Raw genomic sequence first — 211,998 nt, 5'->3', positions numbered from 1 at the left:
CAGCTCACTGCAACCTCTGCCTCCTGGGTTCCAGTTCCAGCCACGATGCCCAGCCATCTTTTGAAAAAGTTAAAACAGAAGAAAAGTTTTAAAAATATATGCTCACTTATTTAGTATATTTGGGACTCTTAATTTTTAATGTAGATCCAAGTTTCCATCAGGTATTCCTTTTAGCCTTTAGCCTGAAGAAATTCCTTTTTTAATTTTCTTTTTTAAAAAAATTGGACTCCTTAAAAAAAGGAACTCTTGGCCAGGCACGGTGGCTTACGCCTGTAATCCTGGCACTTTGGGAGGCTGAGGCAGGCAAATCAGGAGGTCAGGAGTTCGAGACCAGTGTGGCCAATATGGTGAAACCCCGTCTATACTAAAAATACAAAAATTAGCCGGGCGTGGTGACGCGTGCCTGTAGTCCCCGCTACTCAGGATGCTGAGGCAGAAGAATCGCTTGAAGACAGGAGGCAGAGGTTGCAGTGAGCCAAGATTGTGCCACTGTACTCCAGCCTGGGTGACAGAACGAGGCTCCATCTCAAAAAAAAAAAAAAAAGGAACTCCTTTTTTTTTGGTTTTAACATTTCCTTTTTAACTTTCATTTTAGGTGCAGGGGTACCTGTGCAGGTTTGTTATATAGGCAGACTTGTGTCACAGGAGTTTGTTGTACAGATTATTTCATCACTCAGGTACAATAGTTATTTTTTCTGCTCCTCTCCTTTTTTCCACCCTCCACCCTCAAGTAGGCCCCAGTGTCTGTTGTTCCCCTCGTTCGTGTCCACGTGTTCTCATCATTTAGCTCCCACTGATAGGTGACAGCATGCAGTATTTGGTTTTCTGTTCCTGCATTAGTTTGCTAAGAATAATGGCCTTTTCCTCCATTCATGTTCCCACAAAAGACACAATCTCATTCTTTTTTATGACTGCATGATATTCCATGGCATATGTATACCACATTTTCTTTATCCATTCTGTCATTGATGGGCATGTAGGTTGGTTCCATGTCTTTGCTATTGTGAATAATGCTGCTGTGTGAATAATTCACATGCTGTGAATACATGTGCATGTGTCTTTATGGTAGAATGATTTATATTTCTCTGGGTATATACCCAGTAATAGGACTGCTTGGTCAAATGATAGTTCATTTTTAGCTCACTGAGGAATCGCCACACTGCTTTCCACAATGGTTGAACTAATTTACACTTCCACCAACAGTGTATAAGTGTTCCCTTTTCTCTGCAACATTGCCAGCATGTTGTTTTTTGATTTTATTAAAAAGTCAAAAAGTGATAATAGTATCCCATTGTGGTTTTGATTTGCATTTCTCAAATGATCAGTGATATTGAGCTTTTCTCATATGCTTGTCGGCTTCATGTATGTCTTCTTTTGCAAAGTGTCTGTTCATGTCCTTTGCTCACTTTTTAATGGGGTTGTTTGTCTTTCTCTTGTAAATCTGTTGAAGTTCCTTATAGATCCTGGATATTAGACCTTTGTCAGATGCCTAGTTTGCAAATATTTTCTCCCATTCTATAGGTTGTCTGTTTGCTCTGTGGATAGTTTCTTTTGCTGTGCAGAAGCTCTTAAGTTTAATTAGATCACTGTTGTTAATACTTGCTTTTGTTGCAATTGCTTCTTGGTGTCCTTGTCATAAAATCTTTGCCCATTCCTATATCCAGGATGGTATTGCCTAGGTTGTCTTCCAGGGTTTTTATAGTTTTGATTTTTACATGTAAGTCTTTAATCCATCTTGAGTTAATTTTTGTATATGGTGTAAGGAAGGGGTCCAGCTTCAATCTTCTGCATATAGCTAGCCAGTTATCCCAGCACCATTTATTGATGGGAATTCCTTTCCTTTCCCCTGTTCTGGTTACTGTAGCCCTGTGATATAGTTTGAAGTCAGGTAATGTGATGCCTCCAGTTTTCTTCTTTTTGATTAGGATTTCCATGGCTATTTGGGCTCTTTTTTGGTTCTACATGAATTTTAAAATAGTTTTTTTCTAGTTTTGTGAAGAATGTCATTGGTAGTTTGACAGGAATAGCATTGAATCTTTAAAAAACATCCTTTTATATTTCTTGTAGTTCAGATGCATTGGCAACAAATTACTAATTCACTAGTTTCTTTTGTCTAAAAGGGCTTTGTTTTGCCCTCATGTTTGAAGGATATTTTTGCTGGATATAGATTTTTTGTTTGTCTTTGTTGTTTCCTCAGCACTTTAAAGGTATTGTTCCATTGTCTTCTGACTTGCATAATTTCTGAGAAAAGACTGGTTTATATTGTTTTTCTTTGCCTAATATATTGCTTTCTCTGACTACATTTATCATTTCCTCATTATCACCGATTTTCAGCAATGCCATTATGAGGTATCATGGCAGTACGTATGTGTGTTAATCCATTTATGGAGGCCAGGCACGGTGGCTCACACCTGTAATCTCAGCACTTTGGGAGGCTGAGGTGGGAAGATCGCTTGAGCTCAAGTTCGAGATCAACCTGGGCAACTGGCGAAAACCCATTTCTACTAAAAATACAAAAAAAAAAAAAAAAATAGCCAGGCGTGGTGGTGTGTGCCTGTAGTGCCAGCTACTCAGGAGGCTGAGGTGGGAGGATCACTTGAGCCTGGGAGATGGAGGTTGCAGTGAGCTGAGATCATGCCACTGCACTCCAGCCTGGGCAATAGAGCCAGACCTTGTCTCAACTATGGGTTTTTGAGTTTCCTGTATCTTCAGGTTTATAGTTTTCATCAAGTTTGGAAAATTTTAAAGCTATTTTTTAAAGTATTTTTTCTTCCTGTTATTTTCATTCTCCTGGGACTCTAAGTAGATGTATCATACCACTTGGTATTATAGCATCATTAATTAATCAGTGTTCCTTGCTCTCTTGTATTTTTTCTAATTTTTTTTTTTTAACTATGTTTGCTTTCTCTTGAATAGCTTCACTTGCCATGTCTTTAAATTCTCTGATCTTCTCTTCAAAAGTGTTTTAGAATTAAGCCCATCCAGTGAATTATTTCAGATATTGTATTTTTCACCTCTAAAAGTTCAATATAGTTCTACCATCTGCTTTTATTACATTAATGTTTTTCCTCAGATCTTGTGCATACTTACAATAGCTGTTTTACAGCCCTTTTCTATTAATTCCATTATGTGTCATTTCTGAGTCTTTTTTCTTTTATGCTTTTATTGTTTTTAATTGACACAGTTATACATACTGATTTTTCTCCTCATATCTTGTGTCATTTTTTTTATTTCCTTAAGTTGGACTTCACATTTCTCTGGTGACTCCTTGATTAGCTTAATAATTGACCTTCTGAATTCTTTTTCTGGCAATTCAGGGATTTCGTCTTGGTTTGGATCCATTGCTGGTGAGCTAGTGTGATTTTTGGGGGGTGTTGACGAACCTTAATTTGTCATATTACAATTGTTTTTCTGTTTCCTTCTCATTTGGGTAGGCTATGTCAGAGGGAAAATCTGGGGCTCAAGGCTGCCATTCAGATTCTTTTGTCCCATGAGGTGCTCCCTTGATGTAGTACTCTCCCCCTTTTCCTAGGGATGTGGCTTCCTGAGAGCCAAATTGTAGTGATTGTTATTTCTCTTCTGGATCTAGCCACTCAGCAGGGCTGCCAGGCTGTGGGCTGCTACTGGGGGGTGTCTGCACAGAGTCCTGTGATGTGAATCATCTTCAGGTCTGTCAGCCATGGATACCAGTACCTGCTTTTGTGGAGGTGGCAGATGAGTGAAATGGACTCTGAGTGTCTTTAGTTGTAGTTGTTTAATGCACTAGTTTTCTGCTGGTTGACCTCTTACCAGGAGGTGGTGCTATCAAAAGAGCATCAGCTGTGGTAGTATGGAGGAGGATCAGCCAGTGGGCAGGGCCCTGGAACTCCCAAGAGAATATGACCTTTGTCTTTAGCTACCAGGTTGGGTAGGGAAGGACCATCAGGTAGGGGCAGGGTTAGGCGTGTCTGAGTTCAGACTCTCCTTGGGCGGGGATTGCTGCGGTGGCTGTTGGGGATGGGGGTGTGGCTCCCAGGTCAATGGAGTTATGTTCCCAGGAGGATTATGGCTGTCTCTGCTGTGTCATGCAGGTTGTCAGGGAAGTGCGGGAAAGCTGGCAGTTACAGGCCTCACCCAGTTCCCATGTAATTGAAAAGGCTGATCTCACTCTCACCATGCCCCCCAACCAACAGCACCTAGTTGGTTTCCAGGCAGTGGGCAAGCAGGGCTGAGAACTTGCCCCAGGCTACCAGCCTCCTGGCTGAGGAAGCAAGCAGGGCTTTCACTCCTCCCCGCCTATCGGTCTGCACACTGGATTCACACCATCCCCAGAGTTCTGGCCAGGAGACTTTGTGTTTAGTTGGAATTGTTACAAAGTTCAGCTGGAGGTTTCTTTCTCCCTGTGGTCTTTTCCCTGTTCCTCTGGCGGACCTCCCCAAGGATCCCTGTGAGAAAAGTCAGAAATGGCTTTCGTGGGGACCCAGAGAGCCCACAGGGCTTTTCCCACTGCTTCCTCTACCCATGTAATTTGCTTGGCTTTCTAAATTGTCTCAGCTCCTGGTAAGTCAAATCCTTCTCCTATGACCTGAACCTTCGGGATCCCCAGTGAGGGTATGTGTTCAGGGGCAGATGATCCCTCTTTCCCACTTTCACAGTTTGGGCATCACAGTATTTGGGCTATCTCCTGGGTCCTGCAGGAGCAATCCACTTCCTTCAAAGGGTCTGTGGATTCGCTCATCTTTCCTGGTATATTCCTGCAGTAGTTCTTGGAGCAAGAGTTCACAATGTGTCTCCACCCAATGCTCTGTATGAGTGGGAGCTGTGATTTAGTCCTGCCTCCTATCCGTTTTTTTTTTTTTTGTTTTGTTTTGTTTTTGGTGTCCAAGGTATTGATGGGAGTTGCTACAATCCTCATTCCTACCTCCTTATTGAAAGGAGAAGTTCCTCCTGGTTTTCAGCTAATCCTAGTTGGGGAATGGGGTGGTAGAGGCCCAATGTTTTCTTCTGTTTTCTAGGTGGCCATCTGTTTCTGTTCCCATCCAGATTTATGTTACTCCTCTGAGACACTTTGGAACTCTCCCTCTGTTTTATTTTTGTTTGTTGTTTTTAAAATGTTGTGTTTTCTTTTGAGACAGGGTCTCACTGTTGTCCAGGCTGGAGTACAGTGGTGCAATCATAGCTCACTGTGATACACCTCAAACTCCTGGGCAATACTCCTATCTCAGCCTCCCTAGTAGCTAGGACTACAGGAATGCACCACCCACATCCGGCTAATTTTTAAGTAATTTTTTGTAGAGATGGAGTCTTGCTATGTTGCCTAGGCTGGTCTCAAACTCCTGGCTTCAAGGGATCCTTTCACTTCATCTTCCCAAAGTAGTGGGATTACAGACATAAGCCACCATGCCCAGATTAAATTGTAGTTTTCATTGTTTTGGTTGTCCTTGTGAGAGACAAGTGCCAGAACTTCTAGTCTGCCATGTTTTCTGCTTTTTTTTTTTTTTTTTTTTTTTTTTTTGAGACGGAGTCTTGCTCTGTCTCCCAGGCTGGAGTGCAGTGGCGCGATCTCTGCTCACTGCAAACTCTGCCTCCCGGGTTCCTGCCATTCTCCTGCCTCAGCCTCCCGAGTAGCTGGGACTACAGGCGCCCACCACTGCGCCTGGCTAATTTTTTTGTGTTTTTTAGTAGAGACGGGGTTTCACCGTGTTAGCCAGGATGGTCTCGATCTCCTGACCTTGTGATCCACCCGCCTTGGCCTCCCAAAGGGCTGGGATTACAGGCGTGAGCCACTGCACCCGGCCCATGTTTTCTGTTTCTATTGACTGATATTTCTCTCGTACGAGTCACATTTTTCAGCTTCTGTTCCTGTCTGGTAATTTTTGATGGGGTGCTGACATTGTCCCAAGCAATTTCAAAGAACAGCAGGGAAAATTCCATTCAGCTTCAAGGCCTGAGAATAACCCTGTGATTCAAAGCTCTGCTCTCTGGGCTTGCAACTCCTGGCTCTGCACCCAGAGTTCTGCCTTCCCGTAAACATTGCATATTTTTCTGTGTTCTATATCTATTATTTTCTCTACAACAATTTTTTACTTCATTTTTTGGCTCATTTAATTTCTATCCTCTCTGTTACATGTGTGCTTTCAGTCATATCTCTTCTCCCTTGGGCCATCTCTAATTTAGCCTTGATTTATGAGATAATTTTGCTGTTTTCATTCCTGAGTAAATGCAGGTCCTGTAAATGCAGCCTGGGCAAGAGTGAGACCCTGTCGATCAATTAATAAGTTAGAATATTTTGAATTACTGCTTTCCTCTGTTTCATGAAATTATTGAGGGTGGTTTATATTTTTATGTTTGAGACTGTCTCACTCTGTCACCCAGGCTGGAGTGCAGTGGCACAATCATGGCTCACTGCAGCCTTGGTCTCCTCAGGCTCAGGTAATCCTTTCATCTCAGCCTCCTGAGTAGCTGGGACTACAGGAAGGTGACACCATGCATGACTAATTTTTCTATTTTTTTTTTTTTTCTTTTGTAGAAGGGGTTTCACCATGTTTCCCAGACTGGTCTTGAACTCCTGGACTCAAGCAATCCTCCCACTTTGACCTCTCAAAGTGCTGGGATTACAGACATGAGCCACCCCTCCTCCCCCGCTTTTTTTGAGACATGGTCTCACTTTGCACCCAGGCTGAAGTAGTGGTATGATCACTACTCACTGCAGCCTCAACCTCCCCAGCTCAGACAATCCTCCTGCCTCAAGTAGCTGGGACCACAAGAATGTGCTACCATGCCCGGCTAATTTTTAAATTATTTGTAGAGATGGGGGTCTTCCTATGTTGCCCAGGCTGGTCTTGAACTCTTAGGCTCAAGCAATCCTCTTGCCTGGGCCTCCCAGTGCTGGGATTACAGGAACTGGCCACTGCACCTGGCCTAGAGTGTTTTTGTATGTTCAAAGAAACGTTTTGAGAGTAAATTTGTGTGGATTTTTTTTTCACATGTGGTGTAAACTATTCACGTTACAATAGTAAACAATCTTATGGACAAGTTTGGGGGGGGGGGGCTGTTTTTTTCATTCAGGAGCACAGTACTTTATTTGTAAAATAAATCACGATTTCCTTTAAAAAAATCACACACCTTTATGGAGGATATTTTTGGATTCTTTGATATCTTGTTAAATGACACTTACCTTCGTTTACTTCCTTCTCTCCCTTCACCAATAAGCCTCCAAAGGACATCAGTTCCTCTGAAGATGGCCTATTTCAGAACTAATTTCCCAAAATATTCACACCTAATCACATACAATTTCCAACTCTATTTTTCAGTAGCCAGTTATTTGTTCTATTTCACCATTCAGAATGAGACCCTCTCCTTCTAAACTCCAGTTCATATTGTGTCAGTACCAGTAGAATCCTTCTGCACTCTTCTATGTACCCCTTTTCCAATCATTTTCTGCTACAGTGTGGGGTCTGGGAGACTCAGATGTTTATTTCCTAAATTATATGTAATTTAAAGGTTGCTGTCTTCTCTGCCATCTAATATGCTTAGGTATGGTATCTGAGTGATTTGTTCTTTTTGTTCTTTAAAGGGATTTGTGAAACAGTTGAAATTTAGGTGACTGTCATTACTGTATAAGAATCTTGGGCTTCTGACTATGAGGTACAGGGCCACGGTGAATGCTTACATAACTTATTAGGGGGATGTGTTGGGGTGAAGTCTAGCCCTCGCTTCATTTGCTAAGCTGTTTCTTGTGGAACTGCATTATCAGAAGAAATGCCTCATTTGTGGGGCTACATCCATGTAACTTCATCTACACATGAAGTTTTCTTTAATGTAAACTCCAGATGGGGCATTCCCCCCCGTCATAAAACTTCTCATTAGGAAAAAGCCCTATGAGATCTTAACATACATTGCAAGTATTGTAGCTTGCTTAGTTATCTTCATGTCTGAATGGCCATAGAAATCTGATGCATTTTCTGCAAAACACAGAATGAAACAACCCAAATACAGACAACTAGATCCTATTTTAAGGAATTATCTTTGCTTGTGTTCAGAATAAACTGAAAAAAAAAAAAAAAGGTATGGCTTCAGAAAATAAATATGCTGCAATTTCAGAAATGATGCTAAGAGTAGATTCCAAAGGATTTTTAAAACTTATTTAACGTATGTCCAGGGATACACCATACTGGCTGAGTTCTGTTACACAGGTCATACCTGTACATTGCATAGAAAATTGATTGTCCATGAATAAAGCATTTTTTCCACTGTGGAGTGAAATGTGTTGTCACACCAATTGTTTCTATTACTCATCTGTATTTGCAGTGGAAGAACTTAAAAGTGTTTTTGTTCCAAGGACCCCTGTGAAACAATGTGACACTCTCAGTGTTAGTTCCTTGAGTAATGTACCATATATGTGCAATGACAGCCAAGCAGAAAGAAAAAACATCTTGAAAAGCTCAAAAACAGATTCAGCTTAGAAAATAACTGTACTAAAATCTACACACATTTCTAGAATACTAACAGGCACATTCAAATAATCTATGATCAACTTTTTCCAGGTACTCCAACGCAGCAATCCCCAACCCTTTTGGCACCAGGGACTGGTTTCGTGGGAAGACAGTTATTCCATGGAGCCAGATGGTTTCAGGATGATTCAAGTGCATTACACTTATTGTGCAGTTTATTATTACATTGTAATATATGATGAAATAATTATACAACTCACCATGACATAAAATCAGTGGGAGTCTTGAGCTTGTTTTCCTACAACTGGATGGTCCCATCTGGGGGTGATGGGAGACAGTGACAGATCATCAGGCATCACTCTCATAATGAGCACACAACCTAGATCCCTTGCATGCGCAGTTCACAATAGGGTTCCTGCTCCTATGAGAATAGAATGCCTCCACTGCTCTGACAGGAGGCGGAGCTCAGGTGGTAATGCAAGCAATGGGGAGCAGCTGTAAATACATATGAAGCTTTGCCCAACACTCACCTCCTGCTGTGCAACCCAGTACCAGTTGTCACCCATGGGCTGGGGACTCCTGCTCCAAAGGGTAACATTTTAACATTCAGCTTAAATAAATTTCACCAAAAATATCTCAACAATTCAAAGAGTGTTCCTGACACCAGATCACTTTATTCAACAGAGCAGCTCCCAAAGTCATGAAGTACTACTTGGTTTAAAAATAAAGCTGTTTTTCCCACGTACACACATTCAACAAAACTGTCTTTGGTATTACTTTACTGAGTGAGGTTTAAAGGAGTTTGGGAAAATATTACACCCTTCTTCCTTTTCCCAATGCTAAAAGTTTTGTGTATTTTTTCCACACGCATTTCTTTGTTCATATATATTTTAAAAAGTCTAGATGATTAGGATATTGTATCTTTTGCTCTGTAATTTTTTTTCCTCATCAGCCTCTTCTCAGGCCAACATATACATATCTAACATTCTTTTTAGTGGTGAGAGAATATTCTATAATATTACATGTATGTACCACAATTTATTCAACCATTTACTTGCTAATTAACATTTAGATTTCCAGTTTTGTTTTTTTTTCATTTTTATTTTTTGAGACAGACTTTTGCTGTCACCCAGGCTGGAGTGCAGTGGCGTGATCTCGGCTCACTGCAACCTCCACCTCCTGGGTTCAAGTGGTTCTCCTGCCTCAGCCTCCTGAGTAGCTGGGACTACAGGCACACAACCCCATACTCCACTAATTTTTGTATTTTTAGTAGAGATGGGTTTCACCATGTTGGCCAGGCTGGCCACGAACTCCTGACCTCAAGTGATCTGTGCTTGCTTCAGCCTCCTAAAGTGCTGAGATTACAGGTGTGAGCCACCACACCTGGCCTCTAGAATATGTTTCAATAAACATCTGTGTGCTTACATTTTTGTGCATGGAAGCTTTTATTTTTATAATTTCTCAGAAGGTTGTTCACTGAAAGTTATGTGTATTTGATTTTAATTCACACCCAGATAACTTTGCCGGCAATGTTTCTGCCAATTTCCTTGCATCTTCACCAAAATGGATATTGTCATTATTTAACCTTAAACCAATCTGATAAAAACTAGTATTACAGTAATACTTTTTAAAAAACATTCCATTAACCCTTATAATGAAGATGAACACACTTTATATTTGTTAACTTTTTCAGTGTCCTGTTCTGTGAATTGCTTATTCACAGTGTGACCACTTCTCCAATAACTTAAACTTCTCTTTGTATACAGGGACACTGACATGTTTCCTATTACTATACAAATATTTCTTCTAGTCTACTTGTTGTTTTAACTTTGACTGTGGTCCCTGCCATATGACATTTAAATTTTTTATTAAGTAAAATATGTCTGTGTTTCCAATCTTGTTAAAAAGATCACTTCCACCCTAAGGTTGTATAGACTTTTCTTTGAATGTGTCTTTGTATTGTGTTTCCATTGTTGAGACCAATGTGAGAAATTTCTGCAATTTTTCTAAAAAATAGTTTTTTTTCAAAGAAGGGAGGGCAAGGGCAAAGAGCAAGAAAGGAGGAAGGAGATGACTGGTCCATGGTTTTAGTTAAGAAAAATCCTAGATATCAGAAAATAAGATTTGTTAATGTTGTGAATCCTTATATGATCACAAAGCCACATTCTTAGGAAACACACAATTAAAAAATGTATTTTGATGTATCCACTCCATTAATGTGCATAATGAAATTTTACATATATGTATATCATTTTATACTTAAACATTTCAACAATTTTTATTCCCACCTTCCTTGAATGCTGCTTACCTATCAACTTAAAACGACTGTAGAAAAGAACAGGGTATTTGGGAAAGTTATTCCATCCTCCTTACATTAACCAAATACAAATATAGAAATTCTTGATTTTAAAATGTCACATATTTTAAGTCAGCTAAATTGGCAAAGATATTAAAACAATAGTATACCCCCTAAAAAAGTTTCTGCATGATTGTTTATTTAAAATATTATGACTCTGGATGTAAATACATATGGGCTTACATAATGTATGATTATCCATATAAATGCTCAATTAAAATATTTAGTTCATCCTTAACACCTTTTGTTCTAATAAGCATAATAGTAAATATTTTATCTCATTGGAAGTGTTTAAAGCTGTTTGAATCTTGATTTGTGAAGAAATTACTGAAAAATAACTTAAGGTTAACTACATCAAACAATACTATTGTTTGCAATGCTGTCAGATTTCTCCATGGCAAAATAGTCGCATATGGTTATTGCACAATTTATAGGTACAGGTTATTATGTGCATATAAACTCTCTACATAATGACAGTGTTTGCACTGCAACTTGCTCAACACATTTAAAATTGTTGAAATACAATTTACAAAATCTTTAACAACATACTTTTACGATAAAAGTATCCTGAGGATATTACAAAATTCATTTTACCAGCCCTTCATTTCTTTGCTTTGACTCTTTAATTTCCAAGATAATCGTTGCCCATATTTTATTACATAAAATGCTATTATTATATATTTCCTATTAAACAAAATATATTTAAGTTAAATAGTACATAATTGTCCCATAAACACTTAGTCCCATCTGCCTGTAGTCTCATTGGTTAAAATCAAGTATTTATCAAGTTTTCTATAATTCTGAATCAGAAAAGGTACAGCACAAAACAGACAGAAACAGGGTTAGCACATTTAAGTTAAAAGCATTGTGCATTTTAAATATTTTGGTCATATTTTATAATAAAATATTTTGGCAAAAATAAAATATAAGGTTTAGTTTATTTTCTATTAATGGTAGATCTGGAGAGTATTTTACATTTCTAAATAGTATCTACTTAATTTGAATGCTTTCACATTTGTTTCTGAAAACACTGCTATTCGCTTTTCAGAATTTTGAGATTAAAAGCACCTAAAAACAAGATAAAATAAAATTTAAGTAAAATATTTGTTTGATGCTCGAAAAGTTGACAAATTCACAAACTTACTTTAAGTGTCTTACATGATATATGCCACCACAGAAACTTTATTGCCTGCTAAGACTTATTTGACTAAATCTAATCTTTAAAATAATAATCCTGAGAGTCTCCTTGAAACTTATTTGAAAATTAGGATGGGAATTCAAAAATTTTTTAAAAATGAAAAGCACAGTTGCAAAAAAAAGTTATTCTGGTGGCAACAGTTGTTATGGCACAAAAACACATGAAAAACCAGTTTTCACTAATATATACAACTAAGTTCAAATAAGATGTGTAAGATACACACACACACACACGTATACATACATATAACTTGGGTTCCAGAGGGTAAACTACTGAAAATCTTACATACTGAGCCATCTAGCTCATTTATCACTGACGTCTCAATGACAATTTTAATGAAGATGTTCATTATTTTTTTCATTCTTACTCAAATACCTATCATTAATTAAGAGAAGAGTTTGAGATGTATAAGGCTAATAAAGGAAGTGAGAGTGTGGTGAATTAAGTGATGAGTATTATGTACAATTGCCTTTACAAAAAACGTATTCTTACTGTGGAAGAAATTCATGCAGAGATGCCTGTGGAAAAGTATCAATAAGAAAACAAAACACCTTTAACACTATGACATACTGATTATAATATACTATGATACGTATTATTACAGCATTACTTACACATTCTACTTTAGGCAATGTAATCTACTTCTGAATGACCTTGTTAATTTTTAAGGCATCAGTGCATCAAGGGCAAAGCTCCATAAAATAAATATAAAAACAAGAAAGCATTAGCTAATTTGTGGCATAGAGAATGATCACTGTATATTACATCTGTTGGCCACTTCCATATAGGTAACAAATTGTACATCTTATTGTAAAAATGTTATAGCATAAACTTCACATCATTTTTCAACACTTCATTTAAAGGGCTAAACTGATCTGGCAGTATTCTCATTTTCATTGTTCCATCAGCTCCACAGGAGAAAATGTGATTTGTGGGCCCTGTCTCAATTTGCATCACTCCAGTTCCAATATTTCTAAAAATGGACTGCCGAGCATGTTCACTGACAAAAGTATGGAGAAGACCAAAGGTAGAGAGACTCCAAATCTGAAAGATATTAAGAACAAACGGAAAATTAGGGTTGATGATGACCTTAAGAAATCAAATGAGGCCAGGTGCAGTGGCTCATGCCTGTAATCCCAGCACTTTGGGAGGTCAAGGCAGGCGGACCACCTAAGGTAAGGAGTTCAAGACCAGCCTGACCAACACGGAGAAACCCCATCTCTACTAAAAATACAAAACTAGCCCGGCGAGGTGGCACATGCCTGTAATCCCAGCTACTCAGGAGGCTGAGGCAGGAGAATTGCTTCGACCCAGGAGGTGGAGTTTGTAGTGACCCAAGATCACACCATTGCGCTCCAGCCTGGGCAACAAGAGTGAAACTCCATCTCGAAAAAAAAAAAAAAAGGAAAAGAGAAGAAACCAAATGAAAATTTTAGGCCTCCATTCCTGTGCAGTAAGGAATTTCCAAAACAAAAATAGAGAAAAATCTGTGTAGGCCTAGGATCATAACACCTTGATTCTGTATAAAGTGTTGTAATTTACCAATTGCTTTAACACAAAATACTTAAAAATCCATCTAGTAAGAGAGTAAGAGAAACAATGTAGGTAACAAGGAGGTTAAGTGTACAATGCTACAGAAACTTACAATACTATAGGGATTAAAATCAACGTTTCCTATCTCTCAGCAGAGCTTTTGCCATATAGTTGTACAGTAAGGTAATCTCTTCTTTACATTATTGAATGCTCACCAGGGATCAGAACAGCTAGAAAGAGGGAAGTACTTGACACCTAGAGGCCCTCTGACCAGGCAAAGCTATATTTTAACTGTAAGACAAAGTCAATTATTACAATTTCAGGATACTTAATTTACTAAGATTTTGTATTTCCAGCCCTTATCAAAATAAATGTGTCTGTAAAGCAAATTATACGCATCTTTACTTACGGGAAGAACTTAAATGCTTTCAGGACATGTATTTTAGGTTTAGCGAAACCTACTTATTTCCTGGTTTTATTGGAGATCATTTTTCTAAACGTTTCTTTACTCTAAGACTACCCTGCATATGAATTTGTTAAATTAGGGCTTCTGAATACATTGTATATTTTCAACTCTTTTTTTTTTTTTAACCTTGATTAAACAATAAACCACAGGATCAAAGTACAAACTAAAGAACCAATCTAGGCCAGGTGCGGTGGCTCACAACTGTAATCCCAGCACTTTGGGAGGCAGAGGCAGGCAGGCGGATCACAAGGTCAGGAGATCGAGACCATCCTGGCCAACATGGCGAAACCCCATCTCTACTAAAACACAAAAAATTAGCAGGGTGTAGTGGCGCACGCCTGTAGTCCCAGCTACTCTGGAAGCTGAAGCAGGGAAATCGCTTGAACCTGGGAGGTGGAGGTTGCAGTGAGCAGAGATCGTGCCACTGTGCTCCAGCCTGGCGACAGAGTAAGACTCCGTCTCAAAAAAAAAAAAGAACCAACCTAACTATGGCATATTCTAAACTAGAGAGTCAGTCCAAATAAGAAAGTAGTTTCAAACTGAAGGAAAATAATTCTGTTGGTATATATATATTTGATTTTAAGAAAAAGGCTTTTAAAAATTCCGTAATTCTAGTCTTTTCCTGGTTGAGAATTATGAAAACAATTTGCTGGTTTTAAAAAACCCATCCGATTCTACTAAATAAGTGCTTAAATTAATAAATTCGATGAAACTAAACCCCCCTAGTCTAGGGTTGCTGACCATTAAAATAACATAGGGATTAGTCTAAACCGATTTACCAATTACCAAACAGGGCCAAAAGACCCTCCATTAAAATTACTAGGTGTGTTATTAAAATGCAGATCCCTGAGTCTTGGACTTACTTATCAACTGAGTATTTCTGGGATGAGACCTAGCAATTTGCATATTTAATAAGCTGTTTAACATTTTTAACAAGCTGCTTAACATTTGAAAAAACCTGTCTTAAGTTTTCAACACAATGGACTCTGAAAAGGACTGCTAAAGGCAAGGTTTATCCAGAATTCTTGAATTAGGCACTGAGTGACTAGATAATAATATATATGAAAAACTGGCGAGCAATGTGGGATAAAAGAAAATATCAATACATTTCTCAGCCCCTGGAAATTAAATTCAGTAAATTATGTAACTCTGAACATGGAGTCAAGACAAATTCTAATATCTGAATTATGTTTATATCCATGGAAAATTTGGTGTTTTAGTATGAATTAAACATATTTTCAAACAACTGAAAAATAGAAAATTTTCAAGTTAAATATTCCATTCATTGAAAGATTAAATAGCAGTTAGCATTGCTGACTACAAAGGAATTAATATAACTATTATTTAAATAGACTGATGTCATCGATACGATTAAAGAGCTAAGGTTTCTGAAGATTTCTTTTCATTTTGCAGATGTTGTGCCATCAACTGTGTTTACCTTTATATTGCCTTCGGCAGATCCTGTAACAAAGTACTCTTCAGTTGGATCAACAGCAACGGCTTTAACAGGAGAATCATGGCTCTGGAAAAGCTGCCTCTGTTGTCGTTGACAAAGGTCAAATACATATGTAAAACCTTTTCTGCCACCTGATATTAGTAGCTGATGTTTTGGAGCATATGCTAAAACTGTGGCTCCACTGTCATGGCAGGTAAATGCTGAAAGTAAATTAAAAAAAAAAAAAAAACACTTAACAATAAAAGAAATAGACTTCTGGCTTTTGGCTAAAGTGAAATAATAGACCAGATTTGCAATCCTGCCTGAAACAATTAAAAAATCAAATGAAATATAAAAACCAATGATTTCAGACACCGGATATAAGGTAATGAAGAATGATCTCTGAGAGATGGGAAACAAACTGGGTGAGTCATAAAACTGCCCTAGCTTACTACTTAGAGTTTTCTGACCATGGCACCAGGAGAGGAACCCTGGTTGAACTGGTTCCATACCAGCCTCGGTGGAGTACTCAGAAGCATTTGACTCAGTAGCGGAGGAAAATCAGCCCTAGACCAAATGCTGCTTTGGTCCTGTTTAACCAAGGTCCCCCAGATTCAACTGTTTCCAAGTAAGTTGTCCCTGAGCAAAGCTCAAGAACATTTACAGAATACAAAAATAATAGGCACTTAATGAAGTAAAATTCACAATGCTTGCCATCTAATAATAAATTAACAGGAATGTAATAAAGCAGAAAATATAACCCATAAGGAGAAGAAAAATCCATCAATTGAAACTAACCCAGAAATAACAGAGATGACAGAATTAGTAGGTAAGGAAATTAAAAGTCCATTATAATTGTAAGTTAATTAGAGGCATGAAAGGCCTAAATCAAAATTTAACAGATTAAAAACAGCGAGGCTCAAGATAAAAAAGGAACTGGATAGGATTAACAGCAGATTAAGCCTTGTAAAATAAAAGATTCATGAATTTGAAGACACAGCAGTATGAGAAATAAAAAAAATGATACTATTTTTCTTTAAAAGAGTCCAGCCTAACAAATTTTAGGGAAAAAAATCTGCATATAGCTCAAGGAGAATATTGCATAATGAACAGTGAGGATTCTGGAGTTAGATTGCCTGGGTTTCAATCCTGGTTTCTGTGTGGGATTAAATGTGTACTTCTGCTGACTTACTTACCTAAGTCTCAGTTTCATCATTTGTAAAAGAGATTATCACCTACCTAATAGGGTTGCCTGAGGATTTAATATATGCAGATCATGTATAGTCCATGGCATAAACTAAACACTTAGTTATTATTGTAAGACTTGAAATAAAATTAATTATAGAGAAGGAACTTTGACCAGCACTTTGAGATATAACTTCCCAGAGGAAAATGCACACTTTTTAAGTATATACCTTGATGAGCACTGACAAATGAATACATCTGTGTAACCATCACTAAGATCAAGGTACAGAATATTTTCATCATGCCAGAAGGTTCCTTCATGCCCCTTCATGGTCAATTCTCCTCCCCAACAAAAGCAATCACTATTCTGACTTCTATCCAATTAGTTCATTCCAGAAGTTCTATTATTTTGCATATTACATGCAGGTTTATGGTCCATTTTGAGTTAATTTTTATGAAAGGTGAGGTCTGTATCTGGGTTCAATTTTTTATATGTTGACATTAAATTGTTCTGGCATTATTTGTTGAAAAGACTATCGTTTCTCCAATGAATTGCCTCTGTGACATATTAAAGATAAGTCTACTATATATGTGAGTCTATTAGTGGGCTCCCCATTCTGTTCTATCATCTATATGTATATTCTTAAGCTAATACCACAATGTCTTGATTACTGTAGCTTATAAGTGTTGAAATCAGATAGTATAATGTGAGTCCCACAAGTGTGTTTTTCTCTAGTATTTGGTTGGCTATTCCTTTGCTTTCCCATATAAACTTCAGAATCAGTTTGTTGATATCTACAAAGTAGCATGCTGGAATTTCGATTAGGATTGTGTTGAATCTATAAAATCAAGACGAACTGACATCTTAAGAATATTGAGTCTTCTAATCTGTGAATGTGGAGTATCACTCATTTATTTAGATCTTCTTTGATTTAAATCATTTTTATAGTTTTGTGCATACACACCCTGTATATATTTTGTTAGATTTATGCCTCAGTATTTCATTGTTTTGGGTGCTATTGTAAATGGTAATATTCTTTAAATTTCAAATTGCAATTGTTCATTGTTGATGCATCAAAAAGCAACTGAATTTAGTACAGCTGACCCTTCAACAACACTGGTTTGAAATGTGTGGGTCCACTTAGATGTGGTTTATTCAATAGATATATTGGAACATTTTTTAAAGATCTGAGATAATTTGAAAAAACTTGCAGACAACCCACATAGCCAAGAAATACCCAAAAAATTAAGAAAAAGTATGCCATGAATGCATAAAACATATGTAGATACTAGTCTATTTTATCATTTACTACCATAAAATATACACAAATTATAAAAAGTTAAATTTATTGAAACATACGCACACAAATACAAATTGTAAGTGGTGCCATCGACAGTCCAGAAATGTAAACAAAAATACAGTATGAAATCATAAGTACATAAAATTATAGTACATACTGTACTACTGTTATAATTTAGTAGCCACCTCCTGTTGCTATTGCAGTTAGCTCAAGTGTTGCGAGTATATACTTAAAATGCTGTGTGATGCTAATCATCTCCATGTGAGCAGGTCCTCTCTCCAGTAAACTGTATACTGCAGTGAAAAGTGATTTCCTGTGGCACTTGTGAATTTTTCATTGTATTTAGTGCAACAGTGTAAACCTTGAATAACACCATGGGAACCATACAACATGCCACTAGTAATGCTGGAAGTGCTCCCAAAAAGCAGACCAAAGTCAAGACATTACAAGAAAAAAAGTTGAATTGCTTGATATGCACCACAAATTGAGGTCTGCAGCTGTAGTTGCCTGCCATTTCAGACAGATAATTCATCTTTTTTGTTTTTTTTTTTTTTGAGACGGAGTCTTGCTCTGTCGCCCAGGCTGGAGTGCAGTGGCTCGATCTCAGCTCACTGCAAGCTCCGCCTCCCGGGTTCACACCATTCTCCTGCCTCAGCCTCCCGAGTAGCTAGGACTACAGGCATCCACCACAACGCCTAGCTAATTTTTTTTTGGTATTTTAAGTAGAGATGGGGTTTCACCGTATTAGCCAGGATTGTCTCGATCTCCTGACCTCGTGATCCACCCGCCTCGGCCTCCCAAAGTGCTGGGATTACAGGCGTGAGCCACTGCGTCCGGCCTCAGACAGAAAATTCATCTTGTAAACAGATGACATAAACTTTACAATATCAATAAATACAGTACACTACTGTATGTACTCATGATTTTCATAACATTTTCTTTTTTCTAGCTTCCTATAAAACACATATACAAAATATGTGTTAATTGACTATATTAATAATAAGGTATCCAGTAAACACTAGGCTATTAGTAGTTAAATTCTGGGGGGAATAAAAAATTATAATATAATTTTCATCTGTGCAGGGGTCAGCATCCCAATCCTTATGTTGTTCAAGGGTCAACTGTATATTGACCTTGTATCCTGGGACCTTGCTATACTTGTGAATTTATTTTGTAGATTCTTTGGGATATTTTACAGAAAATTACGTTTTCTGTGAATAAAGACAGTTTTATTTCTTCCCTTCCATTTATATACATTTTATTTCCTATTATTGTGTTACTGCATTAGCTAGGAATTCCAGTGCAATGTTGAATAGGAGTGGTGAGAGGGGACATAATATTGAGTTTACATCAGGTTTACGATAACCTGTGGCTATCAGATTCAAAGTAAAGACAAATGATTTTTATATTATCGATGTCTCACTGTCCCCCATCAAGGTATAGTGAAGAGTTAATTACGTATATTGCATCTTTTTGCTTTCAAATCCTGCCGTCATGGGCAAAATAAATCTCATGGGTTAATAAATATATGTGTCATTAGTAACAAATCCACTTATAAATAATATTTAGCTTATGAATTTCCTGACTTTCAAAATTTATAAAATGCTTTAAAAACTTACCATGGACTAAACTATTGGCAGGTGCTACAAGAGTATCCCACAAACACACATTTCTGGAAAAAAAAAAAAAAAGATTACTTCTGAGTGACACAAAAGGTAACAATAAAAAATATGTCATATATAACTGTGTGACCTTTAAACCTTGCTGTCACAGAAGGTTCTTAAATTTATAAAAGCAACAAATACAAGTAACCAACAAATTTATATGAAATTAATTTTTATATAAAAAAAAGAATGCAGTGGTGGAATCTTGGCTCACTGAAGCCTCAACCTTCTGGGCTCAAGCAATCTTCCCACCTCAATGTCCCGAGTAGCTGGGACTACAGACGTGTGCCACCATGTCTGGCTAATTTTTTAAATTATTTTGTAGAGATGGGGTCTCCCTATGTTGCCCAGGCTGGTCTCAAATTCCTGGGCTGAAATGATCCTCCTGCCTCAGCCTGCCAAGGCACTGGGATTACAGGCATGAGCCACCATGCTCTGGCTACAATTTTTTTTTTTTTTTTTTTTTTGAGACGGAGTTTTACACTCTTGTTGCCTAGGCTGGAGTGCAATGGTGTGATCTTGGCTCACTGCAACCTCCGCCTCCCAGGTTCAAGCCATTCTCCTGCCTCAGCCCCCAGAGTAGCTGGGATTACAGGCACCTGCCACCACGCCTGGCTAATTTTTTGTATTTTTAGTAGAGATAGCGTTTCACCATGTTGGCCAGGCTGGACTCAAACTCCTGGCCTCAAGTGATCCGCCCACCTCGGCCTCCCAAGTGCTGGGATTACAAGCATGAGCCACTGTGCCTGACCCACAATTTTTACAGAAAATTTAAAGCTACTATTATAGCTTAAAAATTTGAATAACTTTAGATTAACATGCGTTTACAAATAATAATATATGAAGGCTGAATATGGAAACTTCTTTTTGTATTCACTGAATCTCTAACAGTTGGACTGACATACATTAACAGGAGAGATGCTGAATTTTCTTAAGCACAAAGAAAACTTGTTTCTACTGTGTGGGGGGACCAACATACATAAGAAATATCTACGGAAGACGAGCTGAAGAATCTATAGTCTTACAATCCTGTTTCTAGTGCAAAGTGTGGCCTTACAGCTAAATATAAAAGCTAAGCAAACTCAGTGGGCCTTGATCTCAGAACTCAGTTATATAACAGAAATCAAAAGAGGCAGACAGACACTGGGGCAGGAGATGACACTTTCTTACAACCACAGATTTTGGGGGTGGGGCTGGAATAACATGGCCAATAAATAATAGTTTTTAGAATAAAAATACTGTATCTAAAGCCATAAGTAAACTTTAGTCAAACACAAGGACAGAAACAATAAAAACAAGTTCAGCTATACTTTCTCATACTTCAGTTTTAGCTATCATCTCTTACCTATTGTCAGTTGAAAGACCAGCTGTAGCTATCAGAGAGGAGGAACTAACGAAGACAAAATCATTGGCTGTTTTGTTATGACACTGCCAAGTCTGGAATGGTTACAAACAATACGTGTTACTGCTCTCACTAAAAATGTCATAACCAGGTAAATGTATTCTTCAAAAAGTGATCATGAAGTTTCTGGCTTTCTTAAATCCTCTGTATCGTTTTTTTTCCTTTGAACTTTAGAAAAATTGTAAAAGTAATACAGAGAAGTTTCATATACCTTTTACCCAGATGCAGCAACTTTTTAACATTTTGGCACATTTGTTTTGCCTCTACTTCTCTTTCATATTTGTAGACACCCACGCATACACACACTTTTCCTGAACTATTTATCCTGAACTGCATATATCATGACCCGTGATGAATCTCTTTGCTTTTGTTCAACCAAAAGTTCAAAGGAAAACATAAGGTTAAACTTAAAGACCTTCCCCTAGCATAGTGAAAATTTCTGTTTCAGAAGATAGAAACTAGAATTTTAGATGATACCAGACTTTTGTTAAATAATTGACATATATTTTTCAAAAATATTTAAGCTTTTAAAAATTCAAGTACATGAAAAAAATTACTAATAGTCATCAAAATCAGAAAACATATAGCATTTTTCAATATTCTACCAAACAGTACACTTAATTATGAGGTTTCTTCATTTATAAAAGCTTCAAAATTATGTTTTAGATATTTCTCTTTAATAAAAAATGATTTTTTTTAAGTATCCCAAAATCACCACACCAAAGATTATTCCTTTGAGTCACCTCCCCATTTCCCCTGGAACACTACTGGAGCTGGGCTAGATGATGTGTCCTTAAAACAGACAAAATCCTCTTAATCTCCAAAAGCTAGTTATTCACAATTTAAACCAATTTATTTTTTTTAAAGTTAAAAAAAAAAGTCCCTTAGAGAACAAACTTATACATCTAAATCTTTAAGCTTAATAAAAATATGAGAAACAGTTAATATTCTTTCAAGGTACCCTAATCAATCCTCCCATGCTTGCTTGCTTTTACTTAGATCAGTACTGTATTCTAGCAATTAACCTTGGGCAAATTACCAGAATCTTAACCTACATTCTTAACTTTTTTTCTGATAGGAATTGCTTAGTCCTATAAAGAGCTTCACTGAAGAATATGAAATATAAATTCAGTATTCTATGAAGCCACAGAAAGTTCATAAAAGCCTGCATAATCCTGAATTAAAAGAGATGAACAAGAAAATAACAGTACCAGCTATAGGATGTCCTTTTCACTTTGTTTGTTCATAAGAGATAATTGCAGAAAAATAACCAGACGCACTGGTCTGGTAATCATTCTATTTAAGCATAATATAATAACCAGCTTAGTGAGGTTAGAAAAGGGCTCTAGTAATCCACAAGATGTATGGGTATCTGGGGGTATCATGTTGCTTCTATACATGTCAACTTCCCAAATTATCAGAGACTAAGGAATTTCATGCTTCACAGAGTAATTTTCACATAACACAAGGACAGAATCTTACAGTAAAGTGACTGAGAACACAGGACTATATTTTATTTATTAGTTCTATATTTCTTGTCTCAAATACGTATTCTTGGTTTATTTAAAATGAAAATTCAAATTTTATTTAAAGGTAGAAATTCTTGGCTTACCAGGTATGGCTTAGGCATGCTTCCAGTAACTGGACAACATTTCCAGTTTGTTTGATACAAACTTAAATATCCATCAGCATCAACTATTCCAAACTTAGAGAAAGAAAATATTTAAAAGTATTTAATATAAATATAAAAGCATATATTTATCCTTACCCTCCGTGTGACACCCATATTTTGACTCGTAAACATTTGACTGTATGTCATTTGATTTTTCACTTCACCTATACATGGATCTATTTCAGAAAAACATTCAGCTACTACTTTAAAAATCCCAGGGTGAACATAAAGAGAACAAACATCAGACACCCATTTTATTACAGTAGCCTCTAGCATAGTCTATATATTCTCTGTAAGTATTACAAAAACAGGATACTGGATTAACAGATTATGCTATGTGACAGAACTTTATCATATATAAGAAAGAAAACTGTTCATTTCCAGAAAGATAAAATAAGGATTTTCAGAAACAAACAATAAGGAAAACACATGAACAAGAGTACAAAGTAAAATGATATAAGGATTATCAAAGTAAAATAATTCCGCTATGGGAGCTCAGGGCAAGTCTGACTGGTAAGATGTCAAAATAATCCACTAAGGGAGGTATGTGATACAGATCTTGAAGGATGAGTAAGACAGCTAAATTTTTTTCCTTTGATTATAAAAATAATGCAGCTTATTATAAAGTATATAAAATAAAACAAATGTCTGCTTTGTACTCCCACCCTCCTCTGCCTCTAGATCTAACATCTATTAACAATTTGATGTGCTTCCTTTCAGATTTGTTTCTATGAGTATTCGAAAATTCACAATACAGCATTTAAAAAATTGGGATCATAATAATACCACTACACAATTACATTTTTGATTTATTATAGCTATCTTTCCCAGGTAATTACACATAAATTTAGATCATTCTTGTGCTGTGTGTAGTATTACACTGTACAGTGGTATTACAATTTAAAACTTTCCCCATATCGTTTTCAATTTTCTGTAATATAAGAAGGGCTGCTTTGAACATTCCTATATATACATATACCTTTGCATAATTATGTAAGATAGACATCTAGAAATGGGAAAGTTTTGTTAAAGAGCATCACTTAAAATTAATAGACTATGCCAAAATTAAATCCTATGTCGTAATATAAATTGATACAGCCATTTTTCTTACACTTTAGTTAACATGGGGTATTTTTAAAATCTAAAATACTTGTTAATTTTATGCAGACAAGAATAAGTCTCAATTTATTTGCATTTCTTCAATTATTAGTGAGGGTAGAAGGCTACTGGCCAGGCAAAGTTTCTTGGTAAACTGACTGTTAAGATGTTTTATCTATTTCTCTACTATTTGTCTTTTAAAAAATTTAACTGATATGACTAATATTATGAATATTAACCTACTGTTTTTATATTTGTTAATAATATTTTCCCAGGTCTATTCCTTTTTCTAGTTTATCTTACATTTTCTGGAGTAGATCTAGGTATGTTCTTCAGAAAGGGTATACACATGGAATGTGTTAAGTCTCTGTATACCTAAAAACATGTTCATTTTGCTAGAAAATTTGAATGATAGTTTGGATGCACATCGACTCAGTTCCCATTCCTTGTCCATCAGAATTCTGTGGATATTGTTCTCCTATCTATTTGTGATAGGCCAACGACATTTAGTGGCAGGGTGGGATGTGGGTTGTAAATAACCTTTTTCATTCTCACTCCTTTTTAGAACCTTATAGGATTCTCTCTTTAACTCTAAAAACCAAAAGTTACACAAACAGGATGTGTGCAGGTACGTGTTGCTTCTCAATACTTGGTAGGCCCTTTCTCTTCCAATATTCTATTCTTTGCTTTGGGGAAGTATCTATTATTCCTTTGAATATTGTTTTTCCTCCATTTTTTTTCTTCTGAAATATTTCCTAAATTATCATCATTATGGGATAATTTCTTAATTTGTGCTTCCCAGCAACAAACCTGATTTTCAACTATTTCCATTCTGCTGTTCAGCTTTTCTAATAAGTAGTTCCCCCACTGACCACATTTTTGGGAATCGTATTTTTAATTTCCAATAACTCTTTTCTGTTTTCCTACTGTCCTTGTTTAATGCTAGCGTGTTCTTGTTTTATAAATGTAATATATTTTTGAATCTCTGAGGAATTAGTCCTCATAGGTTATTTATTATTTATTCTGCTTAATACCCCTTTCCAGACACTTAGTTTTTCTGAAATATTCACTGGCTTTTGGCAGTGTATTTCTATTCATAATTGAATATCAAATTCATCAGAATTACTGTGATACAGTGTGAGTTATCTCTTCCATTTACCTTAAGAGGCTTCCCTACTAAAAGACATAGCATGCTTAGGGGCTGTGCTATTAGACTTCATCAAGGCTAAGGTGAATGAATAGTAAGTTGACTGCCGGTCAAAGATACTTGTGCAGGCGAAGACAAGCAGTTTTTTGTGCCTTAAAATAGCCTATGCAGAAGGCTGTAGTGAGTGTTAAAGCCGAAAAATAGTCACATTATAGAAGGTCTTAAATACTTGTTAAAGAAGTTGACATTGAGGAGCCTTGAAGGGTTCTTGAAAAAAATAATAATGTGATCTCACCTATACTGTAATCATGTAGCTATGTTTTTTGTTATATAATACTGTTGGCAAGATGCATTAGAGAGATAAGGGTTCAGGTATAGAGATTAGTTAGGAGCAATATAAAACTGACAACCAAAGCTGAAATGCACAAAAAGCACATTGATAGAGAATACAACTAAAAGTACAGTAGAATTATACAGGCATCTGTACTAAGTTCCCTTAATTTCCCACTAAGGAGCTAAGAATGTTGCTAATTAGTATTAAGAAACAAGCTCTCAAAATTTTGTTTCACAACTACATAAAACTACATTTTTTGTGAAATGAAAATAGAGCCATGTGATAAACATGGTAGACAAAAAAGGTTGCAGCACACAATGATAAAAGGAATGTGTGAGGAGAATTTAATGTGTGAGGGAGGCTGAGGGGAAAGAAAAGGCAAGGTGAACCATCAGTTAGAGTCTGTGAGAGTAATTTTTGGTGCAGCATGGCTCTGAAGACAAAAAGAAGACTGATTTACTCTTTAATTATTTTGTAAAGGGCTAATAACATATTAGGAGCAAAAAGAGGCAGTTTGGGCTGGCTGTGGGTGCACTGCCTCTGAACTAGCCCTGCTTCACAAGGAGCAGTACTGTTCAATAAAAGATTGCTGTCTAACATAAAAGTGGGGAGGGGGGCAGTTTAAACAAAGGATTATGAGAAGTGAAGACAGTAAAGGATGCTCTAGAGCAGGTCTGGCAAACTTTTTCTTAGGTGGCCACATAATAAATATTTTATTTTGCCAGCTATAAGGTCTTTGTCCTCCTGAACTATGCTGCTGTAGTAGGAAGTAGCCAAAGAAAAATAATGAATGGGGGTAACTGTGGTCCAACAAAACTTTACTTATAAAGCAGGTGGCTAGGATGTAGTTTGCTGATGTTGTTCTGGAGCAGTACCTCTTAAAAAACTTTAATATTTGTAAAAATCACAACAATATCAGGTTAAAATGCAGATGGTGATTCAGCACATCTGGAGAAGGAACAATAATATGCATTTATAATAAGCTCTAGATGTTACTTGCTGCTGGATCACACACTGAGTAGGTTCCGAGGGATAAAGAGAGTAGGAGCATTTCATAATAAAAAGTGTGTAATATAAGGTGAACTTATAATCATTTGGTCATTAAGAATCACTTACCTGAGTTTTAATGGACACCTATATAACATACTTCTAGGAAGAACAAGTGAAGTTAAGTGTTCTTTGAGAAGAATTTAAAAGCATCTATATAGATCAATACTTTACTACTACCCACGGAGCTGTTCCTTTCAGAAACCCAAACTAGTGGAATTTATAAACCTCCAACACAATAAATATTTTACCATTTACATTTTTATATAATACCTTATTTCCCTGATAGTTAAATCTCATTCTTGTAACTCTTGAATTGCCACCAGATCGAAAACAGGTTATTTGTTGAGAATGGCCCCATTCAAACATTCTGACACTTCCATCTTGAGCTCCTGTCAGATCTGCATTACAAGAGGGCAAAAATTGCATATTTATTTCAAGAATCTTTGGGAAAAGTTATTTCTTTATCCTATGTGAAAATCTTTATGAAAGAAACATCTAAATCAACTTATATAAATTTACCTTTGTATGAAATTTCAGTTGAATACTCTTCATCATAAAAATAGTTATACAATACACTTTCATTTGACTAAGAACACATCCTCAAATACGATAGGAGCATTTAAATCATAGCTCCATAAATTTTATTTCCCTTTAAAGTTATCTCAATGATGTCTTAACAGCCTTTTATTTTTTATGATAAATTATATATTACTCATTATAACAAATTCTTAGGTTAGAACCAATCCTTATTATACTATTAATGTTTAAATGTATATACATTTTTCTTTGAAAAAAGTCAGATTAAAGAAGGTTTTAAATGCCATGCTAAAGAAAAAAATCAGTTCTAAAAGTTATCCTGATTGGCCTAATATCTCAAATATATGTTATCTGTTTTTTTTGTAATTTTGTAGTTAATTTTTCTTTTTTTAGAGACAGGGTCTTGCAGCGTTGCCGAGGCTGGTCTTTAACTCTTGGCCTCAAGTGATCCTTCCACTTCAGCCTCTAAGAGGCTGGGATTTATAGGCAAGTGCCACTGCACCGGACTTCTTGTTTCACTGAGAAATATGAATAAGATAAATGACTATTGATTCTTCGCTTTGCCATTTATTATTTGTGTTATACTAGGAAATTTACTTAATCTTTCTGAGACCATTTCCTTCCTGTAAAAAGGGACTAATGATATATAAGTCACTGGACAGTTGTGAGTAGAAAATGAGATCACATATATAAGGCACTCAGAAATATGCCTAACATATAACACTCAATTTATAGAGTATCATTATCAATATTAATGTGGTATGGAGGTAGTAAAAAAAATACGTTTATATAAAACATCTAGCACTTGCTAGTCACATATCAGTCAAGTTTCCCTCATTCCTTATCAAATATTTAAAATAAATGAACTTCAATTGGTTTGAAAGGTTTTACCATTGGGCAGCGGTAGGAGGTAGAGGTTTTTGAGACTAGGTATTTGACTGGCTCTACTCCCTTTCCCCCAATGCGCTTGCATAGCTTAATCAGAAAAATAAATTGGGGTGGTTGCACTAAAATCGCTCAACTTTTCTATTATTATTTATAACGTTAAAAAATTAAGAGCTGGGTTTGGTGGCACACACCTATAGTACTAGCTACTCAGGAGGCTGAGGCAGAAGAATCACTTGAGCCCAAGAGTTCAAAGCTGTAGTGTGCCTTGATTGTGCTGTAAGTAGCCGTAAAACTCCTGCCTGGGCAACATAATGAGACCCTGTCTCTTAAAAAAATAAAAAAAAAAAGAAATTAATTGGGAGGCTATTAGGCTAAGACAGCTCCAGGGCCTTGCATGCCTATATGAGCAAATCAAAACTCAATTCAATGTAAACAGTAAAATGAAGCTTAAGCTTAACCAATCAGAAACCACCAACTAACTTCTAACTAGATGCTTATCAATTAGAAACCCCCAACTAACCTCTAACTGAGGACTTTCCACTTAACCAATCAAATACTGTCTTTGTTGTGCTTCCTTGAACACCTTATAAAAGTTTTCCCCTCATGCCACCTCGGTGAAGCCTTGATGGCTTCTGGTCTGGTGTTACCCAGTTCATGAATTTGAGCTGAAAGCTCAAATAAACTCATTAAATTTTTAATGTACCTATGTTTTAAGAGTTCTCAGCAGAGGAACATGAAGGAGACCCCCTGATGATGACCTCCAGGAGCAACAAGTAACCAGGCACAGGTACATCCTGGTAGGCCCCTTGTGCTTACTGTTTCTCACTGTGCATTTGAAGGTTACCGCTTGACCTGAAACCTGCAACTTTTATCCTTTAAGCATTTTTCATTCAGATCAGGTCTAGAAGTCAGACTGAACCTGACTGGATTGGGTCCAGTAAGAGGCCTCGGGTAGATAAGATTTTGGAAGGACAAGAAATCATGGGTTCATCTGAATTTAAGGAATTCAAAAACTCCTCCAACTGGAACTCCAGCTAATTTTATGTATAAACATTATGGACCCAGAACCTGTGCTTTCCTAGAGAAATGAGTATATTTACCAAAGACAATTTAGAATTATGGTGGCCACAACAGGGAAGTTTTTAATTTACACAAAATTGTCCATCTACAGGAAGCACTAAATAAAAGGGAATCTCTAATGCTTCACAAACAATGGGAGGCATTTTTTGATTGGTATGCAGAGGCTACCAGAAGACTAAATGAATTGCAAATTGTCTCTCTAAAAGAGTCTTTACAAAAGACAAATGAGAAATCTTAAAAGTCTTCAACCAATACTAGTAAAGTTTTAGCAATCTGGGTGGGTAATCTTGTCCCATTTTCAGAAACACAATTTGGATCCAGATATCCTATTTATTATTTATTTATTTATTTATTTATGAGACGTAGTCTTGTTCTGTTGCCCAGGCTGGAGTGCAATCGTGTGATCTCAGCTCACTGTAACCTCCGCCTCCTGGGCGGAGTGATTCTCCTGCCTCAGCCTCCTGAGCAGATGGGACTACAGGCGTGTGCCACCACGCCCAGCTAATTTTTTGTATTTTTAGTAGAGATGGGGTTTTACCATGTTAGCCAGGTTGGTATCAATCTCCTGACCTTGTGATCTGCCCGCCTTGGCCTCCCAAAGTGCTGGGATTACAGGCGTGAGCCACTGTGCCTGGCCCAGATATCCTTTTTATAAACAACTGAGTTTGATATTTTGTATCTGGCAGATCGCCAAAATTTAGAAGGAAAACTATAGAATCTGCTTCTGCCTGTATGTTTGTGTATGACTTTATATATGTTAAATATATGTAGTATTTTTCTATCACCAGATGGTATTGTCAAAATTAATTTTTAATAATTATATATAATGCACTTAAAATAAGCACTTATATAAATTAAGTATTCCTTAAACTTTTAGCAAGATAGAAACAGACCCAAATGTTTTTCAAGTTCATCTGACGTGGGATAATCTTTGGTAAATGAAAGCTAATTTAAGTTTGTTGGTTTAATTAAAGCAGGCATATCCTTAAGAGTTACCAGCACTAAATATAATGAGATATGCAACTTTTATTTTACTTAGGCTTACTAGTCAAATACACTCATGTTATCTTTGTTACAAAATTTGTCAGCAAAAAATAAATAATGACTAACTTGATGGCTGGCCTTGTCTGGTGTTATGTCTACTTCAAAACAGTTTTCCAAATCCCTTTGACAACTTATACCCTTAGTATTTCATTAAGTTAAATTAAATGATGGATATTAATTGAATATCTAGATCACTTCCAAATTACATAAAATACTAAAACATTAATTGCTAAACATAAGCTTATCTACTTTTGGCTTCTTATTGCAGAAGAATAAAGATATTTGGGTCTGTTAGTAAAGGTGTCCTGCGACACACTGAAAAACTATACTATGAAAAAGAACATGCTTCTGTAAATTATGAAAGATATAGATTTGCTACTCTACAGAATGCTGGTGTGACTGACAGTGCACAACTGCTTATTACCTAGTTTTCACTAGAAACTAACACCACTAACAGTTAAGAATTCTAATCAATATATGTAATTAAAACTACTGAAAATAGATAAATAATTTTGTATGTCAGGAAAGTAAGATGTTTTTGGAATATGAAGCTATGAGGTATGAAGGATGTTTTTCTTATGGGAAAAAGAATAATTTTTGTCCTAAAGCAGACTGTTTTATATTGGGAAAGAGGAAGAGTACAGAACAAAATATGCATGGATACAAGAATGCTATACAGGGTTTGTGTAAGAGGAATTTGGAAAAATAATTTTATGTGTGGCCAAGCTGGCTAGTATGTGTGTATTTATATATGTTATTAAAAGAATGATGAGCCTTAGTATCAGAAGTACATTGGTGCAAAGTTTTACTGGAGTATTGGTTTTCTCTTGACAAGAGATTATGAAAGGTTTTCCTTTACCTTTTAAGCAATCTGACTACAAAATCGAGATTTTGTTTTATCAAGATAATTTCCTGTGCTTCATGTCTTTTTAGGTCTTTGATTACCTAAGACCTAATGTTAATATTATTATTTTTACCTTTTAAGCAATCTGACTACAAAATCGAGATTTTGTTTTTTTGTCTTTTTTTTTTCCTTTATTGTGGAGAATGGGGTCTCCCTATATTGCCCAGGCAGGTCTCGAACTCCTGGGCTCAAGCTATCCCCACACCTCTGCCTCCCTAAGAGGTGGGATTACAGACATGAGCCACCGCGCCCAGCCGAGATTTTGTTTTATCAAGATAATTTCCTGTGCTTCATGTCTTTTTAGGTCTTTGATTACCTAAGACCTAATGTTAATATTAACATTATTATTAAATTAGCTATATTTCAATATTAAAATATCTAAGGTTTTTTTCTACAACATCAAAATAGCTAAGGATTTTTCTACAACAACATAACTTTCTGTATTTGCCTTTGATGTCTTTTAATTATCACTCTGGTTAAATATTTTTCCACAGTAACCTTACTATAATCAAGTGTTTTAAACTGTTTGATATTTTTGACAAATTTCCCAAAAATACATTATAAATGAAGTACTTTTGACCTCACTCTAACTTTGCGAGTTTCCAAAGGGCCCTTGGAATATCTCAAAAAAAATTTGTTCTCACTCCTTCTAAAAAGAAGAATGTTAAAATAATTAGGCTTAATTGATATGTTAAATTGCATGGGAAGCATTGTCAAATAACGGTGATACCTTCTTATATTATATTTGTATGGGTATATACTATTAGATAAGTATTCCAGAAATTGCATGAAGGTTCTAAAAATCTGATGTGTCTTTGTATAATGTTATCAGCCATACTTTCATTTATTTTGTTAAAATATTGTATGCCACAGAAGCAATCAAATTTACTTGTCAATTGTGCATTATGATAATGAATTCATCTTTAGCCATGGCCATGTTAAGTCTTTTGTCACTGACAGATGGTTATTGTTTCTCCTGATCTTCACTGAAAGTGTCTGCAAGTAACTATAATCCTAAAGTGCTCTGTCTTCAAGGAGATTCATAGAAAAGACTCTGAAAGGTACTGGTTTCTGATAACATTTAGATCCTATCATTGGACAGTGTAAGAACTTCCAGAACTCTAAGAGAAAAAACTTATAAATTCATTAAACTGCTAACCAAGATCAAGCCGAACAAGAATTAAGTATGAGAGGCTGAATAACTTATTGAAGAAAATCTATGGTTTTTTAATAATTATGGTTTTGAAACATTGCTAGTTCTTTATTTTGTTTTCCAGATTTAAGAAAACTTTTTTCTTTTCTCTTAAGCTATTCAGTAGTTTATGGAAATCTGGCAAAGTATGCCTTCGTGAGCAAAGATAAAACAATTACTTTTTCTCCCTACCTGATCCCTCCAGAATTTGGAAGCTATTAGTGAGTATTCTTATTTTCATGGCAATATAGTTATTTGCGTAAGTTCAGTAAGAATCTGTTCTTTACAGCTTGCCAGGAGTAAAAGCAAAAAGAACCTGTCCTTCTTATAGCAGGACATAATTGGAAACATCGGTCATATTACCAAGGCTTTGACTCACATATCATATTGGAGACTATGCACAGAATCAGATATGATCTAGACAGTTTTAAGGAACCAAAGGCTGACAGAGCAAATAAGATACCTTGAAAAAAAACCAAAAAACAGAAAAACTGGCCTGGTACTGTACTATATATAGTCCCTTACATGGTTGCCTTACAGAAGAGTAAAGACAATCACTTCCTGGCAGACAAAGGAACCCCAGGATTTTCTGAGGACCTCAAGAAAAGAGCAATCAACCCAAATCTATAGGACTGCAGGTGAAATCAGATGGCAAGTCCTTGGCTTGGCTTCTGAGCCTCAAGAGGTTTTTAAAAAATCTTATCTGAGATTCCTTATTAATGTTCCAGCAGAGCAGACTTCACTTTTACTCAGCTAGGCTTATATAGAACCTATCAAGTGTATGATTTCAACAAATAACTTATTAAAAAGGGAAAACACATTAAACATTTTAGAAGGGGAAAAAAATTAAACAGGGAAAACACATTAAACATTTTAGAAGGGAAAAAAAAAATGACCCAGTGTGACATAAAATACATATTTGGTCTTTGTCCCTGGATCCTGGCATACAGCTACTAAAACCCATGGAAGAGCACCTGAATTTATGCTAATGCAGTGACTTAGATGGGGTCCCATAGATAGCCTAAAGCATTGAAACTTTCAGTTCCACTCGCCAACCTCCAGAAAAGGGTGGGAAAGGGAGCTGGAGATTAAGTTCTATAAAAACTCTTGAACAAGGAGATCTGATGAGCTTCTTGGCTGGTGAACACATCCATGTGCCAGGTTTGTAGTGCACCCTAACTCCAAGGGGACAGAAGCTCCTCTGCTTAGGAGTCTTACAGACCTCATTCTATGTACTTTTCATCTGTTTCTTTTATGATTATCTTTTATAATAAACTGATAAATGTAAGTAAAGCATTTTCCCTGAGTTCTGCGAATCAGTGTAACAAATTAATCAAACCCAAGGAGGGAGCTGTGGGCACTCTGATTTACAGCCAGTATGCCAGATGTGTAGGTGAAAACTGATAACCTGCGATTGGTGTCTGAAGTAAGGAGCAGTTTTGTGGGACTGAGCCCTTAACCTGTAGGATATGATTCTAACTCCAGGTAGACTGTGTCATAATTAAACCAAATTATAAGGCACCCAGTCAGTACTTGGAGAGGTGGAGAATGGCTTGGAGTGGACAAAAGCCAACACATCTGGTATCAGAAGTGTACATGACAGCATAGAGAAACAGTGTGTTTTCTACTCAGAAAATCATAAAATGTACTAGGCTAACTTCTAAAAAGTTCTTTAAGAATTTTTCAAAAGATCTATCCCAAGGAAAGAAAACAGCTATCTTGAGGTATCTGAACTTCAGACTAATATTTTTAAAAATCCTGTCTCATAACATTTTCACAACACGAAAAGTGTTTGTTATCAAACTAAATTACTACCTGTGGGACTTGTTTGTGACATGAAAAGATACACTGGAAAAAAAATCCAGTAACTAAATTAGCTTTTAATTTTTCAGGTGTCTTATCTGCTAGTTATAGCAGTTCTCTAAACAGAGAAAGTATTTATCTCTCAAGACAGCAGTAACTGATGCTACCTAACACCTCTGACAATAGGTCCATCAATTACCTTTGAAGCTTTGAGCATGGCCTCTTTTAAGTTTATGGGCTTAAGGTATAGGATATTTACACCTGCCAGGACACATGGTATGGGACTGAGAGAAAAATGAAGTCCCTTCAGTATCTCAGAAAACTTCCAACCAGACTGCATAGAATAGGGTAGTTTTAAGCAATATCAAGTATTTCTTGATGTGGAATAATATTATTTAAATTTTATATATAAAACACATTTTGACTCTTTACACTATAGGCTTCATGACTGCTTTTTACTTCTCACTTGACATTAAACTTGTGGGTAAAAAATACACACTCCTAGCGATGAATAAATTTGATGTAGTGAAAACAGACAAATTTTTTATATTATGTTATACCTCTAGCATAAGTAACAGATGTTACTCTCTTCATTTTACATATACGGTTCTCTTGAGCCTTGTTTCGTACAGCGTACACAACTTTGATAATAGATTATTTGAGCATTTATCATAAATGAAGCAGAAAAGAATACTGATTTTGTTAACTGCATTTTATCAGAATATCTCCCAAGAGAAAAGTTTCTAAAGTTTTTAATAGGCTATTAAACTGGGGGACATGAATACCCATTAATTAACATGCATTATTCTTGTTACTATGTAGTAGGACAACTTGACGAAGGGCATAAACTTAAAAAAAAAATATTAAAAAACTTGGAATACTCACACACCAGTATGAGTATTGATTCCAACCCACCAGAATCAATACCTCCAATAAATTCCCCATTACTTAGGTTCTTGGTTGAAGGAAGAGAAACTTTTAAGATTCCTAGGAAGATTAACTGAAAACACATATATTCTGCCTTAGAATATAAAAACTTACTAATAATAATTTCCTATGTTTACTATTAATGTGTCTCATAAAAGACCAACTGAAAAAAAGTAATAAAATACAAACTGAGTATGATGAGGTAATAAATAATTGAGGTATGGTTGTGGCTTATGTAATAAAGGTTGGCAGTGGTTCTATTATTAAAATAATTATTCACTATAATTTAGCATGATCAAAGAAATCCAGAAATGTTCAAAGATAAAATGTGTTAACTTAGAAATACACAAATTTTGTGTATTGGTAGTCGCAAATTTTGATTGGTAGTCAAAATGTCAAAAAATTTACTTCATTAAATCAGCTTTCTCTTTTAGGGAAATATCTTTTTCTATTTTTACCCAGTTTTGAAATCAAGATTTTATTTACTGGCAAATATTCGCTAGAAAAAAAGTCAAATAAATGCTTTCAATTAAAACAAAAAGGTTCCCACACATTTCTTATAATAAAATTACCAAAAATAGATTTAAGAATAAGAAAGGACAATTGCTAATTATTATTCAACTTACAGTAAGGAAGAGTTGGATGAGAAGTCATTCTTCTAACATTATTAATGGCTTTCTTAATCATCTGGTAAAATAGAAAAATTATTTTATAGCCATAATAAAAAGGATTAAACATTTAAATTGTGACAGGAAATTCAAATAACATTCATTTATTTATTTTTACATGAGTTCATAACTATCATTATGGGTGCTAAAAATACTAAACATGATAACAGAAATTTAATAGTGCAGCTCTTATATTTGCACATATATTTTGGGCATTACTGACTAGGATCTAAAGATAAATTCCTTTCAAGAATTTAGTCTTCCCTCCTTTCTTGTCAATTCTTTTCCGATCCCATTACATTTATTATTCAGTAATAATCCTGAAGAGTGTAAGTTTAAAAGACAGGAGCATGTGAAAATAAAAGAAGAGAAAATTAAATAAATTTAAAAACAGTTTGGAACTATGTATTTACTCATTTTAAAGTTATGCTTTGAATAATTTAACTAGCCTGTCAAATAAGAGTAAAACAAACACATAAAATTAAAGGAAAAATTTATAGGACATTTCCAATTTATATAGCATCATAACTACAAATATATGTTATCTTAAATTTGTAGCATCAGTCTCAGGTAGGTTTTGTTATTGTTATTCTTTTGGATTTTAAATGGTTCAATTAGCCTAAAGTTGTGGAGAAGGTGGGGAGTTGGTAGGGAGAACAGAGACTAGGCCAGAGAAAAGAGGGATAAATAAAACTTAAACACATATATCGATGCAGTTATACTCCAAAATAGCAGAAGCTGGTCATAATGATTTTTTTTTGCTATTAGTTTTTATCATTTGATAAAATGAAAGGATTAAGAAAATATTTTATCAGTTCTCTAGAAAAAATAAAAACCTGCTGCATATGACTTCTGTTTAGTAAACTTCATATTTAAATTCCATGTTCTTCTTAATTAAAGAAATGCCTGAAGGTTCCTATTCTTGCTTTTGTCTTCTTTTTTTAATATTCACAGGAGAACCATAAGTAAAAAAATATACAAATACAGGTTTAAAAAATTTCTGAAAGCATATGTAAAATATGTAAAATCATTATTTTAGAAGATCCATGTAAAAAAGAACAACCTTATTCTACTGGTGTCTTTTTGTTGAGGGTAGAGTGAGGCAATCCCAACCCTTATGTTAACAAATCACAGTTATCCGAAATAAAAAGATGTCCTAAGATTTAGGTAGGAAGAAAATTCAATCCTTAGTGTTATGCCTATGGTAGATTTCTGTATTACAATGCTTTGGAGTATAAACACATTTTTCTGAACACCTACTATATGTCCAATACCATTCTAGTTAGAAATCATCAATATGCAAGGCAGGCAGAATCCAAGCTCTCGAAGAGCTTAGATTCCAGGGCATATAAAAAAGACAACTTAAGGCAGAGTACGGTGGCTCATGCCTGTCATCCCAGCATTTTGGGAGGCTACGGTGGGTGCATCACTTGAGGCCAGGAGTTCAAGACCAGCCTGGCCAACATGGCAAAACCCCATCTCTACTAAAAATACAAAAATTAGCCGGGCATGGTAGTGCATGCCTGTAATCCCAGCTACTAGGGAGGCTGAGGCAGGAGAATTGCTTGAACCTGTGGGGTGGAGGTTGCAGTGAGCCAATATTGCACCACTGCACTGCAGACTGGGCAACAGAGCGAGACTCCATCTCAAAAAAAAAAAAAAGACAACTAAATAATGAATAATTTCAATAACTGGTAGGTGCAAGGGATAATAAAGATGATAAAATATAAGGTGACTGGGGGTAGAGTGGGTAGGGGCAAATGCCTTAATTAGGGAAGCCAGGGAAATCTGGGGGGATTTGAGTTGAGATGTGAATGGTACAACAGAGGGATACAGCATTTTAAGCAGAAGGAAAGGCAAGGGCTCCTGACATAACCATGAGCTTAATATGTTCAAGAGACAGAAAGAAGCCAGTGTAATTACAGCAAAGAGAATCAGATGTAGAATAAAGGGAGATGAGATGGCAGAAGGTTAAATTCTGTAGGGCCCTATTAATGACTTGTTATTTAAAAGTTGTATTGGGAAATCTGAAATTTTTTAGAAAGTGAGTGACAACCTGAATGATGTTTTAGAAAAGAGTAACTGGCTGCTGCTGTGTAAAGAATAGAAGTAGGAAGAGACCAACAAGAAAGATGTTACAGGAAGAACTATATTGTAATCTCTGAGGTTGGAATTCAAAAAAGTGCCTATTAGTCCTATGCACTTCTTTGGCATATATTCCCTTTGAGTTCTCCTTTAAAAGAATATAATATCAGTAAGTTTTACCAATGAATTGTAACATATCTGTCAGCTGGAAAAATTATTTAACCACCACTGAGCAAGTCATTTCAATTGAATAATTACTAGATTGCTTTTCAAGTTCATTTTAATCCTTAAAACACTGCTACTTGAAATCACTGAACTAAGGAGAACAGAGGGCTTTAAAACAAGCTCTACCATACATTTAACAAAGTGACATAAGTTGATCCACTTGACCTTTTTGGATCTCAAGCTTCATCTGAAGAATGTTTAAATACGAGTAAATAACAACTACAACAGATACTGAAAATTATAAGGTTATAGCAACTATAAAGGAACTGCATTAGGTACAAAATATTACAAGGTATTATTAAAGATAACTGAGATTTTACTTGAACAATTACTCATACTAATTAATGAAAAGTAATTTTTTTTTGGCCAAGGAAAGCATTCTACAGTACTTATGAAATTCTGAAAAACCCTACCACCTTTCTTTGCTTCTTCAAATCTGTTCATTAGTTCCTATAACCTACGTAATAATAAAGGAAACTCTCGGAAGTACAAATATGAATCACATCTCTAGGTAATCAGGGCTAAAAAAGATCCTCCAACACTACAGAAAAAATATGTTTCAGTTCATCATTATATTGCTTTTTGCTTAACTTAAAAAATTATATATTGTTCTTGTTAAAAAAAAGAATATTTGTCCTGGCATTTAAAAAAGTGATACTTAATATGGATATAGTTATTAATTGATATCCATTAAAAGATACCTAGACAAGGGGTTAGCAAACCTTTTTTTATAAAGGACTGGATAGCAAGTGTTTTGGCTTTATGGGCATTTACTTTCTGTTGCAGATACTCAATTCTGCCACTGTAGTGTGAAGGCATCCACAGACAAAATAGAAACAAATGGCTATGGCTGTGTTCCTATAAAACTTTATTTATAAAAAAACACTGAAATCCAGTTTCATGTAATTTTCATGTGCCAAAAAATACTATGTTTGTTTTTTCAACTATTGAAAAAACAATGTATACACCAATTCACTAAAATGTATACACCATTCTTAGCATATTAGCTATATAAAAACAGGTCATGGGTAGTATTTGATCTATGGGGAATACCTTGCTGAAGCCTGATCTGAACCATGTTTCAAATAATTCTTAATTAAAATATAGCTCTTTGGTTTTCAAGCAAAGTATATTTTTAAAACAACTTATTATTACCCTTTCAAATGAGAACATACTATTCTTCATTATCAAAATTTACAATTTCCAACATGTAAGACTTACTAAAACTTTAGGAATTAAGAAAAATGTTTAAAATCATCCTTTATCCATTAACCTAGAGGGAAAAATAAAAGTTACATATAACTTAAATTTATTTTTAACTTTACATACCACAGATGCTCCTCTGCCAGTCTGTGTACTACCAAGCCATGGCATGTTGATTGGAGTGCCAGGATTGCTATGTGTATATGGAGTTGTACCTTGAACAGCTGTTAAATCATCACGAGCATGTATAACCAAGAAATCTTCTGATCTATAAAGGAATGTCAACCAGAATAAAAACAACTCATAATTTCTTTCTTTTTTACACTTGAAAGGTCTAAAATTTGAATTTATAGTTCCCTTTAAAATTAATTTTCTTCAGCTCTTATTTGTAACTCATACCTCAACAATTTCTGTTCCCTTCACTTACTCTTCTCTCAATTCCCTTATTTAAAGCTCTTGCCACCCCTCATTTAGCACATCAGCTTCTACTCTGCTTACAATCTATAAATTGCTTTAAAGAATCTTTTGAAAGTTTTAGTTCAGTAAATATAGTCACTCATATTGCAACATTACTAAATAGAAACAAAGTATGAAGGTACCCTTTGGTTTCCACTTCTATATCATCATCTACCCAAGTGTAGACCTGTGTGGCCAAAATTCCAGAAACATCCAGTTCTTGAACATCATGACTGGAAGCGATTGCTATGCAGTTTCTATTTGCCTGAAAAATAAGTCAAAAGGTAATTTCAAAAGAAATAGGCAAAAGAGATAGTATATGAGCTGCTTTTGAAAATGGTAGTTTTGAAATAACCTCTAGCAGTGATAACTAAAGTACAGGATATACAGCATTCTTACTTTTAGTGAAATAATAAGCTTCAGTTTGGAGATATGTTTATGTTCTAGGAAAAGTACATCCAATAGAAAGCCAGTATAAATGGCAATACATGCAGCATTTTATTTCCTCTCCCAGTACTGTCTTTCTAGACTGCTAGAATGCTATGATCGCTCTAAGGTATGCACAATTCAGAAATGTGGAGGAAGATGCTGAAAAAGATAGGAACCTGTAGGGTACATAAAGGTGAGGGCAATAAGGAACTCCAAACTAAAAACATAATTATTAATTATTTAAATAAAACAACTTTCTCCTAAAGCTTTTCTATCTTAGGCAAAAAAAAAAAAAGAAGTGGGAAAGGGTCACAGAAAAAAGGTGTAGGGGCAGAAATATAGTGGGAGAAGTATGCCAGAAAAAGATCACAAATGAAAAGTTGCTAAGGTTAAATGACATGAAATTTTAAATGCCTATGAATCAAAAATGTACATCTTGGCTGGGGGCGGTGGCTCACATCTATAATCCTAGCACTTTAGGAGGCTGAAGCAGGCAGACAGCTTGAGCTCAGGAGTTTGATAGTAGCCTGGGCAACATGGCAAAACACTGTCTCTACAAAAAATACAAAAATTAGTTGGGCATGGTGGCATGCACCTGCAGTCCCAGCTACTTGGGAGAATGAGGTGAAACGATTGCTTGAGCCCAGGAGGTCGAGGCTGCAGTGAGCTGACATTGCACCACAGCACTGGGCACCAGGCATGAGACCCTATCTCAATAAATAAATAAATAAATAAATAAATAAATTAATTAATTAATTAAATGTGTATCTTTGAAACAGAAAACAGGAAGATACTGACAGCAAAGAGAAAATAGGATTCCCATTACTGTTATGTTAGATTCTAACACAAGCTATTAAGAAAAAACTGAGACCTTAGAAATAAATGAAAAAATGATATAGCTAGATTATTGGGTGGTTATTCTCCATGGGTATCCCAAATTCTGCATGTTTTATAAGTGAGTCATGTCTGCCCTTTTTCCTGCAGTATAATTGCCAGGATGTATGTATAACTATCGTCTCTCCCTCCAGAGCAACGGGCAAGTATGCTTACTATCGATTATAAAAGATTTGGGTCCCCTAAACTCAGTGATCCTCTCCTGTAATATAACCTACTATGTGTGTAGGTAAGGTAGGTATCATCTGGCCCTCTTCCCGTCATTCTCTGGAAATTGTGGCTCAGGCAACCAGTGTAAAGTGCTGATTTTCTGGTTATTGCTTTTGCTGTTAGACATAAACTGTCCTTTGTCTCTGATCCAAGAGTCGTATGCCTTCTAGCAGCATCCACTAAAATGTTTAATGGATCAATTAAATGGACTGTTTAAACAATCCACTGCCTGCCTCAAACAGAACTGTTTCTGTGGCAACAGAAACAGAAAGCTAACTGTTAGTTTTAATTTAAGGTAAAATCTGAGACCCTTCATAGTTTTTGACACAGGTAGTTCCCAACTAAACAAATGGCAAAAAAAATCTCAATGGCATTTAAAAAAATGCAACTTAAAGCAAGATGTATTATTTCTCAGCTGCAAATTTAGTAAGGATATTAAAAATAGCAAATCAGCTGGGCGCAGTGGCTCACGCCTGTAATCCCAGCACTTTGGGAGGCCGAGGCAGGCAGATCACGAGGTAAAGAGATCGAGACCATCCTGGCCAACCAACATGGTGAAACGCCATCTCTACTAAAAACACAAAAATTAGCTGGGGGTAGTGGCGCACACCTGTAGTCCCAGCTACTTGGGAGGCTGAGGCAGGAGAATCGCTTGAACCCGGGAGGCAGAGGTTGCAGTAAGCCAAGATCGCGCCACTGCACTCCAGCCTGGGCAACAGAGCGAGACTCCGTCTCAAAATAAAATAAAATAAAGTAAAATAAAATAAAATAAAATAAAATAAATAAAAATAGCAAATCTGGGGAAATAAAAATTAAACAGGCATATTCATAGACAGTAACCTGTAGACTTTATATATCTGAATAGCTATTCATTACCAGTACTTATATATAAACCCTCAAGAAGAAAACAACTAGTTTCTTTTATAGCACAGACTATTTTAAATCATATTTTCTTCAAGAAAGAGCAGGTAATGCAGGTATAGATAATTTTTTTTTGTAGAGACAGGGTCTCACAATGTTGCCCAGGCTGGTATCAAACTCCTGGCCTCTAGTGATCCTACTGCCTTGGCCTCCCAAAGTGTTGGGATGACAGGTGTAAGCAACCACACCTGGCCAATAATTTTGTATTTGACATGTATATATAATATCATGTTATACAGATATTACAACTGGCTAAGGGGCTGACTCCAGATTTGCCTGTTTCAAACAGAACTGTTTCTTTGATAACAGAACTGTCTAAAGCAGGCAAATCTGGAATCAGCCCCTTAGCCAGTCACTGCTCAACAGTGTCTAAGAAGGAAATTAAGTGAAGGACACAGAACAACAAAGATACTGTCCAGAAGAATTCAGAGAAGACAGACATAGCACAGAAAGACAGAAAACCAACTGGTGAAAGGATTACTAAATGGGTAATTTCCCTGTATGTCACACTTCCCTGTATTACATATTATATATACATATTACAGGGTATGTATCTACATAACATTTAACAATTATTTTAAAATTAGGAACATATGAACATTTTATATATATGTATACAATATCTCCTTTAGGTATCTTCTATGAATACATAAAAAGAAGATACACATATCCTTTAAGTTAATGGAAGGAAAACAAAAGAATAACTAGAAGTCATTAGGAACCATACAGTAAGGCAATTAGGGGAGACAGAAGGGGAAAATGATTAATAAGACAGATTTCAATCTTGGACTATAGTACCTAAGGCCACCTCTTCTGTGAGGAGCATATAGACATCTAAGGAGGATGTTAAGTAGAAATTTAAGAAATACTAAGAAAATACACACGTTGGGCAGCTATTGGAGGCATAAATCAAAGAGGGAGAATTTGAGTCACATATAAGCTTAAATCTTACCAAATACCCAGAACCACATTTGACATATTCATAAGGAACATAAAAAACTTTTTCTGTGGGTTAACTACTATAGTACATTGTATAAATTCTAAAGCAATTGTCTATATATTTGGTACTTCTCTCTGCATAGTAATAAAACATTATGTATCAGCTGTATCTCCAAAATCATATAATAACAAAATCACATTATCAAATAATATCATTTTATAAAATTAAAAAAGTATCCAGATTGCAATTTAAGGAACTGGAAGCAGCTTTGGGAAAGAAATACTGGATAAACTGATAAAACAGAAGATATTATCCAACTATAAATACTTAATAAACAAAAGAAGAATGTCTATGTACTTACCTTATTAACAGCAAACGCAGTAATGATATCAGATTCCTTATGAATAATTCTTGCTTTACCTCCAGGATATCCCAAATCTGCTTCTATCTAAATAAAAGGAAACAAAACACAAAAATGCACTGATTTTAGTAACAGAACTAATAATATATGCCAGTCTATCAACTAGTACTTGCATAAATTATTTTAAGTAGATATTTCAATTCTAAAGGTATTATTGTATATGCTAATTATCCCTAAAACAAAATTTGACATGGGAAATTTAAATTTCTTCAAACTTGCTTTTTTACACATAAAAAAACAGCTGATACAACATACAACTTCATTAAGTGGCTATCCTCCCGAGATACAGTTAATTAACTTTAAAGGATCAACACATTCTAATTATTAAAGCAAAATGTATTTACCAAGTTTCCTAGCATTATAATTCTTTAATATTATTTTTAACAATTTAAAAGGTCAGATAGTCAATATTTTAGGTTTTGCAGACCACAAAGGGTCACTGTTGCATTTTTTCCAAACCCTTTAAAAATTCTCAGCTCATGCACTATATAGAAGCAGGTGAGATTTGGCCAGATGGCTGTAGTTAACCTTTGATTTATAGAGAAACCTGAAATTCTGAAAGGCAATGTAACTTGCCCAAGTGAGTAATCATTTTAGTAGCTAAATAAACCACCATTCTAAGTACTTTAGATGAGGGACATATATTTGACCTTCTGCTTACTCCTGACAAAGTGTATACATCTTTGGACTTAGAAAAGAATACTATATAAAATCGACACTTACTAAAATAAGCAGAAAAGAGGAGGCAATTAAAGAGTTGAAATGTTGCCTAATATAGGACATTATTTCATATTATCCTGCTTTTTTTTTTTTTTTTTTTTTGAGATGGATGCTCTTGTCGCCCAGGCTGGAGGGCAGTGGCCCACAGTCTCAGCTCACTGCAACCTCTGCCTCCCAGGTTTAAGCAATTCTCCTGCTCCAGACACCCAAGTAGCTGGGATTACAGGCACCTGCCACCACACCGGGCTAAGTTTTGTATTTTTAGTAGAGACAGGGTTTCACCATTTTGGCCAGGCTGGTCTCGAACTCCAGACTTCAGGTGATTTGGTCGCCTTGGCCTCCCAAATGCTGGGATTATGGGCGTGAGCCACCACGCCCAGCCATTCTAACTTTCAATCTTTTAAAATGAATTAGGTTTACAGACTTATTGTGAAATGCATAAATTATCTGAAATCAGCATACAATAAATTTACTTACTGCAAAATTTTGATAGAAATATCACCAATGCCTGGCCATTGACCACAGAACGGATCAGAATATGCAGTGTTTTAAAAATAGCAACTAAGGTCAGGTGTGGTGGCTCACGCCTGTAATCCCAGCACTTTGAGAGGCTGAGGTGAGTGGATCACTTGAGGTCAGGAGTGGCCAACATGGAGAAAAGTACAAAATTTTACTAAAATTACAAAAATTTACTAAAAATTACTTTACTAAAAATACAAAAATTAGCCAGGCATGATGGTGCGCATCGGTAATCCCAGCTACTTGAGTGGCTGAGGCACGAGAATCACTTGAACCCAGGAGGCAGAGACTGCAGTAAGCCAAGATCGAGCCATTGTACTCCAGCCCAGGCAACAGAGCAAGACCCTGTCTCAAAAAAATAAATAAATAAAATAAAGGCAATTAAGATCACTGTTCAATTGGAAAGTTCAAAGAGACTTACAAGATAACCAAACCAAAATATCCCTACACAAACAAAAATCAGTCGCCAGATATAAAGAGTCAAATATATTCTAATCTAAAGTATAACTTGCTTAGGAAGAATTTCAGTATTCGCTGAACATTCTGGCTGACTTGAGGATCAACTTGTCTTCTAAGGAAAGTCTCAGCTCTGACTACAAAACGCCGATCACCCGTTAATGATGTACAAGTCAAATTCCATAATTTTATGACAAAATTCCAACTTACCCACCAATCTGCCTGGTATCTAAAGTATACTAAATGTTCATTCTTAGGTTTTGAAGAAATTGGCGACAGAGAAAGATGATGGCTCCATGGAATAGAGGGATGTGCCACCTGCTGGTAATGGTTGGCTAGGGGATCATACCAGTTTCACCTGGGGAGCTTTTTCGAACTTTACATGTAAAGTTTGGGAAGAAAGCTCCTGCAGGTATGAACTTCAAAAAACCTTTCTCTATGTAGGAATACATTCCTGTCCTCATTATTTACTAAAAACATTGTTTCTCAATAAGGTGGTGTCAAGATAACCTGAATAAGAATCAACTGAGGTGATTTTTTTTTTAAATACAAATACTCTGAACCCCATGTCAGATACATAATCAGAATGTCGTGGGGGTGGGTCAAAGAAATAGTGGTATCTCAGAAGTCTTAAATTAAATTTGTGAAAGACCATAAGTGGCAGAAGATAAGATTGGAGATAAAGGTAGAGGTTCAGTTCTTGCAGGGCCTTAAAAGACATAATAAAGAGTTCAAATCCTGTTCTAAGGCAGAGAAACCATTGGTGGATTTTGAAAAGCCAGGCTACTGTGAGATAAAACATAAAGTGTTTGAGAATGACTATCAGAAAACCAGTTAAAAGGCGACTAAAGTAGCTGAAGTCAGAGATCATAGTGGGTTGGATTAGGGCAGTAGGAATGGTGATAGTGATAAGTGGCTGGAATTGGGATACATTTTGTTAATGGACTGTAATCATAGTGTGAATAAAAGAAGGAAAGAAAAAGGATGAATCCTAGTGTCAGGCCTGATAGGTGGGTGAGTAAAGGTACCATTTACTGAGATGGACAGAAGTGAAGGAAACAGTAGGGAGTAGGCTCGGAGCAGGCAATGTCTGGAGTTCAGGAAATTAGTTGGGACTAGAGAGATTTGAGAGTTGTCAGCATACAAATTATATTAATATTTAAACCGTAAGATAACCCAAGGAGAGAGTAAAGATAAGAAAGATAAAAAGTTAGAGAACTGAATTCTGGGGCAACCAATATTTCAAGGATGGGAAAAAGGACAATTCAGTAGTTATCAATTAGCTAACATAAGAAATAGATTAGTTTGATATTATGGAAACTAAGTGAGGAAACAATTTTAGAAAAATGTTATGGGTCAACACTACCAAATGATTATTAAGAAGTTGAATCATATGAAGATAGATAATTGACTACTAAATTTAGTATACTGGAAGTCAGTGGTGACTGTGTCTAGGACAATCTCAGTGGAGTGGGCTGGAGATAATAACCAAATTAGCGAGAATATGATATCTGGTGAATAAGAAGGGGAGTCCACTGGGAAAGGATCACGGAGACATTCAACTGAATTGATAATGTTTTATTTCTTAAGCTGGGTGGTTTGTTTATGGTATTTCAACATTATTGTTTAAATCTTGAAGGACTTTATAGGCAACTCTAAGTGAATTTTGCTACATAGGAGACTAGAGAAATGGAGTATTTTTTAAAGGCAAAACATTAAAATATATTTGCTCATGCTAATGAGAATAATTTGACAGAGGTAAACATTTATTGACAAGGAGACAGGGAGATGGGCTTCAGTTATTAAGAACTGAAGACAAGTCCTTGGGTAGGTGAAAGCAGGTAAGAACTGTGCACAAGTGAAAGCTCTGGCCTTGAACAAAAAGGGTAACAGTTCACTCACTGTTAGAGGAGGCAGAAGAAAATATCTGCATACACAGCAGAAATTAGATGATGATGGGCAGGTTAGGCTAAATCACTGCTGACTACACTTATTTTGACAGCAAAATATATTGATCTGTGGGGAGTAGGAAACAAATACTGGAAGTTTCAGGAAACAAGGAAAAAGTATGAAAATGAAAATGAAAAAACAAATTTGCTATAGAGCAATTTATTATGACTGCAGGGTAGTTTTATATTAATTTTGGATTTGTGCTAATAAATTTAAAGTGAGGCAAGCTCCAGGGTTTGTGCTTTTCCTCCAAACATGTTCAGCTGCTTGAGTGCAGGCACAGAATAGGACAAAAAGTTGGGTTTAAGAAGGTTTGGGAATTTTCAAGGCAAGTAGGAAGAACAGGGATAAGGATGTTTGCAAGTGACTGATTGATTCCATGATGGATCATGAAATCTAAGCTGGGAAGGGAAGGAACTAGGAACATGATACAGTCAGCTAAAAATAGAGACAGAACTTGCGTGTGCTATGAATGTAATTTTATTTGTTAAAGGCCTCACAACATAACATTACAGTTAAAAAAAAAATCACAATGAATATGGTCTTAAAAGATCTCCTAAAGTTTCAAGTCACACTCTGTAAAGATTTCATGCTTTGATTGGGCTGGACATGTGAAGAAAAAAGAATCCAAATATTAACGCTAAAAGAGATTTAAAGAGATTATGCAGATCAAAAACTAAACACAGAACTGCTATATGATCTAGCAATTCCACTTCTGTATATACCCCAAAAAACTGAAAGCAGGGATTCAGATATTTGTATATCAATGTTCATAGCACCATTATTCACAATAACCAAGACAGACACAACTCAAATGTCCAGTAACTGACAAATGGATAAACAAAATGTATGAACATACATTAGAATACTATTCAGCCTTAAAAAGAAAGGAAATTCTGACACATGCTAAAATATGGATGAACCTTAAAGACATTATGCTTGGTGAAATAAACTAGTCACAAAAGGATAACTATTATACAATTCCATTTACATGAGGTACCTAGGGATAGTAAAATTCATAGATACAAAAAGCAGAATGGTAGTTGCCTGGAGTGGGCGCCAGAGGAATGGGGAGCTGTTGTTTAGTGGGCACAAAGTTTCAGTTTGGAGAGGATGAAAAAGTTCTGGAGATGGATGGTGTGTTGGTTGCAGAGCAGTGTAAATGTACTTATGGCCAGTGGGCTGCTTTACAAATGGTTAAAATGTTAACTTTTATGTTATTTATATTTTACCACAAAAAGGAATTATGCAAAAACTGATCTGAACATTGCTTGGGTTCCACAGAGCTGCCCTTAGAAGCTGGAGGAGAAAGAGATAGTTACAACAGATTAACACCAGGATCCTACGGAATATTTCAATTAGAGAAGCAACAGGTTTAAAATTATCAGCCCTAATTGTACATGTCAGTAAATGAAGCTCCAAGAGTGGAAGAAGTGAAAGGTCATACAGCAGATCCATGGAAAAAGTGACTGAGACCCTGGGTAGTCAGTAGTGATTTTCATTTACTAAAACCTACAATATAAGGTTGTGTACTTGGAACACTTCATTGCCACCCTAATGACACAAATATGAAGTAAAATGATATCTAAAGAATACCGAAGGCATAACTGAAAGAAAATAGGAAGCAATCAGGTGAACATAAAATGGTGTCAATACCCCAAATATTAGGGAATATAAATACTAAAGAAGACATAATTTGGTTTTCAAAGTCATAGCAGAAGAAGGAGAGGCAGCATCACCATGGATTCTACACATATTTTAACAGGGCAACATGATAACTTTATGCCAGTAAGTTTGACAACATAAATGAAATGTACACTTCTTGAAAGACATGTACTACCAAAACTGACTCAAGAAATAGATAAACCTGAATTGCCATACATCTGTTAAAGAAATTAAATTTGTCATTTAAAAAACTTCAGGATTCTACCAAACACTTCAGAAATAACACTAATTCTATAAAAATTATTCCCCAAAATTAAAGAGGACAGAACCTTCATCAATTCATTCTAAGAGTCTAGCACTAATCTGAGACCAACACAAACAACAATGTAAGAAAACTACAAACCAATATCCCTCATGAACATAGATGTAAAAATTCTTAAAATTTTATCAAATGTAACTATATATAAAAAGGATAACACATCACGGCCAAGTATAGCTTATGCTGGGAATGCTAGATTGGTTTAACATTTTTTAAAAAAATCCTTAACCTATCATACTAAAAAAGAAAAAAGGGTGATCATTTCAATAGTAGGCAAAAAAAAAAAAAATCATTTGATAAAATCCAACATCCTTTCCTTATTAAAAACTCTTAACAAAGTAGGAATGCAAAGAAACGTCCTCAAACTTATAAAGGGCATCTACAACAAACTTAAAGAAAACATTATACTTAATAATAAAAGACTGCTTTCCCCAAGATCAGAAACAAGATAATAATATCTGCTGGTGATCACTTCTATTCAACATTGGACTGGAAGTTCTAAGTCAGAGTGATAAGGCAAAAAAAAAAAAAAAACAAAAGAAAGAAAAAAGAAAAAAGAACTTAGAAGAATAATATATTTGAATGACTTACAATACATGACTTCATGATTTATTGTAAGGTTATAGTGATAAAGACAGTGAGCTATTACCATAAAGATGGATCAATGGCCCAAAACAGACTCCAGAATTAGACCTACACGTCTGTGTCAACTGATTTTTGAAAAGGTGAAAGAGGTAGTTTAGTGAAAGAAAAGATAATGTTTTCAACAAATAATGCTGTAACAATTGACATACAGATGCAAAACAACAACAGTAACAAAGAACTGAGGTCTATACTTCACACCATGTAAACAAATTAACTTGAAATGGATTATAGACCTAAATGTAATATTGAAACTCAAAAACACTTAGAACAGGAGAAAGTTTTTGTGATCTTAGGTTAGGCAAAGATTTCTTAAATACAACACCCAAAAGAAAATGAATAACCAGAACTAATACATTAGACATCATCAAAATTAAGAACTTCTGCACTTCAAAAGAACTTGTGGCCGGCTGTGGTGGTTCACGCTCCTAATCCCAGCACTTTAGGAGGCCGAGGTGGGCAGATCACTTGAGCCCAGGAGTTCGAGACCAGCCTGGGTAACATGGTGAAACCCAGTCTACTCATCTACTAAAAATATAAAAATTAGCCGGGTGTGTTAGTGCACACCTGAGGTATGAGAATCGCTTGTACCCAGGAGGTGGAGATTGCAGTGAGCCAAGATCATACCACTGCACTCCAGCATAGGCAACAGAGCAAGACTTTGCTTAAAAAATAAATAAATAAAATGAAAACACCTTGTAAACAGAATGAAAAGACAAGCCATAGAGTAAGAGAAAATATGTGCAAATCACATTTCTGATAAATTACTTTTATCCAGAACATACAAATAACTGTTAAAATTGAATCAAGAAAACAAGCAACCTAATACAAAATAAACACAAGATTTGAAGGCAATTCATGCAGAAAGATAGACAAATGGCAAATAAGCATGTGATAAGATGCTTGATGCCAATTAAAACCACAATGAACTACTACTACATACCTACTAGAATGGTTAAAATGAAAATATAGACTACACACCAACTGTTGGTAAGAATGTGATGCAAGGCTGGGCATGGTGGGTCACACCTGTAATCCGAACACTTCAGGAGGCTGAGGTGGGAAGACTGCTTGAGCCCAGAAGTTTGAGACCAGCCTGAGCAACATGGAGAAACCCCATCTCTACAAAAAATAAAATTGAGCTGGGCATGGTGATGCATGCCTGTAGTCCCAGCTGCTCAGAAGGCTGAGGCAAGACAAATGCTTGAGCCCAGGAGGTCAAGGCTGCAGGGAGCCGTAATCACACCACTGCACCCAGCCTGGGAGACACAGTGAGACCCTGCCTTTTAAAAAAAAAAAAAAATAGAATGGGATTTCGTACACAATCCATTGAGAATATACATAAATGGTACAACCACCTTGGAAAATATTTGAATAGTTTCACAAAACGTTTAACATATACCTACACATGATCCAGTCTTTCTACTCCTAGGCATTTACACAAGAGAAATGAAAGCATTTTTCCATAAAACATGACTTTTGCATGAATACTCAAAGCAGCCTTATTTGGAATAGGTCCAAAATAAAATCAGCTCAAGTGTTCATTAACAGGTAAATAAACTATGGTATATCCATTTAATGTAATAAGCATCATAATAACAAGAATGAACTACTAAAACACACAACATAGATGAATCTTGAAATAATTATGCTAAGTCAATGGACACAGACTATAAACCAAAAATGACGTATTATACGATTCTATTTACATAAAATTCCAGAAAACAACAAATGAATCTTTAACACCAGGAAAAAGTCTGGTAGCTGCCTGGGGAAGAGGGCACAGGTGGGAGAGAAAAAAAAATGGAGGGATTAAATTCTGGGGACTGATGGATATAATCATTATCCTGGTTGTGGTGATGGCTTCGCTAGTGTATACACATGCCAAAATTGAACAAGTTGTACACTTTAAATATATGTAGTTATTTTAGGTCAGGCATACCTTACAAAGATTTTTTTTTAAAACTATATAGCCGTGGGCTTGGAAAAATGCTGGCCAAAACGATGTTAACCCTCCCCTCAAAAAGACTGCATTTTGACGTAGCATGAAGCTGACTATAGAAATACAACATTATGATTATTAACATTTTATAAACAGTATCAAAACAAAAATGTTTGTATAAGAATTCCTGATATGTGGCTGGGCGCGGTGTCTCACACCTGTAATCCCAGCACTTTGGGAGGCCAAGGCAGGCAGATCACCTGACGTTGGGAGTTCAAGACCAGCCGGACCAACATGGAGAAACCCTGTCTCTATTAAAAATACAAAAATTGGCTGAATGTGGTGGCCCATGCGTGTAATCCCAGCTACTCGGGAGGCTGAGGCAGAAGAATCGCTTGAACCCGGGAGGCGGAGCTTGCAGTAAGCTGAGATCGCACCACTGCACTCCAGTCTGGGCAACCTGAGCGAAACTTTGTTTCCAAAAAAAAAAAAAAAAAAAATTCCTGATAATGTGTAGAGAGTAATAAGTAATCATCAAAACCCAGGCAAGGAAAATTGTTAACTGATTAAAAGTTTGAATTATATTCCCTCAAAACCCCCAAAGGCCACTAGATAGTTTCAAAGTATGAATGACATATAGACTTATTTTGCAAAAGTTTTAGTTATAATATACACCTGATATCAAATCAGCCTTTTTAATTAATTGCACAGAATTATTTCTCCTATTTTACCAAAGGATTCCCGTTGGAAAGAATAAGGGGTAGAAATTAGTAACCTTAAAAATTTTTTTGAGCAATTTTTCACTTAAAAATCACTGCTGAGATTGTTTTAAATACAGAATATGAAAAACATGAGTTAAATATTAACCTCATAAAGTCGTAGTTGAATTGGCCAGGCGCGGTGGCTCACGCCTGTAATCCTAGCACTTTGGGAGGCCAAGGCAGGTGGATCACCTGAGGTCAGGAGTTTGACATCAGCCTGGTCAACATCGCAAAACCTCATCTCTACTAAAAATACAAAAAGAATTAGCCAGGTGTGGTAGTGGGCGCCTATAATCCCAGCTACTCGGGAGGTTGAGGCAGGAGAATCGCTTGAACCTGGGGGGCAGAGGTTGCAGTAAACCAAGACTGTGCCACTTCACTCCAGCCTGGGCAAAACAGCAAAACTCCGTCTCAAAAATAAAATAAAATAAAGTCATAGTTGAATATGCAATCACAGGACGCCTAGGAGTTTTTTCATAATTATACAGATTCTCATCTTTTGTGCTTTGGTTCTCAAGTACCATGAGTACTTACTATGTATCCTTAAGGCACTTTGCTACATGCTATTGCTACCAGTAAAATAAATGCTATGTAACAGTATTTACTATATTTTTAGGAATTAATATGATTAATTCCTAATTTGAATTTTTAATATCATTAATTTTAATATCATTAATTCCTGATTAATTTTAATATCATTAATTCCTAATTTGAATTTTAACTTCAAAAGTGATATTTGCAGAATTAAAACAATACTACTAAACAATTGCTATTGTAATCACATGTATTAAGAACTTTAGTTGTATTTACTCAGAAAAATTTGTAGCCAAAACAAGATACATTCAACTCCCTTTAAAATTGCATTCTCTTATCTAACAAAACAGAAACCACTTTTACAACTGCAGTATTTAAGTTGTTAAAATAAAAGGAGAATAATTTGAGGGAACAATACTTTAAATCCACTGGAAACAAAGACCAGTTTAAAACTAAAATGCAAATGCTTTGTTCTTTTGTGAAAGAATGCAATTTTTAATTTCAGTTGAATGATATTTTGTACCTTATTGATGTTTGGCTCCTCCATCATAGAATTTTTGATGGTTTCACTGTTGTCCTCTAATGACTTCATCAAGAAAGAATAACCACATGACAAAGAGTAAAGATGAGATGTAACATGCAAAATACTGGGGATTGTTTAAATGCTATATTTTAAACCAAATTTACTAGAAAAGAACATTATATGGAGTTACTATTCTTAAAATTTCATACACCTTATAAGAAGCATGTGTGAGGCTGCATGGTTAGGAAATGAGCAAAACTTAATCCCTCAGAACTCATTAACTACCACTACAAATTTTATTCTATCCCTAAGAAGTTTTTACTCAATTTCAAAATGTTGACATTAAAGCACAATTGAAACCAAAATACTTTATATTAAAATAATCAGAGCTACTGGTGTCAGAGTACTATGAACAAAGTCGAATTATTCTCTTACTCGCTGCTTTGTCTTATCTCCACATCTGAACCTTCAGGAAAATCTCTTGATTAGAAAATTTCAATTTCTACATGTATCTAATTCTCTTCCACTGATGAAGCCAGAAATAGTCAATAAATTGCTGGGAAGCACATACACTTCTTAAAGGGAATAGTAGTACTTGTTAAAGAAAGAGTTGTTCCAAGACTTTTAGTTCTTCTCAGAAACTCAAACAAAACAAAAAAACAGAAAAAGGAATTGGGAACAATGATGGGAGTTGTCAAGTCCCAATTTTTTATTAAGAATGACTTAATCTAATTGCAGTTGTCTGTACTTTCTATTTAAATACAAAGGGAAGACATTCTATTTTAAAACACAGGTACCAGTAAACTTTACCAAACAGGAAAAGAAAAGATCTGAGAAAACCAGGATTTTAGGGTCAGATGAAGAAACCGTAAAATTTCATTTTCAAACACATAAAGAAATAAAGAAAGAGCAGTTCTCAGAATACTCTCCCATCACCTGCCATCCAAAATACAGGGCCTGTCATATATGTATCTCCTAACCATCTGGAAAATCACAGTGACTTTGACTAAAATATTTAAGCATAACCATCATTTTAGAAAAATAAGAGATGGAAGGTGATTTTGTTAATACTAAAAATAGGCTAGTAAACTTTCCGGTAAAGATTAATTTCACACAAACTCTATATTCTATTTAATTCCATTCAAATCTATGCTTTACTATATAACATTTTTCTTTTCATATTCTCTATCAAAAAGACACTATTTTAAGAGTATCACTATCAAGAATAAAACAACAAAGCAATAACAACAAACTTTTAATAACTACCATTAATTGTGTCAAGGTTTAAGTAAGTTAAATCTATTTATCAAAACATTGCAAAGTAAGGGCTATTATAGTCATTTTGCATTAAAAAAACAAAATTCAGAGAAAATATTCAGCTTACTGATAGTCACAAAAACTGTTAGTCCAACATTCATATTCATGCTCCTGATTAAAATAATTACAATAAAAATAATTTTAAAATTTTCTTGAGATATCATGAAACTCCAAAGAATAACAGAAATTTTAAAATGTGTAGTTATACTTATTATTTGCTATGTTTACGTATTCTGGCTTGACTATACTACTCTATCTCTTTAATGAGTCTATTCCTGAATCAACTAGAAAATCTAATGGCTCAATAGTTTTTTTGTATTGTTTTCAGAACTACTTCACTTCCCAAATACCCAAATATATCAGCAGTAGAAAAATAAGGCTTTTCTAAGATTAATCAAATATGTCAATTTTTTTAAAAAAAGATCAAATAAACAAATGAAATACATTCATGTTTGTCTAAATTTCAGTATTACACCAAGGTACTCAGGTCAAAAGTCTTCTAAGTCAGCAAGAACACTACATACTATTTCCTGACTTGGTCGATTTGAATATATTTACAAAATGAGGCAAATAGTAAATAACAGCATATACAGTTTCCACTTAAAATTGGTGCTTAAATTGAGAGACAATGAGATATATATGTAATTTTCCTTTAAGGTAGAAAGGTTAGATGTCAATCTTGCTTTTTGCTTACTTGTCTATTGTGAAGCCATTCAATTTATTTCTTCAACTGAAATATCTTCAGTGTTTCCTCCAACTTCAAAAACTGTACAAAGCTTGCTTTCAGACTAGTTCAGTGCTACTCAAAATGTGGTTCACATACCAAATGTCAGTTCTGAACTCTTCGTTACCAGTCCAGGAGACAAGAAGAATTGACTACATCACTGCATCTACTGTTCAGTTCACCTGAACTTTTTAGTAACAAAACTTTCCCAATGAAAGAAACAAGTTCCCCATATCATCAGACTGATACTTATTACTAGCACTAAACTAAATGACAAAAAAAAAAAAAAACCCATTATGATAATATCAAGGTATAAGCAACCAGTTACACTACAGGTTAATTTGGGTTTGTAAAATTTCATTAATTTAAGCATAATCCACAGAAAAGAAAATGTACATATTTAAAAAGTTGGCTGGGTGCAGTGGCTCAAGCCTGTAATCTCAGCACTTTGGGAGGCCAAGGCAGGTAGATCGCCTGAGCTCAGGAATTCAAAACCACCCTGGGCAATATGGTGAAACCCTGTCTCTACCAAAAATACAAAAAATTAGCCAGGCATGGTGGCGTTCATCTGCAGTCCCAGCTGCTAGGGAGGCTGAGGTGGGAGGATCGCTTGAGCCTGGGAGGCAGAGGTTGCAGTGAGCTGAAATGGTGCCACCGTACTCCAACCTGTGTGACAGAGTGAGACTCCATCTCAAAAAAGATAAATAAATACAATAAAAATTTTTCAGGCCGGGCGTGGTGGTTCACACCTGTAATCCTAGCACTTTGGGAGGCTGAGGCGGGTGGATCACCAGGTCAGGAGATCGAGACCATCCTGGCTAACACAGTGAAACCCCGTCTCTACTAAAAATACAAAAAATTAGTTGGGCGTGGTGGCGGGCACCTGTAGTCCCAGCTACTCGGGAGGCTGAGGCAGGAGAATGGTGTGAACCTGGGAGGCGCGGAGCTTGCAGTAAGCTGAGATTGCACCACTGCACTCCAGCCTGGGTGACAGAGCAAGACTCCGTCTCCAAAGAAAAAATAAATAAATAAATAAATAAATAAATAATTTTCAGTATACAATTAAACTTCTAAGATAGACTTCTTTTAACTGTCACATGAAAATCACAGAAAATTTCTGTCTTGTCTCTTAAATTGATGATCATGACAATTCAAAACAAGATGCGGAATATTAAACATTTTTATCGAGAAAAAAGTCCCAAATACATTTGAATTAATTAAATTGATTTATGAAAATACTGCCCCTCTTATAAATTACACTGTTCTAAGCATTAATTTCAAAAAATCTGTAAAATACAACTCATTTTAATGGTTACATGATAATATAAAAGACTTCAATAATAAAATAGTAAACAGGTTTTAACTTATACAGACCTCATTTAGACACCGTTTCTTTGTGAATATATTTTTGATAAAGGTTTCCTGAATTTCTTCCTGCTTCACCAAATACTGCCAAAGCCTCTTCACAGACAGTGCCAGATGGTGTTTGGATCTACAGAGAGAGACAGCAAATTTAATTATACACTTCAGAAATTTCTGATTAACTTGATAACAATTCCTTGGTGCCATATAAATTATAATAAATTAACTGCAATCAGACTGTATGACTGGAGGCAGATCATATGGCCAACCTTTTCCTTAAAGGATTTCCTTAAAGGATTAGTAAATAATTCAGGCTTTGTGGACCATATGGTCTCTGTCACAACTACTCAAGTCTGATATTGTACAGGTAAAGTATCCCTTATCTAAAGTACTTGGGACCAGAAGTATTTTGAATTTCATATATTTTCAGATTTTGAAATATTTGAATATATATGTCTAAATTAAAAATTCATTTATGTTTCATATACATCTTATATGCATAACCTGAAGGTAAGAAATTATATATATAAAAATATATAATATATATATATATTTATAAATATATATAATATATATATATATATATATATTTTTTTTTGCGATGGAATCTCAATCTTTGGCCCAGACTGGAGTGCAACAGGGCGATCTTGGCTCACTGCAACCTCCACCTCCTGGGTTCAAGCGATTCTCCTGCCTCAGCCTCCCGAGTAGCTGGGATTACAGGCACCTGCCACCATGCCCAGCTAATTTTTGTATTTTTAGTAGAGAAAGGGTTTCACCATGTTGGCAGGCTGGTCTTGAACTCCTGACCTCAGATGATCCACCCACTTCGGCCTTCCAAAGTGCTGGCATTACAGGCAGTGAAGGTGAGAAATTATATTTTTAATAATTGTGTGCATGAAACAAAGTTTGTGTTAAATAGTTACATGTGGCATTTTCTACTTATAGCATCATGTTGGTACTCAAAAAATTTTGAATTTTGGAGCATTTCAGATCTGAATTAGGGACTGTCAACTTGCAGTGGGAAAGCAACTACTGGCAATATGCAATTGAGAGGATTTATGGCTATAATCCAATAAAACTTTATTTAAAGAAGCATGGAGAGGTCTGGATTTCACCTGTGGGGATGGCCATAGTTTGTTGATCCCTAACCTAGGGCCATGGGATCTAACAAAAGTAGGTATGCTTTAGCAAAATCTCTGGGACATAGCTAAGGCAGCATTAAGAGGGAAATTCACAGCACTAAATGTCCACATCAAAAAGTTAGAAAGATCTCAAATTAACAACCTAACATCATCATGGAAAATATCAGAGAAGCAAGAACAAATAAACCCCAAAGCTAGCAGAAGATAAAAACTAACAAATATCAAAGCTGAAATGAAAGAAATCGAGACACACAAAACCATTCAAAAGATCAACGAATCCAGGAGTTGGTCTTTTGAAAAAATTAGTAAGACAGACAGACTGCCAGCTAGACTAATAAAAAAGAAAAGAGAGAAGATACAAATAAACACAATTAGAAATGACCAAGGAGATGTTACCACTGACCCCACAGAAATAAAAATAACCATCAGAAACTACTATGGACACCTCTATGCACACAGACTACAAAACCTACAAGAGATGGATAAATTCCTGGACACATACATCCTCCCAAGACTGAACCTGGAAGAAATGATTCCCTGACCAAACTAATAATGAGCTCTGAAATTCAATCAGTAACGAATAGCATACCAACCAAAAAAGGCATAAAACTGGATGGATTCACAGCCAAATTCTACCAAATGTACAAAGAAAAGCTGGTACCATTCCTACTAAAACTATACCAAAAAACTGAGGAGGTGGAACTCCTCCACACCTAATTCTATGAAGTCAACATTATCCTGATACCAAAACCTGGCAGAAGTAACAACAAAAAAAACAAAACTTCAAGCCAATATCCTTGATGAATGTCAACACAAAAATCCTCAACAAAATACTTGCAAACCAAACCCAGCAGCACATCAAAAAGCTAATTCACCATGATCAAGTAGGCTTAATTCCCAGGATGCAAGTTTGGTTCAACATATGCAAATCAACAAATGTGATGAATCACATAAACAGAACTAAAGACAAAAACCTCATAATTATATCAATAGATGAAGAAAAGGCTTTTGATAAAATTCAACATCAATCCATGTAAAAACTCTCAATAAGCTAGGTATTGAAAGAACATACTTCAAAATAGTAAGAGCCATCTATGACAAACCCACAGCCAACATCATACTGAATGGGCAAAAGCAGCAAGCATTCTCCTTGAAAACCAACACAAGACAAGAATGTTTTGTCTCACCACTCCTATTCAACCTAGTATTGAAAGTCCTGGCCAGAGCAATCAGGAAAGAGGAAGAAATAAAAAGGCATCCACATAGGAAGAGAGGAAGTAAAACTATGCCTGTTTGTAGATAACATGATTCTATATCTAGAAAACCCCATGTCTCAGCCCAAAAGCTCCTAGATCTGATAAACAACTTAGCAAAGTTTCAGGATACAAAAATCAGTGTACAAGAAATCACTAGCATTCCTATACACCAACAACAGCTAAGCTGAGAGCCAAATCAGGAAGGCAGCCCCATTCACAACTGCCACAAAAAGAATAAAATACCTAGGAATACAGCTAACCAGGAGGTGAAAGATCTCTACAATAATTACAAAACACTGTGCAAAGAAATCAGATAACACACAAACAAATGGAAAAAACATCCCATGTTCATGGAGAAGAAGAATCAATATCATTAAACTGGCCATACTGCCCAAAGCAATTTACAGATTCAATGCTATTCCTAACAAACCACCACCAACATTCTTCACAGAACTAGAGAAACTTATTTTAAAATTAATATGGAACGTAAAAAGAGCCTGAACAGCAAGGCAATCCTAAGCAAAAAGAACAAAATTGGAATCACATTACCTGATTTCGATGTATGCTACAAAAACACAGTAACCAAAACAGAACAGTATTGGTACAAAAACAGGCACATTGACCACTGGAACAGAATAGAGAACTGGGAAGTAAGGTGACACGCCTCTGGCCATCTGATCTTTGACAAAGCTGACAAAAACAAGCAATCAAGAAAAGACTCCCTATTCTATAAATGGTGCTGGGATAACCGGCTAGCTAAATGCAGAAGATTGAAACTGAATGCCTTCCTTATAACATACACAAAAATCAACTCAAGATGGATTAAAGACTTACATGTAAAACCAAAAGCTATAAAAATTTTAGCAAACAACCTAGGCAATACCACCCCGGACATAGGAACAGGCAAAGATTTTATGACAAGGACTCCAAAAGGAATTGCAACAAAAGCAAAAATTGACAAATAGGATCTAATTAAACTTAAGAGCTTCTGCAAAACAAAAGAAACTATCAACAGAGTAAACAGACAACCTACAGAATGGGAGAAAATACTTTCTAACTATGTACCTGATAAAGGTCTAATATCCAGCATCTATAACGAACTTCAACCAATTTAAAAAAGAAAAACAAACACCACCATTAAAAAGTGGGCAAAGGACATGAACAGACACTTTGCACAAGAAGACGTACGTGCCAATAAGCCTAAGAAAAAAGCTTAATATAACTGATCATTTGAGAAAAGCAAATCAAAAGCACAATGAGATACCATCTCACACCAGTCAGAATGGTTATCATTAAAAAATAACAGATTATTTATAAAAAAATAACAGATGCTGGGAAGGTTGCAGAGAAAAGGGAACACTTACGCACTGTCAGTGGGAGTGTAAATTACTTCAATCATTGTGGAAAGCAGTATGGCGATTCCTCAAAGAGCTAAAAACAGAATTATCATTTGACCTAGCAAACCCATTACTGGGTATATACCTAGGGTAATATAAATCATTCTACCATAAAAGACACATGCACACAAGTGTTCACTGCAGCATTATTCACAATAGCAAAGACATGGGACCTAAACGCTCATCAGTGACAGACTGGATAAAGAAAATGTGGTACAGATACAAGAAATACTATGCAGCCATAAAAAAGAATGAGATCACGTCTTTTGTGGGAACATGGATGGAGCTGGAGGTTACTATCCTTAGCAAACTAGCACAAGAACAGAAAACCAAACACTGTATGTTCTCACTTATAAGTGGGAGCTAAATGTTGAGAACTCGTGAACACAAAGAAGGGAACAACAGACAGTGGGGTCTACTTGAGGGGGAAGTGGGGAGGAGAAAGAGGATCACAAAAAATAACTAATGGGGGCCAGGCAAATCCCAGCACTTTGAGGGGCTGTGACAGGCGGACTGCTTGAGCACAGGAGTTTGAGACCAGCCTGAGTAACAAGGTGAAACCCTGTCTCTACAAAAAATACAAAAAATTAGCTGGGCATGGTGGTGTGTGCCTGTGATCCCAGCTACTCAGGAGGGTGAGACAGGAGGACTGTTTGTGCCTAGGAAGTGGAGGCTGCAGTGAGCTGTGATCGTGCCACTCTACTACAGCCTGGTTAATAGAGCAAGACTTTGTCTCCAAAAAAGGAAAAATAACTACTGGGTACCAGGCTTAGTACTACCTGAGTGATGAAATAATTTGTAGAACAAATCCTCACGATGTGAGTTTATTTCTGGGATCTCTATTTTGTTCCACTGGTCTATTTGTCTATTTTTGTACCAATACCATGCTGTTTTGGTTACTGTTGCTTTGCAGTACAGTTTGAAGTCAGATAATGTGATGCCTTGTTCTTTTTGCTGAGGATTGCTTTGGCTATTCCAGCTCTCTATTGGTTCCATCTGATTTTAGAATAATTTTTTTCTAATTCTGTTAAGAATGATGTTGGTAATTTGACAGGAATTGTGCTGAATCTGTTGACTGCTTGTTGTTTAGTGCTATAAACTTTCCTCTTAACACTTTTGTGACCAGCTATTTTGAAAAGCATTGTTCTAGAGCAGGCATCAATAAACTACAGCTCACAGTCCAAATCTAGCCTACCTACCATTTTAAGAAATAAAGTTTATTGGACAAAAACTGAATATATTTGTGTACATGTTGTCTACGGTTGCTTTTATTCTACAATGGCAGGGTTGAGTAGTTATGACAAGAATGTACAGCACAAAAAGTAAAACTCCTATCTTAAAAACAGTATTCAGGGCGGGTGCGGTGGCTCACGCCTGCAATCCCAGCACTTTGGGAGGCCGAGGCGGGTGGATCACCTGAGGTCATGAGTTTGAGACCAGCCTGGCCAACATGGTGAAACCCCATCTCTACTAAAAATACAAAAATTAACCAGGCGTGGTGGCAGGCGCCTGTAATCCCAGCTACTCAGGAGACTGAGGCAGGAGAATCACTTGAACCCAGGAGGCAGAGGCTGCAGTGAGCTGAGATTGTGCCACCACACTCCAGCCCGGATGACAGAGCGAGACGCCATCTCAAAAAACAAACAAACAAAAAAACCCAAATAGCATTCATAAGAAAACCTACTTGAAAGGAGTGTTTGTAGGTTCCAGTAAAGCTTTGTGACGAAGAATTGCAGGACCTGCAGACAAACTCTCTTCGGCGGTATGACTTGCGATATAATTTTGAGGTGGCCCACCATGGATTTCAAGTCGTCGGAGAAGAACTTGTTCCCAACATTGAAGAGTTTTTAGAACCGCATGACAAAGAGGTGAACTAACTGGAAGCTCTAAAATGGGAACATTGACTCATATTAATCTTATGCAGTAAAATGCCATATTCAATTTTAAGAAAGACTGAAATGAGAGAGGGGAGAGCAGATGCAGGGAAAAAAAAAAAGACTGAGATGAAATATTAACATACACTTTGGCAGGGAAGATGTGCAAGGTGAGGTGGGCAAAGAAACCCAGTGGATTACAAAAGGTATGCCATAAATCTGTGTAAGTATTTCAACATTACTGCTTTTGACTTTAATATTACAAGAAAAATGTATCTGAAGATTATGAAAATATGTATGTGGGGAAAATTAATCGCTTTAAATCAAACTTGTCCAACCCATGGCCCACAGGCTGCATGCAGCCCAGACAGCTTTGAATAAAGCCCAACACAAATTCATAAACTTTCTTAAAACATTATGAAATTTTTTGTGATTTTTCTTTTTAGCTCATCATCTATTGTTAGTATGAATGTATTTTATGTGTGGCCCAAGGCAATTATTCTTCTTCCTGTGTGGCCCAGGGAAGCCAAAAGATTGGACACCCCTGCTTTAATTTGTATCAGACTAATTTCTGTATGGCATATAACTCTTTAAGATCTATAGAAAATGAAAACAATACATAAAGTTAAAATTAAATAATACTTGCCATGGAACTCAGCACTTAGCAGTTCTGCCCATCCATACTCTTGAGTACTGATCTCACTTTCAACTTTTAGATATTCCTACTACTTACCTCCCTATATCTGAATAACATGCTTAATACTTAATTTTTCAATTTTAGAAATGACCTACTGATTTACTACTACGGCATAATGAGAATAAACTCCTCTGTCCATCATTATGATAGTGTCTCATAAAAATCTTTGGTTAAATTGGTATTTTTGTGTTTACCTTATCATATATAGAGAACTATAGTTCACAGCAGAATCACTTAGTATGTTATCATGCCCCTTTCTTTCCTGTACAATCTTTTCCTCCTTTGAAGTTAATAATTGCTAGCTTTTGCATTTGCTTAGTTTTCTCTCCATTGTAAAATCCCTCAACACTTGGCTAGAGTATAAATAGAGTCTCAATATAGTCAATCACATCACATTCAGTGCCCTTAATTTCTTGGATGTTGCCATCCTCAAGCACCTAACAGTATGACAGATACATTTACAGATGGTTGGTTTAGTTAAAAGAAATCTAACTTCTATAACAGGAAATCACTAAACTTTTCCCCCAGTCCAGACAAAAAAAAAAAAAAAACAAAACAAAACAGAGTAGTAAGTCAAAAGCAATGGCACCATTAGCTCATGTTGAGCTATTTATTACCTGCAAGATCATGACCTGCGAAGGGATAAAAAGTCTTCAAATTGTTGAGCACCAATTGCACCATTGCCAACCGCATCAAGGACCAACTAAAAATAAAGCAACGATGGATCTGTTAACGATTTCTATAGGGATTTAGAAAAGTATACTACCCTTTGACTCAACAAATTCCACTATTAGGAATCAACCTGAACATACCCCTCTATGAAAACAAAATAATATATGCATAGAGGTAGTCATGTCAGCATTATCTACAATAGCAGAAGTGTAGAAATAACCAAAATTGTCCATGAGGAGAGTACTTGTTGAATAACTATTTTTGACCTATGGAATATTAGGGTAACCATAAGGAAGAATGAAGAAGGATCTCTAAGTGTTAATATGGAGTCAGTTTTGGTATGTAGTAATAAATAAAAAGCAGGTAGCAGAACACTATATGTAGTATGCCACCCTCTCTGCAAGAAAGCAGGCGGAATAAATTTAGATAGATGCTTTTGCTTATTTTTGCAAGCAGAAGGATAAACCAGAAGCTAATAAAAGTGGTTAGCTGTAGAGGATGTGCAGAAGAAATTGGATAGAATAAAGAGAAGTTTAAGTAAAACTTGTGATTTCACATTTTTATATAGTTTGATTTTAAAAAAAGTCAGCTTCTCTTTTATTTCAAGTGTAACATTTATTTCTTAAAGGATTGAATTTTTAGTAATTTTTTAATGGTAAAATACAAAAACATAAAATTTACCATTTTGGCCGTTTTTAAGTTTATAGTTCAGGGGCATTAAGTACATTCACACTGCTGTGCAACCACCACCACCATCCAACTCCAGAATTCCTTTCATCTTGCAAAGCTGAAACTCTAAATTCATTCCCCATTCTCCCCCCACCGCCAGCCCTTGAAAACCACTATTTTATTTTTATTCTTTATGTATTTCACTATTCTAGGTACCTCATGTAAGTGAAATCACATACTATAACCCTTTCTGTGACTGATTTATTTCACTTAGCATTATATCCATGTTGCAGCATGTGTCAGAATTTCCTTCCTAAGGCTGAATAATACTCCGTTGAACGTACATAGCACATTTTGTTTAGTACACATACTTGATTGTTTCTTCCCCTCAGTTACTGTAAATAATGCTGCTAAGAACATGGGAAGTACAAATACCTGTTTCAGTCCCTGTTTTCAATATTCTCAGGGATATATCCATAGTGGAAATGCTGGATCATATGGTAATTCTATTTTTAACTTTTTAAGGAACCAGTGTACCGTTTTCCACAGTTGCTGCACCATTTTACGTTCCCACCAAAAGTGCACAAAGATTCCAATTTCTCCTCATCCTTGCCAGCACTGTTATTTTTTTTTTTTTTTTTTGGTAGCCATCCTAATGCATATGAGATGTTGTCTCATTGGGAAACTGATCTGCATTTCTCTAATGATTAATGATATTGAGCATCTTTTCATATGCTTATTGGCTATTTTCATATTGTCTTTGGAGAAATGTCTATTCAAGTTTCTTGTTCATTAAAATTTTTTTTTTTAGAAATATAGATGGGGTTTTGCCATGTTGCCTGGGCTGGTCTTGAACTCCTGCGCTCACGTGATCTGACCACCTCGGCATCCCAATGTTCTGGGATTACAGGCATAGGCCACCATGCCCAGCCCTTTGTTCATTTTTTTAATTATTTACCTTTTTGTTGTTGAGTTGTGCAGTTTGACTTTTAAATGATTTATATATTCAAAAAGTAAAATTCATTCAGCAGGGGGAAAAACCTCAATAAACCAGGAAGTAAAAATCTCATGGTAACTTTCAAATAAAGAATGACTTCAATGTCCCTCATATATTTACTTCTTTTGGAAAATTCACATTTTTTATCACACCATTAACATACCATGTTTTAGTAAAACACACATGTTTTAGATGTAAACATATCAATAGAGACTAGATAATATTTCATCATTCATGAATGTAAGAATAACGCAGTATTGGAGCTAGAGGTGAGCATTTAGAACATTTATATAACATACAGAGTACTTTTTGAAGATAGTACCTATTGATATCTTATAGTACTAGTGTTCTACTGAAAATATTTTATATTTTCCAGATGAAAACAGTAGAACTTGTTTATGTTAGAGCCCAAAATGCAAGGTATAATCTTGGAGCAAGATTTGTGAGGAATGATGCAAATTACGGATGGTCCATTAATGGACAACCAAAGGTATGTGATAAATTATTGTTAAGGAAAGGAATTTAACAATTTCAACTAAAGAAATCTGAGTTACAATGTGTTATAAAGTCAACAGAGAAATTATTGTTAAGGAAAGGAATTTAACAATTTCAACTAAAGAAATCTGGGTTATAATGTGTTATAAAGTCAACAAGCTATTAATTTCACATGTAATTTTTTCAAAAATATTATTTATATACACCATTATTTTTAAAAAGAAATTTAAAATAAAATATTCCATACCTATATGAATTTGAATTAGAATGTTCCTGGAGATGGAAATCTGTTGCTAAAACATCATCATCATCATCATCGTCATCATCATCACTTCCCAGACTCTCCTCTGAATCATATTCGGCTCTACTTTGAGAAGGGGGTAGAAAAGGCTAAAATAAAGAAATCATGAAATTTAGCAGCCACATATCTAATTTAATACATTCAAACATATAGTCTAATAGTAATAATTCATCTCATTTGCAGATACTTCATTATAAGAGAGTTAAGTAACTATTATCTTACCATCCTATGCCTTTGACATCAATTGATACTATTCCATTATTTATTCATCCATTCAGCAAAAATTTATTAAGTATCCACTGTGCGGCAAGAATTCTACCGGATTTAAGAACTTTTAAGACAGATACAATCACCACCCTCATTTACTTTTTACATGTTACTGGAAAAAAATAGGCAAATAACAGAAAACTAAATACAAACTGTATTATGTGCTACAAAGAAAAGAAATGGAGAATAAGGAGAACTGAGATAAGCTGATCATGGAAGGCCTCTTTGAAAAGTACGAGAACTAAATGACAAGAAGGAACAAGCCATATAACAAGAGGGAAGAAAAGCATTTTAGACAGGGGAAAAATAATGCAGAAAGAGTTTGGGAAAGAGTTTGGTTTGAAAATAGTAGTTTGATCAAGTCTGCTAGGCAAAAAAATGCTGGGAGAAAGGTTGGAGAGAATAGCAAATGACAGCTCAGACAGGGTCTTGTAGGCCATGGTAAAGGAATGTAAGGGAATGCCACCAATAAGTTGTAGGTAGAAGACAGGTACTGAGGTTTATATGCTAAGTATATCACTATGATCACTCTCTTATGAGAGAAAAGCTAAACGGCAAGGGTAGAAATGGAGACATCAGTAACTAAAACAGGAGTTGGCAGGTTGGATATAGGTGGTTAGTAATGAAGCTAGAGAGAAGTAGTAGATTTAAGACATATTTTGGAGAAAGCACCAACAGGTCTGCTGATAGATTTGAAGAACAAGAGAAGGTGAGGAAAAATGAATGATTCTTAGGTTTTTGGCCTGAGCAACTATAAGGGTGAATATACAATCTCATAAAATAGAAAGACTGGGTATGAGAGGGAAGGTTTTGGGAAAAATCGATATAAAATGCCCAAATCATGAAGATCAAGATTTATGTGTCAAATAGAAGAGGAAGGATGAAGAAAGAAGATTATGAAGGCATAAATAGTAAGTTTAAGAAAAAAAGCTACAAGAGATTGTCATCAAGAGAAAAGGAGAGAAAAGCATTTCAATATGGGAATAGTGAAGAATGTTGAATGATGCTAAGAAGACAGATAAGAAAATAATTTAAAAGTTTCCACTACATTTGACATGGGTATCACGTGAATCTCAACAAGATCAGTTTTAATGGGTGTAACTGGGTCAGAAAGTTATATAAGTAAGTATGAAAGGGGAAAAAGGCAGTAGAAAGCAAATGTGTCTAGTTTTGAAAAGCTGAATGTGAGTGGGAACAGAGAAATGGGATAGCAGCTGGAAAAAGTTTCAGGGTCAAAGCAGGGGTTTGGAATGGGAGATACTAAAGCACATTTCTGTCCTGATGTGAAGGATTCAACAGAGAGGAAGAGAACTGAAAACACAGGGGAGAGTAGAGAAGAAAAGAAAGAATGCAATTCAGAGTAAAACTCGAGAAAAGGTGTCTGATAGAAGGACTCTTTCTCCATTATAACAGGAGGAAATAAGACAGGAGCAAATGTAATTGATCTGTAACTTTAAATTGGGATGATGAAAAAGTTTTGTCTGATTTTATTTTTCTCAGTGACTTACAAGGTGAGGTCATCAATTAAGAGTGAGGATAGGATGGAAGGGGAGATGCAGGAAGTTTAAAAAAAAGGTTGTAAAACCTTGAAAGACCAACAAAGAAACACAGCAGGGAGAGTGGAACTTCTGGAACAGCTGAGTAAAGAGCTTGGTAAGTCCTTTCTCCAAAAAGCAACAATAAAATTGAACAAAATTGTAGAAAACAAACAATGGTTGACCCATGCATATAACACATAGAGAAGTATTTATTTTTAAAAATCTATGGGATCTGATCTGGGTAAAACAGTAAGAACTTGGTCAGGAGCTGTTCCCATCCCACCGCAATCTCTGTGGTGTAGGTGTTCCACCAGGGTCAGCAGGAAAGGCTGTGAAGACTAAGAGTTCTGATGCCCTGCCAGACAGGATTGTCTTTAAAATTCTAGGCCCACAGGCATTATCAAAAGCAACAGAGATCTCAGTAGCAAACAATTAGGGAAGGTAACATCTCAACTACTTTGAGGTTGTGATATTGATTGGGTGGAAGGGCAGACACTAGATATTTAACAAGAAGATTCAGAAACAAGATAGCTAAAGAAGGCCTTGCTAACCAACAATCCTATATCCAGCAAAACTCTCCTTCAAAATATGGAGGTGAAATAAAGATATTCCTAGATAAATGAAGTGCTTAATAAACATTTGTTGAATATATGAATGAATAAATGACTCAAAAAAGGGCAGTGAGGAACAAGGAGACACAAACTCCCTTCACTACCCTTAAACATGTAGGATACGGGAAAAATAAGCCATAGCTTAGCAGGCCTGGGAGACTTGTGTCACCAGAGAACAGTTACAGTTAGATGTCAATTCGTGCAGGAGAACGTCTGGAAATTGAGAATGTGAGGGATGTGGCTGATGACACAAAATGTGAAAGACACTTATATAGGCAGTCCTTGTTTTGCACAGTATTGCATGCCTACAAAAATGACCATGCATGCAGAAACTATACAGAGCAATAATAATCAATGGGAAAAGTTACAAATGTTTTGTGACCTTTAAAGATATTTGTCAAAACCCTAAAAACTCTTACCATCAGCTATAAATGTATAGAAAGTTTTTTTAAATAAACTAATTTTAACATACTGTAATTAAAACATTAGGAATACAAAGAAATAAAACATTTTATCAAGAGTAGTTTGAATAGCGATTGCCTTCTATCTCTGTAACTCAGGATATGAAGCAAGCATTTCTTCTGTGCCTTAAACAAACTGTCACATTTCTAAGATTTTATCAGCTTCCAACATACTGTTCTTTGCATTTTCAATGTTGTGAATCCCTTTAACGTAAAGTTTTTTGGCGAAGTCACTATCTCTGAACATCTTCATCATTTTATCACAACTACTTTCTACATTTATAAGTTCACTTTCACTAAATTCCTCTGGCTGTTCATCTAGAGTCTTTCAAATGGCAGCACTGTCAGCATACCCACAGTTGGCTATTTTCTCTCTAACTTCATTTGTGTTCAACTTGAATTTCACTCTCAGTACTATCACTTTTTTTATGGATGCACTTTCATCTTAGTTGGCCACTTCCCTCTTTTGATCAAATCCAATTTTGTACACTATCATATGGATTTATCACAGGAGATGAAGCAAAACAACTGCATGCTTTGCTGTGTATGAACTGAGTAACAGGTGCTACATAATCAATCACTGAAAGACTTTAAAAGAACTGACATGATTGGTCACTGATCAAAAAGTGCACATTTACGAAGTGATTTCTAGAATGAAGCGCTAGCAGGGAAGTTTACTCATATTTAATACACTGTGGTAACAAATTTGAACCATGTTGTTGAGGGAATAATGTTACTTAACACTGGTAATTGAAATTTGTGCATTTCAGAATAATGAGAGATTGCTGTAGTATAAAAAAAGAGTATATGGATAATAGATGACCAGAGCACTTTGATTCCTTAATCACCATCAAGTACATTAACATGAAGATGTTACGCAAATTCTTTTTTATAAGAAATATAATAAAATGCAAAAGCTATTGTTTAAAATGCAAATGTCATAATTTACCAAAAAACTGCCTTAAAAACTATATGAAATATGGTCAAAATATTCTAGGGTATATATTTTTGGAATGTAGCCTGATACTAATGAAAATTTTCTAAACCAAAGTGGGAAAACATTTGGAAGCACCAAAAATGACACTTATTTCTGATATTCTCATTTCTATTTGACTATGAAAATATTGATCTAGATAGCATTTTAATTACCTTAGCTATGAAATAGTCCCAGATACTGAGCTCAGGTGGGATGAACTTTTCTTTAACCGCCAGTGACTCCTGGCTTACTGGTGCCGAGGAAGGGGTCAGTGGGGCAGATTCTCTGCAAGACATTTTTGACGGCCTAAAACGTTTGTTCTGTTTTTCTCCTTCTTCAACTAGTGAAGAAACTAACAAAAATAAAATAAAATGTTACTGAAGTACTATTTTCATTGCATTTATTTCACCTGTGTTTACATAAGAGCTAAGGTTAACTACAAATAAGCACACACAAAAAAATAAGATTGAGATTATGAAAGTACACAGCAGGTAAGAAAATAAGTAGAGGAAGACAAAAATCATTTCTGTCTAGCAACCTCTGCTTTTTCCTCAATTTGTCCCTCACTCTCTAAATGCTGACTCATCTATTGTATGTGAAAAATAAAAGGATGTAATATCCGCCCATAAATCAGTCCACAATTTAACTAGGAACACGATAGGAAATTTCCAACATCCTTCTACTTTGCTTTTTTTTAAAGAGTATCATGGGATGTCAGTGTTAATTAAAAGCAACAACTCCCTTCTGAGATTCTTCGGTAATGATGTGGCCTTATATCTAAAACTATATTTTTCATTAGAAAATATAAACAAAATTCCGGCACCATAACTACTTAAACTGATTCAAACTTTCAGAAATGGCTCAGAGATAGAATTTTCTAGTCAATGGAATTACAAAGAAGAAAATAATGCAATTTTGTTGTTTTATTTTGTGAACACTCTACAATTAGATAGTTTTTTTTAGTATATTACCTCAGAATACTAAAGACATTAGCATTAAAAAAGTTATACAAATCTTTAATCAACCTTGAGTTACAAAATGCAAATCACCAGTAGACAATCAAGGATTTTGCAGACAAAGGCATGATCTAATACACAGGCAAAGAATACCACATTAAGGCACACCAATATTCTCCTTTAATGGCTCCGATGAGATTTTACTCACCTTCCAAAGGAATGCAAATACTTGTGCTGTAATACAATTTGGTTTTATTGTTTGAAGCATCTCAGCTTGCAGACACAGCATGCACATGCATTATAACAAGCTATAGTCAAGCTGAGTTTAACACAGTAATTTGGTTATTTCAGAAAAAGGGAAAGATGAATAAAATATTAGTATTCTAAGAGATTACTAAAAAGTGGCATGATTATTACTTAATCTTTCAAATGATTTTAAAAGGAACTGTGAGATTAAGTGTGCAAATTTTTTTCTTTGTTCTTACTAACATTTGATAACCAACAATCAAGTTTCCAGTATTACTGCTGCATACATTAACACACATTCTAAAACTTAAACGGTAGTTTACCAACTTCTCATCAAGTGAAAAGTGAGAACTATAGAGGTATTTTTTTACCTTTCAAAAACTTAATGCTAAGTTTTAAGATAAATATATCAATTTATCATTTGGCTTTAACATTACTGTTTTGTCTTTTTTAAGAGATGGAGGTCTCCTTATGTTGCCTAGGCTGGATTAATCCCTTGACTCAAGGGATACTCACACCTCAGACGCCTGAGTAGCTGGGACTACAGGCTTGTGCCACTGCACCTGGCTGTTTTTGTTTTTATGTTATTAAAAAGCATGTGAACCAAGAAGTATAGACAATCTCTGAAAAAAATAAAACGTACAATATTAAATTAATAGATTTTTGCCAAGATTAGTATGTCATAAAAATAGTTTTCTTTTTTTCTTTTACTGACCCACTGGCAGATAAAAATAGTTTTAAAAGTAAAATATAAGAGAGTTTTTAAAGACAGAAACATTTGAAACTACAAGCTGTGAATCCAGTCACGTGACATGAAAATATTAACCACACTGGGAGGAAATGTTTAAAATTTACAGACTCAACAGCAGGAAGTATAAAACCACTTATTAAAACACTTTTTGGCTGGGTGCGGTGGCTTACACCTATAATCCCAGCACTTTGGGAGGCAGAGGTGGGCAGATCACCTGAGGTCAGGATCCAGCTTGGCCAACATGGTGAAACCCTGCCTTTACTAAAAATACAAAAATTAGCCAGGCATGGTGGCACGTGCCTGTAATCCCAGCTACTCGGGAGGCTGAGACAGGAGAATCGCTTGAACCTGGGAGGGGGAGGTTGCAGTGAGCCAAGATCGCACCACTGCACTCCAGCCTGGGCAACAGAGCAAGACTTCATCTCAAAAACAACAACAACAAAAACAACACTTTTAATGAAGCAGGACCAAAGGAAAAAAAATTGGCAGTTATACAGTAATGAATGTGTATTACTTTAGATGCTTTAACTAAAAGGACCTTAGCGATGCCACCCAGTAAACAAGAAATGACCTGTGACTTGTCAATACGGTAGTTACTCCCTCTTCTTTGTCCTCCAATTGTAGGAAGACTTAAGGCAATTTTATGCTTGAATCCTGCTGGGTCAGATTGGTCGTGAAGCTTAGGGGCACCAATAAAAACTATAGCTGCTGGGTGTTCAACTGGTTGTTTTTGAAAATGCTAATAATCAAATATCAAGAACGTTTGCCATTCCTTGGGTGCAAACTAACCCTACGGTTCTAGTATTATGGGAAAACAGCTACTTTATTAGCAACAGAAGAAAGAAAATAGTATTAGGGAGAAATTAAAAGCAACTTGAATATAGAATTTATGAATTTTAAGAGGTATAGGGAGGCTAGAAAGTGGCTGAAGAAAAACTAAGGCATTCACAGGAAAAACAGAATCATGTCCTGACATAAATTTGCTTTCCCAGGAAGTACTTTTTTTTTTTTAATTATACTTTAAGTTCTATCGTACATGTGCACAACGTGCAGGTTTGTTACATAAGTATACATGTGCCATGTTGGTGTGCTGCACCCATTAACTCATCATTTACATTAGATATATCTCCTAATGCTATCCCTCCCCCATCCCCCCACCCCACGACAGGCCCCAGTGTGTGATGTTCCCCTTCCTGTACTTTTTAAAACAAAGCTTCCATGTCAAGATAGTAGACTGTACAGACAAATACACCTTCCTTCCCTTAAGAATCCTTTCCTCACCCTCAGAATATTTGCACTGTGGTTTTCTAAGAATTATAAAAGTAACTCCCCAAAGAACCCAAAACAGAAATGGAGAAATTGCTAACAGGCTACACATAGGAAAGGGGAGGAGCAGAGGAATAAGACAACATTCCTTCCTATAAATTCTTCTGTACTACTAGACTTGTTACCACACACATATATTGCTGTGATTAAAACTAAAATATAAGGGGAAGGTTATTAAGTTAATATTTATTTTTCAGTTTATCATTTAAAATCAGCACAATGAAATTAACATTCTGAATGTAGATTTAAATGTTATTTCTTTAAAAACTAAACTTAGAGTTCAAGACCAGCCTGGGCAACATGGTGAAACCCAGTCTCTACACAAAAATACAAAAATTAGCTGGGCATGGTGGCACATGCCTGCAGTCCCAGCCACTTGGGAGGATCACTTGAGCCCAGGAGGTGGAGGTTGCAGTGAGCTGAGATCACACCATTGCACTCCAGCCTGGGCAACAGAACAAGACCCTGTCTCAACGACAAAACAAACAACAAAATAACTGAACTTAAAGTAACCAGCAGGTCTCACTCTCTATTTCTCAGTCTAAGGCACCCATATCCACAGAGCTATTCATGAGTGTGCCAGAGTATACATGAAGCTTCAGGAGGCACATTAGTCTGGACCTTCAAACTGAGCCCCCCCAAATATGGAAAAGATAAAAGTCATGTAAGTTTAAGACAAACAGATTTCAAATTTATTTCTTGCTTTCAGCAAGCCAATTCAGTCTAAGTCCTCAGTCTCCTAAGAGGTATATGTTAACCTTTATCTTCAGGTAAAAAGTGTGAGAACTACAAATGTACGTGAACACTAAGTATAAAACAAATCCTCAAAATTAAATGTAAAACATGATTTTCCAAGTAAACTTCAAATATTCCAAAAATAAAAGGATTAAAGAAGCAATTAATTGAAGGTACTTCTTAATCATCAAAGAATAAGATTAGTGATTAAAAAAAAAAATCTGGCCAGGCACAGTGGATCACGCCTGTAATCCCAGCACTTTGGGAGGCTGAGACAGGCAGACCACGTGAGACCAGGAGTTTGAGACCAGCCAGGCCAAAATGGCAAAACCTCATCTCTACTAAAAATACAAAAATTAGCCAAGTGTCGTGGTGTGCACCTGTAGTCCCAGCTGCTTGGGAAGCTGAGGTACAAGAATCACCTGAACCTGGGAGGCAGAGGTTGCAGTGAGCCAAGATCATGCCAGTGCACTCCAGCCTGGGTGACAAAGTGAGACTCTGTCCCAAAAAAACAAACAAACAAACAAACAAAAAAAGTCTGGAAGATGATACTATCCAGCTTTTAGAAAGACTGACCCTCAAAGTCTTCCTAGGATCATTACCATACACAGTATCTTGAACATGGCTCCATAAATATCTATAAAAATGAAATAATAAATATCTTAATAGAAAGTGGTGATTTGTCTCCAACCCACAGAGCAAGGCAGTCTCCATGGTAGTTGTACAAAATGATTCACCAGAATATGGAAGGAAAATACTAAAACTTCTACTTAGATTTATTTTTTGATAAATGGGGGAAAGGGCAGAAGGAGAAGGGAAGGAGGTAGAGGAGCAGAAAGTGACAGGGGAAGAAGTAGAGGGAAAGGAGAAGGGACAAGAAGAAAGGAGAGATGGGGGCAGGGGGAGGGGAAAGCAGAGGAAAGAAGGGGAAGAAGGAAAATGAGGAGAAGAAACTAAATTTTGTCAGTGTTTAACATCTGGATCGATACTAGTAGACATCAATATACATATATTGAGAATTTGGTCAAGCATGTTTTATGCATAAGGTAATGTATTCAAAAGCCTGAAGTCACTGCCCTAGAGTAGTACTTACTTTTCAATCACCCTGAATGCCACAACACTGTTCTGTATATAAGATTTCAACCCAAACTCAACAAACTTATTGAAAATGTGAATGGAGTATACACACACAACGGAACATTCAGCATTAAAAAGGAAGGAAATTCTGTCGCAAGCTACAACATGGATGAACATTACACTAGGTGAAATAAGCCAGTCACAAAAAGACAAAACACTATATAATTCCACTTATATGAGGTATATAAAGTAATCAAATTCCTGGAAACAGAGTAGAATGGTGATTACCAGGGATTGTATGAAGTGGGGGAATTGTTTAATGGGTATAATTTCAGATTTGCAAGATGAAAAAGTTACAGAGATTTGTTTCACCACATGATAGACTTACTACTAAACTATATACTTAAAAATGGTTCACTTGCTAAATTTTATATCATGTGTTTTTAGTCATAATAAAAAAACTATAATGGAAAAAATATATTCAAGCCATTTTGCTGCAGGACTTAGGACTTAGAAATATTAGAAAACTGGGTTGAAGAGAGAGATCACATGATTGGTCTCAGTAAGGTACACAGAAATACTGAATTAAGCAGGACATGGTGGCTCACACCTGTAATCCCAGCAATTTGGGAGGCTGAGGTGGGAAGATCACTTGAGTCCAGGAGTCCAAAACCAGCCTGGGTATAGTGAGACCTTGTCTCTATAAAAATAAAACTTAAAAAATTAACTAGGCTAATCAATGATGGCCTGCACCTGTAGTCCCAGCTACTTGGGGCACTGAGGTGGAAGGATCACTTGAGCCCAAGAGGCCAAGGCTGTAAAATGAGCTGTGATCACACCACTGCATTCCAGCCTGGGCGACAGAGCAAGACCCTGTCTCAAAAAAAAAAAAAAAAGAGAGAAGAAAACATTGAATGAGGGAGTCTAGGTCAGATAAATGAATGTTGCATTTCTTATAGGGTTAGTTTCTTCTATTGTCATCAGGCTTTAGCAGTGAAATAAAAGAATAATTACATGTAAAAATCTATACATGCACATTTCTTGGAGTTTCTTTATCTTCTATGCTTTCTCTACTCTTGTATAAAAATTTGCCTTCCTGACTCATTTGTAAAATGAATGAATAGAATACTTTTTAAACTTTAAATTAAAATTTATATTATATGGTCTTCAATGAAAAGTCTAACAAAAATGTACTCCTGGCCAGGCGTGGTGGCTCACACTTGTAATCCAAGCACTTTAGGAGGCCAGGGCAGGCGGATCCCTGAAGGTCAGGAGATTGAGACCAGCCTAGCCCATCTCTACCAAAAAACACAAAAATTAGCCAGGTGTGGTGGTGCACGCCTGTAATCCCAGCTACTTGGGAGGCTGAGGTGAGAGAATCACTTGAACCTGGGAGGCGGAGGCTGCAGTGAGCCGAGATCACGCCACTTCACTCCAGCCTGGGCGACAGTACGAGTCTCTGCCTCACAAAGAAAAGAAAAGGAAAGTATTCCCTTCCACAGAATTAGTTACTTTGAAGTCCAGCAGTCTTTTAAAAGTTCCTTATAATAAACCACCAGTTAAATGTTTGGCATATTCAATTACATTTTAAATCACCTATTTTGTTTTATATTTTAATATGCTCAAGTCTTTTCTGGTCAAGATATTTTGCTGTTTTGCTTACTTTGCTAAAGGAATGTTAGCAATGACGTGATAATCACTGACTACTGAATACAGAACTTTTATTTTTACACAAGTTTTATAAGAAAAAGCAAAAAATGGATTTTCTGATCTGTTTTAGTGTAATAAGTCAGAAATAAACTTTATGTCTAGAATATCATTAGCAATCTCATAGTAAAAAATATATGACATGCTTACCACAAATAAAATGTTCATTTTATATTTCCATTCCTCAACTTGGATACATAAAAAAGTCATTACTATGAATTTATTAAGATAAAGAGGTAATTCACAGTTCTTATAAATCCAAGTATCACAAAACACAATAACAATTCTTAAAAACACTGCTTTATTTATAATACAGAATAAAAAGCAAAAGTATGGATTTCTAACTGTTAGCAGAAAAAGTAATTTTTTGAAAATTGCTATTGCTTAGCTGGTTCTCTTCTTTAAAATTGACCATAACAAAACAATTCAGAGTTCCATGAACATATACCTGCACTACAGTTTTAGTTAATTAGAAAAATCAAACTCTTCATTAATATATAATGTGGAATTCACAAAAAAAATTTGATTAAAAGTTAATTTATGTACATTAACATTTTTGTTAAGAATTTTGACCTGCCAGACTACAGTCTAATAAAAATCTATCATTTCCTTCAGTTATGAAGCTTAACTTATCTTTAAATATTATGTTACTACAAGAACACATTAAGTATATAATAGATATATAGAAAGAAATATAATCTAGTTCATGAGGCCATCATTGCAAAGAAAATTTAAATCCAAATTTATAACAGAACAAGGAAAACAAATGATGGCTTTCAAATTCCTCTCATAATACAGTACCTAAACTTATGGAACACTTTTAGAAAACATGTTTAAGGGTATTTCATCTTCAGTATACAATGTATTTCATCTTCAATATACAATGTATTTCCATATGCACATATATCATCTTCAATATACAATGCTTTGACACGTTTGAGTAGTCAGGAAAATGAAATATTCTAGATTTGTCAGCTTTCACTGGCCAAATTTAAAAGATAAAAAATTTTAAATACACATTAATTTTAACTGGATTCAAGTCAACTTTTCTAAAATACACTGTTTTATTCCCTTGGTCAACAATGTATATTGAACATTACTTAATGCAATTAGACTCTTGGTACATCAATGATTATGATTAGCAGTAATCCAAACACACAGGACTGCTTACCTACTACCTAAAATTTATCAGGTTGCTGTCCTGCCTCGGTAAGTTTTCAGGGCAACATAATAATGCCTTAAAAAAACTGAGATTTCTGAATGTTACTTTATATTGAAAGCCAATGCTGCTAGTAGTTCCTTGTCTTGGTTGATTTTCTGTTCTGAGATTTTCTCTCTAGTTTTCAGTGGATCCCTACTCCACAGGACCTTCGCTTCTTTCCCTTTCTCTTCGCTTCTTTCCTTTCCTCTTTCTGCCTGCTCCTTTTCTTTTCTTTTTTGAGATGGAGTCTCGCTCTGTCGCCCAGGCTGGAGTGCAGTGGTGCAATCTCAGCTCACTGCAACCTCCACCTCCCAGGTTCAAGCGATTCTCCTGCCTCAGCCTCCTGAGTAGCTGGGTCTACAGGCACATGCCACCACACCCGGCTAATTTTTGTAGAGACAGTGTTTCACCTTGTTGGCCAGGCTGGTCTCAAACTCCTGACCTCAGGTGATCTGCCCACCTAGGCCTCCCAAAATGCTGGGATTACAGGTGTGAGTCACCACGCCCAGCCCTCCTGCTCCTTTTCAAATTAGCTTGGCTTTGAAACCAGCAGGCCTTTAGTTTTCATCATTCAGTGAATATATTCCTTTTTTTCTGGTTAGCAAATGGACAAATCGTACCATTCATGTTTTCTTTAAGTACTTCTTCAGTTACTTCCATGATTGTATTTAGAATACTTTCTGGGTACTCAAGGACAGATGAGCACCATATAACCTGGATATGACTATATCCAGCCCTACCACTAAGTGAACAATACGTTTTAAGTATTCCTTATTATTGGCTGAGGTTAAACATATAGATGCAGATAATTTTAGGTCACTTTATTTTCTACTTGGGGTTAAATAAGTGGTAGGATACAGCTTATGATGGGCTTATAATGGCCCCCCCAAAATAATTTATGTAATGGTATTTTTGCCTACAACCAACAACTAGAGTGGTTAATAAGATTGGTGCAAAAGTAACTGCAGTTTCGCCACTGCTTTTGCACCAACCTTATACAAAGATCAACCTGGACTTTCAATAAGATTCCTTACACATATCTGTGCTCAGGAAAAATGGATGAAATTGAGACCTGATGGCTAGTAAGAATGTATTTTTCATTTTCTTTTTTATGGATATCTGCACATTCCTTAGCAATAATTTATCCCTTTTTAACATTTTACATCAACAAGATCAGAGTCTTAACAAATGAATTTTTCTCAGAACATATTAAAAATATGGTCAAAATTAATTTGCCAATTTTTAATTTAAAATTAAACTCAACAGAGCTATGGATCTTACTTCCCTTAGACTTTGAAAGTTTTTCCTTAATTGAATTCAGATATCTCAAGTATAAATATAGTCCAAGGCAAATTTCATGTGAAATTAGTCTTTTAAAAACATCTATACAAAAAGCACAATAAACAACTTTTTAAAAAACAGAAAAGGAATGTTACAAAAACAAAATACTTAATATTTTAATAAGCAAAGGTAAATTTGGCGAATAAGGTAAATTTGCATATGAAATCTGACATGCATAAGAAGAAAAAGTAGAAGTAAATGAGTTTAATTTAAGGCAAATGGGAGGGACCAGAGAGATAAAACAGCCATCAAAGTAGTAAGCAAAGTGTGGTAGGTGGATGAGTAATAGGCAGGATGGTATCAGGTTTCTGGAGAAGTCATGTTAGCATTCTACATTTTCAGTATTTTACAACAGCAAAAACTGAATTAGCCCCTAGATTGGCTAAAGGAAGCTAAGGGCCATGGCAGGGAAGATTACAAATTATCCCTCTGATGCCACTTATACTATTCCATAAGTACAATTTGTGGTTAGGTCAAATACGTTAAGAGACCCACAGTGAACTCTATGTCCCAAAATATTAACTTCAGTTGTTCTTAAAACCTGAAATTCCTTTAACAGGGAAGGCAAATATTCTATTCCAAATAGACCAATAATAAAATGCTTCTACTTGTAAAGCAGGGGTTGGCAAATTGCAATCCAACAAATAAGTAATGTTTTCTTAGAACACAGCTATACTCATCTGTTTACAAATGGTCTATGGCTGCCTTTGTGCTACAAGGGCAGAACTAAATAGTTGTGAGATACCAAATGGACTCCAAAACCTAAAATATATATTTGGCTTTTTACAGAAAAAGCTAGTTGAACTCTGCTGAAAGTTATAAACTGAATTTGCCTCATGGTAAGTATTATACATAAAGAAATTCCTGCCTGTTTTTTCTTGATGGAAGAAAGAGGCAGGACCCAGACTAGAAAGTATGAGAGTCCTAGCTAGGTAACTGAAGAAACAATTTCAATTAAGGAGAGGAAATAGAAGCTAGGCCATCATGATTTTTTGCTATATAGTCACGCAGGGCCACAGGTTAGTGGAAACTGCTTTTGAAAAGTATAATATATGCCAACATTGCTACTAATAACTTTTAAATATTTTAACAAGGTAATAACTTTTCTAAATTCTGTTTAATATAGCTTCATTCAAAGAATATTCATCAATCATGGTATAGATTTTGGCAATAATTTTTTTCCCAAATAATGAAGCCAACTTCAAGTTTTTCTTATTCTCTCATGTCCCTCACCAACTGCTTGACCTCCCAAAACATATATATCCAAGCCCACATACACCTATATGTACAAGCATATGTTCAGTGTAAACGTCAGGGAAGAAGTGAATGAAAGTTCATAAAGAGATAAATAACCTTGCTGAGCTTCTCTCAAATGTATGCATAGGGCTTTTTTTTTTTTTTTTTTTTGGAAAAACATTTAACATTTTCAATTTATTCAACATCAATATAGAATGAAATAAGTTTTCAAGTACTATATATTAAAAATAAAGCTACTCCTCATGCCCTCCATAATTGGAAAACCAAGATTATCACACATGGGCTAATACATGAAAAAAATACAGTTTTAACATTAGAAAGTTTTTAAACGGGGACACAATTGTTTAAAATATTTACTTTTCATGGTATTATGAACACTTAGAAATCCAAAAACTCCAATGGCCGGAATCATAATATGCAAATCATAAAGCAGCCTAATTTGAAATGTTTTTCTAGTCATTTCAAGCCATAGTCTGATTTTCTATGATTAGCACTGACAGTGTTTTATTTTTACACACTTTAAAATGTTAAAGTCTAAGGGACAGAAATATAAAAAACAAAGAATTTAAAAGCAGAATAAAATAGCAGAGATAGTTTTCTAAACTGCTAATCATTGTTTTAAATCAAAAATATGGCTTGATCAAAGGAAACTTCTCAATTTTCTATAAATGCCAAACAAAATAAAACTGTCCCACTGTACCCCAACCCCTCAAAACAACACAAAGCAAGCTGAATGATAAAAGCCTATTTCTAAAGCTCATATCTTGCCTGCAAGACTGGGAGGGCTATGAAAACTGATGGCTGAAAGAGCTTTGGAAAAGCCCACACATTCCATGGAGAATACCACTACCTGGTGGGGGCTAGGCATAGCAAAGTGCCTTCCTGCCAAAGAAAGAAGAAAGAATCCGTATTTGGGATAGAACAAAAACCAATATTACAGTGTGTTTCAAAACAAATGAAAGTTTCAGTAGTAAAACATTTAATAAATTTACATAAGGTCGTTCTAATTATTGGTACAGGAATATCTTAAAGATTAAAAACTGCACCAGAAACTTTAATACTGCATTTTCACTGTATGACTATTTGTTTATGCATTTCGCAAATGGTCTCTAACCAGAACTTTCTATAACTAAATTAAAATGTAATTACGTTTGAGAATGATATCACTCAGATAAATAAAGCTTCAGTCCTAAAAAAATTTTTTAAACTCACCAGGTAAAGTTTTTGAATGTGTCTGTTCTTTGCTAGGAACATGTGCACCTCCACCAAACACAGCAGACCACATTTTCTCATTTAGAGGATGGGCCACAATCCGAAATAGCTCATTACTTGAATGTGTGGCCAGGCCATGGATGAAGAGACTAAGATACACTGCTGTGAGAATCTCACAGAGCAAGACTGTAAGCCCTGACTGGGCTTCCTCGCCAGAAGAATTCAAAAGTCGAATTAGACAAGTTATTCCTAGAACAACAAACAAACATAGCTGTCACTGACTATAAATTTTTAAAATTTTAAAAATTAACTATATTTTTCTAATTTTAGGAAAAAATGTATTGCATCAGGATTTAATACTGTATTTTCTTCCCTAGATTCACAGACTAGTAATGGTTATTACAGTTAAGCACAAATGAGCTATTTGAGAGAAACATTAAAAATCTTTAACATTAAACATTAAAATCTTTCATGACTAAGATCTCATAGATAAATTTTCATAGATGGGTTTTTCTAGTATGTCAAAAGCAAAATGATTTAAAAAACGGTATTACAAAACATTTGAGTTATATTAGTATAATGATCAAGGGAATACTAATGTTAAGTAACTGTAATTCAAAATGAGTGGTGAATACTTAACTGGTATCAATTCTAACAGTATTTAACAATGATTATCATGTGGCAAAACTAAAATAGTCTTTTTACTTATCTAAGATTATAAATAAGACTAAGAAAAAACTGATCTATACATAAAAATTATACCTGGCCATTGAGCTGGTGATGTATTGGGAGTTAATGCTTCATCTAAGCTTCCTGTTTTCAAAGAATGTCGATGAGGAAGCAGTACTGTCTGATACACCATTCCAGTAAACTGATTTGTTTGAAATGAACTAAGAGAAGAAAACAATATTTAAATCTATGATAAATTTTATATAATATTTTCATGTTTCAGATCTACTTTCAAGAGTATCAATTTTTGTTTATTAATTATACTGCTAGTACATCTAAGTAGTATAATGTACAGTCTAGTGCTATATAAAAACAAAGTATCCTTTAAGTGTAAATATACACATTTTCTAAATTAAAACACATTTTAAGGGACAGAATAAGTACAAATGAGAAAACTAAATCGCTATGTACCACAAGTAGCAAGATTACATATTTGACTTAAAAACATAGTTATCTGGTTGAAAATGAAGTCCGTTTAGGCTCACTTTTATGTATAATGGCTAGCCTACCCTACATCAGGCACTGCAGCAGGTACTAGGCATATAAGGAATAACAATGTTTCTGTCCCCATAAAATTTAATAGGGGAACAAAACACAAATAATGTTATCATACTACTCTTAAAAGATGAAACCTACGCATACGATGCTATCAAGGCAATACAGAGGAGTATTTCACACAATTTGAGAATTCAGGATAAGCTTCCCCAAGTAAAAGATGCAAAGCGAAGACTAACAGATGAATGAACAAAAAAACCTGCAGCTTGACATAAACTATGAAATAATTCTGACAGAAAATGGTATAAGGAATTTCCTTTAGAAATTCCTATATCATACATTAAGTACATGAATATAATACTTAAATATAGCGCATTTATTGGTGTAAATGTGTTATGATTGGCAAATCTCATTGGTTATAACATTTTGATGCCTTTGTAGTTTCCCTTGCTTTACTTTCCAGTTTCAAGATGGCAGAGTAACAACAAAAAAAACTACCTCATTCCTAGAGAAATCATAGATAGGAAAGATAAAAAGAAGTTAATGAAAATAAAACCTAAATAATAAGAAAGTGAATTCTTGAAGGATCAGGGTTAAAGAAATCAAGTTGAAGCTACCTTGGGAAATATACAACCAGAGTGGTAAGTAAGGCTACCCACAGAAAATTCAAAAACACAAACTGGACAGACAACCAAAAATTAACAAGGAAGGCTGACACCATGTAAGAAATAACAAACTCAACAAAAGATCTTCACCTGAGAAACCCAACTTATCAGTAAAGTACTCCATACTCAAAAAAAATTTTTTTAAATCAAGAAATGTTATAGAAACAGAAGCAAATACTAAATTCAACAAGAGATCCTGAAAATGAAAAACAGAATTTCTAAAACATAAATTCTTGCTAAATAAGACAGGACATTGCTGAATAATAAATCCGTGTTTGGAAAATGAAGCCAGAATTTCTCCTGAAATGAAACAAAAAGAGATAAAGAAAAGGAACATAGGATGGGAAAGTTAAAGAACATTAAGAAATGACCCAGAAGTTGCAATATCTGTTTAACAGGAAAGATAGAAGAGAGATGAGACAATACTTGAAGAAATAGAGTATTTCAAACAACTAAAGATAGATATAGAAAGACCCCAGAGGGTAACAAACTATTTTTTTGAAGCCTAGATAAATTTCAGTAAAATTTTATAACATAAAGAGAAATACAGAGAAATATCCTATACATCAATTATTCGGTAAAATTTTTCTCAATTCCAAGTTACTCCCTCCCACGTGGTCCCTGAGCCTTTTACTATCTACTGTCTTATTATAGTTACCATTTTAGTACTATGCCATATTATATACATGTCATTTATCAACTCACATGTTTGTCTCTAACTAGACTGACCCTAAGAAATAGACCTTATCATATTATTTGCGTTAAAATTCTCAGTGCCAATCACAATGTCTGACATAAGGCAGTGACCAGTAATAGGCTGCTAAATAAGTTATACAGAATAAGGGTTTGAGATTCATCTGCCATAAAAATTTCAAATACGAACAAAAAGTACTCAAAACCTCAACCATATGCTTTTTGCATTATTTAAAATAGACTGTTACATATAGTTCTAAACCACTAACATACAAAATATGAAACCTCATTGCTTACTGTAAGCATTCTTAAATTTCATAAAAAGATAGTTACCTGTAGTTATGACTACCACAAAGGCACTGATAAATACAAGCAGAAAGTGAAGCTGCTAAAGTATGCATTACATACACCTGGAAAACAAAAACAGAATTACTTTAAGTATAACCTTTTTAAAGTACAGATTTTTTTTCAAGACCTAATATAATCAGATTTTTAAAATAATGAAAAAATTTTTGATTCTTTGCCTTCATAAACTATTTCCTTTTTTTCTATAACACTCATTTTTATCTACATGAGTCTTACTACAGAAAATTTAAAGAAAACACGCTAAAGTCTTCAGCAGAAATTATAAAACACACATTTGCTACCTAATTTCTTTTTCTAGAGCAAAGGGGAACAGATGTCAGCTCTCCAGTAGAGCATGAACCATGTATTAAAGTAAGCCCTCCAACACCCAATCTGCTTTTTCCTCAACCAAAATGTGAAGAAACAGCCTGATAACTGACAGTTCACCAACGGACAGGTCACTGAAGAATATGCTACCACATATTCTAGTTACCTTAAAAACAATTTGAAGAGAGTGAAACTAGACAAAAGAGAAAGAGAAAGGATATAAGGTATGAAAGGCAGCAACTGAAAGGCAGTGGAGTCAGTCATTTGTTTTAAGGAAGAGAAGACTCTAAACATGGCATGGCAAGGGCTGTAACATTAGGCAGAACTGAGGATGAAGGAGAAACTTCAGCTAGGTAAGAAAGCAAACTAGACTAGAATATTAAAAGACCAGGTTCTTCATCTGATTGTGAAGTATGCCAGTCATTTTGTAGATAAAAATGGAGAATGACAGATCAAATCTAATTGCTAATTTTTCCTTCAAATGTCAATAAAATGTAGTATGAATTAAAAGATATTATATAATTGAAGATGACAAAAACTATGTATGGGAGCTTGCAAAAATGATCACAGTATTTTGCAGCTTCTGCAAGAGAGAGTTGGACGTACTTCTCCACTCACTGAATCTGAGCTGGGCTTGACTTGTTCGACCAAGAGGACCCAACAGAAGTGAAGTGTGAGTTCCGAATCTACACCTCAAAAAGCCTTGCAAATTCCATTCTTGCTGCTCTTGAACCCCTGAAACTACCACTTGAAAAAAATCTAGGTGTGACTGGGCCATGGGGTACACAGACATTTGATCAAACATTATTCTGGGTGTCTGTGAGATGTTTTCAGATGAGACAAACATTTGAATCAGACTGATTAAAGCAGATTGTGCTCTGTAATGTGAGTAGACTCAACTGGCAAGACCTGAACAGAACAAAAAGGCTGAGTAACTCGCATCTAACTGCACTGAGCTGGGTCATTGCTTTTCCTGTCTTCAGACTTGAACTAAAACATCAGCTCTTTTTGGGTCTTCAGCCTGCTGACTTTCTGACCTGAACTTAAATTATAGCTCTCCTGGTTCTCAGGCCTTCTGATTTGGACCGGAACTACACCATCAGCTCTCTTGGGTGTCCAACTTGCCAACTGCAGATCTTGGGACTTTTCAGCCTCCAAAACCACATAAACCAATTCCTTATAATAAATCTCTCTCTCATTATATATATATATATATATATATATATATATATATATATATACACACACACACACACACACACATACATATATCCTACTGACTGTTTCTTTGGTGAATCCAGACAAATATATTAGGCTTGCCTGCTGGAGGATGAGATACATATGACCCAGATTCTCCTGTCAGTGCTGTCAACATGTGCCAACCACCAGAAATGTAAATGATGCCTTCTTAGGTCATCTAGAACCTGACTAACCCACCAGTTGACCAAAGATGAATGAGAGAGTCCAGACATTAGCATAGCTGGCCCAAACCAAAGAACTAATGAACCAACTCACAGAATTATAAGCAAAATAAATGATGGCTTTTTAAGCCACTAATGTTTCAGGACAGTTTTTTTTTTTTTTTTTGGCAGGGGGCGGGCGCGGAGTTTTGCTCTTGTTGCCCAGGCTGGAGTGTAATGGTGCGATCTTGGCTCACCGCAACCTCTGCCTCCTGGGTTCAAGTGATTCTCCTGCCTCAGCCTCCCGAGCACCTGGGATTATAGGCATGTGCCACTACGCCTGGCTACTTTTTTGTATTTTTAGTAGAGACAAGGTTTCTCCATGTTGGTCAGGCTGGTCTCGAATTCCTGGCCTCAGGTGATCTGCCCGCCTCGACCTCCCAAAACGCTGGGATTAGAGGCGTGAGCCACCACACTGGCCTCAGGACAGTTCTTAAGCAGCAAAAGGTAACTGATACACCACAGGTATGCTATAATTAGTTTTAAATATGAAATATAGTTTGGCTAAAATGAGCACAATCTGAAAGAAATTAAATTCCAAACTGTATAATAAGCACTATGGGCATTTATACTACAGAGCAGTACAGAAAAATAAGTAGTGAAATTTAATTACAAGGATTAAGGTAACTAAACAGGGTAAAATTGTAGGACCGTCCACCATCAGGAAAACAGAAAATCGAATTGGTGTGATACAACCTGTGAGGTGGATGAGAGCTACATGATAGACTATTAAAAAAAAAAAAAAACCACTAGGGATATATGAAAATGGTCAAAGTCAGTTATACTTCAAAGGATTTCAATATGTCTGAAAAGTAAAGATAAAATATGACATTAACAGCAGATAAAGTAATGATGAATAGGATGCTTTGGTTGATTAGACAATTAACTATAACAATATAATTAGTTGCATGCATTAGAATCACACAAGGAGCTTCTTTAAAAATATACATTCCTGGGACATACTCTCACAAACTGATTAAGTTTGGAGTGAACTTGAGAATCCAGACTTTTAACAAGCACTGCAGCTGATTCTGTTTTAGCTGGTTCACAAAGTACTGCCCATCCTAGAAGGATGACAGGGGCAAATAGTTCACATTATCCTTAAAATGTGGATTTCTTTAGTATTAACAAGGGAAAACTTCATTTACATATTAGTGCCTTTACATTAAAATATTAAGCTTCTATATTTAAAAAACAATGAGCTTTTTGGTTAAATGTACTACTAAAGGACTCATACGTACCTATTTTTCTTAAAGCAGCTAGACTAAATAACTAGGCATTGTGATAAAAAATTCAAGAACTCTACTGGGTGTAAGTAACATGAGTAAGATAAGCCAGTCTACAACCAGAAGATTTCTTTAATAGGAATCAACATAAACTTGGCAATGTAACAATTGCTATGCTTAGTCTGATGTTTAAAATTACTTAAAAAAAACCTTAATATTTATCTTGTAGTTTTATCATTGTATAGATGAAGTAAAAGCTTGAAACCAAGCATACTTACTTTATTGCTTTGGATATCAGGGTGGGGTGGTGAATCAAAGTCTATTATGGCATGGAGAATATCATGTGTCAGATTACTAAGGTGCAATAATGGATTGGCAACTACTGTTTTGGCATTGGCTGTACAAGCAAAGAGGAGAGGCACTGAGGTTTGCTCTGACAGAGGGCTAGAAAATAGTGGTTCTGATGTTTCCTTAAAAACAAAGAGGGATAAAAGGTTAACCAACTATTTACAGTTACAAACCATTACTTCAGTAAATCAAGGGCTCTTTAAAACACTTCAAAACAATTAAAAAATAAAAGCATAATAGAAACTTAGAGTTAGAAGGGATGTGAAGAAGTCAGCATTTCAATAATCATATTTAAAAATAAGACATTGAGGGGCACAGAGAGGGAAAAAAAAATAAGACAATATCCTCTTGCAATAAGAAGTCTGTCGCCCTACAAGGCATTCAGACAACACTTTGGAGTGTGAATTAAGCAGGTCATAAGGCCTGATACTGAATCGTCTGTAACTACTATAAATACACAACTCTACTAATTCATAATATGAAGGACCACACAAAAGGGAGCTTTCCCTAAAGCAACCGTAATGAAGAAAATCAAGTCTTAGTATTCAAAACCAAAAAAGAAACACCAAAAACAGTTTTAGACATGTACCATTTTTGACTATCAAGTAAATTACATACCTGCTGAGATTCTTGCAAAAGCAAAATCAATTCCATTCTTACAGATGCAAGACCCCCACCATGGGATCCATGAAGTATGCAGTAACTAAGAAACATTCTCAAAAGTGACTGATACTTCAAGAGCCACTGTCTTTTTTCCTGAAAATTTTCTCTCAGTTGTTTCACTTTTGTTTGGTGAGGCAAATCTTCAGCATCCTCATTTAATCCAAATTCATCTTCATTTCCGCCAAATGCAGACTGTAGTTCTTCAGTATCTGAGCAAAAGTCACAAGTCCTCTGAAGAGCTATCACCTCTTTTTCAAGCCAGTGGTATAGTTGGTAACGCAATTTTCCACCATCTATTTCATAGCCAGTAGATAAAGTACGAAGTTCTACTGTGAGAATCTTTAAACATGCTCTAAATTTTAACTGAACTGCAATTATATCTTCTGATGGATTTAAAAGGTCATTTTCATCTAGTGTGCTGAAAGATTCTGTGTAGTTAGAACTTATGTCATCCAACTTTTTATCTGTTTTTCTCTGTAAAGGTTTTAGTTCTTTCATTGAAATAGGGACATCCTCATTTTCTTCATCATTATCACTGTCCCATTTTAACTCTAAAGAGTCATCCTGAAACACAACACTTGGTTGGCTCCAGTCAAAAGAAAGAGTGGAGTTTGACTGCTTCTCTGAGGAACCCTCTGAAGAAGATCCAAAACCATTTATCAGTGACTGTGACCAATCAACAGCAGAAGACTTATCTTCCCTTGCATCCAACTTTAATGGAGAAGAAGGAGAACAGTCTTTACTAGTATCCAGAAAACTAGAAGCCCTATAAAAAGGTCTTGTTTTCTTGATGACTTTAGGCATCTTTGATAATACTTCCAAAGCCAACATTGGGCAGCCAGCTTTTAAATGAGCACTGGCAGTGGTAAAAAATAAACGTCTTTCACTTAAATTAATTGTTCCTGCCAGTCCACTTTTTCCTGTTAGACTCATATGTGTGGAAAATGTATCAGATGATCCAAAATGACGTCTCAGCAAAAGAGGATGTGTTCTTAGATAATTGTAGAAATTAAAAACTGTAGGATTACTGGCTGATAAAACTTGATCTGAAAGTAAATTCATTTTATGAGCGAAGAAAAGTTATGAACTGTGTGTTTGTATTGTAGTGTCTTTTCTCTATCTACTATGACACCTTTATCTACAGAGTCTTTTGACAAAATTTTACTAATAGGCCACAATGATCCATGGCACTGAAGAGACAACAACACATTTATAATGAACATGTTCTAACAAAGTAGGAAAACAAAGATTATGCTGCTTTCCCATTGAAACAAATCTCTTCAGGTAATATTCTAGGATAATTTAAAACATCCAGTTATAGACTTTTAGTTCTTTTTCTCCTACTTCCCTGAACACTTCTCCTCAGTCTGCTTTGCTAGTCCTCCTCATCTTCTCTACCTTTGAACGCTGAGAGTCTCCTAGGGTTCAACTGCTGACTTATTTTCTATCTATATTCCCTGAGTTGAATTCATATAGTCCCATGACTTTCAATAACATCTACACGCTGATAACTTGGACATCATCTCTATCTCCAGTCCCAACTTCACACTGAAAACCTAAACTCCTATATCCAAAGGCCTACATTTCATTTTTACTTATGTGTATAAACTCTTGCTTTGGGGCCTTTTTATTTAGTGTGCCCTTGGCCCAAACCACTCTTTACCTATATCTACACTGATTAACTCACTCATTTCAACCAGTTCTCTGCTCAAAGTTCACCTTATCAGAGAAAGCTCCATGATCTAAAACAATTCTTCCCCATATCATCTACCTATTGTTCAATCTAAAAAGCCAGGAGTTACCTTTGACTCCTAATTCCTTTACACTCCTTATCAAATCCAGTCCTACGTAATCAATCTTAAAATCATATCCCAAATCCAACCACATCTCTCTGCCTCCATTCCAATCATTCTGGTCCAAGCCGCTATTATTTTTTGCAATTTTCTTCTAGAAGAATACAAGTTTAATTCATAATAAAAGTATGTAAAAATGTACTAGTCCCAAATCAAAATACAATTTTTACATGAATATGTGTAAGTATAAGAAAGTGGGCCAGGGCCAGGTGTGGTGGCTCATGCCTGTAATCCCAGCACTTTGAGCTCAGGAGTTCAAGACCACCCTGGGCAACATGGTGAAACCCCATCTCCAGCAAAAATACAAAAAAATTAGCTGGGCATGGTGGCACACACCTGTGGTCCCCGCTACTCAGGAGGCTGGGGTGGGAAGATTGCTTGAGCTTGGGAGGTGGAAGCTGCAGTGAGCTGAGATAGCCCCACTGCAATCCAGCCTGGGTGAGAGTGAGACTCCATCTCAAGAAAGAAGAAAAAGAAAGAAAAGAGAAAAGAAAAGAGAAAAGGAAAGAGGAAGGGAAAGGGAAAGGGGGCCAGGCACAGTAGCTCATGCCTGTAATTCCAGACTTTGGGAGGCTGAGGTGGGAGGACAGCTAGATGCCAGGTGTTTGAGATGAGCCAGGGCAACAAAGCAAGATACTGTGTCTAAATTTTTTTTTTTTTTAAATAAAAACACTAAAAAAAGAAAAGTGGCTGGAAAAGGCATTTACATTTTCCCTTCATTACATAGAGGCTAGTTTGAAAATCTTTAGCTTAAATGGCTAGGAGACTTAAACAAATGAGTCACACAGCTTTCTCAAAGGTTTAGGAAGTAAGGCGAAGGCCACTTCCTGATTAAATGATAGCACATAAAAATCTATGAACTAGACCCTTTTCCAATTAGTATTCCAAATAATATAATACCTATTTTATCAGCTACCAAACACAATTCAATCTATGAAAACATATCTGGAAAGTAAATCTCATTTTTATATGCATCTATATAAAAAATTCCATTTTATACTGGCCTCTAAGAAAGCTTTAGCAAAGAGGATTTCTAAAAGAAAAGGTACTAGTAGACTCAAAAGAGTACATAAGCTCTACCAGTTCATAACAAGACAGTCAAAAGTTCATCTAGCTAAAGATTTTCTAATCACGTCACTTAAGTCAACTTTTTTTTACACTGAACACATTTTTCACTGTAAGAATTCTAAAACTGATTGACAAACACACTAAATTCAACCTAAGATTTAAAAACTGGTTTTATAACAGTATTTCTTCAAAATGTTTATATTCAAGTGTTGACAATATTTATGTTCAATACTTATGTAAATCTATTTTGTAAAAACAGAAAATCCAACGCTCTTTGTTTTCAAAGGATTTATCTTTCTGGAGAAAAAAACCAACCAACCAACCAAAAACTGTTATAAAGACCATGAATTCAATTTGTTTGTATTACCCTTACCACCTAATAGAGTGATCTGCACATGTAGCAATTACCAATAATACTCTTAATCATTAACATCTTAGAAGTGCAGCTTACCATCATTCTCTCTGATAGGTTGCTTTATTAATGTTTCCAGAGCACCACTATAATCTTCCAAAATCCAATATGCCATGCTCCGAAGAAAAGGATCATGATGCATATTTATGTTCAATGAACACAGTTCACTGACAGGAGAATCGATTCCCAAAACTTTTTTACGTAAAATAGATTTATATGCTGCAGATGTATCAAATTCAGACTCATAGAGTCTTGCTATTACAAGAGCCAACTGAATGTCATTCAATTTCTCAAGACATACCTTTAAAAAAAAATACTGTTTTTAAATAAGCAGGAGCAGGTTTCATTTTAGGATAAATTCAGTTAACTCACTAATAACTAGAAAAATATAAAGCCTTATAAATACTCAAAATTAGCAAAGAAGGATAAGAAACAAAACATATGCTGCTTGCTTTTAGCAAATCTACTTGACAACATTTAATAACTGCAAACCTACCTTCTAGTACTAAATATATATATATGTGCAAAAATTAAACTAAATGAGGAAACAATGGATAATTTAAATGATGTCAATTTAAGCTATATTATTTTATTTTTGTCTTGAACCTCTACTATTCTCCATCCGCCCCTGGAGACTTTAGTCTCCATATTAAAAGGTTGTTTTGAATTACTTGTATGAAACTCTGAGCAAAAGGGCAATTTGAGACAGAAATGTTATATCTTAAATATTCATAATTTTTTTAAGGTTTACTAAGAAATAATCAGTTAAGGATTTTCTAACATTCATCAAATAATACAGAGCCAGATATGGGGTTCAAATATGTTTAAACTGGTAGGACAAACCCTTTAATTTTTTGAATATTCTCAAGAGTCAAATCAATTACCTATCTCTACCAACTAACAAACACCATTTCGTTAATCTTAATTCTGTATAAATACCGTTCAAGTTAACAGTCAAAATTTTAAATGTCTTTATTAAATACTAAGTTATTTCAGATATTTGGCCTTGTGTTATTTCCAATAAAGTTGAATCTAAAAAAATAAAAATTTAAGCACTAAGGAGCTTTAAAAGATGACATTGCTATACTTTGTTATTTAAATTTCACTCATTACCTCAATTGCATCTCTGAGGCAACCAGCTAAAAGAAAAAATGCTGCAGAATGTTCAAATCTTTGCTTGCCTAGCAAAGAAAAAGCATTCTTTAAAGCTGCTTTACGCCACCTCTCATCCTCAAAATTGTGTCCAAAAAACTGTGTCATCCTGGTGTTTTTTTCAGCTCTATAAAGGAAAAAAAATGGAGTGAAAATTTTGGAATACAATTTTCTTTACATCAGAATCAATTTTCTAAAGTTAAGATTTGGCTAAGTCTAAATAGAAACATCTGCCAGTTCATAACTTACTATGTATCTGCTTCTTTTCCCAGTAAAAATTATATTAGGTAAACATTTGTTATATAAGTCTCAGAGATTACAAAAAATTTTTCTTTCTAAATACAAAGAAAACTACATTAGCAGGACTGTGAAAATTACTTTTAAATCCATGCAAAATGTTTGATTTATATTAACTTGGGTGCCACCATTGAAACTCATCAGTATCTTTTCACCCCTGCCATCTGAGAATGACCTAAGAGATAAAAATCTGAAGAATGTGCCTTGAATCAAAACAACCGTAAATCATCAAGTCTCTTAGAAAACCGATTTGTTATCGTGATTTTTCCCCCAAAGGTTGCTGTTCATGTGGGTCATCTGGAAATAAACTCAAAACAAATGATGAACTATTTATGATAATCATGTTCACCAGTCTTGCTCAGAAGTGAGAGAGAAAAATTCTAAGTGAATTCAGCTCAGAAAGAAGGTGGGGCCCACAGGAAGGAGATAGTTTTGTGGGGTAGGCTGGCCCATAGTGCAGAGGTAAATGCCTGCTCCAGAATCCACCATTTAATCCATCTTCTTCCCTGTCCCAAGCATAAGTTTCTGCTTTAGTTACCTGATATGGTTTGGCTGTGTCCCCACCCAAATCTCATCTTGAATTCCCAAGTGTTGTGGGAGGGACCCAGTGGGAGGTAACTGAATCATTGGGGCAAGTCTTTTCCACGCTATTCTTGTGATAGTGAATAAGCCTCAAGAGACTTGTTGGTTTTACAAACAGGAGTTTCCCTGCACAAGCTCTGTTTTGTCTTGTCTGCTGCCATGTGAGACATTCCTTTCACCTTCTGCCATGATTGTGAGGCCTTCCCAGCCACGTGGAACTGTAAGTCCAATAAACCTCTTTCTTTTGTAAATTGCCCAGTCTTGGGTATGTCTTTATTAGCAGCATGAAAACGGACTAATACATTACCTTTGTTTTATAGGAGCATAATGAGAAGTTCTTAAGCAAAATATTGTTTCTGGATTGATAAATCTGAAAACAAACTGACCTCATCAGGTTTCTTCCACTCTGAAAAACACTTGGGGCTTTTTCCTTATGAAATCTCTCTTTTAAATATAAAACAACTAAGAATCTACATGAATCAACATCAACAAGAACAACAAATCTTACTTCATTCATTTACTTCTTATGAACAGGTTTTCACATTGAAGCACTCTTTTTTTTTTTTTTACCTACCTATATAATCCCCAAATCACAGCTTTCTTTTTCATTGCAAGGTAAAAAATGGCAGCATCTAAAGGATCATTCTTTCTATAAAAGGCTGCTTTAGCCACCTATAATCAAAAAATATTGATCAAAATTTCACAGAAACAGTTTTGAACAAGTAATTTCTTTCATATGAAAGGCTGGCACATATCCACTGAATGTTTAATAAAATTTTAAAAATATGTATATGAATAATATGTGCATGTATATATAAAATAATAACAAAAGTGACTTACAGTGGTGGCTTCAATGGATACAGAGAATAATAGGACTATTGCCTTTCATTACAAGTTCTTCTGTACTATTTTTAAATTTTTCTAAACATATATATTATTTTGTAAAAATCAGACATATACTACTAACAAGCTTGTCAATTAAAAACTTGGGAATTAGAATATACATTTTAAAACTTTAGATATTTTGAAACACGTTATAAATGAAATATAAAGACTATTCAAAAGCCTTTTGCTGCTTCAAAAACAAGACGGAGTAATGGCAGAGAAGATATGAAATGCCATTTAAAGAAATGTCCAAAAAATATTAATTCACTTATACACCAAAATAAAACACTTACTTTTTCTATGCATTTGCGTAAGATGCGGGTATTCCGGACCCACCACCCCACACCCATAGCTCTTAGTTCAGACCAAGTGGGATCATCTTTCTGCATGGCTGGCAACATGTTCAGCAGTTCTTCTTCTGCTACTGAGTGAAATGCCCAAGCAAAATGACTTGTAGACAGGCCTGAAGAAATGTAAAAAATGATGTTTATAAGAATTATAAATATGCTTATATGATTATCAGAAATGTATGTTCCATATTTTCAATATAAATGTGTAAACTTCTATGAGACTCACAGTTTAAGATTGGAAATATGGGCTTTTTTAAGTTTTTCCTTCTTCAAATAACTATATCACTCCAATGAGCATATATATGTTTTGCAAAAATAGCATTTTTTTGAAAGGAAAAGAAAAAATGCTTATGGCAAATTCCACTGTGCTGATGTATTTCTGATCCTTTTTAAAACATGAGAAACACTTAAACCATTATTTTATGTTGATATATTTCTGTCTTCAAAGCTGCTTTTCACCTTCGTTTAGTCAACATTTGTTTTGTGGATGTAATTCCATGGAATTAGTAAAAAAAAAAAAAAAAAATCAAGCAAGCAGTTCAGGTTGATGAATTAGGAATAGCACTGCAAAGACTCCAGAATCATAATGCATATGTTAAATTCCAGCTCTAGCCGGGTGCGGTGGCTTACGCTGTAATCCCAGCACTCCGGGAGGCCTAGGTGGGTGGATCACTTGAAGTCAGAAGTTCGAGACCAGTCTGGCCAACATGGTGAAACCCTGTCTCTACTTAAAAAATGTACAATTAGGCCGGGTGCGGTGGCTCATGCCTGTAATCCCAGCACTTTGGAAGGCCGAGGCGGGCAGATCACGAGGTCAGGAGATCGAGACCATCCTGGCTAACACGGTGAAACCCTATCTCTACTAAAAATACAAAAAATTAGCCGGGCATGGTAGTCCCAGCTACTCGATAGGCTGAGGCAGGAGAATGGCGTGAACCCAGGAGGCAGAGCTAGCAGTGAGCCGAGATTGTGCCACTGCACTCCAGCCTGGGCAACAGAGTGAGACTCCGTCTTGAAAACAAAACAAAACAAAACCATACAATTAGCCGGGCATGGTGGTATGTGCCTGTAATCCCAGCTACTCAAGAAGCTGAGGCAGAAAAATCACTTGAACTGGGGAGGTAGACATGGCAGTGAGGCAAGATCGTGCCACTGCACTCCAGCCTCGGCAACAGAGTAAGGCTCTGTCTCAAAAATGAAAATAAAAACAAAAATAAATTCCAGCTCTATTGTTGACTATTAAGTTGGTACAAAAGTAATTGCAGGTGGTTTCTGCCATTAAAAAAGGCAAAAACTGCAATTGCTTTTGTACCAGCATAATATATTCATATAATCTTTGGATAAGTTTTGTTGTCTCTTAATGCCTCAATCTCTCTGTATGTAAAAATGCAAATAATCATGGAACTATCTTATAACATAGTTTTGATAATTAAATAATATAGTTATAAAATTTAGAATAGAATCTGGCACACAGTAATTATTACTCCATATCACCATATTAATAAGATATTTGTATATTTATAGAACATCATTTATGTCAGTAATTCTCTCAACCCAGTGGCCTACACATGTTTATTGCTCAGCTTCTATTTTCACTTTTCATAATACATTTTGTTTAGCATTACTAGGTAAAGTAAATGATTAATTACAGCATGTGGCTTTGAGATATATGGCCTCATATTTTTAACCTAAGCCAAGCAAGGAATCACCTCCCATGCCAAGCAATGTGAAATGCTTTCTATACGGAACACTTCGAAAATAAATGAAAGGTAAAAACAAAACAAAAAAAACCCTACATTGTGAATGCACTATTATTCTAAATCAAATTTTTGGATTCCTGTTATCTCTCCAGCAACTTCAATACATTTTCATAAATAATTAAAGAATCTGATTTAGACATCAGTAAGATGGCAGGAATAGAAGTTCCAGGTTTCATTCCTTGCTATGATTTGCATATTTATATCCCTTCAGATTTCATGTTGAAACTTAACCTGCAATGTAACAGCATTAACAGGCAGAGCCTTAAGGAGATAACTAGCCATTGCCCTCGTGAATGGGATTAACATCCTTATAAAAGGGATCAAGAGACACAGGTAGTCCTTTTTACCAGTTCCATCATTTAAGGATGTAGCAAGAAGGTGTCAACTATGGAGCAGAGATCAAGCCCTTACCAGACACCAAATCTGCTGGTGTCTTGATCTTGGACTTCCCAGCCCGCAGAAATATGAAAAATAACTTGTTCCTATTTACAAATTACCCAGTCTAAGATATTTGTTATAGAAGCCCCAAAAGACAGACACCCCTGCACAAAGAGAGTTTAAGTAGCAACTAGCCACAGATTAGAAAATGCCATTTTACCCCCAAACTTGGGAATGAGCTGAGACACCTGCGAGGACCACAGAACCAAACAAAAACTGCAGTAGAAGGGTAAGAGTAACAGTCTCGCTTTGAGCACGTCATCTGTTCCCATCCCAGCTGATTTGCTTGAGGTACAAGAAGAAAATTCCCTAGATCCACAGTTTGTACAGAGGGAAGAGAAAGCCACGGTCAGACATTGAGCTTCCCCAGTGTTCTAAAATGTTTCCCAGGAAGCTCACACTGGTCTCACCTCAAGGGAAACAATGTGGGCAATGTCACAGCTAGATCATCTGGTGTTGCATAGAAACAAAGAAAGGAGGTAGACCTTATAGCATCTAGCCTGCAGATATTGGTGGTAGCTCTGTGTTCCTGCCAGTGGTAGCATCCAATTAGGGGTAACAGCCAATAGCCTATCCTACCTGCCAAGTCAAGCTGGTTGCTTCCAGAAGCATGGTAAAAAATTCAACCTGGCTTCAGTCCTTAAATGGCCAACCTCCACAACCAGCCTCAGAGCCCACCCCAAAGCCCCGCCCAGACTGGTAGACACCTACCTCAGCATATTTCAGCAAAGCTCAGGGGCTAGACCTGCCCAACCAGAGAGTTCAAACAGTGGCTTGGCTCAGCCTCAAACACCACTCCCAGGTCCTACCCAGGCAGGGAGACACCGATTACTGTGTATTTCCTTAGAAGACAGGCCTGCCCAACCTGGGAGGCCAAACAGGGGCTTGGCCCAGCCCCAGACCTCACACCAAGGTTCCGTTCAGGCAGGAGGGCAAGCTTCAAACACGCATTTCTATAAAACATAGCCTCTGAATCTGTCCATCTGGAGTAACAACTCTGCCTAACCTCGGGGCCAGCCTGCAACCCTGCCCAACTTCAGAACCCAAACGATAATACTGCCTGGCCAGAGAACACATCCTGTAACCCAGCCCAATTAGAGGCTATCGCAGTGCCCAGCCAGCAGGTCTGACTGACTGCAGAGACCAGCCAGTGGTCTTGACAGTGGTCTTGCCAGACAGCAGAACCTAGAGAGCAGCAACATCCAACCTCAGAACCTAAGGGCAGGGGCCTAGCCACCTAGAGAACCCAACTGCAAGCCCTGCCTCCCTGGGGTCATTTCAGGCTGAACCATGCATAATCAGAGGCTAGGTTTAATAGTGAAGCTCTATCTTGGCCAGATAGCTTGCTCAAATGAGCAGACCCCAAAGCAAATACACGAGAATGGTGAAGAATCAGGGAATCATTATATCTCGAAACAAACTAATAAATTTCCAATAATGAACCCAAAGGAAACAGATCTATGAAATGACTGACGAATATTTGGAATAATCCACTTAAAAAGTTCAGAAAACTACCTGAATATATACAGGAAAATTAAAATAAATTTATTCTTATTTAAATAAATCCTACTCAAATAGAAACCGAAATAGAATGGGGGTAGCTATACTTAGACAAAATAGACTTTAAGTCAAAAACTGTAAAAGGAGACAAAGAAGTATGTTACATAATGATAAAGGGGTCAATTCATCCAGAGGATATTAATAATTATAAATATATATGAACTCAACATCAGAGGCACTCAGACTTCGAAAACAAATATTAAAGAAACTAAAGGGAGAGATAGATTACAATACAGTAATAATAGGGGGATTCAATACCCTACTTTCAACAAAGGACAGACCATCCAGACAGAATGTTTAGTCTCTTAGACCAAATGTACCTAAAAGACATGTACAGAACATTCTACCAAACAGCAAGAGAATACTCATTCTTTTTTGTGCACACAAAGAATATTCCCCAGAATAGATACTATGTTAGATTACAAAGCAAGTTTTAAAAAATTCAAGTGTATGTAAATCATATGAAGTATCTTTTCTGATCACAACAGTATGAAATGAGAAATAAATAACAGGAGAAATCTTGGAAAAGTCACCAATTTGTGGAAATTAAACAACATGCTCCTGAAAAAACAATGAGTCAAAGAAGATATCAAAAGAGAAATTAAAAATTATCTTGAGACAAACAAATACAAAAACAGAATATGCTAAAATTTATGGGATGCAGCAAAACCACTTCTAAGAGAGAAAATTACAGCATTCAGTGCCTCCCCCCATATATATATATCTCTCTTTATCAAATAAACAACCTACTATTATACATCAAGGAACAAAAAATAGAAGAAACTCAGCCCAAAGTTAGCAGAAGAAAGGAAATGAAGATCAGAGGAGAAATAAATAAAGTATAAACTAGAAAAATGACAGGGAAAAAAACCTGAACACTTTCCAGTTTTCTGGAAAGATAAATATAATTGACAACTCCTTAGCAAGATTAAGAAAAAGAAGGGCCAGGCACAGTGGCTCATGCCTGTAATCCCAGCACTTTAGAAGACGGAGGCAGGCAGATCACTTGAGATCAGGAGTTCAAGACCAGCCTGGTCAACATGGCAAAACCCTGTTTCTACTAAAAATACAAAAATTAGCTGGGTGTGGTGGAGCAAGTCTGTAATCCCAGCTACTTGAGAGACTGAGGCAGGAGAATCGCTTGGACCCAGGAGGCACAGGTTGCAGTGAGCTGCGAGGCGCCACGGCACTCCAGCCTGGGCGACAGAGCAAGACTCTATCTCAATAAATAAATAAACCAAAGACTAAAAATAAAATTAGAAGTTAACGAAGAGACACTACAACTGATACCACAAATAATCATAAGAGATTAATATGCAGATATATGCCAACAAATTGGATAACCCAGAAGAAATAGATAACTTCCTAGACACAGACAACCTGCCAGAACTGAAATATGAAAAAATAAAATATCTGAACAGATTGATGATGAGTAAGGACATAAATCAGTAATACAAAGTCTCCCATCAGGCCGGGCATGGTGTCTCACGCCTGTAACCCCAGCATTTTGGGAGGCCAAGGCAGGCAGATCACTTGAGGTCAGAAGTTCCAAACCAGCCTTGCCAACATGGTGAAACTCTGTCTCTACTAAAAATATCCCAGCTACTCAGGAGGCTGAAGTAGGAGAATCACTTGAAACCCGGAGGCAGAAGTTGCAGTGAGCCGAGATTGCACCACTGCACTCCAGCGTTGGGTGACAGAAGCGAGACTCCGTCTCAAAGAAAAAAAAGTCTCCCATCAACCCATCAAAAGAAAAGCCTAGAATCTGATTGCATCACCAGTGAATTCTACTAAACATTTAAAGAAAAACTAACACCAATCCTTCTTGAACTCTTCTGAAGAACAGAAAGGAAAGAAAAGTTCCTCTTTTTATGAGACCAGGATTTCCCTGAGGCCAATGCCAGGCAAAATGAATTTAAAAAAATTGTAGGCCATTATCCCTGATAAATACAAATGTAAAACCCCCCACAAAATACTAGCAAACCAAATTAACAGCACAATAAAAGGATCACCCACTATGATCAAGTAGGAATTATGCCATGGGTTCAAGATTAGCTCAACATGTGCAAATTAACTGATGTCATTCTGTTCATATTAACAAAATTAAGGACAAAACCATATGATCCTCTCAACTGATGCAAAAAAAGCATCTGATAAAATTCGACATCCTTTCATGACAAAAACTCTCACCAAATTAGGTGTAGAAGGAATGTTCCTCAACATAATAAAGGCCATAAATGACAAGCCCAGAGCTAAACATCATACCCAACAGTGACAATTTAAAAGCTTTTCCTCTAAGATCAGAAAGAGGACAAGGATGCAGTGTCTCACAACTTCTACTCAACTATGATAGTACTAGAAGTCCCTGCCAGAGCATTTAGACAAGAGAAAGAAATAAAAAGGCATCCAAATAGGAAATAAAGAAGTGAAAATGTCACTGTTTGCTAACAACACAATCTTACATACAGAAAACACAAAAGACTCCACCAAAGAAACAGTTAGAACTAATAAACAACTACATTAAACATGAAGGATACAAAATTAAAATGCAAAAAGCAGTGGCATTTCCATACAGTAACAACAAATTATCTGATCTGATTTTAAAAATAAACAAAATCTCATTAATCATTGCTACTAAAAAAAAAAAAAAAAAAAAACCTTAGAAATATATCGGCCAGGCCGGTGGCTCACATCTGTAATCCTAGCACTTTGGGAGGCTGGGGTGGGAGGATCGTTTGAGCTCAGGAGTTTAAGAAAAGCCTGGGCAACACAGCAAGACCCCATCTCATTAAAAACAAAAATTTAACCAAGGAGATAAAAGAGCTCTAAAACAAAAACTATAAAATACTGATGAAAGAAATTTGAAGACACAAATAAATGGTAAGATATCCAGTGTTCACAGATTGGAAAAATTAATTTGTTAAATTTTTAATTTGTTAAAATGTCCAAACTATCCAAAATGATCTACAGATTCAATGCAATCTCTATCAAAATACTGATGTCATTTTTCACAGAAATAGAAAAAAAAAAAACCCTAAAATTCATTAGGAATACCAAGAAACACCAAATACTCCAAGTAAACTTGAGATGAAAGAACAAACCTAGAGACATCACACTACCTGATTTCAAAGTACATTACAAAGCTAGGGTAATCAAAATAGCATGATACTGGTGTAAAAACAGAAACACAGACCAATGGAACAGAATAGAAGGTGCGGAAATCAACCCATGCATTTATACTCAATTGATTTTTGTCAAACATGCCAGGAACACACAATGGGAAAGGATAGTTTCTTCAAAAAATGGTGCTGGGAAAACTAGATAACCACACGCAGAAGAATGAAATTGGACCATTATCTTACACCGTATACAAAAATAGGTCAAAATGGATTAAATACTTAAACATAAGACCTGCATTGTAAAACTACTAGAGGAAAACACAGAGGGAAAACTACATGTCATCAGTCTGGGCAATGATTTTTTTGGATATCACACCAAAGGGACGGACAACAAAAGCAAAAATGAACAAATGGGATTACATCAAACTGAAAATGTCTGCAAAGAATACAATTAGCAGAGTGAAGAGAAAAGCCGTGGATTGGGAAATAATATCTGCAATCTGTATATCTGATAAGGAGTTAATATCCAAAATATATCAAGAACTCAAGTAACCCAATAGCAAGAAAACAACTCAATTAAAAAATGGGCATGCCAGGCACAAGTGGTGCACACCTGTAGTCCCAGCTATTTGAGAGGCTGAGGCAGGAGGATGGCTTGAGGCCAGGAGTTTGACTCCAGCCTGGGCAACAGAGTAAGACCCTCAACTCTTGGGGGGGAAAAAAAAAAACCAGAGGGGACAAATGAACTGAACAGATATTTCTCAAATGAAGACATATGAATGTCCAACAGATAAATGAAAAAAGCGCTTGATAACTATAATCATTAGGAAAATGCAAATTAAAGCCATAATGAGATAACAACTCACACCTGCTAGAATGTCTATTAGCAGAAAGAGAAAAAAACAAACAGTTTTCATAAAGAAGTGGCGAAAAGCGGAGCCTGGTACACAGCTAGTGGGAACATAAATTAGTACAGCCATTATGGAAGAGGGTATGAAGGTTCCTCACATATCTAAAAATATTCTGGGACAATGTTTTATTAAAAGAGAAGAAAAGAAGAAAATTTTAACTAAAAAAAATAAGAAAGAAAAAATTTAAAAACAAAATTACCACATGATCCACCAATCCCACTTACGTGTATATAGTCAAAGGATGTGAAATCAGTATGTTGAAGAGATAGCTGCACTCCAATGTTAAGTGAAGTTTTATTCACAATAGTTATCAATTCAACCTAAGTATCCATCAATAAATTAATAAAGAAAATGTCGTATATATAGGCAGACCTTGGAGATACCATGGGTTCGATTTCACACCACCACAATAAAGCAAATATTGCAATAAAATGAGTAACACAATTTTTTGTTTCCCAGTGCATATACAAGTTATGGTTACATCATACTGTGGTCTATTAACTGTGCAATAGCGTTATGTCTAAAATGAGTGTACATACCTTAATTAAAAAATACATCATTGCTAAAACATAACAATCACCTGAGCCTTAAGCAAGTCATAATTTTTGCTGATGGAGAATCTTGATGTTACCGGCTGCTGACTGATCAGGGTAGAGGTTACTGAAGGCTGGGATGGCTATAGCAATTTCTTAAAATAAGGCAACAATGAAGTGTGCCACATAGATGGACTCTTCCTTTTATGTAAGATTTCTCTATACCATGTAATTCTATTTGATAGAATTTAGAACTTCTTTCAAAATTGGAGTCAGTCCTCTCAAACCCTGCCAATGCTCTATCAACTAAGTTTACAGACTATTCTAAATCCTTTGTTGTCATTTCAACCATGTTCACTGCATCTTCACCAGGAATAGATTCCACCTTAAGAAACCACATTCATTGCTCATCCTTTAAGAAGCAACTCCTCATCTGCTGAAGTTTTTTTTTTTTTTTTTTGAGACAGGGTCTCCTCCTGTTGCCCAGGCTGGAGTGCAGTGGTGTGATCATAGCTCGTTGCAGTCTTGACCTCCTGGACTCAAGTGATATTCCTATTCAGCTCCCTGAATAGCTAGGACTACAGGCACGTAACACTAAACCTACCTAAATTTTTTTCAGAGATGGGGTCTATGTTGCCCAGGCTGATCCTAAACTCCTGGCCTCAAGCGATCCTCCCACCTCAATATCCCAAAGTGTTGAGATTACAGGGATGAGCCATTGTGCCTGGCTCTGCTGAAGTTTTACCCTGAGATTGCAGCAATTCAGTCACATCTTCAGGTTCTACTTTTAATTGTAGTTCCCCTGCTATTTCTACCATATCTGCAATTACTTCCTCTGCTGAAGTCTTGAACCTCTCAAAGTCATCTGTGAAGGCTGGAATCAACTTCTTCCAAACTCTTGTTAATGTTGATATTTTGACCTCCTCCCATGAATTACACATGTCCCCAATGGCATCTAGAATGGTGAAGCCTTTCCAGTGGTTTTCAATTTACTTTGTCCAGATCCATCAGAGGAATAATTATCTATAGCAGCTATAGCCTTATGAAATGTATTTCTTAAATGATAAGACTTAAAAGTTGGAAGCATTCCTTGATTCATGGACTGCAAAATGAATGTTGTGTTAGCAGGCATAAAAACTATATTAATCTCCTTGTACACCTGCATCAGAGCTCTTGCGTGAACAGGTCAGTGTCAATAACAGCAATATTTTGAAACGAAATCTTTCTTCTCAACAGAAGGTCTCAAGAGTAGGCTGCAAATATTCAGTAAATTATGCTATAAACAGAGGTGCTGCCATTGGGCTTTGCTGTTCCATGTGTAAAGCGCAGGCAGAATAGGTTTCACATAATTCTTAAACACTCTAGGATTTTCAGAATGGTAAATGGGCATTGGCTTCAACTTAGTTACCAGCTGCATTAGCCCCTAACAAGAGTCAGTCTGTTCTTTGAAGCCAGGCACTGACTGCTCTCTAACTATGAAAGTCCTAGATGGCATCTTCTTCCAACAGAAGGCTGTTCCATGTACTTTAAAAATCTGTCCTTTTGTGTAGCCACCTTCATCCATTATCTTAGCTAGATCTTCTGGAAAACATGCTGAAGCAAGTGCTGAATGACGTAGAAGCTTCAGCATGTTATCCAGAAGACCTAGCTTCACCTTGTACTTGTAGTTTACGGAGAAGGCTTCTTTCCTTAAACCTCATGGACCAACCTCTGCTAGCTTCAAACTTTAATTGTGCAGCTTCCTCACTTCTCTCAGCTTTCATGAAATTAAGACGAGTTACAGCCTTGTTCTGGATTAGGCTTTGGCATAAGAGAATCTTGTGGCTAGTTCGATCCATCTAGACCACTCAAACTTTCTCCAGATAAGCAATAAGGCTACTTTGCTTTCTTATCATTTATGTGTTCAATAGAGAACGTTTAGTTTCCTTTGGACCTTGTCCTTTGCATTTACAATTTGGTAAACTGTTTGGCACAAGAGGCTTAGCTTTCAGCCTATCTCGGCTTTCGACATGCCTTCCTTACTAAGCTTAGTCATTTCTAGCTTTTGATTTAAAGGGAGAGATATGCAGCTCTTCCTTCCACTTGAACACTTAGAAGACATTGTAGGGTTGTTAAACTGTCCTAATTTCTATATTGTTATGTCTCAGTGAATAGGGAGGTCTGAGCAGAGGGAGAAATACATGGGAATGGCTGATCAGTGTTGTAGCCACAGTACACACAACATTTATTGATTAAATTCATTGTCCTACATAGGCGCAGTTCATGGCACTCCAAAACCATTATAATAGTAACAAAGATCACTGATCACAGATGACACAAAAAGTTTGAAATATTGTTGAGAATTACCAAAATGAGACACAGAGACATGAAGTGAACACATGCTGTTGGAAAAATGGTGCTGAAAGACTTGCTCAACAAACGGCTGCCACAAAGCTTCAATTTGTAAAAACTGCTGTATTTGCAAAATGCAACCTAGCAGAACACAATAAAAAGGAGTATGCCTGTATATACACTGGAGCACCAGTCAGCCTTAAAAAACGAAATCTTGTCATTTGCAACAACATGGATGAACCTGGAGAACATTACAGTAAGTGAAATAAGCCAGTCATAGACAAATATTGCATGATCTCACTTATCTGTGGAATCGAATACAATTGAAATCAAAGAAACAGAGAATAAACGGTATTTGCCCAAGGCTGGGGACAGGATGAGAAGGGAGACATTGGTCAAAGGGTAAAAAGTTTCAGTTAGGAGGAATACATTTTTGATATCTACTGCACAGCATGGTAGCTACCTTTAATAATAGTGTATTGTATATTTCAATATTGCTAAGAGAGTACATTTCAAATATTCTTACCACAAATATTTTACATATCTGAGGTGATGGATGTGTTTAGTTTGCCTTAATCATTCCACTTTGTATACATATATCAGAACATTACTTTGTACCCTATAAATACATACAATCTTAATGCGCTAAATTACAATCTAAAAATTTTAAAGAGAATTTGGCCTGGCAAGGTGGCTCACGCCCATAATGCCCAGCACTTTGGGAGGCCGAGGCAGGTGGATTGCTTGAGGTCAGCAGTTCAAGACTAGCCTGGCCAATATGGTGAAACCCCATCTCTATTAAACATACAAAAATTAGCCAGGCGTGGTGGTGTGCGCCTGTAGTCCCAGGTATTCGGGAGGCTGAGGCAGGAGAATCAGTTGAACCCAGGAAATGGAGGTTGCAGTGTGCGGAAATCACACCACTGTACTCCAGCCTGGGTGACAGAGCAAGACTCTATCTCAAAAAAGAAAAAAAAAAAAAAACTAAAAAGAATTTGATTTAGAATTTTCAACTTTACTTTTTTCAAAGCTATATGCAAAATGAGAAAAAGAAAATAGAGAGAGAAACAAAGAGACAGAGACATAAGGTACGAGCAAGAGACTGAGACCAAGGAGCAGAGGCTAAAAGGCTAAACTGCAAAGTCCCAATAACACTTTTTAAACCTATAGTTCCAATAATGCTGAAAGTCAGCTCTATTTCTTGAACTTCCCGGGAGATGAGCCAAAAAACATGCTGTTTTGTTTAAGTGAACTTAAGTGAGATTTCTCTTACTTTGAACTCTCTAAGACAATGTTATTTTCTGGTACCTACAATAATCGTTTAATAAGAATCTATTACATTATGCTAAGACAGTTCAAAGTCTAAGATAGTTCAAAGTAAGAGAACAGTATCTGAAATACAGCACTAAATATAGAATACATGAAATATACTAAACTAATATCTGAAATACATATTTTATCAGTAGTTTTAAGTGTGGGTAAGTTTACACTTTCAATATTCTGTACTCTGTGAAACATTTAAAATTTGAGAATGTATTATAACAAAAATGTTATTCAATGTTTGGTGGAAAAACTGAATTTAGATAAATGACAAAAAAAGGAGAAAAAAGACAATCTAAAGAAGAAATTAAAGAAAATGAAACAATACTAATTTGCCTTGAACATATCATGCATTTAAAAACATAACACAGAACATCTCCAGTATGTTTCTTCATTAACTCCTTTTGCCTACCATTAAAAATTCCAATGTTTTAAGCAAAGATTATGACGAAATAAACATTTTAACAAATAAAGGAAACTTAAAATGTGTTAAATATGTCATCATTATCATTTTTGGGTAAAAACAAGTTTAAAAACTCCCAAGTCTCTCATTTTCTACTCGCTTTATTTGCCTTTAATAGATTACTATCAAAATCACCTTGGTGAAGAAGTTGAGCTCGATAGGCTGGAAGGGAAGTTGTAAGAAAGGTATGGAGTCGAACAGCCAAAAGAAATTTTAACCCACATTCATCAAGAGTTTCTCCACCTGCAATGGGAGAAAGGGGAAGCAATGTATTAACAAAAAAATTGTAAGCAAAAGAACACCCAATATAGGCATATAACATTCTTAACCTGACCAAAAAAAAAGTTATCAGTGTAAAATATTTTCTAACATTTATCTTTTTCTACAGAATTTTACATTACAGAAAAAATAGTATAAACAATTGGAAAAATAATAAAGAAGAGAATAAAGAGAATCTGATACTCTTTATAAACTGACCTCTTCTGATTGAAATCTTATTTAAATTAAAATGTGACTGATTTTTGAACAGTTTAACCTTTTCTGTGGCACATGTACAGTATTATCTTTAACCAATGCAGTTTGTTCGAATCATACATCCACCCCAATAATCTGCTGTTAACACCGGGAGAAATAGTTCTATGGTGGGAGGGCCTGATATTTTTTCCTTGAAGCAAAAACTAAAAACATAAAACACCTATAACATATTCACATCAAAAATAGTATCTACTAGTAATATCTCTAAAAGTGTCAAGATTCGTAACCAACTTAATTTTTCTTAAATTTAAATTTTGTTATTATATTAAATTTACCCTATATTTTCCTTTCAAGTTTCATTCAAAGGGATACTGACGTATATATGGTCTACAAGGCTCAATTTGTTCATTTCAGAACTTACTTGAGATTTTATGGGAAACTGTTCATAACTCGGCAGTATTTTTTTTTTAAATGCTCTCTGGGTGAGGAAAAGACCTAATTACATTATGCTTTTCTAGGTAGGAGCATACACTAATGCTAATTTAAAAAAAACTCAATGTTTTAAAAACCAAATTATAATTGTTAATAGTGGATTATTACAAAATGAGGGAAAAAAACCCAGAAACCACCGTTTATTTTTAGGTACCTAAAATAATTGTTTAACAAGAATCTGTTAAATTTTGCTAAACTCAGAAAGATTCAGTTGGATCTTTTATACTATTGAGCAGAAAATTAGTAAAAATGAATGGCATAACGAGTCTTTGTGCACTTGCTCATAGTACTATGATTTACAGGATAAATAGTGCATATAAAGAGTTTGCTGTTTATGATAGTCTCGGGGGGAAAAAAGTTAAAACTGTTGTGAAGGTAGCAAAGATGTTTCCAAAAAAAACCTTCATGGTATTTTTTTTTTTTAAGAGACAGGGTCTTGCTCTATTGTCCAGGCTGTAGTGCAGTGGCACAACCAGTTCACTGCCAGCTCAACCTCCTGGGCTCAAGCATCATCCCACCTCAGCCTCCTGAGTAGCTAGGACTATAGGCATGAGGCACCATATCTGGCTAATTTTTTTTTGTTTTCATAGAGATGGGGGTCTCAACTGTTGCCCAGGCTGGTCTTAAACTCCTGGGTTCAAGTGATCCTCCTGCCTCAGCCTCCCAAAGAGCTGAATTTATAGGCATAAGCCCCTGTGCCTAGCCAATGGCATCATTTTAATAAAAATTATTTAAAATTATTTTCTGTGAAAATAAGTAAAAATGTTATCAGTACGGAGTTTAGTTTTACCTTGGTTTCTGTCTCGGCTTTCTCCAATATCAGTGCTTGTAGTTGCAATTGTATCTGCTAAGGCCATCAGAGACATCTGCTCCATCCGGCTGAGTCCTGGTAAACTAGAATGAAGTAAGTGGCCAGAAAGAACCTGAGCATGCTCAGGTCCAAAGTAAGTCGGACTGTATTGTGAAAGGTCAATAACTCTAGGCTTTGTATTTTCTTCATCTGTCTCTAACATATGAGTATCAGTCATTAGAAGTTGAGTCTGAAAAAGCTCATCATAACTTTCTTTTGATAATTGGTTTGATTTACTTAAGGTACTCTCATTACTAGATTTCTCCAAAGATGAGTAACAGCTATCATCATCTGCTGCAAGTAAGGCATATAAAGGAAGTGGAGGAACAGAATCTATTTCTGTGTAATCTGTATTTTCAGCCTTGTTGAATGCCTGGGGGTCTCTGGTAGTGCTTCCACTAGCACTGATTGTGAGAGACCTAAGGCGGCGTTCATGATTAGATTCAGCTTCATTCAGAGCCACAACTTCCCCAGCAATGCACTTAACAAGATGGGACAAGATGGCCTTGGCTCTCCGAACTTTACCAAGATCCATGAGTTCCAAAAGCTGCAAGGGATGATACTGAGGTAGAGTCGGGGAAAGTACATGAGCTGCTTCAAAAAGACCTGAATCTTCCATATCCACTGAAGGATCGAATGCAGTTTTCTTTCCACAGATTTTCTGTGCAAGACTGGTCATGGATCGAGTCAGAGTTTTCTTTGGAGGATGTAACCCAGAACTGGAGTTACTCTGTTTTATTAAACTTGTTATAGATGGAGTGCTCCCACTGTACGAATCTGTTATAACAGGTTCTTGTTTAGAAGATGGCTGCCATTGGGAATACACATGCATTTCACAGTCCATTCCTACCACAAGGATGCCATCCCGGACCCACGATAAAGAAACAGGAAAAGGTGGTGAGCCATCTACAGAAGAAACTAGGTCCACACTTCGTAATAGTACAAATTTAGAAAGGGGCACAACTTTGGTACTCTCCCAGAGAGGAAATGCCAGGGTTTCCTTACCAGTTTGGTCTTGTACCTTGCCAGCCAGGGGTCCATACATAAAAAGTTTTGATCCAATTCCTACAGTCAGGATATGAGAACCGTCTTCTCTAGACATCCAATCTAAGTGAACTAAATGCTTTGTGTTTGATGTGATATTCTCTTTACTAGATAAATACATGTCTTGTTTATTATAGGCCACTAAATTGCTATCAACACTAATGCCAGAATCCAATACTGTGCTTAACTCATCTAAATGAATTGTCTGTTCAAGGACCCAACATGAACCTCCTGTTGACTCACATTCAAAAATACTTACATGCATCATAAAGTCCTGGGAAGATCTACTATTAGATGCAGGCTGCTTATAAGCTACTGCTAAACGATTTGTATGTGCACAGCTAACTTCTATAGGCCTACCAGGTACAGTTATACTACTATTGCTCTGAAGTCCATCTTCAATAAGTAATGGCCATTCTTCCCAAATGTATGCAAGATCAATTTTTCCATTCTTTGATGTGGCAGATTCTCCATCTGTTACTCTGCATCTCCAGAATCTTACTTTCTCATCTGAACATGAAGTTGCCAATAAATAAGGAGCGCTGCATGCAGGATATATAGAAGATGAACTCAGATGTCCTAAAATAAAAATAATCCATTAACAAAATGTCAAATTTGGTTAAATACTTCTGTTTTTATGTACTTACGATTTTAGTCTTTTGTATTAACTACTATAAATATGAACAAAATTAAAGGGGCATCTTGGTTGTATGTTTCTTAAACTGCATAATAGACAGCCTATATTTATTTAAGTTAAGAAGGGGCAGCAAGAATAGTAAGAAAGACGCTTTTAATGACATCAGAAAGGTATATAAAAAGAAAGTATCACCAAAACCTAGAGTTGAAAGGGAACTCTGAGATAATTTACTTCAATTCTTGAAGGTTAAACATCTTGGGCCTAAATCAAACAACTTAGGCATAGGCAGAATTTAATTCTAGTTAATCCAGAATTTGTTTCACAGCTCTTTGCTAGTTTTATACATTATAAATCTAATTTTAAATGTATCAATGCATTTTTTAAAATTTGTCAACACTCACTGGCTCCTTCTCTTTCACATTTTTCAATATAAATGTGAATGGCCTATGTTTACTTAAGTACTGAATGGTCACTTTACAGGGCCCTTCATGATTAAGGTATATTTGCCATAACAAATGCTGAGAAGATTCCTAACTACAACTTAACATTTGCTTAGACTTAAAGTAATCATGCACTATCAGTTTCCTAAAACAGAAGCCTTGATTTTTATTTTTGATTAGTATTCTTGATACTCCAGAACAGTGGTTCTTGACCTTTTGCATGCATAAGAATCACTTTAAAGGTCTGTAAGTCCAGGCCACTGGGCCCCATCCCAGAGTTTGAGATTCAGTAACCCTGGGTGGCCCAAGAAATGGAGTGGCCAATTTCTAACAAGTTTCCAGGACGCTGATGCTGCTGGCCTGGGGACACTTTGAAAACCACTGCTCTGGAATAAGGATAATAAATATATAGCAGAAACCACACAATCAGAATCATGGCTCCAGGCAGCTATTGCCAATACCATCAAAGTCTGCAAATAAGGTACAACTTAGTTACCATCTCCACTCTAGAAACTGTCCCTTTGTCTTCCCAACAAGACAAAGAAAATTTGTTTTAGAAATCAATATTTAAGACTAGAACTGGCTGATAAATGTCAGAGTAATCTGAAAACATAATGAGAACTGTAAGTCTTCAATTTAGGGTACTTGAATATATTATTTCCATTTCTAGTTCTGTGTGGATTTAAGAGGTAGTTGCAGCACCTATTTTTAAATACCTGCTAAATACTCATGTGTTACAAAATTAGTCTCTTTTCATAAAATTTACAAACCTGCTGATGGCTTAATACTTATTATCTCAACTCCTTCTGGTAAATGCAATTCTTGGCTATAAACCATTTCTGAAAACAGAGTCAACCTGCTGGTACTCTGGAGATTTGCTCTGCAAGCCTGATACTTTTGTGAAAAAGGAGATAGGATCTTCTCTGGAGAAGAAGAATAATGTTCTTCTGGCTGCCAAACTGCTTCGGATAATTTTGTATCTACTTTTTCATCTACAAAACATAAGAAAAGAACCAAAAACTGAGGCAGGGGAACCCTATAAATACTACGATTGCTACATTTTACAATCCAAAACTGCCTTGTAAAAGATAAAATAGTAAACATATTAATATGATTCTTCAAAGAAAGAAAATAAGAAAAGCTTTTTGAATTAATTGAATAATCTACAGTTATCACCATTTAATGAGAATGGCTTTAAGAAATATGTCCCAAATTATCTAATTTTGCGTAATTTGTTAACTTACACCCATTAAAGTTACACAAACACACACAAAAGACTCACCTAATGAGACAGGAATTGACTTTAGATGTAAATTCCACATGTGTAACAGTGAACGGTTGTCTTGAGTGCATTCTATTACAATTAGGTAGAACTTCTCAGAAAATCCATTAGGTGAGCTGCCTGTTGGTATTAATGATATTTTTCACTGTTACTATGTGTAAAAGAGACAACTTGCTAAACATGCCAAGTTAAAATAATTGGACTTTAAAAAAAGAAAATTAAAAACTTTCACCTAAGGCTTCAAACACAAGTGGTATTATAAAATATATTCAAATCCTTTACCACATGAATTTGTATTAACTTAAAATTTTTACAATAATATGTATGCTATTTCATGTTTGAATTGATAGGTTTACAGTCATCATCATCAAATTGTTCACAAAGATTAAACCACAAGAAGTAGGAAATTTCTAAACAGATAGGAACTATGTAATATATACTTCAACTCAACATATCACGATGAAATGGTGGTGCCAAACATTTTTCAAATGAATAAGTTCTATAATGGATGACTTCATGATATTTATCCAATGGCCAAACTATAAGTTTTCATTATAAAACATATCATTCAAGAAAATTTCTCTTCGCCCAAATTGCATAGTTTAAACAGCACACGAGTTGCTCAAAATAAACATATCTTTTTAAAATACATCAGAAAAATCAATGATTTATTATTGCCTGAAAAAACTTTTTTAACAATAGATTTTAATCCAAATTTTCTTCATTATAATCTATTATTCACTATGTGCACAATTAGGTAAACGAAAATTACATTACAAAAACAAAATAAATCATAGAACATGTAAAACATGAGAAAGCAGGTATTATTAGAGCACAAAGACTTTGCCCTTTTATAAATCTGCATAGCAAAAAAATTAAAAAAGGTAACCATAAATGTTTTAAATCATCTTGTATTGAGAGACTAAATGAAAAGGTAACTTTGGTAATGTATTCTAAGTTAGGCATCCAAAATACAGAAATTAAGAGAAAAGGATAAAGATTATAACAAAAGAAAACAGAATAGAAATCAATCCTAGTTTTGATAATTTCACTAACAACAAAAAATGCTCCAATAATGAAAATATTTGTAAAACATTTTTCTTCTTCATAATAGAGCAAAAGATATGAAACCATAACTCCTTAGGTATTTTCTAGGAAACTCTAATAATGAACATAATAGTTTTTGGGTAAAAGTAAAAATTTCCTGAATATTTTAAGAAAAATCTTAGCCTTAAAGAGAATTAAAATACATTAAAAATTGAAGAATCCGAAAAAAGAAAATGCTAGAATACAAGAAGAACACAGAAAAACTCAACCTTATTATGCAAAGGAGAGTAACTTCTTTTAAAAGTTTTAAAGAGACTTAAATTGTTAACAATATTAACATGTTCATTAATATTTTAATATGAAAAGGATAGTTTGGTTCATACAATAAATAATCTTATCTCTTACGCCTGATATCTTTAATCCCCATTTTTAGCATACTTCCAACATGTTCAGAGTTTTAAAAAACACATAAATAAAGTGTATTTGCACAGCTCATTAACTCAGAGAAAACTGATAGAAGATTAAAAGCAATGGTAAGAAATTAGATGTCAACATAAAAGTGCAGAACTCTAAGGAGTACTTCTCATAAAAGAAAAATGGAAAAGGTGGCAGAAAGACATGATGTAAAAGAGAAGAAAAAAGTCTGAACAAATGGAGAAGATATTTAACATATGAATCTTGACAACTTCTTTGTGCAACAGGCACATACTGTATAATTGATTTATAAGATTGTGATATTCAAGAATGCTATTTTTGAGTTTGGTTTGGCTCTGTAATCTCAAGTGATGACCAAGAGATTGTAGCTTTATTTTACTCAGTGTGCCTTCATGTAAAGTAATAATTAATGTTGATGAGAGGAGTTTAACATTTTAAAAACTTTTATTATAAAAGCATTAATTAAGACAATTAGTTTTTAAATTAAGGACCTTCTAGCTTGAAGTTTTAAGCTACTTCTTTAAATTATAAATTTTCAACAGGCAGGAGGTCCATAATATCCAAATGGATGGGTAGGACCCCATCCATGCAAAAAGCTCTCATATGTTAATAATAAAGCATTTCTATTATGCAGTTTAAAAAACATACAACCAAGATGCCCCTTTAATTTTGTTTGTATTTATTACCTGGTTAAGAATAAAAAGATACTCATATTTATGATAAATATTTAATAAACAAACCTACCCCAATTTTTACTTCAAATAGACAATGTAAAGCATTTTACCAATTCATCTTTATTAACTGCCTAACATACTGTACATAGTATTTCTCATTCCATAAACAATTCTTTCTTACCTGCATTAGATAAAATGCTGTCTATGCCAAGGCTTTTCTTCTCAAGGTTATTCAAAATGAAGTCTTCTTGAAAAACATGAAGCAGTTGGGTTTTTCTGCCATGCTGAATATAAATAAATATCAACGTAAGTTGACCTATGTGTTATTTACCTAATGCTAAATAGCCAGAAAAATAATACTTCATAATGAGATATTTAAAGGCAGAATAAGAAATCAAAAGTTCAGCAGAACGTAAGTGTATGGCACCTCCATTAGATTAAACAGATGAATATAAAAATTTAGGTCAAGACGATTTGCTTTCATTACAATGAGTCTTTATAAGTGAGAAACAAAATCCACCAATGTTTTTTATTTAGCCACAAATTGGAACCTAGTTTTCTTTTCAGTGATTTTCAATAACCATGGATGAGGAACCTAACACCACTTTATTAAATCTAATGGTAATATGATAATATTTATAATATGTTTGAATCAAAGTTTGAAAATGTATTTGGCTGTGAATATAGTAATGAGGATAATTTGTTTTCTAGTTTGAAGTCCAGGAAGTAAAATATACAATAATATGTTATTATGTGATGAGTTAATTACTGAATCTACTTTACCTGTAAATATATAGCAAATTTTCAAATTACATTAATATATAGATTTTATGCAAAATGCTTTCATAAACTTTTTTTTTAATATACCTCCCCCCCAAAATTAATACTTACAAGTTTGGTAATGGGATCTAATGCAATAATGCATCCTGGCCTGGCTGTTGATTGTTGACTGACGATGTTAAAGACTTCACCAACATATTTCTGTTTTTTTTAAAAAAATTTATAATTTACTAAACAATTCATATGCAAATAAGAGTAAATAACAAAATTTCAGGCATAACAGATAAATAACAATAAAATTAAAGTGGGCCTAAATATAGTCCCTTTCAACTATAAAAATTCTAGGTCTTTAGTCTTTATAGGAATTAACATACGAATGAAAAAGCATTACAGCTCAGCTGGTACAGAGAAAAATAAAAGTAATGCTTGATAACTGTTAAGGAAAAAAATTACATCCATAAATGTGAAAAATTGATTTCAATCTCCTAGAAATGTTCTAATGATTAGTGCTTTTTAAACATTAATTTTGAGGTAGGAAGGATAGAGCTAAAGAAACAAGATTACATACTATTCAAATATGCTGATCTCTTGAGCCATTCATGTCCTGACTGCTTTAGTCAAGGTCACACTGCTAAATTCAGTGGTCTATGTTCAAATCTTTATCAGACTTGCTTTATCAGCAGTATCTGATCTTGGTAATCATTCCTTCTTCCTCCTTGAAATATTTTTTTTCTTTTGCCTTCCATTATACACCACATTCACCCTTGTATTTCCACCCTACTTTTAACAGAGCATTCCAGCATTCAATCTTTAATTTTTTTTAACTTTCATTGTAGGTTTGGGAGTATGTGTGCTAAACTCATGTCACAGGGCTTTGTTGTACAGATTATTTCATCATCCAGGTACTAAGCCTAGTACCCGAGAGTTATTTTTTCTGGTCCTCTCCCTCCTCCCAACTTCCAGTATGAAGAAGTCCCCAGTGTCTGTTTTTCCATTCTTTGGGTTCATGAGTTCTCACTATTTAGCTCCCACTTGTAAGTGAGAACATGCAGTATCTGGTTTTCTATTCCTGTTAGTTTGCTAAGGATAATGGCCTCCATAAAGAAGTTGCTTTATGAATGCCAGCTCCACCCATGTTCCTGCAAATTACATCATTTCATTCTTTTTTATGGCTGCACAGTATTCCATGGTGTGTATGTACCAAATTTTCTTAATCCAATCTGTCACTCATGGGCATTTGGGTTGATTCTATGTCTTTGCTATTGTGAATAATGCTGCAATGAACATTTGCCTGCATGTGCCCTTACCACAGAATGATTTATACTTCTCTAGGTACATAGCCAGTAATGGGATTGCTGGGTCGAAAGGCAGTTCTGTTTTTAGCTCTTTGAGGAATCACAGTACTGCTTTCCACAACGGTTGAATTAATTTACACTACCATCAACAGTGTGTAAGTGTTCCCTTTTCACTGCAACCTCATCAGCATCTTTTTTTTTTTTTTGACTTTTTAATAATAGCCATTCTGACTGGTGTGAGATGGTGTCACATTGCAGTTTTTATCTGCATTTCTCTAATGATCAGTGATTGAGCTTTTTATCATGTTTGTTGCCACACGTATGTCTTCTTTTGAAAAGTGCTCATGTCCTTTACTCACTTTTTGATGGAGCTGTTTTTCTCTTGTAAATTTAAGTTCCTTACAGATGTTGGATATTCAGACCTTTCTCAGATGCATAGTTTGCAAATATTTTCTCCTATTCTGTAGGTTGTCTATTTACTCTGTTATGATTGCTTTTGATGTCTTTGTCATGAAATCACTGCCCATTCCTATGTCCAGAATGGTATCGCCTAGATTGTCTTCCAGGGTTTTTAGAGTTTTAGGTTTTACATTTAAGTCTTTAATCCATTTTGAGTTGATTTCTGTATATGATGTAAGGAAGGGATCCAGTTTCAATTTTCTACATATGGCTAGCCAATTCTGCCAGCACCATTTATTTATTAATGGAATCCTTTCCCCACTGCTTGTTTTTGTCAGGTTTGTCAAAGATCGGACAGTTGTAGGTGTGTGGTCTTATATCTGGATTCTCTATTGTGTTCCATTGGTCAATGTGCCTGTTTTTGTACCACTACTATGCTGTTTTGGTTACTGTATCCCTGTAGTATAGCTTGAAGTAGGGTAACATGATACCTCAAAGCTTTGTTCTTTTTTTTACGATTGCCTTGGCTACACAGCCTCTTATTTTGGTTCCATATGACTTTTAAAATAGCTTTCTCTAGTTCTGTGAACAATGTTGTTGGTAGTTTGATAGGTATAGCATTGAATCTGTAAATTTTTGGGCCATACTTTGGGCAGTATGGCCATTTTAATGATATTGATTCTTCCTATGCATCAACATAGGATGTTTTTCCCATGTGTTTGTGTCTTCTCTGATTTATCTGAGCAATGTTTTGTAATTCTCATTGTAGAGATCTTCCACCCCCCTGGATAGCTGTATTCCTAGGTATTTTATTCTTTTTGTGGCAGTTGGGAATGGGACTGTCTTCCTGAACTGGTTCTCAGCTTAGCTGTTGTTGGTGTATAGGAATGCTAGTCATTTCTTGTACATTGATTTTTGCATCCTGAAACTTTACTGAAGGTGTTTATCAGATCTAGGAGCTTTTGGGCCAAGACATAGGGTTATCTAGATATAGAAACATGTCATGTACAAACAGTCATAGTTTTACTTCCTCTCTTCCTATTTAGATGCCTTTTATTCCTCTTTCCTGATTGCTGTGGCCAGCACTTCCAATAATATGCTGAATAGGAGTGGCAAGACAGGGCATCCTTTCCTTGTGTCAGTTTTCAGGGGGAATGCTTCCAGCTTTTGCCCATTCAGTATGATGTTGGCTGAGAGTCTGTCAAAGATGGCTCTTATTATTCTGAGGTATGTTCCTTCAACACCTAGTTTATTTAGAGTTTTTAACATGAAGGAATGTTGAATTTTATCAAAAACCTTTTCTGCATCTATCGAAAAAATTATGTGTTTTTTGTCTTCAGTTCTCCTTATGTGATAAATCACATTTAATTTTCATATGTTGAACAAAACTTGCATCCCAGGAATTAAGCCTACTTGATCACTGTGAACTAGCTTTTTAACGTGCTGCTGGATTTGGCTTGCCAGTATTTTGTCAAGGATTTTTGCATTGATATTCATAGAGGATATTGGGCTAAAGTTTTCTTTTTGTGTGTGTGTGTCTGCCAGGTTTTGGTATCAGGATAATGCTGGCCTCAAAAAATTAGTTGGGGAGGAGTCCCTCCTCCTCAATTTTTTGGAATAGTTTCAGTAGGAATGGTACCAGCTCTTCTTTGTGCATCTGGTGGAATTCAGCTATGAATCCCTCAGATCCTGGGTTTTTCAGTTGGTAGGCTATTTATTACTGACTCAATTTCGGAGCTCGTATTAGTCTGTTTAGGGAATCAATTTCTCCCTGGTTCAGTCTTAGGAGGGGGTATATGTCCAGGAATTTATCCATTCCTTGTAGGTTTTGTAGTCTGTGTGCACAGAGGTGTTCGTAGTAGTTTCTGATTATTGTTTTTATTTCTGTAGAGTCAGTGGTTAACATCCCCTTGGTAATTTCTAATTGGGTTTATTTGGATTTTCTATTGGCTTAGTTAGCAACGTACTTATCTTATTAATCTTTTCAAACAGCCATTTTCTGGAATTGTTGATCTTTTGAATGGTATTTTGTGTTTCGATTTCCTTCAGTTCATCTCTGATTTTGATTATTGCTTATCTTCTGCTAGCTTTGGGGTTGATTTGTTTTTCCTTCTCTAGTTCTTTCAGTAGTGATGTTAGGTTATTAGTTTGAGATCTTTCTGACTTTTTGATGTGGGCATTTAGTACTATAAATTTCCATCTTAACACTGCCTTAGTTGTGTCCCAGAGATTCTGGCATGTTATATCTTTATTCGCATTACTTTCAGAGAACTTCTTGGTTTCTGTCTTAATTTCACTATTTACCCAAAAGTCATTCAGGAGCATGTTTTTAATATCCATGTAATTGACTGGTTTAAGCTATTTTTTAAATCCTGACTTCTATTTTTATTGCACTGTGGTCCAACAGTGTGTTTGGTATCATTTTGGTTCTTCTGCATTTGCTGAGGATTGTTTTATGTCCAATTATGTGGTCCAATTTAGAGTATGTGGCATGTGGCAATGAGAGGAATATATATTTTGTTGTTTTGGGTGGAGAGTTCTGCAGCAGTCTGTCAGATACATTTGGTCCAATGTTGAGTTCAGGTCCAGAATATCTCTGTTACTTTTCTGCCTCGATGAGCTGTCTAATACTGACATTGAAGTGTTGAAGTCTCCCACTATTATTGTGTGGGACTCTATGTCTCTTTGTAGGTTTCTAAGAAGTTGTTTTATGAATCTGGGTGCTCCTGTGTTGGTTGCATATACATTTACCATAGTTAGGCCTTCTTGTTGAATTGAACCCTTTACCATTGTGTAATGCCCTTCTTTGTCTTTTTCTAATCTTTGTTGGTTCAGAGTCTGCTTTGTCTGAAATCAGGATGGCAACCCGGCTTCTTTCTGATTTCCATTTACTTGGTAGATTTTTCTCCATCCCTTTATTTTGAGCCTATGGGTGTCATTACATGTGAGAGGGGTCTCTTGAAGACCACATACCATTGTTTTTTTAAATCCAGTGTGCCACTCTATACCTTTTACGCGGGGCATTAAGCCTGTTTACATTCAAGGTTAGCACTGACATGTGTGGATCTGATTGTGTTATTGTATTGTTAGCTGGTTACTATGCTGGCTTGTTTGTGTGGTTGCTTTATAGTGTTACTGGTCTGTGTATTTAAGTGTATTTTTATATTAGGTGGTAGTGATCTTTCCATTCAATATTTAGTACTCCCTTCAAGACCTCTTGTAAGGCAAACTCCCTCAACATTTATCTAAAAAGGATCTTATTTCTTCTTCACTTAGGAAGCTTAGTTTGACTAGATATGAAATTCTTGGTTGAAGACTTTTTTTTCTTTAAGGATGTTGAATATAGGTCCCCAGTCTCTTCTGAAGAAATATGGAACACTTCACAAATTTGCATGTCATCCTTGCACAGGAGCCATGCTCATCTTCTCAGTATTATTCCAATTTCAGTTTATGTGCTGCTGAAGTGAGCACACATTCAATCTATTACTTCTTAAGATGGTGTCCCTCTCTGTCACCCAAGGCTGGAGTGCAGTGGTGTCATCTTGGCTCACTGCAACCTCTGCCTCCCAGGTTCAAGCGATTCTCCTGCCTCAGCCTCCCAGGTAGCTGAGACTACAGGTTCCTGCCACCACATCTGGCTAATTTTTATATTTTTAATAGATGGGGTTTCACCATGTTGGCCAAGCTGGTCTCAAACTTCTGACCTCATGTGATCCACCTGCCATGGCCTCCAAAAGTGCTGGGACTACAGGCATGAGCCATCGCTCCTGGCTTAACACTTCTGTTTTCTAACTATAGTCTCACCCTTGACAATCTCATCCACTTCCACAACTTCAAATTTATATGCTGACAACTACCGTATATTTTCAGGCCAGACCTCTCTCTGAACTCCAGATACTAACCTACTATGTCTTTTGGATGTCAAACAGGCATCTCAAAATTAACATGACCAAAGCCAGACTCTTGAATTTCCCTGCCCCTCAAAACCTGCTACTTCTACATTCTTCCACATCTCAATTCACAGCAATTCTATTCTTCCTAATATTCAATCACAAACCTTGGGAGTCCTCTTTTTTTCTCACACACATACCGCATCCAGTCCATTCATAGCTATTCAATGTTCTAAACAACATCTTGAATTTGGCCATTTTTATCATCTCTGCCATTACCACTTGCTATATTCTAAGCTCTTTTTTTCCCTCTCCTGGACTACTGTAATTGGTTCCTAAATTGGTCTCTCTGGATCTACTTCCGCATCCCACGTCTAATCTATATAGCCACCAGAGGAATCGTTTAAAACCTAAATCATTTCATACCTCTTCTATAGTTTCCATGTTATTCAGAGTAAAAGCTGAAGTTACCACAATGGCCTATCAGGCTTCATATGACCTGGCCAGGCTAACTTTCTGACTTTATCCCTGACTATTTTCCACCTCACATGCTCTGCTCCAGCCACAGTGGCCTTCTTGCTGTTCCTTTACATACCGTATTAGTCCATTTTCATACTGCTATAAATAAATACCTGAGACTGGGTAATTTTAACAGACTCACAGTTCTGCATGGCAGGGGAGCCCTCAGGAAACTTACAATCATGGCGGAAGATGAAGGAGAAGCAAGCACCTTCTTCACAAGGTGGCAGGAAAGAAAGCATGCAGGGGAAACTGACACTTTTTAAACCATGAGATCTTGTGAGAACTTGCTCACTATAATGCAAACAACATAAGGGAAATGGCCACCATGTTCCTATCACCTCCCACCAGGTGCCTCCCTTGACATGTGGCAATTATAATTCGAGATGAGATTTGGGTGAACACACAGCAATAAACCATATCAATCCACCCAAGCCCCTCCCAAATCCCCTTTTCACATTTCAAAACCAATCATGCCTTCCCAATAGTTCCCCAAAGTCTTAACTCCTTACAGCATTAACCCAAAAGTCCAAGTCCAAAGTATCATCTGAGACAAGGGAACTCCCTTCTGCCTACGAGCCTGTAAAATCAAAAGCAAGTTGGTTACTTCCAAGATACAATGGGAGCACAGGCATTGGGTAAATGTTCTGTTCCAAATAGAAGAAACTGGCCAAAACAAAGGGGCCATAGGCTCCATGCAAGTCTGAAACCTGGCCAGGCAGTCATTAAATCTTAAGCTCCAAAATCTCCTTTGACTACATGTCTTGCATCCAGGGCACACTGACACAGGGGTGGGTTCCCACGGCCTTGGGAAGCTCTGCCCCTGTGGCTCTGCAGGGTACAGTGCCTGTGGCTGCTTTCACAGGCTAGTGTTGAGTGCTTATGGCTTTTCCAGGCACATGGTGCAAACTGTCAGTGGATCTACCTTTTTGGGGTCTGGAGGATGATGGTGGCCCTCTTCTCCCAGTTCCATGAGGCCCCAGTGGGGACTCTGTGGGACGCTCCAACTCCACATTCTCCCTCTGCATTGCCCTAGTAGAAGTTTTCCATGAGGGCTTCGCCCCTGCCGCAGACCTCTGCCTGAACATCCAGGTGTTTCCATACATCCTCTGAAATCTAGGTGGTTGCTGCCAAGCCTCAACTCTCATCTTCTGCATACCCACAGGCCCAATACCATGTGGCAGCTGCCAAGGCTTGGGGCTTGCACTCTCTGAAGCAACAGCCAGAGCTGTACCATAGCCCCTTTTAGCCATGGCTGGAGCTAGAGCAGCTGGGAGGCAGGGCACTGAATCCCAAGGCTGCACAGAGCAGCTGGGCCCTGGGCCTGGCCCATGAAACCATTTTCCCGCCTAGGCCTCTGGACCTCTGATGGGAGGGGCTGCCATGAAGATCTTTGACATGTCCCAGAGACATTTTCCCCATTGCCTTGGCTATTAACATTCAGCTCCTGGTTATTTATGCAAATTTCTGTAGCCCTTGAATTCTTCTCCAGGAATGAGTTTTTCTTTTCTACCACATGGTCAGGCTGCATATTTTCTAAGCCTTTATGCTCTGCTTCCCTTTTAAACGTAAGTTAACATAAATTTCAATTTCAAACCATCTCTTTGTAAACACATATAACTGAATGCATTCAGAATAAGCCAGGTGACCTCTTGAATGCTTTGCTGCTTAGAAATTTCTTCTGCCAGATAACCTAAATCATCTCTCAAGTTCAAAGTTCCACAGATCTCTAGAGCAGGGCCAAAATGCAACCAGTCTCTTTGCTAAAGCATTAACATGAGTGATCTTTGCTCCAGATCCCAGTAAGTTCGTCATCTCCATCAGAGACTACCTCAGCCGGGACTTCATTGTCCGTATCACTATCAGCATTTTGGTCAAAACCATTCAACAAGTCTCTAGGAAGTTCCAAACTTTCCCACATCTTCCTGTCTTCTTCTGAGCCCTCCAAACTATTCCAACCTCTGCCTGTTACCCAGTTCCAACGCCGCTTCCACATTTTGGGTTATCCTTATAGCAGTGCCCCACTACTGGTACCAATTATCTGTATTAGGCTGTTTTTACACTCTATGAAGAAATACCTGAGACTGGGTAATTTATAAATAAGTTTAATTGATTCATAATTCTACATGGCTGAGGAGGCCTCAGGACTTACAATCATGGCAGAAGGCAAAGGAGAAGCAAGCACCTTCTTCACAGGTGTCAGGAGAGGGCACGTGCACAGGGGAAACTGCCACTTTTAAGATATCAGATCTTGTGAGAACTCCCTCACTATCATGAGAACAGGATGGGAGAACTGCCCCCATGATCCAATCACCTCCCACCAGGTCCCTCCCTCAACACGTGGGAAGTATAATTCAAGATGAGATCTGGGTGGGACACAGAGCCAAACCTTATCACATACCAAACATGCTCCGGCCTTGGGATCTCTGAACTGGCTGTCCGTTTTCCCAAATCACATTCTCTTTAATAAATATCTACATATCTAGTTCCCCCATCTCCTTCAGATCTTTACTCAAATAGTACTTTTTCTGTGAAATTTTCCCTGACCAGCAACTTACTTGGCAATTCCTAATTCTTCTGCAACACTGTTTCTATCCATAGTATTTTTAATTAATATATTTTTATCTGTTTTCTTCCTATCTCCCTTCACCCGAATATAAGCTCTATGATACAAATTTTTACCTGTTTTCTTCACATCTAAATTGCCATTACTTAAAAATGCCTGATAAATAGAAGACCCCCCCCCCCCAAAATATATACATTTCTACTGTAATACTATATACATGCTTTGGAAAACCTTGTGTTCTGCAAAATTATGCATTAAAATTAACTTAGAGAAAAAAACAGGATTGGAACAGATCACTGACATTTATGCAACTCTGTAAGCCGAGCATTAACAAATACATTAATGGGTAGTCAGGGAGATGGCTTGAATCTCCTAAATAGAAAGCTTGGTACAGCTGAAGGCTGCCTCTGGGGATACCAAAGGAAAAATCGCCAAAACCAGAAGTGGAAATGCTTGCTTGTTGGATGTTCCAAGACAATGCAGTTAGAAGGTTGTTATTAGGTGGGTATGAGAACAAATGTGGCCTGTCATAAGGCAAAAGCCTTACAACAATACTGAAAGAACTCTTGTCTGAACTGTAACCAAGCTAAGGGCTCTTTCTTTTCATGTTTAAGATTAAAATTCTATTCCTGTTGTTCCAGCTCCTCCTGCCTATAAAATAATTGCAGGGAGGCCGATATAACTTCTACATTATACTGTCAGTAGTCCTCATTTATCTATGAGTAAAGAAGTGTTACAGAAACATATTACAGGAGACGAGACTCTTTCAAAGAGTGAAAGAAATGGTTTCCTTTTAAAGGAGCTTTAAATCATTACAAGAGTACAACACAAATGTGAAAAAAATAAAACAAAGATACAAATGCTTATTACAAATTATAGGTCACAATTGTAGAACATGCCCAATAAATATAAACTATCTAAAAACACAATATTATATACTTAAGCTGTTTTAAAAGACATTACTTACAGAAATTTCAGGGTTAGAAAGCTCAGATAAAAGTTTCTTAGCATCAATAACTGCTTCATATAATCTCAGATATTGTCCATCACTGGCTACAAAGCATGCACTAGGAGAGTTGCAGTATGCACCTAGAAAGTATTTACAAATATTAAAATTTCACCCTTTGATGATAATGTCAGCAAATCTAAATTACTGTAATAAAAACCAGAATACTTACCCAGACAATAACTGGGTATAAGAGTGGGCAGCCATGCCACATTGGAAAAGGCAGAAACATGAAGAGAATTAATCCGGGCAAGCTCAGAAACTCCTCCAGAAAAAGACAATGGCCCAACTGGGTCAACCCTCCACAGAATAAGCTCACTGTAAACTGCACTGGGATCCTGAAATGCCACGTCAACAGTGCTTTTATTTTGTTGTGTCAAAGAGCATTCTTCAATATTTAGAGCATCAAAAGGTTGCTTTGGGTTATCAACATCTGGTGTCCTTAATGCATTATGGTGTGATGTTGTCAGCAATAATGGTAATACTGAGTGGCAAGCTAAATCATTAAGATGAAAACGATGACCACAATATCTGGATTTGTGGGAAATACTGAGAACAGTAGAAAAAGCAGATTCCTCGGCAAAACTGACCAGCCACTGATTCAGAGAACCATCAGCGTGTTTTGATATCATCATAACATTAGGCGTAAAAATACTTAATTTTAAACTATTAGATGATTTATTGTGACCAGAAGAAATAAGCATTGATGTGGAACGGGTGAGGCCAGAAGGTTTTTGTTTCCCCTGCTGAATAGCCAAGTCAACATTCTTGGTACAGGCATACATCATTATGCTTTTACAGAGAGAGTTTGCATCACCTGTGGGGAAAGCTACTGGAATTCTGGAAACAAAGGACACCTAGAATTAAGAAAGCAAGTGTTAGAACATATAAAATTACATAAAGAGGTATTAGAAAACAGTACCCACATAAACAAGGAAGTAGCTCTCCAGAAATAACAGTAGTACCTGTACTTGACGAAACATACCAGGCTGGTATTCATCCAGCCAATCCACATGCCAAACTAGCAAAGAACCATCCATGGGATGAATACTAAATAGCATATCTGCATTTTTACTCCATTCAGACAGAAGTACTTCAATCTGATGATCAATGGCAGCTGACGATAATGATGTAAAACTTGAGTTTGGTACCATTTTATCACAGCCTAATTCCTTCTTTTCGGGATTTATTTTCAGATCATCAACAACATCATCCGTTTCTATAAGCAAAAGAGTTCATGAACCAAGTAAATACAAACAGGTTATTACTATAAATTAAGAATTACCGAGCTTCTGGATAGCTGAATACATGGAGATCTCACGCCTAAGGAGAGCATGGAAGCTCCGTACCCCTTCCGCCACACCTCACCCTACACATCTCTTTATCCGTATTCTTTGCAATATACTTTAAGTAAACCAGTAAATGTAATGCTTAATGATAATGCTCCAGAGCATACTTTGAGATCTAGTTTCTTATCTACTTTTGCCCTTGCACAGATGAAAGGAGAAAACTTGGACTTTCAAAAAATAAAAGTATCATTTGTTACCATAACACCTACCAAGTAGTTCAAATTAATCGTTTACCTTCGGTGGTGAGTTTCATAGCCAGCAGCATTGCCAATATAGGACTAAATGTCAACCCAGAAAAGGGACTTGCTCCATTTTTTTTTTTTTTTTTGAGACGGAGTCTTACTCTTGCCCAAGCTGGAGTACAGTGGCGTGATCTCAGCTCACTGCAACCTCTGCTGCCCGGGTCCAAGCAATTCCGCCTCAGCCTCCCAAGTAGCTGGGATTACAGGTGCCTGCCACTGCGCTCGGCTAATTTTTGTATTTTTTAGTAGAGATGGGGTTTCACCATCTTGGTCAAGCTGGTCTTGAACTCCTGACCTCGTGATCCACCTGCCTCGGCCTCCCAAAGTACTGGCATTACAGGCGTGAGCCACTGCGCCCGGCCAAGTTATGTAAGTTTCTTAATCTGACAGTGGTATATGCACCTTATCTTCATTATAACAACATAAAATCAATCCAGCAATCTATAGATGACAATAATACTTTTATTAAACATGTGCTCAAGAAAGGGGCCTCTTTCGCCACCTTATAATAATAAAGAGCCTATAGACATAATTTATAGCCAGATCAATTGTTACATATTCTAGTGTAGAGCCTTTTCTTATTTAGTGAGATCTGGGGATATCACCAGAATGGTTCAATCTATCACAGCCCCCAAACAGTCCAGTCATCAAATATGAATGAGATTCTATTTAGTGGATCAGCATCAAACTGGTACTTTGATCCCCTTGAGCCATTAAGTATTGTACAATATGCCCAGATCTGCATAATGAAGAAGACTCTTTTTATTTTGAAGAAGTATATATTTTTCTTCAGATTATGTTTTATCTCTTTGCCTTGAGTGTGAGGAACATAAAATGCCTTAGCAAAAGTAATACAATTAGTACAAACACACACACAAATAACTTTATAAATGGATTCAAGATGAAAAACGTAACAGTTTTCTTATTAATAAGAAATGGGCTCTGCATTAAAAGTAACTTTGCACCAGGAATATAAGGTCACTGAAGTTCACTGAGTAATCAGTAGCCATACAGGACTGAGTCAGTGGATTACTGGTAGAAGACCTAATATTAAACTGGAAAATAAGTAAACTGGCTTCTCAATGCAGATGTTCTATATTTAACCACTCAGTTAACCTTTAGTAACACACACTACTTTTCTGGACCTCAGTTTTGCTCATGGTAAAAAGAAGGAATTGGAATTGGAACTAAAATTGGGACTGAGTTTTTAAAATACATTATTTGAGTGTAATTTGTACTTTATCTCTAAAGTACCAGGTTTATCCAAACCTCAGTATGCTACATTAGTTATCCTCTAGGTGTATGGACTTGTAACTGGTATGGCATCTTAAAGAAACCATTTCAAGGGAATGCATTTATGGTGCCAATTTCCAGGTTTCCTTCAACACCTTAGTAATAAAAAATAAACTGTGTATCAACTTATCAATACAGGTAAATATATATATTCTTTCCTCTTTCAAAAATCCCAGTCCCCTCCCCCTCCCCCAATTCCTGGTTAGCAATATAGAGCCTTTCTCTGAAGAGATATATTTTTCTTAAGTTTTGACTGTTTACCAGATTTAAAAAGTAAGTCAAGATATACAAATCAATAAGAAAAAAAAAACTCAGCAGGAAATTAGATAAAGGGTATTAAAAGGCAAGCCACAGAAGGGCAAAAATATAATAAAAGATATTCTGCTTACTTTGCATCAAGAAAATGCAAAGTAAAACAAGATGTCCATTGTCCCGTTATCAACTGGCAAAAAAAAAAAAAAAAAAGTAATATAATGAAAACATCCAGTGTTGATAAGGATGTAAAGCATATATTTAGATACACTTAGAGGAAGTATAAACTGGTAAAACATTTCTGGAGGGCAATTTGTCAGAAGTTATTGATATTTAAAATTGCTACACGCCCTGGAAATTCCCCATCTAGAAATCAAGATTATAGAAAAACTCACACAAAAAAGAAAAAGACAAGTCATTGTACCTAGAATAATGAAAAACAATTTAAATTAATTTAAATGTCTATCAATAGAAGACCTGTTAGACATTTCTCTTAGACATGGAATACTCAGCAGCCGTTAAATACAATGATATGAAAAACTGCCCATTACTGACTGAATTAAAACAAAGCACAGGCCGAGCATGGTGTCTCACGCCTGTAATCCCAGCACTTTGGGAGGCCCAGGTGGATGGATCACCTGAGGTCAGGAGTTCGAGACCAGTCTGACTAACATGGTGAAACCCTGTCTTGACTAAAAATAAAAAAATTAGCCAGGTGTAGTGGCGGATGCCTGTAATCCTAGCTACTCGGGAGGCTGAGGCAGGAGAATTGCTTGAACCCGGGAGGTAGAGGCTGCAGTGAGCCAAGATTGTGCCACTGCACTCCAGCCTGGGTGACAGAGCAAGACCCCATCAAAAAAAAAAAAAACACAAAGTGCAGAACATAATTTCTGTATAAAAATGAACACCCACAGTACAACTTTTAAGTGTCTGTATTTAGATGTTTGTATGAGCATAAGCAAAGAATCAAACTGGAAGGATACTTATCAAACTTAACAATGTGGAAACTTTATAACTATCTGTGTACCTGTTTGATTTTTCTTACCTAATGATCATAAACAATCTTGAAATTAAAAATTAAACAAATTAAAACAAAACTTTAAAAAAAAAACCAAACACATTTATGAACCACAGACTGTCACAGAGATGGCTAGCTGCCCACCACAGTTTCTTACTTTCCATTTCTCAGTATATAAAGGCTACAAAGTCAGGAACTACACAGGCCCTGTGAATTCCAGCTGAATGTTCTTGCCAGCTGAATGACAGTGTAAGTGATATGCGTCAATCAAGGTAGCTGAAAAATAGCTATGCTTTCTTTTTCTCTACCTCTCTCTCTATACCAACTGAAGGCCAAAGGCAGAGAAATTTAATGTCCTAGTTTCAATGCTTCTCAAACTTTAATGTACATACAAATCACCTGGAAATTTCATTAAATTGCAGATTCTGGTTTGGTGGGTCTGCGTGGACCTTGAGACATGCATTCTAACAAGCTCCTGGGTAACACCAATGCTGCTAGTCTACAGATAGTCCTTTATATAGGAAAGTCCTAAGGGCTAACAAAACCAGAAGAATGAGAACCCCCAGTCCTTAAATAACCATGTGGAAGAAAGCTACCTATAACAGAAATATCTACATTAGATTATTAAATGAGCTAGTCCATGTTTGGATCATGTCACTGCAATTTTGAAGTTTATTACAAGTAGCTAGATTTACCCTAATATGAAAATGTTTGCTATTTTGAACAAAACTTTAAATTTTCTTTCCTCTTAAAGTTTTACCTTCATCAGATTTTACATCTGCCTGATTAGAATCTTCTACATTGGCCTCAGAAGATGGTTGTTCAAAACTTTTTCTAAGTTGCTGTAAAAAAACTTCCATGGACAAAGTAAAATGCAGTTCTTTATTGTTTAACCAGTGTACAACAAAAGGTCCGGTCTTCTCTTCATTTTCATTTAGACTCAGAGATGTAATAGATGGAAGAAGTGGAATGTCTATAAGAGAAAAAAAAGATAAAATTAAAATTTTTACCTTCTAGCATATAAAACATCCATGTTTCATATTTTTATTACTATTACATTTATATTTTGTTTGCCTGAAAGTCTTTCTCTTTCACTTTTTATTTTGAGATTTTGTTTTTTTGAGACAGAGTTTCGCTCTGTTGCCAGGCTGGAGTGCACTGGTGTGATCTTGGCTTACTGCAAACTCCCTGGTTCAAGCCATTCTCCTGCCTCAGCCTCCCGAGTAGCTGTGATTACAGGCACACGCCACCACGCCCAGCTAATTTTTGTATTTTCAGTAGAGACAGGGTTTCACCACGCTGGCCAAGATGGTCTCGATCTCCCAACCTCGTGATCCACCTGCCTCAGCCTCCCAAAGTGCTGGGATTACAGACGTGAGCCACCGTGCCTGGCCTATTTTAAGATTTTTTAAATACTATTTTTTAGAGTAGTTTTAAGTTCACAGCAAAATTCAAAGGTACAGCCATATTCCCCATCCTACATATGCATAGCCTCCCACATTATCAACATCCACTACCAAAAGTGGTACATTTATTACAATTGATGAATCTACACTGACACATCACTTTCACCCAACGTCTATAGTTTACCTTAGGGTTCATTCTTGGTGTTGTACATTCTACGGGTCTGAACAAATTTATAATATTTCATTTATCTTTAAATCTCTGGAACACATTTTATTCAACCTCTAAATAAGATTTCCAGCTGGGGCTAGTCATGGAGTGGGGAGGGTATGTCAGTCAGCAAGAGATCTGCTGCTGAGGAGAGAAGCATCAACAGCAGCATGGTAGCTCAACAGAAGAACCCTGAAGTCTATGTGGGATTTTCCAATCTCCCAAATCAAATATGCAGAAAATCAGTGAAGAGAGGGTTGGAATTCATACTTATGGCAGTGGGGAAAGCTGGATTCGGAAACTTTACATTAATCAACTCATTATTCCTCACTCTGTATTCTCCAGAGTATCCAGATCCTTCTCATAGAATTAAAAAGACCGTGCAGGTGGAACTATGCAAAGTTTTAATCAAAAAAGGTGGTGTTCAGTTGCTGCTCACAAGAGTTGATATCCCATGATTTAGAGTTGCAATGGGTAATAGTAATTGTTGGTTACTGACTACACTGATAGTAAATTGAGGACCACCTAAATGGAGAATCATGATAAAACAGATGTCAGATGCCGGATAACAGGGTGCAGTGTTGTTTATACTTCATTTCTCCTTCAGGACATGGACTTAAACCATTGGATACTAAGTTTATGAAGCTTTTGCTTGAAAAAGTGAATATCATTCCCACTTACTGCCAAAGCAGACATGCTGATACCAGAGAAATGCCAATAGTTTAAAAACAGATAATGAAAGAAATCTAAGAACATTAAATATATGAATTTCCAAAAACACATGATGAAGAAAATAACTTGTTAAAAAGATAAAGGACTGGCTGGGCGCAGCAGCTCATGTCTGTAATCCCAGCACTCTGGGAGGCCAGAGCAGGCAAATCACTTGAGGCCAGGAGTTTGAGACCAGCCTGGTCAACACGACGAAACCCCATCTCTACTAAAAATACAAAAATTAGCCAGGCATGGTGGCATGTGCCTGTAATCCCAATTACTTGGGAGGCTGAGTCACAATAATCACTTGAAGCCAGGAGGCAGAAGTTGCAGTGAGCTATCGGTCACTGCACTCCAGATTACCAGACTAAGTAATTCTGTGAGTAATTCGGTAAGTTTAAAGTTGAACTAAAATTCTATCCTGGACAACCAGCTATCACCAGGCTTGCCTGGGTGACAGAGCGAGACTCTGTCTCAAAAAAAAAAAAAAAAAGGATAAAGGACTGTTTACCACTTGCTGTGGTAGCCAATAATACTACCATTGAAGTTAATGGCAAGAGAGTCAGAGGAAGGCATTATCCCTAGGGGTGTTGCTGATGTTGAATATGGTGAGCACTGTAATTTTACAATTCTAAGGAGTATCTTGATAGGAACACACATACAAGACTTGAAAGATGTTCCTGATAATGCCCATTACGAAAACCACGGAAGCAGAAAACTGGCAGCTGACTTAACAATGGAGTTGAAAACAACAAGAATAAAGGGCAGCTTACTAAGAGCCCTCTGGCACAAATGGAAGAGGAAAGAAGACAGCACGTAGCTAAAATGAAGAAGATGGGGACAGAGATGAAGCAGGTGTTCAAGATGAAGGTCAAAAAAAAAAAAGTTCAAAAACTGAAGGACTCTGAAACTGAGCTCCAACGGTGCCAAGAGCAAAAAGGAATTTAAGCACAGCACAAAGAATTAGAGGAAAAACGTCACCAGTTTGAGAAAGAGAAAGCAAACTGAGAAGCTCAACTCAACAACATATTTTAGAACAGAACTCTTCAAGACCCCTGGAAAAGAACAATAGAAAGTGAAGATCTTTCAAAATCTCTATTGACCACCAGTTATGCATTAGCTGCCAACGCCAGCTTGGACATCAGTGTTAGATGAATCTGTCTAATCAATCTTCACCAGTTTTGTCTATAATGATGGATTTTAACAGCAGGACAAAAATTTTTTTTGTTATTATTATTTATGGAGATTATGATGCTTGAATTGTCCACGGTGTTGGGCACTTAGAAAGTAACAGCTCTAAGTACATTTCCTACATTTTCTTTTTTGTCTTTTATTGAATAGATATCCCCAATTTAACGTAAGAGAATATTTTATTGTTATACAGTCATGTCCTGGTGGTATGACTGTTGAGAGGACATTCCAAAATAAAAGGATGCTGCAAGGTTTTCAATGAGGATAAACTGCTATGACGCAAACTTTTTTGAAAATTATAATATAAAGGTTCCATTCAATGCAGCATATACAATAATGTTTTTATTTTATTTTATTTTACCTTATTTTATTTTTGAGACAGAGTTTCACTCTTGCTGCCCAGGCTGGAGGGCAATGGCGCCATCTCAGCTCACTGCAACCTCCGCCTCCCAGGTTCAAGCGATTCTCCTGCCTCAGCCTCCCAAGTAGCTGGGATTACAGGCAGGCACCAACACGCCTGGCTAATTTTGTATTTTTAGCAGAGATGGGGTTTCACCATGTTGGCCAGGCTGGTTTCAAATTCCTGACTTCACCACCGCCTCAGCCTCCCAAAGTGCTGGGATTAGAGACATGAGCCATCGCACCCAGTCAATAACACAATTTAGTCTAACACAGTTGACTCTTCCATTGTTTAAAAACACACATGAAAAAAGGAAAAAAACCTATATGCTTACAGTGCATACAGAGCTTTTTTATAGCAACCTTTGTTTTGGATTTTTTAAATATATATTGGCCAGGCGCGGTGGCTCACGCCAGTATTCCCAATGCTTTGGGAGGCCAAGGTGGGTGGATCACGAGGTCAGGAGATTGAGACGATCACGAGGTCAGGAGATTGAGACCATCCTTGCTAACACAGTGAAACCCCGCCTTTATTAAAAATACAAAAAAGTAGCCAGGAGTGGTGGCGGGCACCTGTAGTCCCAGCTACTTGGGAGGCTGAGGCAGGAGAATGGCATGAACCCGGGAGGTGGAGTTTGCTGTGAGCCGAGATCACACCATTGCACTTCAGCCTGGGCAACAGAGTGAGACTTCGTCTCAAAAATAGTAACAATAATAATAATTATATACATATATACACACAAAATCTTCATTTAGTGCCCTCCTTAGCTAGAATCTCATTAGTAATTCATTTTTGTAACAACATTTAATTTAGATATTTTCCATATAGTGGCCCTGCTAAAATAGAATATAGCATCTTTCTTATGGTAGTAACCAACAAGGAAACTTTCCTTTAACTTCCTTTTTATACTTTCCGTAAGTAGCAGGTGGGGAAATGCATTTATAGATCATTTCTAGGCAAAACTGTAAAGCTAACAAACCAATCTTTTTCTATTTATGCAGTCTAATTCACTAGAAGAGAAAAAAAGTCTTTTTACCCTTGAAGAGAAAAAAGTCACCATTCTGTATTTAGCTATATTCATATATTGTATTTCTCTATTTTTGTTTCTACTGTCAAAAATTCACATAACAATGTTGTGATGTAAAAGAAAAGACTTCCAACATAATGTTTGCCACTATTATTAACGGTAACAGATTTAAACGGTAAATTTAATGTATCTATTGCAAAGGACATTAAATTATATATTCTAGGTCATATAGTATAATTTATTTAACCATAAATGTTTAACAGTGAAAAATATTCACATGATAAAATGTCTATAATTTGTAGCTCTGTTAATAGAAGTATCTTAATTTATAACAAATTTTGGTAACAAGCAAATTTTAAACTGATCCACAATAAAAAAAAAAATGTTGGTTGGGTGCAGTGGCTCACACCTGTAATCCCACCACCTTGGGAGGCCAAGGAAGGCAGATCACGAGGAGGTCAGGAGTTCGAGACCAGCCTGGCCAACATGGTGAAACACCATCTCTACTGAAAATACAAAAATTAGCCAGGCATGGTGGCACGTGCCTGTAATCCCAGCTACTCAGGAGGCTGAGGCAGAAGAATCACTTGAACCCGAGAGGCAGAGGTTGCAGTGAGCCTTGATTATACCACTGCACTCCAGCTTGGCGACAGAGCAAGACTCTGTCTCAAAAAAAAAAAAAAAAAAGTCATCACCATAATGTCAAAGGAACTAGTAACATATGTATCTTAACATCAACAACAACTAGTTTTTACTTAATAGACTAACCTATCAACCTCTTTAATAAGCTAATTCTAAGATGGACTGCTTATTTGTTAGCATTAAGACTGAAGCTGAGGTTCCCTTCTCACGCTCAAGGAAAGCATTCAAGACAGTCACACAGCTAAAAAAGCATTTGTTCCTTGGTCTTTCTTACTTTTTTTTTTTTGAGATGGAGTCTCGCTCTGCCACACAGGGAGCTGGAGTGCAGTAGTGTAATCTCAGCTCACTACAACCTCTGCCTTCCAGGTTCAAGCAATTCTGCCCCAGCTTCCCAAGTAGCTGGGACTACAGGTGCCTGCCACCACACCCAGCTAATTTTTTTTTTTTTTTATTTTTGGTAGAGACGGGGTTTTACCATGTTAGCCAGGCTGGTCTTGAACTCCTGGCCTCAGGTGATCTGCCTGCCTCAGCCTCCCAAAGTGTTGGGATTACAGGTATGAGTGACCATGCCCAGCTCCTTGGTGTTACTTTTGATATGAATGTTAAATTGAGTACACTGAAGTACAAATCCAGTGAGTTGCTGCAAATAATCCCTAATTAGAAGTAAGCAAAAATTTAAGTATCACATTAAATCAAAACTGGATCATGTTGGTGTCTGCTAAACTGTAAAGGCTAGAATGAACTCAAGGAGTGTAAACAATTTTCTCCAAAACAAATCTATGTTTTAAAAGAAAGGTAAAGAAAGGCCAGGCACGGTGGCTCCCGCCTGTAATCCCAGCACTTTGGGAGGCAGAGGCAGGCGGATCACAAGGTCAGGAGTTTGAGACCAGCTTGGCCAACATGGTGAAACCTGGTCTCTACCAAAAATATAAAAAATTAGCTGGGCGTGGTGGTGGGTGCCTGTAATCCCAGCTAGTCAGGAGGCTGAGGCAGGAGAATCGCTTGACCCAGGAGGTGGAGGTTGCCATGAGCTGAGATCACACCACTGCACTGCAGCCTGGGAAACAGAGAAAGAGTCCGTCTCAAAAAAAAAAAAGAATATTCCATAATAAACAAAAATTCATCAATAGTTGTTAGTGGCTGTCTTCTAGGGAGAGGGACAAAGCTGGAGGAGAGGTGAAACGAGGCTTTCACTTTTCACTTTTTGTGCAAATAACACCTTATGCAAATATTGCCTTTAATGCTTTCCTCAAGTAATATTCCAGGCTCTACCTTAAATGCTTCAATTGTGACTAGTTTTTATACTCATAAAAATTATTTACTCGGCCGGGCGCGGTGGCTCACGCCTGTAATCCCAGCACTCTGGGAGGCCGAGGTGGGCGGATCACGAGGTCAGGAGATCGAGACCACGGTGAAACCCCATCTCTACTAAAAATACAAAAAAATTAGCCGGGCGCAGTGGCGGGCGCCTGTAGTCCCAGCTACTCGGGAGGCTGAGGCAGGAGAATAGTGTGAACCCGGGAGGCGGAGCTTGCAGTGAGCCGAGATCGCGCCATTGCACTCCAGCCTGGGCGACAGAGCGAGACTCCGTCTCAAAAAAAAAAAAAAAAAAAAAAAAAAAATTATTTACTCGAGGCGGACAGAATGCTTGAGGCCTAGAGTTCAGTATCAGCCTGGCCAACATGGCGAAAACCCGTCTCTATTAAAAATGCCAAAATTAGCCGGGCACGGTGGCACATTCCTGTAACCCAGCTTCTTGGGAGGCTGAGGCATGAGAATCGCTTGACCCTGAGAGATGGAGGTTGCAGTGAGCCAAGATCGCACCACTGCATTCCAGCCTGGGCAATGGAGCAAGACTCTGTCCAAAAAAGGCCGAGTGCAGTGGCTCACACCTGTAATCTCAGCACTTTGGGAGGCTGAGGCACGCGGATCACAAGGTCAGGAGATTGAGACCATCCTGGCTAACACAGTGAAACCCCGTCTCTACTAAAAAATAAAAAAAAATTAGCCCGGCCTGGTGGCAGGTGCCTGTAATACCAGCTACTGACCAGGCTGAGGCAGGAGAATGGTGTGAACCTGGGAGGCTGAGCTTGCAGTGAGCAGAGATTGGCCCACTGCACTCCAGCCTGGGCGACACAGCAAGACTCTGTCTCAAAAAAAAAAAAAAAAAAAAAAAAAAAGGAGGGTTCCAAGATGGCCAAATAGGAACAGCTCCAGTCTATAGCTCCCAGCATGAGCAACACAGAAGATGGGTGATTTCTGCATTTCCAACTGACGTACCGGGTTCATCTCACGGGGGCTTGTCAGACAGTGGGGGCAGGACAATGGGTGCAGCCCACCAAGCGTGAGCCAAAGCAGGGTGAGGCATCGCCTCATCCGGGAAGTGCAAGGGGTCAGGGAATTCCCTTTCCTAGCCAAGGGAAGCCGTGACAGACAGCATCTGGAAAATCGGGTCACTCCCACCTTACTAACACGCTTTTCCAACGGTCTTAGCAAATGGCACACCAGGAGATTATATCCCGCACATGGCTCAGAGGGTACCACGCCCAAGGAGCTTCGCTCATTGCTAGCACAGCAGTCTGAGATCGAACTGCAACGCGGCAGCAAGGCTGGGGGAGGGGCATCGCCATCGCTGAGGCTTGAGTAAGTAAACAAAGCAGCTGGGAAGCACAAACTGGGTGGAGCCCACCTCAGCTCACGGAGGCCTGCCTGCCTCTATAGACTCCACCTCTGGGGGCAGGGCATAGCTGAACAAAAGGCAGCAGAAACCTCTGCAGACTTAAATGTCCCTGTCTGACAGCTTTGAAGAGAGTAATGGTTCTCCCAGCACGGAGTTTAAGATCTGAGAACGGACAGATGGCCTCCTCAAGTGGGTCACTGAACCCTGAGTAGCCTAACTAGGAGACACCACCCAGTAGGGCCAGACTGATACCGCACAGGGCCGGGTACCCCTCTGAGATGAAGATTTCAGAGGAACGATCAGGCAGCAACATTTGCTGTTCAGCAGTACTCGCTGTTCTGCAGCCTTCGCTGCTGATACCCAGGCAAACAGGGTCTGGAGTGGACCTGCAGCAAACTCCAACAGACCTGCAGCTGAGGGTCCTGACTGTTAGAAGGAAAACTAACAAACAGAAAGGACATCCACACCAAAACCCCATCAGTACGTCACCATCATCAAAGACCAAAGGTAGATAAAACCACAAAGATGGGGAAAAAACAGAGCAGAAAAGCTGAAAATTCTAAAAATCAGAGCACCTCTCCCCCTCCAAAGGAATGCAGCTCCTCGCCAGAGGCGCTCTGATTTTTAGAATTTTCAGCTTTTCTGCTCTGTTTTTTCCCCATCTTTGTGGTTTTATCTACCTTGAAAAAAAACGCAACGGAACAAAGCTGGACAGAGAATGACTGACGAGAGAAGGCTTCAGACGATCACAAACCCATCACAAAGAAGTTAAAAACCTTGAAAAAAGATTAGACAAATGGCTAACTAGAATAACCAATGAAGAGAAGTTCTTAAATGACATGATGGAGCTCAAAACCATGGCACGAGAACTACTTGATGAATGCACAAGCTTCAGTAGCCGATTTGATCAACTGGAAGAAAGGGTATCAGTGACTGAAGATCAAATGAATGAAATGAAGTGAGAAGAGAAGTTTAGAAAACAAGAGTAAAAAGAAACGAACAAAGCCTCCAAGAAATATGGGACTATGTGAAACGACCAAATCTATGTCTGACTGCTGTACCTGAAAGTGACGGGGAGAATGGAATCAAGTTGGAAACCACTCTGCAGGATACTATCCAGGAGAACTTCCCAAATCTAGAAAGGCAGGCCAACATTCAGATTCAGGAAATACAGAGAACACCACAAAGATACTCCTCGAGAAGAGCAACCCCAAGACACATAATCATCAGATTCACCGAAGTTGAAATGAAGGAAAAAATGTTAAGGGCAGCCAGAGAGAAAGGTCGGGTTACCCACAAAGGGAAGCCCATCAGACTAACAGCTGATCTCTCGGCAGAAACTCTACAAGCCAGAAGAGAGTGGGGGCCAATATTCAACATTCTTAAAGAAAAGAATTTTCAACACAGAATTTCATATCCAGCCCAACTAAGCTTCATAAGTGAAGGAGAAATAAAATCCTTTACAGACAAGCAAATGCTGAGAGATTTTGTCACCACCAGGCCTGCCCTAAAAGAGCTCCTGAAGGAAGCACTAAACATGGAAAGGAACAACCAGTACCAGCCACTACAAAAACATGCCAAACTGTAAAGACCATCAATGCTAAGAAGAAACTACATCAACTAACAAGCAAAATAACCAGCCAACATCATAATGACAGGATCAAAGTCACACATAACAATATTAACCTTAAATGTAAATGGGCTAAATGCTCCAGTTAAAAGACACAGACTGGCAAATTGCATAAAGAGTCAAGACCCGTGAGTGTGCTATATTCAGGAAACCCATCTCACGTGCAGAGACACACATAGGCACAAAATAAAGGGATGGAGGAGATCTACCAAGCAAATAGAAAACAAAAAAAGGCAGGGGTTGCAATCCCAGTCTCTGATAAAACAGACTTTAAACCAACAAAGATCAAAAGAGACAAAGAAGGCCATTACATAATGGTAAAGGGATCAATTCAACAACAAGAGCTAACTACTCTAAACATATATGCACCCTATACAGGAGCACCCAGATTCATAAAGCAAGTCCTTAGAGACCTACAAAGAGACTTAGACTCCCACACAATAATAATGGGAGACTTTAACACCCCACTGTCAACATTAGACAGATGAATAAGACAGAAAGTTAACAAGGATACCCAGGAATTGAACTCAGCTCTGCACCAAGCGGACCTAACAGACATCTACAGAACTTGCCACCCCAAATCAACAGAATATACATTCTTCTCAGCACCACATCACACTTGTTCCAAAAATGACCACACAGTTGGAAGTAAAGCCCTCCTCTGCAAGTGTAAAAGCACAAAAATTATAACAAACTGTCTCTCAGACCACAGTGCAATCAAACTAGAATTCAGGATTAAGAAATGCACTCAAAACTGCTCAACTACATGGAAACTCAACAACCAGCTCCTGAATGACTACTGGGTACGTAACGAAATGAAGGCACAAAGAAGGATGTTCTTTGAAACCAATGAGAACAAAGACACAACATACCAGAATCTCTGGGACACATTTAAAGCAGTGTGTAGAGGGAAATTTATAGCACTAAATGCCCACAAGAGAAAGCAGGAAAGATCTAAAACTGATATCCTACCATCCCAATTAAAAGAACTAGTGAAGCAAGAGCAAACACATTCAAAAGCTAGCAGAAGGAAATAACTAAGATCAGAGCAGAACTGAAGGAGACAGAGACACAAAAAACCCTTCAAAAATCAATGAATCCAGGAGCTGGTTTTTTGAAAATATCAACAAAATTGATAAACCACTAGCAAGACTAATAAAGAAGAAAAGAGAGAAGAATCAAAGAGACGCAATAAAAAATGATAAAGGGGATATCACCACTGATCCCACAGAAACGCAAACTACCATAAGAGAATACTACAAACACCTCTACACAAATAAACTAGAAAATCTAGAAGAAATGGATAAATTCCTGGACATATACACCCTCCCAAGACTAAACCAGGAAGAAGTTGAATCTCTGAATAGACCAGTAACGGGCTCTGAAATTGAGGCAATAATTAATAGCCTACCGATCAAAAAAAGTCTAGGACCAGACAGATTCAGAGCCGAATTCTACCAGAGGTACAAGGAGGAGCTGGTACCATTCCTTCTGAAGCTATTCCAATTGATAGAAAAAGAGGGAATCCTCCCTAACTCATTTTATGAGGCCAGCATCATCCTGATACCAAAGCCTGGCAGAGACACAACCAAAAAAGAGAATTTTAGACAAATATCCCTGATGAACATTAATGCAAAAATCCTCAATAAAATACTGGCAAACCAAATCCAGCAGCACATCAAAAAGCTTACCCACCACGATCAGGTCAGCTTCATCCCTGGGATGCAAGGCTAGTTCAACATACGCAAATCAATAAATGTAATCCATCACATAAACAGAACCAATGACAAAAACCACATGATTATCTCAATAGATGCAGAAAAGGCCTTTGACAAAATTCAACAGCCCTTCATGCTAAAAACTCTCAACAAATTAGGTATTGATGGGACGTATCTCAAAATAATTAGAGCTATTTATGACAAACCCACAACCGATATCATACTGAATGGACAAAAACTGGAAGCATTCCCTTTGAAAACTGGCACAAGACAGGGATACCCTCTCTCACCACTCCTATTCAACACAGTGTTGGAAGTTCTGGCCAGGGCAATCAGGCAGGAGAAAGAAATAAAGGGTATTCAGTTAGGAAAAGAGGAAGTCAAATTGTCCCTGTTTGCAGATGACATGATTGTATATTTAGAAAACCCATCGTCTCAGCCCAAAATCTCCTTAAGCTGATAAGCAACTTCAGCAAAGTCTCAGGATATAAAATCAATGTGCAAGAATCACAAGCATTCTTATACACCAGTAACAGACTAACAGAGAGCTAAATCATGAGTGAACTCCCATTCACGATTGCTTCAAAGAGAAAAAAATACCTAGGAATCCAACTTACAAAGGATGTGAAGGACCTCTTCAAGGAGAACTACAAACCACTGCTCAATGAAATAAGAGGACACAAACAAACGGAGGAACATTCTATGCTCATGGATAGGAAGAATCAATATCGTGAAAATGGCCATACTGCCCAAGGTAATTTATAGATTCAATGCCATCCCCATCAAGCTACCAATGACTTTCTTCACAGAATTGGAAAAAACTACTTTAAAGTTCATATGGAACCAAAAAAGAGCCGGCATCGCCAAGTCAATCCTAAGCCAAAAGAACAAAGCTGGAGGCATCACGCTATCTGACTTCAAACTATACTACAAGGCTACAGTAACCAAAACAGCATGGTACTGGTACCAAAACAGAGATATAGACCAATGGAACAGAACAGAGCCCTCAGAAATAATACCACACATCTACAACCATCTTATCTTTGACAAACCTGACAAAAACAAGAAATGGGGAAAGGATTCCCTATTTAATAAATGGTGCTGAGAAAACTGGCTAGCCATACGTAGAAAGTTGAAACTGGATCCCTTCCTTACACCTTATACAAAAATTAATTCAGGATGGATTAAAGACTTCAATGTTAGACCTAAAACCATAAAAACCCTAGAAGAAAACCTAGGCAATACCATTCAGGACATAGGCATGGACAAGGCATGTCTAAAACACCAAAAGCAATGGCAACAAAAGACAAAATTGACAAATGGGATCTAATTAAACTAAAGAGCTTCTGCACAGCAAAAGAAACTACCATCAGAGTGAACAGGCAACCTACAGAATGGGAGAAAATGTTTGCAATCTACTCATCTGACAAAGGGCTAATATCCAGACTCTACAAAGAACTCAAATTTACAAGCAAAAAACAAACAACCCCATCAAAAAGTGGCTGAAGGATATGAACAGACACTTCTCAAAAGAAGACATTTATGCAGCCAAAAGACACATGAAAAAATGCTCATCATCACTGGCCATCAGAGAAATGCAAATCAAAACCACAATGAGATACCACCTCACATCAGTTAGAATGGTGATCATTAAAAAGTCAGGAAACAACAGGTGCTGGAGAGGATGTGGAGAAACAGAAACACTTTTACACTGCTGGTGGGAGTGTAAACTAGTTCAACCACTGTGGAAGACAGTGTGGCGATTCCTCGAGGATCTAGAACTAGAAATACCATTTGACCCAGTCATCCCATTACTGGGTATATACCCAAGGGAATATAAATCATGCTGCTATAAAGACACATGCACACGTATGTTTATTGCGGCACTATTCACAATAGCAAAGACTTGGAACCAACCCAAATGTGCAACAATGATAGACTGGATAAAGAAAATGTGGCACATATACACCATGGAATACTATGCAGCCATAAAAAAGGATGAGTTCATGTCCTCTGTGGGGACATGGATGAAGCTGGAAACCATTCTCAGCAAACTATCGCAACGACAAAAAACCAAACACCACATGTTCTCTCTCATAGGTGGGAATTGAACAATGAGAACACTTGGACACAGGAAGGGGAACATCACGTACCGGGGCCTGTTGTGGGGTGGGGCAAGGGGAGAGGGACAGCATTAGGAGGTATACCTAATGTAAATGACAAGTTAATGGGTGCAGCACACCAACATGGCACATGTATACATATGTAACAAACCTGCACGTTGTGCACATGTAACCTAGAACTTAAAGTATAATAAAAAAAATTACTAAAATAATAAGTCCTGGCTAGGTACAGTGGCTCATGCCTGTAATCTCAACACTTTAGGAGGCCAAGGCAGGCGGAACTCTTGAGCCCAGGAGTTCGAGACCAGCCTAGGAACATGGTGAAACTGAGTATCTACTAAAAATACAAACAATTAGCTGGGCATGGTCATATGCACCTATAGTCCCAGCTATTTGGGAGGCTGAGATGTGAGAATCACCTGGCCTTGGGAAGCCAAGGTTGCAGTGAACCATGTTTGTGCCACTGCACTCCAACGTGGGTAATGGGAGTGATTCCTCATCTCAAAAATAATAAGTACTTAAATCTTCAAATTCATAGGCAGACCCAGATATTCTAGATCTCTTAGTCTAATAGTACATATTTGACTACAGAGATAAGTTTCTTAATTCTCCCAGTAATAACTTTTACATATTTCTGCCCTCTTTATGGAATTGGCTCCAAAGATCAAGTACCAAACACAAAGATTTTAAGAACTATACGATAATTATAAAATACTACTTTTAGAGGTTGGGCATGGTGACTCATGCTGGTAATGTCCCAGCATTTTGGGAGGCCAAGGCAAGAAGATTGCTTGAGGCCAAGAGTTTGAGACCAGCCTGGGCAACACAGTAAGACTCCATGCCTATAAAAAATAAAAATTAAAAAAATACAATACTATATCTGTAGTACCAACCTTTATTAAGTAACAGTTCAAATGTCAATTTTTGAATAAACTAATAATGAACTTCAATGCCTTATCAAGATCCTAAATCACAAGTCAAGTCATGGCCTTAAAGGGCAAACAAACAGAAATCAGTGAGCTTGCTACAATGAAAAATAGGCTAAGACAGTCACCTCCAATATTTTACTTATTTGAAAACTAAAAGTATAACTTCGTTGTTATAAAATCAATCTATTCAATTTCAGAAACATGTTTTGAACAATGTTTCATTACCTGTGGCTGGGTTGATGCTGGCTGCAATATGAAAGTGGCAAAGTGCATTGGCATGCAGTGGAGTGTTCCTGTGAACATGATGAGGATCCTGCTGATGTGGTAGATATCCCGTATGTGCTACAAGTGCAAGTGATCTCCTCCGACCTCTACGAAAATGTCTCAGATTTACCTGTGTGAATAGAAACAAAACTATTACCTATATTGTCAAAAGTCATACACGTATAGGTTATATAATGATTGTCAGAAGTTACATACATCCTAGCTCAGAACATTTTACATGTTTTATATGTAAAAACGCCTTTTAACATTTTATATGTAAAAACACCTTTCAATATTTTGGTATAGCAAATTTGAATCCTGAAGAATAAAGTTATGACTTAAAGTACCTGGCTGTTCTCTTAATCCTCACAAAGTGTTTTGCAATTTTTATTAGGCTTATTTTCTTAAAATGTATTTCCTAAAATCAAATGTTAAAAATTTTTTTCCCAATACTACTGTTTGTGACTGATATCTCTACATACACTGTCCTCTTTTGTCTATAGCTAACTCCTTGTGACCACATAGTATTAAATAATATTACCACTGCACATGGGACATTTCATAATTTACAAAGCATTTTCATAGAGATCATCCCATTTAATGCCATGAGGCAGGCAGTGCAAATATTGTTATTCCCATCTTTCATATGATAAAATAGTCTATATAGAACCCAAGATCATCTAGCTAAGAAGAGGCAGGGCAAAAGGTAGAACAAGTCTTCAGACTCCTGGTCAGTAACTTCTTTCAGCTATTACTACATGTAACCATTCTATTTGTTGTTGAATCAATACAGAATTTATTATATTCTGAGGCATCAGAATACTATTCAAATTAGAAAAATAGTTGCTGCATAATCATACAAAGCATTCAAAGATAAATTGTTTCAAAATCACTTCTGTTTTCAGGGCCGGGCATGGTGGCTCACGCCTGTGATCCCAGAACTTTGGGAGGCCAAGGCAGGCAGATCACTTGAGGCCAGGAGTTCGAGACCAACCTGGGTGGGAGGATTACTTGAGCCAACATGGCAAAACCCCATCTCCACTTTAAATACAAAAATTAGCCAGGCGTGGCGGCACACACCTGTAATCCCAGCTACTCGGGAGACTGAGGAGGGAGAACTGCTTGAACCCGGGAGGCAGAGGTTGCAGTGAGCTGGTATTGCCCCACTACACTCCATCCTGGGTGACAGACAGAGACTCTGTCTCAAAAAACAACAAGAAAACAACCCCCCCAACTCAAAAAAAAAATCCACAAAAAATAAAATCACTTCTTGTTTTCAATATTAAGAAAATAATAGGCCGAGCGCCATGGCTTACGCCTGTAATCCCAGTCCTTTGGGAGGCCGAGGCAGGTAGATCACTTGAGGTCAAGAGTTCGAGGCCAGCCCTGGCAAACACGGTAAAGCCCTCTCCCTATTAAAAATACAAAAATTAGCTGGGCGTGGTGATGCACACCTGTAATTCCAGCTACTCAGGAGTCTAAGGCCAGGAATACAGTGAGCCAAGATCATGCCACTGCACTCCAGCCTGGTTGACAGAGTGAGAATCTGTCTCAGGAAAAAAAAAAAAAATTAGAAGAATCTGTATTACTATTCTACTATTGTTTCTCAGCCTTTAGGCTACGATCAAATGTATTACTATTCTACCTTTAGCGTGTCCAAAAATCAAAAATTGACTTTTACTTTCAATATTAATTTGTAAAGACCCCAAGTTCTGGGGGTGGGGTGGGTTTTCTAAAGATAAAATGGTAGAAGAACAGAATAGGATAAACTACTCAAGCTCTAAGAAAGAAAAAATAGGTTATTTTTAGAGTTAAATCTCTGCATTCTCAGATTTTACTTCATGTTACTTCAGCTAAGTCAAATGTAATCATCCTTTTATCATCATCAGTAAACCTAAGAGTAACTTCATAATTACAGGTAGTTTTGTGTTCCAGACAAAATCTAGATAAAAATATGTTTTTTGAACCAAATAGAACTGAAAATTTTCTAAGAATTATTTTCCTAGGATATAGATTTTTTTATAACATTACTGTGTTACCAAAAAGGCAATGTACCAAAGGTTTTAAAACTTGTAGTAAGTAATATAACAAAAACACTCACTTCTAAAGCATTTTGAACTCGTTCTTTACTGGAAGCATTTCTCTTGAAGTTATTTGTTAAATTAATTGATTCAGTCCAATGGCTGCAGTCACCTCCATATAGCAAACAATCATTTGGTAAAAATGTCTCTACCCAAAGACGACACACATTATCTTTGCAGCAAGTCAACAGTACATTACATACAGAAGCCCTAAGGAATGAAAATATTTTAGAAGCAAAAATACAAATTTCACATAGTATCACAGACAATTCTACGATGTTTCTGTAATTACTTACATGTACCAACTAAGGTACCAATGAAGAAAATATCAATATGTACAGATTTCATCACAGCAAATGCTTGCCAACTTATTTCTTTTCTGCCTAGAATTCAGTAGTTCTTGTTTCAATAATCTTGCCAAACGTTCTTTCTTTTTTTTTAAGAGATGTGGTCTCACTATGTTGCCCAGGGTGCTCTCAAACTCCTGGGTTCAAGCAATCCTCTGGCTCAAGTAATCCTCCCGCCTCATCCTGGGATTACAGGTGTATGCCACCATCCCAGCACTCAATAAGATTCTTTTTACATCTAAAAAAACAAAGACTGAGATTACGCCACAATCTCTCAGTTGACACATAAGAAATAACCACATCTTCTAATAAAATTTTCTGATGTATTGAGTGGATAGTTCTTTGAATTATATCATATGCTTCATTTCTACTTCCTATAAAGGCACCTGCACACTGTCACAAAAAGCTACAGTAACTACTGAGCGCACTTATTCTCTCCTTACCTAACAGATGCCCAAAGCAGTGAAACGCAAGAATTGAATATTCATGATAAAGTACTAAACACTTCCCCCTCCTTAGTCATCCTTGACTTTCAGTTAATTTCCTTTTTGCCACCTCCTTAAAATAAAAGCAAAAATCAATTACATATATGTTAATAAGTCCCACAAGCATCAAGAGCTCAAAGGCTGAAACCCTACCAACAAGGACTACCTTCCATCAGGGAATTCAGTAAGTTTAGAAGAAAGAAAGAAAAAGTCCCAATATTTTGTAGTAGTAACTTGTTCCAGCATACATGTCTGATTTTTAAAAACGGAACAATCAGCAGGTTTTATCAGTAACTCAGTGAGTTAAAGTAAATGAGAAATCAAAATATTCTCTAGTAGCCACTTTGTTAAACTTACCTACCTGACTAAAAAAGAAATTGCAGAAGAGAAGGGAGAACAGCATAATTCGTATTGGTTGCTCTCTCCTTCTCCTTCCCTCCTCCACTCTTGCATCTCTCTCCCTCTGGCTCCCTCTCCTCTTTCTGTCTACTTCCTTGTTTTCTTCTCCCTTTCTACCTCCTCTCCGGGCTTCCCTCTCCCACCATTCTTTGCTTTCACAGCCTTTCCAGGCCACCTTCCCTTTCTACCTCTCTCCTTCTGTCCCCTACCTCTCCCTTCCTAGCATCTTTTTGTTTCCTTCCCCAACCCCTTGTTTCTCCTCCTTTCCCCATCCTCACACCCATCTCCCTCCATTTTTTCTCACTCTCTTTTCTCTATCCCTGTCCTGGCTATAGCTACACTATAGCTCAAAACATCTAGTCAGCAAAATTCATAGAACAGTGAAAAGGTAGGAAAAAAATGCCACATGGTGTGGCCAAGTTGAAAATGGCCATATGGTACAAAATGGGATTTCTGGCTGCGCACATGGCTCCTGCTTGTAATTCCAGCACTTTGGGAGACTGAGGCAGGCAGATCGCCTGAGCTCAGGAGTTCAAGACAAGCCTGGGCAACATGGCAAAACCCCATCTCTACAAAAAATCCAAAAAGAAAAAAATATTATTAGCCCATCATGGTGGCACACACCTGTAGTCCCCGCTATTTGAGAAGCTGAGGCGGGAGGATCACTTGAGCCCAGGAGGTAGAGGTTGCAGTGAGCCATGACTGGGGCACTGCACTCCAGTCTGGGTGACAAAGCAAGACCCTGTCTCAAAACTAAACAAAACAAAAACACATAAAAAACAATCAAAAATAAGGAATGTATACCTGTATTTAAGTAATAGGTCTCCATAACCTACTAAAATTCAGTATTACATTAACTCTTTCCAGAACTACAGAAAAAAAAAAGAAGATACTGAGGATATGTATGTGTGTGTCACTGTGTGCTTTTGTGGTTAAACTTATACCTGTTTCAAAGAAGAATAATGTAGGGTATTAACCTACTCTCTCTTTTCCTCAGATATGCTGGGTGTAGTCAAATAAACATACAAGAACTCATGGTATATCCTCTTAATAAAGCTATTTTTTAAAAGAAGAAAACCAGGGAAGACATACTAGAAGGTACAAGACGACAGAGTATTTATGTAAAAATATAAACAAACAACAATCTGGAGAAAATAGATGACAGAATTAGACACAAAACACAAAGAAAAAGAAAATATGTACAACTCTGTGACTTAAAGACATCTGATATGGAGTAAACTATCCCAGCTTAAACTCCTTTAATACGGCTCTTATCCTAAGCATCAAACATAGTTGAGCCACAGCCAGAGATGTGCAGGGCAGAGACGATTTAATATTACTCTAATCTTCATAGGCCCAGAAGTCCTGTAACTATGGACTCTCAAAAGTGAGAGAAGCAATCAAAGTAACAAAGATGATGTTCCCTTAATATGTGGGGGGAAATGACCAATCCACTGACCTAGGCATATATTTGCTTGTTTTACGCCAGGAAAATCCATTTACTGCTCGAGGATGGGCCAGATACACAAAAGAAAAGTCCATTTCTCCTTGGGATTGTTTTTCTGAACTTCCATCTGGAGAAGTAACAGCTGTCCGCCAGTTTTCTACATTATACCACACCTTCAAAAGACAGTCATCCTAAGGAAAAAAAAAACAAAACAGAAAAACATGGAGATCAGAATTAAAGATTAAATCAAATAGCAAAAGTAAGAATTTTCTCCCCAGTGGCAAGAACTTGGGGATGGGAAGAGACGTTGAGCACAGAGGAATTAAGAAAATTCTGATTCTGGCACTTTTCTATTAGCATTGCCTAACTGTGCTTTAAAAACTGAAGTGTGTGAATGTGTGTATTCTGTGTTCAAGAAAAATGCTTGCTAATTACTAGAGTATGGGGAATGGAGTCATTCAGGAAACACTGAAAGATAAAATTAAGGATGTCTTTTCCAGTAAGCCAAATATTAAATAAGAAATCAACACCACTAGCAGACTTATGAAGACTGCTAATTATTGAAAAAAAAGAGATACTTTTCATGAATTTTCATGTGACTTTTCAAAGAAAATGTTGATGGTAAAAAAATGAGTTAATATATAAATACTATATAAAATATTCTTTGTACAATCAAATTTATAGTCCTAATTTGGGAAATAAAGGAAAAGCAAAGGGGACTAGAATGTACCAGGTACTGCTTTTAAGCTATAACTGAGTTCCCACCTGTAAAGTCAATCAGAATAAACAGCTCAACTTCTCTCCTAAAAAACAAAAACCTTACTGTGGTTTTAGAGTATCTTACACTCTTAGTTTGCAAAATGCTTTGAGCCATGAGAACAATAATTTGACTTATTAGCAGCTCATGAAATGCTCTATGAACCAATGAATAAAAATAACTTCAAAGAAATACATTGCTTTAAAATAGACAGGTAATAAAGTATGCACACTAAAGAAATGGTTACTAGTATCTTTCTAGAAAGCCTGTGAAGTCTTATATATTAAAAACAACCTAATACACATCAGCTAAAAGGTAATATAAATCGAAGCTATGCTTTATTGATTGTATACTACATGAAAGGCACTGTGCCAGTCACTCTATACTGCATATATTGTCTAAATTAATCCTACGATGAATGACCTATGAGGTAGGTGTTTTTATCCTCATATTACACATGAGAAAAGAAAGGCTCAATAAGATTAACTTGCCCAAGGTGATAAAGCTGGTAAATGGCAGATTTATATCCAGATCTGCCCCTAAGTCTATGTAATTTCAATTATATCACACAGTCTTTTAACACCACAATAATGGAGTCAATTTTTGCTACTTAAAATTTTTAATGGCCGGGCATGGTGGCTCACGCCTATAATCTCAGCACTTTGGGAGGCCGAGGTGGGCGAATCACGAGGTCAGGAGTTCAAGACCAGCCTGGCCAATATGGTGAAATCCCGTCTCTATTAAAAAACACAAAAATTAGATGGGCGTAGTGTTGTGTGGCTATAGTCCCAGCTACTTGAGAGGCTGAGGCAGGAGAATCGCTTGAACCTGGGAGGCAGAGGCTGCAGTGAGCCAAGATCGTGCCACTGCACTCCACTCTGGATGACAGAGTGAGTCTCCATCTCAAAACAAACAAACAAAAAAACAAATTTTTAATGGAAGCTATTATTTTCAAGTTAAATAAAAGAATGAAGCCAGTTGATGTTTTTAAAGTTTCAAAGTAAACTATAAACACATAATTTGGCAATAGCATTTTCACAATTTACCTTCCCAGCAGTGGCAAAAAATTCTCCATCTGGTGAAAATTTCATTAAATGAACTTGGGAAGCAGTTCTGTAAATTAAACAGATAAGGAATAATCTGCAATGAAAACTAAAAAGAAAAAGTTCAATATTCTCAAAATTATAAATCAGCAATTGGTTCAAAAGACAGAAAATGTTATAAGTTTCACACTCACATCTTTGTGTACCTGAAAAATGAACTAGTTAGTAAGATAAACTTTAAATATAAAAACATACACCCACAGACTCATGGAAGGAATGGCTTGTCAAAATCTTTAAAGCCTAAAACAAAAGTTGTAACTTTCATTCCCTTAGAATGAGAGAGAATGGTTTCATTTTTTAAATCTGAAAATCTAGTTTCCAGAACCATGGATCCCTATATGCCAACATACATTTTCATGGATAATATATAATAAGTTTGCCTTAGGGTAATACTTACCTAATTAAAGATTATGTGTGGGTTAACAGGGGACTTGCAACAATTAGGGATTCAGCCTACCAGCTTCACCTATATACTTGGTAGATACTTGCCTTTTCCTCTCAAAGGAACTTTGGTTCATTTCTCTTCATTGCCTTCCCTTACAGCTACTCATATATACTGATCTCAAGACACTCAACACTATCACTGCTTTCCTTTTCTTTGCCCAAATTCATGATTAGATAGGTCAATTCTAAATTTATTTATAAAGATATCCAAAGAGGAATTCTGTCACATTTCATTTCAGATACAAATAACTTTTTTTTCTGATTTTAAGCATAATACATTACAGAAAAGTTGATACAGGTAGATAAAAACCAAATGAAATCATTTACATTTTTCACCAATACCACCACATCCTTTCCTCAGACAAAGCCAATGTTAACATTTTAATACATAAACTTTCAAATCCTTCTCTCCACTCTCTCTACTTTCTGCAGGAAAAGGTGGGAAAAGTAGGGCTAGAAACTGAAGTCACACTTATCACCCACTAAAAAATATGTCATGGGCTGGGCACAGTGGCTCACGCCTGTAATCCCAGCACTTTGGGAGCCTGAAGTGGGCAGACCACAAGGTCAGGAGTTCGAGACCAGCCTAGCCAACATGATGAAACCCCATCTCTACTAAAAATACAAAAAATTAGCCAGGCGTGGTGGCACGCCCCTGTAATCCCAGCTACTTGGAAGGCTGAGGCAGGAGAATTGCTTGAACCCAGGAGGTAGAGGTTGCAGTGAGCCAAGAACACGCCACCATACTCAGCCTGGGTGACAGAGCAAGACTCCATCTCGAACAACAACAACAAAAATATGTCATGAACATCTTTGCATATAGATGCAAAAGATGTGTATCTGTGTGCAGGTGTACAGATCTACATTATTACTTTACTGGCTTATATTCCACTGTATATGTTTACATATATATACATACAATGATTTCAAATAATTTTTCACTGCTGTTTTCTAATTTTTGCTGCAACAACAACAAAAAAGAGAAGTGAACATGCCTGTACACACATTTTTAGAACATCTGGTTAATCCTAAGGATATCCTTAAGACAAAATACTATTATTATTTTTTTCTTTTTTTTACTGAGATGGAGTCTCACTCTGTTGCCCAGGCTGGAGTGCAGTGGTGTGATCTCGGCTCATTGTAACCTCCGCCACCGGGTTCAAGCTATTCTCATGCCTCAGCCTCCCAAGTAGCTGGGATTACAGGCATGCACCACCACACCTGGCTAATTTTTGTATTTTTAGTAGAGACGGGGTTTCACCGTGGTGGCCAGGCTGGTCTTGAATTGCCGACCTCAGGTGATCCACCCACCTCGGCCTCCCAAAGTGTTCAGATTACAGGCGTGAGCCACCGAGCCCAGCCTACAGCTCTTTCTAAAGAATTATTTATGCAAAATTCTGTTCCCTTTCTACATGTTAACCCATTACCTATCTGAGGGGTGCAAAATACATGGAACGAGCTCCTTTGAAATCTCCTCTGTAAATTCTACATATGGGACGTCTGCCTTACTTTGGTATGTGATATTTATGCTATCACCACTTCATATAAACCTAGTCAGTTTCACTTAAATCCTATTACATCAGTTTACTGGTTTATTTTCTATCTACCCCTATCTGTTCATTGCAATATTCTAAGCATCTTTAAAGCTGGCTGGAACCATTCAACAAATATTTGTTGAATGAAGGAATGAAACCTGGAAATCTTATTTAAAGGATATGAAAAAAATTAAGCCTGTTGAATCATACTTCCAAAATGTGCTCTAGAAAGATATTATCAGGCCGGGCACGGTGGCTCATGCCTGTAATCCCAGCACTTTGGGAGGCTGAGGCAGGCAGATCACGAGGTCAGGAGACTGAGACCATCATGGCTAACATGGTGAAACCCCGTTTCCACTAAAAACACAAAAAATTAGCCGGGCGTGGTGGTAGAGCGCCTGTAGTCCCAACTACTTGGGAGGCCGAGGCAGGAGAATGGTATGAACCCGGGAGGCAGAGCTTGCAGTGAGCCGAGATCACACCACTGCATTCCAGCCTGGGCGACAGAGCAAGACTTCGTCTCAAAAAAAAAAAAAATAAAGATAATATCAACTGTACTCCCTTATTGACAGTATACAAGAGCACCTATTTCTCTAAACACTGTAAGATTCATCCTTTTTCTGAACATTTCACATTCTTGATTTCAAGTGAGATCACCTCTTATTGCACTTATTTTTAATATGTGCTATACCTTGTTAAAATTTTCTCTCCATTGCCCAATGTTGCTTACTATTGTTATACCTGTTCTTTTCTAACTAATTTAAGGCCTACTTTTAAAAACGCATTTGCCCAAAACTGCACATATTTCTCCTCATGTTTGTGTTTCTTCCCTTATGGACAATTTGCTTTATAGAAATGTTTTATTGATACAGTTAGAACCATTAATTTTTCCTATCCTATCCATTTCCAGTTTGAGTGTCATTCTTAGTCTTTCCCTAACTCTAAAGCAGCATTTCTTGTCGAACAGCAATATAACATAAATGACAAATGTTAGCCAAATACGTAATTTTAAATTTCCTATCAGCCACATTTTTAAAAAAAGTTAAAACAGGCAAAATTAATATTTTTTATTTAACCTAATATATAAAAACATCATTTCAACATATTTTTTTAAAATGTTAGAGATATTTTACACTATTTTTAATACTAAATTTTTGAAGTCCAGCACATCTCAATTTGGACTAGTTGCATTTCAAGTGCTCAATAATAACATGTAGTTAGTGGCTACCATACTGGACAATGTAGCTCTAAAATATAAAATTTCACCTGTATTTTCCTCTAATATTTTTGTTTCATTTTATAGAAATTTTTTCCATCTCACATTTGTTTTGGTATCAGGTATGAAAGACTCTAACTTAATTTCCCGTCTACAGAGCTAGCTAGTTTTCCCTGCTATAAAAGACTATCTTAAGGCTGAGCACAGTGGCTCACACCTGTAATGCCAGCACTTTGGGAGGCTGAGGCGGGCAGATCACCTGAGGTCAGGAGTTCAAGACCAGCCTGGCCAACATGGTGAAACCCCGTCTCTACTAAAAATACAAAAATTAGCCAGACGTGGTGGCGTGTGCCTGTAATCCCAGTGCCTCAGGAGGCTGAGGCAGGAGAATTGCTTGAACCAGGGAGGTGGAGGTTGCAGTAAGCCTCACATCATTGCACTCCAGAGTCTAATCCTGGATCCTAATCTGTCTGTTCCTACATCAATAACAAAATGCTTGATCATCTGTGGCATTAGAATTCATTTTACTATACGGTATATCTTTATTCTTCTTTTCTTTCAGAATTTCTCTGACTTCCCCATATTTGTCCTTTTAAGTAGAGTTTAGAACTACGCTTAATAGAAATTCCACTCAGATTTTGGCAAGGATTATGTTCAATATATAGATTATGTGGGAAAAATAGATTTCTTCACAATAGGAAGTCTTCCATTCAAAAGCATGAAAGTCATCTATCTTTTCATATAATTTGGCAAGTTTGTATTTAACGGTCTTCATGTAAGCCTTACACATTTGTTTCTTCCTATTTTATTTGACATTTTTAAAAAATGTATTTGTAGAACATGGGAAATAGAGAATTATCTGTGTATAAGAAAAAGCATACAATAGACTAAAAATCAATACTTTTTATGTCAGTGTGGTTTTACACAACTAAAATACATTTATAATAAAACCACATAGAACAACAGGTTTATCAGTTTACTCCCCTGATTAATTGCTTACTTGCAATGCCAAATGCATTTCCAATCTCCAAAGTTAAGATCTGTTTCATTTAAATTTTCATCTTCAGTTGGCTTCTCCAAGTTAGTATTGGACCAGAGTTGCAAATAGCTGGAACCAGTTAAAAGACGACTGCCTAAAAAAAATATTATTCATCATTTATTATTTAGGTATTTAATAGTGACTTAATTTACATGCTCAAGAATTTCATATAAAACAACTTCTAAAAAAAAGTCAAATATAAAAAAAAATTTTGAAGAACGGAGAAGGCTGTATTTTAATTTCGTTAAAATAGCTTGAGATAGAAAGGAAGAAATCTTATAATCTCTCATTTAACAAGTATTTAATGAGCATCTTCTTTGTCCCAGGCACTGTGCTAGACATTGGAAATACAATGACAAACAAAACATTGTCGTTTTTCATGAGTTCGTATTTCAGCAGAAAGACATGGAAATATGATACCATGTAGAAGTGTTACATACATGATAGAAATGCATGCAAAGCTTTATGGAAGCCCACAGGAAGGAGACATTAATGTGTACCTGTAGTAAAAGTGCCAGGAAAAGTGAGGAAATGCAACCTGGTCCTTAATGGATGAATAAGCAGAAGAGACAGGCATTTCAGAAAGGAAACCTAACATGAACAAAGCCATGAAGACATAAATTCATGTATTTTCCCAAGAATGCCTCTTAATCTGGTATAGGTTAACGAATAACGTACACAGAAAGGCTAGAAAAAAAATTACTATGGAAAAAATGCCAAGGTGAGACTGTGAAGAGTTTTTCAAGTTCACAGCGTTTGGACTTTGTTATAGGTAGTTGGGAGTAAAAGATTTTCAAGTGGCAGTGGGGGATTGTGGGGGAGTTGTTACAAAATTGGATCTGTATTTCAGAACAAGAGGGCTTAACTGGAAGAGGGGCAGTCAACAGATGGAGAGGCCTGTGAGTCTCCCTCTATTGAGATAACATACAAAAATCACACATACGATATGTGCATTTTTCCAGAAAGATAATATGTAACTTACATCGAAATTTCAAAGACTCTAGTATACAAAGAAGGTTAAAAATACTTTTTAGAAAACAACTCCAGAGACAGACAACATGAGGAAAACCATAAGTGTGTGGTTAACCAACTATTAAACTATTAAACCTGGTTAATTAACTACAGAAATTCAGATGGTAGGCCAGGCACGGTGGCTCACACCTGTAATCCCAGCACTTTGGGAGGCCAAGGCGGGTGGATCACCTGAGGTTGGGAGTCCAAGACTAACCTGACCAACATGGAGAAACCCCACCTCTACTAAAAATACAAAATTAGCCGGGCATGGTGGAGCATGCCTGTAAACCCAGCTACTCAGGAGGCTGAGGCAGGAGAATCACTTGAACCCGGGAAGCAGAGGTTGCAGTGAGTTGAGATCACACCATTGCACTCCAGCCTGAGCAACAAGAGCAAACCACCACCTCAAAAAAACAAAAACAAAAATTCAGATGGTAAATAATGAGGATCTCAACCAAATATTTAAAAAGCAAGCATTTGAAAGCCGTTTCAAAAAGTATTGTCAAGGCTGGGTGCAGTGGCTCACACCTGTAATCCCACCACTTTGGGAGGCCAAGGTGGGAGGACTGCTTGAGCCCAGGAGTTCAAGACCTGTCTGGGCAACATAGTGAAACCCTGTCTCTACAGAAAAAAATTACAAAAATCAGTTAGACACGCACTTGTAGCACCAGACACTAGGGAGGCTGAGGTGAAAGGATCACTCAAGCCTGGGGAGTCAAGGCTGCAGTGAGCTATGATTGTGCTACTGCAGTCTAGCCTGGGCAACAGAGCAAGACCCTGTCTCAAGAAAAAATGAAAAAAGAATTGTCAAGATTTGACACCAAATAAATACAGAGAAAAAACAAGAGGTTTAAAGGACAGATTGCAACTCTATGACTTGGGAATTAAGTAGAAGGCCGTGCTATCATCCATACAAAAGACAAGCAATTTTGGCAAAAAAGCTGACAATAAAGATGGCATTCACCTTGGCAATTTAAGACTACAGATTTGTGTATTTCTAGAGCAATCACTTTTTTAAATTTTTTGAAGAGACAGGGTCTTGCTATGTTGCCCAGGCTGGTCTCAAACTCCTGGGCTCAAGCGATCCTACCAACTCAGCCTCCCAAACTGCTGGGATTACAGGTATTGGCCAGCATGCTTTGCCCTCGTTTTCTTGTTTCAAAAGGAAAGTGGATCTCTGGCATAGACTTTAGATCAGAAATCCCTGTGTCTAAATCCCAAGTAAGATGCTTAATTAGCCATGTGAATTTGATCTAGTTGGGTAATTTCTGAACTTCAATTTTCTCATCTATAAAATTTGAGGTTTAAATACAGTTGTTGTAAGGATTAGCTATATAATATGCACAAAGTCTCTAGCACAGGCCAGGCACTAAGCAGAAGCTCAATAAATAGTAGAGCAACTAGACAGAAGGTTTCATAGACAGGGGGCAAAAAAAAAAGCACAAGAAGTAATGAAACATTCCATTTAAATATGTTGATTATTCCACTTTTGAACTTACCAACAGATACAACTTTTCTTTTGCTTAATATAAACTGAAGATAACATTAAGATATCCCATAAAAGATTAAGAATTTAATACAGAATACAAACTTAATCCCAGGTATGGAATGGAACAAAAGTAGGTAAGATATAATATGGTATACTGATTTCAAACTCTAAGAATTAGATATTACAGATATTAAATTACAGATATTAAAGCAGGATATTATGGATAGTAAAGCAGGAAAAAAGCAAAAGAAGTCTAAAACAGAAAATCTTATGATTTAGGCAACATACAATAGTAAATTTGGACACAAAAGAAAGGCATTAATCAGTTTACCAATATTTTTATATCTCTCTCTGATGACTTCTATGTCTCAAAGATAACTTTTCTTTTTTTTTTTTTTCTGAGACAAGTTCTTGCTCTGTCACCCAGGCTAGAAAGCAGTAGCACAATCATGGCTCACTGCAGCCTCAACCTCCTGGGCTCAAACAAGCCTCCCACCTCAGCCTCCTGAATAGCTGAGACCTCAGGTGCCAGCCGCCAAGCCTGACTAACTTTTCAAAAATTTTTTCTAGAGATGGAGTCTCCCTATGTTGCCCAGGCTGGTCTCAAACTCCTGGGCTCAAGCATTTCTCCCCACTCAGTCTCCTAAAGTGCTGATATTACAGGTTTGAACCACCGTGCCCAGCCCCAAAGATAACTTTTTATGTTCTAGATTCAAATGTCTATATATTGCTTTATGATATACAAGCTTCTCAAGGTCCACATATCCAATTAATACCTTACGTTCCACTACCTCTAACTCCTACATATTACTCTTTGTGTGGTCATAGATACTCTCAAAGTAATTTCAAATCCAGTTGTTAAGTAATGTCAATTCTACTGCCTAAACACATTGCATATCCATGTATACCTTTCACTGTTCATTAATTCATTTAATATTAATTGAACACCTACTATGGAAAAGGCATTGAAATAAGTTCTTATTTCTCATCCAGACTAATGAGAATACAACCTCTCCAAAGGTCACTCCTTCTCCTGTTCCATTTGCCACTGACCCTTCTAACTCACTGCTAGCAGACAAATCTCGCAAAACCATAAATCTTGTATCACTAGCCTCTTTTGAAAACCTATAGTTTTTAGACAACCATAAAGAATTAAATTCAAATTTTTAGCATGACTTTAAAGGTCTCCTATAACATGGTAAGGTCTTATCTCCTTACCACCACTGAGACTCAGCCCAGTGAAATACTAATCCTTATTATAATGTATCTTATGCTTTCTTTCTCTGTGCCTTCCCTCACTTTCGTAGAATGGTAAAAATGGCTCCCAATAAATTATGTCTCCCTGTGTTGATGCCTCCATGTAATATGACTTTGCCATATCTTTCACCAAGAGGTGGAGTCTATGTCTCCCAACCCTTAATATTAGCTGGACCTGTGACCATATAATGTGGCAGCAATAACATTCTGGGACTTCCTTGCAGCTTCTACTTTCACTCTCAGAATGCAGCCACCATGTAAAATCCAGGCTGCCCTGCTAGAGAGGGCCACAGAAGAGGCCATGTGGAGGAGAACAAAGGCATTCCAGTAGATAGCAAGCAGCAAGGCCCAGATACGTGGACAAAGCCTTTCTTGGATCTTTTAGCTGCAGATAAACTGCTTCAGTCACTACCACATGGAACAACAGACAAGCCATTCCCACAGAGCCTTCCTGACCAACAGAATCATAAGCAATAAAATGATGGATGTTTTAAGCCATCCATCATTTTGGAGGATGCTTTTCTAATGCAGAAATAGATAACTGATACATATATTCATTATATTTTCTTCCTTTTTTTTTTTTTTTTTTTTTGAGACAGTTTCACTCTTGTTGCCCAGGCTGAAGTGCAATGGCATGAGCTCAGCTCACTGCAACCTCCACCTTCCAGGTTCAAACGATTCTCCAGCCTCAGCCTCCCAAGTAGCTGGGATTACAGGCATGCGCCACTACGCCCAGCTAATTTTTTGTATTTTTAGTAGAGACAGGGTTTCTCCATGTTGGTCAGGCTGGTCTTGAACTCCCAACCTCAGGTGATCTGCCCACCTCAGCCTCCCAAAGTGCTGAGAATACAGGCGTGAGCCACCACGCCTGGCATATATTTTCTTAAATTTCACTTTTTTCCTGTTCCATCTACCCAACTCTCATTGCTAAAGTCTGTTTACTCTCAGGTCCAAATGCTCCTTTTCAATGAAACGTTAATTCTCCAGAGAAATATCTCTTTACAAAAACAATGGGTATCCTATTATGGCACTTAGAACATTCTCTCATTTCTTACAGTGCATATCTGTCTTCATTTGAGTATAAACTCTAAAAGGGCATAATCCATTTTACTTCTTTGGTATTCCCCACAATCTCACACACAGCAGAAGCGAAATACATAAGAGTAATAAAAATAAGAACAACTAGGCAAGTGATATTTCATTTTAGTTAATCCTGCTTATTTTCTTACCTGTGGGATCCCAGGTTATATTGTGTGCTATCGATTCCAGAAAAAATTGGCCACTTTTCTGCCACTGACTATATAATTCCTAAAATTAAGAAAAGTCATTTAGCCCATTAAGATTGGCATATTTTCTCTGTCAAATGTGTACGTTTATGCTTGTTATTCTTACAATAACACAGGCAGTCAATTTTAAAGATAACAAAATGTTCAATTCAGTCAACAAAAATAGAGAACACATGATAAAGAAGGTATGTGAGAGAATATCCATAACTGGTGGTCAAAATTCTATCTTTAGTACAAACAATCAATAACCATACACTACCTTGGATAACAGTCTTATTAGCCTCAGATTTAATTATTACTTTATTGTTACAGTTAAAAAGTTAATTTTAAATGTGTCTGTGGCTTTACTATTTGACATTTCCTTCTCTTTTACTGTTTTGTCCCCATCTGAGATCATAATAGTATGTGGGAAAATTCAGAATAAAAGATGTAACATTCTGATCCTACTATATAATTTATGGCCTTACAACTTCTTAAAGCGAAATTTTTCCCTTTTTTTCTGCCTGCAAATCGGTAAGAAATACAGAATGTACTCTGACCCAGAACACACACACATACAAATAAATATAACCTATGTTTGCCCTTATTACATGTGACATACTCTGATATTTTCTCTATTTCATTCTATTTTTAAATTCGGGTTGTGGCCTACACTAAGTTGAGTTCACAGCCCAATTACAGATTGAGATTCATACTCTCTTAATGTGGTGGCTCTCAAACTTTGGTACAACAAATAATAGCCTGAGATGTTACTAAAAATTCAAATTTCCGAGACCTGTGCCCAAAAATTCAGGTTCAAAAGCTTCAGGATGGGGCACAGAAACCTGTACTTTAACACCCCAGGTGATTTTGACATAGGTGACCTACAGAATATGCTTTCATGAAACACTGCCTTGCAGGAATGTCTTTCAATCACAGTACATACCAGAACCCTCTCTAGAACAAGACATATAAATGCATAGACACAATCCCACAGCTACAGATTTAGAAATTCCCAGGGCAGGATTTGGGCACATGTATCCAATGGTAGTTGTGATGTGCAACTCTCATGAAGACCACCACCTCACAAGAATACTCCATAATATACAAAGAAAAGGAAAGAATATATTTTTAGAAGGATCTAAACATTCTGAAACTATATTTTAGAATCATAGATTTTATACATCTTTCATAACTTTACCATTTGATCCACTTTTGCCCTTCTTCATCAAGTTTTTTATTGTCCTTTCTGCAAAGTCAGTGCTGATAAGCCAATAAACCAGCCTCTTTTTGAGTTTTATACATTACATTCATCAATTATAATTAGGAAAGGAGAAAATGGGCAAACATTGAAATTCTCTATTCTATCCTTCCCAATAAAGGCATTTTAACATAACATACTGATTTTCAAAAGCTACTTATTTTATTTAATAAATATTTATTGAGTATTGAAATACACTGTTCTGGGCTGGGTGGGGTAATCGCCTTAAAAAATTCTTTTTAGTACTGCCAATTCCTAATTCTTAAGGCTTTAAGAGGCTCAAATATTGGATTCACTAGGCAATCTATAAAAACAAATAGAAATCAGAAGTGTGAACACTATTTCTATGAAATTTAAAGATAAATATCAATTAACTCAGAAAATAGTTTTCATTAACACAAGGTAAGGAAAGAACACTCACACCTAGGAATCAATACAGATGGTTTTACTCTTAGTTCTGTGGCTTAACAGCTGCTTCACTTGTCAAGTCACTATATTCTTTGAGCCTACTCTACTGCCTTATTCGTAAAAAGAAGAAACAATGGCTGCACAAACTAGGTTTGAAGTAATTTGTAAAATACTAATGAGCTAAGTGAAGATGACATGAAAACTATCAAAAGATATATAAAGGTATGTCTGCTATTAAAACAGTTTAGTCCTTTATAATTAATACATTCCTAAACCATCTTTGACATGTTAGCCTAATAATATTCCCATCAAGCCTGAATAAATAGTAATCAATTTGAGAGTTAAGCAAAGAATTTCTTAAGGCTGACTTACCTAAGACCAATTAGCTAGATAGACCCAGAAATAGAAACCAGTCCTATGACTCCCAATACACTGCTCTTTCTTCTTTTTTTTTAAAAAAAAAATCTTTTAATTTTAGGTTTGGGAGTACCTGTGAAGGTTTGTTACATAGGTAAATTCATGTCAAGGGATTTTCTTGTACAAATTATTTCATCACCCAGGTATTAAGCCCAGTACCCAATAGTTATCTTTTCTGCTCCCCTCCCTTCTGCCACACTCCACCCTCAAGTAGACCTCAGTGTCTGTTGTTTCCTTGTGTTCATAATTTCTCATCATTTAGCTCCCTTACACTGCTCTTTCAATGACACTACACTTATCTTCTTTCAGACGGTTTGTTTTTATTTTTATTTTTAGAGACAGGGTCTCTCTGTGTCACCCTGGCTGGAATGCAGTGGTGCGATCAATGCTCACCGCAACCTCAAATTTTGGGGCTCAAACGATCCTCCCATCTCAGCCTCCTGAGCAGCTGAGACTGTAGGCATGTGCCACCATGCCTGGCTAAACTTTTTTTAAAATCTTGCCCAGGCTGGTTTCAAACTCCTGGCCTTATGCAATCCTCCTGCCTCAGCCTCCCAAATAGAGAGGATTACAGGCACGAGCATTAAAGAACCTATAAAATCTGCTAACATGATTCGAATATTTATAAATTATTGGGTAACCAGTTTTCAGAACTATTTCTGAGTACAGCTTGCTTATAAAGAAAAACATTCATTGACCTGTTAACGACTGTATTACATGATCTAAATAATGCAAGAAAGTTAAGCCCTGAAGAGGCAGAAAACCTGTATAAAGGTAGATTATAAAACAAAGGAAAGAGTACCACATATGGCTGGACAACGGTATTTGATACTAGCAATAAACTAGTGCCAAACTTTAGGTTACTGACTCTTGAAATACTATAAAATTAAAAATGTCAGAAATAAAATAATAAAGCATTTCAACAATTCATTGGCACAATTTATTTTAGTTCTATTCCAATGAAAAATTTAAATATATTTTTAATATCAAAATGGAATTTAACATGTAGGTTCAATTACAGTATATAAGTAATACCGATTTACTCGATGATCACTCTGATTTTACACTCTTTCAATACTTAAAACATTTCAATTCCTAAAAGAAGAAATCATAAATTACTGACCAAATTTTTCTTTTGTTTCGGTAGGTTAACTGGTTCAAAAATGGAGATAACATTTCCATAAGACGCTGCAATCTTTTAAAAAGAAAAAAAGAATTTATTAGGGATACGTTAACTTACTTATGAATCAAAAAAAGCAAAGAAATGAATACTATAACTTTAAATATGCCAATACACACAATTTCATTCACTGATGCTTAAGAATGTCAGTTTTGAAGACTATCACATCTGCATTAGAATCCTAGAACTGCTACTTACTAGGTTAACTAGCAACTTAATCTCTCCAAACGTTAGTTTCCATTACAGTGTTCATAATATGTACAACACTGTCTTCCTAACAGCATTGAGGGTTGAAATAACATTTGTAAAACACCTAGCATATAATAAGTGACATACAATATGCACAGTAAATGTTAATTGTTGTCATCCATCCTCTAAATTGACAATTCTGTCAGTGTACATTAACTTTTCAAAAATATAACTTAGGTCTATTCCTCTGGAAACTCCCTGAGTACATTTTAAAACATATTCTATTTTATCCTTTGAATTTACTCTTTAAATTGATGGATCATAACCTTTCCTGGCTCTGTTTTATAAGGTAACTACTACTATAACTTGAGTGAGTCTCATATAAAGAACATCAAAATATTGGAAATCAAACACAGAGAGAGATTAAATGAATGAATCAGGGATAGAAAAAAGAACATACGATGTAGTAAAGAGAAGGTAAGAAATGAGGACACAACAAACATGGAGAAAAAACTGTGAATGGATATTTTAAGCATTCTGAATTCTTAGGATATAGATATCACTTGTGCTGCATTGATCTGGAGAAAGTGTTTAGTTTGGGCCTTTAATTATGGGTGGGATTTCAAAAAGCAGCGAGCATTCAACTTTATAAATAGGGCATAGTATGAAAACAGGTGTAAGGCCGGCCGCGGTGGCTCACGCCTGTAATCCCAGCACTTTGGGAGGCCGAGGCGGGTGGATCATGAGGTCAGGAGATCCAGTCCATCCTGGCTAACACGGTGAAACCCCGTCTCTACTAAAAAATACAAAAAAAATTAGCCGGGCGTGATGGCGGGCGCCTGTAGTCCCAGCTACTCAGGAGGCTGAGGCAGGAGAATGGCGTGAACCCAGGAGGCGGAACTTGCAGTGAGCCGAGTTCACGCCACTGCACTCCAGCCTGGGCGACAAAGTCTCAAAAAAAAAAAAAAAAAAAAGAAAAAAAAAAGTCTCAAAAAAAAAAAAAAAGAAAACAGGTGTTAAGATTAAAAGAGGCAATGCATGTTTAGAGGTGAATGACCACCATCCCACCAAGAAGAGAGTGCTCCTTATAACACAATAGTGTACCTGAGACTAAAAAGGCAGATCTGAGCCAGGTTGTAAAAGGCCTCACACCAAGGTGAACAATTTGAACTTTTCCAAGGTAATGGGCTAAGAATACTTTGAAGCTGATGAATAAAAGGATAAATGAGGATTAATTTTCTCAGAAAAATGAATTAGGTGGTAGTACAGTACAAAGAAAAAAACAGTAATAATAAAAATACAGGTGCCTATGACATTTCCTTCTTTTTTTTTCTTTTTTGAGACGGAGTCTCACACTGTTACCCAGGTTGAAATGCAGTGGCACGATCTCAGCTCACTGCAACCTCTGCCTCCCGGATTCAAGCGATTCTCCTGCCTCAGCCTCCTGAGTAGCTGGCATTACAGGCGCCCGCCACCACGCCCAGCTAATTTTTTTTTTTTTTTTTTTGTAGTAGAGACGGGGTTTCTCTATTTTGGCCAGAATGGTCTTGAACTCCTGACCTCATGATCCACCTGCCTCGGCTTCCCAAAGAACATTTCCTTCTTAAATGTAAACAGTCAGAAGTCCCCAGGTACCAGAACCTGCCAATTTTCTTCCTGATACTTTAAGGAACCACTATGATAATACTGATATCTGTAAATGAAGAAAATATTTCTTCATTAGAATGATTATAAAACCAAATGACTTCTTAATTCCTCTTTTTGTTTTTCTTTGTAGAGATGGGGTCTTGCTTTGTCACCCAGGCTGCAGTGCAGTGGTGCCATCAGAGCTGACTGCAGCCTGGAACTCCTGGGCTCAAGTGATTCTCCCGCCTCAGCTTCCCGGGTAGCTAGGACTACAGGAGCATACCACCACATCCGGCTATTTACTTATTATTTTTATTTTTGTAGAGACAGGGTTGCCCCAGGCTGGTCTCAAACTCCTGGTCTCAAGCGATTTGCCCACCTTGACCCTTCTAAAGCTCTGGGATTACAGGCATGAGCCACCACACATGGCCATGATTTCTCCATTCTAACCTGGACTGTCATATAGTCTATCACAAAAAGATAGCTCATATTGGAAAGTATTAAATTAGATTTTTAACATTAACCAGCTCCATGTGAGTCCAGATGGTATTAAGCAAGTTTTTATACAGTTAAGAAAGATTGCTCTCCCTCTCCCTCTCCCTCTCCCGCTCTTTCCACGGTCTCCCTCTGACGCCGAACCGAAGCTGGACGGTACTGCTGCCATCTCAGCTCACTACAACCTCCCTGCCTGATTCTCCTGCCTCAGCCTGCCGAGTGCCTGCCGCCGCCACGCCTGACTGGTTTTCGTATTTTTTTGGTGGAGACGGGGTTTCGCTGTGTTGGCCAGGCTGGTCTCCAGCTCCTAACCGCGAGTGATCAGCCAGCCTCGGCCTTCCGAGGTGCCGGGATTGCAGACGGAGTCTCGTTCACTCGGTGCTCAATGGTGCCCAGGCTGGAGTGCAGTGGCGTCATCTCGGCCCGCTACAACCACCTCCCAGCCGCCTGCCTTGGCCTCCCAAAGTGCCGAGATTGCAGCCTCTGCCCGGCTGCCGCCCCGTCTGGGAAGTGAGGAGCGTCTCCGCCTGGCCGCCCATCGTCCGGGATGTGAGGAGCCCCTCTGCCTGGCTGCCCAGTCTGGAAAGTGAGGAGCGTCTCTGCCCGGCCGCCATCCCATCTAGGAAACGAGGAGCGCCTCTTCCCGGCCGCCATCACATCTGGGAGGTGAGGAGCATCTCTGCCCAGCCACCCATCGTCTGAGATGTGGGGAGCACCTCTGCCCTGACGCCCCGTCCGGGATGTGAGGAGCGTCTCTGCCCGGCCGCCCCGTCTGAGAAGTGAGGAGACCCTCTGCCTGGCAACCGCCCCGTCTGAGAAGTGAGGAGCCCCTCTGCCCAGCAGCCACCCCGTCTGGGAAGTGAGGAGCGTCTCCGCCCAGCAGCCACCCCCGCCTGGGAAGTGATGAGCGTCTCCGCCCGGCAGCCACCTCGTCCGGGAGGGAGGTGGGGGGGTCAGCCCCCCGCCCGGCCAGCCGCCCTGTCCGGGAGGGAGGTGGGGGGGTTAGCCCCCCGCCTGGCTAGCCGCCCCGTCCGGGAGGTGAGGGGCGCCTCTGCCCGGCCACCCCTACTGGGAAGTGAGGAGCCCCTCTGCCCGGCCAGCCGCTCCGTCCGGGAGGGAGGTGGGGGGGTCAGCCCCCCGCCCAGCCAGCCGCCCCGTCCGGGAGGTGAGGGGCGCCTCTGCCCAGCCGCCCCTACTGGGAAGTGAGGAGCCCCTCTGCCCGGCCACCACCCCGTCTGGGAGGTGTGCCCAGCGGCTCATTGAGAACGGGCCATGATGACAATGGCGGTTTTGTGGAATGGAAAGGGGGGAAAGGTGGGGAAAAGATTGAGAAATCGGATGGTTGCCGTGTCTGTGTAGAAAGAGGTAGACATGGGAGACTTTTCATTTTGTTCTGTACTAAGAAAAAATTCTTCTGCCTTGGGATCCTGTTGATCTGTGACCCTACCCCCAACCCTGTGCTCTCTGAAACATGTGCTGTATCCACTCAGGGTTGAATGGATTAAGGGCGGTGCAAGATGTGCTTTGTTAAACAGATGCTTGAAGGCAGCATGCTCGTTAAGAGCCATCACCACTCCCTAATCTCAAGTACCCAGGGACACAAACACTGCGGAAGGCCGCAGGGTCCTCTGCCTAGGAAAACCAGAGAACTTTGTTCACTTGTTTATCTGCTGACCTTCCCTCCACTATTGTCCTGTAACCCTGCCAAATCCCCCTCTGCGAGAAACACCCAAGAATGATCAATAAAACATAAAAATAAATAAATAAAGAAAGAAAGAAAGAAAGAAAGAAAGAAAGATTACAGAACAAAAGAGCTAGAAGATCAAACAAACATGAAGAGAATGAAAATAAAAATCTCAAGGATAGGCTGGGCGCCGTGGCTCACGTAATCCCAGCACTTTGGGAGGCCAAGGAGGGCGAATCATTAGGTCAGGAGATTGAAACCAGACTTACCAACATGATGAAACCCCGTTTCTACTAAAAATACAAAAATTAGCCGGGTATGATGGCGAGCACCTGTAATTCCAGCTATTTGGGAGGCTGAGGCAGGAGAATTGCTTGAACCCGGAAGCCAGAGGCTGCAGTGAGCCGAGATTGCACCACTGCACTCCAGCCTGGGCAACAAAGCGAGACTCCATCTGAAAAACAAAAAACAAAACAAACAAACAAACAAAAACAAACAAAAAACAAAAAAAAAAAACCAAGGATTTCCAGCATTCCATAATAAAGATCATTTTTGTTGTATAGCGAGAAGTCATAACAGGCCTCAACAAAAGATAGAGGACACCTGTAACTATATTAAAGGGAAGGAATACCATGTAACAAAAAGAACAGTAGTCCAACAAATATGTAAAGATTCAGAAAACAGAAACTCGTTTTATAATTAATATCTTTAACTCCCAGGTGGCAACTTTTAATCCTAGAAAGTTTACCTCAAATGAAGATTAGATTTAAAAACAAATGATTGGGTCCATGGACTCTTAATATGACCATTTTGATTCCTTACACAAAATGTTCTAGTGGAATCATATGAGTGTCCAGTCTAGCTACAACTATATATAGGCCTTACCACCTATGCCTATATGGAGTTATTTTAAGCTATATATTATGCTGCCTTGCCTAGTAGTATGACTTTCTCATTCTGGTACTACAGGAACTGTATTTAACCTGATCTAGAAGAATTTTATACTTCGTTACTTTTGTTTATGTTGTTGCTATTTTACTTTCAAGGTTACCTTTCTACTTTTCATATGCAAATAGAAGTCCAGATAAAGTTTTTCACTTTTCTTATGGGCTTAGAATATTATAAACTCTCAAAGAGTTTTTCATTTCCACAAAAAGTTACACAGCCCTTGTTACATAGAAGTTACAAGGAGATAACTACCTGTTCACAGATTAAAAAAAAAAAAATACTCTAAATCATTTCCTTTAGTTTATTTGTAAATATTGAAGATTTATTGTTACTCCTTTCCCCCAGTCCAATCACCTTTTAAATACGTAAGCTTTAGACTCATTCTATATCAGTAAGTATTGTATTTCTTTCTCAGAGAAGATGATGCTATAATTTAAAATTATATAAGAATAGAATTTCTGGCACTCTATAGAATGCATCTTAGACAGCCAAAAATTCTTCTACCTACACTATCTTTGAAACAAAGCCAAGTCTCTAATTCAATAGGAAATACACACTTCAGAAATTATCCTGACAAAAACCATATTCCAAACAAATTTGTATATTAGAAGATTACAAACCTTGCCTTGTTGCATTGAACAGTCTACACATCCCACTTGAATATTTCCATGTTTAGCTCCTGGGATTATCTGTAATCTTTCAAAATCGCTTCCCAGTATTACAATGTCACATCCAGATGCATAAGCCTAAAAAAATAAATAAATAAAAATGATAAAAGTGTCAAGGAAACATTTACCATGTAGAATACTAGTATTAACTATCATGTTTTAAGGCAGGGAGAATAAATGTTTTAAAAGACCAATTTTAGATGTTTTCTTTTAAAAAAAAAATCTACATTTGGCACTATTTCCCTTACCTCCCCATATAAAGCCTATTAGCAAATTCTGTCAGTCCTTTCTGCAAAATATGCATCAACTCTGAACTCTGTCCACTTTTTTCTTTTTTCTTTTCTTTTTTTTTTGAGATGGAGTCTCACTCTGTCGCCCAGGCTGGAGTGCAGTGGCGCAATCTCGGCTCACTCCAAGTTCCGCCTCCCAGGTTCACGCCATTCTCCTGCCTCAACTTCCCGAGTAGCTGAGACTACAGGTGCCCACCACCACGCCCGGCTAATTTTTTGTATTTTTAGTAGAGACGGGGTTTCACCGTGTTAGCCAGGATGGTCTTGATCTCCTGACCTCGTGATCCGCCCGCCTCGGCCTCCCAAAGTGCTGGGATTACCGGCGTGAGCCACTGCGCCCGGCCCACTTTTTTCATCTCCAGTGAATGCTACCACCCTTGTCTAAACTGAACCATGATCATCTCTCTCCTATTCTACTAACAGCAAACTTCCATTCTTGCCTCCCTCTAATGCATTTCCACAAAGAGTGATATTTGAAAAATGTTTACTGCACCAAGTAATTTTCTGTGCTTAAACCCCTGAACAGTTTTCCACTGCACTTGGAATAAAATCTCAACACCTTACCATGGTCAATATCCTAAATGGTGGTCCTTCTATAAACCCATCTCAGGCTATTCTTTCCTTCTCTCAGTTGGCTCTTGTTTCTGTTCCTTTTTACATCTCAAGGTGTTTATCTGCCTTTTATCTGCCTGGTCTTTTCTAGTTAGCTGCTTTCCAACATTCAGGCCACAATTCCCAACCACTATCTCTCCCATTACTTTCTATCACATTACTGTTTACTTTCTTCACGGCATATATCACAATTTTTAAATGTCTTTTGTCCATATCTATTATTAAAAGTTAAATTCCAAAAAGGAAGGATTCAAGTTTATCTTGTTCTCTACTCTAGTCCTCAATTCTAACACAAGGGCCTAGAATGCAGCTAATAATTTATAAGTGGAATAAATGAAGCATTTAATTTCACAAAAACAGTCATCACAACAAAAGAAAGTATACATAGCTCAAGACTTGTTGCCAAGCATTTCAAAGCTCTTTTTCAATTTTACAACACTTAGCATAACTCTCCCAACTACAACTCTTCTTTTGTGTATCCTTTTCCCTACCACCTTCTTTGATCACAGGAGTTTTTTCCATTACAGGGTACATGGTTGTTCTCCTAGGATTCATATTATAGACTGGCACACGTTACAACAATAAGACATCTAACGTTTTCCAACCTGAGTTCATAAAGTTTTTATCAACTCTCTACTTGCTCATTTTTGCACACGCACACATATTTAAAAATTATACTTCAGGCTGGGCATGGTGGCTCATGCCTGTAATCCCAGCACTTTGGCAGGCTGAGGCAGGCGGATCACCTGAGGTCTGGAGTTCAAGACCAGCCTGACCAACATGCAGAAACCCCGTCTCTACTAAAAATACAAAATTAGCTGGGCATGGTCGTGCATGCCTGTAATCTCAGCTACTTGGGAGGCTGAGGCAGGAGAATCGCTTGAACCCGGGAGGTGGAGGTTGCAGCAAGCTGAGATCGCGCCATTGCACTCCAGCCTAGGCAACAAGAGCAAAACTCCATCTCAAAAAAAAAAAAATTATACTTCATATATACCTTAATTCCTACCAAAACCAAAATTATTCTGTATACTCTATCAAAAAATATTAAAAATGGGACTTGAGAGAACATACAAATGAATGTGCTATATGGAAAAGAAAATCAAGGCCCAAATAAGTTGATAACATCTTAGTGGCAGAGTGGGGCTTCAGAACCTGATCTCTTGATTTTTGGTCTCCTGCTATTTCCATGGTACCAACAGGGCCTTCCCTAGTTAACATGCTTGCCTGGAATTTTACCTAAAAATTAGAAAGAATAATCAAGTATGATTCCACTAGTTTCACAAAGTGAAAAGAACTAGCTCAAACAAACAAAAAAAATCACATGATGATCTCCTCTCCTATATAAATATCCATGATGGGATCATAAGGCTTGTCATAAGACCATAGCAAGAATAAATTCCAACGGCTAATTTTAAGAGAAGTTGTCTTTCAAATAATTTAGAAACTAATTTTTCTCCTTGATATTAAATTTTGAGAATACTGATTGTCACTGTTTCTCAAAATATTGTGTTGAATTTTACATGTTTACAATTTAGATTTGCTCCCTTCTAAACAACATTTTCAGTTTCCTTTCAGTGGAATAAAAAAACTCATGTCTTCACAACTTCACCTTTGTTATACCTGAAATTATCTACCTAATTTCAGATATTATGTTGCAAGTATTTTGTCAAACATGACCCAAAATTTTCCCACATCAAGTCTATATTAATTTTGAAGCCCACACAAATTACTACTTAATACAAATATTACACTTGCAGAGTTGAGAAATGTAAAGTAATCCCAGAAATAAACACTTAGTACTATACAGAGAAAAATACCAACTAATAACACAATTACCACTTCATCATTCAATGACTTATCTAGTTCTGAACTACCCTTGTTCTTTTGCTGCTGCTGCATCATACTACTACTATTTCACTTTTTCTCAGCGATGGTACTAGAAGTTAACAAAGCTGTCTCCGTAGTCTTGGTAAATTTTAAATCAAATAAAATTATTGAACTTGGCTAAGCATGGTGGCTCACATCTGTAATCCCAGAACCTTGGGAGGCCAAGACAGGTGAGTCGCTTGGGTCCAGGAGTTAAAGACTAGCTTGGGCAACATGGCGAAACCAGCTCTACAGAAAACACAAAAAATTAGCTGGTTGCAGTGGCGCACGCCTGTAGTCCCAGCTACCAAAAAGGCTGAGGTGGGAGGATAACCTGAGCCCAGAAGGTCAAGGCTGTGGTGAGCATCACTACACTCCAGCCCAGGCAACAGAGTGAGACCTTGTCTAAAAATAAAAAATTAAAAAAAAAAAAAAAAAGATTGTGCAAGTCTGCAGTTACTTCCTCTACTGAAGACTTGAACCCCTCAAAGTAATTTGTGAAGGTTGAAATCAACTTCTTCCAAACTCTTGGTAATGTTGATATTTTGACCTCCTCCTATGCATTGCAAATGTCCCTAATGGCATCTAGAATGGTGAAGCCTTTCCAGAAGGTTTTCAATTTACTTTGTCCAGATCAATCAGAGGAATCATTATCTATAGCAGCTATAGCCTTATGAAATAACTTTCTTAAATAAGACTTTAAAAGTTGGAAGCATTTCTTGGTTCATGGACTACAGAATGAATGTTTTAGCAAGCATAAAAACTACATTAATCTCCTTGTACACCTGCCTGATCAGAGCACAGGTCATTGTCAATGAACAGCAATATTTTGAAAGGAGATCTTTTTTCTCAGCAGTAGGTCTCAACAGCGGGCTGGAAATATTCAGTAAACTGTGCTGTATACATAGGTGCTGTCATCTGGGCTTTGTTGTTCCACTTGTAGAGCACAGGCAGACTAGGTTTAGCATAATTCTTAAAGACTCTAGGATTCTCAGAATGATAAATGGGCATGGGCTTCAACTTAAAGTTACCAACTGCATTAGCCCCTAACAAGAGTCAGCCTGTCCTTTGAAGCTTTGAAGCCAGGCATTGACCTCTCCTCTCTAGTTATGAAAGGCCTAGATGGCATCTTCTTCCAACAGAAGGCTGTTTCATCTGCTTTAAAATCTGTTCTTTCGCATAGCCACCTTCATCAATTATCTCAGCTAGATCTTCTGGATAACATGCCGAAGCTTCTACATCACTCAGCGCTTGCTGCTTTACCTTGCACTTATAGGTTATAAAGATGACTTCTTTCCTTAAACCTCACGAACCAACCTCTGCTGGCTTCAAACTTTAATTTTGCAGCTTCCTCACCTCTCCCAGCCTTCACGGAACTGAAAAGAGTTAGGGTCTTGCTCTGGATTAGGCTTTGGCTTAAAGGAATGTTGTGGCTGGTCTGATCTTCTAGCCAGACCACTCAAACCTTCTCCATATAAGCAATAAGGCTATTTTGCTTCCTTATCATTCATGTGTTCAATGGAGCAGAACTTTTATTAATAGTTTCCTTTGGAATTTGCCCTTTGCATTTACAACGGCTAACTAGCACAATAGGCCTAGCTTTTGGCCCATCTTGACACACCCTCCTAAATAAACTTAATCATTTCTAGCTTTTGATTTAAAGAAAGAGATGTGCAACTCTTCCTTTCTGAACACTTAAAAGACACTGTAGGGTTGTCACTATTCTAATTTCTATATCATTGTGTCTCAGTGAATAGGGAGGTCTGAGCAGAAAAGAGATACGAGAGAAAAGCCAATTGGTGGTGTAGTCACAAAACACAAAACATTTATTAAGTTTACTGTCCTACAGGAGCGCAGTTCATTGGCATTCCACAACCATTACAATAGTAACAAAGATCACTGATCATCATAACAGATATAATAATAATTTTAAAAGGGGCCAGGGATGGTGGCTCACACCTGTAATCCCAGCACTCTGGGAGGCCAAGGCAGGCAGATCACTTGAGGTCAGGAGTTCAAGACCAGCCTGGCCAACATGGTGAAATCCAGTCTCTACTAAAAATATGAAAATTAGCCAGAAGTGTTCATTTGAACCCAGGAGGCAGAGGTTGCACTGAGCCAACATCGTGTTGCTGCACTCCAGCCTGGGCGACAGAGCAAGACTCTGTTCAAAAATAATAATAATAAAAGTTTGAAATATTTTGAGAATTACCAAAATGCGACATGGAGACACAAAGTGAGCGCGTGCAACTGGAAAAATAGTGCTGACAGATTTGCCCAACAAAGGGTTGCCACAAAACTTCAATTTGTAAAAATCATAATACTTGAAGTGCAATAAAGGAAAGAGCAAGAAAACAAGATATGCCTGTATTCAAGAAAACTGAAAACATGTCCACACAAAAACCTGTACATCAATGTTCATACCACCATTATTCATAATGGCCACAAAGGGAAACAACTCAAATGTCCATCAACTGTCAATGGCTAAACAAAATATAGTATATATCCATACAATGGAATATTATTAAGCCATAAAAAGTACTAGTAAATGCTAGAACATGGATGAACTTTACAAAAGACCACATATTTTATTATTTCACTTATATGAAATGTCCAGAATAGACAAATCCATAGAGTCAGTAAGGTAGTTGGTGCAAATAAGCAAACAAGCAATGTAAGTGGCTGTAAGATAGCAGCTGCCAGTGGCTAGGGGTAGTGGCAAATAGACAGTGACTGGTAATAGACATGGGATTTCTCTTGGGGGTGAGGAAAATGTTCTATAATCAGATTGTGGTAATACACATTGTTAATACACTAAAACCACTAAAATTTACACTTTAAAAGGGTGAACTTTATGGTATATAAATTATATTTCAATAAAGCTGTTATTTAAAAAATAATAACTGTGGCTCCAAAAAGGTGGTATTTCACTTGCCTCCAAAGAAAATGAAAAACAGATTCATACAACATCGCACCTGTAATCCCACCTAATCAGGAGGCTAAGGAGAAAAGATCGCTTGAGCCCAGGAGTTTGAGATCAGCCTGGGCAACACAGCAAGACCCTATGTGAAAAAAAAAGAAAAAGAATTTTTCTTAAATAAAAGAAAAAGAAAACCCAAAACAAATATACAGTGCTGAAAGTATCACCAGAAATAACCCAGAACTCACATATGAAGACAAGACAGTTCCTGCGGCCACAGGAATGAAAAAAGACAATTTTCAGAAATGAAAAAAGACAAAGAGACTTCCACATTCACAACACCCCTCCCCCAATTCTGCCCAGCACCTAGGGCACAGAAAATTTCCCCAAGCATTGTTTCTACACTGGAAAAAGGTAGATTATGGTGAACAGCCAGCTTCCCCACCATATTGGGTTCTCTAGCAGGATATCTATCCCAGCCCTAACCCATAAGAAGCACCACAAGTGCCTAAAGAAATATCTCTGAGGACAGGGAGAAACAAAGAGGGCAGGCAGTATTATCTGCATCCCTGAAAATAGTGCTCCATAACTCAGCCAAAGGAGATGCCACATGAGAGAGGCTGTTCAGTAGTAACACCACCCTGTAGGAGGTTTGTCCCACAGGTTTCCAGCACATGAACCCTTAGCCAGCTTTCCCCCTCTGCTGAGATACCTCCTGTGGGATCTCCTCACTTTAGGAACAGCAGCCCTTTGATGGTTTACTAGAGCCAAGGTGAACCTGGACTTAAGGCAACACCTGGAGCCTAAAAAGCGGCAGTGGCTTAGCAGTGAAGAATCTCCAAGTAAAGATATCCAATATAAACCAAAACAAGCCAAAGACTAGAATAACTAATCCATAAATGCAAAGACATAGGTGTGCATTCACAAGAAACAGCAGACCAAGCACACTGGATCACGCCTGTAATCCCAACACTGGGAGGCCAAAACAGGAGGATCCCTTGAGCCTAGGAGTTTGAAACCAGGCTGGGCAGCACAGCAAGACTTGCCTCTACAAAAAAACAAAAATAAAAACATTAGCTGGGTGTGGTGGCATGTGCCTGTAGTCCCAGCTACTAAGGAGGCTGAGATGGGAGGACAACTTGAACTGGTAAATTAAGGCTGCAGTGAGCTGTGATCTCACCACTGCACTCCAGCCTGGGCAACAGAGCAAGACACTGTCAAATAAATAAATAAATAAATAAATGCAGCAAACAGGGAACCATGATCTCACCAAACAAAGCAAGGAACCTGACCCCAACCAGTAGGCGATATGTGAGCTCTCTGACCAAGAATTCAAAATAGTTTTAAGGAAACAACTATTCTCTAAGATAAGACAAAAAGCAATCCAGAAATTTATCAGAAAAAGTTAATAAACAGATTGAAATATTTTTAAAAAATCAAACAAATCTTGGAACTGAGAAATACATTTGCTGAACTGAAAAATTCATTAGAGGCTCTCCATAGAAGAATGGATCAAGCAGAAGAAAGAATCAGTGAGCTCAAAGACAGGCTATTTAAAAACACACAGAGGACTGCCAGGCACGGTGGCTCACGCCTGTAATCCCAGCACTTTGGGAGGCCAAGGCAGGCTGATCATGAGGTCAAGAGATCGAGACCACCCTGGCCAACATGGTGAAACCCCGTCTCTACTAAAAATACAAAAAAAAATTAGCCGGGCATGGTAGCAGGTGCCGGTAATCCCAGCTACTTGGGAGGCTGAGGCAGGAGAATCGCTTGAACCCGGGAGGCAGAGGTTGCAGTGAGCCGAGATCGCGCCATTGCTCTCCAGCCTGGGCAAAAAGAGTGAAACTCTGTCTCAAAAAAAAAAAAAAAAAAAAAGAGGAAAAAAACAAAAAAGAAAAGTAATGAAGTTGCCTACAAGATACAAAAAATTACCTCAAAAAATAAAATCTAAGAATTGGCATTCAAGAGGGATTTGAACAAGAGAAAGTAGAAAGCTTATCCAGAGAAGTAACAGAAAACTTTCTAAAACTTCAGAAAAGACATAAATATCCAGGTAGACAAAGGCCAAAAAACCCCAAACAGATTTGACCCAAATACTACTAACCCCAAGTGGCCGGGCACAGTGGCTCACACCTGTAATCCCAGTACTTTGGGAGGTTGAGGCACGCAAATCACCTGAGGTCCGGAGTTCGAGACCAACCTGGCCAACATGGTGAAACCCTGTCTCTACTAAAAACACAAAAATTAGCTGGGTGTGGTGGTGGGCGCCTATAATTCCAGCTACTCGGGAGGCTGAGGCAGGAGAATCACTTGAACCCGGGAGGCAGAGGTTGCAGTGAGCCGAGATCTCACCATTGCACTCCAGCATGGGCGACAAGAGCGAAAGTCCTTCTCAAAAAAAAAAAAAAAAAAAAAGACTAACCCGAAGCATAAAATAATCAAACTCTCAAAAGTCAAGGACAAAGAGAAAATCCTAAAAGCAGTACAAAAGCTGGGTGCAGTGGCTCAAGTCTGTAATCCCAGCACTTTGGGAGGCCAAGGCGGGTGGATCACCTGAGGTCTGGAGTTCAAGACCAGCCTGACCAACCTGGAGAAACCCCATCTCTACTAAAAATACAAAATTAGCTGGGTGTGGTGGCGTATGCCTGTAATCCCAGCTACTCAGGAAAGCTGAGCCAGAAGAATTGCTTGAACCCAGGAGGTGGAGGTTGCGGTGAGCCAAGATTGCGCCACTGCACACCAGCCTGGGCAACAAGAGTGAAACTGTCTCAAAAAAAAAAAAAAGGCAGTACCAAAAATGAAGTGGCTGTGCACAAGACTGATGCTTGTAATCCCAGCACTTTGGGAGGCCAAGGTGGGTGGATCACTTGAGGCCAGGAGTTTGAGACCAGCCTGGCCAAAACGGCAAAACCCCATCTCTACTAAAAAAATACAAAAATGAGCAGGGTGTGGTGGTGCGCGCCTGTAATTCCAGCTACTCGGGAGGCTGAGGCATGAAAACTGATTGAACCCAGGAGGCAGAGGCTGCAGTGAGCTGAGATGGTGCCACTGCACTCTAGCCTGGGTGATGGAATGAGACTCTGTCTCAAAAAAAAAAAAAAAAAAAATATACATACATATATATATATATATATATATATATATATATATATATATACGCATATATACTGGAGCTCCAATTTGTCTGGCAAAAGATTCATCAAGAGAAACCACATAGGCCAGGAGGGAGCTAGATGACACTTTCAAAATGCTAAAAGACAAAATGTTGTCTTCTATAAATATTGTAGCCAGCAAAGTTATCCTTCTAATATGAAGGAGAGATAAAGTATTTCCCAGACAAAGGGTGACAAAATTCACCACCATTAAGACTTGCAAAAATGCTAAAGGGAGTCCTTCAACATGAAATTTTAAAAAACCACTAATATGCAAAAAAAAAAATTGTTTTGGAAGATACAAAACTCACTGAAAAAATTAAGTCACAGACAAATCTAGAAGAATACTGTAATTGTGGTGTGTAACCTATTCATAACTCTATTATGAAGCCCAAAAGACAAATCTATCAAAAACAATATCTACAATAACTTTTTAAGAGACAGGCAATATAAAAACAGGCAAATTAAGACAACTGAAAGCCAAAAATGTGAGTATAGAATTTTATTTTTATTTGTTTCTATTCTTTGAGATATAAGCTGTCATACCTTTAAGATAATAATGCACTTCAATAAGATGTTTTATGTGAGCCTCATGGTAGCCACAGTGCCAAAAACAATAATACTTTAAAAATAAACAGTAACAAAGTAAAACACACTAACAGAGAAGAGCATTTAACCACAAAGGATAACAGTAAGAAAGGAAGAGAGGAGTAGAAAAACAACCAGAAAAACAGCAAAATGCTAGTAGTAAATCCTTACTTACCAATAATACTTTTTTAAAGGCAAAACTCACAATTACTTTTGCAGCAACCTAACAACACAATGTAAAGGGGCTTTATTCTCCCATTAGAAGGCACAGAGTGGCTGAATAAATGAAGAAAAAAGAACCAACTCTATACTGCCCACAAGAAACCCACCTCACCAACAAAAGCATACATAGGCTGAAAGTAAAGGGGTGGAAAAAGATATTCCATGCAACTGAAAACCAAAAAATAGCTTGACTAGCTATACTTACATCAGATAAAATAAGCTACAAATCAAAGACAGACTATAAAGAGACAAAGATTACTATATAACGATAAAGCAGTCAATCCAGAAATAGTATAAACAATTATAAATATCTCTATCACCCAACACCAGAGCTCTCAAGCATATAAAGCAAACACTGCTGGGCGTGGTGCCTCACACCTGTAATCCCAGCACTTTGGGAGGCCGAGGCTGGCAGATCACCTGAAGTCAGGAGTTCAAGGCCAGTCTAGCCAACATGGTGAAACCCTGTCTCTACTAAAAATACAAAAATTAGCCAGGCATGGTGGAGGGTGCCTGTAATCCCAGCTACTTGGGAGGCTGAGGCAAGAGAATCACTTGAACCTGGGAGGCAGAGGGTGCACTCAGCAGAGATAGCGCCATTGCACTCCAGCCTGGGCAACAGAACGAGACTCTGTCTCAAAAATAAATAAATAAATAAAAATAAAGCCCCCTCCCCCTCCCCCTCTCCCCACGGTCTCCCTCTCCCTCTCTTTCCACGGTCTCCCTCTGATGCCGAGCTGAAGCTGGAAGGTACTGCTGCCATCTCGGCTCACTGCAACCTCCCTGCCTGATTCTCCTGCCTCAGCCTGCCGAGTGCCTGTGACTGCAGGCACGTGCCACCACACCTGACTGGTTTTCGTATTTTTTTGGTGGAGACGGGGTTTCGCTGTGTTGGCTGGGCTGGTCTCCAGCTCCTAACCGCGAGTGATCCGCCAGCCTCGGCCTCCCGAGGTGCCGAGATTGCAGACGGAGTCTCGTTCACTCAGTGCTCAATGGCGGCCAGGCTGGAGTGCAGTGGCGTGATCTCGGCTCGCTACAACCTCCACCTCCCAGCCGCCTGCCTTGGCCTCCCAAAGAGCTGAGATTGCAGCCTCTGCCCGGCCGCCACCCTGTCTGGGAAGTGAGGAGCGTCTCTGCCTGACTGCCCATCGTCTGGGATGTGAGGAGCCCTCTGCCTGGCTGCCCAGTCTGGAAAGTGAGGAGCATCTCTGCCCGGCCGCCATCCCATCTAGGAAGTGAGGAGCGCCTCTTCCCGGCCACCATCCCATCTAGGAAGTGAGGAGCGTCTCTGCCCGGCCGCCCATCGTCTGAAATGTGGGGAGCGCCTCTGCCCCGTCACCCCGTCTGGGATGTGAGGAGCGCCTCTGCCCAGCCGCGACCCCGTCTGGGAGGTGAGGAGTGTCTCTGCCCGGCCGCCCCTTCTGAGAAGTGAGGAGACCCTCTGCCTGGCAACCGCCCCGTCTGAGAAGTGAGGAGCCCCTCCGCCCGGCAGCCGTCCCATCTGAGAAGTGAGGAGCCCCTCCGCCCGGCAGCCACCCCGTCTGGGAAGTGAGGAGCGTCCCCGCCCGGCAGCCACCCCGTCCGGGAGGGAGGTGGGGGGTCAGCCCCCGCCAGGCCAGCCGCCCCGTCCGGGAGGGAGGTGGGGGGGTCAGCCCCCCGTCCGGCCAGCCGCCCCGCCAGGGAGGGGGGTGTGGGAGGTCAGCCCCCCGCCCGGCCAGCCGCCCCGTCCGGGAGGGAGGTGGTGGGGGTCAGCCCCCCACCCGGCCAGCCACGCCGTCCGGGAGGGAGGTGGGGGGGTCAGCCCCCCGCCCGGCCAGCTGCCCCGTCCGGGAGGTGAGGGGCGCCTCTGCCCGGCTGCCCCTGCTGGGAAGTGAGGAGCCCCTCTGCCCGGCCACCACCCCGTCTGGGAGGTGTGCCCAGCGGCTCATTGAGAACGGGCCATGATGACAATGGCGGTTTTGTGGAATAGAAAGCGGGGAAAGGTGGGGAAAAGATGAGAAATCCGATGGTTGCCGTGTCTGTGTAGAAAGAAGTAGACATGGGAGACTTCATTTTGTTCCGTACTAAGAAAAATTCTTCTGCCTTGGGATCCTGTTGATCGGTGACCCTACCCCCAATCCTGTGCTCTCTGAAACATGTGCTGTGTCCACTCAGGTTTAAATGGATTAAGGGCGGTGCAAGATGTGCTTTGTTAAACAGATGCTTGAAGGCAGCATGCTCCTTAATAGTCATCACCACTCCCTAATCTCAAGTACCCAGGGACACAAACACTGGGGAAGGCCGCAGGGTCTCTGCCTACGAAAACCAGAGACCTTTGTTCACTTGTTTATCTGCTGACCTTCCCTCCACTATTGTCCTATGACCCTGCCAAATCCCCCTCTGGGAGAAACACCCAAGAATGATCAATAAAAAAATAATAATAAAAAAATAAAGCAAACATGAATAGATCTAAATAGAATGCAATACAATAACGTAGGAGAATTTAACACCCCACTCTCAGTAATAGACAGATCTAACAGAAGAATCAACAAAGAACATCAGTTAAACGATACACTAGATCTAATAGGCCTGACATTTAAAGAACACCCACCTAACCGCTGCAGAATATACATTATTTTCATCAGCACATAGACTATTCCCAAGAATAGACATATCTGAGGTCACAAAACAAGTCTGAACAATTTTTTGAAAAACAGAAATTATATCAAGTACCTTTTCTCACTACAATGGAATAAAACTAGAAATCAGTAAGAAAACCCTCAGAAACTTCACAAATATGCTCCTGAATGACCAATGGATCAATAACAAAATTAAGAAGGAAATTAAAACTTTCTTAAAACAAATGAAAATGGGAATACAACATAACAAAATCTATAGGATACAGCAAAAGCAGTACTAAGAAAAGTTGAAAGCAATAAATGCTTACATTAAAAAAGTAGAAAAAAGAAAAAAAGTAGAAAGACTTCAAATAACCTAATAATGCACCTCAAGGAACTTGAAAAACAAGAACAAATCAAACCCAAATTTGTACAAAGAAAAAATAAAGATCAGAGCATAAATAAATGAAATAGAGACAAAAAAAAGATCAACGAAACGAAACTTTTTAATGAAAAGTTAAAATCAACAAAACTGTGGCTTGACTAAGAAAAAAAGAGAAGACCCAAGTAAGTAACAAATTAAATAGAAGACAAAACAACTAGATCAAAGAAATAAAAGGAATCCTTATGAACAACCATATACCAGCAAATTCAATAAAATCCAGAAGTGAGTGGATAAATTCCTGGACACATACAACCTACCAAGATTGAACCATAAGGAAACAGAAAACCTCACCAAATCAATAATGAGTAATGAGATGGAAGCCATAATAAAAAGTATCTTATCAAAGAAAAGCTCAGGATCTGATGGCTTCACTGCTGAATTCTATCAAACATTTAAAGAAGAACTAACACCAATTATACTCAAACTCTTCAAAAAAAATTCAAAACCTCAACAAATCAATATTGAGTAATGAGATGGAAGCCATAATAAAAAGTATTTTATCAAAGAAAAGCTCAGGACCTGATGGTTTCACTGCTGAATTCTATCAAACATTTAAAGAAGAACTAACACCAATTCTACTCAAACTCTTCAAAAAAACTGAAGAGAAAGGGACTTCCAAACTCATCCTATGAGACCAGCATTATCCTGACACCAAAACCAGACAAAGCAACAACAACAACAACAAAAAACTACAAGCCCATATCACACATGAAGACAGATACAAAAATTCTCAATAAAATACCTGCAAACCAAATTGAACAACACATTAAAAGATCATTCACCATGATAAAGTGGCATTCATCCCAGGGACCCAAGGATGGTTCAACATATGTGATATGGTTTGGCTCTGTGTCCCCACCCAAATCTCATCTTGAATGGTACTCCCATAATTTCCATGTGTTGTGGAAGGGACCAGGTGGGAGATAATTGAATCATGGGGGCGGTTTACCCCATACTGTTCTCACGGTAGTGAATAAGTCTCACGAGATCTGATGGTTTGATAAGGGGAAACCCATTTTGCTTGGCTCTCATTCTCTCTCTTGCCACTGCCATGTGAGATGTGCCTTTCACCTTCAGCCATGATTGTGAGGCCTCGCCAGCCATATGGAACTCTAAGTCCAATAAACCTCTTTTGTAACTTGCTCAGTCTTGGGTATGTCTTTATCAGTAGCATGAAGAGACTAATACAATATGTAAATCAATAAACGTGATATATCACCTTAACAGAACCAAGAACAAAAACCATATGATAGTTTCAACAGATCCTGGAAAAGCATTTGATAAAATTTAACATCCCTTTATGATAAAAACCCTCAACAAACTGGGCATAGGAGGAACATTCCTCACAATAATAAAGATTATTTATGAAAAACCCACAGCTAACGTCATTCTAAATAGGGAAAAACTGAAGATTTTTCCTCTAAGATCTGGAACAAGAATGCCGACTTTCACCACTTTTATTCAGTATATAGTACTAGAAGTCCTGGCCAGAGCAGTTAAGCAAGAGAAAAAAATAAAGGGTAACCAAATTGGAAAGGAAGAACTCAAATTAGCCTTGTTCACAAATGATATGATTGTATACTCAGAACAGCCTTAAGATTGCACCAAAAAAACCTGTTAGAACGGATGAACAAATTCAGTAAAATTCCAGGATGCAAAATCAACATACAAAAATCAGCAGCATTTCTATACATCAATGGTGTATAGAATAGCATACACCATTGTATGCTCACCAATGGCGAGCAATCTTACAAAGAAATCAGAAAGCAATCCCATTACAATACCTTTGAAGAACAGAAAAAATCCAGAATTATTATTATTATATTTATTTATTTATTTATTTTTGAGACAGAGTCTCACTCTGTTGCCCAGGCTGGAGTGCAGTGGCACCAATCTTGGTTCACTGCAGCCTGTGCCTCCCGGGTTCAAGCGACTCTCATGCCTCAGTCTCACGAGTAGCTAGGACTACAGGTGCACACCACCATGCCTGGCTAATTTTTTTGTATTTTTAATAGAGACGGGGTTTCACCATGCTGGCTAGGGTGATCTTGAACTCTTGGCCTCACGTGATCTGCCCTCCTCAGCCTCCCAAAGTGATGAGATTACAGGAGTGAGCCCCTGTGACCAGCTGGAATTAATTTAACCAAAGAAGTGAAAGATTTGTACAAGGAAAACTATAAAACTCTGATGAAAGAAATTGATGCAGACACACACAAAATGGAAAGATATTCCATGCTCATGGATTGGAAGAATTAATATTGTCAAAATGACCACACAGAAGACAATTTTAGGATCTTTTTTTTTTTTTTTTTTGAGACGGAGTTTCACTCTTGTTGCCCAGGGTGGAGTGCAATGGCGTGATCTTGGCTCACCACAACCTCCACCTCCCAGGTTCAAGCAATTCTCCTGCCTCAGCCTCCCGAGTAGCTGGAATTACAGGCATGTGCCACCACGCCGGGCTAATTTTATATTTTTAGTAGAGATGGGGTTTTTCCATGTTGGTCACATGCTGGTCTCGAACTCACAGCCTCAGATGATCCACCCGCCTCAGCCTCCCAAAGTGCTAGGATTACAAGCGTGAGCCACAGCACCCAGCCAAGGATCGTTTTTTCCATTCCTGTGAAGAGTATTTTTGGTATTCTGATACAGATTACATTCTTCAAAGAAATAGAAAAAATGACCCTAAAATTTAGGTGGAGCCACAAACACCCCAAATAGCCAAAACAATTTTAAGCAAAAAGAATGCTTTTGGGGAAAAGGTCAGGCACAGTCGCTCACGCCTGAAATCCCAGCATTTTGGGAGTCCGAGGCGGGTGAATCACTTGAGGTCAAGAGTTCGAGACCAGCGCGGCCAAAATGGCAAAACCCTGTCTCTATTATAAATACAAAAATTAGCCGGGCATGATGGTGTGCACCTGTAATCCCAGCTACCTGGAGGCTGAGGCAGGAGAATTGCTTGAACCCAGGAGGCAGAGGTTGCAGGGAGCCAAGAATGAGCCACCACACTCCAGCCTGGGCAATAGCACAAGACTCCGTCTTAAAAAAAAAAAGGGGGGGGGGGGAATACATGAACAGACATTTCTAAAAAGAAGACATACAAATGGCCAACAGGTATATGAAAAAATGTTCAACATCACAAATCATCAGAAAAATGCAAATAAAAACTATAAACATATATCATCTCACCCCAGTTAAAATGGCTTTTAACAAGAAGACTGGAAATAGCAGATGTTCTCAAAGATGCAGAGAAAGGGGAACCCTGGTACTGTGTTGGTGGGAATGTAAATTAGTAAAACCACTACAGATAACTGTATGCAGGTTCTCAAAAACCTAAAAACTAGTCAGGCACGGTGGCTCAGGGCTGTAATGTCAGCATTTTGGGAGGCCAAGGCAGGCGGATCACCTGAGGCCAGGAGTTTGAGACCAGCCTGTCTCACATAAAACCCCATGTCTACTAAAAACACAAAAATTAGCCAGGCGCGGTGGCACACACCTGTAATCCCAGCTACTCTGAGGCAGAGGCAGCAGAATCACTTGAACCCAGGAGGCGGAGGTTGCAGTGAGCCAAGGTTGTGTCACTGCACTCCAGCCTGGGCAACAGAGCAAGACTCTATCTCAAAAAAACCAAAAACCTAATAACTGAACAACCGTATGATCCAGCAATTCCATTACTGGGTATATATGCAAAAGAATGAAATTCAGTACATCAAAAAGACATCTATCTGCCCATGTTTTTGCCGCACTATTCACAGTACCCAAGATAATAAAATCAACCTGAGTGCCCATCAATGGATGAAAAAAATGTAGTATATGTACACAATGAAATATTATTCAGCCATTAAAAAGAATGAAATCCCGCCATTTGCAGCAACAAGGATGGAACTACACTTTGGGAAGTCAAGGTGGGCAGGTCACTTGAGGCCAGGAGTTTGAGACCAGCCTGGTCAACACGGTGAACCATCTCTACTAAAAAATATATATGTGTGTATATACAAAACTTAGCCAGGCATGGTGGCGCATGCCTGTAATCACAGCTACTGGGGAGGCTGAGGCACAACAATCGCCTGAACCTGGGAAGCAGAGGTTGCAGTGAGCCAAGATCATGCCACTGCATTCCAGCCTTTTTGAGACTCTGACAAAACAAACAAACAATAAAAAGGATGGAACTGGAGGTCATTCTAAGTGACATAAGCCAAGCTCGGAAAGACAAATATATCACATGTTCTCATTCATATGTGGGAGCTACAAAAGTGGATCTCATAGAGAGCAGACTGATGGTTACCAGAGGGCTAAGGAGGTTGGGGGAGACGACGAAGAGAAGTTGAATAATTGGAACTAATAAACAGTTTGAGGGAAGTCATAAGACCTAGTGTTGGACAGATCACTACTGTAAATGTAGTTTACAATAATCTATTGTATATTTCAAAACAGCTAGACGAATTCAAATAGTTCTAGCATAAACACAAATATTTAAGGTGCTGGATATGCCAAGTACAGTGATTTAATCTTTACAAATTATATGAATGTATTAAATTATCACATTTACTTTGAAAGCATGTACATCTATTAGGCATCAATTAAAAAATAAAATAAGGCCAGGCATGGCAGCTCACGTCTATAAATAATCCCAGCACCCTGGGAGGCCAATGTGGGAGGACTGCTTGAGCCCAGGAGTTCACGACCAGTCTGGGTAATACAGTGAGACCCCAATCTACAAAAAATTTTAAAAATTAGCCAGGCATGGTGGGACATGCCTGTCATCCCAGCTACTTGGGACACTGCGGTGGGAGGATCTACTTGAGCCAAGGAAGTTGAAGCTGCGGTGAGCTGTGTTCACACTATTGCACTCCAACCTGGGCAACAGAGTGAGACCCTGTCTCTAAAAAAATAAAATAAGCCAGGCATGGTGGCACATGTCTGTAGTCCCAGCTACTCAAGAGGCTGAGGTAGCATGACTGTTTAAACTCAAGAGTTTGAGGCTGCAGTGAGTTATGACTGCACCACTACACTGCAGCCTGGGAAACACTGTAAGACTCTGTCTCTAAAAAAAATTAAAAATAAATAAAATAAAAATTGATTTTATAAAACATTCTAAGAACATGTATATACGTGTATGTGTGTGTGTGTGTGTGTGTATATAACCTTAAGAAAACTTCCTCTGGGAAATAATTATGACAGTCAGCAATCAATTCAGACAACAATAAACTTAGGCTCCTGAAGGAAGGGCAAGAATCATGTTTATTCATAATTCTTTCTCATATTTTTAGATAGCAGGACCCCAAATGCAGTAAAAACTCAATTTTTATTTCCAAAGGAACTCTTTTCTTAAATCCTTTATAACTTATGGCCAAAAACTACCTTCAAATACACATAAGAACAAAATTCTCCAGGCAGTCTCAATTTGTCCCCATTAGTGAAAACGAAAAGGTTAAGCAAGGGTACCTCTGGTTAAAATTGGTAAAGTCTAAGTTGGTCTTCAATCTTTGTTTCTGCGGCTCTATATCTTCTTCACATTAACTTCTCATCTACACTTCTTGCATCCAACACTTAGGAGTTCTTATTCCTCCTATAAAAACAAAACCTAACCAGGAGCCAACTATATATACCTGTTAATTGACTTAAGTGTGAAGATGTTTGAGTCAAAGTATGTTCTCAAGCAGTTTTTACACATTAAAATATGTTGTATTTTAAAAAGGTTCTGACTCAGGTAAAGATTTTAGCTACCAATAAACAATGCCTCGCACACATATGGCATCAATAAATGTTAGTTAAATGAATCAAAGAAGAGTGCTATTTCTGTGGGGAGTAAATAGAAAGCTGAAATCACACTTTCTTACCCTAAGGCCTTCCAAGAAGTCATCTGGATTTGACTTTTTGAGGATTTTAAGCTGGGAGTGAAGAAGGGGAGGCAGCCCAAACGCAGCTGTCTTCTTTGCCTTGCCCAGAACAGACAGCTTAGTCCTTGGAGCGCTTCTGACTCCAGCACAGGTTTTCTTTGTCCCATTTGTCCTCATGTATTTACTAAGCCCTACCTTGCCAGCTGTTTGGAATGCAATATGAAGTCACTGCCCCTAGAGGTAGTACAATTCTAGTGGGTAACATCTGAAAAAGGAATTATAAGATAGGCTACAAATAGGAAGATCATCTAGTCTGACTAGGGACATCAAAACCAAGCCTTTAGGGATGAGTTAGCCAGATTTACATCTTTTTTGCCTAGGGAGGGGTAATTGAAAAGTTTCCTGAAGGGCTTGTGAAATGGCTTGAAAATAAGAAAGCGTTTCTTACCGTGTAAATGGAAAGACGTTAGATATAGCTACAGTTTAGGGAGGCAGCTATTACAGAGAGGAGGAAAAGTGATGAGAGACTAGAAAAGTACAGTAAAATGCACTGGGAAGAATTCATACCTTATCCTAATTTGCCTTTTAAAATGATTCCCTCTGGCAATATTGTTTAAGTTGAAGACAAGTATGATTAAATACAGGGACACAGGTTAAAAGGCTATTTCAACAGAGTAACTGCACTACTGAAAAGACAAGTGGAAATATATTAAAATTACTCAGGAGACAGAATCTACAGGGCTTGATTGATTGTATAAGAAAAATGTGGGAGGATTAGGTGTTAAGGATATTTCCAAATCTTTGGCTTAAAAAAAAAAATAGCTGGATAATGGAACCATTCACAGAGATAATGAACACAGGAGGACGAACAAAACAAATTGGGGTGTGGGTTGGAAGGTGCACCAAGGTAGGGGAGTTGACTGAGTATAGAACACTTTATTTTACTTATATTATTTTTGAGACGAAGTCTTGCTCTGTCGCCCAGGATGGAGTGCAGTGAGGCAATCTTGGCTCACTGCAACCTCTGCCTCCTAGGTTCAAGCGATTATCCTGCCTCAACCTCCCGAGTAGCTGAGATCATAGGCACCCACCACCACACCTGGCTAATTTTTTGTATTTTTAGTAGAAACAGGGTTTCATCATGTTGGCCAGGCTGGCCTAGAACTCCTGACCTCAAGCAATCCACCCGCCTCAGCCTCCCAAAGTGCTGGGATTACAGGCGTGCAGAACATTTTAAAATTGATTATTTGTAGCAACTTCAAGTGGAACAATCCTAGAGGTATTTAAAATTATCAATACGAAGCTAAAGACAGGGATCTCACCATCACAGACTATACACCAGGAGCTGCATGTAGAATGAAACGAGAAGAGGACCAAGGCCTGGTAGGCCTGACGGTCACCAATATTTAAGGGACAGACAAGAAAGATATCTTGCAAAGAACATTGAGAATGACTAAGAGGGTGGGGTTGGGGGCGAGTATGGTATAACTAAGCCAATGAAAGTGAAGGAGAAAATGATCAACATGACAAATGCCAAAGAGAAAGCAAGGTACAAAGGAGATCTGTTGATTCAAATTAGCATCAATGTGGTTACCAGTGACTAAGGAGAAAAAAGCTGCCAAAGTATAGTGAGTTAAGAATTGAGCAGGACATAAAAGTGGCAACAAATACAGACAAATCAAGGACTTTGAAGTCAAAGATAAAGAGGGATGTGGCAGCAAAGGATTTTCAGGTTGGCTGTTTTTCAAGATGAGAGTTTTAAGCATGTCTTAGAACCTCTGGAAAGAAAAAAGTAGAGATAACTTTAGGGCTGAGCTCCCAGAGACAGCCTGAATAGACAAGATCCAGGGCACCAGGAAGACTGATTAACCCTGGACAATTCTGGGGGACATTTATTTTATTGTACCAGGAGGAGAGAAGGAAAGAATGGATGCTGATATAAGTGGATTTTTCAGCTTGTAGTCAAAAATGAGGGAGCTGCCATCTGAATGATTCCAGGTGGCAAGTTTATCTGAGTTAAGAGAGCACTGGGGTGGGAGGTTTCAGAAGGTACAAGAAAGGAAAAATGAGCAGACTGGTGGGAGGATTCCTGGAAAGCTTTGAGGTCCCATTTGAGGTTGGCAAACATGACTTTATTTTCCACAGGAATTTCTTTACATAGTCTAGTAGTGCTCATGAGATATACAGGAACAAGAAAGAACATGAGACTGATCAAGTGTGTGGAATTTCATCAGACTGGCGCAAACAAAAAGGGTCCAGACAGTTAAAGGATACTGGCAACAAAGACTGTTGCTAAATTAACTCATGCTAAATTATATAAATTGTAAAGTTAAAATGTGTAGCAATAACTGTGAAACAACAGGTAATAAGGTCAAGAATTAAAGTCTGATTTCCATATAGTTATCTTCATCTTGCAACACAGGCATGATATGAACTCCTTGATCTGAATATCTCACAGACTGGGTGCAGTGGCTCATGCTTGTAATCCCAGCATTTTGAGAGGCCAAGGTGGGAGGATCACTGGAGCCCAGGAGTCCTGGGCAACATAGTGGGACCCCATCTCCGCATAAAATAAAAAATTAGCTGGGCATGGTGTGGCACACACCTGTGGTCCCAGCTACTTCAGAGACTGAAGTGGGAAGACTGATTGAGCCCAGGGGATTGAGGCTGCAGTGAGCTGTGATCCCACAACTGCACTCCAGCCTGTGTGACAGAGCAAGACTCTGTCTCAAAAAAATAAATAAAATAAATATCTCACAAATATGTGCTAAGAACAGAGGCATCAGTGGCTGGACAAATAATTCAAGCTCCAAGTCCATATAAGTGGTCTCATTTCTAAAAGAAAAGGGCATACTAAATCTCCAGTTTCGATGTTCTCCTTAATACTAGAAAGTTTGTGAAAATAAAAGTGAAAATATGAGCCAGGTGCAGTAGCACAGGCTTGTAGTCCCAGCTACTTGGAAGGCTGAGGCAGTAGGATCACTTGAGGCCAGAAGTTCCAGACTAGCCCTGGCAACACAGCGAGACCTCATCTTTAAAAAATTGTTTTAAAAAAATAAATGAAACAGAATGGGCTGTGCATGATTTTAAAATAATCCTTGTACCACTAAATTCTTAAATAAAAAATAATCCGTCTACCTGATTTTAAATAAAAACCTAAAACATCCCAGGCATGGTGGTTCACACCTGTAATCCCAGCACTTTAGGAGGCTGAGGCAGGTGGACTGCTTGAGCTCAGGAATTTGAGAACAGCCTGGGTTACATGGAGAGACCCTATCTGTACTTAAAAAATATATACGTGTGTGTGTGTATATATCTACACACACACACACACACACACACGTATATATATACACACACACACGTATATATTTTTTAAGTACAGATAGGGTCTCGCCAGGTAAGTACAGATATATACACACACACACACACACACACACACACACACATATACACTTAAAAAATAAATGTATATATGTATACATACATGTATTTTTAAGTGTGTATATATATACACATACACACACACACACAGACACATATATATATACACACACACACACATATACAAAAAAAAAAAAAAGCCAGGAATGGTGGCACGTGTCTGTGGTCCCAGCCACGTGGGAGACTAAAGTGGGAGGATTGCTTCAGGCCAGGAGGCAGAGGCTGCAGTGAGCTGAGATCCACTGTACTCCAGCCTGGGTGACAGAGTGAGACCCTGTCTTAAAAAAAAAAAAAACCTAAGATTAAGATGTAATACAATACATGAAACTTCTAAATCAGAATGTAAAACTGGTTTTACAGATGTCTAAAATAAATTATTCACAAAAACTCATTTCAAGGTGCCCTGACTATAATATAGAAGGTTATCAAAACAATAATAGCAGCACTGGCTTATCAAATAAACTGTCGATGTCACCAGCTGCTTCTGTCAAAAGATCTATCATCACTGGGCACAGTGGGGCACACCTGTAATCACAGGGAGGCTCACCTGAGCCCAGGAGTTCCAAACCAGTCTGGGCAATATAACAAGATCCTGCCTCAAAAAAATAAAATAAAATAGCACTGGGCCTGTTGGTTCACCCCTGTAATCCCAGCACTTTGGGAGGCCAAGATGGGAGAATCACTTGAGGCCAGGAGTTCCTGGTCATGCCTGGTCAATACAGTGAGACCCCCATCTCTTTTTATTTAAAAATGTTTTAATTAAAAAATAATAAAAGATCTGTAATCAGAATAATCTATTACTAACCAATAAAATTAAATTGACAAATGAAAATCCTTCTATTAGGCACATACATTAGGTTTATCAACTTTAAGAATAAACACGATGCACAGGAAGACCTGAGTCACATGTGTGCTATCAAGCATATAATCAACATATAACTTTCAACTTTAAATTTTGGCAGAGAATCTTCTCAAATATTCTAAATTTCAATAAAATTCAAGGCTGTAACAGTCAGTATTCTAGTTTTAATCAACAATACCAGGTAAACACCCCCAAAGAATTCCTTTCTGGTATATGTCCTATTTAAATGACATAGGTTTTAAGTTTGGCATGCAGCAATTATTATCTTTAAAATATAATAAAGTATTGAGAACTACTATCATTTCAATGATTTTAAAGGTACTTAAACACTGTAAAACTTTATGTTTTAAAACAGGCCAACATATTTTGAAGTCCACTTTAGTACTTGCAATATTTTATGAACCACAAACATCTTTCTCTTACTTCACATGTGAATAGTAGCAATCTTTCCCCTTCTGTATTCTCCCCACCAAAAAAGATTCACATGCCCCCTTTCAGAAAAAAAAAAAAAAAAAAAAAAAACACCTTCCCATCCTCCCAATTTGGCAATCACACTTCTACCAATAAAGGTTTCCTTAAAGTGAACAAAACAGAGCTAAACTCAAGGATGCTTATTACAGAAAGCTGAAGACGACTACTTATTCAGCCCTATTTCTCTAATGACACTCACATAATTACAGTCTTTTGATTTCTAATCTAGATTCCCTTAGCTAGAAACACTGAGTTTTCTAATACTAAAGGGAAATTGGAGCTATAACATATTTGCTTTCCCTCCCATAGCTAAGATGTTTAAATTCCAAATCAGAGACAGTTAGTCTTATATATTGGCACAATCTTTCTGTCTCTTGGAAATTATCTCCCTTTCCATATCATTCAAATCACAGTTTCAACCCTAAGTATGGATAAACCACAAAAGAAAAAGAAAAAAAAAGTATCATATCAATAGTATGCATAAAAGTAGAATCTATAAATGTAGATTCTAATTAACTAGTCTTCTTTTTAACTTGTTGCCTTTTATAAACAGAATACATTTAATTCTAAAAACAAAAATTGCAGGCTGGACATGGCAGCTCACGTCTGTAATCCCAGCAGCCTGGGAGGCCGAGGCGGGAGGATCACTTGAGCCCAGGAGTTAGACATCAGCCTGGGCAACATAAGGAGACCCCCGCCTCCATTTTTTTTGTTTGTTTGTTTGTTTGTTTTTTTAAAAAGACCAGATTTCTCACATACTAAGATCAGTAGGAAATTAACAAGGAAAAAGGCATGAAGGAAGCATTCCAGTAAATAAGGAAAAAATAAATAATTTTTGCTTAGCATACCTAAAGTCTCCCCTAGTTGCTCACTTGATGTTGATGATAAAATGCCTAACAACTGACTTTGAAAAAGAAACTAACAGGCAGGGCGCGGTGGCTCACGCCTGTAATCCCAGTACGTGGGGAGGCCGAGGTGGGTGGATCATTTGAGGTGAGGAGTTCAAGACCAGCCTGGCCAACATGATGAAACACGTCTCTACTAAAAACACAAAAATTAGCTGGGCGTGGTGGTGTGTGCCTGTAATCCCAGCTGCTTGGGAGGCAGAGGCACGAGAATAGCTTGAACCCGGGAGGCTCATCTCAGTGAGCTGAAATCACACCACTGCACTCTAGCCTGGGTGATAGAGTGATACTCAGTCTCCAAAAAAAAAAGAAAAGAAAAAAAAAGAAACTAACAGGAATATTTTATTTGGACTCAAATCTAAATGATTAAAGCTATTTTTAAATGTAGCAATTAATAATTATATTATTATAAGGTTTCTCTATCCATTTTTCATTAATTCAACCACGATTTATGAAGTACTTTCTATTGTTAGGCATTACAATAAATATAACCTTAATTTTATGAAAACTGACATTTTTGAGAGTTTTACATGTGCTAAACCATGGACGTACAGCTTAGCACTTTTTCCTGTAGCAACTTTATGAATAATACTCTTTTAGTCCCATTTTACAGAAGAGAAAAAAAGAAATTCCAAGAGTATAACTTGCTAATGGATAAGCAGCTAATTAAAAGGGACCACATTGGAAATCAACTCCAAGTAATGACCTTACTGTTAGGTTTAAACACTCTTTCAATCACTGTTCTAGGTGCTCACAATGAAGCCTGGGAAGTCATACACATACAATCCACAAGGCAAGACTGGTTAATGACAGAATAAAGACGCAAAGAAAGTGCTCTGAAAGCACAGGAGAGATGGTCATTGCCCACAAGAGGTTTTCTTACTAAGAGCAAAGTCAAAACAGCTTGATGCCTGATGAGGTAGTAAAAAAGTATCTAATACTTAAGTAGACTAACCTACGTTGGTAATTTCATATTTTCAAATCTAGAAAATAGGAGAAGTGGCATTCAGTTTCATTTCCATTTAAAACCTGTCAGGCTTTATGAGTAAAACAAGATCTCACATCTTGTAATCTTTCAAACCAAGAACACGTAAGTTATCTGCAAACATGCAAAGGGAGGAATTACAAAAACAGGACTGTCCTAAAAGAAAGCACAAAGTACCAAAAGGAATAAAAGAATTTTTCAAGGGGAACTGCAAGAGGAAGATGTCATGCTCCACTTCAAGTAAAATGCAACTGAGGGATATTTTAGTCTTCACATACCATCTACCATTAATGTTTACTATTTTCCTATCAAAGAAAAGTCAAAATCAAAAGAGGTTAAAAACAACACTCAAGGCTGGGTGCAGTGGCTCCCGCCTGTAATCCCAGCACTTTGGGAGGCCGAGACGGGTGGATCACCTGAGGTCAGGAGCTCCAGACCAGCCTGACCAACATGGTGAAACCCCACCTCTACTAAAAAATACAAAATTAGCAGCGCATGGTGGCACATGCCTGTAATCCCAGCTACTCAGGAGGCTGAGGCAGGAGAATCTCTTGAACAGAGGAGGCGGAAGTTGCAGTGAGCTAAGATCGCGCCATTGCACTCCAGCCTGGGCAACAACAGCGAAACTCCGTCTCAAAAAAAAAAAAAAAAAAAGACAACTCAAGAAGTAAACAATAGATTCTGCCTTTTAACATGAGACAAGAAAAAAGGGCGATTTCAAGAGAGAAAAATTTAAGGTGTATATAAGTGTCCAGGATAATGAGCGTAAGCAACTTAAAAGAGTCAAGGATGGACAGGCTGCAAAGGAAAACCATGACTGTTAAATCCTTAAAATTCCATCAAAACTAAAGAGAGCTGAACTCTCTTTATACTTAAAAATTTATTTTTAGTTTATTTACTGAATGCTTCCAGAGACTGGAAGAAATCTGCAGTAGGCTTGGTGGGAGATTAAATCCTACTCAATGGAAATGAACTTTAAAATTCAGCAGAACTGAGCAACAAGCTACATGATGGTACAGGATGACCATCTATCTAATCCTCCTCGGCACATTAACTGATCTCTCCTTAAAAATAATACACAGACATTCACCAAGGTTTTATAGAGGAATGCATCCAGGTATATAAATAGGCCATCATACTGCATATGCTTTGAAGTTCACACCACTGCTTACACAGATTGTGAATGCCTTCTTAGAAAAAATTCTTAGGGCTGGGCATGGTGGCTCACGCCTCTAATCCTAGCATTTTGGGAGGCTGAAGTGGGAGGATCACTTGAGCCCAGGAAGTCAAGACCAGCCTGGGCAACATAAGGAGACCCCTCTCTACAAAAAATAGAAAACTTAGCCAGGCGTGGTGATTAGCATCTGTAGTCCTAGCTCCTCAAGAGCCTAAGGTGGAAGGACGGCTTGTGCCGGGGAGGTCCAGGCTGCAGTGAGCTGTGATCCCGCCACTGCACTCCAGCCTAGGTGACAGAGGGAGACCTCATTTCAAAATTTTTTTAAAAGCAAAAGTTCTTAGAATTTACACTGGAGAAAGCACTCATATAAATTTAGGAAATGACAGAGAATGCAACAATATTATCCTATAATTTCCCACTAGGAAAACCTTCTAAGGATGATGTTTACTTTCCTCTCAAACAGCAAGAGCAGAGAGCAATGCCCAGGTGTAAGGAAACTATAGTTGCTCACTGGGACCCTCAGAGCTCACTCTTTTCCCAAGTATTCAGGCTGGGCAAACGTTTAGAATTGGAATCCCGATAATTAAGATGTATATGAGTCAATCTAAAGGGGAGGTACAGTCTCTATTTGAAAACAAAATGCTCGTTGGCACAATTCTAAAAGTACAATTCAGGCATTAAATGCCTCCACCATTTTAAATGCTGAGTATTATTTATTCTGACCAACAAAGACCAGAGAAAAATTAAAAGCAGAGAAAAAGATTAGAAATTTAAGACTCCTAAACCTGGGGCATTGGTTACGTTGTTTACTTTGTGTCACTTATACAAAATTAAGTTTTACTTTTTTTTTTAAAGAAAAAAAGCCTACAGCACTTAGTATTCCCAGGCAGTGACAAGTTTTACTTTTAATCACAACTAAAGAGGTATCTACACAAATTGTAGCAAAAATCATTAGCATTATAAATTTATGTAGATAAAAGTATCATGTGCAATTACTGACTTATATTTTGAAATTGTTATTTTAAAAAAAAACCTATAGTTAAGGTAGAAAAATGCCACTATACTGACAAGTAGCCCGAAATTTGGTGCCCTCTTCTTGTCAATATGCGACCAATGAAAAGCAAGTTAAGCAACCTTAACCTGGGATTACCAGGTTATTGTAAAATATCCAAGAAATATTTTTAAAAATGAAAAGGCTTTTTTTTCTTTCCGAAGTTATTTCTCAGGGAATTTGAAAAGAAAATAAATGAAAAGCACTGTTCTCAAGGCTAGTTGTTGATAGCAAACAATTGGTAATTGTTTTGAGACACCCACTTTTTAACTACAAAGACACTTGACCTTAACTTAGAATACAAAATGAAACCAATCTCCACTATTCCTAAATTTGACAATTTGAACCTATAGAATGGTATAAAAAAGCCCCCAACTCGTTACTCAACAAAGATTTTTGGACAAACGACTTTGGCAAAGCACCTTGGCCCAAGGCAGACAGACCAAAAACTTTAAAAATCCTACAAAATATTCTAACTTGAGTTCAGGCTCCATACAGTACCTCACTGACCGACATGGTTTTGCTTCCTTAGTTCTCAAGGGCCAGGTCTGCCGGGCTCTGGGTGGTAAGGACCCCCCTGGGGAGACAAGGCGCTCGCGCCTCTGCCCGTCGTTCTGGGCCAAGCTCGGCCCAGAATGACGGGCAAAGGCCGGGACCACGGGCGACGCGAGGGCCTCCCTCACTCACCGTGAAGCGCTGGTCGCCAATGCTGCCCACGGAGAAGCAGTGGTCGCCAGGGTTCACAGCCCCGGTCAGCACCTGGTGCAGGTTCATGTCGACGCCCTAGTCCTGCAACGGACACCGCATCCAGCTCATGCCACGGGTCAGCGGCTGCTTCCCTCCCTCCTTCCCTCAGGGGCGGCGGCCGCTCTTCGGTGGCGACGGCAGAAGCATCGACAGGCGCCTGGAGCCGGAGCCGCTCAGCTGGGGCCCGCGGCTCATCCCGAGCCCCGGAGGGCGAGGCCCGGAGGGGGCGGGTCGGCGAGAGGGCGGAGCGCCGCGCTCCTTCGCGCACCTGTCACTCCCCGCGCTAGCCCAGGTGAAGCTCAGGGTCCCCTCACCGGCCAGGAAGGCCGCGCTGTCCACACACTTCCTCTAGACCTCGGGCAGCCGCTCCTGACCCAGCCCGAGTGGCGCAAGCAGTACGCGCTCGCACTCCCCGCCTGACCTGTCCCTTCCCGGCTCCGGTGCCCGCCACCCCCACAGTCCTCTGCCACTCACTACGCGCCTCTGGATCCCTGCGGCCGAAATATCGCGAGACTTCGCTCGGGGCAGCCGCTACTGTGGTAAAGAATTCACTTTTTTACCACAGCGTGCGTATCAGCAAGTGAACATAAAAACGCCTCTTCTAGTCAGAAACTGGCCAATCCTGACCCCCGGTCCACTTAGGGCTCCGCCCACCACCGAGAATAAGCCAATCTCTTTGAGGCTTCTACAGGAGAACGCCGTGCGTTTGAGCTTGAACTTGATAAGCCTGGCAGAAGCCTGATGAACCCAGAATGAGTGAGATGTGGTAAGTTGTGCTTTAGGTTAGGGCTTAATCTAACTGATGGGCCAGAAAATTTGAAGGGGAGAAGTGCATCCTAAATGGAGTTGCAGTTTCCTCGGTTCTGGTAGGACTACAAGTCCCAATATGCACCGCTCCCCCGGGCGACCCGAGTGTCTCTAAGTAAATGCGACCCTTGAAACGTCTACGTTAGCAGCTTAATGGTTTCTCCATCCTTGCGCGTGTTTCCAAGTCCCTAAACGGGATGGTTTTTGAAAGGCTCGAACACTTGACAAGTAGGAAAGTGGTATTTTCTTAGCCTAAGTTATCTTAACACGTGATTTGAAATAGTGCTGGTAATAACAACACACCAGCCCTGCGCTGAGCGTTTGTTTTGGAAAAGAACCGAGGAATTCCAGAATGATCAGAGTCACAGCTACAAACTGAGATTCAACTCTCATTGTATTTTGACACAAGTTTTGTATTATAATTGACAAACATCTGTTTATATGTCTCCCCCTGTATACCGTAAGTATCTTTGGAATACAGAGGAACAGGACACAAGTCTGTCCTTAATGTCTAGCACCGCACCAGTCCCACCCATTCACGGTGTTCTGTAAATGTTGCATGAATGTGTATAGAAACTCTCCAAATAGGCCAGGCACGGTGACTCACACCTGTTATTCCAGAACTTTGGGAGGCCGAGGAGGGTGAATCACGAGGTCAGGAGTTCGAGACCAGCCTGGCCAACATAGTGAAACCCCTTCTCTACTAAAAATACAAAAATTAGCCGGGCGTGGTGGCTCCCACCTGTAATCCCAGCTACTTGGGAGGCTGAGGCAGGAGAATCACTTGAACCCGGGAGGCGGAGGTTGCAGTGAGCCAAGACCCCCGTTGCACTCCAGCCTGGGTGACTGGGTGACAGAGTGAGATCCCGTCTCAAAACAAACAAAAAACCCTCAAAACTCTCCAATAGGCCGGGCACGATGGCTCACGCCTGTAATCCCAGCACTTTGGTAAGTCGAGGTGGGGGCGGGGGGATCACCTGAGCTTGGGACTTCGAGACCAGCCTGGCTAACATAGTGAAACCCAGTTTCTACTAAAAATTAAAAAATTAGCCTGGCATGGTGGCACGCGCCTGTAATCCCAGCTACTGGGAAGCTGAGGCGAGAGAATCGCTTGAACCTGGGAGACGGAGGTTGCAGTGAGCCAAGATCATGCCATTGCACTCCAGCTTGGGCAACAAGAGAGAAACTCAAAAAAAAAAAAAAAAAAAGAGAGAGAAAGAAAAGAAAAGAAAGAAACTCCCCCTTTTGTTGTAGTATAAAGACTTCAAACTATAATAATACTTGGGTGGGAGGAGTACTAGTAAATTTATTTCCTTTTATTTTTACTACTTTTTTGCAATGTACATTTACTTTGTCTTACAATAAAAAGCTACTTACGAGATACTTTTTAGTTCATAAGTGTGATGATTGTGTGTTCACACTTGTGTGAGATGTCCCTCCCTCAAACCTTGTTGCGCCATCATCTGCACATTACCCATCTGATGTGGGGAAAAAAAAAAAAACCCGAAACTTATTTGAAAAATGAATTTCATTATGTATTCCAGGCTTTTCATAAGATAAGGGACAAAACTTAATTTGTCTTTTTAAAAAATATATTTATTTTTTGAGGTCTAACATACCTACAGTTTGTCTTTTATTATTTCAAATTATACTTCAAGTGCTTTTTAATTTTATATTTTAGACCCAGAACCAGGATTGTTGTACTTGTGTGGCTCCCACATAAATTCTGTGGCTGGTTCATAATTTAACATGTTTACTCATTCTATTTTGCCCAGTTGTTAGTTTTGAAGAGCATTTCACGTATTAGAATAAAACTGAGCAACAAGATGTGGGGCGCGGTGGCTCACGCCTGTAATCCCAGCACTTTGGGAGGCCAAGGCGGGCGGATCATGAGGTCAGGAGATCAAGACCGTCCTGGCTAACACAGTGAAACCCCGTCTCTACAGAAAATACAGAAAAAAAAATTAGCCAGGCGTGGTGGCGGGCACCTATAGTCCCAGCTATTTAGGAGGCTGAGGCAGGAGAATGGCGTGAACCCGGGAGGCGGAGCTTGCAGTGAGCAGAGCTTGCGCCACTGCATTCCAGCCTGGGCGACAGAGCAAGACCCCATCCCAAAAACAAAACAAAAAACAACAAACAAACAAAATTCCCTTTGCCTCCAAGATGCTGCTCCTCACAGATCATCTCCTAATGTCATAAAATTCCCCTAATAAGGTTCTGTCGAATCCTAAATCTATTCCTGATTTATTGTGCAACTTTGACATGACTCTGACCTTATGGGAAGATTAATAAGAAGGTGGAGGAGGTGAAAGTAAATTTTAGGTTGTTTGCCCCTCATCCTCCTCTTCCTGTTTCCTTACTGCGAGTCTAGAAGGCAGCACTGCATGCCTCCATTCCACTTGCTCAAAGTCTCCACATTCCTTCTACCCAAGACTCACAAATCCACCTGCTAATCCAAGAAATCCAGGAGAAGGGCCTGGTGCAGTGGTTAACACCTGCAATCCCAGCGCTTTGGGAGGCTGAGGCAGGAAGATCCCTGAACTCAGGAGTTCCAGGTTGCAGTGAACTATGATCACGCCACTGTACTCTAACCTGGGCAATAGACCTTGTCTTAAAAAAAAAAAAATCCCGGAGAATTATTGAGTCTAATTATCCCCTCAACTATAATTGAATTATATCATTCCATCCTTTGAATGCTCACTGACTGTGTGCTTCGGTGGTTTTCTTTTTTAGTTTCTAAAAAAAATAAGAGAAAGGATGGCTCTGCAAAAAAAAAAAAAAAAAGTCTTGCTGTATGCAGCGCCAGTAGTCCCAGTTACCCAAGAGGCTAAGGCAGGAGAATCGTTGAGAGTCCAGGAGTTCAAGTCCAGTCTAGGTAAAATAGATCACGTCTCTTAAAAACCAAATAAAAAATTAAAAATAAAATAAAGGAAGTCTTTTATTGTATAGTTTGCATTATTACTAGCAGCAAGATCTCTTACATAACCGAAGTGCCATGTGGTTTCTGAGACTGGCAGGCCAAAGATAAGTTTTGGTTTTCAATGCTAGTCTTCAAGAGGAGGGGGAATTTTTTTTTTTTTTTTTTTTTTTTTTTTTTGGGACAGAATCTTGCTCTGTCACCCAGGCTGGAGACCAGTGGCACGATCTCAAGAAGAGGGGGAATTTTATAAGAGTCAGTGGGTGGTGATGGTGTAAAGAAACCCAAGCAGGCCAAATTCTGAGATTCTTGGGAAGAAAAGGAGCATATAGGAAGCTAGCTCAGATTGGGAAATAATCATGCCTCTTGCCCACTCTTGATTTCTTGAAATCCTTGTCATTACCCTCCTCCCCGACCCCAAATAGACCAATCTAAATCCCTGTTCTTGGCCGGGGGCAGTGGCTCACATCTGTAATCCCAGCACTTTGGGAGGCCCAGGCGGGCGGATCACCTGAGGTCCAGCAACCAACATGGTAAAACCCTGTCTTACTAAAAAATACAAAAATTAGGGCTGGGGGCGGTGGCTCATGCCTGTAATCCCAGCACTTTGGGAGGCCGAGGCAGGTGGATCATGAGGTCAGGAGTTTGAGACCAGCCTGGCCAACGTAGTAAAACCCTGTCTCTACTAAAAATACAACAAATTAGACAGGAGTGCTGGCGGGTGCCTGTAATTCCAGCTACTCTGGAGGCTGAGGCAGGAGAATCGCTTGAAGCTGTGAGGTGGAGGTTACAGTGAGCCGAGATCATGCCATTGCACTCCAGCCTGGGTAACAAGAGTGAAACTCCGTCTCATAAACAAACAAACAAACAAACAAAAAATTATCAGGGTGTGGTGGCACGTGCCTGTAGTCCCAGCTACTTGGGAGGCTAAGTCAGGAGAATCGCTTGAACCTGGGAGGCAGAGGTTGCAGTGAGCCAAGATTGCTCCACTGCCCTACAGCTTGGGCAACAGAGCGAGACTTCCTCTCAAAAAAAAAAAAAAGAAAAAAATCCCTATTCTCCCAGGGCCTCTGTCACTAGATCCACCTATAGGGGCTTCAGTCCCCACTGCCAACACTGATAGATGAGGGAAGTTAGCAGTAAGGGAAATTCTTAGTCTCATAACTAAGCCTAAATCAAGGGGAGTATGCTGCTTGAATTTCACAAGCATTCTAACCTCATTATCTCATAAAAATAATATGAGGGTCTCTGTGCAACGAAGATGTTAGTTGCTCTGGAAACTTGCCTCTACCGCCAAGAACAACCTTGCCTACAGCAAAATTCATCAGGAATAATATAGGTTAAATAGATATTTGATAGCCTGGGGTAGTGACGCATGCCTGTAGTCCTAGCTACTTCAGAGGCTGAGGTAGGAGGATCGCTTGAGCCCAAGAGATTGAGGCTGCGATGTTCCATGATTGGCACCACTGCACTCTAGCCTGGGTGACAGAGGAAGACCCTGTTTCAAAAAAAAAAAAAAAAAAGAATTTGTACAAATAATCCAAATTTAGAAAGATGTGAACAGGCCGGACACGGCGGCTCATGCCTGTAATCCCAGCACTTTGGGAGGCCAAGGCGGGCGGATCACAAGATCAAGAGTTCGAGACCACCCTGGCTAACACGGTGAAACCTCATCTCTACTAAAAATACAAAAAAAATTAGCTGGGCGTAGGTGGTGCATGACTGTAGTCCCAGCTACTCAGGAGGCTGAGACAGGAGAATGGCGTAAAACCCAGGAGGTGGAGGTTGCAGTGAGCCGAGATCGCGCCACTGCACTCCAGCCTGGGAGACAGAGCGAGACTCCGTCTCAGAAAAAAAAAAAAGAAAAGAAAGATGTGAACTGGAACTACCGTATATTCTTATTTTTTATCTCTTCTGCCTGAGGGAAGTGGAAATAGCTGCTAGAGAGTGACAAAGAAAAAAGAATTATATACACGTGCACACACACACACACACACACAGACACACACTTTTTTTTTTTCTTTAGACAGAATCTCACTCTGTTACCCAGGCTGGAGTGGAGTGGCACCATCACGATTCACTGCAGCCTTGACCTCCTGGCAGGCTCAGGTGATCCTTCTGCCTCAGCCTCCCAAGTAGCTGGGACCACAGGTACACGCCACCACGCCCAGCAAATTTTTGTATTTTTTGTAGTGACGGCGTTTTGGCATGTTGCCCAGACTGGTCTCGAACTCCTGGGCTCAAGTGATCCACCCACCTCGGCCTCCCAAAGCGCTGGGATTGTAGGTGTGAGTCACCATGCCTGGTCACACACACTTTTTGTATGAGGAATGTAAGCCCTTTTAAATTATCAGGCCCAGGAAGGCATTAAAATGAGACAGCATTCATATCCTATTTCTCTCTTTGAACTATGTAATCTCTTGAAACTGCTTTCGTGGCTGGGCACGGTGGCTCACAACTGTAATCCTAACACTTTGGGAGGCCGAGGTGGGTGGATCACCTGAGGTTGGGAGTTCGAGACCAGCCTGGCCAACATGATGAAACCTGTCTCTACTAAAAATACAAAAATTAGCCAGGCGTAGTAGTGGCAGCCGCCTATGATCCCAGCTACTGGGGAGGCTGAGGCAGGAGAATCGCTCGAACCCGCTGGAGAGCGTGGTGAGCCAAGATCGCACTCCAGTCTGGGCGACAGAGTGAGACTCCATCTCAAAAAAAAAAAAGAAACTACTAGCTATATTAGCTGTTGCTACAAGTAACTATAAATTAATCTAACAATGCCACATTCTGGACAGTATAACACACTGTAGCTCAACAATGTATAGCCAATCTCTAATCAATGTTATTTCTGTGAACTGATGAGAATTCCTGACAAACAACTTTGTATAAGCCCACTCCTTATCCCCTTTTTGCCTTCAAAAATCTGCTTGTAGCGCCGGGCGCGGTGGCTCACGCCTGTAATCCCAGCACTTTGGGAGGCCAAGGTGGGCGGATCACGAGGTCAGGAGATTGAGACCCTCCTAGCTAACACAGTGAAACCCCGTTTCTACTGAAAATACAAAAAAATTAGCCGGACGTGGTGGCACGCGCCTGTAGTCCCAGCTACTCGGGAGGCTGAGGCAGGAGAATGGCGTGAACCCAGGAGGCGGAGCTTGCAGTGAGCGGAGATCGCGCCAATGCACTCTAGCCTGGGTGACAGAGTGAGACTCTGTCTCAAAAAAAAAAAAAAAAAAAAAAAAAATCTGCTTGTAGCAAAGATCTGAACGGAGCACTTCCCAAGACAATTTGGAAGTGTGTCCCAGGCAGCTGTTCTCTACTTTGGCCCAAATATACTCTATATTAATTCTGAGGCTCAGTTTCTTTTGTTTTAGTTTGACAAGAGAGATGAATAAAAAGAAATGAACAACCACAACCTGGGCTACCTCTCGTTAGCAAACACATAGGCTCCAGGGCCCTACACTGAATTAAGGGAACGGTCCAAATTCCAGTAGTAATTCCCATGTGAAGACGATTATAAGTCTGGCAAGTATCAGAGAGCTAATTAGAAGTAGATTACATAAATCCTACACATTTCACAAAGTGGGACATGGGAACCAAGTCTAGCAGTATAGATACCAGTTAGATACCATGGGCAAATTAAAAAGAAATATCAATTGTGTAATCATTGTAGTCATTAACATCAAGTGAATATTTAGTAAAGTACTACTCTAAGCATTCTGTATTGACTCATTTAATTCTCATGTCAACCTGAAGAGATAGATACTATTATTCCCTCCTCCCCCATTATTTTCCCCTATTATTTTCTTCCTTGTACAAGTAAGGAAACTGAGACAGAGTAAATTTCCTTGCCCAAGTCACATAGTAAGGGGTAGAGGCAGAAGTTCTTAACTGTTACAGTATACTGCCTCTATACAGGAGAAAAAACGAACACTCTACACTGTTCTCCATCTCCACTACCACCTCCTACTCACAGCAACCCCTCCCACTCAAACCACAAGGAAAGACACATGACCGATAATAAAACTACTGGGTAAGATTTATGCAATATATTCTGCTTGCCAGGGATTGTTCTGTGTATTTCTACACATAATGTAATCTTTACAATATAATCCCTAGATTACAGATAAGGAAACGAAAACAGTAAAGGTCAGTAATTTCCCAAGGTCACACAGCTAGCTGGGATTTAAGTCCATTGTGCCTGGCAACACAGAACACATGCCCTTTCCCAGGCAGGTCTATACTGCCTCACCTCTGTTTCCCTGGCTACTGTAATTGACTCAGGGATGAACCCCAGCTGGGTCAATCAGAATCTTTCTCCAGGATTTTCTGCTGCATCTAGCAGGGAACTCTTGCATTTTTGAAGTAATTAAACATTGTCCCTGAACATAAATGACCCCTGAGTGTTTTAGGAAGAATGAAGAAAGAAAAGTTGAGCTGAACTCCATTTTTGATACTTACTACAGGGAGTAAAGGGAAGCCATGACAACCTCACTTGAACTCTTGGTCCAGTCCTGTTTAATGTCCATCCTACCCAATTATGTGAGCACAAAATCCTCCCCACCTACTTTACATATATATATATAGTGAGAGAGAGAGAGAGATGAGTCATGCTATGTTGGCCTCAAGCAATCCTCCCACCTTGGCCTACCAAAGTGTTGGGATTACAGGTGTGAACCACCGTGCCCAACCTCTACCTACTTTTTTTTTTTTCTTAAGTTCGCTTGAATTCCATTTCTGTCACTTTGGATAACAAGACTAACACATGATAACTTAAATTCCCACCAACATGAGAGTTCCAGTTTTCCTGCATCTTTAGAAAGTATTAAGCATGTGAATTAACAGAGAGAAGAACACTAGAGATTAGAGAAAAGCAAGAATATGATTCCTGAAAGGTGCTTAATACATAACTTGACAAAACTAACTTTAATTGCCAGCAGTAGGATTTTTAAACTTTTTTTTTTTGAGACAGAGTCTTGCTCTGTTGCCCAGGCTGGAGTGCAGTGGCACCATCTCGGCTCACCGCAAGCTCCGCCTCCAAGGTTCACGCCATTCTCCTGCCTCAGCCTCCCAAGTAGCTGGGACTACAGGCGCCCGCCACCACGCCCGGCTAATATTTTGTATTTTTAGTAGAGATGGGTTTCACTGTGTTAGCCAGGATTGTCTTGATCTCCTGACCTCGTGATCCGCCCGCCTTGGCCTCCCAAAGTGCTGGGATTACAAGCATGAGCCACCGCGCCCAGCCAGAAAAGGATTTTTAAAAACAAAAGTATAGACACAAGGTGAAAATTCTACAGAAAAATATGTAACAGAGTTCTGAATGAATAGAAGAAAGCAGAGTTGAGGAATGGCTGAATTGCTTAATCTTTCACCTGCTGAGTTTTCATTCCCTGTACAGCAGAAGGGAAAAAAAGAGAGAACTTTTTTAAGAAAGAAATTCAGTAAGCAGCTTTCTGAAAACACTCATTTCTGTCACTGAAATTGCTAGAAATGCAAATATCCACAATACCTTTCCCTGTATTCTAGAACACTTCCATATTCTCTTTGCAGAGGCTTTTGATTATAATTCCTGGATTTAAAGCATCCAAAGAGAGAAAGCTCCAGGTTTGCACATACTGCTTTAATTAAACAATAATGGATTTTTAGTAAGTAGGGTCTTTTGCTCTCTAAATCTAAAGAACTAAAGGTAGATAAAAGAAACATCTTTTGCTGTAAGTGAAAAAGTAATTTTTGCTCTACTATATATAATTCTCGGAAGAAAAAAAATCTCACCCTCAAGCTTGTGTTCTTTAAAATGAAATATTTTGACCAAGCACAGTGGCCCATGCGTATAATCCCAGCAGTTTGGAAGGGCAAGGCAGCATAGCTTGAGACCAGGAGTTCAAGACCAGCCTGGGCAACATAGAGAGAGACCTCATCTCTATTTTTAAAAAACGAAATGTTAAAATATATAATGGTAGTTTTACATATTTCAAATTTTTTATTATAGATAATGCAGTCTGGTGTCTGACATATTACATTTGTTTGCTTAATATTTTTTCTAGAAAAGTTTTTGTCCTGGAAAAAAAGAGGAAAGCATTTTGAAGATTTCTTTTAGAAAAGTAATAGAAGCTGGGCGCAGTGGCTCATACCTGTAATCCCAGCATTTTGGGAGGCCAAGGTGGGTGGATCACCTGAGGTCAGGAGTTTGAGACCAGCCTAGCCAACATGGTGAAACCCTGTCTCTACTAAAAATACAAAAATTAGCAGGGCATGGTGCAGGCACCTGTAATCCCAGTTACTCGGGAGGCTGAGGCAGGAGAATCGCTTGAATCCGGGAGGCAGAGGTTGCAGTGAGCCAAGATCACGCCATTCCACTCCAGCCTGGGCAACAGGAGTGAAACTCCATCTCAAAAAAAAAAAAAAAAAGAGAGAGAAAAGAAAAGTAGTAGTGGAAACTAGCCACTAATTAGCAGGGTTGGATGACTAAGGAAATGGTATTTTACTAATGTAGTAAGATAGGGAGAAAATAGTAGGATAAGCCATTTTGGGTAGGTAAGGCTAAGACTAATTTCAGCAATAAAAGTTGAAGTAATCATGGGGCATCTATTACAAAAGATAGTTGGGAAGATGGGATTGGGGCTCAGGAATGCTGTCAGAGCAGGTAATACAAAACCAAGAGCTATCTTTTGTCAAGAGTTTAGCATCAGGAATGGAGGAGATTTCCAAGGTAGAAGGTGAAGAAAGTGGAGTAGAGAACTGAGAACTAAAGCTTAGTGACTACCCAATATTAGTAGTCAAGGGGTCAACTCTTCTAACGCAGTCAGGTGGATGGGAGGGGCATTGAGGAATAATGATTTCAGGAAGTGCCTGGGGGGGAAAAAAGGTTGCTGCTCAGAGAGTAAAAAGTATTGAAGTCTAAGAGAACATCGGATTTAGGATTTTAGAAAGTCATTAGTGACTGTCAGAAATGTACTTTGGTAAAGTGGAGGTTATCAATGTTAGATTAGATGATGAAGACATAAGGAGACCTTCACTGTGTAAACTGTCTTTGCCCTTTTACTTACTTTTTGCCCTTTTCTCAAGCGGGGTCCTGGAATAGGAAATCTATGAAGAAAATGACAAGACTCTGAAGAATTAGCTTGCCATGAGGGACTCAATTGGAGGCTTGAATCTGACCTGGAGACTGAGAACCCTTGAACAGATGAAGACAATATCTTTCTTTTTCTTTCCTTCAATCTTTCTTTTTAAATATATTTGTTTGGTTGTATTTTAGGGACTAAGAAGTTTTTAAATTGCCCTAATGTCTACAAGGCTCTCACAGGGAAAGGTGCTGACTGGAGAATACCTACACTACAATAGATAAAAAGGCAGTGGCTTCCTAGGCTGCAGGGAACAAGTCCTTTCTAGCAGTGGCTCAGGACCACTGTTTTGAAAAGTCTAATTAGTTTGCTTCTCTGACCTTGATTGCTACCTTTAAAAGAAGCTTTAAAGCCTGTTCGGTCTCCTAAACTTGCCAAGCCCTGCTGCCTGGGTCTAGTCAGTAATCTTGCCCTGCACAGACCTCTTACTGTCTGACCACAGGGCTTAGCTAACCACATTTGTGTCACACCCCACTGCTATGCCTCCTTTGGAAAGGCCTATCTAAGAAGTAGCTCTTTATATAAATGGAAGGACATTAAAGACTCTTGATGAAGTAAACACACAGGAGATAAGGAATCAAGGGTGGAGGGATTGGTCTTGGACATGGTAAATGTAGAGATAGAGACTATCTAGTTAGAAAGGTTAAACTTGATAGTCTTCATTCCACAAAGTAGGATGCAAATTCTTTTCAAAGAGGAACTGTGAATTGTATAGTATGTGAATTATCTTTCAATAAAGCTATTTTTAAACAGCAGAGAATGTAAGAGATGGACTAGAATTAGGAAAGTATTGGGTTTAAAAGTCACATTCATATTATGATGGCAATTCCTGGTTATGGATCTCTTTAATGATGTTTCTATACAGAGTGAATGTAGTAGTCTGTATGTTTCTCTCTTCCTTTTTAATTGAAATATTAGATTGCTCCAAAGGTTTCCATACAACCTGTTCAACTTTCTAGCAGTCATTCCAGAAAGGGAACAAATGAAGCATAACCATATGTTTACTAATCAACAAATGCAAACATGATGGCTACACTAAATATTCTAATGCATAAATAATATTTATATTATACATGTTAGGCTGTACATAACAGACTAGGCAACTAGCAGTGGCTTAAATAAAAAATATTTATTATTAAATATATATTATTATAATATGTTATTATTAAATATATATTTTATAAATATTTATTATTAGGTTGTGGCATGTGCCTATATTCCCAGCTATGTATGCCAGAGGAGGCTGAGGCAGGAGGATCCCTTGAGCCCAGGACAGGAGTTTGTGACCAGCCTGGGCAACATAGCAAGACCCCGTCCCTGAAAAATAAAAATAAAAATAAAGGCATACAATTGAGTCATACAACAAAGATAGTTCCAGAATTGTTCAGCAGCAAAGTGTAGGCTTACCCCTGATGGGCACACATTGGCTATAGAAGCACCAAATGTTTTGTTCTTACCACACAACATACAGAAAAGCAGAAAGGTGGGGAAGGAAAAAGGCAAGCTTCTCACTTTCTACTTTTCTTTTATCAGGAAGAAAAATCTTTCTAGGAAGCTACCGAGCAAACTTCCTATTATACAACAATGGCCAGAAGTGGGCCACATTGCAAACCCCTAGTTTCAACGGTGGCTGGCGAAGTGAAAAATTAGGTTTTTTAGCCTTAGAAAAAGAAGTGCATGAAAGGAGGGGCTGGAAATGGCTGTTGGGTAGGCAACCAAACTGTCTGCTGTATTATTCATTGGGAAAAAGGATAATAAAACCAAGAAATATTTGCTTGAGGAACGTCAGATATGAACAGATTTCATTTAAACTCACAAAGCTCAGAAGCTGAGAACAAAGATTTCAGATTTGAGTAGCACACTTGAATAGCAAGCAAAACTTCAAAAACCAAAACATGAACCTGGTTATGAAAATAAATCGGATTAAGGTAGCTCTGTGTTTTGGATTCTACAGAGTTTGGGAGGACTGCAGATTTTTTGTAGTAGTGGCTAACTCTTCCTGGAATTCTCCCAGATCCTCAGGAGGCCAAGAGCCTGGGTATCTGCATCTGAAACAAATTAGCCTGGGATGTTTCTTTTTTGTTTGTTTTTTTTTTGAGACGGAGTCTCGCCCTGTCACCCAGGCTGGAGTGTAGTGGTGCAATCTCGGCTCACTGCAACCTCCGCCTCCCTGGTTCAAGCAATTCTCCTGCCTCAACCTCCCGAGTAGCTAAGATTACAGGCATGTGCCACCAGGCCTGGCTAATTTTGTATTTTTAGTAGAGACAGGGTTTCTCCATGTTGGTCAGGCTGGTCTCGAACTCCCGACCTCAGGTGATCTGCCCGCCTCGGCCTCCCAAAGTGCTGGGATTACAGTCGTGAGCCACCGTAGCCAGCCTCATTCCCCGTCTTAATCTGCCTTTTGTCAGTTTAATTGAAAGGCCCTAAAACTATGCTATCAGGGATAATTTCTATAGATCATTACTAGGGATAATTTCTATAGATCATTACTAGAGACCATTACTAATTTATATAGATCATTAATATGCTATCAGGGATAATTTCTATAGATCATTTCTGGAAATCATTAATATAGAAATCATTTCTATAGGTCATTACTAGAGATCATTAGTATAGATCATTACTAATTGAAAGGCCCTAAAACTGTGCTACCAGGGATAATTTCTATAGATCATTACTAATTTCTATAGATCATTGCTGTGCTATCAGGGATAATTTCTATAGATCATTACTAGAGAAGCTTCTCTGTACGTGTGGAGCAAAAGTAAAAACAAAAGCAAAAAAAAGAAAGGTCCCCATTGATGTACCTAAGAGGGTAGAGGAAAAGTTTTTATCCTCCTCAACAAGCCTGTCGTTTCTCACAAGTAGTGCTATTGGCATTTTGGTGGGACAGTTCACTGTGTGGGACTAGTCCATAACTAGTAGTAAACACACATTCCACTTCCCCACTGTCCCCCATCTTACAATATGTCACCAAAATTGCTCCATACATATCCTAAGTAAGATTGCCAGATAAAATACAGGAAGCCCAGTCAAATTTGAATTTCAGATTATTTCAGAATATTTTTTTTTTGAGACGGAGTCTTGCTCCGTTTCCCAGGATGGAGTGTAGTGGTGAGATCTCAGCTCACTGCAACCTCTGCCTCCCAGGTTCAAAGAATTCTCCTGCCTTAGCATCCTGAGTATCTGGGACTAGAGGTGCATGCCACCACACCAAGCTAATTTTCGTATTTTCAGTAGAGACAAGGTTTTGCCATGTTGGCCAGGCCAGTCTCAAAACTCCTGATCTTAGGTGATCGGCCCACCTTGGCTTCCAAAGTGCTGGGATTACAAGACATGAGCCACCATGCCCCGCCCAGAATAATTTTTTTAATAAGTTTTAATATTGCATGGAATATACTTCTTACTAAAAATTATTTGTTGTTTGTCTGAAATTCAAATTTTTTTTTTTTTTGAGACGGGGTCTCCCTCTGTCACCCAGGCTGGAGGGCATTGGAGCGATCGCCGCTCACTGCAACCTCTGCCTCCCAAGTTCAAGCAATTCTCCTGCCTCAGCCTCCCGAGTAGCTGGGACTCCAGGTGTGCGCCACCACAGTATTTGTAGTATTTGTATTTTTTATTTGTATTTTTTGTA

The 211,998-nt window shown here is 37.8% G+C and overlaps 1 protein-coding gene, 2 non-coding genes and 1 pseudogene across 6 annotated transcripts; 2 read left to right on the top strand and 2 right to left on the bottom strand.

Annotated features, from left to right (window-relative positions):
* Nucleotides 1–10,906: 10,906 nt before the first annotated feature.
* On the bottom strand, nt 10,907–198,037 carry DMXL1 (Dmx like 1). 4 transcript variants are annotated; one of them, XM_055387254.2, is made up of 44 exons: nt 197,466–198,037; nt 169,304–169,429; nt 163,685–163,756; nt 160,440–160,518; nt 155,412–155,544; nt 151,160–151,226; nt 149,369–149,547; nt 146,699–146,888; nt 144,559–144,727; nt 130,429–130,641; nt 126,480–126,733; nt 125,687–126,371; nt 125,476–125,597; nt 115,951–116,040; nt 115,241–115,343; nt 112,904–113,023; nt 112,392–112,613; nt 109,441–111,123; nt 107,820–107,927; nt 95,193–95,362; nt 94,589–94,686; nt 93,097–93,262; nt 92,023–92,299; nt 88,606–89,696; nt 87,918–88,109; nt 84,615–84,691; nt 82,462–82,589; nt 81,700–81,948; nt 70,064–70,242; nt 65,984–66,126; nt 63,521–63,606; nt 62,017–62,218; nt 56,547–56,664; nt 53,132–53,194; nt 43,041–43,127; nt 39,429–39,550; nt 38,956–39,097; nt 35,275–35,335; nt 26,544–26,671; nt 22,585–22,677; nt 20,916–21,007; nt 19,526–19,578; nt 15,424–15,641; nt 10,907–13,030 (listed from the first exon to the last, which is right to left on the bottom strand). In XM_055387254.2, the coding sequence occupies exons 1-44, from the start codon at nt 197,550–197,552 to the stop codon at nt 12,806–12,808; spliced, it is 9,162 nt and encodes a 3,053-aa protein (XP_055243229.2). In that variant the 5' UTR covers nt 197,553–198,037; the 3' UTR covers nt 10,907–12,805. The 4 variants fall into 4 exon arrangements, with proteins under 4 accessions (XP_055243229.2, XP_018883755.3, XP_055243230.2 ...); XM_019028210.3 differs by having other exon boundaries at nt 92,023–92,284; XM_055387255.2 differs by lacking the exon at nt 53,132–53,194.
* On the bottom strand, nt 120,898–121,004 carry LOC115934734 (U6 spliceosomal RNA). Its single transcript, XR_004070497.1, has one exon. It is a non-coding gene; the product is annotated as a U6 spliceosomal RNA (small nuclear RNA).
* LOC101127497 (septin-7-like) lies at nt 131,402–133,072 on the top strand (annotated as a pseudogene).
* A 1,675-nt stretch (nt 198,038–199,712) lies between the features above and the next one.
* Nucleotides 199,713–199,816, top strand: LOC115934876 (small nucleolar RNA U13). Its single transcript, XR_004070613.1, has one exon. It is a non-coding gene; the product is annotated as a small nucleolar RNA U13 (small nucleolar RNA).
* The last annotated feature ends 12,182 nt before the right edge of the window (nt 199,817–211,998 follow it).

The sequence above is a fragment of the Gorilla gorilla genome, chromosome 4, assembly GCF_029281585.2.
Source record: "Gorilla gorilla gorilla isolate KB3781 chromosome 4, NHGRI_mGorGor1-v2.1_pri, whole genome shotgun sequence".
Taxonomy (NCBI): Eukaryota; Metazoa; Chordata; class Mammalia; order Primates; family Hominidae; genus Gorilla; species Gorilla gorilla.
This window is presented reverse-complemented; position numbering and strand designations above follow the sequence as displayed.

Bases quoted from the DNA above. Each gene is read 5' to 3' on its own strand.
- DMXL1 (XM_055387254.2), bottom strand. From the start codon at position 197,552: ATGAACCTGCACCAGGTGCTGACCGGGGCTGTGAACCCTGGCGACCAC. The intron at 115,344-115,950 runs GTAAGTATTAAT...ATTTATATTCAG, and splicing joins TAGATCCCATTACCAAACTT to CATGGCAGAAAAACCCAACT. The intron at 19,579-20,915 runs GTAAGAGATGAT...TTTTTTTTCCAG, and splicing joins GGTCTTTCAACTGACAATAG to AAATGTGTGTTTGTGGGATA.